Here is a 268,560-nt window from a genome sequence, read left to right as displayed (position 1 = left end):
CAAATTGAAAGCTTTATTAAGACAGTTGGTCTCACCCTTGTCACATTACACTCAAGATAATCAGAACTGACCTGTTTCCAAATATAAATTTCACTCATCAAAGGCAATACAGATCTCATTTAGTATTTATTTTCCTAATATTATCCAGACTTGTCTGAAGAATGTGTCTTAAATATTAATTAATACTATTTTAACTTGAGATGAAGATTAAACTAGAATGACAACCTTCAGATTTTAGGTTTTTTTTTTTCTACAATCAGATTTCTTGTTGATCTTAAGTTAAATGATAACTTATGTAACCTCTAATGATGACAATTATCCTGACCGTGTTACATCAGCATAATCACTACCATTGCATCCCTTAATATCAAACATATCCCTGGAGTTTGTATTGAATGCATAATTTAGTCCACTTTGTCCTGGATTTGAAATCTTTTATGGTCAATTGACAGCTTATTTGTCCCACAGTGGGGAATTTACAGAGTAACAGTAACAAACAAGAAAGTATGAAGTGAAAAACATTACAAAAGGTAAATATTGAAAAAAATAATGTAGTAAAGAAAAAATATGTAAATATCAAGCACAACATAAAACTGGAAAAAAATCTACTGAAAGAGATGATATTTACAGTTACCATACTTTTTGGTACTGTTATTTTAAAGTTAATGTATTTTTATTTGACCCCCTTTCCAGTCAGTTATGTATCCAAAAAAGAGATTTTGTACAATAATGTTTATCACCAACTCAAAAAGTTTGATTTTGAGAAAATTATCCTGTTTCCTGGGCTAGATAAAGTCCTTAAAATCCTAAAAGTCTTATATGTTTATCTCAGATCTCAGAGCAACATTGTTTTTATTTCCCACTTGGTTGAAAATAAGAAAAAGTGTTTTTTATCACCTTCTTCCTGAATCACATTTTCAGATGTGTTGTAACATGGAATAGCCCACTGAATAAGAAGGGAGGGGGAGTACCCAAAACCATAATTAAAGACTAAGCCTTTTGATGTATTTTGAAGCATGTGAAGTAAGATTTAAAAAAAAAAAAGAAATGCTTTCAATTGAAGAGAACTTCATAAATCAGTTTTTAAGAGATGCTTTGGGGGGCCCAGGGAATCTTGGGGCCCCAGGCAACTGCCTGCGTTTGCCTAATTGTAGCTACGCCCCTGTCCAGAACAGGAGTTACACATTGTCTTGAGCACAGTATGATGACAACCTTCAGGTGTGAGAAAAGATAAACTCCTATACTTAGTGAAATGTTCTTCTGGAGGTGAGGATTAATATTTGGGATGTTTCTGGACTTTCAATATGTTATACGGCCAAAAAGTTGCTGTGAGTGTGACACATTTATTTCTTTTCATATTTAAGAACTGCTTATTTACTGCAAAGAGTCTTTCTGTTTTTCTTTTCTTTTCTTCATCAATGTCTCTAATTGCATATTTTTTAATGTGAGAAACCTTGAATTCTTAAAGCTCAAATTCTGGGTGTTCACCTTTTGGGAGTTGACCAATCACAGGCTTAAATGGTCATTAGCGAGGGGGTAATTACTTCCAGCTGCACTCTTCTTGTGATTTGTCTGGTCTGGACTGTGAAGAGAGGATTTACTCTTGTGTTTGAGTTTTTTGCTTCTTACCAAAAACTTTTTTGTGTACTTTTCCTCTTGGGCTGAGTAGAAGTTCTTGCATTATCTTCCTCAACAAATCTCCTATTGATGAGAAAAGAGTAAAATGTGGACTACAGCTGACTTGGCCTCCATTCTGCTGCTGATGATGGTGACACTTTATGCTGCAGAGGCCATTAGACTTCTGAAAGAGGGTCCCATGATCGATGCAGAGGGAAGAGAATACAAAACTTTGAAAATAGATGAAGAACAGTTCAGAGAACCTGAAGAAGAATCCACCGTAAAAGTTGAATGCACAGACTCATCCATGATCATTGTGGTGAAGGCTGATCTGTTTCAAACTGGACACCCGATGTCAGCAGAGGAGCTGTTTTTGGGACAGGTTGATCAGCCACAGGCTTGGTGCAGCCATGCTGCTGCTGCTGGATCAGAGTACGTTATCCAGACTGGACTGCAGGACTGTGGCTCCATCCTTACAGTAAGTTCAGGACAGAAACTTTTCAGTGTGTGTGGGTACTAAGTGAGGGCTGTATCTTGGTGTCTTTTAACTTTGATAGATTTCTGAGGACTCTGTGATTTACTCAAACAACTTGATCGTCATACCAGCTGCCAGGCACTATGGTATCACCAGGACCGCTCCAGCTGTGATTCCTGTTTCCTGTCACTATAAAAGGTAACATTTGATCAGGGTTTCTCAAAGAAAAACCTCTCGGACTGGTTCATGTGAATCTGTTTGCTGACTCTCTGACAGGACTCACTTTGTGAGCAGCACCAGTCAGCTGCCTCCTCAGACCCTCTCCCCTCCAACACAGGACTCTGCTTTCTCCCTCAAACTGATGAACGGTACGTTTGTTTACTTCATCTCTGGTTTCTTTACAGTTCATCTCTGTCAGACAACAGGATTGAGGCCATGTTAAAAAAAGGTAAATTTATGAGAACAAACTCCTCATCGTAGTCTAAAGCTATAGGCTATTGTCTTGGTACGGCACGCATTTTGCTGCGTTTCCACTGACTTATCCCGGGACAGATCCCTAAAAACCGAGATGAGCCGGCCTACATTTTCGGGACCCTTCCGTATGGGTGCCAGACTGAACCGGTCTGCTCTCAAAAGGCGGAGCAACACACTGCAGACAGTTGATTGGTCAGAAGAATCCTTACTTACCCCGACAGCGGCTGTATTTCTCCTGGCAGCACACAGACTTCTCTGAAACAAAGCTTGATTACACTTTGTATCAAAGAGCTGCATGCCAATCACAGAGAGGATGAAATGCTGCATGACTTCCATCTGTGCTCTTTGTTTACTGTGTACCGTTTTTCTTCTTTGTTGGATTTAATAGCGGGGTAAGCTAATAGCGACATCCGGCTTACACGCCGCTCACCACGAGAGGGCACAGTTTGCTGTGGAAACACAAACGGGATCAGGCTTAACTGTACCAAACCGTACTGAACCGACCTGGACTGCTTGGTGGAAACACTATTTAAGAGACAAGGTCTGAAAAATGTGAGATCACATGTATAAACTCTATACATCATCATCATCATCGTCAATCATTTGAAATCAGTCTGATGACCTCTCACCAACCTCTCCTGGGTTGAGTTATTTAATTTTCCTGTTTCATATTTCATTGGTGCTGCAATTTGCAGATGTTTCATTAGAACAAGAGCCGCTTTGCATAGAGGACAACGTCAGCTCCCCAGAGCAGAGGACAGCTTGTTTAGAGGAAAATACATTTGTAGCTCTTTCCTCACTGTGATTGCAGAGAGGTGTCAATTTGTTAAAAAAAATATTGTGAGGAGTTTCTGGGTGATCATGAAAAAGTCTCCCTTCTGGATACATGCCTGATCCTAATCTAAACTTTAAAATGACATTATCAGCACCAGTATCACAGGTTATTCCTGAATGCTACTTCTTAGCTTCCTGATTGGGTCGAGCAGGACCAAATTGATTTACTAAGTCTAAGGGCGTATTCAGACCTGGACTGTTTGGTCCACTTTAAACAGACCAGGGTTCGTTTCCCACGCTGGTGTGGACTTTTCATGCAGGTGTGAATAGACACAAACGAACCCTGGTGCGGACCAAACAACCAGACCGAGACCCACTTTTTGAGGTGGCCTTGGTCCGCCTCCAAACGAACTTTGGTGTGGTTCATGGTTCTCCAGTGCAGGTCAGAATACTACCCAAGGTCAAAAGCCGAACTAACTACAGGATACATGTGCCTTTTGGGCCTCTAAAGCCACCGTAACCTAACCGTCTTTGGTTCATACCTGATCCTCCGTCTTCTGTTTAGCCACGCTGTTGCTAGCATGTTGTGGGTCAGGACACGCAGAGCATAGTGTCTCCTCGCGCATTCGTCTTCGCTGTTCCAAAATTGTAAACGGTGTTGTTAAGCCTTCTTTGAAGGATCTGCTCTTGAAACTGAAAATGATTTTGCAGCTCTAATAAGAGCACAAACACATGTTTACCTCCATTTCCAGGTCTGTATTCTGTGTGCCGCACTTTGTCAGTGCTGTCCAATGAGAGCACTGATCGTCACACACGTGGATGTGTTTACAGAATATAGTCCACTTGCAAAAAGTACAATCTGAATATGAACCACACCAAACGTAAAAAAATAAAGTCCGCTTTTGTTCCGGACCAAACAAGTGGACCAAAGGACTTTTCTGGTCTGAATACAGCCTAATTCTCTACGACAACACCACCCCAGCTGACAAAGTTTAGTAGTGAGAAGAGAGACCAGAGTTTTTCTCTGCTAAAAGCGATTTCTGTGATTAATTTTGTCGAAATGGTGGACACTGGAGCCTAACTGTCAGGCAGAAAAAGTTCAGGAGAGGAGAAGAAGGATAAAGGGAGAGTGATAGAGCCCAAGCTAAAGGCTAAAAGGGCTAAACTGTTTGTGCTAACGTTTATTCCAACCCACATGCAGCAGTTATCCTACAGTGGTCTGTTCAAACTTGAGAGTCTATCAATAAAATGAAGAGTGAGGTTACGTTAGCTCTGCTTGGGAGATGACTAGTAGGACATAACCAGGATTCACTAATGTTACTCATAACAGACATGAAAAGGGACAAAATACAACTTTAGCCCCCTGTACAAGAATGATAATCCTCAAGGGGGTAAAATACTTTTTAAATTTTTTTTTTCATTTTATTTTTTTACATTTTTTACAGATTTTTAAGGAAACTGTCATGTTTATGAAATAGGGAACTTTCAAACTCGTGTATCAAATATGCTACATTAGAAGTTATAGGGCTAAGTCAGAACCACAGCAATTTTATTAAAAAGTTTGAAAAAAAAAAAGCTTTTAATATCTTAATTCATTGTCATGATCTTTATTTCATCATGTTACATTTTACCACAAGTTATTTTACAACTGACCCAGACTGTGGGTCAGTTGTAACATTGCACCCCTTGTTTTTGAGGTAAAGCCATGCATTTCCTGTTTGTGCCTCACAGACAGTTCCTAGTCCATTTATTAGCAGAGACCTAAAGCTAGTTTGTACATCAGTTTAGACACATTGAATTAAAAAGTTTAAAGTTGGAGACAGAAATGTCCAAAATATTACCACTGTCCCCAGTCTCCCCTAAGCAAAGTTTTAACATTAACCATTTTGATACAAGGAGTGGTGTTTGTGTTTGCCTCCAGATGACTGGACACATGAGACACATTCCACATCCTTCTACCTGGGAGACCTTCTACAGCTGCAGGCGTCTTACGCTGGTCCTGATTCAACACACAGACAACTGTTCATTGACAGCTGCGTGGCCACTCTGTCTCCTGACGTCACTTCAGAGCCCAAATACTACTTCATTGAAAACCACGGGTAAGACCTGACGAACGTCAAAACAAGTGTGAATATGCACAGTAAGAGAAACCTGTACCTGAACTGACTCCATCCCTGTTTGGAAACTGGTTTCAGGTGCCTCTCTGAAGCAAAAGACGGGGGAACACGCTCACACTTCAGACCCAGAACGAGAGCTGATCTGGTTCAGCTGCAGATGGATGTTTTCCTGTTTCAGCAGGATTCCAGGAACTTGGTGAGACCTGATTCAGTATAACCAGTCTCATTCAATGAATGGAAATGTTTGTCTGATGGCGTTTGTTTTGTACTGTTTGTTTGCATAGATGTTCCTCACCTGCCAGCTGAGAGCCACCCCTGACATGTGGAGAAGCAGTTCCGTTAACAAGGCCTGCAACTATGTGCACTCAAGGTGATTCCCTTCTGTGATCATAGCTTAGCTTGAAATATAAAACAGCAAGAGAGGCTGTATATTTAAGAATCAAAGTGATCATTTCTGCAGATATTCAAATTGGGAAAATTAAAAATAATTATCAGATTTTAAACATAAACTAGAGTGAAGGAATTCCCAGTTTTACCCAATCTGCTGTTTGACTCCTACAACAGTTTCATTTATTAAAAACTAACTCCTCACTTCTATTGACAGCGATATGCTTGACATGCTTTTCTCTTCAGGTGGGAAAACGTGGATGGAGGTGACCACATGTGCAGATGTTGTGACAGTACCTGTCCTACATCCCCTCCAGGTCGGAGGGACGTCTCAAATCAAAGAACTTCTGTGCCTGAAGGTGAGATGAACCATGTCTTTTTCTTGTTAAAAAACATAATGCATATGAATGTGATTGCTTCATGTTTCAGATTTCACAGCGTGTCTAACTCTTGGACCTTTGAAGATTTACCCCAGAAAGTAAACAAAGAACTTTATTCAGTAAATATCTTAAATGCCATTTTAGTTTTTTGTATTAAGACTAAATAAATTGTACTGAATCAAGAGTGCTTTGATTTCTGACTAAATATGGTCTGTCCTGCTCCCAGCAGGTTTTTAAATTTTGTCTGTATAAAATTCAGTGAGGGAAGGAATCCTTTCTTTTTTTTGGTTCTAACTCACCAGACCGAAAAAGCAGGCGCACCTTAGATAGAAGGGTTTTAATGCTGCGTTCTGTTTGCATCAGAACTGGGAAGTGGGGTATGGAAATGACGTCATCTCTGAGTTCAAAGCGTTCCAGTTACCAAGTTGGAAAAACTTGCAATATTTCCAGCAACCAGCAATATTTCTGTACGTAAACACAGAATAATACTGTGTACACAGCTTATTTATTGCAAACACTGGTCAGACGTGCTAAAATAAAAGGATTATAACAGGAGCTGAATTACTGTTTACTCCCTGGGCAGACATCTTTTATTGCAAACTCAGGGGTGATGTGGTTCCGCTGACTTCCCTGTAGGACATCCCAACCTCACTCACTCAGGGGGCGTTCCAAATGAAATTTCCCTCTCAGAACTTGTAAACTCAGACTTCCAAGTACAAATGGAGCACACTATAAACCAGACCCATTCTCAGTATGGTCTCCTCCAACGATTCGCATCAAAACTCAGAAACAGATGGATGATGTCTCAGAGTCTATGAGAGCATCTCAAAGTGTTAAACTGCAGTCTCCTCTCTCCTCTGTGGCACCGGGAATGCTTTCTGGACCATCATAGTAAAGGACATCTCAAACGTAAATTGTGCTTGGAGAAGAGAGGAGGAAGGAGACTGATCAAAGAAACGATGAGTGAGGACATACAAGAGCAGGCTTTGCAGAAGTCTTTGCTCTCAGACACGCCCCCATATGGGATATCACTCACTGGTTGGACACTGCATTGGCTCTGACTTCTCTGATACTTCACATCACTGGATTTCAAAGAGCAAAAAGACAGAGTTGAAAACTGTCACTGAGGATGGTTCAGAAACAGGTCATAGAGCTGGGATTAAAAAAGGGTTTGATTATCAATGTAATTGAGTACCTTTTTTTTCTTTTTAGATTGTTTAGGTCAAGTTCATCACCACAACCAATCAGCTGCAAGCCTACAATTTGAGCCTACTATTGTATCCTATTCCCAGAATGCATTTCAGCTGTGTAATTTGCTAATTGATTGAAGTTAAAAAAAAATGTTGGTTTTTGTAAATGCTCTGTCTCACAGTTGCTTGTGTGCCAGCAACTCTCTGACTAATGAAGACAACTAAGAATGTGAATTATTTTACAAGGGATTACTGCATCCTGCAAACCAGGAGGATATGCAGTTGCTATGTCAACAGCTACACAATTGTAGGACTCAGAATAATTTTTTTTTAAAAAGAAAACAAAAGAAGAAGTAAAATGACACTGTCATTGACAAAGCGCATGAAAGTCCATCAGCTGCGAGCCTACAGGTCAGTTCTTGATGCAGGTATGATATCAGGCCAGTGCAGACATTGTGGAAACCAATATGGTGGCCCTGAAGATTGGTCGCACAAATATTTCCTGTATTTATTTATTTTATTTTATTTTTCTTCAAGCATTCACTGACACTGTTGAGAAGTCAGTAAAATAAGGCTTATGCAACAGTCATTTGAGAATACAACTGCAGGGGCCAACATGGTCTGTACCTGACCCTGAGACACCTAGGCTGTAGTCAGACCAGAAAAGTCCTTTGGTCCACTTGTTTGGTCCGGACCAAAAGCGGACTTTATTTTTTTCGTTTGGTGCGGTTCATATTCAGATTGTACTTTTTGCAGGTGGACTATATTCTGTAAACACATCCACGTGTGTGACGATCAGTGCTCTCATTGGACAGCACTGACAAAGGCGGCACACAAAATACAGACCAGGAAATGGAGGTAAACATGTGTTTGTGCTCTTATTAGAGCTGCAAAATCATTTTCAGTTTCAAGAGCAGCTCCTTCAAAGAAGGCTTAACAACACCGTTTACAATTTTGGAACAGAGAAGACGAATGCGCGCAGCAAGGAGACACTATGCTCTGGGTGTCCTGACCCACAACATGCTAGCAACAGCGTGGCTAAACAGAAGACGGAGGATCAGGTATGAACCAGAGACGGTTAGGTTACGGTGGCTTTATAGGCCCAAAAGGCGCATGTATCCTGTAGTTAGTTCGGATGGACTTTGGTTTGTATTCAGACCTGCACCGGAGAACCATGAACTGCACCAGAGTTCGTTTGGAAGCGGACTGAGACCACCTCAAAAAGTGGGTCTCAGTCCGGTTCTTTGGTCTGCACCAGGGTTCGTTTGTGTCTATTCACACCTGCATGAAAAGTCCACACCAGCGTGGGAAACGAACCCTGGTCTGCTTAAAGTGGACCAAACAGTCCAGGGGGGTATTCCACGCAGCTGGCTAAAATAGGCTGGGCTATCCCCGGTAAGCGTGGCTTGAATAAGCTGCCACTTCAATCTTAGCTGCAACTTGTTCCACTAACAAGGCTCAGCTGATTTTCAGAGACGCCAGGCTGATCCAAGCTGCAGCTAAGCGCGCCTCTGCAGTAGATAAAAAGCCTCGATGTGTCTCGATTGTCGAAATGACCAAATCATGACAAAACAGAGAGTGGAGACGTTTCCCTCAGTGGACAAAAAACTCCTCATGGAGTTGTAAGATGACTTCAAAGGGAAAATCACATAAAAGGGTAACACGGTGGCAATAATTAAAGCCAGAGACGCTGCTGGTTCAAGAATATTATGCTTATGTGTCAAATCAACACTGACTGTTTCTGCTGAGTTTGATGACCTTTTTTTCTTCTCATTCTGAAGCTCCTCACACTGCTGTGGCCCAGAGGAGATTGATCTTGATTAAATTAAGGCTGTTCATATATATATATATATATATATATATATATATATATATATATATATATATATATATATATATATATATATATATATATATAAATATATATATATATATATATGACACCACAATGGAATTGAAATGAAACAATCAAAATGTGCTTTAAGTGCAGACTTTGAGCTTTAATTTGAGGGTATTTACATCCAAATCAGGTGTACTGTCTAGGAATGACAACACATTTTATATGTGCCCTCCTCCTTTTAAGGGACCAAAACTAATTGGACAATTGGCCTTTCAGCTGTTCCATGTCCAGGTGTGTGTTATCTCCTCGTTATTTCATTACCAAGGGGTAGATAAAAGGCCTAGAGTTCATTTCAAGTGTGTTGTATTCATTTGGAATCTGGTGAGGTCATCTCTCAATATGAAGACCAAAGAATTGTCACTATCAGTGAAGCAAGCCATCATTAGGTTAAAAAGTCAACAAAAATCCATCAGAGAGATCACAAAAACATTAGGTGTGGCCAAATCAACTGTTTTCTACATTCTTAAAAAGAGAGAACACACTAGTGGGCTCAGCAACACCAAAAGACCTGGAAGACCACGGAAAACAAGTGTGGTGGATGACAGACGAATCATCTCCCTCATCAAGAAAAACCCTTTCACAACAGTTGGCCAGATCAAGACAACTCTCCAGGAGGTAGGAGTATCTGTGTTCAAGTCAACAATTAAAAGAAGACTTCACCAGAGGAAATACAGAGGTTTCACCACAAGATGTAAACCATTGGTGAGCCTCAAAAACAGGAAGGCCAGATTAGAGTTTGACAAAAAACATCTAAAAGAGCCTGTTCAGTTCTGGAACAACGTCTTATGGACAGAGGAAACAAAAATCAACGTCTACCAGAATGATGGAAAGAGAAGAGTTTGGAGAAGGGAGGGAACTGCTCAAGATCCAAAGCATACCACCTCATCTGTGAAGCATGGTGCTGGTAGTGTAATGGCGTGGGCGTGTATGGCTGCCAGTGGGACTGGATCTCTTATCTTTATTGATGATGTGACTTCTGATAAGACCAGCAGAATGAATTCTGAAGTGTTTCGGGCAATATTATCTGCTCATATTCAACCAAATGCTTCAAAACTCATTGGACGACGCTTCACAATCCAGATGGACAATGACCCAAAGCATACTGCAAAAGCAACCAAAGAGTTTTTAAAGGCAAAGAAGTGGAATGTTCTGCAGTGGCCAAGTCAATCACCTGACCTGAATCCGATTGAGCATGCATTTCACTTGCTGAAGACAAAACTGAAGGGAAAATGCCCAAAGAACAAGCAGGAGCTGAAGATAGCTGCAGCAGAGGCCGTGCAAAGCATCACCAGGGATGAAACACAGCATTTGGTTATGTCCATGGGTTCAAGACTTGAGGCTGTCATTGACTACAAAGGATTTGCAACAAAGTATTAAAATGTGACAACCTGTTTTATGATTATGTTTGTCTGTCCAATTAGTTTTGGTCCCTTAAAAGGAGGAGGGCACATATAAAATGTGTTGTCATTCCTAGACAGTACACCTGATTTTGATGTAAATACCCTCAAATTAAAGCTCAAAGTCTGCACTTAAAGCACATTTTGATTGTTTCATTTCAATTCCATTGTGTTGTCATAAAAAGCTGTAATGCAGAAAATTGTGTCAGTGTCCAAATATTTATGGACCTGACTGTATACATATATATATATATATATATATATATATATATATATATATATATATATATATATATATATATATATATATATATATATATATATAAACACCTCACGTGGCGAAGTGATACAGCACTCTATATTTAAATAAGGGGAAAGGCACAAAGTTATCTCACCATTTGGAATCACCTTTACATTATCATCATGATCAGAACGGGCTGCTGGTAAAAGGAAGGTATTTATATGGAAAATTGTGGCTGTTATCACCTTTTATATCATAAGACAATTTGTGCCTTTATTCTTTTATATGTTGACTGTACTTTGAGGGTGACAGAAGAAAGAATATCAGCTTTTTTCAAATAGTTACCACTTGTGGGATCGAACCCACACCGAAAGTAAAACACAGTTCACTGAACGTCTGCGTTGTGCGCTCTAACCATTCAGCCACTTACAGCCCTGCACCAAGAATTGAGAGTCTAGTATCTGACATGTCTTGATTCATGGTTATTCCAGTCTAGTAACTGTCAAAGGATCACGCAGGTGTCCTAAAGCGAGCTCAGGGAGGACAGAAACCTCCCGTGGAGCTGAAGGCCAAAAGCTCGCTTGATCTTGATGTCCAGTATGAATACCGACCATGAAAGCGGAGCCTCACGATCCTTCTGACTTTTTGGGTTTTAAGCAGGAGGTGTCAGAAAAGTTACCGAAAGGTCTCAGGTTATGTTTACGAACAAGAACATTATTCATTACAGTTATAGACTGAATTAATGTGACACATGCAGTTCACAAGGCGTCTTTTAGAAGCCGGTCTGACCTTCTCTGAAAAGCAGCTAAGGTAAGCCTGATCTTTAGCCTGACCGGGACCAGGCTTGTAGCGCTGGCTAATTTACCATGGTTACCAAGCCACGCTAGCCCTAAGCCTCGTTTGTGGAACCCAACTCTCGCTAAAATTAGCAAGGCAAACCGAAATAAGCCAGGCTTTGAGCCAAGCCGGCTTCGTGGAATACCCCCCAGGTCTGAGTACGCCCCGAGATGTTGTGGGAAACCACTAAGCTTTGCCCAATATTGCAGCCCCAGTTTCCCTACAGAGACAATAAACTACTGCTACTACTGCTGCTACTGTGTGGTCTATACAACTTGTAAAATTTACTTTTGGTGTGTGTTTTTTGTTTTGTTGTTTTTTTATTTGCCATCAGCCCTTAGGCTCTTCTGTCGTTTTGCTCCTAATGCCATCCCCACTGACTTTGATTCAGAGCAGCCCTCGTCTTTTATTGATTTATGCACACTATTATATACCCTGATAAATCGAAAAAATAAAAAAGCTCCTCTGGTCTTATTTTACAGCAGTTAGGTTTGGAAAATCTTAGCTTGAAGTAAAAACGGGTTATGTGCATGTGCAAGACTAAGGTAAGGTCACCACGTCATCTAATGTCACTCAAGGTCATGTGCTGTAGGAGGTCACTTTGAAATGATGCATCTTAGAAGGTGAAAGTTGCAAGTTAGTAAGATGAAGTTAGAAAGTTGCTTTTATGCTGCAGTGAAAAGAAAAGGATTGTTTTGGAAGTGTGCTTATAGGCTGGCTAATGAAAACTTATTGTTACTCTACCTCTCAAGCACCCTCTGTTCAGGGATAAAATCTGGCTCCTGGAGGGTTTTAATAAACAAACACTTTAGTGCGGTTACAGCTGGTTTTATTCTAACACCAACTATAAAGAAATCATTTTTTACACATCGGTTATTGATCATCTTTCATGTTATACTTATGCTGCTGCTTCAGTGGAGCACAATGATGTCTTGGCAGGCACAACCAAAACATCTGCAATATGAAATCATCATTTACTCCTGAAAAGATATCTTTTTCTACCAAAACTGGATAATCCCATAACAATATGATTCAAATAGAATAGTGGGTGTGATGGCCGGGGCCACACAGGGGTAACTCAGCTCTGCTCTCACTTCATTCCTCAGTTATTTAACAACACTTTTCCTTTTTCTTTGCAATAAACCACTCTGACACATGAGGTTGCTTTAACATTAGTTTTTTCAGTATTTAATCTTACATTGTTTAAATTTAGCGCGCACATTTTCACAATGCAAGATTAGACACCTTTTTGTTGCACTAACCATCAGTTCTTTGTTTTGAGTTACCTGGCTGCTGTGGGTGGGCACTTTCTGGAGTGATTAAAAGGCGGGGCCAAGGGCAGCCAATGTTTTTTTGCTGGAAGAGTCAAACTGTTCTGATGTCACTGAACTTAAGTTCAGTTTGAGTTGAGTTATATCGAGTTGACCTCTTTTATAGGCCAAATTGTTATCAGCATAATTTTTTACAGTTGATTTTTCTTTTTGGGTGAAATAAAGAAGAACCTACTTTTTAAATGAAAAATTCCTTCGTTGTGTCCTTACTGCTTGATCCCTGACATTTGGTGGCAATGTTGGGATCATCCAGTTCAGGACAGAGGAATTTTTTTTTTCTCCCAGTTTTTTTTTCTTCTCTCTGTTTTCATTGGAAAATGCACCGTGGAGGGAAAAGTGGAAAAGGCAGAGGAGGAACTGTAGGCCTGCTAATAACACGTGGTGAAGAAAAGCATGGAGCTGCTGGGGTGGTTGAAAGCACTGAGGATGGAGGCAAGGAGCCAACTCTGTCAACACTATACACTTTATAGTTTTATTGTGAAGATGAAGATGACTCTGTGGCTCTAGAATTTCTTCAGTAATGAGCTGAGGCAAAATGGTTCTTATGAAAGTAAAGGTTGTAGACCTCTGGTTTGGTGGAACCAAGGGGCAACATCTGGTCAGTAAAAATAAAGTCTATGCGGATGTGCTAAATGTTGCTGTTTGTCTTTGAATTTGCTTGAGGCTGGCTGCAGAAAGACCGGAAGTCAAGAACACACCCAGCCATAAAAACAGACTTTTATGGCATTAAAAAAAAAACATATTTACAGCCTGGTTCAAAAAACAGCTTGGGTCTAAAACGCTAATTTCACTATTGGCCCACACTGTACGGTGAGTGATTTTTTTTTCTATCTCTGCCATTTAGAAGTTATTAGGATCACTTGATTTCCAATCAGAGGCACAATACAGGTCACATGACCACCGGGCGCAGCTGCTCGAGAAAAACTCACAGCCTGAGTCAAAGTGAATGTGGCTCCATGGATTGGCTTTATTTCACAGTTTCAGGAACAGACGAGTGACGTCGTGGATGCTGCGTCCATGTTTTATACAGTCTATGGGTGGAACCATAGACTGTATAAAACATGGACGTAGTCTTGCCGACGTCACTCTTCTGTTTCTGAAACCGAAAATGAAGCACATCTGCTATAGCAGCCATATTGGTTGTGGCAAGCCTATGTACAGCCATAGGGCGCCTGTCAGTCACATGACCCTCAGCTGTGCCTCTTATTGGGGGAGCTCGCGATCATAGAAAAAATCCCCCCCCCCTTACAATGTGTGCCGATAGTAAAATTAGCGACTCAGACAGGAGACGTTTTTTGAACCAGGCTGTAAATATTTGCTTTGAAAATGCTTTTGGCTTGGTGTGTTTGTGATTTCTGCTACTTCCTGAGCCATAGCGATATATATATATATATATATATATATATATATATATATATATATATATATATATATAGATATATATATATATAGATAGGTAGATAGATAGATAGATAGATAGATAGATAGATAGATAGATAGATAGATAGATAGATAGACAGATAGATAGATAGAATAGAATAGAATAGAATAGAAAATACTTTATTTATCCCCGAGGGGAAATTCAGGAGTCACCGCAGCATTTAAGAAAACAAAAGTAAGAAAGAGTATAGAAAGTGCAAAAATGTCCATAAGAAATTAGATGACGACATCCCGTCCACCACTCGTCCACCACTCTCCAGCCCAGCCAGTCTCCACCTCCACAGGGTCCAGGACTGAGCCTCCCCAGCAGTCTGTTCAGTCTCTGTCTCCTGGATCCTGTCTGCTCACAGCAGGCGAAGCTCCTCCGATGTGTCGCGGCGTCCGATGTCTGCTCCGTCAGCCACGTCCGTGAACAGCACGATGCCGCTGGATTAGCACAGCTAGCTCATCCATCCCCCGGAGCGAGATCCCACGTTCCCAACAACGATGGATGGAAGGACAGGTCCACGTCGTCACCTCCCAGCTCACATCCGAGAACCAGCACATCGTCCTCACCTCCTCCTCCTTAGCTCGAGGGAAATCATCAAGCCCTACACTAGTTAGCATTGACATGCTACAGGCTGCTAACAGCTAATTTCGCATGTAAACAATGCAGCCATGGTTACATGTAGGATCTCCAGACAAACACAGGAGAAAAGTAGTAAAAATATCACTGAAGCCACAAAAAGTTTGGTGTCCATGACCAACAATGAACCATACAAAGTGATGATTCACTCCAAATACAAAGATTACGAAAAAGAGACGAAAAAAATTACAAGAAACGGACAAAGACGAGAGAGCTGCTGCAACAGGCAGCTACTTGGGTAGCGCCGGTACTATCTAACTGGTATCTGGTACCCGGTAGATAGATAGATAGATAGATAGATAGATAGATAGATAGATAGATAGATAGATAGATAGATAGATAGATAGATAGATAGATAGAGGGAGGGAGAGAGAGAGAGATAGATAAAACATATTAATTTGTTTCTTATTGTATTGTTTTTGCTAAAGTTGAAGCTAATTCAAAGATATTTTGACAAACAGTGTATTCATTCTTTTTTACATTACATACCTGAATCTAAATTAGCAAACATACTTAGCTTTTCTATAAATTCAGTGGACTAAGAGGTATTTTTTTTATGAAGTACAAGAGGCTTTTTTTTAACATCTGGAAGGACTTTGTGCAGAACTGTGTGGTATAACTTTGACCCACTCAGTCATTAAAAGTAAAAAAGTAAACTAAGACTAGCTTGTTAAGCTAATATGCCATGTAAGAATTGTGTTGACAAACGGTCCAGCTTAAAGCTGTTTCATGTCCCGCGGTGCTTTGTGGGTAATATGTTGTATCACCTGTCGCCTTAACAGGTATTCCTAACAGTGCGTCTGACTCAATGACTGCCTGCTGTCTGCGGTATGTTGTTAAGATGGGAAATGAACGGAAATGAAAGGAAAAAAAAAGATGGGAAATGAACGAGAAAGGGTCGCCATTTTAACTTTCCTCCTCAAGGAGCATTTAGTAGAATGAAAAAAAGTGAACAGGTGATTATCGGGCTATTGCAGCAGTGGCCAGATCAATCGATCACGGGTAACAGTTCGCTCAGACCACTCAGCAGATTGCAGATAAACACGTGAAAGTCCTACCTTAGAGAGAAACATGTTTTGAAAACACCTGGCATCTTCACTGTAAATCTCCATCACAGAACAACCTTCAATTCCTCAATTGTGTTTTTTAGCTTGTCACACCTGCACATGATAAAACTTAAACTTTAAACTCTGTCATGTTACGGATTGTTATTCTCTGTCACTTCTGTCTTTTGTTCCCAACACATGGTGGACTTCACATAGCAAATAAAAATTCAGACTGCAGCCGACATAGAAAAAAATATTTGGTCCTAACCCAAAAAATTTAAGACCTCTGCGTTAAGTATTTTAGACCAGCGTATGGCATTTTTAATGAATTTAAGACATTTAAGGCTTTAATTTTAAAGATAAAGATAAAGATTTAAAAAAATACTTTATTAATCCCAGAAGGGAAATTCATTTTATTCAAATTAAAGACTTTTTAAAAATGTTCAAGGATGCACAGACACCCTATGATCAATCAGTCAATCAATCAATTAATCAATCAATTCATCAATAAATCAAACTTTATTTATTCCAAATAAAGATTTATTTCTTGATTTTATTTATTCAGCCCCATTTCGACCCCCATTTTAACAATCATGTGATAAGAACAGAATCCTCAGTTTGAAAAATGCCCTCTGTGATGTCATAGTGCTTCACAGAGTGGCACAAGGTTCTGTTCTCATCTGTTCTAGACCTCAGACTCTGACCCACCAAAATCATTACGTTTGGATCAGTTCATCGAGCCAGGTCACTGTTTTTGCACTGTGTTCAAACGCAACAAAAAACAAAAAATGTCTGAGTTTGCATCAAACAAGAGCCCAACTGTTCGTCCTCCAGCTGCTGAGCGACCAGGTAAGTTATAATTTCTATGAAAAACATGCAAATTCACATTAATTCCATTTTTACTGCAGATTGAAAAAAAAGAGACACTTTACCAAAGTACAAATGTAAACACATCAGTATTAAAACTTGGTTTTAAGTCAAAGTGCATTTAAAACTAAGGTAGTTTGTGGTGCCGTTTTTTGAAAACATTACAAATAACAACATTTCTCTACATTTAGCTTTGAAACATCACTTTTTCTGCAGATTTAGAGAAATATTTGTTAAATATATTTTTCAAATATTAAATATAAATGTTAAATGTTTTATCTAAATGATGAATGTTATTAATGAATGTTATAAATTAATTTCCCTGATTCCAAATATTTAGCTCAGACTAAATATTTATTGGAGAATTATAAATCTTAAGCAAAGGTTTATAAATCTTTATCAAAGTTTCTAAAGATTCAGTCCAGATTTCTAAATTTTAAGCAAATATTTCTAAATCTTGAGCAAACATTTCTTAATAGTTGCAAAGATTTCTGAATATCTAGTCAAGAATTAAAAATCTCCCACCCAGAGGGTCGTACCAAAATAAAAGTTTGAGGAAGCAATTTTGAGAAAGTTAAGCTCTACTTCTTCAATGTCGGCCACAGAGTTTTTAACAGTGCCATCACAGCACTTGGTACATTTATTTTCTAAGAGCTGATTTAGACAACTGTGTTTGCTTTTCTCAAAACCCTGCTTGGCTAGTCGCGTCCTAAAACTTTTATTTTGATACTTCCAGCGGGTGAGACTGTGAATTTGCATAAAAGCTAAAGATTTTAAATCGTACCTCAAGATTAAAAAGTCTTGACTTCATGTTTAGAAATCTTTGCTCAAGATTCAGAAATCTTTGCTTAAGATTCAGAAATCTTAACTAAGTATTAAGAAATATTAGCAAAAGATTTATAAATCTTTGATAAATATTTAGTCTTAGCTAAATATTTAGAACAAAAAGTTAAAGTTTGGAAACGTTGCTAAATATATGGAATCAGGACATTCATTTATATCATTTATAAATATAATTCAAGGTTTAGATAAAATATTAAACATTTAAATAAAATATTTGACAAATATAGTTGACAAATATTTCTTTAAATCTGCAGAAAAAGTGATGTTTCAGAGCTAAATGTGGAGAAATGTTGTCATTTCTTGCAGTGTGTGCAACTTTACAATCGGCGCCCCATAAGTTACAGTGTTTGTGTATTAAAGCATTAACCGAACAGGCATGCAGTAACTTCCCATCAGGAGTAAATCTTTAAATTGATTTAAGTTATCATTGTACCAGATTCTATTTCTGCCTTGTAAATTAATATGGTTTTAATTCCTGATTTGCAGATTGGACTTGGTCATTGAGCAGCAGTGAGACCAGCAATGCCTCCGAGCAGAGCGAGAGGGACTCTGCGTCCAACCATGGACACCAGGGGTCCAAAAAGAGAAAAAGCACCTCTGAAGAACACTTCACCAAGCGGCGGAAGACCTCAGAGCCCTCGGAGGACGGCTCGAGTTACAGCAACTTACTCCGCCGTTACATCAACAGATCAAAAAAAAGATCAAGAGTTGATGATCAGGAGGGGGGATCTGAAGAAACCCTCTGTTCCTCTTTGGAGAGCCCAAATAAGAGGAAGAAGGGCAAGAAAGCCACCTCTGGAGGAAATAGCGAGGAGGATTTTTGGGCCAAATATGAGCAGGTACACCTGCTTGGCAGTGGAGGCTTTGGTGCAGTGTATGCTGGGTACCGAAGAGAAGATGATCTCCCTGTGGCCATTAAACATATTTTCAGGGAAGACGTCATGTTCATGGATGATGAAAGGAATGGCAAGACGCTCCCTCAGGAGGTGGCCATCATGCAGGAGTTGGCCAAAGGGAAAGAGTTTGGAAAGTCATCGGTCATTTCACTGCTAGACTTCTATGATTTGGACGACGAGTTGATCATTGTCATGGAGCGTCCAATTCCAGCAGCTGACCTAGGTGATTACATCAGCAACAAAGGAGAAGCCCTGCAGGAGGAGGAGAGCAGAGTTATTTTAAAGCAGCTTGTTGAGGCAGCCAAGGAGCTTGAAGCCAAGAATGTCTTCCACCGAGACATCAAAGTGGACAATATGCTCATTCACACCAGCACTGATGTCCCAGGTGTGAAGCTGATCGACTTTGGGCTGAGCTGTTTTACTACAAAGTCTGCAGCATACGAGAGATTCCGCGGCACCCGTGCCCACATGCCACCCGAGTGCCACAAAAGGGACCTCCACAGACCTGGACCCACCACCGTGTGGCAGATAGGTGTCGTCCTGTATGAGATGCTACACTCACAAACTTGCTTTGAGACAATAAGTTTCCTTGAAAAAGACATCAGCATCAGCAAGAACTTGTCTCCAGAGTGTAAGGAAATCCTGAATCTCCTTCTGACTGAAGACCCTCTCCAGCGCCCGTCTCTGGATCAACTCAGCCGCCATCCCTGGCTGTGTAAAGACAGCGCTTAAACACCTGAACCTCCTGTACCCACCACCAAAACCTCCTTCACTTCACTTGCCTGTTACCTTGAACTCAATAAAAAAATGTGCAATGTGAAAATTGTACAAAAAAAAAAAAAAAACATGAAGTCTGAAAACACAAAGTTTCTTCATACAACCACTCAAACTTTAATATGTTCAGTTTACAAAAACAAAATTAAGTGTAACTCTGAAGAGCAGCAGAAAGATTTCCAAATGGGATTTCTGTCTGAATCCACTTTAGGGGAAAAAAAATACATGGACAAAAATACAACACAATACATTTAGGTCTTAGTTCAACTGAACCACAAGAGATTATATTTAGAAAGATGTGTGCCAAAAAAAAACTGTTTTAATCTTGTTTTAACCACATCAGCCCCCAGGTCATACTTTAGTTCAGGGGTATTCAATTAAAAGTCACTGAGGTCCAGTTATTCAAATTTCCTCCAAGTCAAAGGTCCGAACCAAAGTCCAGCTTCATTTTCAGAAGCAGAAACCTGACAATGAAATAAATGAATAATAAATGTAAACATGGCTGAATTACCCTTTTTCTCTTGCATTAAAGAGGTCCCAGCCTAAAGAATTGAAGGCCTGCACTTAAAGTAAATAAGTCAACAAAGAATGAATAAAAAGTGGTAATTTTAGGAATAAAATAAGTGCAAAAATAGAATCTACTTGTCATCTTTTTCTTCTGTTTTCTTAAATTTAAGAGAACCCAGCCTAAAAAAAGGCTTACTTTTAAATTTGAAAATTCATTATCTTCAGAAAACAATAAATAAAAGTTGTGAAACAAAAACACAAACAAAACAAAAAGAGCTCTGAAAACCCTGTTTTCTTTTGTTTCCCTTCTCTTTTATTCTTTAGCTTTTCTTTGTGAGAGAAATGGGCATGTGACATGTCCAGTGGATCTTCAGCTCTCAGTTCAATGATTTTGTGTGTCTTCAGCTCAAAAGAGTTGTGTTTGGTTTTGTAGTGGCGCTTCATGTTGCCACTTCTTATTAATGCCATGAACTGGTCACAGGAAGAATGGACATCGACTGCCCAATCCATTCTTTTAACCAATAGGCTGTTTTCCAAACTGCCTACTACACTAGCTGTGCCTACTATTTTGGCTGAAATTCAGTATGTAGTAGTCAGTATGTGAAACTTGCAAAATCTGCAGTAAACTTAAATTCCCCGGATGTCCTCCTGATCCAGGAAAATTTCTCAGTATGCAACGGACCAGTCTACCTGGCATAATGTTTCCCACAATGCACGGCGCTAACGCTGTTTGTCTATGTGGTGGCAGGTTTTGGTGAATTACTGCCATCTACTGGAATTAATCAGCAGTATAATTACAACGCAACACTAACGTCAGACGGTCCATGAGATAGAAGTGAAGTGATGTGAAGAAACACCAGCAAATCTTGTCACTTCTGGTTGTAAAAGAGGCGTTTACTTCCACAAACTCATTAGCCCTTATAAACCACTAATTCACTTTTTAAACCATATTTCACAGTAGGGACGGTGTTCTTTTCTAGACATGCTTCATTTGTCCTTCTCTGAACATAGAGCTGATGTGCCTTGGCAAGAAGTTCCATTTTTGTCTCATCTGTCCACAGGACTTTGTCCCAGAAGCTTTGTGGCTTGTCAACATGTAGTTTGGCAAATTCCAGTCTGGCTTTCTCATGATTTGTTTTTAACAATAGTCGTCTCCCATGAAGTCCACTTAGGTTCAAACAACAACGGTCTGACACTGTTAAGCTTGAAGTTCATCTTTAATCTCTTTAATCTCCGTCTCTTTGATTTGTCATCAATTTTCCTCGTCCAGGAAGGTTGACTACAGTCCCATGAATCTTGAATTTTTGAATAATATGTGCAACTGTAGTCACAGGAACATCACACTGCTTCGAGATGGTCTTATAGTCTTTACCTTTAACGTGCTTGTCTATAATTTTCTTTCCCCGCATAAGAGACATAGTCTGAAAAACATGAGATCACATGTATAAACTCTATACATCATCATCATCATCATCAATCATTTGAAATCAGTCTGATGACCCTACACCTCTCCTGGGTTGAGTTATCTAATTTTTCTGTTTCATATTTCATTGGTGCTGCAATTTGCAGATGTTTCATTAGAACAAGAGCTGCTTTGCTTAGAGGACGTCAGTTCCCCAGAGCAGAGGACAGCTTGTTTAGAGGAAAATACATTTGTAGCTCTCTCCTCACTGTGATTGCAGAGAGGTTTCAATTTGTTAAATAAAAAAAGACTGTGAGGAGTTTCTGGGTGATCTTGAAAAAGTCTCCCTTCTAGAAACATGCCTGATCCTAATCTAAACTTTAAAATGAGATTATCAGCACCAGTATCACAGGTTATTCCTGAATGCTACTTCTTAGCTTCCTGATTGGGTCGAGCAGGACCAAATTGATTTACTAAGGTTGTATTCAGACAAGAAAAGTCCTTTGGTCCACTTGTTTGGTCCGGACCAAAAGCGGACTTTATTTTTTTCGTTTGGTGCGATTTGTATTCAGATTGTACTTTTTGCAAGTGGACTATATTTTGTAAACTCATCCACGTGTGAGACGATCAGTGCTCTCATTGGACAGCACTGACAAAGGCTGCACACAGAATACAGACCCGGAAATGGAGGTAAACGTGTTTGTGCTCTTATTAGAGCTGCAAAATCATTTTCAGTTTCAGAGCAGCTCCTTCAAAGCAGGCTTAACAACACCGTTTACAATTTTGGAACAGTGAAGACGAATGCCCGCAGCAAGGAGACGCTATGCTCTGCGTGTCCTGACCCACAACATGCCAGCAACAGCGTGGCTAAACAGAAGACGGAGGATCAGGTATGAACCAAAGACGGTTAGGTTACGGTGGCTTTATAGGCCCAAAAGGTGCATGTATCCTGTAGTTAGTTCAGATGGACCTTGGTTTGTATTCAGACCTGTACCAGAGAACCACAAACCGCACCAGAGTTCATTTGGAAGCGGACCGAGACCACCTCAAAAAGTGGGTCTCGGTCCGGTTGTTTGGTACGCACCAGGGTTCGTTTGTGTCTATTCACCCCTGCATGAAAAGTCCGCACCAGTGTGAGAAACGAACCCTGGTCCGTTTAAAGTGGATCAAACAGTCCAGGTCTGAATACACCCTTAGTCTAAGGGTGTATTCAGACCTGGACTGTTTGGTCCACTTTAAACTGTCTCTTAATTTTGTACTCCTATTAATGACAAAGGAACAGATTAAATCTGTCCTTGGAGCTGGCCCACACGGTGACGCGCTTCGTGTCCTCTGATGCGCCCCACTGTCCATTCTCCTGCTGCAGGGACAGCGGCTCTGACCGTCTCGGCTACCGAATCTTTCCAGCACACTGTTTCCGCGGTGCTGGGGATCACTCAGACCAATCAGACACTGCGCCTCGGCCGCAGGGCATTTAGAGGCGAGGGGGAGGCGCTCATTTGATTGGTGAAAACAGCGCTCGGCTGAGTTAAACCCACTCACGGCTTTCCTCCTCCTTCTCTGCCATTTGTGCATAGGGAGGCGTGGACGCGCAGCTCTGCGCTCAAATGCGCCTGGACTGCGCCTCTCTTGGCACTGCAGGAAACTTGCAAAGTGCACCGGTCACACCCTGTCCGCGTGGTGAAGGCCGGCGCAGGGCAGGTGCGGTGCGCCTGCGCTTGCGCCTGGTCTACGAAATTAGAGCCCGAATTGTTTAAAAGTTACCGTCGTTATTATTATTGATATTATTCATATATTTTTCCAAAGCCTCAGGCAGCCACTGGAGAGAGGAGAAAAAGCCTGAAGAGGAAGGCCCCTGACCAGCTGTATGCATTGACTTCCTGCCCCAAGGCTATAAAGGCCAAACTCGAGGCAGCCTTAGCAACAGTGCGGAAACTGCAGCGGGAGAAGAGCATTACCTTGGCGAGGGAGAGGAGGGCAAAGAAAAACAGTTGAACTGTTTTGTAATTTCGCGCACCTGTTAATAAAAGAAACCTTGATGTCATGTTACTTAATGTGTTTAATTAAATATGTATAATAAAATATATGTAGGGGAGAACAGGTAAGATGAACAAACCATCCTCTTGATCTTTAAAACTATACACGAGTTGTCACGAGACCCTAAAAAACATCATTTCCAACTCGCTGTGGGATTCTTTGACTTTTGTGGTATAATTATTTTTATGCTAAAGCAGATAGACCCAGGTCTAAACTTATATATTATGCATGTTAATGATTTCAATGTATAGAACTACGTGAATCATTTACCAAAAGAACATCCTGAATAATTAAATTGATTAGGTTTTATCAAAACGATGGTCATGGGGCAAGATGAACCAAAAGTCTTGGGGTAAATTAAACCAATATGAATCACATATAATGTACATACATTATTTGTTCAGTTTAAGTTTAAAATATCATCTGGGTCAACTTACCCCTTTATATTTAATATATGTATCAATTAGAATTAAAGCTGCAAGCAGCGTTAGATGGGTCCTCGGGCTCCGGCTGGTTTTCCCTCCAATGTGTCCAACAAAATGAGACGAACATTTCGGCGTTGGTTTCATCTCTCTACGACATTCCTAGCCCCAGTTAGGGCTGTTTTGGTGTGCATAGGGTGGAAGTGAGCCTAATGGCTCTGAGAGAATATTATGGGATGTCAGGGAGTCAGTTGATACCATGGCAACGTATCCTCTGCTATGCTGAGTGACATGACCAGCTGCATGCGTGGAATTCTAATTAGCGTGACACAGACAGGGGCGGACTGGCCATCTGGACGTTCTGGAGAAGTCCAGAACGGCCGGGGCTGCCGGTCCGCTGACGGCCGGTTCGACCGGTGACAACACCCCCCACAACAGCGGCGGCCGTCGTCGGGCAGAACCGGCCGTTCACACACTATGCTTGTAGTTATCGAGACCGGTCTTGGTCTCGAGACCACTTTTTCGTGGTCTCGGTCTTGTCACGGCCTCCACAGTCTTTGGTCTCTGTCTTGTCTTAGTCTCGGGGTCTCCCGTTCTCGATGGGTCTCGGACTGACATGTCGGTCTCAAAGGGATTAGAAGCGAACGATATGTCCAGGCACACTGCTGGCTTTGTAGAGCACAACTTTCTATAATGGCTTTTATTATTTTTACGCGCCCTTTGAGTATTTTGTGACAAACGTCTGCGCTCATCCTGTTTGTGACTGCGGAGAGGCAGACGGGACGCAGATGGGCGATCCACATCAATTTAACTGGAGAGAGAGAGAGACAGAGACGCGTTGCATGCTTGGGGAGTTGTTTGACTCTTACCTGGGGAAAGTAAAGTCCCATTTGCGTTGTAACTCCCTCTAATCCACGAGTTGAACCCTCTGTTCAACATAAATCTATCTTTTGATGAGCGAAGCAACATAACGTACCTGCAGAGAGTTGCGCTGGAGTGCAGGGGTGTGTCAAGATATTTTAGAATGGGGTGCCCCGACTTGGGCACTCGCTGTTTATGTATTAAAAATACAGGATTGAAAGGATACAGCTTTAACTAATTACATAAATGAATAATTAAATAAATAAATGACAATAATAATAATAATAATATTTAAACAACAATAATAAAAAAAAAATAATAATAATAAACACAACAACAACAACAACAACAACAATAATAATAACTATCATTGAAACAAAAGAAAAAAATTAAAGGGACTGTGAGGAATTTACAAATAACCTTGAAATAGTTTCTGTTCTATGCCTGATTGTAATACACAACTTAAAATGAGACTATCAGCATCAACATAGCTTATTCCCAAATGCTATTTCTCAGCTCCCCCCTTTGGTCGGACAGGACTGGATTGATTTACAGAATGCCGAAGTCTCTATGACAACACCACGCCAGCTGACTGAGTTCAGTAGAGAGAAGAGAGATCTATTTCCTCTGCTGAAAACAATTTCTGTGATTTATTTTGTAGTGATGGTGGACATATTGTATTTGATTGTTGTATTGTTGTTTATCTGTGTGTCTTGTCTGGACTACTGAGTTCCTGCCTGCAAACCAAATTTACTGTAAGGTATAAATAAAGAAACCTTTGACCTTTGACACTGGAACCTAACTATCAGACAGAAAAAGGACAGAAAAGCAGAAGAAAGATAAACAGGAGAGAGAAAGAGTGTCAGCTCAAACACTGGCTAAACTTTGTGCTAATGTTCATTCCAACCTACAGTCAGCAATTATTCTGCAGTGGTCTGTTCAAACTTAAGAGTCTATCAATAAAATGAAGAGCCAGGTTACGTTAGCTCTGCTTGGTGAGGTTGGAGTTGGTAGATGAGTTCTGGTAGGACAGAACCAGGATTCACAAACATTACACGTTACAGACACGTCTCAGAGCACCGGGCTGTGAGGAGAGAGAATATAGCAGCTACTAAACTATGCGACAAACTGACAAAGTTAGCTTCTTGTCACGTTTTAAACAATAAATATCTTTATCTTGTTTAATATGTTGGATATGATTATTTTAAAAAGACACTGGGCATTTTTGGGTGGTGTCAGTGCACAAGTTCCTGTCTCACTCTATCTGCTTTTTGTTAAATTAACACATCACTGCTCCAGCATCTGGCAAATATAGAATTGTTGAGTGTATGCCTCCTGCCTGAACTGGGACGCAGCCATACCACGATAGACACATTAATTCAGTCTTGGCTTGTTCTGTCTGGTCTTAGTCTCGGTCTTAGTCTTGTTACCTTCTGGCCTTGGTAGTGTCTTGGTCTTGGCTGAGGCGGTCTTGACTACAAGTCTATCATACAGCACTACAAGTCTATCATACGGGGGGGGGCCGGTTAGGACGCATTAAAGTCCAGGGCTGTTTTTCAGTCCCAGTCCGCCACTGGACACAGAGGTGATGTAGAGTGGAGAGGGGGGGTTTAAGATAAATTTCTGGTGATGAAACCCTCACAGAGTCCACAATTTTACCCCAATCTGTGTCAAAAAATATCATATTTGTAAGTACATTTTGTCAAGAATCCATTTTTGGCATTTTTAAAGCTGTACGAGTTATACTTTTTTCACTAGAAGCACAAATGCATCACAAAACCTCGCGAAAAGTGTGGGAAATCGATGATTTATTTTAGAGAAATGTCCGAACTACTTGTCCTATAGGCCACAATGTTGGCTTAATCTGTGTAAAAATATCATATGGGTGTAGGAAATTTCGTCAGGAATCCAACCATGTTATTTTTGAAGCTGTATGAGTTTGAGTTTTTTGTCTAGAGGCCCAAATGCGACACTAGGGAGGTGCGTGCTCGGAGATGAAATCTGTTCTCATCTGCTAACATGGAGAAATCCAAAAGCGGTCAAAAGCGGTCGGCGACTTTGAGGGCTCGCCGTTCGAAAACCGGGCCCGAAATAACAACTTCCTGAACAACTTTTGTAGAGCAGGGTCTGGTCTTTCATGTGAGCCAATTTTCAAGTCGGTCACATTTTTTGGTTTCGGAGGAGATAATTTTTGAAGAAAGGGTAAAAAAAAAAAAAAAAGGCTTCTTTTGATAGGGAATTTGCCAGCTTCCTGTTGGAGATGGGTCAGGGATATCAGCATATGATTTTTGTGTCTCAATGAGACGAACGTTTTGGTGTTGGTTTCATCTCTCTACGACATTTTATGGGATGTCGGGGGTCATGTTTGGTATCAAATGTAAATTTTGGCCGCATAGAACGTGTGTGCCAATTTTGGGAGTTTTTGAGCATGTTTAGGGGTTCTAATAAGCGATTTACTGGAGTGCGGAATAATAATAAGAAAGAAACGGACGAAAAACAATAGTGCTCTAATAGAGCTCTTGCTAGAAGGCGCCCTGGCTCAGGCCGAGGACCCTAAATATAAAATATCAAACTATTAAATGTTTAACATAAACACTGATGATTTAATTTCACTGTGTGTAAGCTACAGTGTGCAGGTATGGCAGGTAAAGCTCTACTATTTACTTTTTTAATTTAATATGAAAGTCCATGGTTATAATTATCCGTAAATATGCAATAGCATAACTACATCTCTGGTGTTTATAAAAAATCATAACATTTGCAAATTGGTTGAAAATTGAGCAAGTTATGGTTAATTAAATAGAACATCACAATCGATGAGGCGTATATGTATATAATGTCTATGGTACGTACATAGGCGTAGGCGTGGTTTGTAGGGGGCAGTGTTTGTACTGTGTGCGGCTGCAGTTGGGTATTATTGGTTTCGGAGGCCGCAAAGGACGGATTCAGTGAATCCTTCATAGCCTCACATATCCCAAGATTCATTGAGCATGAGCGCCGAAGAAGATGGACACGGCCAAACTCCAAAAAGAGTCCTGTTTGTTCCAGATGTGAAGGATATCTGGCAACAACTATGTGATTGTGTTTCTAAAACATAAAAGAATATTTTGTTTTACTGTGTGAAAATGTGTTGTTTGGGCTCTTTTCAAGTAATATCCTGATGAAAAACAGTTCTTTATAAATCTTCTCATTATTATATAAAAACATGTTCATAAATGTAAATTCTCTGAGGACAAAAACATACTTGGTGTTTTTTTTTTATATATTTTTTTTTACAGAGAATTCAAAAAAGACATTAAATCATGTTAGCAGCTTGTATTTTATGCTTTTTTTTTTAAATCGATCATCCCCCAGCACTTCAACACTTCAGTGGTCAAAATGTAAGTTGTTGCCTAACTCTCATGTAAATGGTGGTTCTATATTCCATTAATTAAGTCAGGGTGTCCGCGGGGTCTTAAAAAGTATTAAAAGTCTATAAATCAATTTTGGGAAAATTAAGGCCCTTGAAAAGTATTTAAAAGTCTTAATTGTGGTTTTATGAGGTATTAAGTTTCATAGGTATTCAAGCTTTGACTCCAAAAATATCCATAAATATTTACTTTCCTCCTTGCAACTGTTCCCCGATTGGGACGTTAAACGCTCAGCTGATAAAGTTCTAAAATAGAAAAGAATAGAGTTACTTTATTGATCCCAAACTGGAAAATTGTTTATGTTTCCATACATAAAGACTCTAGTTACAATAAAATACAATGATAAGGATTGTGAGAGGTATAAACACCAGCTATAAATTAATGTCACTCCTAGTTTCAAAAAGAGAAGTTAAATACAACATTACAACAAATAACATAATATCAGACACATGTCCTAAATTTTACAAATGGTTAAATAATTTATCATTTTTTTTCAGCAAGTTGGCCTTGAATTACTGCTGTTTCTTGTTGTGGGAGTGTCGATGAACCTTTGGTTTCATTTGTTTTTTCAAGCTTTATTCCTCCTCAGCTTACTTGATGTCTGTAAAAATGTAAACTACGACTGATAAAGAGTGGATGCCAACAACAACTGAAAGTTGCGATAAAGTCGTAAAACTTTTTGAAAGGTTTTTGAAAAAGTCTTGAACAGGTATTGGAATCAACCTCAGGATTTTAGCATATACCCTGTAAGAAATAAAAATAATAATAATAATTCTTATAATAAAGCAAAGTAAGAAAAAATTGTAAAAATCATCCGGTTTTAAATGTGAGGTTTTGGTTACCGCGTGTTTGAAAGTAATATGAGCCTGACAGCTGAGGGCGGCGCTGTGTGACGTTGAGGGTGACAAAGAGGAAATGCTTCATAGACCAGACCATCTCAATTCAGTTTGGCCTTTGCGGTCTACACAGGCTACAAAGGCCGGGTCCTCCCAAGGCTACAGCCTACGGAGACTACAGCACTTGAATTGAGACACTGCCTATGTATATCTATTGAAGCAACGACCCTCCTTTCCTTAACTTTTGGAGAATTCGAACAGCACTTATCATGGCCAACGCTTAAATGCTTTTGGGTCATCTCTTCAGTTAGGTTCTTTATCAAAAAAGGACTATTCGGATGCACCCCAAGTGTTGCTCCGTACATGCTCTCCAATGAACTACAGTGAGTGGCAGTTAGCTTGCGCTAACTTGCCGGAAGTTAGCGCAACTTTTGAGGGGCTCCATGTTCCGCCATTGCAGTGAAAAAACTGAACCATTGTAGTGAACAGAGTTGTCGCCACTCTCTCCCTCTCCAGGCACTCATTAGTCAACCAGAGGAGCGCTGTGCTGAGGAAAGTAAAGATGGCGTGTCGGATTCAGCCGGACGGTGACATCACAGCACCCCCCTAGTCAAGAATTACCACTACCACCACTACTTCAGGAACATTAATTTGTGTCCGCTATTTTCTTGCATTTTATTTCTTTATTGTGTTTCCCCATCTATAATCCAATGATGCCAGATCGACTTTTACTTATTTTTTAAAAGCCATCTGGCAGGCGTGTTTTTGTTTGTTGCACTTAACGTAAATCTACAAAACAAGCCACGGTAAAATTTCAGCTATAGATATGAAAGATGGAGCATTGAATATAAATAAATCAGTGGTGCAAATAAAGAAACAATACAATAAAACAAAGTTCAATGATAGGAAAATAAAATATAAATCAACAGGCAGAGAAAAGTTTTTATATTCCAGTGAGGAATGTAACTATTTTTTTAACTATATATATATATATATATATATGTGTGTGTGTGTGTGTGTGTGTGTGTGTGTGTGTGTGTGTGTGTGTATTATTATTATTATTATTATTATTATTATTATTATTATTGTTGTTGTTGTTGTTTGTTTGTTTGTTTCTTTTTTTTTTTTTTTTTTTTTTTTTTTACTTTTTTAAAATAAATTATCCAAATTTATTTCTAGACTGAATTTTTACTATTGCAACTGCTTGCATTCAGAAACAGGCTCAGACCCGGAACAGACGTGAGATTCAATTCCCCAGTCGGACATTATTGTCATCGGGCTTTGAGCATGCGCACAAGAAAAATACATGCTCGCGGCTATCCCTGCAGCAGAACCTGCATGCACTCTCTTACAATTGACACAGAAGTCACTCATCAAAACGTCTAATTACGTTTCTGTATAGCTGTCTACAAGCACCACTGCGTGGCAGAGAAACGGTATTTTTGTCCGATACGTTAGCCGACTGCTAGCTCGCTCCGTGCAGCGGTGGGATCATGTTTACCTCCCAAACCTCGTCCTTCCAGGATTCAATTGACGTGGAAGAGAGGGATGACTTTGACAGCGAAGACATCGCTGGATACAGCCAGAAAATTCAGCTGAACTGCTACTACACTATCTATCTTTATCAAGGCACAAGGTAATGCGAATATTATCTGCTTGATACAACGCTGCTACCTCTGATGAAAATAATAAAACCTTACAGGAGTGTTAAAATCCATAGTGTTGTAACGTCACGTTTCCTAATGATAGTTATTTTATGCAAGCATCACTGTGAACATAACCTATCCTATACGACAACGCTGAAGTTGGCAGCCTTCGATTAAGCCAGGGGTCTGCAGCCTGCGGCTCTTTGACTCCTTTTGAGTGTCTCCTTGTAGTTTTTTTTTTTTAAATAAATCTGGAATAAAGAGTTTTTGTTTTTCATATAAGGGTTATTGATGATTAACGGCATTGACATTAAATAAAACCACGATTTAACATTTGGTAAAAGTAAATATGATTCGCATCTCTTAATAAAACCTGCCACCACATTACTTAAAGGGGACATATCATGCTGATGCCTGATTTAATATGATATAATAAATTTGAAAACAAGACCTTTCACCCCCTGAATTTTCAAAAAATGAGATATTGTATTTTTTTCTGATATCCTAGAACAAGATTTGATGCCTCTGAAAATAGGTCATTGCCATTTGGCCGTGAGATTTTGAACGACGTGATGACACGAGGAGCCTTTCTTTTTATTGGAGTAATCTGATAAAGCAGCTCCTCCTCTGTGATGTCAGTTAGTCACACAACCGCCACCGAGGGATACACCCACCAAGAGCCGAGTATAAACGTATAAACTGTTACAGTACCGGTTTGACTCACCACACTGAAGCGTCCTGAGATGATCTGTGTCCAGGTGGATTTTCTTCCTCCTGAGCTGCAGAACCGTCCGGGTCTGACTCGGGGTCCAATACAAAAGGACATATCCTACACTCTGCCATTTTATTAGTGTTATCAATGTCTTACAGTGAAGTTTTGGCAAACAGCAAACTCGCTCGGTCTGCCCCATTCAATGTGGCAATTTTGTAAATACTGCCAGACTGTAAAAACCGCCCCCTGACTCTACCCCCTCTGCCCCTCTGATAGAACTGACCAATCAAAGCATAAAGGGCTGTGACGTTGCGAGGTTACTGGAGGTCATTCTCCAAACGGAGCGTTTCAACCAGATCTTCAGAATGGCCTAAAATGGGGATATTGAGAACGCTATTGTGGGGCAATGAAGGAACTAAATGACTTGTACTGAGGGCAGAAATGCTTTACAGGCATCCTAGTCTGGCATAGTGAAAAGGAGAAACAAGCATGATATGTCCACTTTAACAGCCCACAAACTTACCTTGGTACCTGTGGCTAACCACAAGTTTCACAGCCCTGGTAAGATAACGAAATCAACCAAAAGAGAAATCTAAAAAGTATTTTATTGCTGTATGGGTGGGTTCATTTAACTGTAAACATGACGGCTTATACGTGCTTGATATGTTGGAAGATTTGCAAACAACAAAAAAATGATGAGTTGAGCAGAATTATCAATATATGTTATCAAGTTCAAGGTTTTTTTAGTAGTTTTACAATTTAATAAATTCAAAAAACTTCTTGTTTAGATAATTATTCAATATACTTTAAAGATGTATCTATTTTTTTACACAGTAAATTGTGAATGTAAAGTAAATTTTGTGGCTTCAGAATGACTTTAATCCATATGAGATGGCTTCTTTGGTAGTTAAGGTAGCAGACCCCTGATTCAAGCTGTTGCACTGGAAAATTACTTTAACAAGGTCCTGATCTTAACAGATTGTACCTGTGAGATCTGCTCAGGATTATTATAGAGAGACTACAGAGTCTTGAAAAACTGTTTAAATGTATGAAATAGTTTTCATTAGGGCTATGCAACTATGGCAAAAATCAAAATCATGATTCATTGAACATTTCAATTTGGGTTAATTCACAAATTTCCCACAGATGAACAATTGGGGGTTATTTATTGAAGCAGTGGAGTTGAAAACAGATAGCCAGAATGGAAATGCTTTTTGGAAAAAAAAAACAGATTTAGAGAGAGAGAGAATACCAAGGAGGGGAATAATCAAACTAATTAACACGACAGTTTTAGATCAGGAAAATTGCTCTAATTGACGGTTTTGATTCTTTTTCCCATTAATCGCCCAGCCCTAGTTTTTGTTAAAAATAAATGCTATTAAAGAATGTGTTTGTTTTAACTTTCTCTCAAGTTAAACCAGGCCCTGACTCAAGGATGAATTTCCTTTTGTATGAATGTTTGATTTAATGTAGTGCCCATGATTTTCAAAGGACGTTTGAGGTGTTGTTCACCTTGATCCGGAGCCAGCGCTGATACTCCATCAGACAAAGAGATCAAATCATCGCAGACTAACCAGGTGATAAGTGATTTGTCAATTGTCGTAGATCTGAGGCTCCTGGGGAAAATGGCACATGGAGCCAGAGGCGAGCAGACTCCACAACCAGTCAGGATGACTTTAGGTAACCAAAGAGTCATCTGCCTTCCTTCCTCCTGCTTTCAGTCGTCGTTTCTCTTTGGCTTTCACTGTTGTCTGTTGGTGTATCCACATGCTGCTACAGGACATCCAATCCACATGGAATCTGCTGTTCTCATCCCTGATTTTGTTCTGATTGCTCATTGCTGATTGCTGCTGAGTTACATGGGTTGCTTAGTCTCTCCTATCCTGTCCCGCCATGTGTTGAAACATGAATGAGATTCTTGTCTGGGTTAAAATCGAAAGGACAAAAAACATTCAGTGAGTTTGTGTTTTGGCAGCTATGTGACTCAGTGGTGTGTTGTGTTGGTTGTGGCTAATCATCAGCTTTTTCCATCTGTTCTCCATCGACTTCAGTGGCTTCACATGATCATCGCTGCCTTTGAAAGGCTGCTCAAATCCAAACTGTCCTTCTGTCCTGCCCACAGTCTGACACTCGTGGACAGCAGCCTGCCTTCTGAGGCCGAACCTGAGCTGCGGACCTATATTTCAAGGAGGCTGAGCAAAGGGGCGCTGCTGGGAGGCATGGGCAACATCGCCACTGTAGAACTCAGGTATTTATTTACATCCCCCTGAAACTGAAATCACCAAGTGGCTTAATGCTGGAAAACAGGACAAACAACCATAGAAAACATATGAATGAATTGACCTTTGCTTGCTGCAGCCAGCTGGGAGGAACACATAATGCTGTTTATAAAAAGACCTAAAAATAATCAGATGATCCACATAAGTGCTTTGATTTTCACTGTTACCAGTATCCCGGAGCAGGCTGTTGGCTGCTACTGCTGTCTGCTGGAGCAGGAAAGATCTCCTGAGCAGCCCGATGCTGATGGGAATGGATATGTCATCTGCTTTATGGGCGGCTCTGAAAAAGGACTGAACCTATATCCTTTGTGCACAGTCTGTTACTTGGACCTTCAACAATAATAGAATAGAACTTCATTTGTCATTGCAACAAAGTCGACACGACGAAATTGCAAAAATAATTAATAAATACTTTTATTCATGATCTTTGGCATTTGAAAATGTCATTTTTCTCAGTAGATTCAGTGAGACAAGCAATATCTCTGACTCCTTAACCCTGGAAACATTCAGACTCGAGCTTGATAAATACGTTCAAGGCTTACACAGCAGCTTACAAACTCCAGAGGTATGAAAACTTCCAAAACGGTGTCATGAAAGAATGTTTTTGATGCATCATCTTTTTGTAACACATTACTTTGTGTTTGTGAATGCCAGCTGCAAAACCTTGAAACGGAGGTGCGCCCCTATCTGAGCCAGTGGTATGAGGAGTCTGTGATGCACATTTATCGGGTGGTCCAGCTGGTCCAGAGCAACATCAGCTTATTACTTCATGCTGTAAGTCTGTTTTCACTTCTAGCTTCTGTCTGGTTGGAATACCTAGTCAACAAAAATACTTACAGAAAACACTTTGACTAATTTAGCATCCACACACTTTAACCTGCACATTATAATCTCAGTAAATTTAGCAGTTAAACTGAACAGATTTTTTTTACCCTCCCTACAGAAATTAGAGAAAGCCCCAAGTCGTTCACTGATGGCACTCAACGGTACCAATTTGTGGTACTTTCATGTGTGTTTATGTAGTAATAAATATTTTTATAATAATTAACTTTCAAAGTTTTTCAATTTAACATATTTATTTCTCAGTATTATTAACTTGCACTGATGTGTGCAAGTCCAGCATGAAATATTACTTACCCACTCTCTCACAGTCACGATGGTGAGTTCTAGGTACTGAAACATTGGTACCGTTTGATTTTACATGAATCCGTAAGTTGGTACTACAGACGATTCTTGTTCCATCTTTTCTTTATTTATTTTCTTAAATTTTTTGTTGCTCAGAATTTTCTTTTATGGTCTCTTTTTCACAGCCTCTTTTTTTCAGTCTCTTTATTTTCAGCTGAAAAACCTTAAAGACAAACAAACACCATTACCATTTTACAAAACCAGGTACTCAAAGATCATGATTATTAAACTCTAGATAATTAATAAATTGCAATTAAATTTTTCTATCAAACCCCTTACCATTACTAATAAATATAAGTAACATGCCACAATGAATATTTAAAAACCTTCACCATTAAATACATATATGAAAATAAACTCTTTTACCTTTAAGTTAAAGTTAAATAAGTTGAATTGTTCAGTGTAAATGCATCAAATATAAAAATATGTTTTTAACTACAGGAAGCATGATTGATTAAACAGTAACAGTCAGCAGTGAAACACTCAGTTTGATCTCTCAGTATACCTGTGAAAAAATGACCATTTTCTCTTGATTCCTCACTAATGAGTGCAATCTTACCGGCTGTCCGTTCAGCTCTTAGATCTTGGTACACGCACAGCTCACTTGATTGTTACATGAGAAAACCCAAACTGATTTTACCTGCTCACATTTACCGTCTCCCCCTGCTTAATTTGACACAGCTGAGCAATCAATGTGCACACGCACCAGCTGACAGAGAGGGCGCGCCCGGCGCAATGATCACACATAAACACTAAACAATTAACTTTAACTGTAGAAATTACTGATCCCACTGCAGCCGAACCCGTGCCAAAGTACATAAAAACCCACCGGGACCACTCCGGGGTGGACACAGGTACCCACCTGCTCTAGTGAGTTCCTTAAAAACACAGGAATCATAGATAGAGTTTGGCTGTGTCGTGTGCGTCACAGGGGAGCCGAGGCTGCGCCTCGCGTATCAGCAGGCAAACAGCTGTTAGCCGCAACAGTACCTTTAAAAGTACTGAATTCAATACCCATCCCGAAGCATGACTGCATTTTAAACCTGAATAAAAAAATATTTATCCCTGGGTATTAGCTCGTCCCATTAGCTCGTCCTATTAGCTCGTCCCATTAGCTCGTCCCATTAGCTCGTCCTGTTACCTCATCCGTCTTACACCAGCTTTCTTCCCTTGTAGTTTTTTGCCTGCTCTACCTCCTCTTTGCATCTTAAACATCCAGAGTGAAGCAGTTTAAACCTCTCTGTTGTTGTAACAGGTCATGTTTAAGGCTTTTTAATTGAGAATAAAGATGGTAAATAAGTAATGAGTTTGCCAAAAGTAAAATATACCAGATAACAGGAGACCAAAACAGTATCAAGAACAGAATATAACTCAAAAGAAACAATAGTTTTATATTTTTTGTTTTCTTGGTAAGGGTTGTTTTGAATATTTCTTGGATGACCTGTGCTCTGTGTGTGAAATTGTTTTCTTTTTCCCCAGGCTCTGAGTCACACACCTGTGGAGGTCACTAATTCAGATGAGAGGACAAAGGCTGACGTGTCCAGGTGAGATCATCTCTGACAGACAGCTGAGCGAACACCTTTTTAATCCTCAAACTACCTCAAACTCAGTCTGCCTGTTTTTTCTGTAGGTCTTCACTGTGCCGTATGTTTTCACCACGTGCTTGACTCTTCATGTTTTTAATTTAATCCTGTGTTAGGTTCATCAAAGCAGCCAGTCTGCAGGGTCTGTCCCAACAGGACACGGCAGCAGCTTCTCTGTGTAAGGCTCTCTCAGAGGACACACACCCTTACCTCGTCATAGACTGCTCCACCAGCCCACCCACTCTGTCCAACTCTGGTAAGTCCTACTCCATGACACACTCTTCATTTGAAAAGTACAAAGATGTGACCTGAAAGAGGTTTTTCCACCTCCAGTGAGTAATCGTTTCTGCGATGACTGGACTCAGGCTTTTCTAAATGCTGCAGAGCGATGTAATCCTTTCCTGCTTAGACAGATTCTGGAGAACTTCAAACTTAAGGTAAGAATAACAAACGCATGGTGCTGGCTTCAGTTCCTCTTAGCTGGTACACAGTGCAGCTCTGCCTCTCTCATTAGGGTCTCTTCCACTTTTTAAACTCTCTTCCTCTCTTCCCAAAAGGCCATTCAGGACATGAACAGCCTGAAGCGCTACGTGCGGCAAGCAGAGATGAGTCATTATGCCCTGTTCCGCTGCTGCCAGTTCCTGCAGGGCTGTGGAAACGGGGATGTGTTGCTACAGAATGCCAGAGCAGAGCACAGTGACCTGCCTGAAGCCTGCAGCATCATTTCAGTCCTGGAGGAGTTCCTCAGGGAACAATCCCAGGCCCAGGCATGATTACATTAAAAACAGGTAATTCTAAAATTAGAGGTCTGGAAACCTTGTCTAATGACCACACACTAAACATTTGTTGAAAGTTCCAACAGTAGCAATTCTCACAGATACTCACTGATGAACTGTGACTTCAGAAGACTAAAAAAACATGGAGGACTATGACATGGTCTAAATGAAATAAGAATAAAGGGGAAAGCCTTGCTGGTGAGATGGTATAGGTGTGGCTATTTGCTTTTCAGCCTACGCTGTTAACGCTGTTTATGCTGTTTACATTGTTTTGATTTCATCTTTGTTAGCAAAAACATAAACTGTACCCCTGGTAGGTGATGCCCTCTAGTTTGATCTCATGGCGCTCCAACCAGGAATTGTACATATCAGTCATGTGTGATGTTTACATCCTCAGGGCCAGAGAGATTTGGGGGCGAATGATTGGTTTTGACAAGCGTTTAATCAGACTTATCATCTCATTATTGCTGTTAACAAAGAGCGGTTTCTTGTGGTAATGAATAAATTATTACTGTATTCTTCTTGACTTTAACCTACTAGAGCTGCCACCAACGGTTTCCAGCCACTGGCTGTAGCCAGGGAGGGGGGGAATTCCACTGCACATTAGTCAAAGTTCTTGACTGGGCGTTTATATCTGCTTCAGCTAAGCTAAGATAATGTTAAGTCAGGCTAACATTATGTCAAGAAAATGACAAAATTAACTTGTTATCATGAGAAAACAATCTTCGTTATACCAAGATTATGAGATTATAAGTCCTTATCATGAGATATCAGTGCATAAAAAAGAAAACTCCAAATCCTCATCTTCTGAAGCAAAACACTGAAAACATTCTTTCATCATTTTCAACAAACATCTTTTTATGCCTGAAAATAGTTGATTTACTATGAGCATCACTACATCTCAATGAGAAAAGTTTTTAATTTATTCAAACATTGTATAAGAAAGAACAGACTGATCTATGTGAGTTTAACTTGAAATTTCAGTGTAACTGTTGCGTGGCACTTTCCTCTAATCCTCGTGGATTGTAACTTTATTGTTCGTGTTTCATGTAAATAAACCAAATATGACTGTTTGACGTTAACTGACAATGATGAAGACAAAGAACCAATCGAATCTAAAGCTGTTGCTCCTGGAGTGGGTTCATGTTTCTCTTCCTACTGTAAAAATATTCTATGTATAATATTTGATTTTCTGTTAAGAAAGAATATATTGAGAATGCACAGATCACTTTGATGCATGTTATATACCCCTTGATTTTGTTTATATTGCAAACATTAATTTTCTGGCTGATCACCAATCTTTAAAAAGCCTGACCAGATTTTTATGTTTTTATAACTGACACTATATACCTTCAATTTTCCAGTCTTATTTTATTGAAAATCATTTAACAATATCTGTGAAACAATAAAATCTTCATGCTTTAACTTACACAACCAATAAAGTTCCTGAGTTTTAGGTCTCAGAGCAAAAGGTGACAATGGCTGGCTGTCACTCTCCTAGAGGTGTATAGGATCAGTTTCATATGTAAGGATGGGCCGATCACCAATCACTGATCACGATCCCCCAAAATTAAGGAAATCGGCACCAATTGAACGGTGCATGTCTAACAAACACACATCTGCACTACTGTATTATTTTTGTTATTGGATGCTAGTACTGTACATACATCTGTCAAATGATGGAACTATCACAGAAGATGTTAGCATGTCAAGTGTAATTTCTGTCCCACTGTACCTGCAGCTTAAAAAAAGGGTTTAGACCTGATTCAAACCATTCCCACGAACCAGTCCAAAGTTTGTATAGAGCAATATTACAGTGGTTGATGTAAAATTAAAGCAGTGAGGTAATGAAATTTAAAAAGACATTGAACATTGTTTACCACAGCTTTGACCTACCCTTTCAGTAAGTGTAGACATTTCTGTACAGAGCGTTGTCTATACTTATAAATGTCTGTGTGGTTCTGTGTTGTGCAAAGAAGAAGCTGAAATAAATATAATAATCGACTCTCTGTCGTGTTTGTGCATGTTTTGCATGAAGCTTAGCAATAGTAAGAACAGCTCTAACGTGTCTTTGCTGTGTTACCACCTGTTATAGAGTGAACCACAACTCAGATACAGGTATTTGGCAGTGTCTCACAAGAAAGTGACTGGACTCTAAAGGAGTTCATATTCTCCAGCAGACTTCGTCTATCGGCTGCTCCTCGGTATCCTCTGCATCTGGGCTTAATAATGGATCAGAACCTAGATGCAAAGAAACGTCAACAAATAAAAACAATACATATAACAACAGGACAGGAAATATTCAGGCAAGCTGTCATCGTTCAAATTAGATTCTCACTATTTAAAAAGACAACTCTGAAATTCTGGATTTAAATATAACACCTCTAAGCCAAGTTAGGTGAGCAACAAGAGCTGCTTTTATTTCACACTGCGGGGTTCTTACTATCACATGACAACTAATCCCCCTGTGAAAGGTGCAAGATTTCTTGTCCTTGCCTCACATCAGTGCTGCACTCAAACTTTCACCCCCACCTCCTCATCAGGAACCACAGAGGGGAATTAACATACTACCTCTTCAAGCCTCATGTTCTGCATGTTGACCTGAATCTGTGGGGAGGAATGTGGTCTGGGCCAGATTCAACACTGACATTTCAAACCATTTAAGAGGGAGTGGTCTGTAATCATTTCTGTCTTGAGGTTCTGATCACAACTGTCTGAGTTAATTAATTCATTTCAATGTTTTTTTTAAAGTTATTATTACGAGAAAATATCAAAACAATAAAGAAAAAAGGGGAAAAAAAACTATCAGGAAAATGATTGAATTGTTAGGGGAAAAATTTTTTTGCAAATCAATCAAAATTTGTAGGGAAAAATTAAGATTATGGAGGGGAAAAATCAAAATCATGAGGAAAAAGTAAAAAATTTTATTCAAACTATAAAAATAATTGTTAATCTGAATTATAAGAAACGTCAAAATTTTAGGGAAAAAATTAAAAAATCAAGTTCAAAATAAAAAGTATGAGAAAAAAGACAAAACTGTAATGAGAAAGAATCAAAAGTATGGGGTCAAAAGTCAAAAGTATGAAGAAAAATGTCAAGATTTTGACAAAATAGATTTAAAAAATATAAAGTGATTTATTTTTTAAAATATATAAATAAATAAACAAATAAATAATTTGGAAAAAAATCAAGACTGGATTATGAGAAAAGAGTCTTAGTAACGAGAATGATTAAAAGTGTAAAATAAGGCAAGGTCAAAACCATGACGTGCTCATTTCCCCTCAATTTTTATCTATTAGTCCCATAAGTCCCAGTAATTCATTGTTTTTAAGACTCACCTCCCAGACTTTTAGAAAATTAGCATTTGTGTGTAATTTTAAAAGGTAATATATAGATGAATAAATACATAAATAAGTAAATGAATTAAGAAATAAATAGGCCAGAATTTCTTGAATGAGCAAAAGGCTCTTAAATAAGATGTCATATCTAGATTTGTAAGGTAAGTGTTGCTTTTAGGGAGAAAAATCTTTGATCTTGTGAGGTGGTTTAAAGCTTATTGTGGTCCAGTAATTGTGATTACTTCTTATTAATTCTGTGGACCATCCGGCAGCAGCTCAGACTGCTTTTAACACCTGTCATATAATGTAAACTAGAGCCCGACCAATTAATCGGTCGATTAATCGGCCGATTAATCAACTGATTAATCGGGCCGATCATGCCTGTCACAGATTAATCAACATCGGCCAAATTTGTAGCCGATTATACAATTTTTTGCTCCACTGAGATTCTGTCACTCCTGTTCCTGTGTGTCTGTGTGTTGGGCTGCACACTACCTGAGTGCCTGCTCCCTCCGTCCACCATTATCTAATGTAAGACTATAGAATAACGTTTTAACGTTGTGTAAGTTGCTCATTGTGCATTTACAGTTTGATTTTTTTTTCTACTTACTATGTTTAAAGTTTGACTTATTTATTTAAGGTGTTTACAGCTTGTTCTTATTTATCATTGGTTTACACTACAGTTCTTATGTTGACAGTTTAATAATTAAAGTTCCTTGTTTTAATTTAATAGTGTTCTGACAAGACAGAGGTCTTGAATCATATGGGTATTATAAAAGTTTGTGTTCATATACAGTATATATCTTGTGTATGTCAATGAATTTATTGTATAAATCAGCCGATATATTGGCTATTGGCTTTTTTTTGCCTCTGGTATCGGTATTGGCATCGGCCCCAAAAATCCCATATCGGTCGGGCTCTAATGTAAACTGATGTGACTCTACTGGAACAAATGAGAAAGGAAATAGAGGACAGGTCACGTGACAGGGATTTACCTGAGTTGTAAAAAGAAGCCTTCCTCAGAGTGCTTGGAACATCATAGACATTTTCTGGGGTGTCTAAAATCAGAGAATAATATGAAGTGGATGAAGTTAAGGCAATGTTATAATGGGAGCAAAAGTAGCTATTACTTGTACCTGCATGTTCATCAGCTCTCTTATGGCAGACAGGAACATCATACACAACCTCCTCTATCTCTGTTGGATCGTTGATCTCACACAACTCTAAAGAGACGAAACATTTCACACTCCAGAGCCTGATTGGATATTTAACATCATTATACTGCTTTCATCATCACAAGGAACTGAAGGGTGTTTAATTCATACTTGTTCTTCTTGGTAAAACATCATAGTCTCCTTCTGGTCTTCTGTCTGCGCCGTTAAACCCAGTGGACCCCTGATGAGCGTCCAGCCTGTCTCCTGTAAACAGCAGCCAGCTTTAGCTCAAGAAAGGCTCAACTCAGTTAATACAAGCCAGTACAGATGAGTTTCTCTTTACCATCTTGGCTGTGGTCGCTGCAGGGTAGCTGTAGGTTATGGTATGTGGGCTCTTGGTTGTCACGACTCTCTAACAGGCAGAAGGGGGTGGGGGTGATGCTGCTAATGTCATGGTGCATGTGGACTGTGGGGGCAGAGAGAGGCCGGGGGGGCAGAGACTCCATCACACTGTCAGTCTGTGAGCTCGTAGGGACGATGCTGTGTATTCTGTCTCGGTGCTCAAGGCTGCGGAGAAGAGACGGTTGGAGTTTAATGTGAAGAGGAAATAAAACAAGAAAGTCAGTCAGATGAAGAATCCAGGTTCAGATCTGAACGCACGGTCCTCTTTTCCTCTTACTTTGTGTTTCTGGAGTTTAAGAACACCGAGTTTGAGAGATGCATGGCCTGCCACAGGTTGTTCACCCACTCCTGTCTGAGAGCTGCTGTCTCTGCAGCCTGCACATACAGACACAGACACACACACACACACACACGCACACACACGGGTAAAAGAGCACAGTAGCATTCTGAAACCAGACCCTGCAACAATCTGGGCCTGCAAATTGAAACTGGCAAAAACCACGGTGCTGACTCACCAACATTTTTCTCTTTCCGTTTGTCATGATGATCTCAAACATGAAGCGCTTACTGTCCTCCCTCTGGACCTCCCTCACTGACTGCACCTGGTCAACAGGTGTACAGAGAGATCAGTTCACCTTTGTTAATCAGTTAAACCTTCATTTTTATTTCAACAAAGAAACAGAGCAGAAAGAGGAAGTAGTTACATCCTTTGCTTTTATAAATGCAGCAGTGAAACAGTCGGACAGATTGCCAGGACCAGCCCTGGGGATTTTTTTTACCACCTGTTTTTCTGGTTGGTAGGGCAGAGGTTAGCATTGCTGCCTCACAGCTTCCTCCCACACTCCAAAAGAAAAAAAAAAAAAAAAACAGGCTTGTCAGGTCCAAAGATGACTCAAAACTGACAGCTGGGGTAATGGGTGAGAACTAATAGGTAGAGGATTTAAAGGGGACATATCATGCTTGTTTCTCCTTTTCACTATGCCAGACTAGGATGCCTGTAAAGCATTTCTGCCCTCAGTACAAGTCATTTAGTTCCTTCATTGCCCCACAATAGCATTCTCAATATCCTCATTTTAGGCCATTCTGAAGATCTTGTTGAAACGCTCTGTTTGGAGAATGACCTCCAGTAAGCTCGCAACGTCACAGCCCTTTGTGCTCTGATTGGTCAGTTCTATCAGAGGGGCGGAGGGGGTAGAGCCAGGGGGCGGTTTTTGCAGCATGGCAGGATTTACAAAATCGCCATACTGGATGGGGCAGACCGAGCGAGTTTGCTGTTTGCCAAAACTAGGCATTGATAGCATTAATAAAATGGCAGAGTGTAGGATACCTCCTTTTGTATTGGACCCCAGGTCAGACCCAGACGGTTCTGCAGCTCAGGAGGAAGTAAACCACCTCGACACAGATCATCTCAGGACGCCTCAGTGTGGTGAGTCAAACTGGTACTGTAACATGTATAGTTTATACGTTCATACTCTGCTCTTGGTGGGTGTATCCCTCGGTGGCAGATTACTCCAATAAAAAGAAAGGATCCTCGTGTCGTCATGACGTTTGAAATCTCACGGCCAACTGCTAATGACCTATATTCAGAGGCATCAAATCTCGTTCTAGGATATCAGAAAAAATACAACATCTAATTTTTTGAAAAATCAGGGGATGTAAGGTCTTGTTTTCAAATTTATTATATTATATGTAAGTATTAAATCAGGGATCAGCATGATATGTCCTCTTTAACAATAAAGGGTATTAGTGTCAATGGGGTCCAGCAGAAAATCTCACCATATGCTGAGGGCATGTTATTATTGCAGAGCCTACATCATCTGTCCCACAACTTATTGAAATAATCAATCGCTTTGGTGCCTTCTCTGGCTATAAAATCAATTTTTCAAAATCTCTAGCAATGCCATTGAGACCTCTCAAAGACAGGACTACTACTTTGACTTTAGTACCATTCTGATGGCCATTGTCAGGATTTGTATATCTGCGAATTCAGATCACTCCAATGTTTCATCAGATGTCTAAGGCCAATTTTACCCCCCCTCCTAGACAATAAAAAAAGACTTACAAAGATTAACCTTGCTTCTTCTGTCATAGGCAGAATCTCCATCATCGAAATGAGTGTCTTGCCTAGGTTATTGTAACCCCTACAGATGATCCCGTTATTGTTATTGAACAAAGTGCTGAAATTACTTAACGGCTGGTTGAGCGAATTTATTTGGAACAAAAAAAAACCCAGACTTAAGATGTTAAAGTTGCAGCTTCCTAGTTCAAAAGGAGGCTTAGATGTCCCCAACATATCATGGCATCAATTTGCAGCTCAATTGTGATTCATTACAGAATGAAGGAAGATTCTTTTCTGTTTGGTTAAACCTCGAGTCATCACAGTTTTGTTGTTGGTTGTTGTTGGGAAAAAATAAAAGACAGAAAAAATATATCTGTTAAAAAAACAAAACAAAACAAAACAAAACTGGAACACTGAAGCATTATTGCCTGTTTCAGATAAAGGAATTCAGAAAGCTTTTCTAAAACCAAACAAGGAGAGAAGACTTACTGTGTAAATGTAGTAATAGCCTCTCAGGTGTGCCTGTAAAGAGAGAAACATGGACATAATTTAATCTATCATCCTTCAGCTGACTAAAGAGATGGGAAGTAAAGAAAAGGAGGCTCTGTTTCTCTGAGTATGAAAATGTATGAAACAGAGTTTACTCACAGCATTACAGTTCTCCTTTGTGTAAAAGAACAGGGTTGTGTTCTGAAGCCTGAACCAATAAGTTTTCCACCTTATCTTCTATAAAACAGTAAAAAAACAACTTCAAACCATAGATACTCTCTCAACAATCAGGAACTTGATACAAAGAGTTTTTAACTCACCATGGTGTCTTTCCTTTTCTGAAGGAAGCCCTCGAACAATAAATTTGTCTCTTCTTTAGACATGTTAGCCTTCTGTGGTGTCTTTACACTGTGGTTAGAAATTGTTAGAAGCCTGTGTACCTGTGTGTGTGTGTGTGTGTGTGTGTGTGTGTGTGTGTGTGTGTGTGTGTGTGTGTGTGTGTGTGTGTGTGTGTGTGTGTGTGTGTGTGTGTGTGTGTGAGAGTGTGTGTGTGTGTGTGTATGTGTGACTGACTTCCTCCTCACGCAAGCCAGGAGCAGTAACCTTCACTGCTGCATAATTTACTCACTTCTCTTTATAGCTTTACAAAGTCTCTGGTGTTTCAGTTTTTCTCGATGGTTTACACACGTTTTCTGAAAACATGCCTCACACTCAGAACTCAACACACAAATCAAAAAATACACACACACACACACACACATTGGTCAAAACCCTCAATTCTCCTGCAAAATGAAACTTTACATTCAAAACAAAGTTATTTCTGATCAAAATGTTGTTTTGTTTTTAAATGGCACTCACAAACCACCATGTGAAGAGATATTTATAAGAACCAGCTGAACTCTGAAGTGCTCAATGAAAACACTTCTTCTCCATGCACCTTAATGGCTAAGGCCTTTTTTATGTTCAGTGTTACACCGACTACCAACAGTACAGACATCAGTGTTGTAACACATTTTAGAATATTGCTCATATACTTATTTAGAACCCACAAATACACAGAAACGACTATATTTCAATTTTCCCATAAAACAATGTACACACAGAAAATCCCAACCAATGAAAAGCTGCACATACAGAGGTCTACAGACAAAACAACAGAGGAATTGACTAAATACAGGAAGGGAGAAAAAAACACTGCCACCTTGTGTTGGTAATCTTTCAGTTGTGCTACAAATAGTAAATACTGTACATACTGTGTAGGAAAACCAAGTAGGACTACATTTACAAATAAAGAGATTTTATTTTTTCAGTCCTAAAGACCACTCCACAGGTCATACTGTACTACTTTTCTCATTGAGTACCATCTTGAAATGTCATACTGTCAGGACGTATTAGTGGTTTGGGGGCCCAAGGCAAACCCAGTCAATGGGGCCCTCCATGTCCTTGTAACTCATCTTCCTCAGCGCTAGACTGGCCTTCCCTGGGTCCACTGTCTCTTTCCCAGAATCAAGGCATGAGACATGTAAATCTTGTACATGGTAACTTCACGCAACTATATGCATTTCCTCAAGTTCTGTACTTTAGTTTGATTTTGGAAAAAGTGAATACATAATTTAGTCCACTTTGTACTGGATTTGAAATCTTTTATGGTCAATTGACAGCTTATTTGTCCCACAGTGGGGAATTTACAGAGTAACAGTGACAAACAAGAAAGTATGTAGTGAAAAACATTACAATAGGTAAATATTGAAAAAAATAATTTAGTAAAGAAAAAATGTGTAAATATCAAGCACAACATAAAACTGGAAAAAAAAATCTACTGAAAGAGGTGATATTTACAGTTACCATACTTTTTGGTACTATTATTTTAAAGTTAATGTATTTTTATTTGACCACCTGTCCAGTGAGTTATGTATCCAAAAAAGAGATTTTGCACAATAATGTTTATCACCAACTCAAAAAGTTTGATTTTTAGAAAATTATCCTGTTTCCTGGGCTAGATAAAGTCCTTAAAATCCTAAAAGTCTTATATGTTTATCTCAGATCTCAGAGCAACATTGTTTTTATTTCCAACTTGGCTGAAAATAAGAAAAAGAGTTTTTTTTTTTTTTTTTTACCACTTTCTTCTTGAATCAAATTTTCAGATGTGTTGTAACATGGAATAGCCTATTGAATAAGAAGGGAGGGGGAGTACCCAAAACCATCATTTAAGATTTAACCTTTTGATGTATTTTGAAGCATGTGAAGTAAGAATTAGAAAAAAATGCTTTCAAATGAAGAGAACTTCATAAATCAGTTTTTAAGAGATGCTTTGGGGCCCCAGGGAATCTTGGGGCCCCAGGCAACTGCCTGTGTTTGCCGAATTGTAGCTACTTCCCTGAGTACTGTAGTTTCTAGTTAGAGCAGGTTACTGACCTTTGAGTCAAGATCATGAATGCTACAGTCTACCTGCTCAAACTTGGCTGCACCCTTTGCCCAGCTTCCCTCACTGTTAGACCATGGTGGACCACTAGGAGTGAGTATTGGTAAGAGCCTCATGATACGACACGCATCCCAATGTATCCCAATGTATCACAATACTGTGATATATTCCAACATTCTACACAGTTCACTAAGAATAAAAAGAGAGATGTTTATTTAAATCACACCGATGTAAAATAACTTAAAACCATCTGACCCCAAAATAGAGAGAAAACTGATGACTGCAGCATACTGACTTACTCAGCACAACTAAAACCATGTTATCAAATTAAGAAATGAAATATTTTGCAGTCTACGGGCAACATACAGTGGAGTAGCTCTTCGAGGCCTTGGAGGTGCAGAAGTCATATTTCACTCCCAACTCAACTAAAATACTGAATTTTTACAAAAAAAACCCAACGTGACCAGATCTCATCAGAGATTACGATCCTTGGATTTCGTCATCCTCCCCGTCTTCTCCTCTCCTCTGACTCTGCCTGTTTCCAGTTTTGGCATCCATTGCTCCTACACAGAAAAGCTCACCTGATGCCCTTTGACGCCAAAGCTCTGATTGCTAATTGTAAAAATGTGTGACAGGTGTTTGCCCATGTGGATTGTAGGACAGTTAACTTTAGAGTTTTGAATAACAGTGTGTTCCTTGTGGAAAAAAGGGGATTTTCTTTATGAACATTGAGCAAAATGCAGGGAAATTTGTGCAGTGCCGTGTAAAAAGTGTGTTTTTGTTGAGGTCACTGTGTGTCAGGTATCAAGATTTGTGTGAAAACAAACTGTAAAAAAGACAATTCAGTATATTCATTCTTCCTGTTTCATTTTTTTAAGGAGCAATGATACAAACACGATGACTTCAGTGGGTGTGAATTTATTTATTACTGTTTTTGAAACCATTTTATTTTCCTTGCTGTTAAATTGTCATTTCACCCACACAAACTTGGCTGTGCCGAATCGTATGTTTTAATAGTAAATACTGAAAAAAAAAGAGAAAAAATTAGAAAAATGAGAAGAAACACTTTGATAGTTTAAGGTGGGAGAGGTGCGCTGCATGGCTGTTGTTAGTAGCTTTAACTCTTTGTCTATGGTGCCTCTAAGTTAATAAAAATATAATATGAGGGGCCAAGCTCTATATGAAAAGCAGAAAATTAAAAAGAGAAGAAGTTATGATACACCTTGAGGACAAGCTTTCATAATACTAAATACAAAAATACAAGGAAAATGTAAATTCCTCCTGTTTCATGCAGTGCACTCAAAACAGACATGAAAACAAAGAGACAGGTCAATAAATTAACACGCAAAATAAACAAGTGCATGACAGCCATGACTTTCCTAGTGTTAGACGTATAGACCTCATGATGGTTCTGGTTTGTGTTTCTGTCTAAGAGTCCAATCCTACAAGTTCTGAAGAATACATACATACACACATCCATCCATACATACATACATAATATACTGCATATACACATCTATAAACAGAGTCGAGTCCCTTTGTGGTGAGTTGGTGTATGGCTGTTTCTCTCTGGTCTCCAACAGTCTGACTAATAACACTGACCAAAAAATGAAAATGAAAAACAAGACAGGATCAGCTGAGAGGATCCAGAGATGAGTCGTGTCTAAGCTGGACTAGACTAGAGGTGTCAGCTCTTACCACAGAGGGTGCAAAAGATAGATGACATGACTGCTCTTCAAAAGTGAAGCCAAAATATTTGGTGCTCCACTCCTGGCTGGTAGAAACATGGTTTGTATTAATATTTCCTGCTTTTACATGCACAGATGTTTAGTTATTTGATAAGGTTGGCTTCAGCTATTTCTTTGTGTGGTGCCATGATTGACAGCTCTCCTGACCAATGAGGCTCAGTAGATGAGAAAGAACTATAAGAAGATTTAGTATCCGCTTCAGACTGACAAAAGTCTCTCAAATGACATCAACACTGCAGCTCCACTAGCCAGTGTCCATAGTGGGGGATATTTTGGCTTCACTTTGCACAACAGGAGAAGATGGAGACATGCCATCCATCTTTAAGCACAGCCAATGTGTTTGAGCTGGACTACACTAGACTAGACTGACACGTCACAGAATGTCAGCATGAACTAACAAATGAAACAGTGTCTGCCCATTTCCCTGCAACAGAAACAGGGAACTAAATGCATAAAAAATATACCTAGGAATTTGCACATTTGCTTGTAGCCCGTGTTGCATTGTGGGAAGGGAATGAGGTGCAGTGGTGGTTCTAAAGATACCACCCTGGTTGGTAGGCCAGTCTCTGTTTTTTTTTCATACGAGTCTTTCAGGAAGGAGAAAAAGGGGACAGAGTCACCAAGAGAGGGACCGGGGAGGGCGGTGGATGAGCCGTCTCATGCTGTGGGATCACCGCTGTTTGAGAAGCGCTCTGTACATGGCGAAGCCCAGCACGGCACACACTGTGGCACCAACGCTCGCTCTCAGCCAGAAGGTGGAGTTCTTCAGATCCGCCTGAGCCATGTGTCTGAGGGAAGGGCACAAAGACATGAGAGAGCAGTGAGGAGATGAATGACAGACGGTTTTCACTACTGTGAACAATACAGAGGGATTAGTTACCAAATGACAAAATAAAGTCATGTGTTTCTCTCTCTTTGCTGCATACTTCCTGATTTAAGACCATAAATGTCAGTGGTGGCCTATGATCCCAGCTCTAAACAGGAACACATGCTTTCTCTTGACATTTAGTTCAGTTTTGGTTGAGGGAAACAGGAGAAAACACACTGATGAGGGGTAAGAAAAGATTAGCTCATTAGAGATAGCTGCTGTGATTCTCACCTGGAGGCAGAAAACTAAGAAGGAACAGAAATATCACAGTTAACTCCTGCACTACCAGACACACAGCCCTCTGATCTTAGAGAAGCGTAAAAACTGGGGATCTATGCTGACTACAGAAAAAAATAACAGCAAACAGTGATGCCAAAGACAGCAAAGTGCATATGTTTCCATAAAGTAAATCCCTTCAGCCCCAGGTGAAGGCTCTTACACTCAACAATACAAGAAAGTCAAACTGGGACTCTGACTGGATCATTAAGCCAACACCTTTTTCCACACAGGTGACTCATTCTTCCTCTGAATGAGACAAAACAGTGACACAAAGGGAAACGTTTAACACTTCCAAACATCTGCTTTCTGGCAGAGCAGGATGAGAAGACATACCAGTCAAGTATTTTGCAGTTGAATACATTAGGCTACAAAAAGCTATAAGTCAGATTAAAGAGGAAGTACTTTAGTTTAAAAGCTAGGGTCTACAGAATTTTCCTAAAAAAAAAAAAAAATGCCAACTTTTACGGGAATAATCCTGCTCAATCTTTCTCTTTGCCTCCATACATGTGTGTCAGTGGCTACGTTCACACTGCGGTGACCTGAACCTGATTTTTTGGCTAAAATGTGACCTGTATCTGATTTGTTTCTGACAGTGTGAACAGCACAAGTTGCATTGAATCTGACTTTTTCAAATCAGATTCAGGCCACTTTTAAATGTGGTTCTAAATCAGATACATAACCCATTCAGATACATAATCGTCAGTTCAGAGGTCATTACAGCCACACAGTCTGGGGTGACACAGACTGCAGCGGAGGACTAACCCGGAGCGGACCATGATGGCATATTGGTGAAAAACATGAGTTTTAGGACGATTAATGCAGTTTTAGGAGTGGCGCTGTCTATGCCCCGATGGATCCCATTATATGGATGTCCACTACACGATTTTGGATCTAAATATCTCCTGAAGCACTGCTTGGATCAGGAAAGCCTTCTGGGTGAGTATTTTGTTCTACTTCATTCTATAAACAATGTGAAAGCTGCAGGAACCGAACTTTTCCTTTAACCAAGGCCTTAGACAGCTGTACACTGACTAATCTGATCCATCATATTTGCTAGCATAAATAAAAATCCTTGTCGTCACCCCTCACTTACTATACCTGCCTTCTTACTCTACCCTCTCCTTAAAACAAAAACATAAAAAACCTCAAATATTGTTAAAAATAGAAAACAAAAACCTGATTGGGAGCCCTAACAGGTCGACACTGAGAGTTAAAGCATATCTACCCAGGTTGATCCTGTTCCACACCTGCTTGCCTCTCCTTCCACTTAAGTCCTAACACATCATCAATGTAGCTTCTTCCTTTACCTTTCTGAAGAAACTGGCCGTCCGATTGAGGCCTCCATAAAGACGGACCCTCCCAGGTCAAAAACTGCTGAGACCTGCAGTGTCAGGCTGAAACTCTTCTGTGACATCAGGCAGCCCCCCACAGCCTCCACCCAGCCCAAGAGCCTCCCCCAAAGTAAACACACACACACATGAACACAGACACCATAACGCCAGGTCACACGGTTACCCAGGTGTGTGCAAGTTGGCAGAGCTGGGCGACACTTGGAGAATTAAGATTGAAACTAAAACTGATTTGAGTTGAGTTTAAAAAGAGTTTCAGATTTTTAGTTGAAATTAGTAATAAGTAGAAACACTGTCTGAGATCTGAATTTAGAGCTCTGAGACAGTCAATAGTTTTCATTAGATTTTATAGTAATTTTAGAATTAAATTACTATAAAATCAAATTAAAAAGACATACTTTTATCAATCAATATGATTGATATCCTTTTGACTTAGTTGGTATCACCCAGCTCTACCCAGCCCAATAAATACAGAACTTCACTCTCCACCAAAATCCATTAAAGCACAAGCTCAACCATGACTGCACACCTGCTCAGATATCACCACACACTTCAAACAATGCAAAAACAAAACAAAAAACAAGTCATGAATATGAACTTTGCACGCAGCGGGGCACTATGACTGGAAATGTTGAGTCAATTCTTGTCTTCTAAATGTGAAACAGCCCTCATTTATCAATCCTGAGTGAGAACGTTACGTGCATTGTTTATACCTTGATTAATTAATCTGTGATTGGACTTTTAGAAACCACAGTTCTGTAATTTCAGTTCAGGGGCAGAAATGTGGAAAGATCACTACTTAAAATGTTTGTCAGCTCTGAAAGAAGCTGCAGACACCTGCCCGAACCTGAACCTGTCACAGACTGAGGAGGGAGTGGAGCTCTTACAGGGTCTGCTTCAGTTTCCTCGATAAGAGAAAGAGGGACAGACTGACCAACCCCTGTCCTGTGTAGATAATAAAATATTTTTGAGTAGGACCGCAAACTGTTTCAGCTAAAAACTGATTTCATTAACTTTATTTGTGGTCGTTTTGGTGCCTGGCCAAAAAGTGCGTCGCCTGACAATTACACACGGGTAGCCTGGAGTTATATGACTATTTGTACCACAAGACGAGATGATTGGTTGTGATCCCATGTCAATAAACATCTATTGTTATGAAACAGTCCACTTTTTACACACAGTTCAGATTTAAATGATAATATTGTGAGGAGTTCAAAAATCTTCATAGTAACTCCTATAATCAAAACAGCTTATCGAGGTATCAGGATTTTTTGTTTATAAGCCAGGTTGGAAAAAAGTTCAGATGTCAGATCCCCTGAATAAATCCTTAAATCTGACAACCATGATGCTCATTTTGGGGGGGAAATATGGCTTCTGATGTAGTCTGTAGACATCTTCATCGTCACTCATTCAATTTTGTAACATGATCTGGTTTTAAAAAAAAACAAACTAAAAATTGCAAAACTCAGAAATATCGATGAATCACAATTTGGATCAAATTGGCACCCCAAAAATCATAATAGAATCAATCGGGGGGAAAAGCGTATTGTCCCTGCCCTACTAAAAGTTTGATCTAGAGTCCTCTGAGTGTTCTCTTCAGACACTTTATCATGCATATGGGAGTTTATTAACTGATAACAGCCTCTATTTCGTTTTAATGTAAATCTATAAAGGAAGCACACATACGTTATACAGAGAAATCAGCAGACAGCTTGCGCCTTTTCATGAGCGATGTACTTTACAGGTTGGCAGAAGAAGAGAGAAATATTAGATCCATTTTAAGGTGTCATATCTAATTTGACTCCAAGTATGACTCTTAGAACACCTGTTTGTCTGAAAATGCTCTACACTCACACCATCTAATAACTCTCCACCACAGACAGATTTTCCTTGTTGCACCCTGCTGAAAATGAAACCTGCGTACACGAACTCATCTAACACGGGATTAATAAATGCCAACCTATGCGAGGATATGAGCATACATCTGTTTTTCCTTAATAAGCACGTTTGATAAACGAGGGCCAATGCAATGTCCAAAAGCCAATTTTTAGGGCTATGAAGTACAAAGTTAGGCCTGTCACGATAATTAATAAATCAATTAACCGAATGATAAATAAAAACGTCCTCGGTAAGTTTGCCAGCCTCGAAAAACTGACACGTGCATGCATGTTTGTTTTCCTCTTCTCTTTCCACCAAAGAGGCTGAATGAGAAGATGGCTCACTACGTCTATCTTTCCTGACATTGGGGTGCATAGGTTCTATAGCGGATTTAGTGGATTTATAGCAGAATGAGCATCTGTCAAAAATGCAATCTTTGGGGTGAAGACGGGGCTCCTCGCACCTACATAGAGAGAGCTGAAACGAGCGTCCTGAGGGGTAAGGAGGAAACACACGCTAATATGAGTGATGGCACGAAAGATACGGTTCTTAAGCCTCCTGCCACAGTCCCAGTGTGGGAATATTTTGTTTTTTATCAGAATGAACAAAGTGTAAGCTCATGAACACCAACGAGCTGATATGTCGCATTTGTTTGAAAATAGTGGCGACGAAGAAGAAAAACTGTTTGACAGACAGTACGGATTGACTGGGAAAAAGTACATGTTACAAACAATTCAGGAACTGTATAAACTCCCTTTTATTTAGTTTAAAGTTTTTATTGCTGTTGTTTTTTTGGAGTTTCGTTTTTTTCTTTAGAGACAGGGTCTATGTTTTATTGTTTTTGATTAGTATTAATTATTTTCATTGACATGTGTTTTTTTCTAAAAGAGAGTCCATTTCATTTTCATTGTATTTTTTTCTCTTTCTTGTTTGTTAAATTTATTATATTTTTTGTTTAATTTATTTTATTTAAAAGATCCTGACCTTTTAATTACAGTTAAATACTCTTAAGAAATTAAAGTTTCTTGCTTTTGATATGGTGTACTCACTTTATTATCCCATTTATCATAATTACATTAATGAAAAAAGGGGAAAAAAATCAAAATAATATTGACAATAATATTGTTTATCGGCAATAATATTTTGGGAAATTATTTATGGCAAAATTTGTTATCGTGACAGGCCTATCAGTTACAATTCAGAGTAAAATACTAAGCACTACAGATTGTGAGAGCTTAAAGTCAATTCAAAATTTGCTCTTGACGTCGTACTGTAAGCAGCTAGAACAGAATCTGAACCGACCAACCGACCCACTTCTCAGCTGACACAGTGATTCTAAAGTGCTATGTTGGACCCTTCAACTGCCAGGAATGACCTATAAAAGTGTCATGCTATTAATAGCGTCAACAACTCCAAGAGATTTAGAAGCACCAACACAAAGGGGTTAGCTCGAGATGCAACACGACAGCACGTAGCTCTGTCTCAGTCCAAGAAAAGCCCACCAGACCTGTCAGACATTTCTGTGCAACCAAAAAATAATGGATATCCTGCTTTAATTCTTTCACACCTCTCACAGCCATTCAAACCCTGCTTACACTTCATCATCCTCCCATGTCTCGCTGTAAACACCATGCTCCCTACGCTGCAGAAGTGGATAGATGAGAAAGCTATCACCAGCTGCAAACAGACCGCTTGAGGACAGAGACATGCCTTTGGTTAAATAGAGAGGGAGAGACCAGGTGAGACGTGCAACACCACAGCATGCAGATTAGCTGAGGGTGAAAACGTGCAGGAGGAAGAGGAAGAGCGGGAGCCACAAACGTTTGTTTGAACACCTAAAGGGTGGAAAGAAAAACACAAAGACGGGACACAGAAGATAAGGAGAAACAGGATGAAATGACAATCGACAGAATGTTAAATCAATTAAAAAAATCAAAGAACACAGTTTTCAATCTTAGACATCTGGTAGGTGAATTTAAGCAGCCTTAACCTACAGGAGAGCACATGAGCAGACAGGAGAGGTACAGCTACAGTGGTCACAATGCTGATCAGAGTTTCTGAAACTGAGAATCCACAGATGGTGAAATTTGGATACTGATTCCAGTGTCGTCATTTTGAAATGCAGACTATTTTTTAAAATGCTTTCAAAGCCCTGTAAAGACACATTTTTCTTTTGTACACAGCAGAACCAAATCCTGCCTTTCTTTAAACACAGACACTGTTATAATAAAATCAAAGAGAAAACATATCACTCATCAGTCAGATACTGTGAGTTTATCTCACAACATATATTTTTATTCCCCCAAAAAGCTCTCACTGATGGTTTGCTAAGACCTCTGCTCAAAGCTTGACCAAAAAAATCTGTATTTTAACATTGTCTCATCAGACCTTTTTTGGCTGCTTAAATCTCCTGTGCTTTGCAAAATGTAGTACCTCCTGTAGGTTTTGACTCAAAGGTTAAAAAATGGGAATGAGAACAAAGCATGACTGAAAACATCATTTATGGATCAATTGTCAAAGTGATTCCAAACAGAAAATAACTGAAAGGAATTATCAAAGAATTACATGCAGTTCTTCACTAAATCATGCAGACATGCAGATTCCAATGAGGTTTTCAGTTTGAGACAAGAACTAGTCCAAAAGTTTCTGTTCATGCCACACATTTGATAGATAAGATTTACTATTTGCAAATCCACTGCAGGAAAACTAACACTCACTGTCAAAATGTATCATTTAAATCACTTCAACACACAATAAAAAAACTTCCTCTTTATGGACAGTCCCATTAAATGTTGTGTTACACTTAAAACAAATGAAGCTTAGCGAAAGTTCAGTCAGGAAGACTGGGTGCTCACTCTTCTGTTCCTTCATTCACTCTTTCCCGCTTCTCTCTGTCAGCTGACCGGAGGCGTGTCAACTTTTCTCTCTATCCAATCACAGTGACTCTGCTTCAATCATAAGCCAATCATTTCATAGCTGTCAAAATTTAAATGCCGTCTTTTCTGCTGTCAGCTGTCCTTCAGGCTCTCATCACTGGTATTTTACAGTGGTGTTTGTTTTACTTTTTTTGCTCTGATTTAACCTGTTAGCAGCATGTAGCATGATGATGCTAACCAGTGCTGGGGCTGGTGTTCTCTGTGAGCTGAGGAGAGGGAGGCAAGGACGATATGCTGGTGCTGCAGTGTGAGCTAAGAAGTGACAACATCTGCCTGTCCTTTCCATCCATGGTTATTGGGAATTAAGATCTATCTCCAATAAGATGGACGAGCTAGCCGTCCAAGCACCAACCAAGCACCAGAGGGAATATCAGAGGGCATCATGCCATTCAACGACATAGCTAACAGACCTAACACCAGACACCAATGCCACAGTGGAGGGATTTCACCTGCTGTGTTTCGACAGGATACACGAGTCCAGTCGGTCCAGCTCAGCCCTGGACCCTGTGGAGGTGGAGGCTGGCTGGAGAATGACAGACAAGCTGTCGTCTCTGATTGACGTTTTTTTATTGTTGACACATATTATTCTATTTACATATTCTTGAATGTTTTGCACGTTATACTTTGTAGTTTTGCTGCTGTGACTCTGAATTTCTCTTTGGGGATTGATAAAGTACATTCTGCTCTTTTCTAAAACTATAACCATACTCGAAGCAGCATCTTAAGTAGCCTCCTATTGAAAAGCAAAATACTTTGAAAAATTTGATCTAATTTTGCTGGATATTAGTATCATAAATAATAGTTAAAAAAAATAAAAATAAAAACAAACCATGCATTTTTAGCACTTCATGCAGCACACAGTCACCTTCCTGGCTAGCAGCCAAGGTGTTTGCTGGCACAGCAGAGCCACACTGCGCTGTGTCAGAGTGTACAAAGAGCTGGTGGGCCGGGTGGAACTGGAGCAGAGATCAATACAACTGATAAGACTGATGTTTTTAGACTTCTTTTGCACCTTATCGTACGGAAGCGTATTGCATTCACTTGAAAAAAAAAACAACTCAGGTTTTTCAGAGTAATTTATTCTTTGGTTTGTTTTTTGTGGCAATTTATTTATTTATTTATTTTTGGTTTGCTTTTTGTTATAATGATTATATTGATTGTTTTTTTTTGTTATAATTATTTCGGTTTTTATGAGTAATTTTTTGTGGTAATTAATTTTGTTTTTCTGATTATTTTTTTTTATTGTTTTAATTATTATTATTATTATTATTATTATTATTATTATTATTATTAATTATTTCTGTTTTTATGAGTATTTTTTTTTTCTGTTTTCAGATTACTTTTTTCCTGTTTTTCAGAGTAATTTTTTCCTGAAGTATCGAGATTCTTAGAAATCCCACGAGAACCTCAACCTGCTGTTTTTCGATCAATATAATAATCATAACAAAAAACAAACCAATAAAAAAATATTAATCAGAAAAACAGAATGAATTACCACAAAAAACAAACCGAAGAATAAATTACTCTGAAAAACACAAGTTGTTTTTTTTTTTTTCAAATCTTTAACAAAGAGTCCAATATCAGGAGGAGGAATTTCCTCACACTTAGTTTAACACCAAGACATTTTTCTAATTATAGCCCCTAGAGGATAGGACTATTTAAAAAAAAAACAGAGGAAAATTAAGAAAAAATAACTAAAAAAATATCCCAAGAACAGAGGGATGACTGGACATTTAGAAACCTTTGAACTAGGCAGCCCAATACTGCCACTTTCAACAAAGATCCTTCTCCTTTCAATCCAGTGATTAACAGAAGCCGTACAGAGTAGAGTCTCCCTCTGACACCATGATATGACACATTAACCTCGCTTAAAAGCGACTCATGTCCAGTCATGTTTGTTCTCCTGCAGTGAATGTGCTGAATAAATCTGATTGATGGAGCAAATCAAAGAAAAGAAAAGCAGCGGAGCTGTCACCACCACAGAGTTAGAGAGCTGGGTGAGAAAGGAGCCTCCCTGTGCTCCTGGAGATCTAACCCAAGGGAGGGAGACACAGAGAGAGGAGGAAGGATTCTATGTTACCATACAGGACTACTCTTTGTATAAACCTGTTGAAAACGACCCTGCGGAGTTGGGTCTTAATATTCCGCAGCAGCTCCGACTTGAGGAAGTTCTGACACAGGCAATAGGTGCACCTGTTGCAGGTACACATGCAGCGGAGACAGGCGTGGCTGCGGAAAGATACACAGAAATGGGTGTGTTCACCATCGTACAAAAACACTGAGAGGAGGGGAAAATCACACACTGCTGAGGTGAACCTGCACTGTGACCATTCACATCAAACCACTCAAAGGAAACATGAAGAGGACTTTACAGCTAACATTCAAGGAGAGGTAAGGAGAGACAGACTACAAGATAAGAAGGAAACAGTCACAGCAACAACTTAAAGATTCCACTGGAGGGAGGGGACTGATGACAAAACACAGGAGCTCAGAAAACGAGTGTGATGTCTGGCTTCAAGCACTGGAACCTTCCATCATCCGTTATAAAAGTGGATATAAGAAAATAAAAACATAACACGACTGAGAGGAATCAGAGACATCTTTGCCTCTTAAAACAAATATTCTTCACTGTCTCTTTTATACCTGTACTTTTATTTTAAAACTTTTCCCCCCTCTGTTAAGTAAATGTATGATTGACTGTCTCTTTTTATTGTCCCTGGTAACCAACACCTGGACCAGTCTGTCAAATTTAGCTGCTCTTAATCCTCCACTAAACAAATTCAACCTAAGTTCTACAGTGAAAGCCCCGTTAACTGTTCAGGAACTACTCTGAATCCTATAAATGTCCAAACAACACTTCACTTCCTAAGGGGTTTTTCAAGAGCAGAACAAAACTCCTCAAAGAAAATAAATCTCAAGAAAGGCTCAGCCAAGAACTTTATTTCTCAGGACAGCTACCTCCAACTCTTTATCTGCCATAAGGACATTAGTTTAACATTAATTTGGTTGACTTTTGTGAAGTGGCTTCAAATAATATAAATAAGACAAGCCTTATAAAAAAGTTTATCCATCCAGTCATTTCTTCCACATATCTAGCCGGGGTGCAAACTAAAGAAAAATATAAACATATTCATAAATTAATTTTCCCCATTCCCTAGAACAAATTTTTGTCCTTTTATCTTTCTTTTATTCATTTTTTGGCCCTGCTCTGCATCATGTTTTATTCTCACTTTCTCTGTTGAGCACTCTGAATTGTGATTGTGTATGAAATGTGCCATACAGATAAAACTGCCCTGCCTAAGTTAAGAGGTCATTTTCACCAACCTGTTGGGTCAGTTTAGGGCAGGGGTCTGCAACCTTTACTATCAAAAGAGCAATTTTTCCCCCTTTTCCGCTTAAGAAAACTAGTCTGAAGCTGCAAAACATAACATAGCTTGTAAATTTTTCTAAGTTTTATTCTTTGTCTATTTTTTCATATTCTAACAAACAAAAAAAGTGTAGTGTTTAGGCCTACTTTGAAATGACTTCAACAATAAAATATGTAGGCCTACTTGTCCTTTTCATATCTGTGTAAAACTAATAAAATAAAAACAAGCCCACTTTAAGATGTATAAAAAGCCCATATAGCAGCTGCTTGGCAGAGTGATAATATAAATTTATAATTTTTATGACTATGGCTGATAATTATTGGCTGTAGATTTTCTCTTTAATTTGGTGCTTCTCAGAAAATGTGTTGTGCTTGTTCTGAAATATCGTTCAACTGTTAATTTTTTTTTGTTTGCCAATTTCTCGAAACATATATGCATATTTTAGTTGACAAATTATTAAAACTTTAGTTTAATTTAACTTAATTTGATGGCAAATAAATAAATAAATAAATAAAGAATTGGATCATGAAAAACTTTTATCTTCATGATTTTCTTTGTCAAGGTCAGAGGGAGCCACTTCAAGGAGGCTGAAGAGCCACTTGCGGCTCCAGAGCCACAGGTTGCAGACCCCCAGTTTAGGGAGTGACAGGGCAGATGGGTGATTGAGTGTTGCTGACTACTGTTCTTTGTTTGAATAATATCACTTAATCAAGCCTTTTCTAACATGACAGACATACTACAAAATATGTAATAAAAGTATGCATGTTTAATGCTGATATCGTATCGGATTAATATCGGTTTCGGCCATTACTCAATGCTGCAGTATCGGTATAATATCGGAAGTGAAAATGTAATATCGCACCATCCCTAAAACAAATCCCCTGACTATGAATCTACTCTAAAGTCTTTTCTGACCAGAGAAGCCTGAAAAGTTTAAAATCTCTTTACATTTGAAGGATTAACCTTGAAGAATTAAGTTAGACTTCAATAGCTACACACACACACACACATCAACAAAGGCTCATCAATGCTATATAAAAAAAAACCCTTCAATCATCTTGAGAAAAGTCTCAAACTACTCGACATAATAACAAATACAAAGGCTTTCAATTGATCTCTTGTGCAGTTATTTTTTAACTCTGAGTCTAAAAATGTCACTGTGTTGTACATGTATCCGGAGGAGAGGTAAAGGGTGGAAGGCACACAGAGGGAGAGGGTGGACGATGACAGAGAGGGGCAGTACTCACGGATACATGGCCATAGTGGTGAGTCTGGTGTAGATGTCTTTGTTGACGGCGTCGGTCGTGTTGCATGTGAACGGCTGAGGCGGGTGGAGCTTGTGCTTCCGGCAGAAGTCCTGGGGTGAAAGGCTGTAGTGCTGCCGTACTTCATGCAGGTCTGACTTGGCAGCGATCACGACACACGGTGTTTTACTGTCGATGAAGTATTGCTGCAGAACACAAGTGTTCACTGTTATTGTGGAAACTGTTTCAGGGCATCATCATTTTATAACTTCACACAAACATTTGACACGTCTATCCTCAGGGAATCTCAGTGAAACCAACTTTTTCCCTACTTTTACTTTAATTAGTCCCTTTTGTAACTACTGACAAGGGCTGGGAACGAAATTAGTAAGACCAAAAATCAGACTAATGCTTAACACTTAGATATAGGGCTGGACGGTATGGCAAATAAATCATTTAACAGAATTTTTTAAGATTATGACTATCACTTTTTCTTTTTTTATGAGTTTGTTGCCAGCAGTTTTGTAGTTTTATGATACCAAATAATATGTTTAATAATATTCTGGATATCTAGAATAAATTTAAATATTTCAAAACTTAAAAGCTAGCACGCAAAAAAAAACAATTCTTATTGAGACCTACCCCTGAAATTCAACCATCAGAAATGTTGATTTTGAGGTGTCAGTGTGAGTGAGTTTGTGAAGCAACATTAACTAAAGTGCTGCGATCTTACTTTACTTCCAAAGTCTTCAAACAGGAAACGTAGTTTACCTTGTATTTAGCAGGGGACATTACATTAATCTACACTGTCTGTTAGCTCCACAAAGACAATAAACTCGTTCTTCACCGCAGTCTGCAGCAAAGCTTTTCATCTTTTCTCCAAATCTCTGGTTTCTGTCCATACACAACAACTACTGGACAAAGCTCTGACTCGTTATACATGTTATACAATAAAAACAGAGAAACCAACATTGTTAACAACTGTTTTCAACCATTTAATTTAAATCCAATCATTGATATGAATGTGAGCTCTGAAACAGCGCGTCAGATTCAACCTGCTGCACACAGAGAGACTCTGAGAGCAGAATAAATAAAAACGTGTTTACATGTTCACATCTGTGTAGGATCAAAAGTCATATAAATATAGTGTTGGAGTTTGAATCATGGAGATTTATTGCTGTTACTCATGGAAACTACAGGCGCAGTACACATGTCAAACTGTGTCAAAATGTTTGGGATTTTCTGCTGCACTGAGAGGGTCAGAGTGTGCGCAGCGCTGACAAACATACAGAGCACCTACAAGGGACCAAGAGCCAAACACATCAGTGAAGAGGGATGATGGAAGAACATCTAAAACATTCTTAATAGGGCTGGGGGTAAAACGATTTTTAAAACGATTAATCGGGGGATAATTTTATCGATTAGTCGACTAATCTAACGATTAATTGGACAATTAGTCTAACGGTTATTTTTCTATTGTTCAATTATTTCAAAACCATAATGTATCCCAAATGAATGCCAAAAGGATCTCTCTCTTAACAAAGCTAATTAAACAACAGTTTTGCACAGCAAAATGCAAAATATAGAATAAATTATAAAAAATAAAAAGGCCAGTCTGTTTACTCTTACAGTCCAACAGGGCTGCAACTAACAATTATTTTTAAAGTAACTAATCTATCGATTATTTTTTTCAATTAGTTGATTAATCACGGTTATTTTGAGTTTCAACCTTATTTGGCCTTTAAAATGTGCAGACCTTTATAATTCAACCTGTGTGTTGCATTTTCACTGCATTTACCCAGAGTTAGGTTCTCACCTCTGATTGGTCAGCCCTGTGTCATGTTTGTTTGTCTTTATTTCATTCATGATGACATAAAAAAAAATACAAGTACTATACAAAAATAAATCAATAAATCTCAAAATGAATGAAGCAGGTAACAGGGAAATGAAGTTGTTGTTTAGTGTTGGACAGACCGCTTATTAGTGACTTTGGGCTTGTTTTCTAATGTTTATTTGCTTATTGGGGCTTGCTTTGCTCTCTGTATGATCCCACCTGATTCACTCCCAGCTCTCCATGACAACGCGTTAAGTTTTGTTTCTCTACATGCGCTTTTTCGCTCATGCGCACTCCGCCCCTCCTCCTCCCCGCTGAGTGTTACCGGTGCAGTGTGAGCTTGAGAGCGAGAGCTCCATCAGATAAATGTCCTCTCTTTTCAAAAGTTAGGGGAGTTTTGACGCTAGTTTGTGACTCAGATCCTGAAAAACTGTCTGTAACAGAGAGTGAAGGAGACTCTCTAAATCACGTTATCAGACACTAAACTCCAGGAGCTGTCAGGCAGTCCAAGCAGCACCTCCGTCAGCGCACAGCGCTCTCTGTGAGTGGAGATTTTTCCTCATCAATATTTCTCATATATGAACTTAGTGATATTTTCCCATAAAAGTATCCAATAACACAACACCTCATGCTGTGAACTGAAGTTACAAATGAGTATTACCCCCTGGTATTTGATTTCACCATGTGACAACGACAATAAAAACAATAATACGACACATCGACTATTAAATATGCGTCCATGAATTTTTATCGTCGACCAGTTGATTTTGTTGACTAATCGCTGCAGCCCTAATTTTTAAGGACACGCTGAGGGTTAATGAGGGATCACTGTTACATCACAATGTAACTGTGCAACAGGCAGCGTGACCAGAGCGCGCTGTAAAAGGAGAGCTGAACAGCCTTCATGAAGAGCATGTTGAAGGGTAATAAAAGGAGACATGACAGTACATCGCTGCTCTTAAAATCCATACTGTCATGAAGTCAGTTAGATGGTATAACATAGACACCAGTACACCACCCAGAACTACTTAGAAGCTTGAGATCCAGTCTTACTCAGTCAAAAATGACCCGTGTAAGAAAATGTGTGTTTTTATGCCATTTTGGTTTAGAATAATCGTCTGTATTATTGTTTGTTTTTCATTTCAACTTGTTCAAACTTACCTTGTACACTTTGGCGCAGTATTCAAAAGAGCGAGGATTGTTCACGTCATACACCAGGCAAACAACATCACAGGCGAGGTCCGCCTCTGACAGGAAGTCGAAATCTGGCATCACCTCGTGGAGCTTGTAGAAAGAAGGAGAGAGACAGAGCGTGCAGAGTGAGGGATTAAAGTGTTGCTGGGAGCTGATGCTGAAATGCGGTTAAACTAATCACATGCAGGTTAAAAAACAATAATCTAGAAAGCAGATGTTTCTCACCAGCAGGTACTTCTCCTGACCGTAAACGTAGGTCGTGTTGATGGCATAGAAGGACTTGTGGTCTTCTCTGATCCGCCTCTGTCGCTGTGTAGAAAATAAACCTGTTCAGCCTCGAGACTTCACGATATCTCTCACGGTGACTCTATCGTTATACATCTCCATCACAGACATTCTTGAGGACCCTTTGTTCAGTGAAAGCTGCTAATCAAGTCTTATGAGACAATCTTACCAGAAGAAGACTTTAAAAATTGCTACATCTCATGTCTTGCAGAGTAATTCCTTCAAGCTCTCATCTCATCTCTCTGAGCCGTTTCATGGAGACTTATTCTCAGTTTTCAATCATCATTTCCACTGACCTGCAAGTTTTTGCCCAGAAACGCCTGGAGGAAGCCGCTCTTCCCGCTGTCTCTAGCACCTAGGACGTTACAGCGGAAGACGCTGCGTTGTGTCTGTTTCTTCTGAAGATCGATGCGCTTGTTACGAGTCACTGAAAGAAAGAGAAATCAAGAATCAAATCGAGGGTACTATTCTTCAAAGAGGCTGTGAGGAAAATCTGTTTTGATATGATTGCAGCGCCACCTTCTGGCCGGGAATCTCTCACACACTGTGGTGAAGATGTGACTCTTAACGAGGCGTGTGTTTGTTTTGGAAATTAATGGAGATCAGACCTTTTTTTTTAACTCTACTTTTCTTTGTTCAAGACAACTTTTTACCAAATACTACTCCACGAGTTAAGGTATTTATCAAAAGTTATGCAGAGCTACGTTTAGAAATGTGACAACAAGCAAACCTTGTCAGTTTGTACTGTAATTTAGTAGCCAGCTATATTCAGCTCTACTCATAGCCAGGTGCTCTGAGACATGTCTGTAATGTGTAACGTTAGTGAATGCTGGCTATGACCTACCAGTGCTTATCTACCAACTCCAACCTCACCAAGCAGAGCTAACGTAACCTGGCACATTATTTTAATGATAGACTCTCAAGTTTGAATCGACCACTGCAGAATAACTGCTGACTGTGGGTAGGAATCAACACTAGCACAAACAGATTAACCTGTGTTTTAGCCTTTAGCTCGTGTGTTAGTTTTTAGTTCATGCTCTATCTCTCTCCTATTAATCTTTCTCCTACTCTTCTGTCCTTTTTCTGTGTGAACGTTAGGCTCCAGTGTCCACCATCACTACAAAATTAATTACAGAAATCATTTTCAGAAGAGAAAAACACAGATTTCTCTTCTCTCTAATTAACTCATCATCCAGCATGGTGTCATCATGGAGACTTAGATGTGCTATAAATCAATCTGGTCCTGCTCAACCTGATCAAAAAGCTACAAAGTAGCATTAAGGAACAACCTTTATTGGTGCTGATAATCTCATTTTAAAGTGGGGATTATGATCAGGTATATATCAAGAAGTGAGACTTTTTCAAGATCACTTTCAGACTCCTCACAGTCCGTTTAATTTCTGAATAGAAGTCAATAAATCCTGACTTCTTCTGTTTTAACAGTAACTTTTGTAAATTCGGAATGAAATAACAATCTCTTACCTGTAATGGCAGCTGCTTGGGACTCCTGTTCATAGATGATAGAGTAACCCAGGTAACCTAAATACTCCAGACTACGCTGTACATCTAGATATGTTGTTAACCTACAGAAGACAACACAGAAATCAAGAGTCAGACTAAAATGGAAACAACTAAAACTATTTGTGTATTCTGTGTGCTAATAGTGGTTTAAGTGCTACAGTAGTGGGAAGATTAAAAGGAGTGAGTGTGTGCCTGTGTGTGTATTTATAGACATGCTTCCCACTCACGTCCACTGAGAGAGATATCCCTGGTATGTTATCCATCCCTGGTCGTTGGTGCACACTGTGTTGTTGACATCCGGACCCCAAGGCATGTAGGGAAACACTTTGAACAAGTCCTTCACCTCATCTGGTGACAGCGCACAATCTCTGTCCTGGATCGTGTCAAGAGCACAAAAATAGATGCACAAATATGAACAATAAAAAAAGACAGTGAGCAGGTAGTGTGCATGAAAACTGGCACAAGAGTCAGGATTTTTTTAAAGAGAAGGGCAGATGTGTTTGTCAGTTTATCACTCACCTTGTCGTGTTTGTCAAAGACACTCTGGAGGAAGAGGTAAGCGTTGTGGTTCAGCTCTGTGGTGCAGTCTGGAGGAATCTTGATCCTGTAATAAAGGGACAAACAGCGACATAAGCTCTGAAAATTAAAGAGAGAGAAACACTCCTGTTTAATTACTGTCTCTGCAGCTTCTGTGAGGGACTTTGAGTTTGTGTTGATTTTGGCACCCTCTGTGGGCAAAGTGGTCTTTGATGATGTTGATGTGAACGTATGTTATCCACCTTTATTTCCACATTTCTTTTTCCAGGTCTCTTTTAGCAGAACAATGTATTACTCATCCAGAATTGTTGCAACATGTGAAAATTGAATTTTCACCAGTGTGTGTCAGTAGCCACATTTACATGGAGCCAAATATTCCAAATAGAATTGGGTTAGAAGCCCAAACGGGATGAAAATGCTCCATATTAACACCTCATTCGGAATACACAGGCCAAATCCGAATGGAATTTCATTCCGATGCACAGGGGTAGAATTTTCCTTTTCCCATTCTGATTAAAAGCAAAATCCTGTCATGTAAACGGTAAAGTTGTCAGGCTGGGTTCTGTCTGCGCATGCTCTGTCCTGACGTAAACAAACAATGACGTATGACGTTTACTCACATGGAAACATGGTGGCTACCAAACAGAGCACACAGCACTGGTCTACGTCGGAAAGTTTGTTTTTAATACAAACTCTCAAAGAACTAGACATTGTCGCACGCTTAGACGGTAGGAAAACAAGAAATACTGAACTATTTAAAAAAGTCCACGAAAAACTGAGTGAGGCAGGGGTGAACTGTAAAGTCAAACAAATTAGGAACCGCTGGAAAACACTGAAGGCTGGCTACTATAAGGCTAAACAGCACAATAGCAAAAGTGGGTATGACCCCAACAACTTTCCGTTTTTCAAATAAAAATATAAATTAAATAAAATAGCTGTTCTGATTGAGTGCCGTGACACATGTAAACACCAGATCGGAATAGATCGCTTAACATGTAAACAGTTCGCCTGAGAGCTTCAAACTGAATGATTATAACTCGAATGAGAAAAAAGTCTGCATGAAAACGTGGCTAGTGTCAGAATTTTCATCAGTGTGCAGTTCACACTTTTGTCGCACTAACTAGGTTTTTTCTTGTTTTCCTCTGTCTAAATTCTTGCTTGTGTTGTATGTCACTTTGGACAAAAGTGTCTGCTAAAGCAAACTGTAGTACTGTAATGGATTGAAGATTAGAACCAAACTAAAAGAGTTTCTGTACTTTCTTTGGCAGATATCAAGCATTTCATACATCTCACACATCTCAGATGTGTGATTTTGAGGATTTCCAGAAGAGCAGCAAGCTGCTTTTGCTTTTTTCTAGATTTCATTGATGACACACAGTCAAGCAAGATAACCTGCATGCTGTGTTTTTATGACCAAGAGAGTGGACAAACTGACTCAGTTTCTTTGATGCGTTTAAATAAAAAATAAATGCATCAAAGAGAATGAACAACTAATCCAACAAGGTCAAAGCTGTTTTATATTGTTAGCTTTTAGCCTGCCTCTTCTTAATCCTAAAGTTAAATTAATAACCCACTGCAACCTCACTTACATGGGAAACAGGTATTCCTGTGTGAGCTCAAGGTCATCGTCATAACCAAACCGCCTCAGCACGGTCCAGGTGGTCTCATGCCGACCTCGCTGGATAAAGAGGGTGTGCAGGAACAAGAATCCTGTGAAAAGGAACATGGGACTGAGTCATTTCTGTTAACTGGTAGTAAAAAATGAAAAGCAGGACTGTTGAAGGGGGAAACAGGATACATCACAGTGTAAGAGTGTCTGACCTTTGAGTGTGAGTCCGTTGTCCTTGACTCCATCCGTCATGTTCCTCCGGACCACATTTTTTACATCCTCTAAGGCCTGAGGTGCCAGGGGTGTGTTAAAACACGTTCTCTGAAAACATGAAAAACAAGTGATGCATTGTTGAGTGGAACAAGGCATCTGCTGCTCAAGTTCAGACCAGCCCGGACCAGTTAAGCAGTTCAGTGCTTACACACACCAGTAAGGCTTAATTTGGACAAGCAGGGATCCAGTTCTCAAAGATGTTATGGCTTGAAGTGAAAATTATCAAACTGTTACGTAGAAAACATTACCTGGAAGAAGTTAAGCTCGTTGTCATTGAGGATGCCGTCGTTGTCCAGGTCAGACACTTTGAAGATTCTAGTTAAAGACTTGATGCAGGACGGTTTCAACTGGAACGAGAAACAAACAATTATTAAGTTTGTCACCTGGACTTAAACAAAATGGAGCGTTTAAGTTGACAGCAGATGAGTCAGAGGTGTAAAAATACACACTGCAAGACTTGCAAGAATGCATGTGTGTGGGTATAAATATATATGTATAATTTTTGTTTAGTTCTTGCTTCCGTCTTTTCCAGTATGGTATGATATCGTGGAAAAAACAAACTGCTACTTACTCATGATGACCCCTGTCTGTCTTAAGTTTTCTGTGGTATAGTTGTTAAAAAATAATAAAGATTTTTTTTTTTAAAGAAGGGGGATTGTGTTTTTTCTGGTTCTCCCTGTAGTATCTCAACATGATTCACGTCTTTTTGAAAAAAATCCTGTTTTTCCTCACAGTTGTGTTTTTAGAAAACCCTTAATAACCCTTATTTTAGCCTTTTTACTGCTGCATTCCATTTGAACTCAGAACTGGGAAGTCAGGAGTGGGAATGACGTCATCTTCGAGTTTAGCATTCCAGTTGCCAAGTCGGAAAAACTTGCCATAACAGCAGTATTTCTATATAAACATTGAACAATACTATGTATCCAGCTGATTTATTGCAACAAACACTAGTCAGAAAATCTAAAACTCAAAAAACCTGAAGAACATCTAAAACTACTCCGCGGAGTAACACCACTCCGCTGTGCGTCATGGTGTTCCCACTCCACATTGTGCCTTAGAATGGTCTAACGCACGCTTCCGAGTAGTTTAATAGGAGTGATACAATGGTGATTTAACTTGCCGAACTAACTGTCAACTGGCGTGCATTAGACCAATCTAAAGCACGCCAGCACATTGGAATTCTCACTGACCATGGTATAATATTGATTAATCATGGCTACTGTAGTCAGGGGCCATCGCTGAAGTAACAGTGGTAAGAACTGGTAAAAAGGAATTCTGCTAAGTGCTAACGTTAGCTCACAGGCTTCCCAGGCTTCTTCTCTTGTTTATTGTCAGAGCAATACAGCGCCCCCCAAAGCTCTGGCATGTGAACTGATCTCTGGAAACGGCTTTTGTGGACGGCAGAAACTGCTTCGTCTTTACCGCGCACTTTTTTTGAAAATGGCACAGAAAATAGCTGGATAGGAAAATGTGTAGCTCCGTGTGGATGTAGCCTGAGTTTGACTGACTTATTGACTGTTTTGTTGACATTCCCTTTAGTGCAGCTCCATCTAGTGGATGCATAACGCAACCCCAGCCACTACTGTAGCTTCTATTCTATGGGCCTTATAATGCGGTGCGCCCTCTATATGAAAACAGTTTTCAAATAGACCAGTCATTGAAGGTGCGCCTTATACTCTGAAGCGCCTTATAGTGCGGAAAATACGGTAGAAGTCGGAAATTCCGAACTCGGAAGGCGTTCCAGCTGGGTGTTCCCACTCGAAACTCGGAAATTCCGACTTCTGAATACAAATGGAATGCAGCATAGGCACCCACCCTGTAAACATCCTTCCCAGCCCTCTAGAGGCCTGTTGGTGGCAGAGCAATAAGTGGACCCTGGTGTTACTTTTTGCTCGTCATTGCAGGAAGAGCTCAGCTGCTGCCTTTGTAAAGGTTATTATCCCACAATGACAAGTGATCTTTCAATAACAAAATCACCTCCTTCTCCTCTGGGCAGTACAGGGGTCCGGTTGGATGGAGAACAGCTTTCTGGGCGTAGTAAAACAGCTCAGAGATGTTCTTCAGGTTTTTGGCAGAGCACTGAGGAAAAGAAGAAAGGCATGCGTGAGCGTTTCGGTACAAAGCAAGAGCAGTGAAGGTGCAAAACGGTCATCTACAAAAACTCAAATTGCCCACAGGTATTCTTTATAAAAATCTATCAATCCAATTCAACAAATTCCACTTGAGACTTGAAAGTGTTATAGGAAAGATTTCATTTTTGTAATGCCTCTTTCACTGAAGTAAACAAACCCTGTACTCTCTCTACTGATGTTCCTTATATAACAGATATGTTATCAATTTGAAAAAACTAGGACAACCAGCCCAACACTTGGCCAGCAGTTTAACGTTAGCTCATCTTTGATACCAATCTAAGTTCACCAGCTGACTCTGTATGCGCCATCTCTAACGTCCACCTCAGGGTCCTTTTTTAACGATGTAAGTAATCCACCTGAGGATGGCGTGAAGGTGCTTCTCATACTGCACAAGAAAGTTTGAATCAGGCCTCCATGACAGCAAAGCCTCTCACTCATACTCACATAGCCCATCAGTCAGGAGTAGCAAGCCTCAGAGTGAAGAGTTCAGTGATACAAGAGTGAGTGGAGTACAAAGCTGGACCACAGCATGCGGACAGAGCCGCTCCAGTTTTCACTCAGCTTTATTAAATTTCAAAAGGCTTAATTTCAACACACTGTGCAGGGACTCCGCCTTTACAGACCAACGGATTTCAGTGTGAGTGTTTTTCAGCACTAATAACCTACCTCTACACAGGTCTCGATGTCCTGGTATTGATTCATGATTGGCAGGATAGTCTCCATGCTGCTGTGTTCCACCAGGTCAGATTTGTTCCCCACAAGGATCAGTGGTACCCTGTGATAAAGGTAATCGTAAATGTGTTACAGAGCTGCTTTTCATCAGAATAACTCTTCAGTTTGGGACAGAGCCAATGTAACAGAGTTGTTAATGTTGCACTTAAACAATCCCCACCTCCTGAAAGAGTGTATTTGATCTGTGGAAACAAAGCTTACAGTTGCATGCCTTCTAATCTGCTTAAGGGAACTTGCTATTTGGCTTATTTAGTCCCTATGATAAGAGAAGTAAACACTGAGGAGATGGTGACACGACGTGCTCTCTTACAGAAACGCAGGAGAAAGATACAAGTTCCAGGCCATAACCAGTATAATCCTACCATCCTATGGTGTAAATGTTTCACAGCAAGAATTTAAAGGATAAGTTCGGTTTATACAGCTTTTACATTGTTTATAGAATGAAGTAGGACAAAATACTCACCCAGAAGGCTTTCCTGATCCAAGCAGTGCTTCAGGAGATATTAAGATCCAAAATCGTGCAGCGGACGTCCGTATAATGGGATCCATCGGGGCATAGACAGCGCCGCTCCTAAAACTGCATTAATTGTCCAAAAACTCATTAGTTCCACCAATATTCCATCATGGTCCGCTCCGGGTTAGTCCTCTGCTGCAGTCTGTGTCACTCCAGACAGCGCTGTGTGGCTGTAATGACCTCTGAACTGACGAAGACTTTGTTTACGTTTGCCCCTCTGCGCATGCTCAGTACTCTCTGGAGAGCTGACTCCACTTCCTCCTTTCTTTGAGGGGCAAACGTAAATAAAGTCTTCGTCAAATCAGAGGTCATTACAGCCACACAGCGCTGTCTGGAGGGACACAGACTGCAGCAGAGGACAAAGCCGGAGCAGACCATGATGGAATATTGGTGAAACTAATGAGTTTTTGGACGATTAATGCTGTTTTAGGAGCGGCGCTGTCTATGCCCCGATGGATCCCATTATACGGACGTCCACTGCACGATTTTGGATCCTAACATCTCCCGAAGCACTGCTTGGATCAGGAAAGCCTTCTGGGTGAGTATTTTGTTTTACTTCATTCTATAATAGGGTTGTCAAAAGTATCGATACTTAAAAAAGTATCGATACTAAAATGTTGTATCCAGATACAATACTCACTTTCAAAAGTATCGATACTTCCCCCCCGGCATGCCGAGCCACTGACGCTGCGTCCCTCCCTCTCTGTCTCCTCACACACACACACGAGAGCAGGCACCCTCCCCCTCCCTGTTACGCACTCAATAACAAAACAGCATGGCTATAGCTATATAGTGCTATAGTGCTGCTGTAGGCGGGCCAAATCAAGCAGTTTTGGTCGAAAATGAAAAAGGTAAAAGTGTTGTTTGGAGGTATTTTGCCTTCGAGGCTAACGAGCTTGGAAAACCGAAGGACACAAATAAGCCAGTATGCAAACACTGCTACAAGGCGGTGTTGGCCATGTTATTGTTAGCCATTAGCCGCAACGAGCGATTAAAGGATGACGTAACGTTAATGATTATAAACAGGGCTGCCAACTGTCACGCATTCACCGTGAGACTCACACATTTGGATGGTTTCACCCGCACACATGCCACACCTCCGATTTCTCCCGCTCAAGTCAGAGGCACAGGAGCACAGAGGACGCAGAGGTCGTGTTGTGTAATATAGAAGATACGCAGGTATGCACCCTATACCCACTAGAAACCCCCAAGAAATACCACATAACCACTATAAAACATAATAATTATAGGATGGTTGTGTAACTTATACTTTCCGTGTACGCGCGCTCCTCTTTGTGCCGGCGTGCGTAACGGCGCAGATAGACACGCATCCCAGCAGACAGTGAGAGATCGTCAGTCACTTTGTGTGATTTTACATTTAAACTGTCTTGATAGCTCATGAGCACATTTTAAATGAACAGAGACTTAAAAAAGACGAGTCAACCTTTTGATGAATCAAAATGCAGCACTGATCATCAGTCCATCTGAGCTGCTGTTTTCACTCACTCACTGTTTTCTAAATGATAAATTCATCCTGAGGTTCCCTGGGTCACATATTGTTCATGATGTGAGCAATCTTTTAAGGATCAAGCTTCAAATACAATCTACTAGTGCAGTGGTTCTCAACCTGTGGCTGGAGGCCCATAAGTGGGTCTCAGGGCTGTTTTTAGTGGACAGTGCATGAATCAGGCAAAATTTGGTAAAAATGTCTTTATTTTATTTATTTTTTGCACTACCTCAGGCCTGAAACTTTCTTTTTACACAACTGTTTGTTGTGTGTGGTACTGTTAATTGTTACATGTTGCAACAGAGGTTATATTTGCATTTTTTTGTTAATAAAAATGTTTCTTTTAAATATTAGGGCCTTTTTTTATCCTTGTGGTATCGAAAATAGTATCGAGTATCGAATATTTTCCTGAGTATCGGTATTGAGTTGAAAATTTTAGTATCGTGACAACCCTATTCTATAAACAATGTAAAAGCTGTATAAACCGAACTTATCCTTTAAGACCTTATCTTAAGTTCTTGAAAGTCACCTTAATGCCTCCAGCAAAGCTATGCTTGCAGAAAATAAGGCGTTGCAGGAGGTTAAAACAGTAGCACTACAGAATCGCATGGCCCTTCACCTTCTTCTTGCCGCACAAGGATGAACATGTAAAGTCATTGGTGGTGAATGTTGTTCTTATATTTCAGATGCTACTACTGATGTGATGAACATGGTGCATGACACAGCACAAGGTATAAAAGAACTACATGAGAAGCATGGTTTCAAATTTGGGGATTTCTCAGGTTTATTTGGTGCCTGGAATGGTGTGGAAAGGTGTGGCAAAGTTGTTAATTACAATTGGTATTGTTCTAATAATAGTTCTTGTCCTGATAACATGTCTTGTTTCTGGGATTAAAGCGGTACTCTGGGATGGAACAAGTTGGGTCCTATCACAAGGTTTAGGGCAGAAATTACCCCTACAGCAGCGTTTTTGTGCAGCAGAAGCCCAGGGCGCACGCACCAAACACCCCCTCCCTGCTCCTCTGCTGGTTTCCTCTGCGCTCAGACGGGGCCATATTTTACTTGACCAAAAACACAAATAAACGGACTCCCACCGAAAAAAATCTGATATCGGTCTGCATTCACGCTTTATTTAGAGAATTTTCAGCGCGTTACTTTCACACAGAAACACCGCTAAATAAGGCTCTAGTTCTCATCGTGTTGTAAAAAGGCGCTATCTCCACTGCAGAGCCACAGCTGGCTACGAGGCGCTTGCCGCTTAGTGTAACAGTCCGCGGCGTGCCAGATATAAACAAACGCTGGTCTGCCAGGACGAAGAGGACGAATACCTGAAGTCAACACTGAAAAACATCTGCGCTAATCTAAGAAACTGAAGCAGCATTGTAGTCTTTTATTGAGAGCAGAGAAACTGCTGTGCCAGAAAAAAACTTTCAGCTCTGAGTACTGATAAGTCAGCCAAACATTTCAGAGGCTCAGGCCAAACATTAGCCCAGAACAGCAGCTGCACGTTACACCACTCCAGCTGACATGAATCACAGAGAGGACAGACACACAAACACACATCTGTTAAAGTCACCCGAACACACCTGCTGTCTTTGTCCGTCCTGTCATTTATGAGGGGGATCCAGTGGCTTGTCACCTAGCCGAGCAAAGCACAAAATCAAACAGTGGAGCCGTGCAAACACTCATTACAAACAGATTATTATGTTTCACATTTAGTCCATGAACAGTGTCTGCAGTGTCTAACGCTGTTTGAGGTTTATATACCTTCTCGATGGACTTCTTGTTGTTGACTGAATAAACTATGCAGATGACATTAGCCTGTAAGAAAAATGAATCCTTACATGTAGTTTATACAAGACATACAGGGAGCAGGTGAGAACGATAATGAGATCAAACTCACCTTAGATATTTCTTGGAAGAGCTGCTCATCTGATTGTTCAGCTTCTGGAGGAGATAAAAGTCACATATAGTGAGTGTTTTCTCATTCATCAGGTCATAATGGCATAAAACTAGTGTTGTGGTCTAATTCTGACTGAGACAGAAAAGGCTGCCCCACCATTTATGTTGTTTGTAACAAATGATACAGTTCCCTGAGAAAACCTCCTGAGGCTGAGCTTCAGGAAAGATGGGGACATGATGAAACATCATTTACAGTGCACTGAGAAGTCAATCCAACATTTTAGTGCAACAGCTTCATAATATGAAAGGGGTGTGTACCAACTAGGGGCGTAACCAAATAGTCAACTCACATTTCGATACGAAATACTAGGCCTGGTCAATGTATCGATTTTATCGATTAATTCAAAATTTTCCTTGTGAACGATCTGTTAAATGAAAAATTCGAATTTTTTCTCCCCGCTGTTGCGCACCTTTTTTTTTTTACCACAGCAAGCGCCGACTCCGCGTGTGTGTAGTGTGATTTAACAGTTCACTTACAAAACAACAGAAACCTAAATGTCATAAAAATGTTCTTGTGCGTCTTTGACACCCAGCACCTTGACGGACACGTTCCTTATAGTCTGTATCAACAGCCCAAAGAGATTTATATAAACTAGACCTCTCGTCAGTGAACGTTCAAATCCCTTTCCTCCAATACTCTGTTTTCAATCGGTCACTTTTCAGGAGTTTGATTAAGATCTTTGACTCAAACATTTACGGAGCCAGGACCCCTTCAGGTTCACCCGCAGATTATTAATGATGTGATTGACGTGCGTAAAACCTGCTGCTTTTCAGAGTTAATACTCTGATCATTTTGAGATTTAGACTATAAAGAAATATACATTAGTTTTTCTCAGAACATCCTCCCTCTACCGAAGAAAATCCCCTCTAATGGTGATATGGATGGATCATGATTTGTGAGAGTAAACTGCGGGGTGGGAGACAGGACGACGATAGGTGATGTCTGTCCGAACAGAGCGGCGCGCTGCTCGGACAGACATGACTGAGGAGTTGTTAAACTTTTACCTTGGGGGAAGCTGAGTTCTGTCTTTCCCTGCAACTCCCTCTATTCCAACAACTACATCCTCCATTCAGCATAAATCCATCTGTTGATGCGCAGAGTAACATAACGAACCAGCATCGAGATGCGCTCTGTCAAGCAGGGGCGGACCAGACTTTTTAGACTGGGGTGCCCTGACCAGGGCACTGACTTGTGCAGGGAGGCATGAAATTTGTGAGCCCACACTTGAATAAATAGCATTTATTTTTACTCATTTTTTTGTATTGAAATTAAAGGATAAACAGGCTACAGCCTTAAAAAATAAAACTAGACAGAAAAAAAGTGTTTTTTTAATCATTTAAAAGTAGAATATAACTGAACAGTGCTATACTGCACTGAAACAGTACTGTACACACTTTTCCTAGCAGTATTTTTAAATTCAAAATGTACAAAATGGTGCAGCTTTCAATGTGAATGTAAATAAGTCTGCCTCCTTTAAAACTACAAATTGAAGTTACTGAAACAGAAGAAAAGCTGAAAAATCAATTCCAAGAGTCAAACAGAGGTCACTCTTATTAAGTTTTTGACAAAATTAAAACAAAACTGGTTTTGAGTTTTCTGTGTCATTTGAACTTATTTTTTTCTTTAAAAGGAAAAAAAAAGTAAAATAAAAATTGTAAATAATTTTTTTTGTGAAAAAATCTGAGATTTTATTTTTAGGCAATGTCGCCCAGCCCTACGAAATACAATAAAGGGCTAACAATATGAATAGACTATTGTTCATAATATGACAGAAAAGATTCACATAAATAAAAACACATCAGCTTCTTTTCTCTTTGATGCTTGACTTTTCACTGCTTCCTCAAAGAACTGAATCCAATGTCTGACTGACATCACTGGCTTCAATACCTTTAGTATAGGGAGCAATATTAGGATTTACAATATATCTGTAATATCACAGCACAATAAATAGCACGGAGGTTGTCTTTGATTGAACTGAATTAACGTCCTATCCTGATGAAAAATGACACCCATCCAGAATAGCTTATCCACATACAGGGAAGGCTGGGTGAATAAATCAAATGCACCCTTCCCAACACCGTGTTTATAAAACAGCTGACAGCTCTCAGTGGATCAGTCTAAAAACAAACAGTCTCCTGTTCAGACCTCAGAATTAAACTGAACGACTTCAAACTAACAACCACAAATTAAAAACACCAGCACTTAACACAACGGGGCTTAACGCGAGTACTAGGGCTGCAGCTATCGGATATTTTAGTATTCCAGTATTCTACTGAAAATCCCATCAATCAATCAAGTAATAGGATAAAATAGATTTTTGTTTAGTTAAAGAGCATTTTTTTTTCAAATGAAAATTTTTCTCTTTAAGAAATAGAATTTCCTGATACAGCATGTCAATAAGAGCACTTGCTTTGGTAGCTCCAAAATTTATAAACACACTTTGACATATTTTTTGTGCCTTGTACGTCTCATCAAATGCTGCGGACCCAAATGGCACCCGTTTCGTAGAATGACCCATTAGTCTCCAAACTCCAGAAAAGAAGCTAGATTTGTTGCCAGTTGCTATTTTGTATAAGAGGTAGCTTGAGGGGTCTGAAAACTCTCTTAATAAGACCTCAGCTCTATTTGAAATACCACTCTTTGATCTTTTTTAAAATTAAACGATTCCTCAAGGCGGAGAAAATTACTCAAGTATTTTTTGTAATCGAGTACCTCAAATCATTCGAGGAATCGTTTCAGCTCTAAACTCTAAATCACTTCTGCTGTGATCTGGCACTGTATGGGAAATAAAAGTAACTCGACATTCAGGGAGGCGGAAAGTAGGGGAAACACCTGTTAATGTGTTTACAGCTACAAATGAACTTTGTTTGGTTGACTCTTTTTGAGATGTTAAAATATCGATCCTCCTACACTATTCATTTATACACAGTCTCCTGCTCAGTCACACTGGCCATCCAAGCCGTGACATACTCTACCCACCTGCACAATGAGGCGCAGAGAACACTGCTACAACTTCAGTGACTTTTAGGCTCATATCAAGTCGCTTAGGTGCTAAACAGCCCTCTGACACCCCCGCTATTGTTTAAAATGACTGTTGAGAGAAGCGGTCGCAGTGATCGTATGTCATTGATCATATGGAGTATCCGCGTATGTGAGCGTGTATGAAGTGGACCACGCTAGAGCCCATCTCTCCTAAGGTGCCAAAGAGAAGTGAGTCACACTGATCAAATACAATGGACTGTGAAGAGTGTATGAAAACAGTTCAGTTAGCCAGTGTGACTGTGACGAGAAACTGCTGCGAACGAGACATCCGTCTTTGATGAGTGAGTGATTTTGGGTAGGGGAGGGGCTCAGCACGTGCGGCTCGTTGACAAGCAGCTGATGCAGATTAATACATGCTTTCATATCAGTCTCCAAACACCAGAAAAGAAGCTAGATTTTTTGTCAGTCACTATTTTGAAAAAGAGGTAACTTGAGGGGTCTGAAAACTCTCTAAATATAGCATCAGCTTTATTTGAAATACCACTCTTTGATCTTTTTTAAAAATTAACGATTCTTCGAGGCGGCGAAAATCCCTCGAGCATTTTTTGTACTTGAGTACCTTGAGTTCGAGGTATTGTTTCGGCTCTAGTACCGTTAAGTACCAGTACCGATTAATAGGTATCGGGCATCAGTATCGTATCGTTTCACATGTGAAAGGTACCCACCCCTACTATTAACAGATTATTTTCAATCAATGATGTCATGTATATTCAGGAAAAACCTGAAAGAATGAGACTGTTTCTCCTTTAAAATATCATTACAGCTGAGTGAAACATTGCCAGTTTTAACATGCCAACGCTTCAGTACGGAAAGTCACTACTGGCTGTCCCAGAAGTCACTAAATGATGCTGCTGTCTTATTTGTATAATTACCATTTTCGGAGAGAAATAACATGGGACAAACAGAAAGCAGGTAAAACACTGCCTCATAAATATGTTAAAACTACAAATTAACTTTATTCTGTCCATAGTTGTTTTTTTTATGTCAAATATCATCTACCCTTCTCCTTTATCTGGGCTGGAGACCAGCAGAAGTGACCATGATGAGACACGCTTCAACGTCAGACTCCAAACTCAAGAAAAGTCGCAAGAATTGTCGTCTTTAAAAAAACTCACCAGAGGGGTCTAAAATCTAATCTAAAGTGCTCCCAGACAGTAGAACAACACAACACCACAGGTACACCCTCTGACTTTGTCTTCTCCGCTTATCATGTAAACAACACACGCCTCCCCACAACTGTTCTGTCATACCCTTTGCCTCACCTTGCGCATGTGTGTGATCGGAGCTAAACACTCGCTTCAAACTAAGCTGTAAACGAAAAGAAAAGAAAAACACGAACCAAACAGAGCACACGCACCCTGAACTGAGTGAGTGAAACCGAACGGCTCTGTTTTTTTTTCATAAACAGTTCCATCCCTAATACAGAGCTATTGAATTAATATCCCACATTATCAGAGTCAGACTTGCAGAAACTGAAAATTTTGTGTGGAGCAGTCACATACTAAAATCCAGGCCCTTTAATTCTTTTTTACTTGATTTTATTTTGTGCATCTTTGAATTTTATTTTGCGTTCTCTTTTTTATTTCCTTGGTACTTCTTTTTTTTCAGGCTATTACACCCCTAGTTCTAACCCTGTATAGGAATTACATCGAGACTACACTAATATAAATCCTGCATGCTGTGTGTGTGTGTGTGTGTGTGTGTGTGTGTGTGTGTGTAGGAGGTGCAGGGTATACCTGAGTAGTCCACTATGTGTGTAGGCACCCTCTCCGGTGTGACATCAGCTGGGATGGTGATCTCCTCTGCCCTGAGAGGAACCTTAAAGACAAAGAATCACCTCCATGAGCAGCCAGTTAAAATGACAGTACAAAGTATTTCACCTCAACATTAATGATCAGGTTCAAAGGTTCAAACGTATCCATGACACCACACGCACCTCATCGGGGAACTCCTCGCTGACCAGAGACATTATCAACGAGGTTTTCCCAACCTTGGCTGTAAAGAGAAAGAGAATCTGTTTTATTTAGTTGTTTCTTTACTTACAATGGGACATTAGCATACAACCATCCTACAGTGCATTTACTGAAAGGAAGCAAAGTGATTCTCAAAGTGGCTTTCAAACGATTTAGCAGAAAGCTGTACAGCACCAAGTGGAAAACCAGATCGTTAAACAAGAGAGAGACTCCACTGTTTCTTTCAAAAGTGACTGACGTGCAGCTCTGAATTATTCTTCTTGCAATGGGAAATACCAAGTCTAAATATGAACAGTTAAAATAATTATGGTGAGTAGGCCTGTCACGATAATCAATAAATCAATTAAACGAACGATAAATAAAAATGTCCTCGGTAAGTTTGCCAGCCTTGATAAACTGACACATGCATGCATGTTTGTTTTCCTCCTCTCTTTCCACCAAAGAGGCTGAATGAGAAGATGGCTCACTACATCTATCTTTCCTAACATCGGGGTGCATAGGTTCTATAGCAGATTTAGCGGATTTATAGCGGAGTGAGCATCTGTCAAAAATGCGATCTTTGGGGTGAAGATGGGGCTGATCACGCGTACAGACGGAGAGAGCTGAAGAGAGCGTACTGAGGGGTGAGGAGGAAACACACGCTAATATGAGTGATGGCACGAAAGATACGGTTCTTAAGCCGCCTGCCACAGTCCCAGTGTGGGAACATTTTGTTTTTTATCGGAATGAACAAAGTGTGAGCTCATGAACACCAACGAGCTGATATGTCGCATTTGTTTGAAAATAGTGGCGACGAAGAAGAAGAAGGGGAGGTGCAGCGGAGCCTTGTTCTTTGACATTCCGCTCTTACTGAGGCTTTTGGTCTGCAAAGTAAATAGAAATAAAAGCGCCAAATGGTGGGCGCTCAAAGACAGCTACATTGCCAAAGAAATGCAGCCCTTCAATACGGTTGAAAGCCAGAAATGTTAAAAATGTTTGACAGACAGTACGGATTGACTGGGAAAAAGTACATGTTACAAACAATTCAGGAACTGTATAAACTCCCTTTTATTTAGGCTATAGTTTTTATTGTAGGGTTTTTTTTTTTAATTTCTGTTTTTTTCTTTAGAGACAGGGTGTTTTATTGTTTTTGATTAGTATTAATTATTTTCATTGACATGTATTTTTTTCTAAAAGAGAGTTCATTTCATTTTCATTGTATTTTTTTCTCTTTCTTGTTTGTTAAATTTATTTTATTTTTTGTTTAATTTATTTTATTTAAAAGATCCTGACCTTTTAATTACAGTTAAATACTCTTTAAGAAATTAAAGTTTCTTGCTTTTGATATGGTGTACTCACTTTATTATCCCATTTTTCATAATTACATCAATGAAAAAATGAAAAAAAAATCAAAATAATAATGACAATAATATTGTTTATCTGCAATGATATTTTGGAAAATTATCGTCTAGCAAAATTTTAATCGTGACAGGCCTAATGGTGAGCCTTCAAGGTTTGTTCTGACATCTTCTTGAACATAGAGGATTGCAATGTTCTTTATCCTCATCAGAAACTTGAAAAACCACTGTATTGTTCACTAAAAATTGAAAACAAATCATAATCGACCATATCTCTGGTTTTACAGGCCACTGATATAACCCTTCAAAGCTGAACTCTGCTGAAGTTCATATCAATGAAGTTGGCACATAGCATTTTGGCTGCATGTCTCTCTGGAACAGTTGGTACCAACTCGCCTAATGTGGCAATGTAGGCCATCCTGCACAGCCACAACTGAAATATAAATAGTACCAACAACATGGCAGCTTTACTGGGAACAAATACACCAGGTCAAACACAGGACCCTGGAAGGCTAATTTCTGCTCTAAAGGGTCCTGGAAAAGGTCAAGGTTTGGTTACAAACTATCATGATTTTGCTTTATAAGCTTTGCTGCTTTTGTCAGATAAAGCTGAAGTTTTATTTGATCAACCGTGGATGTAACATCATCTCATCTTTTAATGCATTCCAAAACGTTTTTCTTTTCACACTCGCCTCAAGAGTATAAGATATCATCATGTGACAGTGTCTCATACAGAAGAAATCAGATTACTGTGTTGTTTTTGACTGTTTTGACAACAATGGTAATTCCAAAGAGGCATCTTCTAAAAGGTCAACAAAAATCCCCTTTTCATATTAAACTTTGGTATTATTATCTTGCCATTTGCTTTACGGGATTTTGGTGCCTGTTGTGTAAGCATGTTGTGATGTGAAATTTGTTAAGAAAAACTAAAAATAGACTATAACTTACTATGTTTATGATTAATTTATTTTAAAAGTTATAAACATGTCTAAAAATAAACATGAGACAGCTCCGCTTATATTAAAAGGGGTTATTGTTACATTTGCTGCTTCACATTGTAATTCAAGGGTTATCATTAAGGTCAACTTAACCTGTAATATCATGCTGAAAATTGAAAGGTTTGTAGGGTAGAGACTTTACGTCACCCCCTGTCTAAATACGATACTCTCAGACTCTACTGAACATATCCTAGATGATTTTTTTCAGGGCCAAAAATAAATTTGGTGTGTTTTTCCCAGGATGGAGTTGATTTTTCTGAATATTCCAACACCATGTGAATACAAGGTTGACTGACAACAAACGTGAAATGACAAATATAAACCCAGTGATCGAACATTTTGATAACTTCAAGTCACTTTGACTTGTATTTCATAGATTGTGAAATAACCCAGGCTTGCACCTATAGCACACACATTCGTGCTGCTTGACTCACTGGAAGCATTTGCTAACTTAGCTGTAGCCTTTAGCTCCTGTCCTTAGCATTTCAGCCCGCACAGCACTTAATAGATTAGGAAACAATGGCTCTTTTTTACTTACGTTCCCCCACAAGAAGTATCCTTACGTCCTTCCTCATGTTTAAGCTATTTCCCTCCACAAAAAGGACAGTCTTTATTGTTTCATGTAGTCCTCTTGATGCCGTCCCTCTCCGGCAGTTTATCTAACGTCGCGCCTGCGCAGCGAAGTCCTGCCGCTGTCAAACTCTCCGCGCCTTTGTAGGACAAAACGGACGGACAGTTATCGGTGCCCTTTGGGGTTTTCTACGAGTCTCTTCTAAACCTCCGAGTGGGAAGCACAACAGGAATTATATTTAAAAAGAACTTTATGGCACATGTCTATGTTATTTCATATAAACCACAGTCTTTTCGGCGGTTGCATAGCATTTAGTGGCGACTGTTTCGCGAGCATGCCCGACCTCCTCTACCCGGCAACTACAAGACGCCGTAAAGGACAAACTTGATATGGATTTATGAAACGCTTTACTCTGCCCCCTGTCGTTGTAATGGGGAATAACAGCTGTTCAGTCATTCCTTACCTTACCTATTAGTCTATCACCTACAAATTATAAGAATTTCGACAACATACACTTAACTTCTTTTATCCTCGCAAACTTTGAAAATTGGGTAACTCTTACTCTTGACATGAGCACGTTATTTCTTAACCTCAATAAATTGAGGTAATATACATTTGAAATTATTTTAAAAATATACACAGATTATTTATCAAGATTTCTGTCAAATCCTATAGGTTTATACCATAGACCGTATAAATAAGATAGATAGATGTGTGTGTGTGTGTGTGTGTGTGTGTGTGTGTGTGTGTGTGTGTGTGTTGTGTGTGTGTGTGTGTGTGTGTGTGTGTGTGTGTGTGTGTGTGTGTGTGTGTGTGCAAAACGGTTCTTTAAGTTTAGATATACAACTAAGGAGTTTATTTGTTGTAGTTTACCTGCATTCATGCAGTATTACTTTATAAAGATAATAGGTAAAAGTGAATTATATAACAGTTTATTTAATTTTATAGAAAGTGAATGAATCTCTAGAACGAATTTTTAAAGTAAATGACTGTATAATCGATGCTAAAATAATTTCTTAATTGACAGTAGAGAACTGGTGGGAACTAGTGAGAGTTACTTCGTCCCACTCCTTTTTTTTAAATACATAAAATAAGTGAAATTGCTGACTCTCTGTTTGTCTGCAATAAATGAATAATACAATTCAAAGAGGATGAAAAAGGTTGTTTACTATACATCACCTATTTACGACAGCACACAATCATGATATAAACAAAAAAAACATATGTTTCATAGTTGTGCTTAAGGTTGAAACCATAGTACAGTGACGTGAAGTTTGTAATAAGATGTAATGTCCTTCATGCCACTTTTAGTTGCTGGTGGTTATATTTTCATACAACATGTTTACAACAAAACCCAAATTCACAAGGCTGGTAAAAATGTCCAAAACAGAAAAAATACAGCACAATGATCTGCAGCAGTTGTATAAATTACACTCTAACATTTAGGTGTCATTCACATAATGATGCAGTTTGTTTCCAAAGGTCCGAGACATTGGGCCTCATGCAAGAACATTTTCGTATTCTCATCCTTAGTTTTTCTTACCTTTTTTCTGATGTTGAGTTTGTACGAACATGCTCCATCAAATTCAATTCTGCTGGTGCTGGGTCAGGCAGAGGGACGCCTTCCATCATTGCAATATTGCGCAACATACAGCAAGCTAAAATAATCTTGCAACACTTTTCTGGGCTGTAGAGCAGCTTACTACCACCAGCTGTGTCAAGGCACATCCGCCTTGCCTTGAGGACACAAATTGTGCGTTCAACCACGACGCGAATGACGCTCGTTATATGAGCGTTACTGTCTGGTGTGGGGGTTAACTAGTGGCGTCATAAGCCAGGGGGCTAATGCATATCCTCGATCACCTGCAGAAATGAATATGTTTGGAAAATGGTCAGAATAGTTTGCAATGTGACAACAGTTATCAGGTCACTCACCAATTAGCCAGCCATCACCGTGCGCACTTTGCGCAAGACGCGTGCCAACTGCACTGTTTTGTAGCACAAATGAGTCGTGTGCTCCCTCTGGCCATCGAGCAACTGCATTGAGCAGGATGTAATTGGAATCTGATTGGTTTGCATATTGATGGAGTAGTACTGTTTGCGATTGAGGAATGGAAATGCGTCAGGTGAGGGGGCTTTGATGCGTACATGTGTACAGTCCATTGTTCTGATGATGTTAGGCAGTCTGGCAATGGCGTCTGTACTTGTTCATTTGTGGTGTTTGAAAATTTTATGTATCTGGATGTTAACCTGACGAGGCCTGATGAACAATGGCAATCTCCCGCTGAAAGGTTCCTGTGACGAGAAATCCTACTGTCGTAAGGATCTGCAAATGTGGTGGAATGGGGTTGGATTGGCGTGTTTGTCTGATAGATGGCATATATGCAGCACCACAGCCTGTGGCAATCTAAACCGTGACACCAATCATTCATGTTTGTGCAAATAAATCTGCACTCTGACCAAACACACACTCTCTTCCAAGTGCCTGGTGTGCCAGGGCTAGCTCAGCCATGACGCAGCCGGTTACCCTCTCATTTAACGCTCTATAAAGGCCAGTCTAATTAACTTTCAGTTAATAGACTGTAATATTTTCTCTGGTTTGAGATGCTCATCTAAATTGCCTTATGCTATATTTTATTAAAAACACTTGAAATTAGTTAAATGTATAATCACTATGTAAGGAACTTGATTTGAAAAGAGCAGACTAATTTGTCGTGGCTTTTAGGACAAGATTGGACCATTCGTAATTTGTGTTCGTACTTAAAAGATAATTCTGAATACGAAAAAAATTCTGACTGTGACAAATTCTCTTTACTAACGGTTCTTGCATGAGGCCCATTGTCTCTGCATCAGATGGAGTGTCAGCAATTGGTGATGTGATGAAGGTCTGTAACCAGTGGCGGACTGGGACTGAAAAACAGCCCTGGACTTTAATGCGTCCTAACCGGCCCCCCCCCGTATGATAGACTTGTAGTGCTGTATGATAGACTTGTAGTCAAGACCGCCTCAGCCAAGACCAAGACACTACCAAGGCCAGAAGGTAACAAGACTAAGACCGAGACTAAGACCAGACAGAACAAGCCAAGACTGAATTAATGTGTCTATCGTGGTATGGCTGCGTCCCAGTTCAGGCAGGAGGCATACACTCAACAATTCTATATTTGCCAGATGCTGGAGCAGTGATGTGTTAATTTAACAAAAAGCAGATAGAGTGAGACAGGAACTTGTGCACTGACACCACCCAAAAATGCCCAGTGTCTTTTTAAAATAATCATATCCAACATATTAAACAAGATAAAGATATTTATTGTTTAAAACGTGACAAGAAGCTAACTTTGTCAGTTTGTCGCATAGTTTAGTAGCTGCTATATTCTCTCTCCTCACAGCCCGGTGCTCTGAGACGTGTCTGTAACGTGTAATGTTTGTGAATCCTGGTTCTGTCCTACCAGAACTCATCTACCAACTCCAACCTCACCAAGCAGAGCTAACGTAACCTGGCTCTTCATTTTATTGATAGACTCTTAAGTTTGAACAGACCACTGCAGAATAATTGCTGACTGTAGGTTGGAATGAACATTAGCACAAAGTTTAGCCAGTGTTTGAGCTGACACTCTTTCTCTCTCCTGTTTATCTTTCTTCTGCTTTTCTGTCCTTTTTCTGTCTGATAGTTAGGTTCCAGTGTCAAAGGTCAAAGGTTTCTTTATTTATACCTTACAGTAAATTTGGTTTGCAGGCAGGAACTCAGTAGTCCAGACAAGACACACAGATAAACAACAATACAACAATCAAATACAATATGTCCACCATCACTACAAAATAAATCACAGAAATTGTTTTCAGCAGAGGAAATAGATCTCTCTTCTCTCTACTGAACTCAGTCAGCTGGCGTGGTGTTGTCATAGAGACTTCGGCATTCTGTAAATCAATCCAGTCCTGTCCGACCAAAGGGGGGAGCTGAGAAATAGCATTTGGGAATAAGCTATGTTGATGCTGATAGTCTCATTTTAAGTTGTGTATTACAATCAGGCATAGAACAGAAACTATTTCAAGGTTATTTGTAAATTCCTCACAGTCCCTTTAATTTTTTTCTTTTGTTTCAATGATAGTTATTATTATTGTTGTTGTTGTTGTTGTTGTTGTGTTTATTATTATTATTTTTTTTTTATTATTGTTGTTTAAATATTATTATTATTATTATTGTCATTTATTTATTTAATTATTCATTTATGTAATTAGTTAAAGCTGTATCCTTTCAATCCTGTATTTTTAATACATAAACAGCGAGTGCCCAAGTCGGGGCACCCCATTCTAAAATATCTTGACACACCCCTGCACTCCAGCGCAACTCTCTGCAGGTACGTTATGTTGCTTCGCTCATCAAAAGATAGATTTATGTTGAACAGAGGGTTCAACTCGTGGATTAGAGGGAGTTACAACGCAAATGGGACTTTACTTTCCCCAGGTAAGAGTCAAACAACTCCCCAAGCATGCAACGCGTCTCTGTCTCTCTCTCTCTCCAGTTAAATTGATGTGGATCGCCCATCTGCGTCCCGTCTGCCTCTCCGCAGTCACAAACAGGATGAGCGCAGACGTTTGTCACAAAATACTCAAAGGGCGCGTAAAAATAATAAAAGCCATTATAGAAAGTTGTGCTCTACAAAGCCAGCAGTGTGCCTGGACATATCGTTCGCTTCTAATCCCTTTGAGACCGACATGTCAGTCCGAGACCCATCGAGAACGGGAGACCCCGAGACTAAGACAAGACAGAGACCAAAGACTGTGGAGGCCGTGACAAGACCGAGACCACGAAAAAGTGGTCTCGAGACCAAGACCGGTCTCGATAACTACAAGCATAGTGTGTGAACGGCCGGTTCTGCCCGACGACGGCCGCCGCTGTTGTGGGGGGTGTTGTCACCGGTCGAACCGGCCGTCAGCGGACCGGCAGCCCCGGCCGTTCTGGACTTCTCCAGAACGTCCAGATGGCCAGTCCGCCCCTGTCTGTAACCCACGCTGTGACACACATCACAGTCAGTCATTGCTCTGTTTTAGTGGAAAACAAAAATGGGAGTGATGGAAGTTATACAGTGCACAGTCCAGTTCAGTTCTAGTTCTGCAGGAAGTTCTGTCACTTGTGTTTCAAGCTCAGCAGGTTTATCTCCATCATCCTTTTGTTGTACTGCTCTGTAACTTCATCTTTTATGCTTGATGTTGGCTTCAACTGGAAGAAAATAAAGTGCTGGGTCAAATAAAGAGCAGGGCACTTTAATACAGTTATGTATGACAGCTCTCTTTGGTGCTTTGTGCGAGTTTGTGCTGTTAAATAATGAACCAGGCATTTTATTTGTTGCATCTGTCACATAGTTTTTGTTGCCTGCCTGGGTACTATGGATATTTCTGATCAGCATCTTTGCAAGATTAGCTTACTTAACATCTTACCTTGGTTTGACAGGCTTGAGAAGTATAAAAATGTTGCCATATGTAGCTAATCATAAAAATGATTTTAGAGTTGTTTTATGTTTGGAGTTTCTTACTGGGATAATCCTGTGGTGACATGGGTCTAAGCAGGACCTGTCTCAGAGCATCCAGCCACTCTCTCTGCTCTCTCTCCCGCTCACACATGAAGACAAACTGTCGCTCAGGTGTCTCCACCAAAAGTCCGTGATTCCACTTGTTTCCCCGGGTGTTTTTTGGGTTGCACTCCTTCACTGAGTATCCTTTGCTCTCTGTGCCGATGAAAACCACTCCTAACTCCTCTGCATCCTATGTTTAGGATAAGAAAAAGAAGAAAAAACATTTAGTACAAGTTATTTCAGAGGAGTATTAACGTGCTGCATAGAATGGTTTAAATAACAAGATGTGATGTTGTCTCACCAGCTGCCCTTTGAAGTAGAACAGTTTTCTTTTTTGAGAGTCTAAAACGAACCACCTCTTTTTGAACGGCTCCTTTTGCTGTTGAAAGTTAAAAATGATTGAATTCAAACCAGACTTATTCCCTCATACTTCTTCTTTCCAGGTGCCACTCTAATAAAATATTTAGCTTTGGTGTTAATGTACGTAAAAGGAACAAAAAACAACTCTTAAATGAAGCACTCGAGGTTTACTAGTTAAGACTGCCTTTAGAGCTGTCAAAATTACAGTAAAACCTCATCATATCAGAGAAAATAGAACAACAGATGATATTCAGTGGAAGCACAAGATTTGGTCTAAATGTTGTTGATATTTCTTCCTGTATAACATACCAGGGGCCCAGTCTTTTCCATGAATCCTTCCTTGAGGTAATTTCTCGTTATCTTTGGTACTATCTGGAAAAGAAATGTAAAAGCACATGTGTGTGAGCTCTTCAAGTGTGTGACCTAAAAGCGGTAGGTTTTTGCTCTTACATTCGCTGACTCTAATGAAAGTGAAAGCCCATTGCATCAGCTGGTGATAAACTGCTATTTTGAGCATTTTGAATCAGATCCAAGACAGGTTAAGGTCCTGCATTTAAGTCTTCACCTTTGTAAAAGTGGTTCAGTTAAATAAGCTGTTATCTTAAAATTATTATGTGGATTTTTTAAACGGTGATGCAAGAAAGTGAATTCTATCCACGCACCTCTTTATGATCAGATGCTAGATGATACCCTGTTTTTAAACAGCTATTATGAACTGTCACAATAGAATAGAATAGAATACAAAATACTTTATTTATCCCAGAGGGGAAATTCAGGTGCTGTCACCACTTTAAAATAAAAAGCAACTTAAAGTCTACTTGTTGAGACAGGCCTCCCATTGCAAATGCCCTTTGAAGAAAGATGCTGCTCATGTGTTTTTCTCCAACTGTTCATTTGTTGTATGTGCTAATGAGTGCTGTTTTAATTCTTTAAGTCACTTTGTGAGCTTCCTCTGTGAAAGGTGTGATACAAATAAACCTTATTTACTTACCTATATTTCCTTCCAGAGTTGAGATATTTTACTAATTCTGTGAAAGTGAGTGAAGCTCTTTGAGAAACGTTTTGAAGTAAGAATGAAACTGGCACCTCCAAGAAGAAATTAAATGTGTTGTGAGGAGGATCTGTTTTAATCTGACTGCAGTGCCACCTTTTGGCCTGGAGTGTCACACACTGTGGTGAAGACGTGACTCTGAACAAGGCGTGTGTTTGCTTTGGAAAAGAATGGAGATCAGATCTTCATCTTAACTCTACTTTTCTTTGTTCAAGACAACTTTTTACCACACACAACTCCGCGAGGTAAGGTATTTATTAACAGTTAGGTAGAGCCACGCTTTGTGCTCTGAGACATGTCTGTAGCGTGCAACGTAACGTACTCTTAGTAAATCCTAGTTATGCCCTATCAGCGCTCATCTACCAAGCAGAGCTAACGTAACTTCTTACTTCATTTTATTGATAGACTCACAAGTTTGAACAGACCACTGCAGAATAACTGCTGCATGTGAGTAAGGATGAACATTAGCATAAAACAGATTAGCTCCTGTTAAAGCTATGGTCTACGATTTGAAGCTAGGTAATTATTACTAACACCATTTTGAGGCCGTTATGGTCCGATGGTCCGCTCTACACAATATCAAAACCAAAAAGAATGAAAAAATATCCATTCAGTACAGCAGCTGCAAGACGGCTTAATAATTGACCGATCTAAACCGCCGTCCCCCTCATTTCGGATTTGTGCGTTAGTCCATCCAATCTCCTGTCTCCCTCGCTTCGCACCGTCATGCCCATGGTCCCACCTCGTCCTTCCCCACTACCCCTCTCACGTCAGCTAGCTGCTCAGCTACTGAAGCGTCATGGACTGTGACTGTTACCCTCCACAGGGAAGGGAAGAAAACAAAAAAGTTTCATGGAAAAGGCTGAAGCAAGGAAGAAATATGAGCGATACAGGTGCCAACAGAGACTGCATATTGGAGAAATGTACGACCGGTGGAAAAAGCTGCAGAGGGATTTGGGACTGAAGACTGACGCCGAGACAGCTGAGTTTCTGTTGTACAGGTAATGACTTTGTTTACCACAGTGGGAGATGAATAACTCTTGTTAGTCTGTGCCTATACTGGCTAATGACTGAACGCTGCTGGTCGGAACAGGTCAGCTCTGTCAACAGATTTTAGCATAAGTTAGCCACACATCTTTAGCATTGTAAACTGAGCTGGTGAAGACACGCCGAGAAAGGTAAAGCCTCGCCCACAGTCGGCTCTGCTCTGATCAGCTGGCAGTGGCAACGCCAGACCTGCTTCGTCTGCTAATTCATGGTTTTGATCGCGCCGGTCCAATTGAAAAAGCTACAAGGAGGATGACTGCCGTGTTTGTTACATTTTCTGCCGGCCGGCTTCTTGCTCTGTCAGAGGGGGCGTGTTGTTAAGAGGTGAAGAAGGGCAATACGAGCTGGGGGGCTGGATCTTAGAACACAGAGGGGAGGGGTGAGTGAGGCTGGGTTTTTCAAACGTGTCTCATCAGCCAAACTGGGTTTCAGATCATAGACCATAGCTTTAAGCCTTTAGCTAGTGTTTGAACCTTTAGCTTGAACTCTATCTCTCTCCTGTTTAGCTTTTCTCTGCTCTTCTCTTTTTCACAGCCAGTGTGGTGTTGTCATAGAGACTTAGACAATTAGTAAATCAATCTGATCCTGCTTGACCCGATCTGGAAGCTAAGAATTTTTAGGAATCGGCATTTAGGAATCATAAAGAATTGGATTACAATCAGGCATATATCCAGAAAATAGACTTTTTCAAGATCACTTAGAAACTCCTCACAGCCCCATTAAAGTGGATTTGGTTTGGGGTTACTTACTTCCTCATTGCTCCCAGTCGGGTACGCCGTCTTCAGGTAGGCATAGCGGGCAGCACGGATGGCGTTAAACCATGTGACTATTTCCTAGAGCAGAAGAAAAACACTCTGAGATTCTCCAAAGACTCTGTTGTTCACAGTCTGGATGATTATTTGGTCTCACCTCAGGACTCTCATGGTAGACATAGAGGTTCCTAGAATGATTGCTTTCTTGGTAGGTAAGCTGCAGCCCATGAGGATGACCAATCTTATCTGGTTGGAAGTTGGCATTCAGATCCTTGATGGGGATCACAGCTTTAGGGCCTTTGGATTCCTGGATCACAAACATGTACTTCAGATTGAAAGATGCAAAAACTTTTTTGACCATGCTTACAGATGGGTTAGATGGATGGCAGAGTCAGTTTGATGGTTTTTGGTTTAGACCAGAATAAGAAAAATATTTATTAGGTTATGGTGAAATTGAACTTCTTTGAAATTGACAGTGTGAGCTACCCTTTCTGTAATAAAAAGCTATCATACCAGCTGTCAGAGTGAGCTTCTCTATCTGTTAAAATCACCTGCCCATTTTTTATTTGAAGTGTAAAAGCCAGCCTATAAAAATGAACAACCTTGCTGAGCTACTTTCTTGCCAGAATGAGCCCCATACATACATTTTTAAATGAACTAATTATTCAAAAAGCTTGCATTTGGCCTTATGAAAATGTTAATATGAAGTTCAACTCAAACTTGTGTCCTAACAGAGGCGCTAGCATGCCTTAGTCCAGTTTCTCTTGTTTGGTCATTGTTAAGTAGGAAAACAAAAAGAGATTTAGTTAGGTAAAACTAAGCAGTCACATAGAAAAAGATTAGATATACAAGGCAAAAGTGCTAAAAACTGCTTGAAACCAGATGCCAGCCAAACCAAATGAGACGGTTTTTACAACAAAAATACACACATCCACAGTCTGGTTGAAAAACTTCCTCTTGCTTGGATCTGAAAAGCTCATTTCACAATCTGCAAGTGGCGTGCAAGAGGTTGATTGTATATTGTAATTATTGTCTGAGTTTTAAAAATTACAAGGTTTGCCCATTTAAGGGCATGGTTGATCTGATTGACAGGCTGGCAACCTGGAGCTGTCTGTAAAAAGGCTGAACCCGCAAGAAGCTAGGTTGAGTTCAGCCTTACCAATATGGAGTTTACAATTTTGGTTTTAAAAATGTCTGCAGGCTGAGGTTATGGTTTAAGGCCTTGTCTACACTTAGCTGGGTATTTCCAAAAATGACTATCCCCCCTCATTTGTTTTTATAAAAATACTTTCATCCCTATGCAGCGGGCAATTCTGCCGATAAGAGCGGCTCGAGGGATGTCCAACCCATATTTGTCACTGTTTTCCAGACATAAAGCCCATGCCCGCCAATCAGAATGAGCCCCTGTCATTCAGCTGTGACGTTTGAGAACCGAAAACTCTATTTACTGGTGTCCAACAAGAAACCATGAAATCGGAGTTTTCCAAAATCTTCACTTTGGCCAGTGTTTTCAGAAAACATTGTTTTTAGTGACGTAGAACTGCAGTTGGGAATGACAGGTGTAAATGTATAAAAATTAGGGCTGTCATTTTAACGCGTTAATCAGATTTATTAATTACACCGCAAATTAACGTGTTATAAAAATTAACAGGGGGGGGTTTAAAGACGCACTTATTTTCAAATGTCTGGCATTTACAAACGGTTTGTCCTATTGAAAAGCTGAAAAAAAGTGGTGTTCTCCTCAGATTCTCAAATTTTCGACGGTCCCTGAATGTATCACACGTGAGGCCAGCAACATGCTTTAAACCTGGGGGGGCTGCTACAGTGATTTTTGTGAGACTGCCGTCCACATCTCGTTTATTCACACGTCCTTTTTGAAAACCTGCAGAAAATCAACCGTTCAATTCTGTAAAAAACAGGTAATTCTACACTCTTTACTGCATTAAACAAGCACTGAATGATCGATATTTGTCCTGTATTTAAATCTAAAGAATTCTTAGAAATTTTCCTTCCATCTCTCTGGTGTCATGTTTCAGCTTGGGGCTGCTCTGCACCAATGAGCAACAGTTTGTGTGTTCAGAGCATGTAAAACTGAAAATACTTCACTCTTCTTTGATCCAAGACTTGAATAAAGTGTTTTGTACATAGTTTCTCACAGTTTTTAGCCTTTAGCTCTGGTTGTCCTGACCTCACAGAAATGAAGAAGTTCATATTGCAGTGAGAATTGAGTCCACATTGGGTAAAAATATGACAGAAGCAAAAACCATCCTAAAAATCAAATCAGCTTATCTCAGGTGCAGGAATGTGTAGATTTTGTAGAGATAGAACCAAAACACTTTTTCATGTCTTCCTTATGCCTCAGGGTACCTAAAAATGTGTTGTTTATTCCCACCTTATTTTTAAATGTTTTTTTCTTAAATGCCTTTTAATGTAATTCCAATGTCCTGGAATTGAAATTCTTTATTTTGGGGCTTTGAGCAGATATGAGATTAAAATGTGATTAATTAGATTAATTAATTAATTACTAATCCTGTAATTAATTAGATTATTTTTTTTAATCCCCTGACAGCACTAATAAAAAAATATGTGGTTACATGTGGACATGGCCTAAAATGTCCTTGTTCATTCATGTTTTCCCAGTGAACTGTGGCACTGATGCAGAACACTCACATTTTCCTTGTTGTAGTAGGCCAGGGTGAAATCCTTCTCTGACAGTACAAACTTCCTCTTTTGAAACTGTGCGTTGTCTTTTCCTTTTTTCCACAACATGCCTTCATAAAAACCTGTCGTTGATTTAACAAATGGATCAATCAGACATGCTTCAACACATTTGATTCCAAAAAGCTGACCTCTCACGTCTCTCTGTTTGGGCGACACAACACAAATCTTACACTGATTTTATAAATATACATTTTGACACAGTTCTGCATTTGTTTGAGGAACTACTTTGGCTGCATGACATTGAAAACTAAATACACAAAAAACAGACGTATGAAGGAGATGTATGGGAGCAAACAGCAAACCTGTCGTGTATGAGAGGGGTGGATACTTTGTTTCTCCTGTGAACTCCATCCTTTCATATTTGGCTCGTATCCACTGCTCTCTTAATACGCTGAAGATAAATTAAATGTAAAAATATTTTCAAACAGCAACTCTCTGCAGCATCGAGTCATCAAACAGCTGAAAACATGATTGGTAAGTTTTGATCTGGCAGCTGAAGTCCATCCATTTAAAACTTTTACAGTCAATCGTTTCACTTCTCTTTATTTTCTGCACTTTGTCAGCAGTTTTTGGTTGCTCACAGGAAGGCATGAGAGGGACACAGTATAAAATGTTCATTTGTTCACATGCTAAGATTATTTAGATAGAAACTTTAAGAGAGATTAATCACAAAAGGCTTCACTGTCAAATTAAAGGAGGTGTGTAAATGAGAAGAACAGATTTATATGATTGGGAGATTATGATGTACTTACACACAGTCATTTTCTTGGGGCTTGTAGTAGTATGCAGGAACAGCTTTCTCATACTCTGATCGAACACGGTCATTGCCATTGGATTTCATAAACTTTTCATCACCAAAACAGAAATAGTTTAAGATTAAATACAAAAAACATCAGTAGTGAGGAAATGATCAAAGAAATGATGTACCTCCACCAGCTCGTCCTGCCAGAAGTCCAGCTTTATGGATTTGACCCGACTGGACAGGCTGCGATGGATGCCGGAGCAATTCAGACACACAAATATACCCAGCTTGTAGGATGCCCATTGTGGATCTGAAACGTATGGAAGAGAAAGGAAGTCTGATGAAGCAAGATTTACCTGGAATATGCCATCAGAGATTCAAGGTCTCTTAAGAACAGAGGTCTGGCTGAGTTTGCAGCATAAAAACCTACACTGAGAAAAATTATTGTAAATTTAAGAGGAAATTTCAACTGTAAAATCCTGTTATGTTTAGATACAGCACTGTGGAAAATTTCCCTGTAAAATAACAATAAAATACTGGCAACCCTGCTGCCAGTATTCTCATTTTTCTGTTATTTTTGGGGCTTTTATGTCTTTAATCGGACAGGAGAGTACAGTAGATACAGCAGGAAACACGGTGAGAAAGAGTGACAGGCTGGATTCAAACCCCGGCCGCCCACGCGAGGGACTTCATGGAGCACGACCTAGCACTAGGCTCTCTGCTGCCAGCATTTTACGATTAATTTACCGCAAAATAATTTTTGTTGTGATGTTGTTTTGTAACCTTGAGCAAGGAGGGAACACAGTGGATATGAGACCCTGCTGTCCATTGAGATGTTCCACTGCGCAGGGCTAGGGCTGTCTATTTAGGTCGGGAAAAAAAGGTTGAAGCATCGTAGAATCAGGAGTTTTAGTTTAATGTTTTTATATTGTTTTTTGTTGTTGTTGTTCAAAAAAAATTTATTTTTTTTTTTCAAATTGAAGTCCTCTATTTTAGTCTTTGTTTATACGCTGGGCTGAAAAAAGGTTTGGATGCAAGATCCTCTGAATAAATCTTGAAAACTGACAGATATGATGTACATTTTTGGGGAAATTACAGCTCAAGAAATAGTCTGTAGACATTATCATCATTTAACTTTTTCACTTGGTTTGTTTTGGTTTGGTGTTGAAAAAGGCAACTAAAAATTGCAATAATAGTAAATATTGAAGACTTGCAAACTATGCTCTACTGGACGGACCAGCTGTGCTCAATGACACAGACCACATACTACCTGATGATTTTTACGGAGTGTTGACCAATTTTAAAATGGAGAAAAGGATAAACTGGGTTTTGTTTTTTGGGGTTACTTTAAAATATAACTACTGGGGCAGTAAATTAATTGGAGCACAGCCAGTCTGTGGCCTGTTCAACATCCCCATGTGCAGCAGGATCTAATATCCACTGTGTTCCCTCTTCACTCAAGGTTGCAAAACACCATCACAACAAAAACTACTTTGTTGTAAAGTAAAATACTGACAGCAGGGTGGTCGTTATTTCACATTCAGAGACCGTAATCCAATATACAGCAGGCTAATATACTGTAAAAATAAACTACAGCACATGCACTGTGAAATAACTGGAAATTATTGGACATTTCTGCTGCAGCCTATTTGACAATGATATTTTTACAGTATACTAAAGTAACAGAAATTAAACCAAAATACCAAACTAGCAGGATGACGTCACACCAGGTTTGCATGCAATGGTTGAAAAACCTTTCTGATAGTGCTATATTTAAACACTTGAAGGTGGGGCTGACTAACAACATGAAGGAGGAGAATGTGAAAGCCTACTAATAAATGACATAGTGGGTTATTTTGGACATTTCCTTCTGAGACTTAAATGAGGACTAATGATGGACGCCCCTATACTGCAACAGGTCAAGAAAGACACAAGAATGAAGCCTGAATGCAGCAGGATGCCTTTTGATAAATATCCCCCTGTCAAAGGAGCCCTCAGAGTACTCTTCTAAAGGAGGAAACACAATGTTGTTCCTATTTGGTTTCATGCATGCAAAAGTAATCCCTGCTTTGGTACCCTTTCAATGTTCGGCTAATGCAGGAAGTAAAATTCAATCTTTTTACCAGTTTTTAATTATGAATATTATCATTATGTTTAAGCCCACCTTTCAAATGAAGACTGAACACACTGACACTTTTCATACAGTGTTTCTTACCGGGCGCGCCGCAGTCCGCGCACTTGCTGTTGCCCTGCTGCTTCACCAGCTCCAACAGGATCTTCTTGTTGCGTTCACTGTTAGACATCCCGGTAGAAACTCCAGCGTTGCCTTCCCAATAGACGACGAATCCCGCCAGTTTGTGATTCTAAACATTGTGGTCACACTGTTTCACACATGGCGAAATGCAACTGGTCTAAAAACTGTAACTTGTGACAGTTTTGAATGTCACAACTCAGGGGACCTCCCTCTTTGGCGAGCTGCACAGACAAACAATGAACTCTCACTGACCGAGACTGAGTGTTGTTCCTGTTTTACCAATTACTTCTGCACTAGCTCTGACACAGTGTGAGTGCTGAAGAGGAGGCTTACACTCATACCTGAAACCAGTTTACCCGGTGTGGAGGCTATTTTCAACTACAGAGCTAGAGCACACACCGCAGACTAACAACACAGTACACAAACAGCCTGTTTTAGTACTTTCTTGCAAAATATCTTAATTCATGATGGGTTCTACTGATGAAATAAGGGAGAATTAAAATTATGAATTATTTACCCTAGGTCGTAAAACTTGTATCTTGATCAAAATGTGCTGAGCAGCTGTCTCTTCCCCTGCAGAATGTTGGTGTTCCTGTCAGACAGTGAATCGGGTGCTGATGTAGATGTGGCCTCTGATTGGTCAGTTCATACAGAATTGCAGCTTCGGGGTTTAGCGAATATGGACTTCAGTGCTTTATAGTTTTGTTTTGTTTTTTGTTTTTTTTGTTTTTTTGTTACAGACGCTTTAGTACATTTCTCGAATCACCCTCATCATTTGCAAAGCAGTAAGTGCAATTCTCCGAACAGTTGATGAAACTTATAGTAAATTGTAAGTTACAGCTTATAAACTGTAACTTACAATTTACATTATATACTGTATATATTAGTGTATGTGTGAGATTGATAACAAGAGACTGGACAAAATCCACATTTGCTCTTTCACTATTTTGTGCTGTAATTTGTTGACTGACCTCATCAATGATACAGAAAGAAGAAGAAAGCGCTGCATACCAAAAAAAAAAAAAAAAAAAAAAATCAAAAGTATAAATGTGAGCATACAGTCTCTTTAGGAAAAAGTGTCCATGCAGTGCTGTGGGAACTACAGATTACAAGGCAGTGCAGTCTTTTCAGGGGTGGAGCCAGGATTTCATTTTTGGGTGGGCCAAACCAACTTTGGGTGGGCCTTAAATAACAAAATTAAGTAAGTCACTTTATAAATAAAAAATAGAAAGATACTGCTGTTGCTATTTGTGGTTGTTTTTTCTCCTTTATTATTTGATTGCATTTTTTTTACTTTATTTTAGTGCATCAAACAGATCTACCTGGGATGGCCCCCTATGATACTGACTAAAGGGCAGTTGTAATGCACCAGTGGGCTGCACTGTTATCGCTTTCCATTTGTTGCAGGCTGTAAGAGTGGTGACAGTAACCACAGTTAAATAAAAGAAAAAAATCTACAGTTTTCTTAAAATCATACTCTGGTCCTACCCATAAAACATAAGGCTGGACATTTTACCACTCATTTTTTTTTTTTTCCCAAACAAGCTAAAAAGATTGCCAGCTCATTTTATAAAAACAGGGAATCTAACAATGACAAAACAAGTGTAAAGTGACAAAATTAAACAATGTTAGTTTTGAACTGATTTATAAAAAGATAATTTAAAACAAAATTCAAAGTATAGGATGGTCCTGTCGAAAAGTGGGTGGGCCCGGGACCACTGGGCCCACCCATAATGCAGTCCCCGAATCTCCCTACACCTCCTTATGCCCCTGTATACTGGGCCACAAATTCTCATCCGCATCACAACAAAGATCTCCTATGTCCACAAAGAGTCTGACTGACTGAGGACACATTAAGGTCATTGTAAGCCATTGTAAGTGTATGATTAAGAACATGCTCCACAAGTGTGATAGATCTTTATTGTCCTTTTACAGGAAATGTGTTGCCACTGCATCTACAGGGAAAAGTACACATTCATACTTACCAGTTGGCAGTTCATGAGATGCACCTTTGAGCTATTTCAGAAAACTGGTTGATTGTTGGTTGATCTAATTCTTTGCACATTTGTCAGAGAAAGTCAGGATTTTCAAGGGGCACTTAACCAATCCAGACAGATTTAGAGAACAAGTCAGATGGGACTGTGTGGAAAGAGCTTAATATATTATGATAACCCGTTCAACCTTTTTGCATGTAAAGATTTATGTGATGGACTCATAGCTAAATGTTGTGGGAGGTGAGACTATTCAGAGACCCATGATAGTCCATTTCGAACAACGTTACATAAGCAGTTGATGTAGGAAACAGAGAATTGTACATTTTATCATTTGCATGGATGTTCCAAAATATTAGCAACTTGTTCGAAGAAATAAGAAACTGCTTTTTGGATGAGCAGGGTTAGGGTCAGGGTTATTGACACAATGATGTGACACAATTTGATGTGAATTTCAGTTCTGATTTGAGAAATGAACTAAAGCAACTGGGAAAAACTGACGAAGTCCTCACAGCCCCTTTAAGTTGGTTGTCATCCTCCACCAAATCAACAAGACGAAAAATAACTTTAGTTTCCACAAGATGGCAGTAGATAAAACCAGCATTTTCAACGCAGGCGCAAAATTTCAGTGAGGAAGAAACAGCTCTCCCACAATCCCTTGCCTTGTTCCGGTTGGCTCCAATCATTCGAGACCTAAGATGGCGGACCGGCGGCGAAGGAGGAGGCGCGCGTCCCAGGACAGCGAGGACGACGACGAGTCCGGTTCGGGTTCGGACAGCGGGAGGTCCGGGTCCTCAGGTACAAAGAGCCGAGTGAGGGACCCCGACCCGCCAGAGCCGGCAGCAACCCGTGTGGAGAAGAAAAGTGACGTGGAGTCTGAGTGTGTGAGTAGCTAAGTCCGAGGCTCAGCTAGCTCTCCGAGCTGACGGCTGCGTCTCTTGGTGTTCTGTCAAGATTTGTGACATTGTTGTTAAGTGCTACAGACGCGCGAATCCAGAGCAGATGCCCCCAGTTAAATAATGTTCACGGTACAGGATCGATTATCATTACAACCCTTCTCACTCCATTTGTTTTGTAAGAGTATGTGAGGCGTGTTTTGAAACCCCACCACGTTACCTTCAGTTTAATATTAGAGGAGTAACGTACAACATTAGCGAGTGCTAGAAACGCCGAGGATCATAGGTCTGCGCGCGCAGACACGAGAAGAGCCGCCGAGAGCGCATTTCGACAGGTAGCTTTATTCGTCATAACACCTTTTGGGATTGGTGGCAGATTCCGCTTCCTTCAAAACTTTTCCACAATAGCATTTTCGTTGGGCTTTTATGTGGGCGCTTTATTTTGATTCGTAGAAAAAAAACTTTGATTTTCGCCTTTAAGTGACGTTTGCTCAAGGGAACCAAGTTAACAGCCTTAACTATGCGACTGTAAATGCACGGTTAAATCAGTCCTCAGATCGTAGCATGGTTAGGTCAACACACATGGGTAAAAGTTATATTGTGTAGTTCGTGTTTTTCAACGTAGGTACGTTCAAACAGATATTTTGTATGTGACATGCTCCTTAATTTGGAAAATGAAACGTGTGGACACACTAACAGGGTCACACATTTGGCCACAACACCGAAAATGCTGCATCCCCTGGTATTTACATCGCTGGAGTTTTTAGACTGTATGTTGAGTATTTTTCGGCTGCAGTTTGACTAGTTTGGATCAGTTTTTAGATCAATGTATTTCTCTGAGCATGTGCTGTTGTGAAGCTGCTCTATATAGTTTTTGTTTGACTGGCATCCACGAAGGCCCAGCTAACCGCGCTGCTCCGTGGCCTTATCCTGCCACGTCCAACACACGTTATAGCAGCTTAAAATGCCTTAGAGATGTGTTTGGTCTGTTTTTAATATTGACGGATCAAACCAACAGCGACATACACTCATCTGGAGCGAGATCCATTTGGTCAAATGCGGATACAAAGTGTAAACAGAAGCGTTGAGGTTAGCCACTGTTACATACTGCTACCATTCAACGCTAAGAAAAGGTGTCAGAAATCTACCAAGTGTCCCATGAAATCTATACATTTCCCTGTTATGTAATATCAATTGGTGTTTCTCTGCTTCTCTTGTGCAGACGTAGCACTTCAGATGGTGCTACATGCTGAAAGGCTGCTTCTGATGTGCTACTCTAGCTCAGCATGTTTTTGGTTGCTCTGTGATTTTATGCTTTCTGCGGGTATCATCATTCAGGAGGTATATTTCAGAGCTGAACTGTCGTCAAAGAGGAAGACCAAACGATTTGCTACAGCTGGTATGTCTTACTTCAAGAGGCAAATCTATGATTTTCAAAGCTCCTTTACGTGTCCCAAAGATGTGACTTAAAACAGAAATAGCTAATAGCTGGTGTTAAAGGTTTCACGGTTAGTCCTGGCACTTGTGAAGACCAAGGGATGCACAATTTTATTTGCACGTTATCAGCATCAGCCAACACTCCAAATTCGGCCAATTTGATAAAACAATTAAATGATGGGCTGAAGCTGCAGATTTTTTTTGAACTTTTTGTGATTTTGTTTGCACACTTCAGGTTGAGTAGTCCCAGAATTGGCTCTTGTTTTAAGTTAAACTTTTATTTAAGCAGCAGCCTGCTCCGGTGCGCCCGGCTGGATCGACCGCTGTCATGTCAGCAGGTGTTTCTGCTGATGGGAAAGGTACAACAAGCGTTGTGCTGGTTTGCTTTAAGTTTGTTTTCACTTTTTTGTCCAACAAACATGTAGCTACAAAATGCCTTTTATAGACTCTTGTTCTGAGGATGGAGCCTGAGCGCTGTCCAGCACCACATCATGTTGTTCCGCTGGGACAGGTTATTGTTTTTACTCCTTGTGAGTGATGGTGATAATGTATGGTGATAATGATTTGTATCGCTGGCTACCTGATCAGGGCTCTACACTAACTTTTTCACTGGCAGCACTGGTGCAACCAACTTTCTCAGTTTGTTGCACAGGCACATGATTTGGTCGCACCATTTATTTATTTATTTATTTATTTATTTATTTCATTGAAAAAATAAAATAAAAAATAGAAACGAGGCTTTACAAAAAACAATGAATAAAATTCTTTAGTGAATTCACAAAACTTACTAAAATAACCTAAAATGATACAGTAAACGTCTAGTTTTGATCTTTATCAATCTGTGTCATACATAAACTCGTTACTGGCAGGCTGTCAACACTCCTGAATATGGAGGGAGTCTCCCATTTTTTAACCCTTTCTCCTGCTGGTCTCCTGGCTTGTGATTTGTCTTGATTATCCCTCAACTTTAAGTTTGCTCCTGTGAGCTCTAATATTTTTCTGAGTCAAATTAAGTCATGTACTTGGGTGTTGTATAGAAACTCAAAAACCATCCACCCCCTCTCTCTTAGTTGGTTTGATCCAAAGACTCTGCAGGACACCTCTCAAGACAGAGACAGATAACAGTGCAGCACTCGTTGATGAAGAGTTTATCAGAGCCTTCGCTGTTTTCTATCTTTCTTTTTTGGTGTTGACATGATATGTCGTGAGTTAAACTAACATAGCTCTGCTCTAACGTAGCATCCTCTCCAATCAGGAGAGTTTCCAGCAGCGTGAATCTTACAGTGAGAAGGCTGACTCTAAAAAAGGGAAACGCTTGTCGTTGTGAAGATCTGTTGGTGTGTGATGCGCACACGCGCTGCGTGTGTACGCGAGGGCACATTCTCTTCAGAACAGGGGAGAGTTCAGGTGGAGGAGACTGACTGAGCCAGTGAAAGAGAGGGAGAATTCAAACCACAATGTCTTGTACAGTGCCCGTGATAGATGAAGTATTAAAACATATACACTCGCACAAGCGCGACTAGATGATTATTTTACTCGTACTCGCCGAAAAAAAGGTCGCATATGCAACCATCTTGGTCGCAGTCTCGAGCCCTGCTGATGTATGAATAAAATAAGACAATTAAGTCAAATCACAGGATTACCTGTCCAGCAGAAACTCGACAACATTGGCGTCACTCTTGAATCCCTTTAAGTCCCTCAGCTGTTTACACGAGTTTTGCTCTCTTGGCATCCGAACGCCTTTAAGTCGTCCCCTTCTCAACAACCTTCTTCCGCCTCAGAGAAGAAGTGGCTCTGACCTCCATCTGTGCTTTCTCTGCCATTGTTTACCCAATACAGACTGAGTAGCGTCCAGCTGTTGCGTTAAACTCAGAAGACTCACAGTCACGCGCAGAGCGCAGCGTAACACCATTTCCGGATTTTCGTCCAATCATTCATTTTGGAACGAAATGAATGATCGATCTTACTTATCTCTGCCCAGCTGCTGATACAGACCACAGACATTTCTCATCACAGTGTCAGTGCACTATGTGTATGACTTGCTACAAGCGTATAGATGACTTTTCAACAGTTATTAAAAAAAAAAGCTTAAAAAATATGACCTACCCTACCTTTAAGTAGTAGGGGAAATAATAATTACGTTGTTTGGGTGAGTGGGGTTGTGAAAGAGTCTCTTTCGAAATAGGTTGAGGGTTCTCCACAGAGCTGCTGCTCCTCCAACCAAAACATCTGCAGAACTCCCTGGTTCATTGAGAACTGGTGATAATGTTGTAGCAGATATTAGGCCAATGTTTATGAGCTCTTCCCTGGTGTAAGTGACCAGAGAAGGAGAGCAGAGTACACTAAAACACACAAAACTCACAAAATACAAGAGAGTGCAGTACCAAGGGAACCATCCGCTGCAACATCTCGATACTATAGGTAAAAATCGTGATCAGCCCAAATTGGTATGGCTTTTTAAGGACAGTGATCGGCCAGAAAATTGTGATCTGTGCACCCCTAGTTCTCGCTTCTGATCGGTCATTCATGTGTCGTGTGAGCAGGAAACAGGGAAATGAAGTTGTTGTTTGCAGTGTTGGCAAGACTGCCTAGTGACTATAAGCTTGTTTTTTTTGTGTTAATTTGCTTATTAGGACTTGCTAAGCTCTTTGTATGATCCCGCCTAGGCCTGTCACAATAACAAATTTTACTAGACGATAATTTTCCAAAATATTATTGCCGATAAACAATATTATTGTCAATATTATTTTGATTTTTTTTTTTCAATTTTTTCATTGATGTAATTATGATAAATAGGATAATAAAGTGAGTACACCCTATCAAAAGCAAGAAACTTTAATTTCTTCAGAGTATTTAACTGTAATTAAAAATCAGGATCTTTTAAATAAAATAAATTAAACAAAAAATAAAATAAATTTCAAAAACAAGAAAGAGAAAAAAATACAATGAAAATGAAATGGACTCTCTTTTAGGAAAAAATACATGTCAATGAAAATAATTAATACTAATCAAAAACAATAAAACATAGACTCTGTCTCTAAAGAAAAAACAGAACTCCAAAAACAACAACAACAATAAAAACTATAGCTTAAATAAAAGGGAGTTTATACAGTTCCTGAATTGTTTGTAACATGTCCTTTTTCCCAGTCAATCCGTACTGTCTGTCAAACATTTTTAACATTTCTGGCTTTCAACCGTATTGAAGGGCTGCATTTCTTTGGCAATGTAGCTGTCTTTGAGCGCCCACCATTTGGCGCTTTTATTTCTATTTACTTTGCAGACCAAAAGCCTCAGTAAGAGTGGATTGTCAAAGAACAAGGCTCCGCTGCACCTCCCCTTCTTCTTCTTCGTCGCCACTATTTTCAAACAAATGCGACATATCAGCTTGTTGGTGTTTATGAGCTCACACTCTGTTCATTCTGATAAAAAATAAAATATTCCCACACTGGGACTGTGGCAGGCGGCTTAAGAACCGTATCTTTCGTGCCATCACTCATATTAGCGTGTTTCCTCCTTACCCCTCAGGACGCTCGCTTCAGCTCTCTCTGTGTGTATGCGCGAGCAGCCCCGTCTTCACCCCAAAGATCACATTTTTGACAGATGCTCACTCCGCTATAAATCCGCTAAATCCGCTATAGAACCTATGCACCCTGATGTTAGGAAAGATAGACGTAGTGAGCCATCTTCTCATTCAGCCTCTTTGGTGAAAACAAACATGCCTGCACGTGTCAGTTAATCGAGGCTGGCAAACTTACCGAGGACGTTTTTATTTATCGTTCGGTTAATTGATTTATTGATTATCGTGACAGGCCTGGTAACCACATACTCAAATACAAGCCACTCTATTTGTGAAGCTAAGTTTTTTCTGATAAAAGCTTTGCTGAAACAGTAGCAGTGATGCTAATCTGTGTGTTTCTTTGTAGGAGAGTGAAGATGGAGTAGGAGAAGGTGAGTCATCAGTTCAAATTAACATCCAGCCCACAACCTAAAATCTGATAACTGCAACCAGCAGACATATTTAGCCATCTCCTGTTGCCTTTTTCTTCACATGTCTAAGGATTCTTTTCCTGTCTCTGTTTATCTAGCTGTTCTCTCTGACTACGACAGTGCAGACCCAGAGGAAAATGGCTCCCATTCAGAGGTAACACGCTTGCTGCATCACACTCACACATGTTTAACTGTATTCACTGTGAGCAGCGTTGGTGTGGTAAATTCTGTCAAACCTCTGGCAGTGCAGCTCTCACTGGACATGCACTGGGAGATTTGAGTGGTACTGTTATTTTTTGAGCATTAATCATGGTTTCATGATAAATACTACACCATAATACTTAACAGCTGCGGCAATATCTGGGCCTGCAGCATCTCCCATTAAAAACCATGAAACGATGAAACTCAGACAACAAGTTTAGGAGTGATTGTTGAATGGAAAACTGGGGACTTTTTTTCTGAAACATCATCATCCTTTCTACTTAGGGAGTAGAGGAGGAGGAGGAGGAGGCTGAGCATTTCAGTGATGAAGAAGCTCCAGCAGCAGCCATCGAGCCCAAATCCTCTGTTGCTGACATCCCAACACAAAAGGAAGAAGAGGACCATCAAGAAGAGGAGGACAAGGCAGAGGGTGAGAGCGGAGAGCAGAGTAAAGAGGAGAGTAAGGCTGAGGAGAAAGGAAACCTCGCTGGAGAGAGACAGAGCGGAGATGGACAGGTGAGACTCAGAATCCATTTGTTTAATGCATTGTCTGGTGTTTTATTTCTGCTCTTTGTCAGCACCGCTTTCACTGAAGACTAGCCTCAGGAACAAACATTAAGACAGTGCTCTCATTATGTTGTTTTCTATATCACTGCATCAACCCACATTCACACCCAGGAGTCCACAGATGATCCCGAAACAAAGGCAGGGTTGAAGCCAGGTCAGAAGCTGGATGATGACGAAGACCGAAAGAACCCAGCCTACATCCCGAGGAAGGGTCTGTTTTTCGAACACGACGTGAGGGGACACACTCAGGAGGAAGAGAGGTACACATCATCACACATCCTCCCTTGACTTGGTCATTTCCTAAAGAAGTTCAGTTTGACAGAGGTTTTCAGGTGGGAATAAACCTAAAATCATCAAGCCTGTCACTCTTTTTCTTTTCAGACCCAAAGGTAGAAACAGGAAGTTGTGGAAAGACGAGGGTCGCTGGGAGCACGACAGGTTCAGAGAAGAGGAACAGGCGCCAAAGAGCCGTGAGGAGCTCATCGCCATCTACGGTTATGATATCAGAAATGGAGGCGGGCATGGAGACCGAACATACCGACAGCGCAGACCCAGGTGAGCTGCAGGGAACCTGAAGGAAGCAATCAGAAAGAAATGACAGGACGAGTCGAATATGTACGATGGCGTATTAGGGCCACTAAAGAAATAAAAAAATAAATAAATTTTTGCGAAAAAACCTCAAAATTTTTGAGTTTCTAAAGTCGCAAATTTACGACTTTAGAAACTCAAAAATTTGCAAGTTCATTAAGTGGAAAATTTACGACTTGATAAACTAGTCAATTTGCGAGTTAATCAAGTCGCAAATTTGGCCCTAATAAAAGAATGAAATAGCGAGTCGTTGAACTTTCCTCCACAGGAGCATTTTATTAAAGGAATGAAAAAAAGTAAACAGCCAATGTCGCGCTTCTGCAGCAGAGACCAGAGCAATCGATTACAGCTTACAGTCCACTCTGACTTCTCAGTAGATCACAAACTCGGAAATTTTGATTTTTTTTCTCGAAAATGTATTTATTTTATTTCTTTAGTGGCCCCAATACGCCGTCTTAAATATGGTCATCACGTTAGTAACAGTGAAGTTTTTTTCCTGGAAGTTAAAGCTTAATCAGCTCAAAGAAGATTCACAGACATTTTTAAAGTGATCTCAAAATCCCAAGAGACCTGTTTGTGTCAGCCAGAGCTGTGGCTCACCTTTAAACCTGCTGTTCTTCTCTCAGCACAGCTCTGAGGGACTTGATCCCACTCATTAATAAAACGCTGTGTAAATCTAAAACGCTTGTCTTTGTCCACTCACAGACAGAACACGTCTCCAAGCAGAGACAAGCGATGGAGAGATGGAGGAGGAGAGCGGGCGGTGCGATCCTGGCAGAGTAGAGAAGGAGGAAGCGTCAACAGGGGAGTGGCTCCTCCTCCTTCATCCAGCCATCCCTCACCTCCCTCTGTCCCTCTTTCCTCTGCTCAACGTGGCAGCAACTCCTCCAAACCTCCCCCGTCCCGCAGCCGACCTCCTCACCAGGGTCAGATGTATCCTCCACCTCAGTCTCAGTACAGGAACGATGAATCAAACCCACCCCAAACACATCCCAGAGAACGCCAGGGGCCTAAAGCCCCATCAGACCCCACAGGAGAGCGGGTCAGCCGGGGAGGGCGAGCTGCTGGTGGGGGGAGAGGGGGTCCTTCTGTGGTCATTGAGGATGTTAAGGTCAGCCAAGGAGGCGCTAGAGAACAGGACCTCAGTGATGTTACGGCAGCAATGGCAGCCTCTCAGACGGTTGGTTACCAGTCTGCGTCACCTCGGCGACAGCATCAGGAACAAAGAGGAAGCGCGGACAGATCTACATCCGGATTGGCTGCTCCCTCCTCCAACACTGACCCTGCCCTGCAGTCACCAGCAACCACAGCGACCAATCGGGAGGCTTCACCTCCCGTAGAGCGTCCTGTGGAGCGTAAATCTTATGCTCTGGCTCGCAGGACTCGCTCCCGACCTGCAGATCTGGGCAGCAAACAGCCTTCCATGGAGGAGTCTGCAGCAGGAGGGAATGCCTCATCCCCCAGCAGCGTGAGAGGGAAGAGCTGGACAGGGGCAGGAGAAGGCCCAGGTCAGACTGGAGGAGGAGGAGGAGGAGGAGGAGGAGGAGGAGCAGCCATGACGGAGCTGGACCAGGATGTTGCTCGACTCAGCCTGGCAGGACAGAGCTGGAGTCAGAGCCCTACATCCTACATGCGCTCTGAAATGAGAGGTGAGAACACAGGTGTTAACCAGCTGGTCTTAAGCAGACACGTCAGAATCTTATCTTCTGTGTGAAGCCATTCAGGACATTCAGGAGTATCCATTGCTTGTTTTATTGCTCGTTTTATAAAAGTGAAAATACTTAGACATGTTACAGATGTACGGCACAGGTCAGAGGAAAACGCAGGGACCGATCACACGTGTATAAAACAAGCCGGACTTGTGGTTTTTATAACTCCTGTCAAGTTTATATCTTCACACAAATGTCATTACTAAATACCTACACTCCTGATACACGTCAAAGTGGCTACTTTACTTTCAAATACTAAAGTTCTTATCTTTGTTAAAGTGTGAACCATAAATATAACAAAAACACTGACACAGCAACTTCATCCACTAAAAGTGAAGTCAAAGATCGAAGTCATTTTACAACAAAATCTCTGTTTTTGCCTTTTTGTAAATTTTATTTTAGATCTGGTATCACTTCAGAATGCCTCCACGTATATACATGCCCAGTTAACAAGAGCTGTGAGACAGGGGTGCAGTGTTTTGAGGTAGTTCACAAAATTAGTTGCTGTCGTATTTGATTGTTGGCAGTAGAGGCGTGACTCAACAACATGTGACCAGGAAGCCAGAAATGAAACATAGCAACTTGATAGTGGTGGATTTCAGTCCTTCTCCTTAAACTCGTGAAGAGTGTGTTAGAAACAGGCTACAACACGAAACTTCTCATGAAGAAGATTTACATGACGTGTCACCCCAATATCCAAAAACACAGTGAAGAAAAATCTGGGTGTACACTGAAATACTGAGGGATTGAAAACATTGTAGTAACATGCCAGGCCAGTAGTTGGTGCTATAACTGTCTTGTCCAAAAGTATTTTCATTACTGTGCGTTCACACCAAAAGAGGCAAAAGTGGCAAGCACGCCTGAGAAAGCGTACAGCGGCCAAAGCGGCTAAATATTTTAGCCGCTTTGGCCGCTCGTCACGTGACTGACGTCAGAGTAAAACCGTGCTTGTCATTTAAAGGAGCTGCACAGCAGACTTCTTCACAGCAGCAGCTGCTTGCTGTTGTTCAACTTCAGTTTAAAGCATGAACATAATAAAATCAGCATCTAATCAGTGACGAGCGGATTGACAAGCAGGAAGCAATTTACAAAGAAGATAATATTGATTTATCCACCACATCAAACTTTTACAGTTTTGAAATATACAAAAATTCTGTGGTGGTAAGGAGCGCACATTTGCGAATTTGCTGTGTGTGTGTGTGTGTGTGTGTGTGTGTGTGTGTGTGTGTGTGTGTGTGTGTGTGTGTGTGTGTGTGTGTGTGTGTGTGTGTGTGTGTGTGTGTGTGTGTGTGTGTGTGTGTGTGTGTGTGTGTGTGTGTGTGTGTGTGTGTGTGTGTGTGTGTGTGTGTGTGTGTGTGTGTGTGCGCGCGTGTCTTTTATAATCCTAAAGAAAAATACCCAGGAGCCGGACTCAATGTCCATCTTTTATTCAATAAATTAAACACCTGTGCAGCTCGTGCGTATTCCCCGTTCCAAAATAAATCACAACCAAAATAAAACAATAATCTCAATGTTCATAAACCCAAAATCATGAAAAAGTTCCCAATTAATGAAAAAATACAAGCTGTCCTTCACACTATTTTAAACGCTCCTTTAATCCTGTTTTTTCCGGTCCTCTTAAGTCCGTAACACAAAACGACGTTGATCCACAAGAAACAAAAGATAAATCCTCAGGGAAGAAAAAAGGTAGCTCAAAACGGGCAAGTGAAAACCAGGTTACCGGCGTCCATTCAGATCCCAGCGCACAGTCCGGTACCAAGCCATCCATGGACCAATCCAGCGGCAGACTGTTTGGTAATAAAAGTAACCTGGGCCCCGGCATAAACCTCAGATCGTTACTGAAAAATGTTAGTCTGGAGCCCTGGTGTCATCTCATTCAGATGAAGCAAGAAATGCTAGCATGTTAGGCTAGGCTACGTCTTTGCCACAGACTACACTACACTTCGCTGTTTTCTGCTATTTTTTTTAACTCACCAGAGCAATCTACCACCTCCGTGATTTTTTTGTTGTTGGTCGCGGTAGCTGAAAAGGCAGACTTTAAAAGAATATGATGAGCCCGAACACAGTTTATGAGCTTTCCTGTATCCAAGACGGAACTAGGAACCGAAGTAAAGCTGCGTTTCCACCAAGCAGTACGGGTCGGTTCAGTACGGTTTGGGACGGTTTGGGACAGTTAAGTCTGATCCCGTTTGCGTTTCCACAGCAAACTGTACCCTCTCGTGGTGGGCGGCGTGTAAGCCGCATGCCGGAAGCCGCAGCTAGTAAACAATAGCGCGACGCCGTAGCAGCTTACCCCACTATTAAATCCAACAAAGAAGAAAACGCGACACAGTAAACAAAGAGCACGGATGGAAGACATGCAGCATTTCGTCCTCTCTGTGATTGTCATGTAGCTCTTTGTTACAAAGTGCAATCAAGCTTCGTTTCAGAGAAGTCTGTGTGCTGCCAGGAGAAATGCAGCCGCTGTCGGGGTGAGTGACGATTCTTTGACCAATCAACGGTCTGCAGTGTGTTGCTCCACCTCCCGAGAGCGGATCGGTTCAGTCTGGCACCCATACGAAAGGGTCCCAAAAAAGTGGGACGGCTCGTCTCGGTTTTTAGGGATCCGTCCCGGGATGAGTCAGTGGAAACGCCGCTAAAAGCGCACCATACCGAGACGAACCGACCCGGACTGCTTGGTGGAAACGCGGCTTTACATGCGTTGTTCCTTAGGCCCGCTCGGTTGAAGGACATCTCTACTCTGATTGGTTGCCACCGTTTGCCGCTGAACCGCGTCATAGCTAATTACCATAAAGTTGACAGAGGCTCAACTTCTCATCTGGTGCCTCTTTAGGCGCTTTGGCCGCTCAGGACGCTTTGGACGCTGGGCTCTCATTGAAAATGAATGAACTTCTGGCGTGATTGCCTCTTTTGCCTCTTTTGGTGTGAACACACAGTTAGATCTCCACTGAAGTAGAGTTGGGTCGGTCATCTGGTAAATTGGTGAATGCTAAGAGCAGAAGTGGAGCAACAGATGCACATTTTGTTCATAGACAGTTAGCAGCTTCAGCAGACTGAGCAGCACAAGCACAACATGGGAGACCACGACGATCGGAACAACAGTTCGGTTGGACTACTGTATGTACATGCTTGAAGCATGATAAAGGCGTTTTCAATGAAAATGCCAGCAGCAGTGTTTAAAAAAAAAACACTCTGGAGGCAGTTTTCAAAAGTTTGCGTTTAGGTGGGCTAGAACGGGGTTTCTGTGTAAATGAGAGGCCGAAACTCAACAGTACTTCTAGGTTTCTTCCTAAAACCATCATGTTAACGGCCCCTGAAAGAGCTTGGCAAAAGTTTTAAAAGGTAATTTAACCTGACCCACGACTCATGCTGTATTTCTGCTCCACTCACTTCCTTGGATGTTAGTCTGTGGAAAACACTGATGGAGCGTTTTTGGTAACGAGTTAAGTAGAACACAACATGTATTTTAATTTGATGGGTCTGAATCAAGGAGAGTGGACTGACGTGACTTCAACAAGAGTCAAACAGTAGCCACGGTTACATGAGGAGTTTTTCATCTTTCCGAATGGAATCTTTCCAAATTACTTTTCCAAAAACACTAGTATACATGGAAAGGAATATTCCTATCTCTGGTCTACATGCGCCGCTATAATCAAACAGAATAGTCAATGGGGCATGCGCAGAAAAACGTAAACATCACGAGGTTTATCAAAGCTGGAGGACGACAGTTTGTTTATCACGGTGTTGCAATACTCCATATTGTGAGTTTTTCGTCCGTCCAGTCTTGAAATTATGTTCATTTCTTTCGAAGTTTGGATCAAAAACAAACTTTCCAGCAGCAGTCCAGTGCTGACGGCTCGCCGCCATTTTTAAAGTTGAGGAATGTCTCTAGTTGCGTCTTACGTCATATCTGAGCATGCACTAAAAGAACGTACCCTGACAACTTTCCGTCTGAGTGGACACATGATCCCTAAATCGGTTTGGGGAAAGGAATATTCCACCCCTGTGAAACCGATTAAATGTCCATTCAGATTGACACTTTTCTTTGGGAATGAGGTGTTTACAAAGGTTAAATTATTTCCGTTTCAGCAAATAAACCGAATGAAAGCGGAATATTTGGGTCCATGTATACGTGGCTACTGATGTGTCAATGACTGTCAGAGCATTTTTAAATGCTGCTGCTGCTCTTGGTCACAGGGGTCTGTGCCTACCAGGAGGTATGGATGGGAACCGATTTAGGTACTTTTATGGGTACCGAACAAAATCTGTCAAAAATACCTGGTACCGATTCAGGAAAAATCAGAAGGTACCATGTTTAGGTAGCTAAATGCATCCTTGTGACTATCAGTAAGTGGAAGAGAAGCCGATGTCCCATGTTGGACATGAGCACAGCATTACAAGGTTTTATATTTAAGAAAAAATATGTCAAATTGAAAAACAAAAAAAATATTGTTAAACAAATTGATTTTTTTCTTTACCAAATAAGCACAAAAAAGTACCGAAAATTGGTACTGTTGAGTACTGGTACCGATTGCCAGGTACCAGGCATCAGTACCGTATCGTTTCATGTGTGAAAGGTACCCATCCCTCCCAAGAGGACACAGAATCATGAGTAGTTGAGGCTCATTGTGTTTTGACCCAACAGAAGAGCTCCTGGAGCACACATCAATGAAACAGTTCCTTGTGGTTCTGATAGAAAGGTGTCACCACACTTAAACTCCCCTGATCTGTGTCTGAAGAAAACTGTTGGATCCAAACGTTCACTCCAATGAGCTGCATCGAACATTTGACTTGTTTTATCTGTAACAGAGAATTTCCACTTTGTGTTATCACCACATTCACACATTCACACAGGCCTTATTGTTTCATGTACTCTAACAAATGTGTAATTTAACTGTTGATCATGATTCTGACCAGTCTTTCTACCTGTGACTTCGTACATTCAAACCCATGTCTGTCTGTCTGCAGGTCTCCCCAACCCCATTCACCTCCCTGGTGGCCCCCCTCAGTTCTCCAGCATGGAGGAGATGGGTGTTGCCTCCAACCGGGCCAAACGTTACTCCTCCCAACGCCAGAGAGCTGTTCCAGAACAGGCACCTCCCATGCACCTAGGAGTGATGGAGGGACACTACTATGAACCCAGTAAGATCAAAACGAGACATGAGACTCAGAGAGCATGGGGCTGAGCTGCGCTGTGATTCAGCTGCTGCTCTCAGTGAGAACGTTTGTAGGAGCTTTCTGAAATGTTGACACCTAGACTATCAATCTGAGCCTGTCAGGTACTCGCATAAAAACTTTCAGTCCACCGTCCCAAATCAGATGAGAACTAACTAGTGCATCACAGCTTGATCATTGCCACAGTCAAAAAAATCCTCATGGAAAGATAGTGAAATTTTTCACGAAAATCTGTTTAAAACCAGGATCTGAGTTTAAGAATTACCAGAATACCATTTAAACATCAAATCTGCAACAGTCAGCTTTATTCTCTGAATGTTTCTACTTCGGTTCAGTTTCTCATGCTGCATAAAGATTAAATATCTCAGTTCATAAATGCAGGATATTTAAAATGGACGTTGACGTTGTGCTAGACTCCAAAGCCGCGTTTCTACCAAGCATGCCGGTTCGGTTTGTCTCAGTACGGCGAGCATTTTGTGGCGTTTTCACTGACTAAACCCGGGACAGATCCCCAAATAACCGAGACGAGCCGTCCCACTTTTTGAGACCCTTTCGTATGGGTGCCAGACTGAAGCAATCCGCTCTCGGGAGGTGGAGCTGCAATACTGCAGACGGTTGGTTGGTCGAAAAAATCATCACCTGACCGTGTGACAGCGGCTGCACTTCTCCTGGTTGCAAACAGCATCCTCTGAAACAAGGCTTGATTTCACTTTTGTATCAAAGAGCTACATCCCAATCACAGAGAACAAAATGCTGGATGTCTCCCATCGTTGCTCTTTGTTTAGTGTGTCGCGTTTTTCTTCTTTGCTGGATTTATTATTTATTAGTGGGGTATACTGTGTCGCGCTGCACACTGCTGTCAGCATCCAGCTTATACACCGCCTACCACGAGGGGGCACAGTTGGCTGTGGAAACGCGAACAAGGCCAAGCTTAACTGATCCAACCCGATCCAAACCAAACTGATCTAAACTGGACTGCTTGGTGGAAACAGGGTTTAAGTGAGGTCACCATAAAAACTGCTCCCCCTGGTGGTTGGCTGCCTTGTATTCAAGTCTACGTTTTCCTGAAAAGTTTCATTTTCGTTAGTCATAAGAGGGTAAAAACAAGGTTTTACATCACATTTAATGATGATTGCCAGCTGATATACGAGTGTATTTTTTTTCAGGGATTGAAAAATTATGTCAGGAGGGAGAGCCAAGAAGAGATTAGACTCTGACATGAATAAAATAATTATTATTTTTGTCACCTGGCTCCAATCAGATTCTCTCTGAGTCCCTTATAGTCTCTACTGTGCAGACTCTGGCTGCCAATGGCAGCATCTATGATGGGGGTATTTTGGCTTCAAAACTGTCAAGTGGTAAATAGCAGAGCCACACTATCCACTTTATATATAGTCTCTGGTGTGGACCAGGGGCCAACATGTTTCTGTTTGACAGCAGGAAATGAGTCACGGCATCACTCAGGTAAAAGACCTGAGAGGTATGACAGGCCATGAAGGAAAATTCCCATTTTGAGCTGAGTCTGAGGCCAGCAGGTCAGTCAGGTCCTTTAAGACCAGCCATTGTGTGCTCCACTTTCTCCTCTTCTCCAGCAGAGGTCAGTAAAGATTAACCATCATCAGTCTCCTCTGCAGTTTGATGTGTTTGTTTAGGACTCATCTCTGCTCCCACATTTACAAACCAGGCTTTCTCAGAACAGTACTTTTTTTTCATGTCTTATTACAGCCCACACTGTGATTCATCCAAAGATGGTGAAATGGTTGTTGTCAATTCATGATGGAAAACTGTTTCAATAAACTGGAAAAAAAAATCTGTGAGTTCTCTGATTGTTGATTTTGATTTGAAACAGCCTTGTTAAAATCAAGATCAACATTCAGAGGTTTAAATCAACAACACTGTGCTGTGTCTGATCCAGAGAAAACTGCTCTCGGATTGGGTCGATGTCTTTAAAGTGATACTCCAGGATGGAGCAAGTTAGGTCTTACCACAAGGTTTAGGGCAGAAATTACCCCTACAGCAGTGATTTTGTGCAGCAGAAGCCCAGGGCGCTCGCACCAAACACCCCCTCCCTGCTCGTCTGCCGCTTTCCTCTGCACTCAGACGGGGCCATATTTTACTTGACCAAAAACACAAATAAACTGACTCCCACTGAAAAAATCTGATATCGGTCTGCATTCACGCTTTATGTAGAAAACTTTCGGCGCGTTGCTTTCACACAAAAACACCACTAAATGAGGCTCTAGTTCTCATCTTGTCGTAAAACTGTGCTACCTCCACTACAGAGCCACAGCTGGCTAAAAGGTGCCTGCTGCTTAGTGTATCAGTCCGCGCGCAGCTTGCCAGATATAAACAAACACAGGTAGTCTGCTAGGACGAATTATACAATAACAATGTAAAGATGAGTGATTATGAGTGCGAGGACAACCTGCCGTTCACTTTGAATAAAGCGTGAATGCAGACCGATATCAGATTTTTCGGTGGGGGTCCGTTTATTTGTGTTTCTTGGTCAAGTAAAATATGGCCCCGTCTGAGTGCAGAGGAAACCGGCAGACGAGCAGAGAGGGGGTGTTTGGTGTGAGCGCCCTGGGCTTCTGCTGCACAATAACACTGCTGTAGGGGTAATTTCTGCCCTAAACCTTGTGATAGAACCCAACTTGTTCCATCCCAGAGTATCACTTTAAGGTGGTTTTAAATTAGAGCTAAATATTCATCAAATTTAAACCGATATCGCAATGTAATAGAATGCAATTTTCAAATCACAAAGGCTGCAATAAAAAAAATGCAGTTAAAAACTGTAATCTACAGGTTTACATATTTCAGTGGTTGAGCCAAACTCTGTTTTATTTACATTTCTGCACCTTAGTTTGTGTTTTGTTACTGATGAGAGATCGGTGAGAATTTTATACATTTGATGTGTACGTTTACACACTGTTTCTTTTTCATTTTATAAAAGAGCACTTCACATGTTGACATATTTCAGCGGTTGAGCCAGAGATTTGATTTTATTCACATTTCTTCACTTTATTTAGTGGGAGACTCATGGAAGAGAGGGTTCATATTTATTTTTCTGATTATTGGTCATACCAGGCCTGTTGTTCTGTAGTGCTGTGTTCCTTTCTCTGGTGTTGTTCAAGGAAATTGATAATTTTATTACATGTCTACAAGGCTTGAAGTTAAATCAGTCAGTCAATACTCTGCTGTAATTGTAGTAGTTAAATAAAGATACGTTATTCGTATCAATTCATGCACCAATTTATCTCATTTCATCATAACTTGTAGACATGTAGATTATATGTTGACAGTATCCTTTATCATGTTTCTCATACTGTAGAACAGTTTATTGCTTGTGTTGAGTGAATAATGAAAATATAAACATCACCCCCAAAGATCACATGCTAAATCGCCATTACAATATTGGTTAAAAAAAAATCACAATTGGATTATTTTCCAAAATCCTTCAGCCCTATTTTAAATCATTTCCCTCCATCCTGCAGTGTCGTACCAGGGACCAATCTACACCCATGGGGAAGGCCCTGCCCCCATACCACCACAAGGCATGCTGGTCCAGCCAGAGATGCACCTTCCTCACCCAGGTCAGTCCAGCTCTCTTCTTTTAAACAACAACTTTTAGGTTGATCAATGTTTGACATTCACTTCTGGTCCTCAGGTCTCCATCCCCACCAATCAGGAGGCCCGATCCCTAACCCCGCCCTCTACGGAGGCCCCCCTGTTTCCCTTTCACCAGGGCAACCACCACAGCAGCTGCTGCCGCCACCTTTTTACCCTCCACCTGGGGTCATGACCTTCCCTTACCCTGCCATGTACCCGAGCCCACAGGTGAGTTAACGAGTGCTTACTGTTGATCTAATTAACAGGGGGCTGATACGTGTAAAGGCACATTTTGTGATGGGAGCTCAATGCAAAGAAGAAACCAACCCTAATTAAAGCTGCAAGCAGCGTTAGACGGGTCCTCGGGCTCCGGCTGGTTTTCCCTCCAATGTGTCCAACAAAATGAGACGAACATTTTGGCGTTGGTTTCATCTCTCAACGACATTCCTAGCCCCAGTTAGGGCTGTTTTGGTGTGCATAGGTGGAAGTGAGCCTAATGGCTCTGAGAGAATGGGGAGTCAGTTGATACCATGGTAACATATCCTCTGCTATGCTGAGTGACATGAGCTGCATGCATGGAACTCCTAACTAGAGTGTAGTGTGAGAGTTTATCAGCCATCTAATGTAAAGAAGTCCTCACAGAGTCCACAATTTTACCCCAATCTGTGTAAAAAGTATCATATTTTGTAGGAAATTTTGTCAGGAATCATTTTTTGGCATTTTTAAAGCTGTACGAGTTTTACTTTTTTGTCTAGAGGCCCAAATGTGTCACAAAACGAGGCCAAGAGCGCGGAAAATAGAGGATTTATTTTTTTTTAAAAAGTCCAAACTACTTGTCCTATAGGCCAGAATGTTGACTTAATCTGTGTAAAAATATCATATTTTTATAGGAAATTTTGTCAGGAATCCAGCCATGTAATTTTTAAAGCTTAGAGTTTTACTTTTTTCTCTAGAGGCCCAAATGCTGCACTAGGAGGATGTGTGTGTGGAGCTGTAACGTGTTCTCCTCATCTGTTTACATGGAGAAGGCCGAAAGCGGTCGGCGACTTTGAGGGTAGGGTCTGGTCTGTCATGTCAGGCAATTTTCAAGCCAGTACCATTTTTGGTTTTTGACAAGTTAATTTTTGCAGAAAGGGTAAAAAAAAAATAAAAATCTTATTTTGAAAGGTAAATTGCCAGCTTCCTCCTGGAGATAGGTCAGGGGTATCAGCATATGATTTTGTTGCGTCTCGGTGAGCTGAACGTTTTGGTGTTGGTTTCATCTCTCTACGACATTCCTAGCCCGAGCTAGGATCGTTTTTGTGTGCCCCATTTGCTGTACAGGGCTTATAATGGGATGTCGGGGGATAATTTTTTAATTTTATCTAATTTTTGGACCTACATAATGTGTGTGCCAATTTTGGTGAGTTTTTGAGCACATTTAGGGGGTCAAATTTGACGAAACGCAAAGGGCGGAACAATGATAAGAAAGAAACTGACGAAAAACTATAGTGCCCTCCACCTTCTAGCTCTTGCTAGAAGGTGTCCTCTGCTCAGGCCGACCCTAACTAATCCTGTGTGTCTGCGTGTGTGTGTGTGTGTCATTCAGGGTCAGGCCCAGGTGACGTACGGAGGTGTGACGTACTATGACACCATGCAGCAGCAGGCTCAGCCCAAACCTTCACCTCCACGTCGCACGTCTCAGCCCGTAACTGTCAAGCCCCCCCCTCCAGAGGTGCCCTTTGCTTCAGAGTGACCCCGCTCCCACCCCTCTCCGTCTCGCTGTCTCAGCCTCACTCTGAACACAGAAGTATAGGTGAGTGGCTCTGCTCTGCTTTTCATTTGGCCTGTCTCAGTCTTTGGACATGAGCCTCTGGGGCTCCTCTCCTCCTTCTCCTCTGGGTGTTTCTCTGAGGATGTTTTGACTGGAAATGATGTTGACTGTTTTTGCAGGAGCGGGATAAGAGGGTCAGTGAGGAGTACGGTCTCAGAACAGCAGACATCAAACACCCAGGGAGGGATGAGAACACGGACTACAGGTGGAACCAGATTTTTCCCCCTTTTTTTTTTTTCATTTTTTTTTTTCATTTTTTTCAGGCGACTAGTGAGCAGCTCACCCATGCACAGACTGTTCTGCAACTCACAGGTTCAACGCTACCAATGTGTCTTTGAGCCTGAAACCATCTGCCTGATAAGTCTAACCCTTTAGAGCCACTTTGAAGCATTTAATGTCATGGAGACAGATGCAGAAAAACTCTGAGCTGAAGGAAGAGATATTGGGATCGTAGATAGGATTTCTGTTTGTTTATTTTCTGAATCCTAAAAACATCAGCTGTTGATTTTGACCAATAAGGGGCTCATGCTTTTTTTTACCCTTAAAGTTTAGCAAGATAAGAACAAAGCCCAGCAACTTCAGAGTTTATCTTCAGAGTGAGTGGTTTTGGTGGACTCGGTGCTTCCTTGAAAATTCTACGTGTTACCGTCTTGTTTCAGACAATGTTTGATAGTATGGATCTCTTTTCCTTCACACAGACAGTTTTATAGTGAAAGAGCTATAACATATAATAACTGAGTGGATGAAATGTAAGAAAATAGTTTTAAACACGTCTTCAAATGTCCTGTTTTGTCCAGATGTCAGAGATCCAGTATGTCGTTCTATAAAAGAGAGAATTCCTTGAAGAAGCTGCATCCTGGGAGGATCAGATTTACACGAGTCGCTTAAGTATTAAAACAGTTATCAGAATTATCCTCAGTTCATTTTCTCTCTGTAGAAATAGAAGAATTTAATAATGGTTATTATTCTGCTGTCATTTCTCTCCGTTGGTTGTTGTATATAGAGATCTCAATGTGTAAATAGGAGCTTGAAGAGATGGAGTAGAGCAGTAAACAGATTCTAATGATATTAAGAGCTACAGAGCACTCAGCTTCTGATTGAAAACACATCGGCAGGGACCTCGAATGTTAACGGTGGATTTGATTTAGAAAAGAAGGAGCTGTGTGACTAAAGCTTCTTTCTGTTTTCTTTTTTTTTTTTTTTTCAAATGTCACTGTTTAATTTTGATGCTGTTTGGTTTTTTATTTTTATTGTTCTTAGTGAATGCAGGAGAGAATTGATGAGTTATTTGTTTTCATGTGGTAACACCCTCAAAGGCACAGTGAAAAAAACACTTTATAGAATGCATCAACTAACTTCTTTTCTGCAAATAGATTAAAGACGTTTCAGAGTTGAAATTAACCAGAAAAGCTTGTTACAGTGTATTTTTCCATTTTCCCTTTTTTCCAGTTATTCATTTTCTATTCAAGTTAAAGAATGTTCCTGGTTTGTTGTCAAATAAAAAAAGAGAAATCTGACGGCTTGTGTTTTAACCTGCTTTTTATTCTGGCCCACAATGGAATGGATGTCTATGCACATCACAGACTTACACAGACATTTAAATTTAGGCCAGTTGAACAAAATGGGATTTCCAAATCTTTTCTTGTTCTAGAATTTAAATTCTTTATTTGTGGACTTTAAGCACATATGAGATTAAAATGCGATTAATTAGATTAAAAATCCTGTAAATAATTCAATAAGTGGAGCCTAACAGTACTAATTATAATCCATCAACATCATTACCCTGCATACTTGACAATTTCCTTTATTGATTCTTTACATTATGGCTGAACTGCAGGACCTTGTGCCACAGATATCTGAGTTTAGCAGTTAGATTAGATTAGAGTCTTTGGGCTCTAATTTCGTAGACCAAGCACAGGCGCACCTGCCCTGCGCCGGCCTTCGCCGCACGGACAGGGTGTGACCGGCGCACTTGGCAAGTTTCCTGCAGAGCCAAGAGAGGCGCAGTCAAGGTGCAGAGGAGCACAGGGGTGCGCGTCCATGCCTCCCTCCACGCAAATGGCAGAGAGGGAGGAGAAAAGCCGAGGCGCAGCGTCTGATTGGTCTGAATGATCCCCAGCACCGCAGAAACAGTGCTGGTAGCGGAGACGGTCAGAGCCGCTGTCCCTGCAGCTGGAGAATGAACAGCGGGGCGCATCGGAGGACTCGAAGTGCGTCACCGTGTGGGCCAGCTCCCGGGACAGATTTAATCTGTTCCCTTGTCATTAATAGGAGTACAAAATGAAGAGACAGTTACACAGCTGGCTTATCCATTCAGAATACTTTTGATCCACCTGCACTCCTGGTTTGTCATCGCCAAATAGCAAAACCTTTGGTGATATACTGTATACTCTCCTGGTGTCTCCGCCTCATCCTCCTTCCAATAATGTACTCCATCTTTTTAGATCATGTTAAAAATAAAGACTAAAACAGAGAAATATGGAAAATCACGGGTGAATCCTGAGTGACATCTATTATTTTGTCTCTTTTTTCTTCGTCTTTTCTCTCCCTCTTTTCTTTGAATAAAATGAAATGAGAGAAGCCAGATATATACTCAGTATCAGATGTTAAGGCTGTTTATTGTTTAATTGTAAGATGTGCATCAAACTTCCAGCTGCCGTCAGGTTAACTTTCCATTATGAAAAACGGCTTTAATCTGACATCAGATGTGATGGGACAGTTAATATAGATATAAATGTCTATGCTGGTTCAGACGGTTACATTAAATAGTGATTGCTGTGATTGTTTATTGCATCAAAATGTGCCTGACACTCTGGAAACCTGGCTCTGAGGCTTTGTTGACATGTGCGCACATGTGCACCTGTCACCAAATTACAGCTGCTGAGGGTGCGCTCCTCTTTGCATTGAGAATAGACCAGGTTGGAGCTGGCGAGCTTTCAGCGCATTTTCTGTGCACTTTCTGCGCTATTTTTGGCATGAAATTGTCACTGCGCCAACATGAATATGCCGACACCTCCCCCTGGCGCGCAGTCACACCCATCTCTGCGCAGACGGTCTACCAAATTGTCAAATTGGCAGTGCACTGCGGTGCGTCACACAAAATCAGCACTGTGCAGGCCGCACCAGGCTTGCGCCCCCTGCGCTGCGCCACAAAATTAGAACCCTGAGTCGTCATTGAACATTAGTACAGAGTACATAAGCACAACAAAATTAGTGCACAGCTCTCCTCTTCGTGCAGAACATGTAATAAATAATAAAACAGAAATAAGTGACATTAACTAAACAACGCTGTATATAGCAGAGCTATACACAAGTCAAAGGGCTATTTACAGACACTTCGCAAACAAGCAGCACATTCATTTAGGTAACAGATAGATAGATAGGTAGATAGGTAACAGTTTCTCATGAAAACTCTGATTCAGAGATGATGCTGGATGGTTCTCTTGTTTTAATGACACACACATACATATTTTCCCTTTTTTATACACTATCTTTTTTCTTCCTCTCTACTTTAACTCTGTTCTGAAAAAACTCAACCAAGGATATGGTTTATTTTACACACTCACGCACAAACACACACACCTCTGCTGTTCCTTAATATGAATATAGAGAGGCAAAGGAAGGAGGTTCTTGTATTAAAGTGTGATTGACAGGCTCTAACAGCCAATCAGGTTGCAGAAGATGTTCTTTGAATATTCAGCAGCAGCTGCTGCACAAAGAGGGGCTCAGCTGTTAAAGGAATAGACCGCTTAATTTATTTAACCCTCTGACTGACAGACAGTCTCAGTCCAAGACCTGGAGCTGCATCCAAACATGAAACACTCCCCCTGGACCATTGTTCTCCTCCATTCTTTCATCTCTTTTTTAACTCATGTCTGATAAAAGAATGCCAAAAAAGAAGGAAAAGGGAAGGGGAAATGTGAAAATAAGATACCAAAAAGAAAAGGATAGATGAATAAGATCAGAGAACAAAAAAGGAGAAAAGGAAGAAAAGAAAAAGAAAAATGAAAAGGGGTGTAATAATGTTAGAAGACCAAAGAGGACAGGATAAAATGGGAAGTGAGAGTGAAAAGGGGGATGGGTATAAGGGATGGAGGGAAAGGTAAAAACAGAGGCAGAAAGGGTTAGTCTAAGAAGAGAGGGATGAAGAGAAGAGGAATAAATGGGACATGGAGGTCAGAAGTCAGGTTTTTGTTTTCCCTGCTGTATCTGATTGGTCACTTCATGCTGCTCCTTGGCAACGAGCTGTGATTGACAGCTGAGTGTGGCTGATGATGTAAGAGCTCTGCTTTCTGACAATGGGGTGAAGGAAAGCCTTCTGCCCTCTGATTGGCTCATTAGTCATGATGTAACAGCCAACGATTGCTCACATTATTCGCCCTCTCTATCCTCTCTCTGCCTGACCTCTTTTCATTCTGTTACATCTTTCTTTTCCCGGCCTTCCTTCTTCCTGCCCTCCTAAGGCATTCTGTCTGCATTTCGTCCTTTCTTTGATGTGCTGTTTTTATCTTCTCTCCCTTCCTTTCTTTCTCCATTTCATTCATATCTTTATGTTTCCTTACCTTCATGATTCCTTTTCCTCCTGTCCTCTGTGCCCTACTTCTCTTGAATATTTGCTAATGAGTCAGGTGCTGTCATATTTGGACCCAGACTCAGAGTTATCAGACTTATTTTGAATCACAGTTATGTTAGCTTAGCATAAAGACTGGAGACGGTCGAACAATTTTAGCCTGGCTCTGTCAAAAGAAATCATTTAAATTTATTTCATGATACATCCCATTAAAAGTGAAGCTTACCGAGCTTACAACAGTTTCCTGTCAGTCAAACCCGCCACTCTAGTGAATTTACCATAGACTGCATCAAACCAGTAGTAAAATTAGCGACTCAGACAGGAGACGTTTTTTGAACCAGGCTGTAAATAGGTTAATTTCTGCTTTGAAAATGGCTTTTTTTTGGCTTGGTGTGTATGTGACCTCCGGTACTTCCGGAGCCAGCCTCAAGCGAACACTTGGGAAACAGCAGATTTTAGCACTTCCGCTTTGTCTCATATTCCAAGACTGGAGGTTGCTGCTTGGAATTTACTCATGTAGATTGTATCAAACATGGACTTAATCTAAGGGATGTCATCCTCTGAATCCTGCCTACGATGGTTCTACATCAGGAACCATGACTTGATCTCACTTTTAATCAACAAATCAATCAAACAAGAAAGAGTAAGAGTTATCAAACCTTGTGACTTTAAAGTCCCTGTAAGGAGCTTCTCAGTGATCTAGAAAAGTCTCCTTTCAAGAAATATGCCTGGTTGTAATCCACACTTTAAAATGAGGTTATCAGCACCAATAAAAGTTATTCCCAAATGCTACTGCTTAGCCTCCTGGTCAGGTCGAGCAGGACCAGATTGATTTACAGTACATCTAAATCTCTATGACAACACCACGCCAGCTGACAAAGTTTAGTGGAGAGATGAGAGGTCTGTGTTCTTCTCTGCTGAAGACGTTTTCTGTGATTAATTTTGTAGTTTTGATGGTGGACACTGGAGCCCAACTGTCCAACACAGAAAGGATAGAAGAGCAGAAAAAAGATAAAAAAAGGGAGAGATAGAGCACGAGCTTAAGGCTAAAACACAAGCTAAAGGCTAAAATGCGGGCTAAAATGCAGCAGTTATTCTGCAGCGGTCTGTTCAAACTTGAGAGTCTATCAATAAAATGTAGAGTGAGGTTACGTTAGCTCTGCTTGGTGAAGTTGGAGCTGGTAGATGAGCACTGGCAGGACATAACCAGGCTTCACTAAGGTTACACATTACAGACACGTCTCAAAGCACCGGGCTGTGAGTAGAGCTAAATATAGCTGGCAACTAAACTACTGTACAAACTGACAAAGTTTGTTTGTTGTCACGTTTCAAATGGTAGCTCTACCTAACTCTTGATAAATACCTTATCTTATGATGTCGTATCTGGTAAAAAGTTGTCTTAAACAAAGAAAAGTAGAGTCAAAAAGAAGATCTGGGGGGTATTCCACAAAGCTGGCTTAGCTTGAAGCCTGGCTTATTTCAGTCAGCCTCGCTAACTTTAGTGAGAGTTCGGTCCCGCAAGCAAGGCTTAGGGCTAGCGTGGCTTGGTAGCCATGGTAAATTAGCCAGGGCAACAAGCCTGGTCCTGGGCAGGCTTACGGTCAGGCTTACCTGAGCTGCGTCTCAGAGAAGGTCTGACGAGCTTTTGAAAAGACGCCTTGTCAGCTGCATTCTTCACATTAAATTAATCTAGAACTATAATGAATTATGTTCTTGTTCGGAAACATAAATCGAGACTTTTTAGTTACTTTTCTGACACCTCCTGCTTAAAACCCAAGTCAGAAGGCTCGCTTTCACGGACCGTATTCATACTGAAAGTCAAGCGAGCGTTTGGCCTTCAGCTCCACGGGAGGTTTCCATCCTCCCTGAGCTCGCCTTAGGACACCTGCTTTATCCTTTGACAGGTGTAACACCCAAGCCATTCTAGACTGGAGTAACCAGGAATCAAGACATGTCAGATACTCGACTGTCTGTTCCTGATGCAGGAAAGTTAGTGGCTGAGTGATTAGAGTGAAGGACGCAGTAATCTGTGTTTTGCTTTTGCCGTGGGTTCGATCCCATTCGTGGTAACTATTTGAATCTGATTTTATTTCTTCTGTCACCCTCAAAGTACACAAATTGTCTTGTGATATAAAAGGTGACAACAGCCACGATTTTCCATATAAATACCTTCCTTTTACCAGCAGCCCGTTCTCATCATGATGATAATGTAAATGTGATTCCAAATGGTGAGATAACTTTGTGTCTTCCCCCTTATTTAAATATAGAGCGCTGTATCACTATCATCTCTGATAAAAAAAAATGACATCTCATCTATACATGTTTTTTTCTTCTGTTTCAGTCAGTGTTAGATTAAACATCACCACATGAAGTATATATATATATATATATATATTTATATATATATATTTGAACAGCTTTAATTTAATCAAGATCATTCTCCTCCAGGCCACAGCCATGTGAGGAGCTTCAGGGTGAGAAGAAAAGGTCATCAAACTCAGCAGAAACGGTCAGTGTTGACTTGACACATGAGCATGGTATTCTTGAAATTTCCCCTTAAAGTCATCATACAACTCCATGAAAAGTTTTTTTCTCAGCTGAGAGAAACGTCTCCAGTCTTGGTTTTGACATGAAATTCGTGATTTCGACAGTTGGCACGTCAGTGCTTTTTATCTACCCGTACGTGCACTTAGCCGCAGCTTGGATCGGCCTGGCTTGAATCAGCCTGGCTTGAATAAGCGTCTCTAAAAATCAGCTGAGCCTTGTTAGTGGAACGAGTTGCAGCTAAGGTTAAAGTGGCCGCTTATTCAAGCCACGCTTAATGGTGATAGCCCAGCCTTTTATGGCCAGCTGGAATACACCCGGATCTCCATTCATTTCCAAAACAAACACACACCTTGTTAAGAGTCAAGTCTTCACTACGGTGTGTGAGACTTCAGGCCAAAAGGTGGCGCTGCAGTCTGATAAAACAGATCCTCCTCACAGCATCTTCAACCTTTTCATAAACTAACAGAATGGTTCATGAGAGAGAACAAAAACCACAAGCTTAGTTACAGGTAAAGCTAACTGAAAACAACAAACAGTGTCTCTATGAACACACACAATGTTAACGTGTGTGTGTGTATGTGAGAGAGAGAGTGTGCAGAAATGAGCTCCACACCACTGATACAACACACACTCACAGTCACACACATGTTCAGTGATGTGTGAGACATGAGCATACTGTTTGAATCCATGAGCGAGCACACACACACACACTCTAATGTATTATTTAACACTAATACTGGGTCCTGTTGCCTTGTGTTTTTGCTCAGTGACACATTCACACATACCTCTAGTCAGTCTGTTGAAGTAGGAATAAAATACATTGTGTCATGTGACCATTAAAGTCACAAACTAAAGCTGTGTGTTATTGTAAACAGTGGAAAGTAACGGAAACACATCTAAAGATGTCGTCACTGAGGGGTTAGTTACAGAGCATTGTGGGGGAAAGCTCCAGTTAAAAAAAATGAACTTTGCTCAGAAGTTGTAATGTGCATTTTTTCTGCCACTGCTTCGAGAGCTGCAACTAAATTCATCTGAGGTATAACACTTAACCTCTCATCCCCCTTCTCATCTTTCCCATGTCACGAGGAAGAGGAGGGTCTAAAGGGTGTCCAGTTACAGTTAGTGTCCAGCTGGTTGTGCTGATTGTGACCCTGTGGTGAGATCAGGTTACTCCACACACGCACATAATGACTCCATACATACACACAGATCAATGAAGGGTCATGTGACATCACTGAAGATCAATACAGCACATGTTTTATTGATACATTTACAAACAGAGTGATGCTCTTGTTCCCCTGTGAGGCCTGTCACTGTCCTGGATCTGATTCCCAAAGTAAAACTTATCACAGGTCTGTATCTTTTTCACTCATTACATCTGCTACACCTTTGTCAGTTGCCATGCTGTGTGATCATTTCACTCATTTCTCTCTCCTTGAATCTTTAAGTAGTGTGCAACAATCCTGAAACTCTGAAATCCTGGCTTTCAAAATGGACCACAAACACATCAGTCACATTCAGAGTCCTCCTCGTTAAGAGGCCAGCCAGACCTTCAGGCTCAGAAAACACTCCTCCTCAGCTCCACAGGTCGTTCCAAAGAGAAACACACTGACATGGTTTAAACAGACGCCCAACCTGCTGACCTGTCAGTGATGCACAATTATCACAAATATCAAAAATGAGTCAAAGTATTGGTGACCCTAGTATGCTGTCCTCTTGTGGTGTCTCAAAGCAGCTCAAAGTTTACAGAGACCAGAGCCGGTCAGAAATGACTCCAGTGATGCTTGACTTCAGCAGAGTGTGGCCTTTGTGCGAGAGAAGTTTCTAGAAAAAGATTCTAATAGTAGATTTTTGTGCATTTGAACAGGAAGTGATTCTGGTTCCCTTTGTTTTTGGAGCCTGTTATTAATTTTCATGACTCATTTGTTAGATATCGACACCAAACTGGTTGTGTTTGCAGTGTAGTTTTTCTACTTTTTTTTGTTCCTGTGTCTGGAGATCCTACATGTGACCATGGTCGCATTGTTTACACTCAAGATTTCACCTTTTAGCAGCCTGTGGCATGTTGATGCTAACCGGTGCTGGGGCTGGTGTTCTCTGTGAGCTAAGAAGAAGGCGGTGAGGACAACATGCTGGTGCTGTGGTGTGAGATAAGAAGAGACAACATCGACCTGCGCTTCCATCCATCGTTATTGGGAAGGTAAGATCTATCTCCAAGATGGACGACCATACCATGCTAACCCAGCACCAGAGGGAATACCAGAGGGCAGGGTAGCATCGTGTTGTTTATGGACATGGCTAACAGAGCGAACACCGGACACCAACGCCCCATCGAAAGGATTTCACCTGCTGTGGGTGGCCAGGATACAGACTAAACAGCCTGGTGAAGAAGTCCAGCTCAGTCCTGTACCCTGTGGAGGTGGAGGCTGACTGGAAAATGATGGTCAAGCTGTTGTCTCTGATGGACATTTTTGTTCTAGCTCACACTTATAAAGTTATTTTATTTGTATTCCTGAATGTTTTGCGCTGTATACTCGGGGGCGTAGCTACAATTAGGCAAACACAGGCAGTTGCCTGGGGCCCCAAGATTCCCAGGGCCCCCCCAAAGCATCTCTTAAACACTGATTTATGAAGTTCTCTTCAATTGAAAGCATTTCTTTTTTTCTAAATCTTACTTCACATGCTTCAAAATACATCAAAAGACTCAATCTTTAATGATGGTTTGGGGTACTCCCCCTCCCTTCTTATTCAATGGGCTATTCCATGTTACAACACATCTGAAAATTTGATTCAGAAGTCCAAGTCGGAAATAAAAACAATGTTGCTCTGGGATCTGAGAAAAACATATAAGACTTTTAGGATTTTAAGGACTTTATCGAGCCCAGGAAACAGGATAATTTTCTCAAAATCAAACTTTTTGAGTTGGTGATGAACATTATTGCACAAAATCTCTTTTTGGGATACATAACTCACTGGACAGGGGATTAAATAAAAATACATTAACTTTAAAATAATAGTACCAAAACGAATGGTAACTGTAAATATCACCTCTTTCAGTTGATTTTTTTCCAGTTTTATGTTGTGCTTGATATTTACATTTTTTTTCTTTACTACATTATTTTTTTCAATATTTACCTTTTGTAATGTTTTTCATTTTCTTGTTTGTTACTGTTACTCTGTAAATTCCCCACTGTGGGACAAATAAGCTGTCAATTGACCATAAAAGATTTCAAATCCAGGACAAAGTGGACTAAATTATGTATTTACTTTTTTCAAAATCAAACTTAAGTACAGAACTTGAGGAAATTCATTTAGTTGCGTTAAGTTACCATGTACAAGATTAGCACTGTCTCATGCCCTGATTCTCTGAAAGAGACAGTGGACCCAGAGAAGGACAGTCTAGCACTGAGGAAGATGAGTTACAAGGACATGGAGGTCCCCATTGACTGGATTTGCCTTGGGCCCCCAAACGACTAAATACGCCCCTGTATATACTTTCCTGCATTGTTGCTGTGACTCTGACTTTCCCTTCAGGGTTCAGTAAAGTACATTCTATTCTATTCTATTCTATTCTATTCTATTCTATTCTATTCTATTCTATTCTGAACAATTCAAGCCACAGGAGCACAGGGTAAATAAAACATTTACACCATTTTTCCTGTTTGAACCAAACTGATGGAGCATCTGAAGATTGATGTATATTATGAGATTTTTCTATCCCAGTGTGCTGCTGATATTAGAAACATGTTTATAAGACCTGCAAAGACGGATTGAGCACAAAAACGCGAAATTACTGCAGAAGTACAATTTTTCCATAAAGTCTGTTATTATGAGCTTTACATAATCTACCAGTTGGTTCAATCTGCTTTTCTGTTTATGTTGTGAGTATAGAATGAAAACACTGAAAATAAATTTTTGAGTACGTGGATTTCTTTACAGCATATTTAATTATGTGATCTGGTCCACCGTGGCCTACCCCTGATGGCTGCTCAGTTAGGGTTAGGGTTAGGGAGGGAGCTGCTGATTCCTCAGCTCTGTCGATCGGCTAATAGTCCTCATGACAGACCTCTCTGTAATTCCTCTCACTTAATGTCCCGGTGAATATTTCCTCTGATTGTCGTCAGGGATTTTTCCTTTTCCATTAATTTTACAGCACTGGAAGTACATGTGCGCGCGCGCGCTTGTCTCGTACGTGGGATGAGAGCGCGCAACTGCAGCAGATGAGAGCGAGGAAAGAGGGAGGAGGAGTGTGAATGTTACGAGTCACTTCTCATTCCACTAATTTAGCAGAGAGAGAAAGAGAGAGATAGAGTGAGTGTGTGTGTCGGTGGTGGTGTGTGTCGGTGCGGGGGGACCGCGAGGCGCGCGGACTCTGCGGTATCTGACCTGAAAAAAGGGAAAAAACGGCGCGTGCTGCTGCTCAGAAAACCTATAGCACCGAAACGCATCGGACCGGGCGGGTTCTCCTCCTCCAGGTGTGTGTGAAGAGAAGACAATCCGGTAACGTCGATCATTCATCCGGAGATATCACGGAATTATCCGCCGCTACTAACGCGACGCGGACTCCGTGTTCCGGTCTTTCCCACTCTGGAGACACCTGAGATCTGCAGAGGCAGTCGGCTGGCAGCAGGACTACCGTCTGGTGTCCTGTTCGCAGGCTTTTCTCTCACGGACGGAGCGCTCAGTGCCTCAGCCGCCGCTCCGTGTTTACGCGGAGAGCAGGAGGAGGAGGTGGAGCAGTCGGGTGGAGGCCGAGAGCTGCGGGCACACGGAGCCGGATACAGGGAGCATATTTCGGTCCTAAAAGGCTTGGATCTCAGTGCGGAAATCGCGAGAGAGGGAGCAGGGAGACGAAAAGAAAAAATAATAGTACAGAAGGTCTTTCTACCGCCTACCTCCTCCACTCCTCCACCAGCACCTCCCCCTGCAGCCTCACATGGGGTAACGTCGCTCAGGTCTTCGTGCAGCATCTCGGGGGTCTGCTCACACCTGCTACCACTTGCCCGCCCCGACCTGCGAGGGCCATATGATGTAGGAGCCAACCTCCCTCTCTCTCTGCATCACCATCTTTAATTTACTTCCCCTCCCCTACCCCCCACACAGCCACCCGTGCATCTCTGCCCCCTCTTCACCCAGCGTCCCACCATGCCGGCGGGGATGAAACCGCTGGAGAAGTTCCTGAAGAAGCAGACCACGGCTCTGACCCGGGCCGGAGGCTTTGTAGGCGGGATGACGGACAAGGCTAGCGGGGGGACGGGGGCGTCCCGTCGCAGAGCCAGTCTGTCCCGGGTCGTACCGTTCTTCAGAGAAACGTCACCAGAGAGCGGCCAGGCCAGGGAGGTGTTCAGGTGAGACGTGGAAATTCTTCTAAAATAACTTAAAACATGTCAACCACGCAGGGCCTTTTAAGTGGTACAGGTGCAAAAATACCCCCACCCCCCAACCCATTGGCCCCGTGAATATGTTTGATGAAAGTGAAGAATTTGCAAACATTTGACACCAGGACATTATCCCATCAATTGTGACAGAGTCCCATGTTTAGCTAAGAACTGTTTCATGACAGAGAAAGAGTAAGATACCAGATGAGATCAGGGGTTTATGTACTGCTGTTTGAATTTGTCACCTGGTCTGACCTCACGTCACTCAGTGGTGTATTAGTGTATTGTATTTCTGTCTCAATTCATGAGTTAGCTATAACTTATATATGAATGCTTCTGTCTGGTTATAGGGCTGTGTTTGTCTCAGTATGATGGACAGTCCTAATGCAGAAGCAAAAACAAGGATTTCAAATACATTTTCCACTTAAAGGGGCTGTGAGTAGGGATGGGTACCAAATTAGGTACTTTTATAGGTACCAACTGAATTCTGTCAAAAGTACTGGGTACCGATTCACGTAAAATTAAAAGGTACCATGTTAAGGTACCTAAATGCATCCTTGTGACTGTGAGAGAGTGGAAGACTAGGTGATTTTTCCATGCACACAGCATTGCAAGGTTATATATTCAAGAATAAATATGTTAAATTGAAAAGAATTCACATTTAATTATTAAACATATTGATATTATTTACAACATTAACACACAAAAGTACCGAAAATTGGTACCGTTGAGTACCGATACCAATTGCCAAGTACCGGTAATTGGTACCGTATCATTTCAAATGTGAAAGGTACCATCCCTAGCCGTGAGGACTTTCAAAGTGATCTCCCCTCTAGCTAAATGCCTGATTGTAATCCAGACTTTAAAATGGGATTATCAGCGTCAGTTTAGGTTACTTTGAAATGCCACTTTGTAGCTTCATCATAGCTTCTTCATAGTCTTTTCCCTGCTTAAGACATTTTCTGTGATTAATTTTGTAGTGATGGTGGACAGTGGAACCTAACTGTCAGACAGAAAAACGACAGAAGAGCAGAAGAAAGATAAACGGGAGAGAGAGAGAGCGCGAGCTAAAAGCTAGAAGACATTAGCTGAAAGCTATTACATTAGCTAATGGCTAAAATACGGGCTAAGTTGTTTGTGCTAATGTTCATTCCAACCCACAGTCAGCAGTTATTCTGCAGTGATCTGTTCAAACTTGAGAGTCTATCAATAAAATGTGGAGTGAGGGTTCATTAGCTCTTCTTGGTTAAGTTGGAGTTGGTAGATGAGCACTGGCAGGACATAACCAGGCTTCACTAAGGTTACACGTTACAGACACGTCTCAGGGCACCGGGCTGTCAGCACTACATATGGATGGCTTCTAAACTGACAGTTTGCTTGTTGACACTTGAGCCCACGGATATGGCCATTAGCCAGTCACTGACGTACGGTACAAACTTTAAACATTTGCTTGTTGTCACATTTCAAACACTACGCTACGTAACTGTGCTGATAAATACTTTGACTCGTCATGTATTCAGTAAAAAGTTGACTTGAACAGAGAAAATTTGTTCCAAAACAAACACACGCTTGGATTAAAGCTACACCTTTATGACAGTGTATGTGAGACTCTGGGCCAGAAGGTGGTACTGCAGTCCAATGGAAACAGATCCTCCTCACAGCATGTTTAAAAACAGAGGGAGAAATTAGCAGTAAAGGCTTTTTGGCCATTTGGGGGATTTTGTTGCGATCATTAGTCTGTCACTGCTTCAGCACAAAGAAATTTAGACTTTTTGTAAATTAGAAACTAAAACATGTTTAAAATATGTCCTGAGAACAGAGAGAGGAGAACTACCTCGTGAGTCTAAGGGTTTATTGGATTTAATTGTTGTTCTTGTCCGGTGTAAATCATTCTAAAGGAATCTGAGATTACGTAACACCTGCACAGCTCACTGCTGAATAACAAACGGTTGCATGTAACAGGTTTTAGACCCTGGGGCAGTTACTGGCTTTGCTTTGTAGATAATCCACATTTATGGTCCAGATTTACCAGTTTACCTTTATCCCCCAGGTGGGTCCAGCTTCTCCCTGCATCAAAAACACTCCCGTGAATCAGTTTCATGTGTCCTTAAAGTTAAAAGAGTCTTAAGCTTTTAGTGCAGCAGGGTAACATTTGTTCTAAAGTAAAACTGGAAAATATTACATACATAAAGAAGTCGATCGTCAACAAGGAGACGTTTGAACTCAGGCCTACAAACAGAACAGTGCGTTTCTAAAGAAAATCTGTCAGGGTGATTTAAAGATCAGCTGATGATCCTTTGGATAAAACAAAACCAGAAAATACAGCCCTGAAATCTGTTAATGTTCTGAAAGGCATTGTTTGGTATATTAGTCAATGAGACTCCATTTCCCAAACTAAACTCTGAGGATGAAGAGAACTGTGTAAGCCTTTGTCTCTGTTAATGTTGAACAAAATTTCAGAATTAAAAGAAAAAAAAAGGTTAGCAAAACTTTTCTCCACAAAGATGTAATCTAATTTTGACCTTTGACCCCCTGCAGTCCTGACAGTGAAGACCCCCCCTCCTGGCCCTCAGCGACAGGGACCGGCCTGGTTTCTGTGCCAAGCAGCGCAAACGGTTCTTGTTCTGGATCAGGGTCTGGTTCTGGCTCTGGCTCTGGAGGAGGAGACGTGCGCAGTCCATCTCTGTCCAGTGACGAGCAGAGCTCTGAGGCTAGCCTGATCACAGAGAGCAGCAGCAGTGGGGTTGGAGGAGGGACACCGCTTCCTCCTGACACACCTGATAACCTGACGCTGGCCGTGCTGGACAGCATGGTGGGGAAACGACACAGTCACTGCAGAGGTAAGGCAGCAAACAGTCATGTTCAACGTATCCAACCATTTAACAGACACATTATCTTCCTATGTCCAAATTCAAACTAGCTTAAAAAAGTATTCTGCAGCTGTTGGCTAAGCAAGCTACCTTATTGGGCTAAATGTTTTAAAACAGATGGAAAAGACCCTGGACAATAGGAGACATTTGTCTTTGGAACTCCAAGTTTGAAAGTTTCATGCTATCGATGGATTAGCCAAGCTGTAGTCAACACACCCTGTACAGGAGTCTTAGCTTTGTACCCAGTCAGCTCAGTGGTGGGATGTAACCTTCAGAGCTTGATCGATTAATCAGCCTATTATAGCGCATCACCAGTTAATCGATGTGATCAACTGATGTATTAACGTTTTTTGCTGTGCTGAGATTCTCTGGTCGCTCTGGTCCTTTGTGTCTGTGCTGCATTCTTCCCTATGCCTGACCCCTCCCCTTCATACACAAACACACAGGCCAGTGAAGTTCATCACCCCCCCCCCATGTACCCCTTTTCAATGGAGCTGGTGCTGGTTCCAATGCTTGGTGGTAAAAATAGTCATTCTCAAAAAGAAAAGCTGCTGAGCGAGTCATCTGTTGTTGGTTGGAGTTTCTTCATTTGTAACAAGAAATCGAGGTGAAACTGAAGCAGCAGTGCGTTACTTCTCTTATAGGTCCAGTCTATCTTCTTCTTTTACCTGACCAACTAAACAGCCTTATCTTATTTATCTTATTTACATGACAGAATGTCATTTCTTCTTCGTGTTCGCACGTTCACGTCTCCTCTGTTCTCTGTATTGGGCATGCTAGAGTCCAGCCCTGATGTGTTCATGGACACACAAACACATGAGCACACACACACACACACACACACACACACACACACACACACACACACACACACACACACACACACACACACACACACACACACACACACACACACACACAGACAAATACGCCATATGTAGCGGAGAGAGTCAGGAAAAATAATGTCACAACCATCACAAGAAACACAGATAAAAGAATAAAGCCTCTGCCTTCGCCTTGCGCTATCTCTGTGTTCCAAGGACAATAACGTCCTTTTGTAAACATGCTGTTAAGCCTTCCTTCAGGTAAAACACTACTGCTTTTGTCCACAAGCACAGCCAAACTCATAGACAGCACCGCTCCTACAACTGCATTAATCGTCCAAAAACTCATGTTTTTCACCAGTATTCCATCATAGTCCGCTCCGGGTTAGATATCGATGATCTGCTGAAGTCTGTGTCACTCCAGACAGCGCTGTGTGGCTGTAATGACCTCTGAACTGACGAAGACTTTGTTTACGTTTGCCCCTCAAAGAAAAGAATCAGCTCTCTAGAGAGTACTGCGCATGCGCAGTATGCTAACTCTGATGCAGGTCGGACTTTCAGTATCAAATTTAGTGGTGTGTTCACCACCTCCACAACATTGACGTCTTTTTACATTACTTACAGTGGCTGCTGCTGGCCGAAAAAAACGTTTAATATCCCTCCTCTCCGAAGGAGGCAGCATGTTGTCGACATGTATTTCTGTCGGGAATGAGTGAGTGTGCGTGTGCGTGTGTGTGTGTGTGTGTGTGTGTGTGTGTGTGTGTGTGTGTGTGTGTGTGTGTGTGTGTGTGTGTGTGTGTGTGTGTGTGTGTGTGTCGGTGCGGGGGAGTCATTAACCAATCTAACGTGTGTTTGAGGAAAAAAAAATGGACCGGCACATTCAGCGAGTGAAAAGGGGTAAATTTAAGTCTGAACATTATGAAAATAGTTAACTTAATAACGGTAGGGTCAATTCTATCCTTACAACAAATGCAAAAATGCAATGCAAAAAGTTGCTTAAAAGTTGGTGGGGACAATTTGTGCCTCCTGAAAACTTGGTAGTGTTATGTCCCTACCGTCCCTATGCAAACCTACGCCCTTGGATGAAAGTCCTCACTTTTAAAAAGTTACAGGAGTTTTGGGGCTAGTTTGTGACCTAAACCCTGGAATCTGTTTACGATAGAGAGCCAAAAAGACGTGAGTGAAGTTTTAAATCACATTATCAGGAGCTAAACACCTGTCAGGCTGTCCAAAACAGAGGCTCGAGACGAGCGCGTCCAATGAGCAAACACTGTGTGCAGGCAGTGCTCATGGGAGTTGTAGTGCCATAGTCTCATATTGCAATGGGTTTAGTATTTCAGATGTCGTTTCAGAAAACTACAATTAAATAATTCAACCTGCCAAAGTGGCAAGGAGGAGTGATGGTGTCACCCGCCACAGCTGGAATTCACCCGCATTTGGCGGGTTGGCGGGTGTTAATGTCAAGCCCTGGTTGTTTATATCTGGTTGCTCTCCATCACCAAAACTCCGTCCTGGGCCCTGCAACAGGCCTTAAGTATTTTGTTTGTAAAGTCTGAATCTGCAGTGTTTTTATTTTGTAGTTTTTTATTGTTTCTGTTTATAAATGCATTATATCTTTCTTATATCACAATATCTATCCAGCAATAAACCCAATAGTTGGCTGTTGCATAAATATCCCATACTGCGTTGCGCTCCATTGACTGTTATGATCTTTGTAAAGTATAGTATAAGTATAGTATGTCAGTTTTTTATTTGCAGCATGCATTTTTTTCCCATCATGTCTTGCTTTAACACATGTTTATGCCTCTCTGCCCCCGAGACGCATAGTTTTCAGAGGACAGTGTAAAAATCTAATTTCCAGTGTAAGCTAGTTGAATCCTTCAACCTTCCAGTTAAAGAAAAAATGTTGTTCAACTATCTTGGACTTCACTAAAGTTATATATCATAATATTTGCACAGGTATAATTTCTTTTCCACCTAATTTGTATTGTGATCAAGGGTTTCTGTTAATTAAACATAACGTCAAGACTTTAGTTTATGGGACCTGGGGGGGCCCTGTCTCTACAAATTTTTATATCCCCCCAGAGAGGTGTGAAAGTCAGCAGATATTTTGATAAAACAACCCATTTTAAGCAAAAACATCCTTGACATCAGTTTTTTTAGATTTTTTCATTGAAATCACAGAATACCAGAATATTCTGAGTACAAGTCAGAAAATTAGGAATGAGAACATCATCTGCAGATCTGTCGGTGTAATGTCATTGAAATTTGTAGCCCTACTATCTTGTTGAGGGCTGAGCTGTGTTGCATGCAAACCCTCCTTCTCAGCAGCTGCTGCAGAAGTGCTGAGAGGTAATAATTTAATCTGACATTTCAAAATTCATCGTCGACATCTGCTTGAGTTTAAAAACCCTCAACTGTTCCTGTACGTTGGTCTCAGAATCAGAGCAGAAATTATTTCACATCCAGGCTGTTTTTTTTCTCTCTGCAGGATTGTATTCAGTTCATAGTTCACATCATACAGACTGTTTCTGCACTCTGTGTGTGTATGTGTGTGTGTGTGTGTGTGTGTGTGTGTGTGTGTATGTGTGTGTGTGAGTGTAAATGTGTGTGTTCGTGTGTGTGTTTATGGTTACATAATCCCTGCCGTTCCTCTTTCAGAAACACAGCCTGATTATTACAGCTGAAGTGGGTGTGCATGTATGCGTGTACCTTTGTGTTCCTGCAAGAATGTGTGCCTGCATGCCTGAGTATGTGTGTGTGTGTGTGTGTGTGTGTGTGTTTAGCACTGATTGCTGTGCTGCAGGGTGTGTATCTGTTTGTTTTCATTTATCCTCTTAATAGTATTTCTTCCTAAAAGCAAACAGAACAATTACGGATTTTTCAAATAGGTGAAAAGAAAGAAAACAAAGAGGAATTCGGATGAAAACATGTTTTAACGTCATTTTAGGACCTTTTTAAGATAGGTTTCTTCATTTAAAAAGAAAACTTTAAACAAAGTCTTGAATAAGACAGGAAATGTTTAAATTGTACACCCATCCATCCATCCATTGTCTAAACCGCTTATCCTGTTCAGGGTCGCGGGTGGCTGGAGCCTATCCCAGCTGTCATTGGGCGAGGGGTGGGGAACACCCTGTACTGGTTGCTAGCCAATTGCAGGGTTGACACAATGACAGACAACCATTCACGCACAGACTCACACCTAGGGACGATTTAGATTGCCCAATTAATCTGGTGAGCATGTTTTTGGACTGTGGGAGGACGCCGGAGTACCTGGAGAGAACCCACACATGCACAGGGAGAACATGCAAACTCCTAAATTGTACACATAAACATAAAAAGTATTTTGGTTTAAAATGATTTGATCTAAAACTTACTCTCATGTCTCATGTCACTGTGGCTCAGTGGTAGAGTTGATGTCTCTCAATCGGAAGTTCAAGGGTTTAGGTTCAGCCCCTGCAGTCACCTGCCTGAGTGAACCCCAATCTGCAATCACTTGGGAATGGGCATGTATTGATCCAATTCTTTATTGATTCCTTTATCAATTCCTCCTTTGGATGTTCCCTGTACAAAAAGTAGCTATAGAGGTTTTCAACAACATTATATTGGGTTATATAAATTATTATATTGGGTTTATAAATGAATAAATATGTAATTGGTCACTGGATCTGGATATCACTGGGCCTAAATATACAGAGATAAGTAAAAAGTTGCATGTCAGATGATGGACTGTTTTGTAGTATGTTATTGACACTAGTAGGCCATCTAGTGTCTCGGAGTGGTTATAGCATTACTCTAAGTTGTTTGGTCAGTTATTGTGTTAGCAAGCTAGTTTGCTTTGCAGGGGCTTGCAAGTCTACAGCTTGGCATGCTAATGCCTAGGCTTTTACCAGCTGAGCTAATTAGAATTACTTATATCCTGTTAACACAGAGCTTTCGCTAATGATGGTGAGCAGTGTGTCCTAGCCCGTAAGATGATCTTTTACATATGCGTTTTGAGAATTTTCTCCACATAATAAAAATATCAACAGAAGAAAATGTAACGCTCCAGTTTCTCACAAAGATTTCACAGCTAAGCGGCAGCAGCTCGACACATGATGTAGTTTGATCTGAAGGGATCTGATTTATGGAGATACAGTGAAACGTGACTATACCACAGACAGCGAATGTTACTGTGCTATGAAAACTGGAACAGTTCGGATTCATAGTTTAATAAAACTACTAGAGATGTCCCATCAGCATTTTTTGACCCATTTCGATTATTTAGTACTGAGTATCAGCTGAAGCTGAGTCCTGATCTGATGTTTGGGGTTAGGAGATAAACTTTGCTTAAGAAGTAAGAAAGTGAAGCTGCACACTCTTTTGTTTTGTGTTTTTACAATACTGAACCTTAAAAAATAATTCCAAAAAGGAATAAATTCATTTTTTTCCCTCAGCTTTCTACATACAACACCCAGTAAGTAAGTAAGTTTTTTTTTCTGTCTCTGAGGTCTACAGACTGCTCGTTTGACTTCATGCTTGATTTGTGCTCTGACATGCTCTGTCACCTGTGGGACCTTCTAAATCAGGTCCTGGTGGTCTCACATTAGGCTGTGGGAACATCTCACAGTGGATCAGCTGACACAGGGTGAACCTGAGCTCAATTTGAGCTCTGTGGTAAAGGCTGATGTACATATGTTTACTTAGTTTTTGATTTTTAATAAATTTGCATTTTAAAAAAAATCACATTGTCATTATGGGGTGCTGTGAGTATAATTTTGAGGAAAAAATGAATTTATTCCATTTTGAAATGAGGCTGTAGCATAACATAATGTGAAAAAGGGAAGTGCTGTGAGAACTTTCTAGAAGCAGTCGGGTACTGAAAAATTCAAGTCCTTTCATTTCTCTTCATCTCTGTGTCTGTCTCCTCTCTGTCTGTGATATCTCTAAGGTTTTATTCTCTGCTGGTTAAACCTAAGATGGATGGAGGTGTTTGTAGTCTATTTTCAGCTCCTTCATCCTGCAAGAGAACAAACAAGAGAGGGAGAGAAAAAGAAAAACCTGGAGGAGACAAAAACTTGTGATAGAGACGGAGACGTGCAGGCGGATGTGATATTAAAGATTGTCTGGTTCTTCTTCCTCTTTATGACTTTTATTAGCAAAGAACATCAAGGAGCAGCTGCTCATCTCCACAGACAGACAGAAATAAAACACCAGTTTCAGTCAGCTCTCACCGTCAACCCTGACAGAGAATCATCCTAATTACCTACAACTTTATCATCAGTTGATCAATGTTACTTTTACTACGCACAAAGGGTCTAATCTATATTTTAAAATACCAAATCATTTAAAGGGGACATATCATGCTGATGCCTGATTTAATACTTACATATAATATAATAAATTTGAAAACAAGACCTTTCACCCCCTGAATTTTCAAAAAATTAGATATTGTATTTTTTCTGATATCCTAGAACGAGATTTGATGCCTCTGAAAATAGGTCATTGACATTTGGCTGCGAGATTTTGACCTTCGTGACGACACGAGGTACCTTTCTTTTTATTGGTGTAATCTGATAAAGCAGCTCCTCCTCTGTGATGTCAGTTAGTCACACAACAACCACTGAGGGACACACCCACCAAGAGCCGACTGACTGAGTGCTGGATGCAGGGACTCTACTCTGCTGAGCAGCTCGGCTTTACATGGTGAATTAGCAGTTAAAACACTGTAGTTTTAGCAGACGTCGTAATACTTGTGAGACTGTGATATTTGCATGCTTGTTCTGACATGCACTGTGAACCTGGACCACAATAATGCTGTGGTAATAACATAGTGACGAACTGACGGTAGAGGCGATCTTTAGACTCCACTTTCAGCATGATGGATAAAACAGATAGAGAAAAGTGAAGGAGCAGGATGGAGCCCTGTTCTAGAAATAGTTTATTGGTGAAGTCTGCCTATATTTCCACGTATAAACTATACATGTTACAGTACTGGTTTGACTCACCACACTGAAGCGTCCTGAGATGATCTGTGTCCAGGGGGCGCAGTTGGAGAATGCGCTTGGTCGGTTATCGGAAGGTTGCAGGTTCAAGCCCAGCTCTGGGCGACACATGGCGATGTGTCCTTGGGCAAGACACTGAACCCCTAGTTGCTCCCACTGCTGTGTCAGTGGTGTGTGAATGGGTGTGAAAGGGCGTGACTGTATTAGAGATACTGATGGATAGCTATCATAGTAGAGATTGGATCCATCAGTGAGTGAATGTGAGAGGGAATGGGTGTGGATGGGTAAGTGTGACCTGTGGTATAAAGCAGCTTTGAGTGGTCCATGACTAGAAAAGCGCTATATAAGCTCAAGTCCATTTCCCATTTTCTTCCTCCTGAGCTGCAGAACCGTCCGGGTCTGACTCGGGGTCCAATACAAAAGGACGTATCCTACACTCTGCCATTTTATTAGTGATATCAATGCCTTACGGTGAAGTTTTGGCAAACAGCAAACTCGCTCGGTCTGCCCCATTCAATGTGGCGATTTTGTAAATACTGCCATGCTGCAAAAGCCCCCCCCTGGCTCTACTCCCTCCGCCCCTCTGATAGAACGGACTAATCAGAGCACAAAGGGCTGTGACGTTGCGAGGTTACTGGAGGTCATTCTCCAAACGGAGCATTTCATCAAGATCTTCAGAATGGCCTAAAGTGAGGATATTGAGAACGCTATTGTGGGGCAATGAAGGAACTAAATGACTTGTACTGAGGGCAGAAATGCTTTACAGGCATCCTAGTCTGGCATAGTGAAAAGGAGAAACAAGCATGATATGTCCTCTTTAATAAACAAAGAAAGAAAGAAAGATAGAAAGGAAGGAAGAGCAGCATGATTTGGTCTGAGGTCAGAGGGAGGACACACATGTCCTGTTACAGAAAAAGTGGTTGATGTTTGTGTTTCCCTTTAAAGTTTACTTAAAATTTCATATTTCTGGTTGTTGGAGCTAAGGTGAAACTCCAACACGAAAGATCCAGGGGCAAAGAAAAAGGCAGAAAAAAACCTTTCAAAAACATTATCAATACATTTTGTATTTTTATACAGAAATTAGTGTAGTACACACACACGTGTAAATATTAAAACATTTAGGATAAATGTAAAGATTGAAAGCATTAACAATAGAAACCTTTAACAAAAGAGTAAAAACTGCATTGTCTTACTCATGCATACACACACACACACACACACACACACACACACACACACACACACACACACACACACACACACACACACACACACACACACGTGTTATTAAGTAATGAGGACTTTACTTTGTCTGCACTCATCACACTCATGAATAATCCAACAACACATACTTCTTGTTAAACTCTCAAAGGAAGCATTATTACAGCTCAGTGTGTGTGTGTGTGTGTGTGTGTGTGTGTGTGTGTGTGTGTGTGTGTGTGTGTGTGTGTGTGTGTGTGTGTGTGTGTGTGTGTGTGTTTGTGTGCATTGTTTGTCAGCGTGTGGGTGTGTGAAGTGTTGAACGCTGCATATCAATGTTATGCAACTCATCTCTTTTAATTTTCAGTGAAACGTTTGAGGACATGCTGATTTTTCTCTGTTCAGCCTCAAGAGCCACAAACTGAATTTTTGACTGAATGTTTAATCTTGAATAACCACTCATTACTAAAGACGCAAACTGTAAAAAGGAATTTGTTTATTCAACTTAACTCACTCATAGGGCTGGTTTAAAAAATTGATTCTCAAAAAACAATCAATTGTCATTTTCAAAATTTGGTATCAATTCATAAATAGAAATAGAAATAGAAATAGAAATAGAAAATACTTTATTTATCCCCGAGGGGAAATTCAGGAGTCACCATAGCATTTAAGAAAACAAAAGTAAGAAAGAGTATAGAAAGTGTTAAAGGGTCCGCAAGAAAATAGATGACGACATCCCGTCCACCACTTGTCCACCACTCTCCAGCCCAGCCAGTCTCCACCTCCACAGGGTCCAGGACTGAGCCTCCCCAGCAGTCTGTTCAGTCTCTGTCTCCTGGATCCTGTCTGCTCACAGCAGGTGAAGCTCCTCCAATGTGGGGCCGGCGTCCGATGTCAGCTCCGTCAGCCACGTCCGTTAACAGCTCGATGCCGCTGGGTTAGCACAGCTAGCTCGTCCATCCCCCGGGGCTAGATCCCATGTTCCCAACAACGATGGATGGAAGGACAGGTCCACGTCGTCACCTCCCAGCTCACACCCGAGAACCAGCACGTCATCCTCACCTCCTCCTCCTCAGCTCGAGGGAAATCATCAAGCCTTACACTAGTTAGCATTGACATGCTACAGGCTGCTAACTGCTAATTTCACATGTAAACAATGCAGTCATGGATATATGTTGATCTCCAGACAAACGCAGGAGAAAAGTAGTAAAAAATATCACCAAAGCCACAAAAAGTTTGGTGTCCATGACCAACAATAAAACCATACAAAGTGATGATACACTCCAAATACAAAGATTATGAAAAAATTACAAGAAACGGACAAAGAAGAGAGAGCTGCTGCAACAGGCAGCTACTTGGGCAGCGCCGAGCAACAGAAAAAAAAAAAAAGTCCAAGGATTGATCTTTCGATCAAAAAAAAATCCCTTTCTCGGATTTCAGTTCCAGACTGCAGGTACTGCGCGAATATTCCTTTCCTGCATGTCAGTATGGAATATAAAGTCATACATTATATCTGTATATCTTACAGCGAGCTCTTGTAAGGTTATATAAAGCAGAGATCAGCCCAAGATGCATCTAGATCAGCATGTCTCCTCACGCTCTCCCCTGCTAAGTCGGGGCACGGCAGACTTTAGTTTATTAGATCAGTGATGCCCAATCCTGGTCCTGGAGGACCCCTGCCCTGCATGTTTTTTATGTTCCCGACCAGGGCTTGACATTAACCCCGGCCAACCGGCCAAATGCGGGTGGATTTCGGCAGTGGCTGGTAACACCACTGCTCCCACTGGCCACTTTGGCGGGTTGAATTTTATCTCAAACATGGAGCAGAGAGACAAGCAAAAAGATGACTCTGATGATGAAAGCTCTGAGGAAATTTAATTTACCTCTCCTTCATTGTCATTCTCATGAAAAAAGAAATGATTTTCTGATTACAATCGTGAATAAATATTTAAGCAGACAGTGTCTCTTGTTGAGTTTTTTTCAGTTCAATTAATCCCCTTTACCATTTTAATATAAGCAATAACAAACTACTATTTTAATTACTATGTCTTAATAGACTGCATATTTTCATATCAAAGGAGCACAATGTTACACACAACTTTATCAGAGCTGAATACCTGATTAAGGACCTGTGGATTTTAACATTGATGTAGTCTTGTTTTGAGTGTGCATAGGGATCATTTACATTTAAAGAGGTTGTAAATCTTTTTTAAGTAAACTTTAGCATGTCATCATCGGCTTTAATCATATTGAACATAATTATCCAACAACAAATTGTGGCCAGTGAAAATACTAAGTGGCCAGTAACTAAGGAATACCACTAGCCACAGTGGCTGGTAGGGCTGGACAATTAATTGGATTTTAATTGTGATTTCAGTTTTGCCATCTGAAAATCATAAAAACAATATAATCTAAGAAAAACAATTACTATGCCACACAGTGTAGATGTATGCAAGTTCTTGTGCTTCATAGCTCTTCTGTGTTCCATGTGCAGCCACAGCGAGTGTGTGTGACTTATGGTATCAATAATACTGTATGTGCCACTTGCTGGTTCTTTAAAGTTGTGTTTAAATCAGTACAGAAATTTTTGAATAATTGTGTATATTAACTGTGATTTCAATATCACTTAAAATAATCGGGATTCTTATTTTTACCACAATTGCCCAGCCCTAGTGGCTGGTGAGCAAAAAAGTTAATGTCAAGCCCTGTTCCCGACTCAAACACACCTGATTCAAATGATCAGCTCGTCATCAAGCTCTGCTCGAGCCTGATGAGCCATTCATTTGAATCAGGTGTGCTGGAGTCGGGTAACATCTAAAACATGCAGGGCAGGGGTCCTCCAGGACCAGGACTGGGAAACACTGCATTAGATCATAACTCTGGCATACAGCTGTCTTACAAAACAATAGAATAGAATAGAATAGAATAGAACTTTATTTGTCAGTGTTACAAGTACAACGAAATTGCAAAAGCCCTCCAGTCAGTGCAAAACCGTGCAAAGTGCAAAATAGCTGCCATGTTCAGGTGCATTGATAACATAGAGGTCATTGTTATACTGAATTATGTGATGACAATGAGGAAGTAATTTTAGCCTTTGTTCAGGACTCTTACTGCTGTTGGGTAGAAACTGTCTCTGAACCGGTTTGTCCTTGTAGTGATAGACCTGTACCACCTGCCTGACGGTAACAGATCAAACGTGGTGTCCAAGGTGAGGGGGTCCTGGGTTATTTTTCCTGCCTTTGGGAGGCAGTTCTTCCAGAGTGAGGAGAGGGCAGTCGGTGATGTTTTTGGCCGTGTTGATAAACCTTTGTAGTGACGTCCTCTGAGCCACTGTGCAGCTGGTGTACCACACACACAGACAGTACACCAGGATGCTCTCGATGGTGCACCTGTAGAAGACACAAGCAGTCTCTGGGGGATGTTGTTCTTCCTGAGCACCCTCAGGAAGTGCAGTCTCTGCTGGGCCTTCTTCAGTAGCTCAGAGGTGTTCACAGTCCAGGTCAGGTCCTTCTCTGAGTGGACTCCCAGAAAGCAGAAGTCCTCTACCCTCTGCACACATTCCCCGTTGATGTGTAGGGGTGGAATGTCTGTTTTAGTCCTCAGATAGTCGATGATCAGCTCCTTGGTCTTAGTTGTGTTGAGGAGCAGGTTGTTATCACTGCACCACCCAGTCAGCTGCTCCACCTCAGCTCTGTATGCAGACTCATCCCCTCCAGAGATGAGCTCCACTACTGTGGAGTCGTCGGCAAACTGGGGTGTGCAGAGGTACAGTGAGATGTGTAGAGGGTGTAGAGCAGAGGGCTCAGCACGCAGCCCTGGGGGGAGCCGATGCTGAGGCTGACGAACCTGGATGTGTGGTCTCCAACCCTCACCCTCTTCCTGCGGTCAGACAGGAAGCTGTAGATCCACATACAGATAGAGTGTGGAAGTCCAAGGTCTACCAGTTTACCCACCAGTTTGGGAGGAAGGATGGTGTTAAACGCGGAGCTGTAGTCCATTAAGAGCATCTGCATGTAGGCCCCCTGCTCCAGGTGGGACAGTGACAAGTGAAGCGCTGTGGCTACAGCATCCTCTGTTGATCTGTTTGACCTGTAGGCGAACTGGTGGGGGTCGAGACTCTTGGGGAGGAGTGAGGTGATGTGACCCCGTACCACTAAACAAACAATGAAGTGTAAAACAGTTCACTCATCTTGACTTTGGACTGCTGCCCTCAGTTACAGGACCAGAAGGTCTTGAAGTCGATTAAGTCATCTCTAAAATGTTTCTGTTGTTGTGCTTCTGGACTCACATACTGTGGTTACTTCTTGTCCCCTCCTGGCCACTGTACAAAACTTTTCCTTTTGAGGAGTTGTGTCTATATATCCAAATTCTTAAAACTGAGATAATAAACTTCAACTTTGTGTTCTTGTGTTGTTAGATTCCTGTTTTCTTTTGTGAAACGCAGTATTAATCAGATTGAGTGACTGACACCGAAACGTAGCTCAACTGGTTGAACTTTGTATTCTAAGTGAAGAAATATTTGTTTGTTGCCACCATCAGAGAAAATCATACTGTTGGTTACTGTAAAACGGCACCCACCAAAAAATAAACATTTCCAAAGATCACGTTAAGTTTAGGGGTCAAAGTTCCTGGTGTAATGAAGACGACATATTTACTCTATAATGTTGGACCGCACATGCTATCAGCAGCTGTGTGGCAGGTGATCTACCATGATTGCTAAACCATAGTTAACTAAATTATTACATCAGTGACTGTTTGTGCCAGTTGGTTTGTTACTCATGGCAATAAAGGGAGTACAAAATACAAGATAACAATTGTGTGCACAAGTTAAATATTTAGGGCTTCAAAGACTTCGAGGGCCCTTCATCATCCATTCACATGATCACCTTAAAATGTTTTACAATTCACATCGATGAAAGATGTCAAAACTGAATTCTCTTTAATTTTTAATAGCAACTTGTGGTCATTTCAGTCAGAGCAAAATATATGAACACACTGAAACGTCAATCAGCCATTAAATTATTTCAGACCCATCAAGGTAAACATTAACCAGACAGCTCCCTAAAATGAAAGGAAACACTTGATTTTTTTTCTTCGCTCTGTAAAGAGTGATTTTGCACATTTTTTGTTCTAAAATATTGTTTTAAGTCAATATGACAAAAGATTACAAAAGCTGTTGTGATAACACATAGTTTTAAGTTGGCATCCTCTCAACTACAAAATATATTTCAACTTAAAAATCTATGTCCATATAAATCAGAAATGCATGTCAACTTGACAATGAAGGTATGTGAGTGGGAGTGGTAATCATACACGACTACATCATTATATTTCTGTTATTTTTAAAATAGCACTGTAAAAAATTACAGTGTAAAATAACAGTTTTGTAACCATGAGTGAGGAGGAAACAGTGGAAAGAAGACACTGCTATACATTGAGATGTTACACTGTGGGGGGCACAAGCCGTCTGTGCTCCATGGCACAGACAGGCTGTTTGTGCTCCACAGAGCATGGGCCCGTACATCCAATGATTCTTACAGTGAGTTTAGTGCTTATGTTAGAATAGAATAGAATAGAATAGAATAGAATAGAATAGAAAATACTTTATTTATCCCCGAGGGGAAATTCAGGAGTCACAGCAGCATTTAAGAAAACAAAAGTAAGAAAGAGTATAGAAAGTGCAAAAAGGTCCATAAGAAATTAGATGACGACTTCCCGTCCACCACTCGTCCACCACTCTCCAGCCCAGCCAGTCTCCACCTCCACAGGGTCCAGGACTGAGCCTCCCCAGCAGTCTGTTCAGTCTTTGTCTCCTGGATCCTGTCTGCTCACAGCAGGCGAAGCTCCTCCGATGTGTCGCTGGCGTCCGATGTCACAGCACGATGCCGCTGGGTTAGCACGGCTAGCTCGTTCATCCCCCGGAGCGAGATCCCACGTTCCCAACAATGATGGATGGAAGGACAGGTCCACGTCGTCATCTCCCAGCTCACACCCGAGAACCGGCACGTCATCCTCACCTCCTCCTCCTCAGCTCGAGGGAAATCATCAAGCCCTACACTAGTTAGCATTGACATGCTACAGGCTGCTAACAGCTGAGTTCGCATGTAAACAATGCAGCCATGGTTACATGTAGGATCTCCAGACAAACACAGGAGAAAAGTAGTAAAAAATATCACCAAAGCCACAAAAAGTTTGGTGTCTGTGACCGACAATAAACCATACAAAGTGATGATCCACTCCAAATACAAAGATGACGAAAAAGAGACAAAAAAATTACAAGAAACGGAAAAAGACGAGAGAGCTGCTGCAACAGGCAGCTACTTGGGTAGCGCCTAGCAACGGTGAACATGTTAACTAATTTAGCTTAGTCAAAGCAACAAGATGACTTGAGTGAGTAGGGCTGGGTATCGCCACTGATTTTCTGAAACAATCCGATTCCGATCCACAAGGTCCCAATTTGACTCGTGATCTGATTTGATTCGATTCAACATCGATTTATTTAGTGATAATGAAGTGCCAATACTTATTCTACTTTTGCCAGGGCCTAGAAAAGAGATTTTCCCCAAATTTTCCTTGGTCACTTTGGCTTGACACATATCAAGACAATGTAGCATTATTGTGCTTCATTAGCTATGTGGTGCTATTATTCTTCATTGAACAAGCTGTAAGGATGAACTCTCCTGCTGTGTAAGCTGAGACAGTATAAGTCCGAGTTCCTCTTGTAGCTATCAAGCCAGTAGACTAAAGAGCTGTGTGATTTTTGGAGCAGAGTCTCTGAGTCTCCATCAGACAGAAATTAAACTCACAGTCTGAACTGCCGTCATCCTGGTCTGATGTGTTTTTGTCTCCAGTCTGAAATTACTCTGTTTCATATTTAATTACTGCAGCCCAAGCCTGTTGATCCCTTCAGTCAGTGTGACCCACATCCAGCTTTAATTTTAGCTCAGTGTGTCTGTGTCACACCCACAACACACACACACACACACACACACACACACACACACACACACACACACACACACACACACCCAGTGACGCCTCACATCCTCTTTGTTTTATAAGTTTTACGTTTTTCCTCTCTGAGTTTGTTCTGATGTTCTTCATGTTCCACGTCACTTTTGCTCTCCTACAGCTGACTTACCTGGCTGGTTTTACCTGCTACAGCATCACACACACACACACGCTCTACTTTGTGCATATTTTTCTCGAACACCTACAAACATACTCGAACTTTAGCCTTGACCAAAATATTTTTCGATAAATGCAAAAGGGAAGTAGCTGCATAGCTCTGATTTGTGAAGGTGACAGCAGATTGCCAGCACCATCTTTTGTCAGGCAAAACATGTGAATGTAATCGTGGAGTCCCACAAAACCAACAAATTGGCCCAAAAATGGCTTATTTAAGCTTAGGCTGTTGAAAAATGTGAAAGTAAACGTGACTATACAACCTTCTAAATACAACTTATCCATCTTTTGGAGCTAATGATAGAAATAGCTGATTAGTGAGCCATCTTGTCTACTGCACAGACATAAGCAGAGCTAGCACCACCACCCTTTGGTCAACTTTGCAGGTTAATGTCATCATCAACCTTTATTTCAGTTGTTTGGAGAAATCATTGAGGGTGACTCTTATTTACAATGATCCCTAGACAATGAAACAAATTAAAAACATGAAGTTGAATAATTAAAATACCATAATAACTTCCATGGTAGCCAAAAACTAAAATGAAATCAAATAGTTGCACTCCAGTAAAAGGTGGTTTAAAATAATATTTCTGAAATGTCCCTAACAGAAAAAAAAAATGCTTAAATTCAGCTCATTTTTTAGAATGTTCCACAAATTTGCAGCTCTGCAGCTCAAAGCAGTTTTCCCCATGTCTGTCTTGGCATGAGGAACCTGGAGAACAGTCTCACTTGATTGTGTTTAAAAAGAACCAGGTTTCAGATGAAGCAGAGAGGTATTGTATGATGGTAGCTTTCTAGTAAGTGCTTCATGGATGAATAGATACCAGTGGTTATTGCGTCTCTCTGTAAGAGAAGGCTGGCCAACTTTGTCAGCTAAAATGCAATGATGATTCAAATTATCACCTGTAATAAAATGAAGTGCAGAATGATAGACAGCGTCCAAGGGTTCCAGTGTAATGGTTAGGGATGTGTACCTTTTACATTTGAAATGATAAAGTACAGGTACAAATATAGTGTTTATGTGATATTAAATATTAATTTATTAATAAAATCTCAAAGTTTTTCAATTTAACAAATGTATTCCTTGGTAGATACCTGCAATGCTGTGTTTATGTTCAGTAGTATAAAACTGCCTACTCTTCTACTCCCTCACAGTCACAAGGATGCATTTAGGTACCTAAACATGGTACCGTTTGATTTTACATGATTCAGTACTCTGTACTACAGACGTAATTCTGTCAGTACCTATAAAAGTTCCTGATATGGTACCTATACCTACTAGTGGTAGATGCAGGTCTATAAATTGTATCACCATAGTGTTCAGCTTTGATAGCCCTTTTCCATCATGCCTGCGCTTTTTATGCTTTGAGGTGGTGATTACATGCTAGTTTAAACAAAAACCACTTACATTAAATTAAACTCCCTTTGCTAGATATGAATAAAGCTGAGCCATGCTAGGACGCAATCTGTCATTAGTGGAGCGTTATGGCATCGCAGCAGTAGCCCTTAACTGGAGCAAAAGGCCAGCTAAGCTAGTGGCTGCACTTGCTCAGGCACAGGCGTGCTGACTAGCATTTAGACCAACCAAAAGAGTTTTTTTTTTTTAACCATATAGCAATCCTGACCACCAGCTGTGAGAACTTGTAATCATTTAGTGATGCACCGATCCAACAGTTGTGATACTGATACCTGGGCTTTGGTGTCAAACAATACCAATACCAGTGTTGAATAATTACCTTCATGCCCTACTGTGGGATAAGACTGGTAATGTTTGGAGGGGAAAGCAAAAAAATAGTAAATGGGATTACTGAGGTTGATATTTATTTTAACTATAAAATAAATTAGCATGTTTACCATCAAAACAATGCTTCAGAATGCTTTTCAAATGTAAAGTTTTATAACTAGGGTGTCGGCTACCAGCTATTACAGGACTGATATTCCTGCACTAACTGTTCTGACTCGCTTAAGGGAATGTGTATCCCACATGACAGTGTTCTTCTCAAACTCTGTATTTTGCTGCTATTTGTGTTTTATGTTGTTCTGTCTTTTATATGTCAGATGTAGCACTTGCACTTTGCCCAAGACAAATTTCCCAACTGGGACAATAAAGTTTATCTTACCTATCTATCTATCTATCTATCTATCTATCTATCTATCTATCTATCTATCTATCTATCTATCTATCTATCTATCTATCTATCTATCTATCTATTTACCCTGTTGACTGGTAATGCAGCAAAAAACAAAGCAAGTGCATCAGAGGTAACATTTTAAAATCAAGTAGCAAAACGCTGACAAAAAAAGGCAGAGAGCTGTTTGCCCAATACCGATCCAGCTTTGAGGGGCACGGATACATCGTTAACTGATACAACCGATCGGAATCGGTGCATCCCTATCCTTTTGTTTATTTAATAAATGCAGTACACTGAGCATGTGCAGTAGTGTTCCTCCATCTGAATTCTATATTGCAGTATCAGCCATAATTTAAATTTACTTAGTTTTTTCTACAGTTAACTCTCTTATTTTACAGAAAGAGGGATTTTAGTTGATCAGATTTGAAGGTTTATTTAAATACCACGTTAAAGTTGAGGCCTCCACCTGTTTTTGCAATAATTTGAAACATTTTAGAACAATAAATCTCTCCCAGCAAAAACTTTGATTTCCCATGATGCCTTTTATTTTTTTTAAGAAATCCAGACTTTGAGGAAAGATTGTTTGCTTTCATCTGCATGCAGCAACACTAAACCTTAAACCACAGCTAATTTTAACAATGCTACTACCTTAGCATCACAAACACAGAGTTATTGACAGTCCTGTGAGTGTGTGTGAGGGTGTGTCACTTTGGCAAGGAGGGATTATAAAATAATTACCAAGTGTACGTGCAGAGTGTGTTCCCCTTCCTGCTTCTCTCCATTTACATCATGCCACGTCACCTTCTTCAGACTGTACAGACTGTACCAACAAATACTATCCGTGTAGAATTTTTTCTTAACTGCTGTTTTCTTAAATCTCACCAAGTAATGAAGATGAAGTCAAAAGGTGGAATCAGAGATTTTGATCAAAAGATACAAAACAAATGAAACAGTTGACAAACTATATATTCAGAAACAGCTGGTTAACATCTCTGGCTTATACCAGGAATATTAATCCCATTGAATCATACGTTCTTTGTATTCCAAACATTTTGATTGTATTCAAATTCATATTCTGAAATAACCACATCCTAAGTTATTTCAGAATATGAATGATAAATATGTTTCATACTTTACATTTCAATGTTATTCTGCATGATCAAATCTGTGAAGGGAAAATCACACAGACACCAGACTGAGCTGCTGCTGATCAGAGGATTTCACAGGAAGCATAACAACAATCACTCAGTGGTTGCTTTGGGCAACATCCTTCCATGATTATTTCATACTGTATGAGAGTGTAAACAGCTGTCTCACAGGTGAAACAGAGAGATGATATCTTTCCTCACAGATTCATAAGATGGATAAACAAAATAACCAAAGCTTCTTGTATAATACACACACAGGAACATACACACACAGACACCCAGGAACACACAGGTCAGCATGTTGAGGCAGGCAGGTGTTCAGGTGAGCAAGAGGTTCCCGTGAAATACAGAACGTAAATAAAATTTCTCCTGAATGAAGTCTTATGTTAATGACGTGTTCCTGATGAGCTAAACTGTTAACTCATAACACTGAACAGTTAGCATCAGTAGCTGTTCTGTAGTTGTCCTGAGCTACCATGAAAAAACATAAATATAGAAACGGTTAATGCAGATCAGTTCTCCTTGTTTACTCACAGAGGTCAACCATTCATAAACTACAAGCAAGAAAAAACGGTGATGTACCCTGACATCCAAGGCCTACAGCATCATAACAAGAAGCTGGTCAAAGCTAACCAAGCTAAGCTAGAGAGGACAGATTAAAACCTAGGCTGTGTCCGAAATCCCTCCATATTCACTATATAGTGCACTATATAGTGAATACGCCATTTTGTAGTGCTGTCCGAAATTTGAGTGAGCATGGTCATTCACCATTTAGTCCACTCAATGTATCCCACAATGCATTTTGATAAGTAGTGTATTAGCGATGCTCACTATATGAGCAATATATACCATCATGCATTTCAGTTCAAACAGAAGAAATGGCTGATAACATGTTTAATGATTACTAATAGCATGAAACAACATTAAAAACTGTCAGAGAATAACACTGAGCTCCCTGTTTAACTTTCGGACGAGCCCGTCTCACAACTTTGAGCTGAGAAACAAACAACACGGACGTTAGCCGTTAAACCGTTCCACGCGGGTGATGCATTCACTGGACCTTGTAATTCTTAAACACAGCATAAGTTCCGCGCAAATATATGGTTTATTTATTCAAAAATAACGTGTAATAAATGTTTCTATTATATTTGGTTGTTGCAGAAAATAAGCTAATATAATATTAGGTATCACTAAAACAAATACTGTTTTGCAGTTTTTAAGAAAAGATATAACTGTAAATCCCCAGCCATCCGTGAGCAATGCAAGAGTAAATACGTCACTGTCAGCGGCTTGCGAATGAGTAAGTAGTGTCCGAAATGTTGTTTTAATTTAGCTGATTGAGTGGACTATATGGTCAACTACATCTAATTCACTATAAAGTGAGTATTGAATGGGAATGAGTGAGTGATTTCGGACACAACCCTACTCTTAAAAGTAGAGAGAACAGAGAGTTTGCCCCACAGACTATAGACAAGGGGTAACACCCCATTTAGGAAAATGAAGCCTAGGCTGAAGTACTAAAAGTTGCTGTTCATCAAGGATGCGCTTGAGGCTGGCTGCAGAAAGACCGGAAACCAGGTTCACACCAACACTGTAAAAAGTGATTTTGCACATTTGTTATTCTGACATATTATTTGAAGTCAGTATGACAAAAGATTACTGAAGTTGTTGTTAAAACACATAAATGTACGTTGGCATCATCTCAACTACAAAATATGTTTGAACCTAAAAATCTATGTCCACGTGAATCAATTTTTTTCATTGTGATGGAATTTTGTAACCATGTGTGAGGAGGAAACAGAGTGGTTATTAGTTGATTCACACACATCATTACAAATACGTGTGCCACGTGTATCACAGATATAACATATCACAGATGAGGTATGACTGCCTTGTCCAGAAGCAGCTTTCGGGAGATCTCCACTGAAGTACAGTTGGGCCGATTATCTAGTGTATTGGTGAATGCTAAGAGCAGAAGTGGAGCAACAGATGAACATTTTGTTGAAGGACTGTCGGCAGATTGAGCAGATTGAGCAGTACAAGAATAACATGGAGGTCCACAACGATCATAACAACGGTCTATGCTCAAGCTGAGCATGGCGTCAGTGTTCCCACTGAAAACACTGGCTTGCTGTTTACACGGCTATGGTAGCTACAACATTTTCCATTTTCAAAAGTTTATGTTTTAGGTCAACTAAAACGCCATTTTTGGTGTAAACTAGACTGAAATGCAACAATGCTTTTGTGTTTCATCCAAAAATCATATGGGGAATAGAAGTTTTTTAATCAGGCCTGGGTTCTGGTGGTGTCTCTGTGCCTTCACCATCTCTTAAAGGTGTGATTGTGTAGTTTGATTTTATAACTTCATGATCTCCCTGAAAACCTTCTGTGTCCGTGAAATGGCGTGGGTTTGATTCCCGTACCAGTGCAGACGAGTCGACAGCATGACGGAGCCGCCTGGTGTCGAAGGATTTTAACTTTCTGCTCAGATAAAGAAGAAATAAACAAGCCGCCTCCTCATCTGTCCCTCCTCTCCTTCGACTGCCTCAACCTCTCCACCTGCAGCTTCCCTATATTTCCTGTTTGTGGAGCTTTGCAGGAGAGTGTGTGTGTTGTCGTCTGTGTGTGCGTGTGTGTGTGTGTGTGTGTGTGTGTGTGTGTGTGTGTGTGTGTGTGTGTGTGTGTGTGTGCGTGTGTGTGTGCGTGTGTGTGTGCGTGCGTGTGTGTGTGTGTGCAGATACATAAGAGGCACTTTAGCACCTGTTCACATAGCAACCAGCTCTCAACAAGACATTTAGAAAAGTGGAGTGGGAGGAAAGGAGAAAGGGAGCGGGAGAGAGAGCAGAGGAGGTGGGAGGAGAAACATGAAATTAGAGGCTTCAGACTGGAAAAAGAGCAAAAAAAAAATCTCCAACATCTCTCCAGAAAAATGTGAAACCACTTCATTTATCTTCCTCATCGATACTGTGCATTTCTTTTATTCCAGATTTAATCTACCTGCACTTAAACTCGCGGTATGGATCAGCTCTGCTCTTACCTTTGATTTGAAAGGACATTATCATAGTTCAAGTCACCGACTGTAAGAATGCACTGTTTTATATGGGTTGCAAAATTCCCCTTTGTCTTCCTCTACATAACCATTTGACAACATCTTGAATAAGCTGTGAAGCTTTTTCAACTTATTCAACTCAGCCTCAGCATCGGCTGGGTGCTGAGCCCTCTGCCCTTCACCCTCTACATGACCTACGACTCGATTTGAATCGAATCGAATCGAATCTACACATCTGACTGTACCTCTTCACATCCCAGTAACACCGTCATCAAGCTTGACGACGACACCACAGTAGTGGGGCTCATCTCTGGGGGGGTAAGTTTGCATACAGAGCTGAGGTGGAGCAGCTGACTGGGTGGTGTAGAGATAACAACCTGCTCCTCAACACAGCTAAGACCAAGGAGCTGATCATCGACTTTCTGAGGACTAAAACAGACATTCCACCCCTACACATCAACGGGGAATGTGTGAAGAGGGTAGAGGACTTCTGCTTTCTGGGAGTCCACTTAGAGAAGGACCTGACCTGGACTGTGAAAACCTCTGAGCTACTGAAGAAGGCCCAGCAGAGACTGCACTTCCTGAGGGTGCTCAGGAAGAACAACATCCCCCAGAGACTGCTTGTGTCTTTCAACAGGTGCACCATCGAGAGCATCCTGGTTTACTGTCTGTGTGTGTGGTTCACCAGCTGCACAGTGGCTCAGAGGACGTCACTACAAAGGATTATCAACACGGCCAAAAACATCACCGACTGCCCTCTCCTCACACTGGAAGAACTGCCTCCCAAAGGCAGGAAAAATAACCCAGGACCCCCTCACCTTGGACACCAGGTTTGATCTGTTACCGTCAGGCAGGTGGGACAGGTCTATTACTACAAGGACAAACCGGTTCAGAGACAGTTTCTACCCAACAGCAGTAAGAGTCCTGAACAAAGGCTAAAATTACTTCCTCATTGTCATCACATAATTACAATATAACAATTACCTCTATGTCATCAATGCACCTGAACATGGCAGCTATTTTGCACTTTGCACTGTTTTGCACTGACTGAAGGGCTTTTGCAATTTCAGTGCACACTTGTTGCAATGACAAATAAAGTTCTATTCTATTCTATTCTATTCTATTCTATTCTATTCTATTCTATTCTAATAAACATCTCATATGCACACTGCACCCCACTACAGACATCTGCGATCCTCACGCTTACTTCAAAGGCAGGGACTGCAGGATTTTTTTGTGACTTGTTGGTAAACTCAGTATCCAAACTGGGCTCCTCCTCTTTGTAGGGCTGGCCATGCTTGTTCCACAGGTCCGATATTTCAGGGTCATAGCTCAAAGTTGCCCCAGGGGCTGCAGTTTTTAGCCCCTAAGGGGCGCTATGGAGCATTCATTTTTGGGTAAGCAGCAGATTCATGAATTTTCTCAGGTGAATTTGTGAATTGTGAATTTTGGGGCTCGGCGTGTTTGCTTTTTTCCAAACAAAAGGCATGCAATTTGGGGTTGTTTTGGCAGAAACAAATAGTGAAGAAGATGTAAGAAAAAAAACGTAGAAGAATTAAAGCTTCAAGCAACGTTGAACGGGCCCTCGCCCGGTGCTCGCCAATCTGAGCAAGTCCTAGCCGCCGCATGAGCAGCAAAATGTAACTGCCAAAAGCCATAGGTCAAGGCATGAGGGTTAAGCCCAAAACTTTTGATGCCCATAGCTCAAAGTAGCTGGACAGGCTGCAGATTTGAGCCCCGGGGTGGTGCTCTGGAGCGTTAATGTTAGTGCAACCAGTGATAGAAATGCACTGAGGCTGTGACACTGAACCTCTGTGTGCATTTTGGCCTTGATCCAACACTGTACAAGAGAGCTATTAAGATTTTAATGAAGCAGCCAAAAAAGTCAACTTTGACAGTCATTTGTGGCCACGCCCATTGATGCAGCAAAAATCCATTTGGAACTTTTCATTGACAACATGTGTAGTGTACACAAGCCAAGTTTAAAGTTGATCCTCCTCCTTGGATCAGCGCCAGCAGCAGCACACACCCACAGCCTCCAACCATGAACACTCTCGAGCCCAGCAACCACCTGTCGCATCATGTTTCTACGTGGGAGTTACTAGGCATTAGCCATGCACCTGACTAGGCATGAGGCACAGGAGAAAATGAAGCAGGGTACTCCTGGTTAAGTTGACATTTTTTTTATGAAAGTTCTGCAGACCCTACCTTTAATAAGACTGTTTCCTCCTAATCTCTGCCAGAAGTCCGTGTGAAGTTGGTAGGAATGGATATGTAAACCCAGCAAGAAATGTGTTTGAATTTCACCCCAGACGATAGGGCGGAGTGATGGCATTTACACTGACGATAGACTGACTTTCCAAAGATTTTGCAGTTTTTTCAAACACTTTACCAAAATGAGCCAAAACAATCTGGCTTAAATGACAAAGCACACACAAAGGCTTCAATGCTCTGACACTGTTTTAGCTGTTATTTCTGTTAGCTATTAGCTTTTCTGCAATACTCTGGGACAAACTGTTCTCTTATTTGTGTAAATGAGTTTCATTCCAAATAAACTCATTCATTAAACTGGGAACAGCAGCCCCCTGCAGAGTCATTGTTTACCGTCTGCTAAAGACTGCTGGTGTTTGTACTGGAGTATTAATGCACATCATAGTGTTCAAGTTAAACTGAAATTGTTTACTTGAGGTAATCAGTTTTAAATGTCCTCACCACTTCTTTCTGCTTTTTTTTGTCAACTTATCCTCCATTTTGTTGCTTTTGAAGAGCGTCTACTGCATTTCTTTAGTGTCCCATCTGCATTCTTTCCATTTTCACCATTCTTTTCTTACTTCACTGGTCTGATCTGCTTTGTTCCTGCACAACATGGTGTCTATTTACTCCTCTTCTCTGCTGCATTTCTATTTTCCTTTTTTGTTGTGCCTTTTCTCCATTTTCCTTTACCAAACTGCTTTTCCCACTTTAGCATGTAAGTGTACCCCAACACTGCATTTTGTTTGCTGCCGTTAATGGAATTTTTGTTCATAGGGACCTTGACGTGCTCTTAATCAATCCGGTCCTGCTCAATCCAATCAGGAAGCTAAGAAGTAGCAATTTGAAATTAAAGCTGCAAGCAGCGATGAACGGGCCCTTGCCCGGTGCTGCCCAGTCGGAGCATGTCCTAGCCGCAACATGTGCTCGCCCAACGCTTGCCGATGAGAGCATTTCCTAGCCGACACTTGAGCAGCAAAATGTGACTCAGCCAAAAGCCATAGGATGAGGCATGAGGGTTATGGCAAAAACTTTTCATGCCTGGAGCTCATGTAGTTTTGCACCCCCGGTTGGCGCTCTGGAGCATTAATGTTTGTGCAACCAGTGATAGAAATGCACTAAGGCTGTGACACTGAACCGCTGTGTGCTTTTTTTGTGTTGATCCAACAATGTACAAGACTGCAATTAAGTGTTCATGAAGCAGCCAAAATGGTCTACTTTGACAGTCGTTTGTGTCACACCCATTGACGTAGCAAAAATCCATTTGCAACTTGTCATTGTCAGTGTATGTGGTATATACAAGCCAAATTTGGTGTGGATCAGAGGAAAAACCTAAAAGTTGTTGAATGTTATGCATAGGCTACAAATCGTCCAAAACCGATGTTTACGTCCAAATAGCGAACTTCCTGTTCGGCTATGGTCGTAATGGATTTTTTGTTGGTGTAGACATAATTGTAATACCAATAAAATTTCAGGCCTGTAGCTCAAAGTAGCTGAAGGGGTTGAAATCTCGAGCCCCAGGCAGTAACACTGAACCTGTGTGTGCATTTTGGTTCTGATCCAACATTGTACAAGAGAGCTAATGAGATTTTCCTAAAACGGGAAAATGGTCAACTTTGGCGGTCATTTGTGGCCACGTCCTAAAAAATTATAACAATCCTACTATGATTATTAATGTTCAATGTGTGTAGTATACACATGGTGAGTTTGGAGTTGATCTGAGAAAAAACCTAGGACTAGTTTGTTCAAATACGTACCTTATGAACGCAAGTTTTGCCAAATTCAGGCCATTTCCATCAGGGGGCGCTATACTTTCTGGTGAAAATAGTGACATGGCTGTGTCTAGGGTACAATACTGAACATGTGTGCCCGTTTTCGTGCAGATCAGTCAAAGTTTAAAAATGCCAAACTTTGAGCCCATGTCGTTAACCGTGCAGAGCAGATGGACCTGCCTGATTCAGTTTCTGAACTCCTGCAGGTCCATCTTGCCAGACTCCATTGACCAACGAATTCACTCGGCTAAATTCTAACCGGCCCAATCAGGGAAGAGAGGTGGGAGCTGTGGGAGCAGACGTGACGTCGGCAGACTTTCGTACTTGTCAGCGTTCCTTTGGTTCTTAAGTTAAATTTATAAAAACGGAAGCTGTCGTCTAACGCCTTTTTCACAGCTGTTTCTCGTGATTCGGTAGTTGTTCATCTATTGTTTCTTAGAAGCATCGGCTCACATAAGCTACATCATACTGTGGCTGGATGTGGATTGGTCCGTGGTTAGTGTGTTAATCAGAACGGTCGTCCAATCACCAGCTGCGGATTTTTTTTTAAGTCTGAAAACAAATCGGAAGAGCTGCTACCCAGATGGGCTTGTGAAATAATTCCGTGGTGGATATTTGAAACTGTCCGTCTGGCGTGTCAGGTTAAGACTGTACTAGAGAGCTATTAAGATTTTAATAAAGCAGCCAAAAAAGTCAACTTTGACAGTCATCTGAGGCCACACCCATAGACCTAGCAAAAATCCATTTGGAACTTTACATTGACAATACGTGTAGTGTACACAAGCCAAGTTTAAAGTTGATCGGATGAAAAAGCTCGATGAAAGTTCGATGAAAAACAGCGAACTTCCTGTTCGGAATTCACTGTGAATGTTTTTGACTTTTTTGTAGGTTTAGGCATGATTGTTATGCCCACCAAATTTCAGGCCTGTGGCTGAAAGTAGCCAAAGGGGCTGAAATTTTGAGCCCCTTGGTGGCGCTATGGAGCATTGGTGTTTCAGCAAGCAATGGTAGAAATGCAATCAGGCTGTAACACTGAACCTGTGTGTGCATTTTGGTCCTGATCCAACATCGTACAATAGAGCTATTAAGATTTTAATCAAACGGGAAAATGGTCAACTTTGACGGTCATTTGTGGCCACGCCAAATAAAATTATAACACTCCTATAAATATGCACAAATTTTTAAAAAAATCACATGAACTATGGATAAATTTGTGCATCTGAGAAACATGTAGTATAAATAATTTTGAGCCCCATCTCTCCCCGTAGTTCCCCGTTCTGTTTTCACTGTGATTAATGTCCCATGGTGCCCTTCATATTTTGAGGTCTCTCTTGTTTGTTTTTCCCCTTTTTGTTCTGTTTTTTGCCTTTATCCTTCTCTATACAATACTTTCCTCTTAATACAGTTATATGTCATCCTTTTTTTTTTCATCATTCTGCTGGGGTTTTCTTTATGTCAAATCCTCTTTCTCTTCAATGTCCCATACTGCATTTCATACATGTCTTATCCTCTATGTCTGTACCTGTCCACCTGATTTATTAACTGCTTTGGTCTCAGTGTGGGCTCCACTGTGTCCACACAAACTTTAAAACAAAGAGTCTTCACGCTTGATGAAAAATGCAATAAAGGAGATGTAGAAAGTGGCCTGAACCCGATATATGTGAGTGTGTGCAGCGCTCAAACGGCAGGGTATTGTTCCTGTATGTGACTACAGTTCGATCTGTTCTGTAATTCTACCATTTTTCTATTTCTGCTCCAGGTTTCTCTTATTCTCAGAGCTGTCTTTTTCTTCAGTCAGTTTTCTGCTCTCTCTGGCTCTTCCTCTCCTCGTAGGCGTTCTTTACATCCCATTTGAATTCAGCCAGTTTCTCTCCTCTTCCTCCCACGTTCACACTCTTCCTCTCTGTCCTCCCTGCACATTCACACCATCTCTGCTCACATGGCTTCGTCTGCAGTTTCATTTATATGAGCTTTTTTTTTCTGCACACATCCACACTGTGTGTGTGCTTGTGCTTGTGATCATATTTCTGCTCACACACAGGTTTGATCTGTTTAGCCTCGGTTCCACATGTTACAACTCTTCTGTGCGCTTCTTTTTATTTATGCACACTGTTGCTCTGCATTTTCATTTGACTTCTGCTGCTTTTGTGTTTTCTGTCCTTTCACACTTTTAACCCAGAACATCTCTGTTGTTACCCAGGCTCCTGTACTTTTTTCTGTCTCTCCCCTAGGCTGCATTTATGTTGGGTACATGTCCATTGAGTTCACCAAAGAATTGAGCAGTAGCATTGTGGTTCCTGTCAAAGAATAGAAAAGAATACAAAAGAAAATACTTTATTTATCTCTGAGGGGAAATTCAGGAGTCACAGCAGCAATCAAGAAAACAAAAGTAAGAAAGTGTATAGAAAGTGCAAAAAGGTCCACAAGAAAATAGATGACGACAGCCTGTTCACCACTCTCCAGCCCAGCCAGTCTCCACCTCCACAGGGTCCAGGACTGAGCCTCCCCAGCAGTCTGTTCAGTCTCTGTCTCCTGGATCCTGTCTGCCCACAGCAGGTGAAGCTCCTCCAGTGTGATGCCGGCGTCCCCTTGTCAGCCATGTCCGTGAACAGCACGATGCCACTCTGCCCCCCGGCAGCCCCTCTGCCGCTGGGCTAGCACGGCTAGCTCGTCCATCCCACCGGAGATAGATCTCACGTTTCCAACAACGATGGATGGAAGGACAGGTCCACGTCGTCACCTCCCAGCTCACACCCGAGAACCAGCACGTCGTCCTCACCTCCTCCTCCTCACCTTGAGGGAAATCATCAAGCCTTACACTAGTTAGCATTGACATGCTACAGGCTGCTAACAGCTAATTTCACATGTAAACAATGCAGTCATGGATACATGTAGATCTCCAGACAAACGCAGGAGAAAAGTAGTAAAAATATCACTGAAGCCACAAAAAGTTTGGTGTCCATGACCAACAATGAACCATACAAAGTAATGATCCACTTCAAATACAAAGATGATGAAAAAGAGACAAAAAAACTTACAAGAAACGGACAAAGAAGAGATAGCTGCTGCAACAGGCAGCTACTTGGGCTACTAGCAATGAAAAAAAGACATGTCATGACACTAATGCTCTGCTACCAGGATGTAAATGAGCACAGACGACCAAAGGTGAAGCGTAACAAAGTAATCCTCAAATACTGTTTGTTTTTTGAGTATCTTTACTTTAACTGAGTTTTTTTTTTTTTTTTTTTTTTTTTTTTTGAGGAAGGAGAAAAATATACTTTTGGCTCCCTTGCATTTATGTTGATTCTCTGGTTTCTCTCCGCTTTCGACGAGCTGATGAATTTTCTTTTGTGTCCTGAAATCTGATCCCAAACACAGTGTAGACTAAGTAATGTGTGCTATGCTGAATAAGGTGCTTAATTCACATAATTTAAATTTTTACTACTTTTTGCAAAGTCTAAAGGTGATTCAATAAATTGGACTCTCAAGAACCTGTTTTTTTCTCTTCCCCAATGGTTTAAAATACTTTTTTCCTTTACTTTGTTTTGTTACATCTTTTGCTACCTTGCTACACTTACTGTTCCCTTCCTGTCGTACTTCATTTCTGTCTTGTGCTCTACTCTACCTTTCCCTAGTATATTTGGGATACTTTAGTCAACACATGATATTGTTTTTTATCTAATACATTTTTTGTGTGTTTGTTTATTACATCTCTCAGAGTAGAAAACAAACAATGTTCTGCTTAAACGAATACATTTCATTTTTTATAAATCCAGACTTGGACCAGTTGGACCTACCTTTACGTTTCACACCTGCCTCACTCAGTGAAAAGCTCATGAGCTCCTGCTTAATTTATGTTTGCAGGACGTGTGAGTTGAGCTTCCATCAGTCATGTTTCCCTGTAAGTGTCCAGTTTACTTCAGGGGCCCCTGATGTCCAAACATCACAGCCGCCCTCTTCAGCTGAGTCCAGCACCATGGGTTTCATTTCTGTCCAACTTGGGCAAATTGGCAGTAATATGTTTTTCAGGAAGGTGAGGTGTTTTGAAGCTTCAGTGGTTTTGGTGTGGGGATCTCTAGTATTGGGTTCACAGAGCTTGTTAGAGCTTGGCTGATACACATTTAATCACTGTATGGAGGTGTTTTGGGACCTAACAGTTCCAGCTCTTTGAAGAGGAACTGTCTGTTGAGGACGTCCCCGAGTACAACACATCACAGGGACTTTTTATTGTACTGAGGACGACATAAGCTGTCTGACAGTTGCTAGAGCAATGTCACTTCTAGGATATGCTGCTCTGTGGTCAAGCATGTCCAACATAGCGCACTGTGTGCTAGTGTTCCTGTCTGATTCATTTAGCTTGTTGTAATGTTTGGCTTCTTTAAGTTACTCACCGGATTTGTTGTGGGTGGATTGAGTTCTTCTCTTCATGTATCAGCCTTTCTTATAACCAGATGTTTTTCCAAAAAGTCACCCGTTTTTAACAACTTCAGAGTTTTTGCTAACTGTTAGGGGTGTAATGGTACACAAAAATCACAGTTCGGTACGTACCTTGGTTTTAGGGTCACGGTTCGGTACATTTTCGATACAGTATGGAACAACGCAAAACCATTTGCTTGTTTAAATGTTTATTAAACCAAAAACTCGCCATTTTACAGCGAGGGGGGAGGCTCTTCAAGCTCTGGTTGGTCGTTGGCAGCAGCCATGATGCACAATTCAGACACAAGCTCCTGTGGCTACGGTCAAGCTCCTGTGGCTACGGACAAAAGCTCTTTGATATTCATCTTCTGATTGGCTCACCGTGAGACGTCACGTCCACATGATATGCACATGATCGCAAAGCACGAATCACAGACCACTTTCCTCATGAATATTAAAACGCCTTCACTGCTCAGCCAATCATAGACGAGTACTGACATGAATATTAAAGAGCCATGTGCAGCGGCTAACGTAAACTTACTGTACTTGTTCGAATACAGCACTCGGCACGGCTACATGTACCGTTACACCCCTACTACCTGTTATTTCCTGTCATGTTGTTTGGTACTGTTGGTTAGTGGTACTAAATCTGCTTCCATGTTCAACCACCCAACGTCCACTCATTTATGGACTAATCACATTGCAGTTACTTAGGACCTGAACTTTAGCAGTGGCTGAAAGGCTTCTCTAGACACGGCTCAGGAACTTGGTTAGATTATAATTCCTGTGGTATTTTAGAGCTTAAATTTGTTCCCTGCAGTCGGAAAAACAACTTATGTAGCTCCAAGTGTTGGATTTGATGTCAGATCAGGAGCTGATTGATATGAAAAAACTGGTCGATAACTTTTCATCCTGTCTGACAGACTGAGAATCTCTCAGACTCTCCGCTGAACCTCAAACACACCACAGGGACTGAAGGATCGATAGTGGAACAAATCTATGGACTGCCCTGTCTCCATCAGGTCTCTGTTATCACTCAGATGGTGTCAATAGCACACATACCCATTCTATTAAGACACACACACAGACACACACACACACACACACACAGACAAATGCATGCGTGGTGTTCAATGCTCTCAGTTCTTTCCTCACATTTTCCCTCCTCATCCTCTCGCTGTAGGCAACGTGGTGATTTTATGGTAACTGCCTGCAGAGGCGGACTCTAGTAGGACACACCCACTGCAGTATGCTTCACATGCTCACTGTCTCACACACACATACACACAGTGTCTCACACACACACTAAACACAGAGCAGCAGTATATTTCAGAAACTGTTTCTGGTTTTGGTCTTAAATTAGAGCCTTTTCCTGCTGCAGCCGCTCATCAGACTCTCTTTATTACAGCTCAGCTCAGAAAAAGAACAGCTTTTAAAACAAATGAAATGTTCTCCAGGCAGAAAAAGAAACAAACATCAGCTGAGTGTTTCTCTTCGTGTGTCAGCATTTCTTTAAAGCAGGCAGATCTTTGTTTGTTCCAAAAAACCACGGTATTTTTTTCTTCTTTAAAAAAACCTTTCTTCAAACTCAGTGACCACTCTTTAGATGATGTTAATGTTTTAGTGTAAAGGCGGTTATCTTTGTATCTATCTTTGTCCTTTTGCTTTGAGTCATTGTTCTGTTCACTCTGGATGCAGACAAAGAAAGAACATATGAAGTTTCTTTGATGCTTTTATTAAGAGGAACATTTCAGGTAAACAAAAGGGGAAAAAAATCTGTGCTTTTTTGCTTCATATTTTCCTTTAAATGTACTAAATTAATTAGTTGGCAAGCTTAAGCTCTTATGAATTCTCAAACATTTAAGTAATAAAAAAATTGGTGCTTTATTTTGTCAACTGTGTTATGGACAAAAGTTTTGACAATCTTTTCAACATAAATCCACATTATAGTGAATTTATAGTTATTTGACATTCTGACCACGCTCCCTAGAAATGGCCCCCATCATTTATCTCACAGTTTACATCACAATCTCCAAAAAGGATGTGACCTCAGATAATTTAAGTCATGTGACTTTGGAGCAAACCATTGCTGATTTGTAGGTTTTTATTCAATGTCATACACAATTGACACACACAGAGTGAATAATTTTATCGAGAAAAATTATCAAAATAGTTTTTAAAACAGCTTTGTCATGTTTTGATGGTTACTTTGAACAAATAACACTGACAATTTATAAATAAAAATATGTATTCTAGAGTTAATTTTAAAGAGCGAACTTGACATTTGAGAAATCAGACAGCACTAAAACTGCAAATTCCAACACATGTATTGCATCCAAATGACCCACTGTAAAATTGGTCACTGCTTGAAGTCAATGTTAAGTCAAATTGATAAGTATGCCCCATGTACTTGAAATGTACCCATAAGTACAGAATCACTCCTAAGGTAATGCAGACTAGAGCCCGACCGATTAATCGGTAGGGCCGATTAATCGGTAGGGTAGGGCCGATTTTGCCTGTCACCGATTAATCAACATTGGCCATAATGTTGCCGATTATAAAATTTTTTGCTCCACAGAGATTCTGTGGCTCCTGCTCCTGTGTGTCTGTGTGTTGGGCTGAACACTGCCCGAGTGCCCACCCCCTCTGTCCACCATTATCTAATGTAAGACTATAGAATGGCGTTTTAACATTGTGTAAGTTGCTTTTTTGAGAGATAAACAGAGATAAATGCTACTGTTATTTCACACGTCCACCATTATCTAAAACTATAATACAGCGTTTTGAAGTCGTGTAAGTTGCTCATTGTGTGTTTAAAGTTTGACTTCTTTATTTATTATTGTGTTTACAGCTTGTTCTTATTTATTATTGGTTAACACTACATTTCTTATGTTGACAGTTTTTTAAGTTCCTTGTTTGAATTTAATAATATTCTGTCTCTGTCTGGAACCATATGGGTATTATAATAATTTGTGTTCATATACAGTATATATCCTGTGTATATCAATGAATTTATTATATATATCAGCTGATATATCGGATATCGGTCGATACATTGGATATCGGCTTTTTTTTGCCCCCAGTATTGGTATCGGCATCAGCCCCAAGAATCCCATATCAGTCGGGCTCTAATGCAGACAGTCTTAAACACACTAAAAGCTAATTTAGCTGATTTTGGGCTTAATTCCTCCTTTATAGCCAAAATCAGCAAAGCAAGGATGCTGTGATGGTTCCAAGGATCATCACAGCAAATGTTCCTGTGGCATGTCATTTCTTACATATTGAACATGTGTCAGTTCCACAGTCAGAAATCCTGTTGTGCACCCTGTGGATTTCCACGCTGAGCTGAACATTAGGCAATCAGGAAACAAGAAGAAAGCACAACAAACACAGGGCACTGCAACGTATGCACCAGGGAGCTCAGCAGCTGACAACTTTACACTGTTACGGGGCTGGGCACTAATTATGACACTTGTGTGGGTCTTCAAATTATTTGGGTACAAGCCTAATTTTGTTTGACTTTATACGATGCTATATAACTTGGTATAACTTTAAATGACTTTTTGCAGGAGAATTTTCTGTGTGACATAGCCCGAACTGAGCGGTCCACAGTGCACAGATTTGACTCTGATGTTAAATGTGAGTCAGATTGTCTTCCTCAATGACAGGATGAAACCCAACCCCCTCTCTGCAGTTCTTCCTGTAATCTTTTCTGTCAGTTTTATTTGAATATAATGCTGTGTTCAAAGACACCCTGAAATCCTAACCTTTCTGTTTGTTTCTGTCTCTGTCTAGAAACTTTACTGGATGACTTCATGTTGACACATCCCATCTTCCTCACGGCCGACAGGCTCCAGCAAGTCCTGCTGCAGCAGTATCCTTGACACACACAGGCAGACACTCACACATACCGACATGCATAATTACCTGAGCAGAATGTGCTCTCAGTGCTGTGTGTGGGTAACAGAGGTGAGCATGTGTTTGAAAATCTTCAGAATGTTGTAGATGCAGCGATTTGACCTGGTTGTGTTCACTTTGTTTTTTACTGGAGTTCAGTTTGGAAAAACACGGATCCTTCTCTTCTGTGATCAGACTGTTTCAGTCTTTAGCTGCAGGTTTGTGTTTCTATCTGAACTTTCTGTGCAGCTTTAGGTTCATGTGAAGCCCCTCCCATTTCAGTCAGTCAGTGTCTTGAGTAGCGGTGTGAAAAATACTGAACCGGGGATTTATCCCCATACTTTGCGGTGATATATCCCCATACTTTGACTTCTGATAGAGTATCAGTATTTTGATAAATGGATATTTGTGTAAAAATAAAAATTCATGTTTTAGCCGAGTTGGAAGTAAAATATGACTCCTACAGCTCCAGTGCAGTGAATTTAATCTCAAAGAATAATTAAAATATTTTGTTCCTTAACTTGATATTAAGGGTTTCAATGCTATAGACGTTAATGGTTCCTCTCTACTTTTGGCTCATTTGGTTTAAAATCATTTTAAATGTATTTTATACAGCTAGTAGACTAAAGTAATATTAAAAGGAACTGTTTAACGCAATATCAGATTTTTAATTTTAATTCATGCAATCGCAATGCCTTGTGTGCCTACCCTTTTTTTTGCACCAGCGCAGAATTTAGGTGCACCCAAATATAAACAAGAATAAGGTGGAGTGAAATGTTTGTTTAAGCACAATTATAAAGAAAGAGAAAATGCATAAAGTTTTTAAAGTGCTTCACTGAGCTGAAATCGAACATTTTAAAGCCAAACATGAATAATAATAAAACATTTTCAAAGCAAAGCGCCTGTTCCTAAAGTGTTTCACTAAAGTGAACTGATGTTAATCAATTTTTCTTCATGAGAAGAATTTTTGATCTAAATTTGAACGGCAACTCCTCTCTGGCAGTGCATACAACATCAGTGTTTCCCTAAGGCCTCGCATGTTCTTTTGTGTAATTTAAAGGTCCATCTTTTTATCTGGGCTCAAAAACTGCTTTATCTTGGATTAACTGCTTTCAATTTAAATTTATCTGGCTGATGCACATTTATCTATAATCCATTTTTACACTAAAATCAGTGTTAAATATATGATTAATGCAATAACATTTACTTGGGTTGTTAAAGAAGATTGTTAAGTTGAAGAGGAGAAATTATTTTGTGTGTTGTGCACACCCTGGTCACCTCCCTACCACTGCCCCCCACCCCCCAGTCTGAAAGTCTGGACATGCCCCTGCACAGAGGTGCATAGTGACAGTGGTATGAAAGCTCTCAGACAATTTTGATCGGGAATTTCAGCATTAAAGTGATACTCCGGGATGGAACAAGTTGGGTCCTATCACAAGGTTTAGGGCAGAAATTACCCCTACAGCAGTGTTTTTGTGCAGCAGAAGCCCAGAGCGCTCGCACCAAACACCCCCTCCCTGCTCCTCTGCCGGTTTCCTCTGCACTCAGACGGGGCCATATTTTACTTGACCAAAAACACAAATAAACGGACTCTCACCGAAAAAAATCTGATATCGGTCTGCATTCACAAAAATTCAAAAACACCCCTACATAAGGCTCTAGTTCTCACCTTAAATAAATAAGTCAAACTTTAAACACAGTAAGTAGAAAAAAAAGTTTAACTGTAAACACACAATAAGCAACTTACATGACGTTAAAACGCCGTATTATAATCTTACACTAGATAATGGTGGACGTGTGAATTAACAGTAGCATTTATCTCTGTTTATCTCACAAAAAAGCAACTAACACAATGTTAAAATGTCATTCTATAGTCTTACATTAGATAATGGTGGACAAAGAAGGCGGGCACTCGGGCAGTGTGCAGCCCAACACACAGACACACAGGAGCAGGAGTGACGGAATCTCAGTGGAGCAAAAATTTTTATAATCGGCAACATTTTGGCCGATGTTGATTAATCGGTGACAGGCATAATCGGGCCGATTAATCAGTCGGGCTCTAGTTTTAAAGGAGGAGTTTAAAAGTGATCTTGAAAAAGTCTCCCTTCTAGATATATGCTCAGTCCTAATTCACACTTTCAAATGACGGCTAAAATACACCAGAAGTGTCTGCAGTGCGTCTGCGCTCTGTTTCAGCAAACGGATCAAATGGGTTTCATTCAAATCAATCTGTCAACTTAAACTGGATCTGTTCTGTTGCTGTCCGTCTGCGTGGCTAGTCTGTCGAGTTGCAAGTAATTCACAGCCATCCTATTTTTGACGAAAGCAGAGCTGTGAACCATAAATTCAGAGTAGGAAAGATCAAGCGGGACAGGAAGCTGTGACCAGAAACTTCCTAACTGCCTCTTTCAGACGTGAGATTATCAGCACCAATATAGGTTATTTCCAAATGCTACTTCCTAGCTTTTTCTTAGCTTCTGATTGGGTTGGGCAGGACCGGATTGATTTATGGCACATCTAGGTCTCTATGACAACCCATTGCTGGCTGATGAAGTTTAGTAGAGAGAAGAGAGATCTGTGTTTTTCTTCTGCTGAATATGATTTCTGTGATTACATTTGCTGTGATGGTGGACACAGGAGCCTAACTTTCAGATAGAAAAAGGACAGAAGAGCAGAAAAAAGATAAACAGGAGAGAGATAGAGCACGAGCTAAAGGCTAACACAAGGGCTAAACTGTTTGAGATAATGTGCATTCCAACCCACAGTCAGCAGTTATTCTGCAGTGGTCTGTTTAAACTTGAGAGTTGGGCTGCACGATTATCGCAATCGCAATCGCAACCGCAATCGCAATGTCAGCACATGCAATTACGTAATCGCAAAAGAGGTTATGGCAATCGCAATCGCAATGTCAGCACATGCAATTCAGATTTTTCTCCATGATAACCAAGCAAGTCTGTAGACTCATCATGACACAACTTATTTTATTAAATCGCAAGCACAATCGCAATATTGTCCACCTAATCGCAAATTTTCACCTTTTCCCCAAATTGTGCAGCACTACTTGAGAGTCTATCAATAAAATGAAGAGTGAGGTTACATTAGCTCTGCTTGGTAGATGACTGGCAGGACATAACCAGGCTTCACTAACGTTACACGTTGGGGACCTGTCTCACAGCACAGGGCTGCCAGTAGCTCTACATGTGGACGGCTGCTAAACCACTGTATGAACTGACAGCTTGCTTGTTGTCATGCTATGTCATGTTATTATATTGATTCTCATTGCTAATTAATCGGGGTCAGCATTGGGGGCAAAAAAGCAGATCTGGACATCCCTAATTGTATCAATGTATCTTGATGCGTATTGTATCGTGAGGTACTTGTGAATACTGGTCCCTCTCCATTCTGTCCTTGTGTTGTCACAGGCAGGTAGGGCAGGATAAGATGATGCTAACTTACTGCTAGCTTGGATTTTCGTAACTTCTTTCTAATTAGTGAATGCATTAAAGAGAGCTAGGTGAAAAACGTGTCAATGGCTTTTCACATGTTATCGCAACTATTGGTCGTGTGTAAAGTCAAGACATGCAAAATTAAATACATCCACCTAAAGAAGTGTTACAGAAAAACACAAGATAAACATTTGCTAAAACCAACTGCAACAAATATATGATATATATCATATATGATTATGAATATATAATTACTAAGCAAGGTTTTAGTTTTCAGTTGATGGTTAGAAATGCAAATGAAAATCTTACATTTCTCTGAGAGTGATGGTCGTTCACGTGAACACTCACCCACACAGAGACAGATAAAAAGCAGAGCTAGAGGGAGGATGAGGAGCAAGGAGAGGAAGTGGAGCACAGAGGGATGTGGGCGGACGAAGAGTGGGAGGGATGGATGGAGAGAAACACTCAGCTTCATCTTCATCTCTTTCCGACAGAAGCAGAGAAATCTTCTCTTGCCATCTCTGTGTCTGCGTTTCTGTCAGAACATAAATGAATATAACTGTGATATCTTTCTCCGTGCTGTCCTCACTGAGCGTTAAACCACATTAGACCAAGTCATGTCTGAGCACAGAGACGGCAGAATCTGAAAAGGCTCAAGGTTTGGTTTTTTTTCTGCTGTTATATAACAGAAATGAATCAAGAAATGCAGCTGCAGCCCCTCAGCTCTGCACGGACGGAACATGTCAGGACAGATTTTAGGTTTTGAACATTTTTTAGCTAACCGATAAAAAATAAGAAGGACCAAATCTTCATCATCCAGTTTCTGGTATATTCTCTGACAGCTTATCATCAGACTGAAACAAAGCAGAGCTGCAATGAAGATTTTTCATGCTGCACCTGATTTTACAGAAATTACCAACTTGAATAACATCAGTTGTTTCAGCAGTTACAGATTAATAACAACACAAAGTTTACTTCAGAACTCATTTCTATTCATGTTGACCTTTTGTTTGAGATCATTTCACAAACTTCATCATTTTGATGTGGATTTGCAGCAGAATTAATGAGGACAATGATGCAACAGGAAGGTGCAAATTTAGCATTTGAAGTTTTGTGGCAAAATCTTACGGAAGGAAAATATTTAGGACAAGAATTCAAATGAAAATGTAAGAAAGGAAAAATATTTTTATTTTAGAAATACAGGTGCATTATTTGAGCTATAATTGAAATTATATGACAAATATCCGATTACCTTTTTCTTTAAAACTGCACTTGAATGTGACATTATTCAAATAAAAATGAAAAGGGTTTGCACTTTAATTTCATAATTAGATGAAAATCCATGCTTGAAAATAAAATTGCAATGAAGACTTAAATTTTCAATTCAAGAATATAGGTGCAAAATTTAAGTCAAACAGAAAAATAATTGTCAAATATTCAGACATAATTTTAAAGTTTAAAATCTTTGCCTCCCTTTTAATCTGGAATCTTCAAACTCATATTTATTTTGTAGTAATCCTGAACTTTACATAAGGCTCAAGTTATTTCCTGACTACAGTATTAAATCAGTTTATAACTTTGTCTTTAGACAAATCAATCTACCTCCTTGTCTTTCCCAAAGCATTTTGACCCTGTTTTTTAAATTTTCACCACATGCTTGAAAAATTACGTTTCAAACAATGTTTTGTCTTTTAAAACCCACAGATTACCATAAACTGTCCTTTACCTTTAAAAATAATAAATAAGACATTAAAGTATTTCAGCCATAAAAACCTGAAACACTTCAGCAGCATCTGACTAAAAAACAGCTAAATTTTAGCAGTGGCACCCTCCTCAGGCTGCTGTGAGTGTGCGTGTGCGTGTGCGTGTGTGTGCGTGTGCATGTGCGTGTGCGTGTGTGTGAGAGAGAGATAATATGTGGGTCAACATGGTGGCTGTGTCTCTCTGTAGTTACAGTTCCCCCTTGAAGCTGATGCTTCCTCTCCAAGACGTTAAAACAGATCTCATTAAATACCCATGTATAGAGCTGCTCTCACTTGAACATAAATCGAATGTTGTCGTATTTTTGGAGCAGTTATTTCATTTTCAAAGTTATGTTCTTAATTTTACTTTTTCTGTTTGTCTCTTTTTAGTCACAAATATTAGGTCAAACTTTCAACATATTGAAGCTAAAGATTCTTCTCAGGCAGAGGACTTTTTTTGTTTTGTATTTCAGTCATCCATGTTACTGTGAAATCTCTGGCCTCTTTATATTTAGTCTCATGTTGTTTTTACTCATTAGAAATTAATGATGACCTGATTATTTCAACTTTTGATGAAATGAAAATCTACACTATCTGACACCATCTGACGTCTTGTCTCTGATTTTAAGCTCTTTGTAAAATAAAACCCTCTCATCAAATCCAGATTCTTTCTTAACCCAAATTCTCCCAGATTCTCTTTGGAGACAGAGGTGAATGAAGGAGAGAAGGGAGGAAGGGAAGCAGAAGGTGAGAGAAGAGTGAGGGGCAAAGGAGGAGGAGGAGGAGAAGAGAGGGAGAGGGTTGAGGACACAGGGGTGGAGAGTGACGGTGCGATGGACGGGATGGAGAGGAAGCAGGCGGTGCTGACCGTGGCGTTTCGATACCTGGACACTTACAGAGAGCTGCTGCAGGAGGAGGGGGAGCGCAGCATCTGTTTCCCAAAGGTGATACACACAATACTCACACACACCAACAAAACACAACGAAACACACCTTTAGATAGTGGCTGCACGTAGCTTGATAACAGCTCTTAATAGGTAGAGTGACTGGAGAGAGAGAGTGGCGACAACAGCAGTTCAAAACGCTGGCTGATCACGTGGTCCATGTAGCCTCAAAAAGTTCCTGGAAGTTGGTTGGTGGGCAAGACAAAACCATCAGGAAAACAACGATAATCCATGAACAATGTCAAATAAATACTTTGCGTCGTATATTTTCTGTTTATTTTGATTGCCTTGAACTCTGCTAAGTTTACTAAACCTATATCTTCATTAACGGCAATAAAATTGTAATATTTCTGTAGGTTTTTTTAAAGACAAGTTAGTCAGACTGACAAATGAGTGATTTCCCAATTGACTACTACACAATAAATCTGACAACAGCACAATAACTGCTCTAATATATAACTATTTATATAACTATTATCTGTCACTGTTTCTTACCTCTTATTCCTTATTGTATTAATTGCTTTGACTTGTTCTCTCTTTACTAAACCTGTGCATTTGTTGTCTGCAATAAACTGATATTTCCCCTTTTTTCTAAACTTTCAGACTAGAGTGAGGCACACTAACAGGTGACAACCAACTTTTTGTCAGTTAACTTCGCAATACGTCTGGACTTACAACAGAATACTGATAACTGTGTTCCAATATTTTAATTTATTGCAAATAAACTGAGTTATATCATTATCTAACAACTCCTGCTTATCCCAAACTTACTCTGAGGGATGCTGAGAATAGAATAGAATAGAAATAGAAAATACTTTATCTATCCCCGAGAGGAAATTCAAGAGTCACAGCAGAAATCAAGAAAACAAAAGTAAGTGTATAGAAATAGAAAAAGGTCCACAAGAAAATAGATGACGACATCCCCTCCACCACTCTCCAGCCCAGCCAGTCTCCACCTCCACAGGGTCCAGGACTGAGCCTCCCCAGCAGTCTGTTCAGTCTCTGTCTCCTGGATCCTGTCTGCCCACAGCAGGTGAAGCTCCTCCAATGTGGCGCCGGCGTCCGATGTCAGCTCCGTCAGCCACGTCCGTGAACAGCACGATGCCACTCTGCCCTCCGGCAGCCCCTCTGCTGCTGGGCTGGCGCAGCTAGCTTATTCATCCCACCGGAGATAGATCCCACGTTCCCAACAACGATGGATGGAAGGACAGGTCCACGTCGTCACCTCCCAGCTCACACCCGAGAACCAGCACGTCGTCCTCACCTCCTCCTCCTCACCTTGAGGGAAATCATCAAGCCTGACACTAGTTAGCACTGACATGCTACAGGCTGCTAACAGCTAATTTCACATGTAAACAATGCAGCCATGGTTACATGTAGGATCTCCAGACAAACACAGGAGAAAAGTAGTAAAAATATCGCTGAAGCCACAAAAAGTTTGTTGTCCGTGACCAACAATGAACCATACAAAGTAATGATCCACTCCAAATACAAAGATCACGAAAAAGAGACGAAAAAAATTACAAGAAACGGACAAAGAAGAGAGAGCTACTGCAACAGGCAGCTACTTGGGCAGCACCTAGTGACTAAAGTTGGAAGGAGCAATTTAGCTGTGACAGACAAAGATTTTAACAACCCCCCCAAAAAAAAAAAAAAATAAGTTAGGTAATCACATTCAAACAATGCATTTGCACATTGACACATTTTCAAATACCAGACCACAAGGAAATTTGAAATTGAAAGTATATAATGTATCTAAATCCCACTAAGGGAATAATGTCAAGAATAGAACTTGTTACATGACACACGTTACATATGTATGAAAATTACAACTATGCAGATAAATTTGGTTTGTGTTGTGTCAGTTAGGTTCTGCTCTCTGCCAATCCACAAAAACAGCTGTTAACAGCTGCAATCACAAACCCTACACATTAATATTATAAATAGACAGGGCTGGATTAAGTTATAGTAACAGAGCAGAATTTACAGTTATCCGCCCGTTGCACGGGTTGTTATCGTTATCCAGTGTGTTAGCCTAAACTTTTATCTTTTAACATTCTCTAAATCCTATAATCTTGACGGGGAAAATACGCTAACAAAATTAATTATTCGTGTCAATTTAATTCAAATGTCCTTCTGGTATGAAAATGTCATTACTTAAACGTTTTACCTGGAACAAGTGTTGCTCCGTACATGCTCTCCATTGAAATACATTGAGCGGCAGTTAGCTTGCGCTAACTTCAGGGAACTTTTGAGGTGCTCCATGTTCCGCCATTGCAATGAAAAAACTGAACCGTTGCAGTCGACAGAGTTGTCGCCACTCTCTCTCCAGGCACTCTATTAATAGGTAGCACACGCATCGTACACACACCAAATCAAAGCTCCTAACATCACAAGTCAGGGCGCCAACGGAAACGCCGGAGCACCTAAAGAACTGCAGACTGGCCCTGAGGCAGTACAGACTTCAGTAGTTATTCACTCTTACATTCAAACATGTTTCACATTTAATCTTTTTTATCCGTTTTTTAACTTGATTTCATCTCTGAATTTGTGGTTTAATCCTTATTTGAGCCTGAACATGTCTTTTTTGCCTGTATTAGTCAGAGGATTTAAAATTCTGTTAGAAACTGAGCTAAATCGGTTCTCTCACCAAAACTCTAACGTTAAACAAAAATTGTTTCAAGATTCAGTAACACCCTTAGGGCGCCTGATTCAAGACTAACATAACATACACCTCTTGAAAAAAGATTTTAACTGTTGAATGGCACAGATATGGAGGAGAAACAACATAAACCAAACCGTAATGGCTGAAATACACTAGATGTGTCTGCAGTCCGTCTCCCTCAGCAGGGATCAGATAGGTTTTCAGTCACGTCATTAAGACATGTTTCTTCTAACCGAGGTTACTCTGTTGTTGTTTGTTAGTGGTGTTAAATTCATTTTATTCAAACTGACCCACACATTAAAACAGAAATAGACAAATATTTTGCCAAACAAAGAGAAAAAAACACAAGAATTACCCTTTCACCGTCTCCTTGTCTAGCCTCACACACATACATGCACACACACATCTCTCTCAAGATATACACAGATGATAATACCTCTGCAGGGTGGGACCTGTTTTTGGTACCTGGTTGTCAAAGTGACAGGAAAACACCCTGCCACGGCTCAGTACACACCTTTAGAAATTACGAAAAGGAAAAAGCGTACACACACTCAGTGTTTCCGCCTTTTTTTACAATCTGTGTGTGTGTGTGTGTGTGTGTGTGTGTGTGTGTGTGTGTGTGTGTGTGTGTAGGAGCTGTACCTGTGTGCAGTCCAGGAGTTGAATCGGTATCCTGAGCTTGTGGAGGATGTCCTCAAACTGCAGAGATGGACTGAGATCTTACACTGCCCGTGAGAAAGACGGACTGACTTTCATAATGTATAATGTAGGAACACATCACGCTTACTTCATGTTTAAATCTGTTTCTTTGCCTGTGTGTTTGTGATTACGTAGCTCTGACGAGGAAAAGGAGAGCAGAAAGAAGCAGGTCCGTCCTCTGTTCAGACACTTCAGACGGATAGACGCCTGTCTGCAGCCCAGAGAGGCCTTCAGAGGCTCAGACGAGAGTAAGACACACACATACACACACACACACACACACACACACACACACACACACACACACACACACACACACACACACACACACACACACACACACACACACACACACACACACACACACACAAACACAAACACACACACATTACTTCATATCAACACCTGCATATGTGCATGAAGCAAAATGTAAGACTGAACTCTTAAAATGCAAAAACACCTGCAGTCTGTGGTCTGGATACACAAATCACAAACTGACTGACACACCCAGGCCTCACACACACACACACACACACACACACACACACACACACACACACACACACACACACACACACACACACACACACACACACACACAGTTTACCTCTTTTCAAAGAGTATTGTTAATCCAGGACTGTGTTTAACGTAACTTATCACAGAAGCAGGAAGCGGAGCGTAGCTGTCAGCCCTGCACTATCAAAAGAAGAAAAGAGGGTTAGCTTCATTGAGCAGCTTCATGTAGCAGCTTGTTAGCTTGACTTGACTTTGAATCATTTTATCCAGTATATAGCAGGTTTGGTTGAGTAAAGTCAGGTGGAGGAAAACTAAATGAAAGATAAGTTCAGAATCAAAGAGTAAGGAGCTAGCTCTAAGCTGGATAATATGAGCTCTTTTCAAACTCAGCAGCTAACTCTCTGATGGTGCGTTTCATTTATTTTAGAACTGAGAAGTCGGAAGTGGGAATGACGTCATCTCGGAGATAAAAGTGTTCCAGTTGCCAAGTCAGAGAAACTTGCCATAGCAGCAATATTTCTATTAGGCCTGGGCGATATATGAATTATATCGATTAATTCAAATTTTTCTTTGTGGACAATTTAACAAATGAAAAACACCCCCTCCCTGCTCCTCTGCCAGGGCCATATTTTACTTGACCATAAACACAAAATAAACACAAAATAAACACAAAATAAACACAAATAAACGGACTCCCACCAAAAAAATCTGATATCAGTCTGCATTCATGCTTTATTTAGAGAATTTTCAGCGCGTTACTTTCACACAAAAACACTGCTAAATAAGGCTCTAGTTCTCATCGTGTCTCTTCGTCCTGGCAGACTACTTACGTTTGTTTATATCTGGCACACCGCGAGCGGACTGATACACTAAGTGGCGAGCGCCTCGTAGCCAGCTGTGGCTCTGCAGCAGAGGTAGCGCCGTTTTACGATACGATGAGAACCAGAGCCTTATTTAGCGGTGTTTTTGTGTGAAAGTAGTGCGCTGAAAATTCTCTAAATAAAGCGTGAATGCAGACCGGTATCAGATTTTTTCGGTGGGAGTCCGTTTATTTGTGTTTTTGGTCAAGTAAAAAAAGGCCCTGTCTGAGTGCACGCTGGTGCAGACTTTTCATGCAGGTGTGAATAGACATAAACGAACCCTGGTGCGGACCAAACAACCGGACCGAGACCCACTTTTTGAGGTGGTCTCAGTCCGCTTCCAAACGAACTCTGGTGCTGTTCGTGGTTCTCCGATGAAGGTCTGAATTCGAACCAAGGTCCATCCAAACTAACTACAGGATACATGCGCCTTTTGGGCCTATAAAGCCACCGTAACCTAACCGTCTTTGGTTCATACCTGATCCTCCGTCTTCTGTTTAGCCACGCTGTTGCTGGCATGTTGTGGGTCAGGACACGCAGAGCATAGCGTCTCCTTGCTGCGTGCATTCGTCTTTGCTGTTTCAAAACTTGAAACGGTGTTGTTAAGCCTTCTTTGAAGGAGCTGCTCTTGAACTGAAAATTATTTAGCAGCTCTAATAAGAGCACAAACACATGTTTACCTCCATTTCCTGGTCTGTATTCTGTGTGCCACCTTTGTCAGTGCTGTCCAATGAGAGCACTGATCGTCACACACGTGGATGTGTTTACAGAATATAGTCCACTTGCAAAAAGTACAATCTGAATACGAACCGCACCAAACGAAAAAAATCAAGTCGGCTTTTGGTCCGGACCAAACAAGTGGACCAAAGGACTTTTCAGGTCTGAATACAGCCTAAGATCTTTGACTGAAACATTTACGAAGCTGGGTCCTTTTAGGTTCACCTGCAGATTATTATGTGATTGACACGTGCAAAACCTGCTGCTTTTCAAAAAGATGCCCTGATTTTTTACATTTAGATAGTTTAGAAATATACATGGTTTTTTCTCAGAACATCCCATCTCTACAAAAGAAAACCCCCTCTTAATGGCGATATGGATGGATCATGATTTGATAAAATAGACAGCGGGGATGGAGATAGGACAACGATAGGCAATCGACCAGAGCGGCGCGCTGCTTGGACAGACATGACTGAGAAGTTGTTTGACTTTACCTGGGGAAAGCTGAGTCCTGTCTTTCTCTGCAACTCTCTCTATTCCACCAACTGAACCCTCAGTTCAGCATAAATCTATCTGTTGATGAACAGAGTAACATAGCCTAGCTGCAACGAGGTGCGCTTTGACAAGCAGAGGCAGACCAGACTTTTTAGACTGGGGAGCCCCGAGCAGGGCACTGGCTTATGCAGAGAGGCATTAATTTTGTGCAGCCCACAATCGAGTAAATAACATTTATTTTTGCCTATTTGTTGGTATCAAAATTTGTCTACAGCTTTAAAAAAATAAAAGTAGAGTAAAACAAAGCATTTAAAAAAAAAAAATCATTTAAAAGTAGAATATAACTGAACAGTGCTAAAGAGCACTGAAACAGTTGTAAACGCTTTTCCTAGCAGTATTTTTAAATTCAAAATGTATAAAATGGTGCAGCTTTCAATGTGAATGCAAAAAAGTCTGCCTCTTTTAAAATTACAAAGTGAAGTTGTTGAAACTGAAGAAAAGCTGAAACTTCAATTCCAAGAGTCAAATAGAGGTTTTATTGAGTTTTTAATACAATTAAAACAAACTGGTTTTGGGCTATCTCTGTCATTTTAACTTATTGTTTTCTTTGAAATGTTGGGGAAATAATTGTTAAAAAATCGTAAGTTTAATTTTTTGTGAAAAAATCTGGGATTTTATTTGTAGGCCATATCGCCCAGCCCTAATTTCTCTATATAAACATTAAATTATACTATGTATACAGCTGATTTATTGTGATAAACACAAGCAAGAAATTCTAAAATAAACTGAATAAAACAGGAGCTTAAATACTGTTTACACCCGCGGCAACCATCTTTGATTGGAAACTCAAGTGTGATGTGGATCCCCCAACTTCCCACGAGGAGATTCCCACTCTGGGGGGCGTTCCAGTTGAAATTTCCTTCTCAGAACTCATAAATTCCAACTTTAGCACAAATGGAACACAACATAAGTCTTATGATCCAAATTAGGTGGTCGCTGCCAGAGCTTCTTCTTATTTTTTTAAGGTTTTTTTGGACTTTTATGCTTTTAATCAGAGAGGAAAGAACAGTGGATAGGGCAGGAAACAAGGCAACCCTCACGGAGTGCTCTCCAAGCTGCCAGAACTTCTTAATCCAGAGGAGAATTACATTAAATCTCAGCCTCTTCATTGAAGTAAAGACATGCCACTCTTCTCCCACAGACATGTATATCTAATCTATAAGAGTGTGTGTGTCCAGTCTTCTGCAGGGTCTATACTCCAGATCATTCGTATGTGACCATCCGGAGCCGTCTGTCCTGTCGTGTTGGAGAGATTCTGGCTCTAGTCCGAGAAAAACTCCAGTACAGTGAGGACCAACCAGTCCTGCCTGGACACCTCATCCTGGTGGCTGTCACATCTGCAGGAGGTTCAGACACATACAGATACATTATTCTTCATTCATTATGTTCATGATGACTTCACAACTTTGTACAAACATGCAGATGAACTTTGTTTTATTGCTGGATGTGTTTTCAGAGAAGGCAGTGTTTCGTCCTAGTGATGAGGCCGTGTTCACAACACTGGGAGTCAACACACACCTGTTTGCATGTGAACCATCTGAGCTGGAATCACTGGTGAGCAACTGATGGATCAGTTCATTAAGTTGTTGTTTAAAGAGAAAATGCAGCAGACGAGCAAACAGACGATAAAAGACTTTATTGATTATGGTTCATCCACCACAATCAAAGAAACCTAGAGGGTTTGTGGCTGTTTGGGTGATTGATTGGTGAGGAGTTGTCCTGCATTGCCCCCTTGTGGCCTCCAGAAAACCTCATGAAGATTTTTTAACAGGGTTGCTCTAATCAAGTTAAGATGCCACTCACCCTGCTTAAATCAGAATGTGTTTTGTAAATATATGATGTGACTTCCTGTGCACCCAGCTCCCTCTACCTGAGGAGATCCACTGGACACCAGGTGACAGCAAACTCCATGACATGTCAGCAGAGGAGGTGGCCAACCAGCTGGTCGTTTTCGACTGGGAGCTGTTCAGCTGTGTGCACGAGGTGACTTCCAGTTGTAGCTTGTTTACATCTAAAATATGGAGAATGCATAAAAACAGTTTCAAACCCAGCAAACTCCTCTCACAGCGCTGTCTGTCTTTTTTGTTACTCTCCCCTGCAGGTTGAGTTTGTGTGCTATGTGTTTCACGGAGAGCAGTCCCGCTGGCGCCCCTTAAACCTGGAGCTGGTTCTGCAGCGCTGTAGCGAGGTGCAGCACTGGGTTGCCACTGAGATCCTGCAGTGTCAGTCTCTGCCGAAGAGGGTCCAGCTGCTCCGCAAGTTCATCAAGATCGCAGCTCTGTGAGTTTCCCGCCAGAGAATGTGTTTGAAAGAGATTTTGAACTAATCAGTGTCAACAATGAAAAGTTGATTGAAATGAATTCTGTTATTTTACCTGGTAAATATCCACATCCCTAACTATGACTGAGTGTGTCTGGGTTTTGGGATGCTTGTACGAAATATACACGACATTTGAAGACAAAATCTTAGAGGCTTTCATATAAGCCTTCTCAGGACCTCTTGAAAGGACATTTTTTTAAAACCTGAGCTGTACAACCAAAGACAAGTCACTGAGAGAAGAAAAATAATGTTTCCAAAACATTTTAATGATCAGTGTGTTATAGGGATAGACCCATTACACTGGGGAACACCAGACTTGACGTGCTAGAAAAAACAGATTGTAAATTTGGAATCAGCATGCCAATTTTAGTTTTGATCAGCATACAAATCTGACTCAGCTGAATTTTTTTTCAAATTCTTCCTCGGTGTGGGCCAATGCATAGAAATAAGTGAAAGATAAGATTACACTTCAGTTATATTGAAATTTTGGAAAACTTGACATTATGTTGAAAACTAGGGGGAGCTCTTTACTTTTTTTCAATGAACTTAAGAAAAAATGCTGCTGAGCCTGGGCGCTTGTGTAATTAACATATACTTAAAGGAACTTAAAGTGAAGTGTTGGAGTTTGTATTTTTCAAAATTGTGACACCAATATTTTTACTTCTACTGTAAATGAACATTGGCTCCAAATTTGGTTATTAGTCTCCTTGACTACTAATAATTGGTATGGGTATCAGCCCGGATCATAACACATTGGTTTATCTCTGGTATTATAGTTTTAAGTGTTAAAAAGTCTTGCCACTGTTTCAGATGTAAGCAGCAGCAGGATCTGCTGTCCTTCCTTGCTGTGGTTCTGGGTTTAGACAACCCAGCTGTGAGCCGACTCAGACTGACCTGGGAGGTAAAAATGCACCTGTTGGTTTAATTCACAAAAATAAAAACATCAACACAGTGCAGTGTGTGTCATTACAGTGATGTGTTTGTATGTTTAGGGTCTGCCTGGGAAGTTTAGGAAGCAGTTTCAGCAGTTTGAGAGCATTGCGGTGAGTGAAACATGTTTTTCAAGTTTTAAACTGAAACCGTCAGATGTGAGGATGTGAAGTGGATTCAGTAAAAAAGCAATTATAGGTATATTATATCACTTCACATTATGTGTGTGCTGCTTTGATTTTTTATTTTTTATTTATTTATACTGTTATTTTACTTTTTGTCGTCTGATCTACATTCTCGATGTCAGCTGTTGCAAACAAAAGATTTAAAAAAAGATCAAAGTGCTCTCACGTTAGTTTGTCATGTATAGTAATGGATATGACAATAGCTCTTGAGACAGTTGTAGAGGTTCACTGTGGAATCTACAATTCAGAATTCTAAAATTTCATTTCATTTCATTAGACAGAAGGAACCCTCAGTTGGTACGACAAAGCGCTTCAAGTTATTTCGATGCAGGTGCTGCCATTGAGTGCAAGAAAAATTATTATTATCTTATAATTTTTTTTTTTTTATGTAGAATAATGTGTCCATAACTGACCACAGTTAATCACTGCATCAAAATACTTAATCTTTCAATAACATTCAGTGATCAATGCTAAATATTCACTGAGCTGGGTCTGAGACCTTCTGACTCATTCTACCTCCAAAGAGGAAAAGGCTCAGATTTATTGCCTAAGTGTTCCCTGAACAGATGAGTCTTCAGACATCTCTTAAAGTAGAAAGGGACTCTGTGGATCATGTAGAATTAAGGGGTGAAATGAAAAATAAAGCATAATACCCTTTTCAGGCAGCAGAGGACACTGACTGTCTCTCACATCTCATCTCACCTCTTATGACCATTAATCAACAGATCTGAGCAGACACAATGTCTTCAGCAGCCATCGTCACAGTGTCAGGGCTGTGTTTCTGCAGGACCATTCCTTGTTTTCATTCACTCCTGTAACTTTCAGATCATCCAAGGGGAGTACCCTTACATCTTAAAGAACAGAAGCATTTTTTGAAAGACATAGAAGCATATGTCCACCAGGGATGGGTACTGAATAATGTTCTTTTATGGGTACTGAACGAATTATGTCCATACTACAGAGTATGGATTCACATAAAATTAAACAGTACCATAGAGGGATGTCCCGAGCTGATCATGTGATCGGAATCGGGGCTGATTGAGTCATTTTTTAACGATCGAAGATCTGGGGAGACAGAATTGGAAAAAGCCTGGGGCCTTAGTTCTTGTTTTCAATTAAAATGTGTATAATAGCACATCATCATTCATTTTAGAATAGAACTTTATTTGCCATTATAACAAGTACAACAAAATTACAAACAAGAAATTGCAACCTTATTGTCACCCACATACAAGGTAATCTTGTGGTGCACCACTGAGTGGAGAAAAAAGCTTTATCCATGTTGGATAGAATGATACCTTCATTTAAATGAAATAAAAAAAACTCAAAGGACAACTTGCAGGAGTGTTTTTTCTTTTCTTTTTTCTTAATGCATTGCTGAAAGATTGGATTGGGAAATATCAGGATCGGTAGATACTCAAAAATAAAAAAATTAGAATCGGATCGGGAGCAAAAGAACATGATCAGGACATCTCTAGTACCATGTTTAGGCACTTACACGCATCATTGTGACTGTGAGGGAGTGGGAGAGTTGGCAGTTTTCCGTGCTGGACATGGACACAGCATTTTAAGGTTCTGTATTACAAAAAAATAAGTTAAATTCAAAAACTTTGATATTTTATTATTAAACTAATTTATATTAATTACCACATAAACACACACATAAGTACAGAAAATTGGTATCGTTGGATACTGATACCGATTGCCAGGTTCTGAGCATCAGTACTGTATTGTTTGAAATGTGAAAGGTACTCATCTCTGATGTCCACTGATCTGATCTTCACTACAGGACCCTTCCAGAAACCACAAGTCCTACAGAGACCTGATCATGAGCCTGAGACCCCCGCTGATTCCTTTTACTCCTCTGCTGCTAAAAGGTGAGAACAAACCCTCCCGTCCATTGGGTTGAATGATGTGTTGAAAGAATCAGCTCAGACTGCTGGGCCGAAAGATGAACCTGTGATTTTGTTTTTGTTCTAATTATCAAAAACTTAAAAGTCCTTCACTTTCTCCTCCCCAGGACACTTTATGTTCCTCTGAGTCTAAAAACATATTTGTGTGATGAAGAACCTTTAAAACAGCTGATCAGATGATCACTGATCATCAGATCATCTGTGGATCGTTTGATGATCCTTAGCCTGTCCTCCTCTGGGACTCTTTCCTTCAGCTCCACCAGCTGCTGCTGGGGCAGCAGGTTAGCGAGTTGGCTCACCCTCACTAATTAGAACTTTTGGCTAATCAGCTCCATGTTAACCTGAGTGAAGCACACACACACACACACACACACACACACACACACACACACACACACACACACACACACACACACACACACACACACACACACACACACACACACACACACACACACACACATACGCTTCCTCTCTATCCCTCTATCTGTCCTGTACTCTCTGCCCTGCTGTACACTGTATGGCTCCATACTGTATGTTTGTGTGTGTGTGTGTGTGTGTGTGTGTGTGTGTGCGCGCGCATGTGAATGCACAGCCTTACAGCCTTTAGCTCTGTCTCCATGGTAACACATCCAAAGAGACTGGATGGAAGTGAAAAAAAGAGGTTAAAAGAAAAAAAGGAATAATAAATGAATTGGAGAAATGGAGGCGATGAAGGTGAAACTGCTAAAAACTGCAGTTCCCTGAGTGTCCACTTGAAGCAATATACAAAAACTTGTTCATTCATGTTCAACCACTCAAACTGTTCAGAGTCGTGGGTGGCTGGATTTTCCCAGCTGTCTCGGGGTGAGAGGCAGGGTGCACCCTTGACTAGAAACAGGCCAATTGCTGGTAGTCAAGGAGGCCGAAGAAAAAGGATAAGCGATATTTGAAGCCGGTATTCATTTGCAGTAAAAAAATAAAATAATATCTGAAAATATCTGCATCAAAAATTTGAATAATACAAACTCCAACACTTGAAGTCCTTGTGAGGAGTTTCTAAATGATCTTAAAAAAGTTCTCCTTCTAGATATATGCCTGATTCTAATCCACACTATAAATGAGATTATCAGCACCAATATTACTGGTTACAGTTAAATAACCTCTACATGCTACCTATAGCTTCCCAATCAGGTTGAGCAGGACCAGATTGATTTACAGCATGTCTAAGTCTCTATGACAAACCACGATTTCTATTATTAATTTTGTAGTGATGGTGGACACAGGAGCCAAACTGTCAGACACAAAAAAGACAGAGGAGCAGACTCTGTGTGGGTTAAAATTACTTAAACCTTCATCTTAATCAGTTTCTGGATACTGTAATGATGAGTGCTGCGCTCCGGCACATGTGTGTATTTCGAATCAGCTGATCGTTAATCCTTTTTGTGCTCATACAAGAGTCACCTTTTTGCTCTCTCTGGGAAAGAAGTTTTAGTTTGTCTACCTTTCCTCTCATTCTTTAAAAACCAGCAGAGGACTTTTTGTCCAGCTTTTGGTGATCAAACCTGAAAGCCTGTCAGCTTTCACACCGTTGCTGTGTTTCTGTTCAGGGTCCGTGTCCAGACTTTCAGACTGGGGTGTCTCAATGGGGGCACACTTACAAATTGTCACCATTTATCTTATATAACTTCACTCTCTACTGTAAGAACCATGAATAACTATAATTGTGTGGATATTAAATGCCAGTTTGTGAGTTTAGTATGAAAACTGTATTATACATAATATGCAGCAACCAGTCTGTTATTTTAAAGAAGTACTTTTAAAACAAAATTGTTAAGATAAACCTTTGAATTACCACTAAAGGGACACTTCAAGCAGAACATATGGCAAGAACATATGTAATGAAAATACTGTGTACACATCATTCCTTATTACTCAATTAATCGCCATATTAATTTGATAGACACAGAGTCACGTGCAGACAAATCTAAAAACAAGAGTCATCTTGTTGTCAGCCACCCTACCTACTGTCTCAGCCTGGCTGGTTGTAGCTATGAGCCAGACTACAAGGCCCTCACAGACAGTATTCAGTCACAGCTACCTCACTAACTTGTGTGTCTTTTATATGAGGTTTTGAAGTGATGCTGCTTTAACATGATGTTAAACTGCAGGTAACTGAATGGCACTGATTGAGAAGTTATTAAACACAAATTAAAGTTCCATCTTTTGAATAATGTAAAAGGACAAAGTTATAACATTCAAAGAGTTTCAGCAGGTAGGCAAAACAGCTTATAACACTTAAATACGAGAGACTTGAGTATAATTCATACATCTAGGCTCATTAAAACTGGAAATACATAATGTGTTTTCACTCTTCCACAAGCCTTGATAGGTAGATCTTGCATTTCACTGGTTGGGTTTAGAGATTTTGGGCTCAAAAAGATTGGTGACCACTGGTCTAGAACAAAAAAAAAATGTTTCGATCTGTTCTCCATTTAACTCAAAATAAACACACACCTCACTCAAAGTCATTTACAACAGTGTGTGTGTGTGTGTGTGTGTGTGTGTGTGTGTGTGTGTGTGTGTGTGTGTGTGTGTGTGTGTGTGTGTGTGTGTGTGTGTGTGTGTGTGTGTGAAACTCCAGGCCAGAGGGTGGCAGGGCAGTCCATTTTAAACAGATCCTCTTCATAGCGTTTTTAACTGGGTTTAAATGCCTACAAGCAGATGTTTAGTAAACAGCTCCAGGCTTAGCAGCATTTCATTGAAGGTTCAGTGAAAACCTTCATTGACATAAAGGTTGTAATGTTTATTACAATTTCAGAGAGTCTGCTGCCTAAACTTGCCTTTGAAAGATATTTGTGCTCACCGGGGCTTCTCCAATCCACAAAACCTTTTCTCCTCTCTGCTGTGTGTGAGAGCTGCGCATGCACAGCTTTGACTGCTGATTGGCTGTTACCAGGCTATTCCAAAACAATGACAACTTTGAGTTTTGCTGATTGATCACTTAATGAAGCATCACTATTGAAAAAAGAAAGAGAGATCTCAGAGTCTTTGATGCCTTGGTACTTTTGACGTCTGGATTGTGTTTGTGAATCTGATGGATTAACGGTCTGTGTATTCACCCTCAGATCTGACATTCCTCCATGAGAGCTGCAAGACGTTTCACGGTGAACTCGTCAACTTTGAGAAGATGGTGAGTCCTATAGCAGTCACTTTCAGCAGACCCTTATTATGTTTTTTTAGCATTTTTTTTTTTTTTGATAAAAGTCTTTTTAATTCTTTTTTTTGTGTAGAGAGAACAACACAAACAACAACAAACAAACAGTAGGGGACTAAAAAAAAGACATGCCCCTGTCCCAAAACCCCCTCCCCAAATATAGGCTCATCAATATTCAGTCATACATTAAAGAGGAAAGAAAAGAAAATACTAATGATTGATATATATATATATATATATATATATATATATATATATATATATATATATATATATATATTGTAAGTATGTATTTATGCACATATGTTGATGTGTGTTTAAGGGGTGTTAGGTATATTTTGGTGTGTACATATATATATATATATATATATATATATATATATATATATATATATATATATATATATATATATATATATATATATATATATATATATATATATGATATGTACACACCAAAATATACCTAACACCACTTTAACACACATCAACACATGTGCATAAATACATACTTACAAAATAATATATATATATATATTTTTTTTAAAAAGGTAAGTCTTTGACAAACGTTTTTAGATCTGTGATCAGGTGAAATAATAGTAGGACACCAGCACTTTGGTGAACTTAAATGTTTTTAAAAATGTGCTATATAAATAAAGTGGATTGGATTGGATTGGAGTGACATGCTCTAGCTGGAGAGCCAAAATTTGGGCAAGAATCTTCATATCTGTATTTAATAGAGAAACAGGGCGGTATGAACTACAACTAAGGGTTTTTTTGTCTTTCTTAAAAAGAAGAGAGATGATAGCTTGTCACATAGTCGGGGGAAATGACTTTTAGGAGAAAGATTCTTTAAACACTGACCACAACAAAGGTGCGAGCTCAAGTGAAAACTTCTTTAAAAAATCAGTGGAAAAGCCATGTGGCCCTGGAGATTTTCCACCTTGCATAGCCTTAATTTCAGAGACTATCTCAATAGTCGAGAGATCTTTCTCTAATTCAGCAACCAATCCTGCATCTACAGTTGGAATATCCAAAGAAGAAAAGAAGTCATTTATAGCAGAAGGACTACTGGGGGAATCTGAAGTATACAGTAATTCACAGATTTTTTTAAAACAGTCATTAATTTTCTCATTGTCAGTACATTTTTCACTGTTGTCATTGTTAATAGCAGCAATACTTTGATCAGCAGTTTTTAGGCGCAGCTGATGGGCAAGCAGTCGACCAGCCTTCTCTCCATGCTCATAGTGATTTTGTCTCGATTTGGAAATAAGATATTCTGCCTGGCGGGTAGATAAAAAATCAAACTCTTCTCTCTCCTGCAGCATAAAGTGGCAGAGATGGTGAGGAGCATCAGACGATACAGGAGTAGCCAGCTTGGTATGTAACACCCACATACACACACACATACCTACAAACACATGATTTCCCCTGTCCACGTGTTGACACCCTGCTGCACATTTGCCTTCTACATGTTTTCTCTCGTCAGGCTTGTTCAGCGGAAACTTGCCAGGTTGAGTTTTTAAAAAATATCAAACCAAATTAGGAAAACATACATTTGACTTTTAAGCCCAGTTTCCACCAATTTGGTACATCTTGGTACGGCACGCATTTTGTGCTGTTTCCACTGACTAATCCCAGGACTGATCCCGAAATAACCAAGATGAGCCTTCTCACTTTTTGGTACCCTTCTATTTGGGTGTCAGACTAAACCAATCCGATCCCTGAGGGTGAAGCTACAACACCCCAGTTCCTTGATTGGTGGAATCAATCGCCACTTACTGTGCAACAGTGGCTGCTGGATTTCTCCTGGCGGCAGACAGCCTTTTCTGAAACATAACGTGATTGTTCTTTGTAACAAAGAGCCACATGCTAATCATAGAGAAGACGGATTGCTGCATGTCTTCCATCGTAGCTCTTTGTTTATTGTGCCACGTTTTCTACTTCGCTGGATTTATTAGGGGGTACACTGTGTCGCGCTGCTATGGCATCACACTATTATGTAACTGTCGCAGCTATCGGCATCTAGCTTACATGCCGCCTACCAAGACGGCATGTAAGGCACGGTTGGCTGTGGAAATGCAAACAGGCTCAGGTTTAACCGATCCAACCTGTACCAAACTGTACTGCTTGGTGGAACAGAGGCTTTAGTCCGGCACCCTAACACCCCTAAAAGTGGGATGGTACAGGTTGGTAATTTGGGGGTCTGGCATTTGAAAGCCAGTGGAAACGCACTACTAAGACAAACCAAACTGAACCGCTTGGTAGAAAAGGGGCTTTAGCTCAAACATCAATATTTTTCACGTTGTAACTCACAGGAAAACGTCCGTTAATACAGGTCAATACAGCTTTTACATTGTTTATAGAATGAAGTAGAACAAAATACTCACCCAGAAGGCTTTCCTGATCCAAGCAGTGCTTCAGGAGATATTTAGATCCAAAATCGTGCAGCGGATCCATTGGGGCATAGACAGCACCAATCCTAAAACGGCATTAATCGTCTAAAAACTTGTGTTTTTTACCAATATTCCATCATGGCCCGCTCCAGGTTAGTCCTCTGCTGCAGTTCGTGTCACTCCAGACAGCGCTGTGTGGCTGTAATGACCTCTGAACTGACAAAGACTTTGTTTACGTTTGCCCTTCTGCTCTCTGGAGAGCTGACTCCACTTCCTCCTTTCTTTGAGCTCGTCATCTGTTAACTCTGGCTCAAAACTGTAATGACACCCATCATATTCAAAGTTATCCTCCACAACATCTTCATGAGAAAGATATTCGTCCATTTTTCCTGTCCGACACCAGGTGCTACGGCTTTGGATTGTTGCCGGGAATGGCCTGCTGGTTTCACCTTAACTGTCGCCACAGCGCCAAACTTCAGACTGCGTCTGTTTCTCTCACTCTCCCTTTCTGTGTGTGTGTGTGTGTGTGTGTGTGTGTGTGTGTGTGTGTGTGTGTGTGTGTGTGTGTGTGTGTGTGTGTGTGTGTGTCTGTGTGTCTGTGTGCGTGTGTGTGCATCCCTATCCCCCCCCCCCCCCCCCCCCCCCCCCTCTCCCACTCTCTCTCCTCTATCTGTCTCTCTCTAACCCCAACACAGTCGAGACAGATGTCTGTCTAACATGAGTCTGGTTCTGTCCGAGGTTTCTGCCCGTTAAAGGGAAGTTTTTCCTTGCCATTGTAACTTGCTAAATGCTGCAAAGTCCTGTACTCATGGTGGATTAAGATAAGATAAGACTCCTTATCTTGTCTTGATGTTGGGTTTCTGCTAATAAAATTTTATTAACATTTACGGGTTTAGACCTGTAAATGTTTTTGTAAAGTGTCTTGAAATAACATTTGTTATGATTTGGCGCTATATAAATAAAGATTGATTGATTGATTTTACACAAAATTGGAAGAAGAAAGTCGTCATGTAGCCTGCCGTCTTCCCCTGAAACAATGAGCCGCACTGTGCATGCGAGGAGGGACAAACGTTAACAAAGTCTTCGTCAGTTCAGAGGTCAGTACAGACACACAGCGCTGTCTGGAGTGACACAGACTGCAGCAGAGGACTGACCCGGAGCGGACCATGATGGAATATTGGTGAAAAACATGAGTTTTTGGACGATTAATGCAGTTCTAGGAGTGGCGCTGTCTCTGCCCGGATGGATCCCATTATACGGACGTCCGCTGCACGATTTTGGATCTAAATATCTCCTGAAGCACTGCTTGGATCAGGAAAGCCTTCTGGGTGAGTATTTTGTTCTACTTCATTCTATAAACAATGTAAAAGCTGTATTAACCGAACTTATCCTTTAATGACAAGGCAACTTTCAGATTGACAATGAAATGATGGAAATGCATCAGTTTTCTCTGAAAGGTTTGATGTGCAAGACATAGGATTAAAAATATTAACACCTTTGACTACAACCATTTTGCTGTCACTGTCTGTTAATCAGTAAAAACATGTTTATCCTACAGGTTGTAAAATGTTTAAGAAGTTTAATCCTGTGCTGTAAAAAAAACAGAAAACATTTGATTGCTGCATTATGAATATGATAATGCATATGAAACATGAGGTGGAAATCTGTCCCCTCCTAGTGGTTTAATGTGTAACTGCACCTGAGCATTCACTCAACCAATGACTGCAGAAAAGCTGAGTATCTCTGACCTCACTGTTTGTCTGTCACCCTGTAGCCATAGATACAGAGACGTCTCCCTCCCACCTGCAGACCAAGGCTTACGTCCGACAGCTGCAGGTGATTGACAACCAGAACCTGCTGTTTGACATGTCCTGCAAGCTGGAGCCCAAAGACACTTAAAGAGGGAGACAGGGAGAGAGTTGGGGGAGACTGAGGGGGAGAGGTGGGGGAGACTGAGGGGAAGGAGGAAGAAGAAGAGGAGGAGGATCCAAACCAATCACATTCACACAACTTGTGTGAAAAACAAGAAGGAAAGACAGTTGAGGATGGAGAAGCTTTGGGAAGGATTCTGCTGCTGAAGAGGAAGGAAAGTCTTCTCTTATTCATCTGATCAAACACACAGCTTCTCCTCCTCGTCCCTGGCTTTTCTCACCCCCTTCATCAGCAGCTTCAGACACACAGGGGGACCTGACCTCAGCAGTCATTTGGCTTAAAACTCAGTCGAGATGTTTTAAAAGTCAAGTGAACGTTGGAAGACTTAGAGAGATAGACAATGAAGAAGTTTGACTCCTCAGCTGACAGAGCATGGCCTTTGAGAACCTCTCTTCTGTGAGGACTGTTGATGGAGGATGATTCAGACCAAACCAAGAGATGCTCTGGAGTCACATGATGAGTGGATCTGAATCTTCCCTGAGGTTGATTCTGATGGAGTGACAAAAGCTGAAAGGACGGGAACACAACCAAACCAAACGCTGAAAAACCTCCTAACATGCAGATATGTGAGAAAACAGATCACTGAGACAGAGTCACATGACCATTCAGCATTTTTAGTTTTTTTGTTTGTATTTTAATACATTTCTGTTCATTAAATAATATTAATTACAATTTAATTTGATTCCCAAACCTTTCACTATTTGTATTTGATCAGAAAAAACCCTCCTAATACAAAACCTCAGCACCAAAAACAAACAGGAAGCAGAGTCAAAGACTGCAAAGTCTAATAATAATAATAATAATAATAATAATAATAATAATAATAATAAATTTTATTTGTATTGCCCTTTACATCAGAAGATCTCAAAGGGCTACAAGTTAAAAAAGGGGAAAAAACAACAACGAAAAAACAAAAAACTAAGCAGAAAAGGGCAGTTAAAAAGATCTAAAACAGCGACAAGTAAGAAGAGGAACCAAAAGTCTTGTTAAAAAGAAAGGTCTTAAGGTTCCTTTTAAAACTGTCTGCGGACTGTGGAGCCCTCAGGGTTTCTTAAAAGTTTTGTTTTCACTAGTTATTAGAGGTTAAAACAAGACTTTACATCACATTTAATGATGATTGACAGCTGCTGCTCTTGCGTATTTTTTTAGGGGGATTGTAAATTGTGTTGAGAGGTAGGAGCCAAGAAGAGATTAGACTACAAAGAAAAAAGTAGTTATTATTTTTTTACCCGGCTCTACTGCGCAGACTCTGGTTGCACAACAAATGTGAATGGCGGCGCCTATGATGGAGGTATTTTGGCTTCAGAACCATACAGTGGTGAATGGCGGTGCCACGGTGTCCACTCAATATGCAGTCGATGGTCCACACCAGACAACAGAAATAGAAAGTTCCTCACAAGAGCTTCAAAAATATTTTGAACCAAAAGCTAGAAAACACAGCTGGGTCTGAAGTTAACTTAAAAAAATAAATAAATAAAATGAGGTAACACCAGGTGGTCAGTCAGCTTCACCTTACATTCACAACGTTACCCACCTTGTTGTTGTTAAAGCCTTTTAAACTGGTTAGCCATTTAGCCATCAACTGAGAAACAGACCGTACTAATCAAGCGCCGATGTGCTCCTCTGTTTCTGTTTCCTCAAAGGTTTGATCTGTACTTTTCCAAAGGATACGCCCAAATATGAACCAAACAAACACAGAACAGGCAGAGGAACTGTCTGTATCAGACACAGCGCCTCAGTCAGGACAGCATGTTCTGTGTTCACTTACTCACTGCATGTTAGGGGGTGATAAAGAAACTGTCCTCAGAGACAGACGACAAAATCACATCTGATTCTGAGAACTCTATGTGTTCTGAACATTTCAGCATCCAGATCGAACAAAAGCTTAAAGTGAAGTCCCATCAGAAATGGAAACCAATCAGACTCAAAAAGCAGGGATAGAAGAAGAGGAGGAGGAGGAGATGAATTCTCAGCTCTGCCTTCACTGTACGGTTACGTCATGTTTCCTCACTTCAGCACTTTCCCTCCTCTTATGGTGGCAGACAATCTGACCCCCGTCTGTATGATTCATAACTGCATGTCTTCGTTGCTGCAGATGAAAGTTTTTCAGAGAGTTTCTGAAACATCAAACAGTTGACTGCTCCATTCACCTCTGATCTGGGATGAAAAACTTTGGGAGAACAGCACACTAAGTCTTTAGAGGAGAGATTCGAAGCCACTATGTTTACGTCTGAACAGAATCCTGCAGGCAGAGAAAATACTCTGACAGACACCAACACAGTCCTCTGTATTTAGAGACAAGAACGTGTGTCTTTTTCCTAAGGATTGTTGTCCAGGAGCCTGAACAGGAACCAGTGAGATGCAGGGTCATGTTCACAGATCCACTGTCTGTGTCTAAGAACAGGATGTATTTTCCATCAGAGCTCTTTTACATCAAACAGAGGACCCTTTACCTGATTCTGCACTAACACCTGAGTTTGGCTGTGTGTCTGTGGTTTACTTTGGAGTTTTAAGCTCTCAGGTTAACCTTCGACCTTTGATACACAAGACCTCACAAAGACCTGATTTAACTTTACGATGACAACGTCTTTGCTGACGTCTTTGCTGACCACGTCTGTGGGAGACTGCGTGACACTTTGAGGCACGGTCACGGTGCATTCAAGGACTCAAACCACATGACTGGACATGTTAAAGGAGGATGTTTCCTAGCTGGATCAGAGTGCGTAGATGCTGGTTTTCTACCAAATGTGATCTCAAGTTTCAGGTTGAAGACCTTTTCTGATTTTTTTTCCAGGATTTATCAACTACCGTTGTCTTTAGACAAGGTCATCTGAAGGACCAATCGTCTGGTTTTGTATGTTTGAATTCACCTAATGGTCACGCTGCTTTCAGATCACAAAATAGTCGTTTATATTTTCTTGTTTCTAGTGATTTCCAGAAAGCCACAGGTGCGCGACCCTGAACAGGATAAGCAGTTTGGAAAATGAATAAATAAATATCGGTGTAAAGAAAGTTAAGACAGTTACTCTGATGGACTCAGTTTGCCAAACACTTTTTTGTCATTTGGTCTTTGGAACCTTTATATGGTTGATAGAGTGGAACCAGAGAGAGTGAGGGACTGATGAACCCCTGATATCAGCTGTTTCTGATGCTAGTTTGGTTAGCAATCAGGAAGTCATGAGCCGTGTGAAATACAAAGGAACTCTTGGTGGTATGGCCCATTGGTTTCTGAAGAAGTGACAAAAAAGATTAGGATGATGGTTCCATTATGAGAAATGCTGAATCTGAATTATCTAAAAGTGGGCTTAGAGGTGGAGTGAAGCATTAGCTTAGCCCTCTTGCTAGGAATGGGTACGGAATTAGGTACTTTTATAGGTACCAACTAAATTCCATCTGTAGTACCAAGTACAGATTCATGCAAAACCAAAAGGTATAATGTTTCAGTACCTTAACGCAGTGTTTCCCAATCCTGGTCCTGGGGACCCCCTGCCCTGCATGTTTTTTATGTTCCCGACTCCAACACACCTGATTCAAATGATCAGCTCGTCACCAAGCTCTGCTCGAGCCTGAAAACGAGCCATTCATTTGAATCAGGTGTACTGGAGTGGGGTAACATCTAAAACATGCAGGGCAGGGTTGGGAAACACTGCCTTAACGCATCCTGTGGCTGTGAGGGAGTGAAAGAATAGGTGATTTTTCATGCTGGACATGAACTCAGCATTGCAGGTTTATTTATTGAGAAATAAAAGTGTTAAATTGAAAAACTTTAAGATTTCATCATTAAACAAATGAATATTTATTACCACATAAACACAAACAAAAGTACCAAGGCACGGAGGAACCCATCCCTTCTTCTTGCTTAGGGCTACAACCCACCCACATTATCATACCGCTGTAGTAAAAGAGCTTAATTGAGTGAGTCAAAACTTATTCAGCATTTAGCACCAAAAAGGTTTGTGTTCTCTGCTGAAGGTGTTCAACATGGAACTCTATAGGGATCAAGCTATTTTTTAAGACAGCCTCAAGTGGTCTCTGAAAGAACTGCTATTTAAGGCTTGTTTTTTCCCATTGTCATAGTTTAACAGAATGCATTAAAGTTCATTTTGATTCTAATTTTAGTTCACAAAAAAACAGGCTTTGAATAAAAATTACACACAGAAAAAATGCAACAGAGTCCTCAGAGTGTCTGTCAGAGGACATGAACTTTCAAAGACAATTTTTCCGCCTAGATTCTTCTTGCTTCTGCTCAGTTTGAATCTAAGGGGGTCAAAAGTTCACAAATAAACGTTATGATCAGTTGAATGTAGAGGCCAACCTGTCAGGAACATGCACATCTCTTTAAACACCGAGGCGTTGGGGTTCGTAACAGACCACTCTGCAGAAAATCAAAGCAGAAAACCTGAGTCTGAGAATGTCAGCGCTCCTTTAAAGTTTATTTTATCACGACTATTATTGGAGGCTATAAAGTATGATACCTGTGGCTTCTTTGGTACCAGTGTTTTTTTTCCAAAGCAGTGAATGGTTGAAATATTTAACAATTTATCATTTGAATCCCTTAAAAATTTGTGTCCTCTTGTAAATGGTTTCAAACATGCAAAAACAGGAAGTTTGTCCTTTATGATAGAGCTCACAAGCTGATCGGACTGATACCCTGGCAGCAGCCAATCGGCTGTGTTTACAGACGGGTGTCACACCAGAGAGATGCGATTAAAGTGGAACCTTCTCAGCATTTGTATCTACCTGCTGTCACATCTGAACGACCAATCAGCTTTGAGGAGGGACTGGATCCTGCCCCAACAGACAGACGGGCGGGTTTGAAGGTCCGGGGCAATAACGGAGGAAAAGGAAGTGAAGCTGATTGGTCAATTTATCACCGCAACAAAGCACTTTTGCCAAACCTCAGGGCTCAGAGACACAGAGAGGTTTTGTTTACTCTTTCTTCTTTCAGTCACGTATGGTTCAGTTTGAGTCCGGTTGTGTTGAGATCGATTGATTGGTTCTGTGTTTTGTACAGCTGATCACAGTCATATTTACTGAAATAATAATAGAAATTTACTGACGTGTTGTTTTTTTCTTTTGCTGTGATCACCACCAGGTCTGAGCCCAGCCTGCTCACAGTGAAACCGAGACTTTCTGTTGTTTTTGATTTGGAGCTGTCTGCACTGTAAAAACAGTCAATCTGAAGTGGATCGTCTGAAGTTAAATCACAGCAGCAGTTTTTACCTTTCGATCAAACACAGTGGTACTTTATGAACACCTGAGAGACCTTATGAGAAGGTTTTACAAACCAGATGGAAAAGCTACTGTATCACTTCTAAAATTATTTAAAACTCTAATCAGTGTGAAAGAAGGATTTTTATTGTTTCTAAATCTGCCGAAACTCTCTCAAAAACTACTGCTGTTATGATCTGACCAGAGACGAAATGACGTTGACTAAAACATTTTTGCAGTTCGCTGAAGAGTTCCATTGAAACACTTTGATTATTAGCAAAATTTCATTGTTCTGATTTAAATCTACTTCCTGCCTGGCTGCTAACAAAGCCCTCCGGTATTGGGAATCATGGCATTAAAACTAACGGCGTTACTTTTTCCAGTAACAGGTAATCTATTTATAATTAACATTTCAAACGTTTTAATGCTGTTACTGTCTCGACGGTGAAATGAGGCGCGTTACTCCATCTCTGACCTGGCTCATTCAGCCAGGCACCAGAGAACAGCTGTAAATGAAATGTGGGGAAAAGCGTCAGACACACAAGTCTGAGAACAATCATGTTGACACAAAGAGCTGATCAGTAAACTTTTCAGCTACAAAAATCACACAGCTACCTGTGTGTGTCTGTGTAACCTGCAGTCAGAGAGGATCTCCTGCAGCGTCTTTGGACCAAACCAACTCCAGGGAGAGGAGTGGATGCTTTTTGAGGTTTGAATGGAAGGCACAAGTAGTTTTGACGTGAAAAAATATTAGAGATGACAGGACCAGACTTCAAAATAAGGGGGTTAATCAGGAAAAATTACAAGTTGGAAGTGGAGCGAGGGACAGGGTTAAAAAGTGGAAGAGTCCTTCCTAAATCAGGAGTGTTGGCAGGTCTATCCGACCTGGATCACTCAGCCAGACACAGGACAGGAGCTGCAGCTTTAATATGAGCGAGTGCTAAGCGGTGGTGTTAAAACTGCCATTTTCAGGATGGGAGTAGGCCCAAGGCTCTACATTAACGTTATTTTCAGGATGGAAGTAAACAGACACCACTTCAACGTCATAGATGCAAAAGGCAAGAACATATAAGTGAACATCATGTCCCAGAGCAAAACCTGCTCAAGAACTAAAGGTTTCTTTTAGTAACTAAAACTAATTACTCTTTTGGAGTAATTTGCCCAACACTGGTCCACACTGAGAGGTTTTTCCATGAGATGTGAAGTCAAAGCTAACACGCAAGAAAGATAAAGGAAAGCAGAGTTTGAAAATGCAGGAACACAATGCTGAATTTATGAGTTAAACTCTGTCATACATTAGTTTTTATGAAAACCCGAGACAAATAATGAAACGTTAACTTCTCCTGGATGTGAATTTTATCTTTACTGGAGCTTATTGAGCTTTTTGAGTTTAAGTTACCAGTCAATTTATTATTTTAATATTCAATCATGGTTTGAGTGAAACTCTTCAGCACATCAGGGCAGCTTACATCTTTGTAAAAAAATAAACTCAAATGTGTAAATGGTTCAAAAACGTTCCTCTGTGCTCAGTTCTGGTGGCCGGTGAGATTTTTATAGTTCTCCAATTGTACCATAACATCCTGTTCATAAAGCTCAGAGAGGAAGATCCCGTTCAGAAAAAAAGTCGACAAGTCCAAGTTTTGTCCAAGTCTCATCAAGACCAGGTCACATCAGACTCAAAAAAACCATCGAAATGACGTTTATAAATTGATATATCTGTTTATTTATTGGTACAAAGGTTTTTAAGAATTTTAAAGACACAGTGGACTGACCTCTCCCACAGTACATTTCTATCAGTTAAAAAAGAACATGGACAGGTTTCCAGCTGCTTATTCAACAGTAACCAGTTACACATGTTCAGGAAGCTCTTCATGGTACAGTGTTCCTCTAAGATCTCTGATTTGTGCAGAAAATCAACAGGACTGTGATCGACTTGTTTCTGGATGGGATACGACCTGCAAAGCTCCTCTATTTCAACAAGACCTAAGACCTGATGAAAGTCTTTGAATCCTTCTCTGGTGAAAAATCTCAAGAATGTCCCAAAAGCTTAAAGACTTGTCCACACAGTGACAAGATCACAGTCTTTTCTGAACCCCAAACTAAAAATCCTATGCCCAGCAATTGTAACAAGTAAAACCTCTGAGATCTGGAGTCCAAATGAGTTTCTTTTTCCAGAACAGTTTAAATTCAAACCTAAACCTGAACCTGAAAGTCTGGTAGCAAAAACAAGTTAATCATCCAAAAGATTTGAGACACATTTTAAGAAAACAGTCTCAGAGTAGCTGCTGTCAGGACTGTTGGCTCCACAGGTCTTGCTGAATCAGGGAGGTTTTGCTGTGGTCTGGTCAGGAGGATGACCTCATTGCTTGTCTGCCAGTGGCTCTCTCAGGACTACTTCCTGAGCATTGGGTGCTTTATTATGGATCCCACAGCAGTTCTAGGCAGAGACTGGAGTCCTGAATCCAGACTGGCTCTAAACTCGGCATTTTAACCTAAAACTAAACCGACCAAACTTTTGGACCAATCACAGCTCTGCCTGTAGTTCTGCTGGGATTCATAATGTCTGTGGGTGCCAGTCTCATGGGTCGAGGCTGATAGCCGTGTCGCCTGAATGAAAATACTGAAAGATAAAAATGTGTACATAATGCAAACCATGTAAATAAGCAAATACTAATGGAGACTCTATTTTATGTATGAGCTGAGAAGCTAGTGAGGCTAACTTGAGGAGAAGTGTTTGATTTTTTTTCTTATTTTATTTGTAAGTGTGAGAAAGTGTACAGTGATGACAGGAAGTAAGCAAAATTATAAAATTATGGATTTATGAATTGTACAGTTGAATCTCTTCTGTTTGACCGTTCTGTTTGTTTTTTACCTAAAAACTGGGGATGTTTCTGTTTTACATTTTCTTCTTTTTTATTTTATTTGTACAGAAGTGGTTGTTTACATGATACAAGTCCTTATTTTTGTGAACGTCAGACAGATATAAGTGGAGCAGAGGAGGAGGAGGCGGGGCCTGAAGGGTGAAGTCACAGAGCCAAAAAATATCAAACTGAACAAAGAGAAAAGGTGTTGGTGTGAACTGGTTCTGCCTCTTTAAATTCATAACCGAAGTCCTTAACAGGTGGCAAAGATAAATGAAATAAATACATTTTGAAGGACCAATAAGAAACACTTCCGAAAGCCGTTATGTACAAGACTTAGAAGGAGACCCAGGGAAGAAAGAATTAACGAGAGGAAGTAGAATTCTATTTAGCAATTTGTGAATTAAATGAAAATATCAAGACAAAGTTGAAATTCAATTTCTGAACTGAGTCGCCAAGCAATTGATGTCACACTTTAACATGAAAATGTTTCTGGCTCTGCAATCACATACTGTACATTCAGACTGCTGTGGTGCAGTGTGCATTGCTTTTAAAAGAAATTAGACAGACCTGCATCAGTGTTGTGGTGACCAGTGAAAGACAAAACCTCTATAAGGTTCCCTGAAGTTAGCATGAAGCTCATGGCTAATATCGAATGGTAATCCCGGATGTATCATACCCTGATCTGGGTAACAGGATGGGTAAAAAATGAGGTACTTTAATAGGAACCGGCCAAATTCTGTCTGTAGTACCAAGTACCAATTCATGTAAAATCAAAAGGTTCCATGTTTAGGTATCTAAACATATCCTTGTGACTGTTTGGGGGTGGAAGAGTTGGTGATTTTCCATGGTGGACATGAACACAGCATTGTAAGGTTATGTTAAAAAAAAAAAAAAAAAACGATATTTCATTATTGAATAAATTAATATTTATTACCTCATAAACAAACACAAAAGTACCAACAATTGGTACTGTCGAGTATCAACACTGATTGCCAGGTACCGGGCATCACATGTGAAAGGTACTGATCCCTATTGGCTACACAATGATACAGAGCTGGTGTGTAAGTTATCACTGATCACTCAGTCAGCATCTGTCTTAACTCCTTCTACTGATGTAAGTGTCCACACGCAGGTATCTAAAGCGAACACTGTGAGACGCTGAAGCTTCTCAGTTCACTTTCATGCTTCAGTTTTCAAATGGATAGAAAACAAAGCCATAATCAAAACAACTCTTGTGTAACGTGTTTGTGAAGATTTAGTGTTAGCCCTTTGAAAGCTAGCCAAGCAAGAGTCTTGTGTTCGAAATTGGATGAGAAAGTGCAGAGATTAGCTGATGAAATTTTAAACATGTTCACTGTGTGTTTTGATCAAATTTAGTCTTTTGATTCTGATTAAACTGATGGAGCAGGTGAGAAAATGTGACATAGCTCATGGGCCTGTGACATCACTTTGCCTCTTCTGACTTAATACATGTAGATGTATGCTAACACTTTAACTGAACTCTACTTTTCAAAAATAAAAATAAATCCCCATTTTCACTTCAACTCTAATCATTACAAAGTTTTATTTCAACTTAATGTATTTGTTCTTTTCATAATTTAACAGTATTTCAGGTTAGGGAAAAAAAGGGAAGGACTTCGGTGAGATTGGGAGAAAGGGATCAAAACAGTTGGCTCCAAAATCTTTCAAAGGTAGGCACACAAAAAGCTGTTAAAGAGTCTTCAGATGATCAGATTAGTCCGTTGGTTCAGACTCTGCTGAAGAGCTCACACATGGCTGGGTTTATCTGGTTTACAGTCAGGCCACGTCTCCTCCTCTGGACTTATTGCTTCCTCTGCTGTTACACTACAGACACTGAAATAAAACCTCTAACCAACAGCTCTGACTCCCACTCACTTCATATGTCTCTGCTTCACTTTTAGCCACAACAGAAACCCTCCAACACCCAGCACAGCAGCACTTCAAGTAAAAGCCCTTCTGAAGCAGCATTCATCCTTGTATGAAAACTCACTTAACACGACCATGAACGAAGGAAAATACTTTGCAAGTCTCTTTCATTCTGTGTATAGAATGAGTCAATACAAATGTGAGAGTTCACTCCTACACACTTCCTGAGTTGCAGAAAATAAAAACTGGCATTGGTTCAGGACTTCACTGTCATCATACCAAACACAGCTGATGAAGATCTGGAGCTGAAAGGCTACAAATGAGTTTAGACAGTGTGGGAGTTTGATTGCACTGTTACTGTCAATCTTAAGTCCTTGGTGTTAAAGACTGAGTCAAGTCCAAAAGAAAAGTCTGAGTTGGCTCTGTTATGTGAGTCTGGCTCAAATCCTTGTTGAAATCATTGTAAATTATAAGAACTAACACTGTTCTCCTCTGAACTACTTCCTGTATGAACAATGTGGCACCTTTGGATTATGAAAAAGAAAAAGGTTTGAGTTTTTTCAGCTTCTGTCTGGCCTACCCACGCGCCAAAGCTGCTTTCATGCTTTATATCTCTTGTATGGTTCATTTTAAATAGTAACGTGAATATGACGCCATCTTTGAGCCACCGGGGGCCCCATGTACAAAGACTTTGAGGGATTTCCCACTGAAACTTGATGTACGCTCAAATCCAGAAAATGTTGTACGCACAAAAATACTAAGTTGTATTAAACCGTGCACAAGCATGAATCCAAACCCATTTTTTGTTCATCCCAATCAGCATGGAATTAGAATAGAGCATAGAATAGAAAATACTTTATTTATCCCAGAGGGGAAATTCAGCAGTCGCAGCAGCATTTAAGAAAACAAAAGAAAGGAAGTGCATAGAAAGTGCAAAAAGGTCCACAAGAAAATAGATGACGCCATCCCGTCCACCACTCTCCAGTCCAGCAAGTCTCCACCTCCACAGGGTCCAGGACTGAGCTTCTTCAGCAGTCAGTTCAGTCTTTGTGTCCTGGATCCTGTCTGCCCACAGCAGGTGAAGCTTCTACATGTGGCGCCGGCGTCCGATGTCAGCCCTGTCAGCCAGGTCTGTGAACAGCCCCTCTGCCGCTGGGCTAGCACGGCTTGCTCGTCCATCCCACCAGAGATAGATAGATTCCACGTTCCCAACAATGATGGATGGAAGGACAGGTCCACGTCGTCACCTCCCAGCTCACACCCGAGAACCAGCACGTTGTCCACACCTCCTCCTCCTCACCTTGAGGGAAATCATCAAGCCTTACACTAAGTTAGCAAGTAATGATCCACTCCAAATACAAAGATGACGAAAAAGAGACGAAAAAAAATACAAGAAACAGACAAAGAAGAGAGAGCTACTGCGACAGGCAGCTACTTGGGCAGTGCCTAGCAATGAAAGAGGAATTAAGCGCACATTGGAGTCCCGACCCCTCCCTTTACACGCCCTCTTTAAATACGTAAATCACATGTAAATGAACCATGCATCTGAGATTTTCCTCTGCAGAAAACTGAAAAAAGAATGGGTGAGGTGTAAAAAAAAAGAATTTCATGGAGAGTGAATTGGGGGTGCTACCTCCTGAAGATGAAGCACCAAAAAAATGTGAGGAGTGAGTGGGAGAGTGTGTGAGTGTGGATGTGTGCCATGGAAAAGGTGAGGCTGCTGAAAACGTTTAACACGTTACACACGGGGTTATTAACATGAATACTTTGCACACAGAGACAATCAGGGGCTCGTTGGGAAGCTATGAAGCTCTAGTGCAGATGGCCTAACAGACCAGGTTGTGCTCCATGAGATTTGACCTGAAGCGGTGTGCCCAGGGTCAAATCCAGCCTGTGGCTTCGCTCCTGTATCTCACTTCCTGCTCTTTCCCTGTTTCCTGCTCTATCCACTATCCTCTTTAAGGCATAAAAGCCCCCTAAAAATTTAAAGAAGAAAAATAAATTTCCGTTGCTAGGCGCTGCCCAAGTAGCTGCTTGTTGCAGTAGCTCTCTAGTTTTTGTCCATTACTTAAAATTTTTTTCATGTCTTTTCGTCATCTTTGTATTTGGAGTGGATCATCACTTTGTATGGTTCATTGTTGGTCACGGACACCAAACTTTTTATGGCTTCAGTGATATTTTTACTACTATTCTCCTGTGCTTGTCTGGAGATCCTACATGTAACCATGGCTGCATTGTTTACATGTGAATTTAGCTGTTAGCAGCCTGTAGCATGTCAATGCTAACTTGTGTGAGGCTTGATGATTTCCCTTGAGGTGAGGAGGAGGAGGTGAGGAGGAGGAGGTGAGGAGGAGGAGGTGAGGACAATGTGCTGGTTCTCGGGTGTGAGCTGGGAGGTGACGACGTGGACCTGTCCTTCCATCCATTGTTGTTGGGAACGTGGGATCTAGCTCCCGTGGGATGGACGAGCTAGCCGTGCTAGCCCAGTGGCATCTTGCTGTTCACGGACGTGGCTGACGGAGCTGACATCAGGTGCCGGGGCCACATTGGAGGAGCTTCGCCTGCTGTGGGCAGACAGGATCCAGGAGACAGAGACTGAACAGACTGCTGGGGAGGCTCAGTCCTGGACCCTGTGGAGGTGGAGACTGGCTGGGCTGGAGAGTGGTGGACGAGTGGTGGACGGGATGTCGTTGTTCACTACTGACTGAACTTAAATTTACTAACATTCCACCAGTGTTGGGGAAGTTGCTTTTAAGAAGTAGTATTGGCTTGTGAGACGTTACTTCTGGGAAAAGTAGTCCCTTACTTTACTTAGTTACCCTCAATGGAAAGAAACTTTTTATGTTACTCTTTACTTTCATGTTACTTCTGTGGTGCCCAACTTTGGGCTGAACCCCATCTCATTTCCTAAATGTTTATAGGCCTACATAAAGTTCTACTATGGAGCACATAGCAGGTTATTTTTTTGTGCTCTTTATTTTGAAAAATGCCACAGAGCACTTGACAAGAAAAACTATAACTCCTCTCTTCTTGCTTTCGGGAGTACCAGCCTCAGTGTGGAATAAGAGCCCGCGACTATGGCGCATGCGTGCAGCTGAGGCTGTCAAATCAGTCCCTGGGAAAAGTAATGTTGCACTCAACTGAAAAAGGAATTACATTTCGTTACCATGGTTTTTCAGTTGTAACATGTTACACTACTTTTTACCCCAAAAAGTAGTTACATTACTGTAACCCGTTGCTTTGTAACTTGTTACACCCAACACTGCATCCTGCCCACTGTCAATCAGAAGATTCTCTGATTAAACGATCTCTGGCCGGGTGGTTGAGCCACTTTAGGGACCTTAGCATGCAAAAATAATCAACAGAGGCCTGGTAAAGTTAAAGTCTGTCAAAATCTTCAATCAATCAATCAATCAATCTTTATTTATATAGCGCCAAATCATAACAAATGTTATTTCAAGACACTTTACAAAAACATTTACAGGTCTAGACCCGTAAATGTTAATAAAATTTTATTAGCAGAAACCCAACATCAAGACAAGATAAGGAGTCTTATCTTATCTTAATCCACCATGAGTACAGGACTTTGCAGCATTTAGCAAGTTACAATGGCAAGGAAAAACTTCCCTTTAATGGGCAGAAACCTCGGACAGAACCAGACTCATGTTAGACAGACATCTGTCTCGACTGTGTTGGGGTTAGAGAGACAGATAGAGGAGAGAGAGTGGGAGAGAGAATGGGGGGCAAGAGAAGGGGGGGGGATAGGGATACACACACACGCACACAGACACACACACACACACACACACACACACACACACACACACACACACAGAAAGGGAGAGAGAGAGAGAAACAGACGCAGTCTGAAGTTTGGTGCTGTGGCGACAGTTAAAGTGAAACCAGCAGGCCATTCCCGGCAACAATCCAAAGCCGTAGCAGCTGGTGTTGGACAGGAGCACAGCAGCAGGCCGTCTCCTTCACCGATCCCCAGGAACCTACAAGACAAACTAAAATCCTCCCAGAGAGGTGTATGGTCAGTAACTATAACAGAACAGTAAGACTAGAAGTTAGACTGACAGAAAAAGAGGGAAACAGTAGCCCTGTGTGTCAGTTCCCCCCAGCAGTCTAAACCTATAGCAGCATGACTAAGAGCTGGTTCAGAAAATCTTCTCCACAGTGGTATGTTTGCATCTCAAAGAAGCTCTCGCCTGTTGTGACGTCTCTGACAGAAAAAAACGTCAAATTGTTGCATTTTTTAAGACCCTGGCAAGAAGTACTGCTGAACAGGATGTCGCGTGAAAAACACGTCAAGTTCTTCGTCTGAACTGAATCCATTTTTGGCACCTAACACTAAAAGAAAACATAAAATAATCTATACTAAAAATTAAGTCTGTGTATCTTCTCCACCTTCTGAATCCCACTGCAGTCAGAAGGAGCCAAAGTCTAGGCCAGCAGCACTTGAATACTGGTCAAGTCATGAATTCTGAAAACCAAGCCAGTCAGACTGTAGTTGGAATGCACACAGCAAGCACCACACTGCTGGCTATACACAAAAATACAGCTGATACAGCTGACATTGATGGAGGTGTATTTTTTTTTCTGCCGGTCATTCAAAAAACAAACGTTTTACACACTTATATGTTCCTTTGATGATCATACTGCAGGTATAAATACTAAAAACCTTCCATTTAAACAGAGTTAATACCTTTAAAAACTCAATAAGGAACTTACCCAAAGCTCATAAAATGTTTCTCTGATTTAATCCAGCCGTGCTGCAAGGACAGATACACTTTTTAATGCCTGGAGTAAAAATTCTTATAGATATTCACAGTGAACTCACCTCCCATCACATTCACATGATCTGTGGTTCTCATCATGTCGTAAAATGGCACTACCTCCGCTGCAGAGCCACAGCTGGCTACGAGGCGCTCACTGCTTAGTGTATCAGTCCGCGCGCGGCGTGCCAGATATAAACAAACGCAGGTAGTCTGCCAGGACGAAGAGACACGATGAGAACTAGAGCCTTATTTAGCGGTGTTTTTGTGTGGAAGTAACGCGCTAAAAATTCTCTAAATAAAGCGTGAATGCAGACGGATATCAGGTTTTTTCGGTGGGAGTCTGTTTATTTGTGTTTTTGGTCAAGTAAAATATGGCCCCATCTGAGTGCAGAGGAAACCGGCTGACGAGCAGGGAGGGGGTGTTTGGTGCGAGCGCCCTGGGCTTCTGCTGCACAAAAACACTGCTTTAGGGGTAATTTCTGCCCTAAACCTTGTGATAGGACCCAACTTGTTCCATCCCAGAGTATCACTTTAAGGTACAGAAGCTATATTATGTAGCTTCTGAATAATAGTAACGTTAACTTATCATAACTTATATAGCTATAAAGCTAACGCAGCTCCTGAATGCAGCTTCTCTGTGTAATCATTCATGAAATGCAGTTCATTGTAGTGAAGTCTGTTTGCTGTGAATCTGTCACCCTGGTGTGACATCAGCGTCGCTAATATTAGCTGTAGCTGTTGCTAAAGCAGCATTAGCTAGTAGCTAGAGTGTTATAATGGGTGATTTTGAGATAAAACCAACAACTCAAAATATGGCTAATATTAACATGAAGTAGTAAAGGTTAGGACAGCTGTTAAAAAATATCAAGTTCATGAGAAATGTCTTAAACCCCTTGATTTCAATGATGTCTCAGTTTGTCTTCAAGGGCTGTATAGCTCTTCCTCTTGATCTTACGGAGAACTGGGACACCACTTCACTACACCTGCATGCGCAAAACCAAGAGCTAAGGGGTAGAATTTGGGGTTGTCCCTATGACTCAAACTGCACAATGACTACTTTCATTCACACATCTGTCTTAAAGTAAAAGCAGATGTGGAACATAAATTTTTACTTTTCGTTGCTAGGCGCTGCCCAAGTAGCTGCCTGTTGCAGCAGCTCTCTCTTCTTTGTCTGTTTCTTGTCACTTTTTTGTTTCTTTTTCGTCATCTTTGTATTTGGAGTGGATCATTACTTTGTATGGTTCGTTATTGGTCATGGACACCAGACTTTTTGTGGCTTCAGCGATATTTTTACTACTTTGCTCCTGTGTTTGTCTGGAGATCCTACATATAACCATGGCTGCATTGTTTACATGTGAATTTAGCTGTTAGCAGCCTGTAGCATGTCAATGCTAACTAGTAGAGGAGGTGAAGACGACGTGCTGGTTCTCTGGTGTGAGCTGGGAGGTGACGACGTGGACCTGTCCTTCCATCCATCGTTGTTGGGAACGTGGGATCTATCTCCGGTGGGATGGACGAGCTAGCCGTGCTAGCCCAGCGGCAGAGGGGCTGCCGGAGGGCAGAGTGGCATCGTGCTGTTCACTGACATGGCTGACGGAGCTGACATCAGACTCCGGCGCCACATTGGAGGAGCTTCACCTGCTGTGAGCAGACAGGATCCAGGAGACAGAGACTGAACAGACTGCTGGGGAGGCACAGTCCTGGACCCTGTGGAGGTGGAGACTGGCTGGGCTGGAGAGTGGTGGATGGGATGTCATCATCTATTTTCTTGTGGACCTTTTTGCACTTTCTATTCTCTTTCTTACTTTTGTTTTCTTAAATGCTGCTGTGACTCCTGAATTTCTCCTCGGGGATAAATAAAGTATTTTCTATTCTATTCTATTCTATTCTATTCTATTCTATTCTATTCTATTCTATTCTATTCTAAATAAACTGTAGTAAGTTTTTGGGTGCAGGACTTAGTAGGGAAGTCTTATCAACCACCAGTATCAGTACTTTTACTGTAACTCAGTGCTTTTTCTAAACATTACTCCTGTGTGTATTAAGCTGTAGATCATATTAGTAACATTAGAAGCTCTCATCTGTGTTGGCACAGTTTCTTTGATCCAAATTCTCTGCAATGTAAGATAGTTGAAATATGGTGTGAGTGCATGCGAGGGGAGGTGTGTTTTAATGCCAGCTGATAGGGTCCCAGTGGCCACCCCTCCTCTCAGGACTGTACATTGGTTACCAGTACCCTCCAGGGAAGACAGCTTTCCATCCCTGATTAGGAGAAGGGTTTATATTTAGGGTCAAATTTGGGGGAAGGGTGAAGGTAGGCGCTTCAGATTAAAGACATGTAAAGTGGAGACTGTTAGAGTGTGTTTGCATGGCAACAGCTGAGTGTGTGTTTAAGTTTCAGTCTAATTTCAGTTGTTCTTATATAAGAGGTGCAAATGAGCCCTCTCTTTATATAATACATTACAGCTGTTTACTTGACAGCAGGAGGAAACTGTGATGGAAGAAATGATCAAACAAAGAAACACTCGATCACACAGCAGAGCCAATCACTCAACTCTGTCTCCATAGAAGGACTAACAGCAGAATAAGCCATGGATAATTAAACTTTTGGGTTAAATTGGTTTTTGGGTTCGCATTAAAAATGTCCAGGGTAAAATCTCTCCTGCCAGGATTTTGTACTTTTTACTTCAATGTAAATGTGGTGTAAAGCAGAATAACTTCAGAGGATGGACTATGGGTTGGATGAATTGACAGCTCTGTTGGTTTCTGCTGCGTCCTTTACCAGATAAGCAGTGTGGATGAGGAATGGTGGCAGAAAACTCCTACCAAAGAGACATGAAGCTTCCTGTAGCTGTAAGCGTCCACTCTAAATGAACACAGAAGTCTGTTCTGCTGTGAACCACACCACCCAGAGGGATCTCCACCATTTCACTGATAAGAAGAGGAAAGGTTTAGTTAGCAGAGGGAGTGGGATGTCAGTGGTGTGGCTTCATCAGCCTGATGCCTCTGTGCATGTCTTGAATGAACAAGTGCCAAGTGACTGATACTGATTAAATTGCACTCTGCTCATTGAGGCGGCTCTTGGCTTCACACCTCACACTGCTGGAAAACAGTTTGTGTTGATATAAAGACAAAGAGTTAAATCAAATCTTTTACTGATACCTCCAACCACAGCTTCCTCTGATTGGATCTTATGTTGCGCTCAGGTTTTTTAGACATGAATCATGCACTGTCTGGATGAAATGATGGCAAATCAAAAGTGAAGCTAGAACTTTTATAGAGCTGCCCTGTTTGTCACAAAGCCCACCTCTAGATTAGTGGGTGGAATCTTTGGTACTTTCACGACTCTAAGGTCATGACTGCCATGACTACAAAGTCTTTTTATTGTTATTTTTTAATCATTATTATTTTCGAGGTATATATTTTTTTAAACAGATCATTTGTAGAAAGCTAAGTCACAGTTTTACACTTCTTCTGCTAAAACACCTTTGGACCTTGTCACCTTGTGTTGTGCTCTAACATACAGATGGAGTTTTGGACTCACAGACTGATGCAGCAGGTAATCTGAACACTGATATCTGAGTGAAGAAGCAGGTCACCGAGTTCAGACTAAGGAACAAAAACAGTTGTGCTGACAGGACTAAGCGCTAGCCGAGACAGACTGTATGTGGGACGTACAGCGCAGGCATGCTCTAATACTTCCTCATGTGAGTTCTTCATATGCTTGTGCTATTAATATATGTATGCACTCAAAGTAACAGAGTAAGTGGAGGCTGTAAATCATTACTTTCTTCAGTTCAAGAACTACAGCATCAGGTCCATATCATTACTTTGTGAAGTGGGCCTGATCTAGAGTCACCTGTTGATTGACTTCACAGGTGTTGGTGAAGTTCAACTATGAGCTGTGACTTTCAGAGGCTTAAAAGCTCAGTTTTCAATCAAATATTTCCTAGATGGTTGCATGCTCGACAGGCCAAAATATACCCAAATTATAGTGACAGCTTGTACTCACTGTAAACAATCTCCAGCTTGACCATTTACATAGGTTCTGGAAGTGCCCGAGACTCACAAACTTCTGGTCCAATATGTTCAATACTCTCAGACAGCTCTTAATATGGCTATAAAACCGAACCTTCTGACTGCTTTTTTTAGACTCCCGCGGACAAAAACTATGACTATGACTGCTCATCACCTCATTGCCTTCACCACCTTACCGGCCAGGTGCACAATCCTGTTTAAATGGAAACTTTAGCCTCGTTTCCACCAAGCAGACTGGTACGGCGCGCATTTTGCGGCGTTTCCACCGACTTATCCCAGGACAGATCCCTAAAAACCGAGACGAGGCGGCCTACTTTTTTGGATGCCAGATTGAACCGATCCACTCTTGGAAGATGGAGCTACAACACTGCAGACCGTTGATTGGTCAAAAGATCTGTCACTTACCCCGACAGCAGCTGCATTTCTCCTGGCGGCACACAGTATTCTCTAAACAAAGCTTGATTGCACTTTGTAACAAAGAGCTACATGACAATCACAGAGAGGACAAAATGCTGCATGTCTTCCATCTGTGCTCTTTGTTTACTGTGTCGCGTTTTTCTTCTTTGTTGGATTTAATAGCGGGGTAAGCTGCTACAGCGTCACGCTATTGTTAAGCAGATGCGGCTTCTGGCATCCAGATTACACGAGAGGGCACAGTTTGCCGTGGAAACACAAACGGGATCAGGCTTAACTGTAGCAAACCGTCCCAAACCATACTGAAACGACCCAGACTGCTTGGTGGAAACGCAGCTTTTGTCCCCCAACTTACAATAAACGAGTACAGGATGTTTTACAATGTTTACAACTGGAGAAGCCGAGGTTCTCGTCAAAGGGATCTCTTGTATCCTTCAATAGGACCTGGGACCCCTTATAAGCCTTATTGGATACAAACTTTCGATCACTCCCAATGATGCTGGGGATATAACTTGAATAGAGCTTAACACCAAAGAGAGACCCCTTTGCCCCATTTTAGCTTCTTTCTTTCTTTCTTCCTTTCTTTTTAGAGGTTATTTTATTTTACTTTATATTACCTACTTTATTTACCCGTGTATATATTATATTGTTTGTTGAACTGAATGTACTTGTGTGTGTTCTGTGTCTACTTGTATTGTCACTGTAACAGCCCTGTGATGGTCACAAAAAGACAACTACCTTGGTGAGTGGCTGAGGGTGGGAAAACGGGTGTCAATCATATGACTTTTTTTCTGTTTGATTTTGGGTCCCAAAATTTGAGTTCCCACAACGTTAATCACACAGATACACTCTGAGCCTGTGGATCTGTCAACCACTAGCACAGTTCCAGCCACTCATACTGTACACACCTTTCAGCTGCCAAAACACACACACACACACACACACACACACACACACACACACACACACACACACATACACACACACACACACACACACACACACACACACACACACACACACACACACACACACACACACACACACACACACACACACACACTAAATTTAGGCTGCCTTCTCACACCCACCCCCTGTCAGCGCAGCCTTTAAATAGAGCCTGTCTTGGGTCTTTGGCTTTGGTGATCGCATCCCCGCTGCTCGTCTTCCAAAGTTCTCCTGAACCCAGAACCAAGGTAGATATCACACACATTAAGACACTTCATGTTATTGTTCTCTATCATTTGCTCACAGTGAGTTCAAGACAAGCCTTAACCCAAACTCCAAAGAGTAAAAATAATGATAATAACAGTATCTTTCAGTTGATCGTCTGCTCCATGGCACTCACTAGTGTGTGCATGCTGCACTTGTCCATTTACCAAAGTTACAGGCTGTGATTACATAAACTATCATAGTTCTGCCTGTATCTCTTCATAATACAGCACCACATACCTTTTTCTCCTGCCTTAGCTGCACAAACATGCAGTTTTTGTCATTGTGGGTAGTTTTTCTGAACTTAATTCTTGTGCTACTTGTATATACTTGCTGACCTCCAAACCTGCAGATAGATTCCTGACTTCATTATTATTTTCTCAGACAAATAAGTGTCAAGTGTATTTGTATTGTAAAGTCTCATGCAAAACAAGATAAATTAATATTTGTTGATATTTTGTCTTGGGACAGTTGTGTGCATTTGTCGTCCAGCAGCAACATGTGCTCGTGCTGCTGTGTCACGCTGAACAGCTGCTGTCTGAGGATGCATTCAGTCACCTAATTACAAGTTCACATGTCACACAGACGGAGGAAATTCTAAAAGAAAAAGTAGCTTTTCAAAAAAAAAGATTATGTTAACAAAAGACAGTTTGAGCGGAGGCTTTGCCAATTTACAAAGCATTAACTTTTAGGAACGCTGCAATCCTGCACAGCATAAGGACGAAACAAAAAGAAATATATTCATGAACGTGTGTGGTTTGAAAAAAAAAGTCATCCCATGATCAGTAAAGTCAAATCTTTTTCATACACAAAGGGAATAAGTATATCGCAGGCGATGGAGTGATGGAATTTGGTTTAATCTGAGGTCATAATCCAGCAGAAAGACACGAAACGTCTTTTTTAACAGCTGTAAGTCTCTAATCAAGGAATTACAAAAACTCTAACATTGGTTATGATCATGTTTCTGGGGTCAACGCTGAGGAAACAGATTTAGAAACACTGGTCTCACATGTGCCAGAGCACCATGTGCTCCTAACAGTTGTTATCCTCAGGCCCAGGCACAAACCACCCCACAGTGAGTCCAGTCCTGATTGGTTTACTGAAGAATGATCTTGTACAGTACTGTTTCTACTGAAGTGAGCCAGCTAATGGTCTAATTATTATTCTTTTGATTGTTATGTATCGTGTTTAACAATGGCTAAAGAAATAGACCATCTTATGATACTTTCAAAGAACATTACATAAAGGATTTTTTTATTCATATCAATATTCAAACATAAAAACCTTGAGTGTACAGCACTCCAACAATTGGTTTAATACACAAGTAAAAAAGGCCACAATTGAAACTTTTCCACATATTGTATGCAGCAAATAACCGAACCCAAAGCAATATTCTTTCAAAGTTTCAAAATTTAAAATTGAAAACTAAAATATTGTTCAACAAATGTTTTAGAATTAAATCATGAAAGCCTGGCTTTTGATCAATAACAGAAAATGTAAAATGGTATTGCAACAGAGAAATCAAATATGTTATATTAAATTCCATCTATTTCCTTTTTATTTAAAAAAAAAAAAAAAAGAAAAGAAAAAAACAAAACAAAACAAAAAAACTTACAGTCATACATATGTGTCTATATGAAAAAAAAAGTAAACTAGACTGTGAGAATGAAAAAGTAATGCAATTATTTATTTTGGTTTGAAAAATCAACTCAAAGTCAAAGTTCTTCCATGAGCTTTAACTGGGGTAATACACAGGGCTTTAAATGGATTCAGTGCAGGTCAGTTGGGTTACACCCATGTTCATGATATATATATGTATACTATGGACATGGGTGTAATCAGAAATTATAGGTGCTTATCCTTTTGGAGACAATGAATACTTATGAAAAATATCAGGGCAATTGCTGGAAAGTGTCGTCCAACTCCAGCTGTCTGACCTAACTGGTGAAGATGCCAAATTGCTCGCCTATAAATTGCCAAGAGGCCCACATGACAAAAAAAGAGTCTGAATTTTTTTTTCCTGATAAATCAGCAGAATATGACTTTGCCATGTGAACCTGAACCCTAAATTAGACCCTCAGAAACATGCCCCAGAAGCTGTGGGGGTTTTTCCGCTCTCTCAGCCTAAATTCCTGCTGAAGCCACTTACCCTTGGCGCATATCGGCTTTACGTGAACAGATTCCAACAGGCAGTATAATTAGAAAGCTGGGCAGTTGGAGCTTTGTCTAAGCGGGTGTCCACTTTCACTTAATGGTGTCTCTGTGCTGAGAGAGAGGAAAATGCTGCCAGAGCATTCAGGCCAGGTTTGATGCACATTCTGCAGTGAAGTGCTTCTAATGAGGAGTAATGGAGCTCACACATGAAACACATGATCTGAGGCTAATACTGACCTGCTGTCAAACACGACTAGTCAGTTACACAGATGGGACACAACCAAGAAAGTGAACAGCTGATTTCTCAAAGTGCTTAATGCTACATGTAACACTGAGAAATACATTAGTGCAGCCATCACGCCAGAGTTAAATGTAGGGAGAAATATTCTATTATGATACGGTGGTTAAATTAGAAGTTGGCACATCAAGAAGCAAGCAACCGGGCCTAAGTCTAGAATCTAGTTTTTTTTTAATTTCATGATTGTTTAAAGAAAACAGTTGCCCCCCCCCAGAATAAATAAATAAATAAATAAATAAAAATAAAAATAAAATAAAAAAATAAAACAACAACAACAACAACAACAACAACAAAAAAACAGACTGTGTACTTACACACACATACACATACACATTGGACAGTTTAACATGTCAGTGACGTCAGTAGTTAACTGTACAACTGTACCCATCTTTTCTGTGCTTTTTTGTGTACGCAGCCTTCTCTCAGCCGAAATGGAGCGTACCTTCATTGCTGTGAAGCCCGATGGTGTCCAAAGAGGACTGTGTGGTGAGATCATCAAGCGTTTTGAGACCAGAGGCTTCAGGCTGATTGCTGCCAAATTCATGCAGGTAACCTTGGCGAAGGGTGGATGATGGATTTATAAGTTAAGTTACAGAAAAACAGTCAGAAATAAAACCTGGTTAACAGTTACAACCAAAGAATGCGCTGGGTTATTCAGGTAACATGGTTAAGATTTATAATGTAGTAATTTATTCATTAAAATATAGATAAATACATTTTTCTTGACAGTCACTTCCTATGAAGTGTTAATCTTCTGACAATGTTAGAACCATAGACTGTGTATAGAGTGGACAGCGTGACTCCACCATGTACGGTTTTGAAGCCAGTTTTTTCCTTACAGGGCCTAATCCCTTCTTGGCTCTCCCTCCTGACATATTTTACAATCCCTGAAAAAAAGTGCACAATACAGCTATCAATCATAGTTAAACGTGACGTAAACCCTGTTTTTAACTTCCCATTACTAATGAAAAAGAAGCTTTTGAGAAAAAAAAGAGGATTTGAATGCAAGGCAGCCAAATGATAACTTCAAATCACCACAACAATAAGGTGTGAGAAACATACGAGGTGTATTTATGTTTTAAAGTTTGACCACATCCCATCTTTAATGACTTGAGAGACATTTTTTTTTTACCTATACTTTAGCCAGCCACCAGTGGGAGCAGTTTTTGTGGTAACCTCACTTTGACCTGAGCAAGATGACAACCATTTTTTCACAGTCTGTGGGTTTGAACCTCCTGAGTCTCCTGCCTGCCCTTCCAGAAATATGACAAAATGATCAGAGGTCTTTTGGTTTGCAGATTCTCTTTTTCTTACCTTTTTTAAAATTGTCTCACAAATTCTTTTTAAAAGTTAAGTTAAAAATTAATTTTTACACGCTGATAATTTTTCTTTTAAGTTATTTTCAAGAGCAGCTGCCTCTCTAAAGAGGCAGCTGGTTTGGTGAATGTCATAGTTGGTCTGAAGGGCTTACGCTGGTATCACCATCACACTCTCATCTAAGTTATTCCCAGCTGTTGTGTTTGTCAGTGTTAATCCCTGCACTGTCTGTGCATTTAAATAATCCATGTTCTCCAGTTTAACCGCTCAAAGGGGGAATGAGAAATTAACTTTGTATTAGATTGAGACATAAAGCAGTGTCAGCAGTATGATTAGTATGATTCTATGACTGCATATTCTCCTACTCTTAGGATTTCATTTTGAATGTATTCCAATAGAAAACACAGGGTTATCACAAAGCGACTCTGACTTGAGTGTTTGTGGTGTTAAGTAGCCCTGTGTTTTTATTCATGTTATTTTGTATTTGTCTTAAGGCCTCCGAAGACCACATGAAGAAGCACTACCAGGACCTGAAGGACATGCCTTTCTACGCTGGTCTCTGCAAATACATGTCCTCTGGACCTGTCCTTGCCATGGTAAAGACAACAACAACAACAACATACTGCACTAACACATAGCCATCCTGTGCATCTCTGGCACTTTGTCTGATATCTTACTCTTTATATCTCTTTCCATTTAATAAACACCCTCTGTGTGTGTGTGTGTGTGTGTGTGTGTGTGTGTGTGTGTGTGTGTGTGTGTGTGTGTGTGTGTGTGTGTGTGTGTGTCTCTTTTTTGTCACTCTGCTTGCCTGACCAGCTGACCTCGTTCTCTCTTCACACCCTTTTGTTTTCAAGGTCTCTCTCTCCTCTCCCTTTGTGGAGTCAATCACTGTCAGATTCACACTCAGAAGTCATAACCTCTTAAAGGACACTCACAAGGCCGATCATCTCTGGCACGTGGCAGATTCCTTTAAACTTACAGTGCCACACTTCATGTTCAGCAGTGTTTCATTACAGAGAGGACGTGTCCAACAAAAGAAAGATTTACTTCAATCAAGCAGGAAAGAAAACAAGGGTTAAAAAGGTTTTCTCTTAAGATCAACTCCTTGATCACAAAGCCCAGTTTAGTTTATCAAGTTTAGATCATCATCGCAAGAGGAGACAAAGACTGGAACCAAGCTAACAGGCTAGTGTCTACAGACTACTTTTTGACCAAGACACTGTTAGCAGTTAGCAGTTAGCAGATGAAACCCTATTGTTACGACTTCAGATACAGAACTCTGACATCGGCTATGATGGTTTGCTTACAGGTTGAACAACTGTTGTATGATGGAGCACTGGAATACTCTTCGACCCCTGTGTTTAAAACAGCAGCTGAAGCTCCATCGTGGTTGGAGTTGTGTAATCTTACATCATCAGTGTAACTGTTGACGCCATGTTTTTTGATAAAAGAACCTTGTGGTAAAAACCACAGACAGGAAATCGTGATCATTTTTGCAAAGGCAGCCTAACCTGATGTATGAATGTGTCCACAGGTGTGGGAGGGTCAGAACATTGTGAAGCTGGTCAGGATGATGCTGGGTGAGACAAACCCAGCTGACTCCAAGCCTGGCAGCATCCGTGGAGACCTGTGCATCAACATTGGCAGGTGAGGACAGACTTTCACACTCTAATCTATTCAGTTCATGTTTCCTGACTGTTGTCTCATAGAGTTGTGTAGAAATATTTTAAGTAGAAACAGTGGCTAAGTTTACATGCAGTCAATGTTCGCGTTCAGGTCAGTACTCTGGTTTCTGAAACATTCAGAATAACCCGTTGCACATGCGTGAGCGAACATGGTTATTCCTGTTTACATGGTATCCTGATCAAGACAGCGGCGCACAGATGACCAATGCGGCAACCTCCGGCCTGAGAATATGAGACAATGCGGAAGTGCTAAAATCTGCTGTTTCTGGAGTGTTCGCTTGAGGCTTGCTCCGGAAGTAGTGGAAGTCACAAACACACCAAGCCAAAAAAAGCCATTTTCGAAGCAGTAATTAACCTATTTACAGCCTGGTTCAAAAAACGTCTCCTATCTGAGTCGCTAATTTTACTACCAGCTCCCACTGTACGGGGGGTGAATTTTTTTCTAACGCGGCCGTTCAGAGAATATTAAGATCGCAAGCTCCCCCAATAAGAGGCACAGCTGAGGGTCACGTGACGGCCGGTGCCCTATGGCTGTAGGCAGAGCCCTTGCCACTACCAATATGGCCACTATAGCCACTTTCAGAAACAGACGGGTGATGTCAGCGAGACTACGTCCATGTTTTATGCAGTCTATGGTCATGACGCAATGCGTCAATTGTTTCCGGTTCTTCTTTGTGTATACATAACAACAACAACAGCAGCAGCAGCAGAAGCACAGTGGACTTCCTGCACTCAAAAGACCAACATGGAAAAAAAAAAATTGCAGAACACAAATGAATGTTCCTTTGGATGGGGATATCCTAATGGGCGAATACATTACCAGATATTCAGGTTAGAAAAGGAGGAATCCAGGGGGGATTTTCAGGATTTTAAAAACCAGAATATGAGCATATTTTGGTTTTTCAAAGGGGTTATTGGTGTTGGCCATGCCCAACCAGATTATTGCAAATATTCAAAATATGAAAGGGTTAATGGCTGCATGTTAACATGACCAGGGTTTCATATAATGTATATCAAATGAACATTTTGATTCCACCATGTTGAACACAAACTTGTCTAATTCATGCATCCCTCCATCCATTCACTCCTCTTCTAAACTCTGTGTTTTCTCAGGAACATCATCCACGGCAGCGACACCCTGGAGAATGCCAAGACTGAGGTCGCCCTGTGGTTCAAGGAGGAGGAGTTTGTCAACTACACCCCCTGTGCCCAGCCCTGGCTGTACGAGTAAACCTACTGCTCAACAACCAGTAAACTATCCCAAACTGGACTCCACCCACCCTGTTGATCCGCCCTCATCACGCCTCTTCTCTCTGCAGTCGACACTCTGACTTATTCTCCATTCAACAAAGCATGTAGTACTTTTCAATAAAGTCCCATGTTAACAACAACAGTTTGTGTTTGTGTGTTTTGTTTCTCTGTCACCATCTGAGGTCTGCAGCTATGCCTTACAGGTTTTTGACAAAACAATGACAATGGCTGGAGGTACCCTCTGGTCTCAGACCCAATTTCAAACCTGCACTCTTCTCATGTCCAGCAGGAGATAACTGCAGTGGTTGTTCTCTATATTTTTGGACAGAAGACTTTGAAAAAGAGGTTGGAGGTTGTACACGTAGTGTACAAAGTGAACAAGTGAGTCTTTAGAAGAGTTTAAAAGTGGAGAGGCTATTCAAAAGCCCTACAGCTAAAGGTAAAGCATTCCACAGAGTAGAAACCACAACTGCAAATGCCTGATCTGCTCTAGATTTTTTGTTTTTTTGAATGCAGAAAACCTAAAAACCACCTGATTTGCTGACATGAGGACTCTGGAAGGCTATTGCAGCTTAGCAGGACTAAGGTGTTCCACTATTTCAGTGAGTTCCAAGACCAAGACCAGGCTCCAACCACTGGAAAACAGCTGAGCTTGCTGTAGGAACTTAAGGATAACGACAAAATTGTTGCTAGTGAAGAAGCTGAGTAGCTAGTAACTCTGGGAAACCACTGGCCACAGAGGATGGTGAGCAAAAAAGTTGATTTTAAGCCCTGCTGATGACAGCCACATTTACCCCTGTTGCCGAGAAAAGGCTTTGTGGTACAGCAGGGACAGAAGCACTTGAAATGAAGCTGATGTTAAAGTGCAACAAACTGCAGTTCCAAGTGTTTCCACTAGAGGCAGGCTCTGAAAGTACCAGAAACATTAAAAATACCCATTAGAATTTTACAGTAAAAAATCAACAGATTTACAGCCCAATAGACGTTTAGTCTTAGCAGCTTATCAGGGTTGTCAACTGTCAGGCTTGTCTCCAAACTGCTTCCCTGCTTCCTGCTAGTTCAACACAAGTTTAATCAGCATTTCCAGTATGACAAATGCAGATGATGGGCTTCACAATTTAGATTCAGAAATAAGTGGGTGACTTCACCAGGACTATTTACAACAGTCTATAGCATATGTATCTAACTCAAGGCCTGCAGGCCAAATGTGGCCCGCCACGCCATTCTATGTGGCCTACAAGAACTTAAAAGGTCTGATTGTCAAAAGAGTGCATTGACCATAAACTATGTTTCCCATAATACACACTGATTATGTTACCTGCAAAGTGATGGCATCCCGCCACTAGACTGCAGTGTTTTCAAATCAGTGCCATTTTCCCCCCCAAAAATAATGATCCCAAAATGTCCAGGAAGAGAAAATTTCATGCAGATAAAAGGCTGTTACAGCAAAGACGGGAATGCCAACATATGTTTGTGCTCGTAGGAGAAAAAACAGTAGGTCTTTGTGTTATGAGGCCGTGGCAGTTGTCAAAGAGTACAATTTACGTCTGCATTTTGACACCAAGCAAGGAGCTAAGTATGCCAAAAGCCCAGTTTCCATCAAGAAGCCTGGTTTAGATCAGGACGGTTCTCAACGGGTTGGATCAGTTAAGCCTGATCATTTTGCATTTCCACAGCCAACCGTGCCCCCTCGTAAGGGCAGCGTGTAAGCCAGATGCTGATAGCCACATCAGTTACACGATGGCATGACACCATAGCAGCGCGACACAGTGTACCCCACGAATAAATCCAATGAAGAAAATGCGACAAGGTAAACAAAGCGCAACGATGGAAGACATCCAAGAAGCCACTGTCGCGCAGGAAGTGACAATTCTTTCCACCAATCAACAGACTGCAGTGTTGTAGCTCCACTTTCTGGGGTCAGATTGGTTTAGTCTGGCACCCCAACAGAAAGGTGCCAAAAAGTGGGACGGCTCGTTTCAGTCATTCAGGGATCTGTTCTGGGATTAGTCGGTGGATACACCATAAAATGTGCTGTGCCAAGACGAACCAAGCCGAACAGCTAGGTGGAAACAGGGCTAAAGCAAGCCTTTAAGAAAAACAACAAATAGAGCAAAATTTAAAATGCAAACTGCAATAGCAGCAGGATGTGTTCAAGGAAGCCACAACCAAAAATAACCTGGCAGTGAAAGCTAGCTTTATTGCTGCTGAAGTAAGTAAAAGTCTTTTTCAGAGGGTGCATTTTTGAAGCAGTAGTTGCTATTGCATGGAATGTTTCAGCTTAGAGTGGGAGATTCCAACAACAGAGCGGGGAGAGGGGGAAATCTTCTAGACAAACTGCTCTCTTGGTCACAGTTTTTGCCCCACATAGGCATATTATATGTCAAAATGTAGGTAATCTTGTCCTGCTTCTGACAAAGTGTTTTTTTAAAGCAAAAGGATGGAGAAAGTTTTCACAAAATGGCCAACTGTCAGGCAAAGTCAGCTCCAGCACCCATGCACTCCAATGTTAATTCTTGAGGGGTTTTCTGAGAGATCTGTCAAATTTAACTCATTTGTCTTTCACCATCAAGGCCTCATTTCTAGGTCTTCAGCCATGAAACTAGCACCAGCAGCTTCCTCGGGGTCTTGGGATTCTTATGGTGTTTTTATTTTCCTCCTAGCCCTCACAGTTTTGGCAAGGTGACAGGAGATTCTGGCTCTTGCTTTGCAACAAATGTCTTAAAGACTTAAAGACTTAAAGAAGTTTGGCATTTGCAGCCTAATGGTACGGCCACACTAAACGCGAATTTGCGGCGCGATTACATACAAAGTCAATGCAAAGACGTGTTTAGACGCCAATTCGCCTCGGGCGGCGCGTTTGGCGCATTTGGGGCATTTGGCGTGGCGTGTTTGTGTGTTTGGAGCGTTCGCACGTTTGGAGCGTTCATGTGTTTGGGCGGTAGACGCAAATTCGCTCGAGTTCAAAATATTGAACTTTTGACGCAAATTCTCGTGAAGGCTTGCCGTGGCCGGCAATCAGCGATAACATTCCCCCTCGTTGACGTTGGGAGGGAACCGCCGCCTGCTCCGGCTCCAACTCCGCTGGAGGATGGAGGGGAAAACAATCTGCGTGGTGTGTCATCATGCAGAGTTATACGATACGACGTGTGTAGTCAACAGAGAGCAGAAAAAAAGGAGCAGGCTTGGGTGAAAGTCTGAGAATGTAAAAAGAATGTAAGTTCTGTAAAACATTAGTTCCCAGCTGGATTTGCCTGCACGGGTCATCACTGAGTCCGACTGTGTTTTCCTCAGTGGGGTTTTGAGCCTAATAGAGAGAAGGGAGGAGCAGGGCAGGGGCAGAGCCAGGGAAAAGATGGAAGTTCTCTGTGCTCCTCTCTTTCCTCCACCCCTTCATTATCCCCAGGGAGACCTCCGGGAACATGGGTCGGGGGTTCAGGTGGTCGGGGGTTCGGGGGGTCGGAGGTTCAGGGGATCGAGGATGAGATCCCAGGGAACAGCCAGGCAGGGCCGGTGGATTACCAGGGAGAGGCAGCAGGCGTTGATTGTGATCTCCAAAGCTTTAACACACTCTCCTGTCGTGCTTTTGAAACCACAGCTCATTGTTTTCAGATACTCTTTTGGGATTTCGGTCTTTAAATGAACGGGCTCCGTACTCCGCATGCGCAGGAACGCGCTAACGCGTGCTCGCCCCTCAGCTTGTCAAAATAGTCCAGACTGGGGCGTTCACACGGCATTTTAGGCCATTCGCGCGAATAAATTCACGAGTTCCTGTTTGGTGTGGCTGTGACATAACAAGCACGCCACCGTGACAACCTTCTATCTCATGCAGCTGTTTATACTAACTCATCAAAACATTCAGGACCAGTGACGTACGTGTGTTTGTTAATCTATCAGTAATCACCAAGGCAAAATCTGGCTTCAGATAAGCCTTAGCAGACAGATTTTCATGATTGAATACACACAAAGGGCACAAAGTATCACATTTAAACAGCATTTGATTTCCATTTCCCTGAGTCAGCTCCTTATTTGCCTTGATTTTTTTTCTTTAATTTTGAATTCCTTTCTTTAGATATTTACAAATCTGTAGTTTTGTCAAAAACAGATTCCCTTGATTTCCCGAATAACCTACTGATTCAGATTTGGACTCATTTCTTGAACCTTTTCTTGTTTTAAAAGGATTAATCTCACATATCTACAATTACATACATTCTCTTCATTTGATCTCCTTAAACCCCATTTATTTTCAGTCCAACATAGTGCTCACTGCTCAGTCAATGCTACTGTTGGCTGCTGCCTTAAACACAAGAAAAGAATATAAACATAATATAACAAATATAAACATAAATAATATAAAAATAATGTTTACATAAATTAAATAAAAATAATATAAACATAAGTTATATAAAACAAAGTAATATGAGCTTAAATAATAAGAAACTTGGACTCTGTAACAATAAAGGTAGACTCAAATACAGTTAAAGTCAGAATCATATTAAATCAAACTATTACAGATGCTCTAATTCATTGCTCCACTACGTTTCATTGCAGCACAGTGCACAGCCAGTCAGTGCAGTAAACAAGCACGTTTCAGTACGTTGCTTTGATGGTGCCGTACGGCGCTGACAACTGCCTAAAACTCGTAAAATTGGTTGGGAAAATGTGTCGGATTAATTTAAATCCTAAAGGCTATTAATGTTGTCAAAAACGATAACTTAGGACATTTTGTCTATAATTTTGGTAAGTTTCAGTTAGTTTTGTAAACACAAGATACAGTTTTAGTTTACTTATCGTTTTTGTTTTCTTATCTAGTTTTTATTAGTTTGGGTTAACTGCAATGTGTTTTAAATAGTTTAGTTTTCGTTTTTAGTTTCATTTTAGTTAGGGGTCATTCAGTGCACAATTATACAACGCTCCCACTTCACAAAGGTTAAACTATCGCAAATTTATAAAGATATCAATCCAATTTGAGACAGATGTTGTGAAGCACTAGCCACCCATGGTCATATGTTCTGGTCTTGCTCAGCTCTACAATTAGAGAATATTTTCAGTGTACTGTCAAAAGTAACTGGGAAATCAGTTAAACTAAATGCTATGACGGCACTATTTGGTGTAACTCCACAAACAATCTACATCTTTCTTCCGGAGAAAATACTTTTGTAGCCTTTACTATTCTTCTAGCCACACGCCCAATATTGCATAGGAGGAAATCCTCCACAGCTCCTTCCAATAAGTTGTGGGTAAAGGATGTTTTTCACTTTGTGAAGCTGGAGAGGGTTAGACAGTTGAGAAGAGGCTCCCTGAAGGGATTCCATAGGATGTGGGACCCTTTCTCTGAGCATCTAAAAAAGCTGGACTTTTCTGAGATCATTGATTAAGTGGTTACCTATTATCATTAATTTGAAAATTTTATCTTGATTACCATTTCAACCGCTTTTTTTGTTTGTCTGTTTTTTAGTTTTTCTTTATTATCATCACTATTATTTATTTATTTTCTCATATTTACTTCTTATTGAATTCAATTTATCATCAATTCAATTATATGTTTACTTGTACAATTTCTATTATATTCTGATATTATTTGCAATTTGCACTGCTTCTATTCTTATTATTACTGTGATTACTTTCTTATTACCATAATTATTTTGTATTGTACTGTCTTGTTTGTGTCTGGGCGTTTTCTTGCTTCCATGTGACAAAAACTAATAAACAGTTTTGGAAAAAAAAAGAACAGATTCAGTTTTTTTGTTCATTTTCCAAGTTTTTATTGCATAAAAATGTAAAGTGAGTTATCTAAATGTATTCAGATTAATTTCATTTTTTCACAATCATGCTGCCAAAAATTGCACAATGTTTTTTTTTTTTTTAAATCTTAATGAAGTTTAACATCAGTACATAACAACTTTCCTTTGTCATACATTTACAGTATAGATTTGTATCTATGTAGAGATTTAGTAGAAGTATCTGTATGCTTAAGAGCTTAGTAAACATCATGTTCACAGCGCCGGCATGTGGACCAAAAGGACATTAACAGACACAGAGTGAGTTGAATTTCATCTTTTTTTCAGCCAAAAGAACACACACAAAAAAAAAAAAAAAATTCTCAGCTCAGTGAATTTTTTCTTTCATAGGCTCTAAATGCAGGCTCTGAAGGCTACATGTGAACTACCGCAGTGTCTACATTCACAGACTTAACAGCAAGATAGCACAAGACAAGTTTCATTATTTACCTGCTTTAAAATGAAGGTTAGAAGAAGACCCAAACAAGTGTTACATTAAGATAACAGCTGTGGTTCGCTGATGACCTTTTCTGACCCACATGTTGGAATAATGTGTGACCAGGACTTTAGCACTTGTTTTTCAGAAACAACATCATTTCATGATGGTGATTGGTTGTTTCTTTGTGCGACCACAGCTGGGGCCTGTACTACAAAGTTTTAAGTTTTGGGTATTCCGCACTACGAATGTGGATCTCTTTTTATCCAGACATGTTGCCCCGGTAACTGATGCTGAACGCCAAACCTGGTCTGGAGCAGGTTAAGTTCCAGGATAAGAGCTCACGGGGTGTGACAGACCGCTCAATGACCAATCGGTTCTCTCGGGTGGGCATAAAAGACCACAGTCACCAATTTGCACAGCCGGAGTGAAGTCCTCCGGCACGGGACCGCCCCCTGTCTTTTTGGCCCAACATTTTTTCTTATGGGCTGTGGACAAACAATGTCTTACTGATCATCATAACTGAGACATTGTCAGGGAAAAGTAGAAATGTGTACAAATGGAATCTTTCATACTGACCACTTTGAAGGATGTTTTTATATTTATTTTTTATTTGCTCCTACGTCCTTTTTTCCCCACTGCTATTGCATCTACAATACAAATTGCCTGTAATCAGCGTTTTCCTTGGTATTGTAGGAAAGTGGACTCTTTTTAATTATGAAGTCTGATATGATGCTGATCTCACACACACTGACTTACAACATGAGTGAATAAGGACCTAACTGCCCGTGTCGTCACATGATGAGATAGGTCTATTAATATCAGCATTTTGGAAATTTACGCATTCACAGTGTCGGCAATTTTTTGCCAGCAATCCCCCCGGCCTGAAGACTTCACTCCAGCTGAGCAAATTGGTGACTGGGCAGTCTTTTATGCCCGCCCGAGAGAACCGATTGGTCAGCGGGCGGTCTGTCACACCCCGTGAGCTCTTATCCTGGAACTTAACCTGCTTCGGACCAGGTTTGGCGTTCAGCATCAGTTACCGGGGCAACGAGTCTGGATAAAAAGAGATCCACATTTGTAATGCGGAATACCCAAAACTTATCCAGAAAGTTATCTCTCTAAGAACTAAACCAGCTTCGTAGTACAGGCTCCTGGACTCAGTCTGCAGGATCACTGAAGCATTATTTTGTTGTTGTTTTTGTCCCTGGAACATGGTGTATGAGAATACTGACACTGATATGACTCATGTTAAACCAACAGAATATTTATAGAACCATGAAGCCCTCTTACCTGTGCCTAACAAATAAATATAACATCATAACCAGACAAACATCACAGAATTTTAGAGAGATATAAATCATCAGCTCCAGTCACAGCACATCTTGTTCCTTCAGCTCCTTTCTTCCAGATGCAAAAAAAGCTGAGTTCAGAGACAACGTCTTGAATAGGGTCTCAGACAAAGTGTCACAATCATCCAATATAAACTTTATCAAATGTGAGTCATCTATAAATAGCACCAGAATACAAAAAAGACAGTTCTACGTTATCCCAGATTTACAAAGAAAAGACAGACAACAGACAGATCCATATTAGTGACGGTAACACCAGAAATATAAAAAACAGCCACGAGATTAGTGTGCAAACTGCTTTGATTGATGCATGCACACAGTTTTAAACACACACATACACACACACGCACACACACACACACGCACACACACACACACGCTCATGTTCTTGTTATTAAACTCTTTTGTGAGCCCTATGACACTTACTTGTGCACCACATATATTTCTAGACCACCAAAGCTTTAAACCTCTGTTTTAATTCATGAAACTCTGGGTCTGATTGAACTGACCTGGTATCTGAACTATTATTCTGGTTTTGTGTTTTCTGTTCTTGCAGTTGTTGGGAGTGAATAAAACCAAATTACGAGATGAACAATAGCGCAGGGCTGCATTCCTGATATGCTTAATGTTAGCATGTTAAATTTTACATTCAACTTTAAAGTTACCATAAGGGGTATCCTTTTTAATTGGACTGCAATGCCACCTTCTGGCCTGGAGCCTAACACACACGGTCATAAAGATGTGACTTTTGACCAAGCGTCTGTTTGTTTTGGAACAATTTTTTTTTTGTTCAAGTTAACTTTACCGAATACAACACAACAAGGTAAGGTTTTTATCAGTACAGTTACGCAGTCTTGTTGTTTGAAACTTGACAACAAGCTAACTTTGTCAGTTTGTACTGCAGTTTAGTAGCCCGCTACATTTAGCTTTACTCACAGCCCGGTGATCTGAGACATGTCTGTAATGTGTCACGTTAATGAATCCTAGTTATGTCCTATTAGAGCTCATCTACAAACTCCAACTTTACCAAGCAGAGCTAACGTAACCTGGCTCTTCATTTTATTGATAGACTTTCAAGTTTGAACAGAGCACTGCAGAATAACTGCTGACTGTGGGTTGGACTAGACATTATCACAAACAGATTTACCTGTGTTTTAGCCTTTAGCTTGTGCTCTATCACTTTCCTGTTTTTCTTTCTTCTCTTCTTCTGTCCTTTTTCTGTCTGACAGTTAGGCTCCAGTTTCCACCAACACTACAAAATTAATCACAACAATCGTTTTCAGCAGAGACAAACACAGATTCCCCCTTTGCAAACTTTGTCAGCTGGCATGGTGTTGTCATAGAGACTTATGTCGTCAACCAATCCAGTCCTGCTCGGCCCAATCAGGAAGCTACTTAGTAACATTTCCAAAGAACCCATATTGGTGCTGATTAGCTCATTTTAAAGTGTGGATTATGATCGGGCATAAATCTAGAAGAGAGACTTTTTCAAGATCACTTAAAAACTCCATACAGGGACTTTAGTCTTTTACATATTTTTTAGTCTTTTATATATTTTAATATTTTTCCTCACATCTCTTTTACCTTTCACTTCTTCTCTTCTATTTCTTTTAACTGGTTGCTTTTATGATGTAAAGCACTTTGTAACTTTGTTTTGAAAAGTGCTATATAAATAAAGTTTATTATTATTATTATTATTATTAAAATGCTCCTTTAGATGTATCCCAGCTTTAAGTGTGGGCTGAATGGATGAGTGCAAACAGTTGAAAATTTTTCACTGATTTGCTTTTCCAATTTAAAAAGTCAGAGTGGGCACATGTGATGACCTGGTTCAATAATCTTTCAGCTCCCAGCATGCTCTTTGATGATGTTAATACATCTGATTACAAACACTACATGTTAGAATAAAGATAGAAACAGATATGGTGTCCTTCACAATGTGAACGTGAATACCAGCTCTGGAAGATTTACTGACTGTCTTAAAGATTTAAAAAAAAATGATTAGTTTGTGTGTGACGAGGGGCTTTATTCTTCTGCTCTGTGAAAGTGTGCCAGACTGAGCCATTCTAAAAGTAAGTTTGTTGTTAAATAAGTGATGGAAAATTTTATCTCTGGCCTAGTATTGTAGCAGAAATCTTTTCCAGGTTTTTCTTTAGTTATTGGTAGCACTTTGAGCTGAGGAGGAAATGTAACAACACTGGTATGTCTGAAATTAAAGCCGCTGCGAGTAGAGGTTAGACAAACAGTAAACTTTTCCCTTTGGTGAGTGGGTTGAGTTGTTTAAATTATTTTAAATTACTTTTTTATTTCTTTTGTTCCCCCTGTAACTACACTCTTTAAGTATTACATTTAAAACACATATTTCTGATAGTTTCTGTAAGAATCTGTGGCTTATTACTTTTTTTTCATATCTTTTATATATGCTCTATTTATCTGCTTTTCAAGACACAGCTTTTTAATAGCATACACGTTTTGTGTTTAAAAATAATTCTGTTTCCAATTTTTAAAAATACATAATACTTCAGAGTAAAACTTAAAACTTGAGCATAAATATATGCACAAATCTGTCAGACCTGTTCAGTCTTCTAGCTCCTCATTCTGGATATTCTACAATCTCTTGTCAGGCAAATTGGACAGTTTGAGAGCTGAGGTTAAATCTCCTGGTTCAGATAACATTATAACCATAAATTGTTTTTAAACACATTGTAAATGTATTATAATAGTTTTATATTTATTTCAAATGAAAAAAATGGTTTGAAATAACAAGATGCTGAACTTTTTTTGTAATGGAGAAATCAACAATTAATTTTGCATCACTTTTATAACTTAGGCTCTTTGAAACCAGATGTTTAGAACATTAATCTCTAATGCAACATTCGGACATTTAATTATTGCAGTTCCACAACAGTTAGATTTAGTTTTGTTTTCTCCAACAAACATTTCTTCTTATGTTGATGTTTTTTAAAATAAAACTCTTATTTTTGCAACTTCAAGACTCTTCCACAAAGTCACAATGAAACCAAAGGAATTCTTTTATGTTGCTTCTTAATTACTTTGCCACTGTAGATGTTAAGACATGTGTGACATGGTTGTTACTTTTTGTGCACATCACAAAAGCCAGTTAAAGCGCCGCTACTCCTGCACACTGGTTTCTTGTTTCATCCCTAGCACTCTTCAGGATCCACACACTCTCACACCCACATCATGCATCTTTTTAAATGACTGCTAATCTCAACATGACATTACACAGCATCCAGTATTAATAATATTACCTCAAGAGTTTGACTCTTGAGCACGACACATCAACACACATTGACAAAAACCTTGGTTTTGTAAAACATACAAAAGTTTCCTTATTTTGTTTTTTGTTTGTTTCCTTTTATATTGCATGAACTGAAGATGGGTAACACACAAATGTTCCCTATGTACCCGTCATCTCTTTATCCCTTTGGTGGTTTTCTTCATTAAATGTTTTTGTTTTTTTTTGTTTTGTTTTTTTTCTGACCCACTGTCTTTACTTCTGTGCCTCAGTCAGAAAAGTTCAAGGATTATTTTTGTGATACCTTCAACAGTATTTTGACCTTTTTCAGGTTCATGTTCATAAAGTGTATGAAATGAATCCTTTCTCAGGGAAATAAGAAGGTCAAATTTGTAAAATTTAGAATAAAACCCTGTCAGACCATGGCAAATTTTTTATCTGAATACGAATCCACATAAGCACAGTGATTCCCACATGAATAACTTTTATAAAACATCAAATTATCAATTAACTAATTTTTACTGGTAACTTATCTGCCAAAGACAAAATATGTCTTCATTATTGTGGGTTGACAAGCTGATGTGTAGAGAATAGCTAGTGCTAGCGTGTTTCTGGAAAAGAATAGTCTTGAAAAATGAGATGAAAAAGTCTGCTGGAGAAGAAAAAAAACTCAGCTATGTTCTGTTCTGGATAAAAGTGGGTTTGAATGTTTGTAATTTTTGGTGCTGCTTTAACACTTGCCCCCTTAGTAGCAGAGCAACCTAAGTAGCTTCTGAACCGTAGCAAACAGCATTCCGACATGATTTACCATCACAGTTAACTTTTGGAATAAAAACGTGAGAAAATCATCAATTATCAGGAAACTTAATTACTGTCATCAAACATAGACAGCAGAAATATCTGGTTTCTAACTGACAGTAAGTAGCCTGCTAACTTGATGTGCTACTTTGGCTAGTTTTTGAATAAAGTTAAGGAATAACTTACTCTTTTGTGGTGGATTTACGAGTTAAACAAAAAAGTCTTCAACAGTTTACTAAGCATGGTTTCATATAAACAGCAGAGTTAATTTGGTCCCCAAATGACATCAGCAAACTAACTTTGTAAGCTTTAATAATGGCTGACTTGCTCTATTGCAGCTTGTTTTGTTAATTTGTTAATCAGTTAAAGGTCTGCAATGCTGATGTGGTAAAGAAACCCCTATAACATGTAGATCTGATTGTCTTGAAGATTTAAGTCCAGAATTTTTTTTTTTTGGATAACTCCCATTATCATGAATCTCTGAAACCAGTTAGCTAGCCTCTACATTCTAACGCTTTAAACACCGCCTGAACATTGTCGATTACATGTAAAGGGGTTATTCTATCTAAAGTGCCTGGTCTGACCAAGGAGGAGAAAAACTTTCAACACTGAAATAAAAACAGTTTGTTTAAACGATGCACCTTTCATCTTCTGCAAAATAGAAGTGTGTCAAGACATAAATCTGTTTTAACTGCATGAAATTATCGTGAGGTCTGACAGCAGGAACAAAAGGAACGGATGGAGTGGGTAACAAAGAGAGGGATGGATGGCCTACTGGTCCTGGCTGTTGAATATCTGTCCAGGTGATCTGTTGGTTTCTGTTTCAGTCCCCTCTGAAGAAAACTCTACTCCCTCCACGTTCTTCTCTTTAACCAGCAAACCTGCAGAAAACACAACAACATGAAGTTTGGGAGAATGATCTGGAGGAGGACGAAACATCTAAAGACTGAACGGCTTTACATGTAATGAGCAATGTGAGTATTATTACTCAAACCTACACTGAAGCTCTCAGAGAATGTGGGGCTGTGAAAGAGTTCAGTATGTTCCTCGTAACTAGTAGATCTTAATACTGAATAAACAGATGTATTCTCGTTAACTACATTTACAGTTATACTTTATAACAGCAGGACCCTGAAAGTTATCCTCTCTGTTCGACTAACAAAAAGCTGGCAGGAGGAGTTGATCAGAGCTGTTCATCAGTTTTGAGTTGTGGGTTACCTGACGCCCCCTCAGCGTTGGGGCTGCTCTCGGGGTCCACAGAAATGGGCTGGACTGCTAAGGCAGAAGTTGGTGGTGATGGGTAATCAGACGAAGCTTCATTCTCATCCCCTGATAGGCTCCTAGGGACGCCAGTTACCACTGCACCAGAGAGGCTGACAGGTCGCTTAGTGATCGGCAACTTCCTCTCTGAGAGGAACAGAAAATCCACTGTTTAAAATGTGTCCACCATGTTTTCTGTGCTCTCTTAAAAAGATCTTTCCTTAACCTGCCAGAAATGTATTTTATATATTCCTGTGTGAGAGACGTACTTTTCTTCTGTCCTTTGTACTGCTGGGATTTTTTCCTTTTGGAAGCTGCTGACTGAAAATCTCTGGAACCTGAAACACAAACAATGTGTGGGAGTGGCATCATCTCCAAGTTCAGTGTCCCAGTTGCCAGGTGGAAAAACTTGCCATAACAGCAGCATTTCTGTATATAAACATTGAATTATACAATATATATATATACAGCAGATTTATTGCAACAAACACTCGTCAGAAATTCTAAAATAAAACAAAGATAAGAGAAACTAGGGCTGGGCGATTATGGTAAAAATAAGAATCCCGATTGTTTTAAGTGATATTGAAATCACAATTAATATACACAATTATTCAAAAACTTCAGTCCTGATTTAAACACAACTTTAAAGAACCAGCAAGTGGCACATACAGTATTATTGATCCACATTAGTCACACACACTCGCTGTGGCTGCACATGGAACACAGAAGAGCTATGAAGCACAGGAACTTGCATATATCTACACTGAGTGGCATATTAATTGTTTTTCTTCTATTATATTGTTTTTATGATTGTCAGATGGCAAAATTGAAATCACGATTAAAATCTGATTAATTGTCCAGCCCTAAGAGAAACATAATAACTGTTTCTCCCTGAACTCCAAATTTCCTACTGGGAACTCAGGGGTGGTGTGGGTGCTCCAACTTACAAGTCGGAAATCACGACCTCAGGGGGTGCTCCCACTCGGAACATAGAAATTCCGACTTCCGAGTACAAATAGAACACAGCATAAGGGTGTATTCACACCTGGATCGTTTGGGACAGTTGTTCCGAAACAGTGGGCAGCCCCCCCGAAAGTCTGGTTCGTTTGGACATGTGTGAACACAGCAATCACGCTCGGATGTGGGACAAAACAAGCGGGTCGAGATCGCCAAAAATAGGTGGTCTCGGCTCGCTTCCATACGTGCCCTGTAGCAGTTCCTGTGCAGTGAGAACACAAGCGGCCCAGTAACATAAACATAATATAATGGCGCTTATCTGAGGCGCTGTCTGTATAGTTGTGAGAGTAGAATGTGTTGTTGTGCACCCATCAGAGCCCGTTTTGTCTGCGGTGACGTGAGCCCGCACGTTTTCGTCTCGAGACATGCAACAAGATATTATTTTCCAGACGCAGTCGGGACTCCAGGAAAAACTGCACACGATGTTCATAAAGCACACACTGGGACATTAGCCAGATAAACGCTGTAATGCAAACTAGCCACACACGTTGTTGATGCTCCATGGCTGGTGAAAACATGAATGAATGAACAAATAAACGAAGATAGGGAAACTCATCGTCTTCCGGGTATGATTTCTGACCAACGAGAGAAAAAATCGATCGCACGTGACATTTGTTTACAACTTTGGACCGCAAGAGACTTTTGCCTTGTGAACACAAACTAACCAAGTGACGGCCGCTACAATTGTATCGGTTTTGCCCCTGAATCGGAATACACCCTTAGTCTACCATTCACCACACCTCAGGGGTGGGCTACTGGACTAAGATCTAGTGACAGAGGAGGCCACTGGAGTTCGAAGTCACTTAAGCCCCGTATCCACCAAGCGATTCAGTTCAGTTCAGTCCGTCTTGGGACAGATCCCCAAGTAACAGAAACGGGCCATCCCACTTTTTGGGACCCTTTTTGGGCCCATAGGGTACCAGACTAAACTGATCTGATCCCAGAAGGTGGAGCTAGAAACACTGCAGTCTGTTGATTGGTTAAAGAAATGGTCACTTCCTGTGTGACAGCGGCTGCTGTATTTCTCCTGGTGGCACACAGCTGTCTCTGGAACAAAGCTTGATTGTTCTTTGTAACAAAGAGCCCCATGCCCCATGGATTTATTAGCAGGGGATGCTGTGTTGCACTGCTAAGGCGTCACGCTATTATGTAATTGATGCAACTATCAGCATCCAGCTGACACACTGCCTACCATGAGGGGGCACAGTTGGCTGTAGAAACACAAACAGGACCAGGCTGAACCATCAAACCTGTACCAAACCTGACTGAATACCAGACCGCTTGGTGGAAACGAAGCTTGAAATCACCTTTCGTAACTGCTCTGATGCATGGTTTGAACTTCCTCAGGTTGTCTTGGCCATTCTCCATGCCCGAATACAATAAGATGCTTCCATGCGATTGGCTGATTAGACATTTGTGTTAACAAGCAGTTGTACCTGATCAAGTGGCCAATTAGAGTATGATAGCACTTTCTTTCTTTTTTGTCTTTTAATTGCACAAACAGTTGCAATTCTTGAATTTGTGGCCCTGAAACTCATTTTTGGATTAGACTTTAAAATGATTTTGTTGTTCTTGATTTTTTTTCTTGTTAAGTTTGCAAAATACCCCCTGGAAGGTATAAATCTACAAACAGGATCATCAGTAAAACAGGACAGCCTGACAGGCATAAACTGACCTGCATTGACTGCAGGCGGCTGCAGCTGGTATCCAGTCAGTTGACACCAGCCCACTGGGTACAGGTCAGGTGACTCACAGTCCACCCATTGATCATACTCGTCCTCCCAGCCGTCAAAGTGTATTCGTAACAGTCGGTGGACAATGCGGGTCACAGTGGCCACACAGACCAGCCTCGGCTCCATGAGGTCGACGGCCTCCAGCTTCATCCCAGGACGAAAACCGTGGTTGGGAACTTCCTAGTGGAGAAAGACTATTCAAGTCATGTCTTCAAACGTCTTTCATTACTTCTTTCATCTTAACTGCTCATTTCTGCTGTATTGATACATACAATTGAATAATTAATCTACAAGAATTCAGATGAGCTTTTCTGGGATTTTGTTCTCTGACCTTGTTGAAGAGGGAGACAGGAGCTGCCACAGACTGAGTCTCATTTAGATACTCGAACCATCTGAAAGGAAGAGTGCTGTATCCTGACAGACACAAAAACAGGAGAATAAGGGCCTTACTGAGACTCCACGTGAGATGAGTATCACTGGGGGGTAAGAAATAACACCTTCAGCAGCTGTGAATGTTAAGTTTAAAACAAACTGTTTAACACATTGTCCTTTGTGTGTTATTTAGTTAAAAATGTCACCAGAGGGAGCAGCTGCTGTTCCCATAAAACCTGGGCAAAACCAAAAGTATTCAGCAGGAAAAACATGGGTAACACTTGACTTACAGGTCTGCAATTTTCACCCTAACTAGGTACTAATGACCAAAAAAAATGAAAAATTTCTTTGAAATAACCCTCAAATTTTGTGTGAACTGGGTGAAAATGCGCTGCAGGACTGTTCTGAATGCACTGACTGGGACATGTTCAGATAGGCTGCAACAGACAATCATCATACCAATATAGAGGGCATGAAGCATCTGTGTCAGCCTACATACAGTGGTGCGTGGAAGAGGTCACTACCACCAAGACAATCATCACAAGGGCCAATCAGAAATCTTGGATGACCATAGAGGTGCGTGCAAGGCAAAGGGAGCGTAATGCTGCATATAAATCTGGAGACACGGTGGCACTCAGATCTGCAGAAGAAGATCCAAGGCTTCTTCCATGACCCCAGTAACACCAGACAGCTGTGGCAGGGCATACAGACTGTCATAGACTACAAAGCCCCCCCCCGATCCTCCCTGGTGGTTTGCTGCTGGGGCTGGATCCTCCCTGGTGGTTTGCTGCTGGGGCTGGTTTCTGCCAGGAGGTTTGCTGCTGGGGCTTGGGCCTGGCCTGTCAGTGGCTAGCTGTTTGCTGGGACTAAAGCCCAGGCTGGTGGTGGCTAGCTACCATCAAGACTGGTTTTGTCTGACAAGACAAGATTTTCTGTTTCTGTCACAAAAAATTCTGCTCTTTAAACTGTGAAAGTAATTCGGAGAGATTATTTAGGATTACAGGGATATCTTAAGGGCACTGATGCTCTGGTGCTGCTCTGCAATAATAATAATTCTGAATTAGGTTTGCTTTGCTTTAGCTGAAGGAATAATTTCAAATTGAATAAATATTGATTAATTTATGATTCCTTTACACGCTTTTAACATTTTACCACTTTTCTTTATTGCGTTAAGTAGACAAACAAAGAGAACAAAGGGAAGCAGGAGCCCATGCAGAGTGCAAGCCTTGTGTGCACCCGCACCGGCATTGTTGCGTCATCTGTCAACTACTACGTTTGTTAAAAGCTAAAGATTCTTACTGGCTGCCTCTTTGGTTTCTGCAGTTTTATAGCATCTACGCAGCTCCACTTTTTAAGTTTTGAACCTTTTGGGAAGCATGCTATGTGCCTACTGGCAGAGTGTATTCCTCACCTGCTTCAGGTGCACAATGCGAATGTAGGTCAAACCCCGCAGGAGGGAAATCTGCGTTTTTAGGTGATGGAAAGATGCTGACGATTTATCTGTTTATTTTTCAAATATCTGCTTTCTCCCTAAATCAATAACATCATGTGATCATTGATATTTACAGTCCTCATTTATTTGTTTATTTATATACTTAATGGTACGCAATTATTTTTATTTGGCCGAAACTTTAAGAATAAAAAAAGCGTGTTAACACGCTACCCCCCACACAGACTCTCATTTATTTCTACTTTGTTTTAGCTGTGTTTAAAGGTTATTTTTTAATAAGTCATTTAAACCTCATTGAACTGTAGGTTGACTTGACAAAGACAAACAGCTAATCATTAACCTAACTTTATATAACTTCTGGGAGTGAAGGCTGCCGCAAAAGGCTGCCTCAACCAGCTGTTGCAACCTGCTTCTACAACCGTTGCCGCTGAGTCCTGTGTTATACTTAAGCTGTGTAGGGTAGGAATGGGTACCTTTCACATTCACATGATATGGTACCAATGCCCAGTACCTGGCAATTGGCAACCGGGACTCACCAATTTTCCGGGACTCACCAATTTTCTGTGCTTTTTTTGGTGTTTATGTGGTAAAAAATATCAAGTTTTTTAATAATAAAATCAGTGGTGGGACTTGATTAAAAAAATAATCGAATTAATTATGCCATTTGTAATTAATTAATCTTAATGAATCGCATTTTAATCACATCAATATTCAACATCAGAAGCAACACTTTACAATTCAAACTGATTTTGGTAGAAGACTAAATCATTGAATATTATCATACACAAGTTTAAACAACAAAATCCTGTTTATTTTGTTCAGAAGATGTTTTTTTGAGGACACTACTTTCAAGTACATTCATCAGCCATAATGTGGTAAATAGTGCTGTCAGGAGATTAAAAAATAATCTTATTAATTACAGGATTTGTAATTAATTGATCTAATTAATCACATTTTAATCTTATATCTGCTTAAGGTCCCCACATAAAGAATTTGAGTTCTCAGGCATTACAAAATCAAAGTGCATGACTAATGAGTGAATGAATGTATTCAAATGAATACACGAAAAAGAGAAGATTTGTAAATCCTTTTTTTTTTTCAACTGGACAATATTAATTAAAATGTCTGTGTTCCCCGCCATTGACATTTGATTACTGTTTACTGCGTCTATAGAAGTAAATTATATTTTTCAGTGGAGGGAGGCGGGGTCTGGTGGAGCTTGTCAATCAAAATCCTGCTCGTAAACTACTGTAGGTGACAGCGGTGCGCTCTTTAGACGAGAGCTCAGCATGGATATGAGGAGAAATGTGAGATGACAGGGACACAGAGAGACGCTGCAAGTCAGAAAAGTTCAGGCAGCTCACGCTCCGACTGAGGATGTGTTGCTGTAGCTCAGAAAGAAAGAGCGGCGCCATCGTGAGAAAAGACGACAGAGATCATGGAGAGGATCAAAGGATGGAGCGCCCGAGACGAATGTGATCAGAAAAGTATGTTTTGTCTTTTTTTGGGACCAAAAACAGGAAGAGAGACATAAAAGAAGAGAGTCCACTCTTCTTAAGTAACTTTTGTGTTTACATAGTCATAGAAAACAAGATTATTTGGGACTAAATGATCATTCAAGATGCTCTGAAAATGGCCGGTAGCTAATGAGTTCATCTTGCGTTGATTTTTATAACGCGTTAATGTGCGGTGAAATTTATTAATCTAATTAACGCATTAAAGTCACAGCCCTAAATAAAATATAAAAGTATTCAACTTAACATATTTAGTTTTGAATATGTCACCTTGCAATGCTGTGTTCATGTCCACCACAGAAAATCACCTACTCTCCCACTCCCTCACAGTCACAAGGATGCATTCAGGTACCTAAACATGGTACCTTTTGGTTCTAGTGAATCGGTACCTGGTACTTTTGACAGAATTTGGTCGGTACCTATAAAAGTACCTAATTCAGTACCCATCCCTAATGTAAGGTGACCTCAAGTAACATGAAAGGTGCCAATAAATAAAATGTTTCATTATCATTTATTATTATGTTGCTCAAAATAAGTTTTAGCAGCTCTTTATCACCTGCTTCTCTGAATATAGCAGAACATAATTACTCAGTGATGGTGGGATAGTTCCCCATATATTTTGTGGTAAGTTGTGATTTATTTTGAAATAAATTATTCCCTTATTGTCTCTTACTTTCTTTGAAATTTGGAAGAAATGTAACCAAAAAGTTACTTGTCAATTGTGACCTGCTTTTGATAAAATTTGCACATTATCTTAAAAAAGTTCCTTGCAAATTTTCACCCATCTTTTATGAAATTTGGGGTATTTTCAAAGACATTAATAAAAGTTAGTCTAATGATTTCCTATTTATGAGGATGTCTGCAGGCCTATAAAGTTTAGTGTTACAAAAACATGGTGTGATCTGAGAGGTACACAAAGATGACATGGACTCTTTTTTTGTACCTCTGGGTGGTGTCAGCTCGATGTTGTTGATCTCACAGAAACCAGCGGGGAATATGGAGGGGGAGGTGGAGTGATAACAGAACCAGTCTGAGCCATCAGCTGCTTCCGAACCGTCGATCCCGATCATCAGATACCCGTCTGCCAGGACCTGATGCAAAAAAGGAGCTGGGTTTGAACAAAATCTGGGGCTGGTTAATGAACCTGAAGTGGATTTGGTTCCAACAAAGGAAAATGTACGGGTGACTTTTCTGAATCTGCAGTAGAATAACTACAGATTCAGAAATCCAGTGACTTCAAAAACACAAACAAGATTTCAAAACAAGCAGAGAACACAAACACACAGAAGAAAAGTCGCAAACAGAAAACTTCCCACAACAAAATCCCTGCAGGACTGCAGTGGAGAGCATCATCTTTCTGTTTTAGTAGCTGGAGAGTCTGTCTGTTGGATGTATTTTCTGTGTAGTAGCACGTTTCTATATGTTCTACTGAGGAGTTGTTTTGGGCTCTTTTGTCTTTTCAGTTTTGCAGCCTGTTTGTCCAAAAAGAAATCCTTTGGGTCGTTGCAGCATTTTGCCCCACTTGCTTGCCATAGCTCCATATGCCTCACTGGTTCTCACCTTCCTCACTGTGGCTACACAGATAGCAGACAGGTTCAGAGGGTCAATGGCCTCCAGCTTCATCCCGTCTTCAAACCAGGAGCCAGTCTGATCCACCTCTTTCACCTGCACAAGTACACACAGGAGTCTTAAAAACCTGACCTCCAGCAGGAAGGGATGGAGCTGTTATTAAACCTGGATAAGTTAAAGGTCAGAAACACTTTTAGTTGTTTTTTTTGTTTTTTTTTAAATAATAAAAAGGTCAGGTGTTCTTACCTTTGCAAACAGCTGTTCAGGGGCGTCAGTCTGAACACTCAGCTTTTTAGAAACATCTAGAAACACACATTTAAAGTTTTAGTGTCAAACTCACATTATTAACACACTGATAGCACAGCACGCAAGTGTTGAGTGGATGGTGAGACTGAGCACTGAGCCACAGCTGCCCCACAAAACAAATCTTAAGATTTTCTTAATGCAGTCTGGTGTGTGTGAAACTTTCTCTTTCCACTGATCGCAGGAAAAAGTGCTAAAGATGCCCAGCTAACCATACATTTCTGTCCCAAATTCTTGAAGTGACCATGGTAAGCTGATAAACTTGATAAACTTTGTGGAGGACTTGGGGAAATTAGTGAAAATACAGCATGAACAACACAGGCACCACATTTGATCATATGCCCTGTTCACCTAAAAATGGAATTTATTTAGGTGTGACTATTTTTGGACATATCCCTGCTGCACCTAACAATGCATGCTTATAGAATTTTCTTGATAAAAAAAGCAATACAACTGAGGACATTGTGTTTTAATGTTTCCAAATGTCTTTATAATACTATACAGTGACTCGGGGATCATTTTAATTGATTTATAGATATACCAAAGCTATAAATAGTGAAATTTTTTTTTTTTTTTTTGTCAGTTCGTAAACTTTAAACGACTGTTATATTGTGTGACTTTTTTTGGCAGTATCTGCCCTGATGTTTTTTCCCAAAAGGAGGGAGTGTTGTTGTGCCCACCCACCCTGCCATCAGTGATGATGATGAGGAGGATGATGATGATGTGACAGACCCTGATTTTGTCCCACCCACCCACAACCAGGACATTCCATGTCCAAGTGACACTGACCCCTCCCCTTTTATACTGTATGATGTACAGTATATGAAGTTGTACAGTGTGTTATACTGTTACACAGTACACAAAGATGTACTGTGTACTGTATGTTATACTGTATATAAATTTGTACAGTGTGTTATACTCTTATGCAGTACATAAAGTTGTATATCGTATGTTATATGAGTATATTATGATGTTACATATTTTATTTAGAAAGGAGTCTGTATCAGCACTTATGTTCTAAAAGTGATGTTCGAATGTTAAACATACACGTTCCTTTCACATTTACAGGTGTTTTTGTTGTATATTTTACTTATGCACTTTATGGATTTTTTTTTTACCACTGAAGGGCAGGGAATCAAATATGGTAACTTCGTTTACGTTATTTTTCTGCAAGACAATGGTTTTTTTTTTAAATGTTGAAAACAGAAATAAACTGTAGTTATGACTAGGGATGGGTACCAAATTAGGTACTTTTACAGGTACTGACCAAATTCTGTAAAAGTACCGGTATCGATTCATGTAAAATCAAAAGGTACCATGTTTAGGTACCTAAACGCATCCTTGTGACTGTGAGGGAGTGGAAGAGTAGGTGATTTTCCAAGCTGGACATGAACACAGCGTTGCAAGGTTATATATTGAAGAATAAATATGTTAAATTGAAAAAAAATCTATACTTTATTATTGAACAAAGTGATATTTTTTAACCATATAAACACAAAAAAGTACCGAAAATTGGTACTGCTGTGTACCCATACTGATTGCCAGGTACCAGGCATCAGTACCGTATCGTTTCAAATGTGAAAGGTACCCATCCCTAGTTATGACCCCCAATAACACTCTAAAGTTGATTTTTTGAATTTCATAGTATTTCAATAAGTGCCCTATAAAGAGTTAGAAAAAAATTCACCCCCTATACAGGGGGTGTGGGTAGTAAAATTAGCAACTCAGACAGGAGACGTTTTTTGAACCAGGCTGTAAATGGGTTAATTGCTCCTTAGAAAACGGCTTTTTTGGCTTGGTGTGTATGTGACTTCCGCTACTTCTGGAGCCAGCCTCAAGCGAACACTCCAGAAACAGCAGATTTTAGCACTTCCCCATTGTCTCATATTCCCAGACCGGAGGTGGCCGCTTGGTGTTTTCTCAGCCTTGGAAGCTGATGCTCAGTCTTAAAAAATATGCTGTGCATTTTTGAAATGGTAGATTGTTGAAACAGTTGTAATTGTCAACAGAAACACTTGGCTGACTTTTAGAATAGATTCAGAAAAAGTTTCAAAATATTTTAACCAGGTTTAAAAATAGAGCTAGCACATTACACTAAACTGGAGAAACTCACCAGATCGTTTGAAGCGATGTCCAATGGAGCGCGACCAGCCAATACTGTGAATCAGAGGACTGTACATGTGACACCAGAAGTCATCCGTCCCGTCGTCACACTCTTCGTACACCAGCCGGAGACGACCGCCGATCACCTGCAACAGCACACACATATCTGTTCATATCCCGAAATAACAAAACGTGTTATGTCTTTAGAATGTAAGTCTCACCTGTTCCACCAGTGCAACCCGCGTCCGACACAGATGAGTTTTATCAACAACCTCCACCCTCATCTGCCTCTTAAAGGGGACATGCATGCTGTCCTGCACCTGTGGGGGGGAGGTGATAAGGTGATGCCAAAGATATACTTGAAGCAGGGATCTCAAACTCGTGCCTTGGAGGGCCAAGAGGCTGCAGGTTTTCTTTCCAACCAAAAATCCACCAGCTGATTTCACTGATTACCTCATCTTCAATCAGAGAGCAGGGACTAATCGGTGAAATCAGCTGAGTTTTTGGTTGGAAAGAAAACCTGCAGCCTCTTGGCGCTCCATGGCACGAGTTTGAGATCCCTGGCTTGAAGACTTCAGAGAATAAACTAGTCTGGATTAAGATGCAGTTTGAATAATCTCATTAAGGCTCATAAGGAGTTCAGAGATAGAACTGTGTTTGTCTGACCTTGGAGGAGAAGTCTGGAGGCAGCGTTTTTGATCCTGTCAGTCTTTTGATTAGAAAAGTTTTCCAGTTTGTGAACCTGTGAAGAATGCCTGAGGGCACACACACCAAAAAAGACACACATGCACACAGTTGAGGTCAAAATCATTAGCCTATGAAATTTTAAGATCAATGATTTTTAATTCAGCTTTTTCAAACATCCTAGTTTTATTCTGGATAATTACATTATTTTATTTTTTTAACAAAACCAAAAACTATCAGGGTCAAAATCATTACCCCCGATGCTAAAAGTGTGTATCTTTTCTGCTGATAACAGCACACGGTTGTTTGTTGTAGTTTATTACAAAACTCATAGTCATGTGAAAAAATTAGGACACCCCTTAATATATAGTCATATAATGTTCACATATGGATGTCAAATCTTTTTTTTTTTTCTCAGGAAGAGAAAATGATGTGACTGCAGATGAACAAATATAAACCTTGTTTTACACATGAAACAAAAGATATCAACAAAAATGCATATTCTAACTGAGGAAACAGGACACCCTACCCCCTAATAGCTGGTGTTACCCCCTTTAGCTGAAATAACTTCAGTGAGACACTTCTTATAGCCATCCACCAGTCTCTGACATCGATCTGGGTAAAGTTTGCCCCATTCCTCAATGCAGAATTCTTTCAGTTGTGAGATTTTTGAGGGCTTTCTTGCATGTTCTGCTTGTTTCAAGTCACTCCACAGCATTTTAATGGGGTTAAAATCTGGGTTTTGACTCGGCCATTCCAGGACTCTCCATTTCTTAGTTTTAAGTCAGTTATTGGTGGATTTACTGCTATGTTTTGGGTCATTGTCGTGTTGCAGGGTCCACTTCAGTTTAAATTTTTTGACAGATGGTCTCACATGTTCCTCCAGCACCCCCTGGTACACAACAGAATTCATGGTGGATTCAATGATGGTGAGCTGGCCAGGTCCTGTTGCAGCAAACGATGACACTCCCACCTCCATGCTTCAAAGTTGGCATGAGGTTCTTTTCCTGGAATGCTGTGTAGCGTAACTTGGTGTCAAATAATGACTAATTAATTATTAACAGCAGAATGCCAGCATTCCACTGGAGCAAAAGTATAACTTTCAAAAAGACATTTAAACTTACAAACTGTGAGTTTAAATTTAAGTTGGGGCATCACCCAATTTTGGAGAAAACATGGAAACTTTAGAAAGGTTTACTGTAAGAATTCTGTGATTTAATAATTCACAGAATTATCTTAATTATCAAGTCTCGATACCAAAAGGCCGCTACATCAATTGTGAGTTCTTTTGAACGGTGTACAGAGGCCGTCAATTTCAACCACACAAAAACAGGAAGCAATTTCTTTATATATGAAAAGTTTATTTACTAACTAAAAGAGGAAATATGTGCATGAATAAATGAACAGGTGAAAGATATGAAAGGATAAATGCACAGATGAATGGAAAGTGATACTGATTGTAATAAACCAGAAAAAAGGACATAAGTCAACCCACCTAACCTAATCTAACCCACCTAAGTCTCTAGGGCATTGACCATAATGTACCAATAAATGTAAGATTAAATCTTACTCAAGTCCAAAGGGTCGTCAGCAGCAACGAGGTGGCAGAGTCCCGCTGCAGATGTCCGTTGAGGGGTAAGGATGATGGAAAGGCTGGCTGCGGTCACAGACAGGCGGCCCACTGCAGTTCAGTGCAGTGTCATGAAGGTGATGTTCAATGAGTGGAGTCCGTAGTGTAGATTCTAACAGCAGCAGTGGCGGCTGGAACAGCGGCGATGATGCCAGGTGTCGGGTCGAAACTTTGGCAGAGTTCCAAAGATGAATCACGCCAGGGGAAGCCGTGATTAGCGCTTGTCTCCTGACGTCAGAGCGCGAAGGAATCCCGCAGATCAGCTGTTTGCCTTAGGCAGAGACGTAGGCACCGATGGATGGCTGGATGCATCTCGGCCTGCAGAGTTTGGAGACTGCGAGGAGTCCAGCGCTGAAAGGTGCGAAGCAGGTTGCGAAGACGTGCTGAGAGGCCACAGGTAGATGTGCATGAGGAGCACAGAGCGGATAGCGTCCAAGAAGAGAAGAGCCGTCGAAGAGAAGAAAGAAGAAGAGCCAAGAGCAGAGAAAAGAGCAGTCGTCCACACCTTAGTGTTGAGTTTTATTCATCTTTTCCCGCCAAGTCAGTGAGGTCACTTTAGGCTGACGCCCCCTCACATCTCTCTTTCCCAGAGACCACTAACTAGAACTTTGTACGGACAAGAGATTCCTTAATGTAAGAGTCAAAATCACATTTCTTTGGATTTAAGCTTCGCATCAAGACTAAACATGACAGGTTTTTCACTTTAGGAACCCAGTTAAATAAAAATCCCAATATTGCAATGGGATAGGTTTCCAAAAGAGCAGTGTTCATACACACATTATCAATGATTTTTATTACACAGTACATTTTTACACAGGTGAAGATGTACACGTATGTTTCAGTGTAAAGACATCAATTCTTAAAAGTCTTCCAATTTATAGTGATGTCTCAGTGTTTATGGTTTCATGAACATCAGAGGAAGTGATGTGGCAAACTTCGGGAGGAAACCACTTTAGCAGAGACATGATGTTTGGGAAACTTGCTCTTAATCACCTCTCCTTCCTTATGGGTTGGTTAAAGCTGCAAGACCAGGCCTAAGCCTGACCTTTGTTACAGCTGTGTTTGGTTCCCGCCAGATAGTGTTCTCTGCTCTGGTGTCCAAATAATTCAGTCTTAGACTCATCTGTCCAAAGAACATTATCCAGAAGTCCTGGTCCTTGTCGGTGTTCTCTATGGCAAACTTCAGTCTGGCTTTAATGTTTCTTTCAGAGAGCAAAGGTTTCCTCCTTGCACACCTCCCATGAAAGTCAAACTTGTGCAGTCTCTGTCTGATTGTAGAAGCATGCACTTTCACATCAACAGTAGCAAGAGCCTGCTGTAGGTCCTGTGATAATATTCTAGGGTTTTTGCAGACTTCCTGTAGCATTTTGCAGTCTGCTCTTGGTGTGAACTTGCTTGGACGGCCAGACCTTGGCATGTTTACAGTTGTTTTGAATGTCCTCCACTTGTACACAATTTTTCAGACTGTGGAATGGCTGATTTTAAACTTGTTTAAAGAACTTTTTGAATCCCTTACCAGACTCATAGGCTGCAACAATCCTCTTTCTTATGTCCTCAGGGAGTTCTTTAGCTCTCATCATGATGCTCACTCTCATTTCGGCAATCAGGAGCATGCCAAACTAAATGTCTGAGGTTTAAATAGGCAAGCCACCTACATTGCTGAGTAACGATATTCTAATCATGTGCACCTGATGTGACACACCTGTGTCTGATTTTAGCCATTTTAAATGGGAATCAGTGTGGGGGTGTCCTAATTTATTCCTCACCAGACTGTGGTGATCCTGGCTGCAGTGAGGCTGCCCTCTCTTCTTCACCCTCCCCTCTCTGAGCAGTTCTGGTTTTCCTGCGGCTGCACCTCACACACCTGCATCAAGTTTGGTGATTAGGAGCGCTGGCTCTTAAGCTCTGCTGGAGGGACGGGCCAGAGCCAGTTGATTCCTGCTCTCACTGTGGTAATCAGGCCGTACCAGTGTATCTCACTAGCCACGTTTATATGGACCCAAATATTTTGCTTGCATTCGGTTTATTTGCTCAAACGGAAAGAATTGAACCTTTGTATACACCTCATTCTGAAAGAAAAGTGCCAATCCAAATGGACATTTAATCGGTTTCACAGGGGTGGAATATTCCTTTCCCCAAACCGATTGCGGTATCATGTATCCACTCAAACAGAAAGTTGTCAGGGTACGTTCTTTCAGCACATGCTCAGATATGACATAAGACGCAAAGAGACGTTCCTCAATTTTAAAAATGGCGGCAAGCCGTCAGCACTGGACTGCTGCGGAAAGTTTGCTTTTGATCCAAACTTTGAAAGAAATGAATAGTCCTTTCCATGTATACTATTGTTTTTGGAAAAGTCATTCAGAAAGATTCCTTTCGGAAAGACGAAAAACTCCTCATGTAACCGTGGCTAGTGACTTGTGCTCATGTGTTTTTTGTGAGTCTTTTTGAGACTAACATTTGTGTATGTCTCTCTGTTTTTCTTGTGCCCCCTGGATCGCTCCTGCAGCCGCTCACAAACAGCCACACTCTCTCTCATCCATATCCAACCTTCTACAATTAAAAACCCTCAAACCTGTTTTGCCTCCGCCTCCTCTTGGGTCCCTTAAACCTGCTGGTTAACCAAACCGTCACACAGATATTGCATCTAATTCAAATTAAATCTTACAGAAAGTTTTAAAAAGGATTTTCTTCTGTTTTGTTTAGTTATGTTACTTATATCTCTCAGTATTGTTAAAATTGATATCAAATATACCAATGCCTAAATATCTTAAAAACAACACAGACTTAAAAAGGATGTCCTAATTTTTTCCTCATGTCTGGATGATGGTCCTCTGGCATGGACCCTGGTCTTCAGTTCACCTTTCAGATTTTCAATGGGATTAGGGTCAGGGCCTCGTGCAGGCCAGTTAGTTGGTTGATGTCCACCATCACCACAAAATTAATCACAGAGATTGTTCTCAGCAGAGAAAAACACAACTCTCTTTTCGCTACTAAACTTCATCGGCTGGTGTGGTGTTGTCATAGAGACTTACATGTGCTGTAAATCAATCCCATTCCTGCTTGACTCAATGCGGAAGCTAAGGAGTAACATTTCAAAATAACCCATATTGGTGCTGATAATCTTGTTTTGGCTACATTCAGACAAGAAAAGTCCTTTGGTCCACTTGTTTGGTCGGGACCAAAAGCAGATTCAGATTGTACTTTTTGCAAGTGAACTATATTCTGTAAACACATCCACCATCAGTGCTCTCATTGGACAGCACTGACAAAGGGCGGCACACAGAATACAGACCCGGAAATGGAGGTAAACGTGTATTTGTGCTCTTATTAGAGCTGCAAAATCATTTTCAGTTTCAAGAGCAGCTCCTTCAAAGTTGGCTTAGCAACACCGTTTCAAGTTTTGGAACAGCGAAGACGAATGCGCGCAGCGAGGAGACGCTATGCTCTGTATGTCCTGACCAAGGTCGAATGGACCTTGGTTTGTATTCAGACCTGCACCGGAGAACCACGAACCGCACCAGACTTGTTTGGAAGCGGACCAAGACCACCTCAAAAAGTGGGTCTCGGTCCGGTTGTTTGGTCCGCATTTTTCACCTGCATGAAAAGTCTGTACCAGCGTGGGAAACGAACCCTGGTCCGTTTACAATGGACCAAACAGTCCAGGTCTGAATACGCCCTTAAAGTGTGGATTACGTTTAGGCGTATATCTAGAAGGGAAACTTTTTCGAGATCTCTTAGAAACTCCTCACAGGGACTTTAAATACTCCTTAAGATTTATCCCAGCTTTTAGTGGGGGCTAATTGTGTGACTGCAAACAGTTAAACACTTTTCACTGATTTTCTTTTCCAATCAAAAAAGTCAGAGTGAGCACATGTGATGACCTGGTTCAATAGTCTTTTCAGCTCCCAGCATGCTCTTTGATGATGTTAATACGTTTGATTACAAACAGTACATGGAATAAAGACGGAAATAAATATGGTATCCCTCACAATGTCAACATGAATACCAGCTCTGGAGGATTTACTGACTGTTAAAGATTTAAACAAATTGATTAGTGTGTGTGTGACGAGGGGCTTTAATCTTCTATGTTGTGAAAGGTTTAGGAAATGTAATAACACTGGTATGTCTGAGATTTAAGTTGTTAAGAGTACAGAGGTTATACAAAGAATGAACTTGTCCCTTTGGTGAGCGGATTGATTTTTTAAATCATTTTTACTTACACGCCCCCATAATTACACTTTAACCGTAAAATATGAAATGCATATCACTGATAATTTCTCTTCTTGAGATTCACCAACATAGGCACAGTCGTCTGAAGAAAATTGGCTGGTGCGCACGTGTCATGAATCAAACGCTGATTTTGCGCAGAGTAACAACATTTCTACGCATTTATTAGTGAATGAGGTCCAATGTCTATGGCCAAAGAGCTCTAGTTTGGTCCAGTATGCATCACCTTTCTCCAGATCGTCCTTAGCGTACTTCACTCTGGCCTGAAGGTCTTTCTGTAGAAGTGGAGTTTGTCTTGGCCTGCATCCTAACAGCCTGTTTCTGTGCTTGGCTCTTGTGACTGTCTTCTTTGACACTAGAATTCCTGACATGGCTAAGTCATTAATTGATGCTTATGTAATACAGTGGTTAAGGGGTAACGGCCAGTTTAAGTATATTAAATCATCTGTTCTGTTTTTTCATATTCTATAGCTATTTTTGACTGATAAAAGGTACTTCATATTGTGAGACTGTCTGGTGTTTGCAGAGAAATGATGTAAAGAAAGATGTAAACAGACATCTTAATGTCTCAGCTGACTCTGGACAGCCAACAACCTGCTGTTGATAGACACTGCAGCTAAACAGAATCTGCATGAACAGATCTGAAACCCCGTGCACTGCTCCTCATGTTTTCTGTGTTGTGTGTCTTACTCTGAGGGGGGACCAGAGGTTTCCCTCCTGCTGCACACCAGCCCACCGGGTGGATGTCAGGCACACACAGGTTCAACCAGAAGTCTTGGGTGGAGTCACAGTCGAAACCTTCGTACCTCAGCAGGGCCTTAAAACCTGCAAACACACACACACACCATCATCATGACTATCATCAGCAAGAGTTCACCTGTGTGTGTGTGTGTGTGTGTGTGTGTGTGTGTATGTGTGTGTGTGTGTGTGTGTGTGTGTGTGTGTGTGTGTGTGTGTGTGTGTGTGTGTGTGTGTGTGTGTGTGTGTGTGTGTGTGTGTGTGTGTGTGTGTGTGTGTGTGTTTGGGTATACCAGCCAGTTTGATGATCCCAGCAATCCAGTAAACTTTCATAGGCAGACCAGTGTCAGTGTTTGGGACTTCAACCCGCACACCTTCCCTGATGTCACTCCACGATAACCCCAGAGGGACCTGACCACAGAAAGTGAAAGCAACAATCACAGTTTGTGGTGAATTTCTTTGCCAGTCCACAGTGTGTTTCTGTGTTTTTGTGTCTGTGTGTTTGTGTGTCTGTGATGCACCCACGTGTTTGAAGCAGCTGACTGGTGCGCCTGCTACATCTCCGTCTCCAAGGTACTGACCCCAGTCAAACCTGTCCAAGGCGACTGCAGGGAACAGGCCACAGGTTAAGTGACTGGCAGAAACTTTGCTGTTCATGGCAGAAACTTTTCTGTCCATGACAGAAACTGAAGCGGTAACAATGGACTCGTTAGTGGATCTTAACTGGGTGAATAAACTTTAAACATCTCTGCCTCTTGGTCCATTCACAGCTTTACATGCTAGCCCATGGGAGTCCCCGTGATTGTGTTTCACTCCTTGAACTGGCATTACAAACACAGCTACTGATTGAAATAATGATGCTCTTTCCTGTTAACAGTAAATATATCCAACTCACGGCTCTTCTTGACTCCACACTGCTGGTTGGCCTGGTTTTGAGCATACACAGCCAGCTTACTCATCAGAGGCTGCTTCTGCAGGACCTTGGCCTTCTTTGTGGGAGGCTTTCCCTTTAGGCACAGACATGAAGGTGAATTAGACTTTCCTCTGAAGGCATCAAAAACTATCTGCACTATTTCCCTGGTCACCATCAGCAGTATATTTAAACCTTATTGATTGATCTCAGATAGTGTTAGCCAAGAATGATGAATAGTGGTATGTTAAGGTTCTAAAGAAGGACGGAGGGAAGAGCTTTCAGGCTCCTCTCCTGGGGAATCACATATTGGTTGTGGTTTAGGGGGTGACCCCCTCTCTTCTGTTAACGAGGCTTAAACTTTCTGTTTTAAATCCCTTGTAGTTCCACCGGCTCAAGTTTAGACCCAGTTCGGCTGCTACAGGCTCAGGCTGCTTGTCATTCCCTCACTCTGTTTGTCCCTGTCACTTTGTGACATAAGGGCACATGTGACTAACTTTTAATTTTGTGTGTTTTTGTGTGAAAGTAACGTGCTGAAAATTCTCTGAATAAAACGTGAATGCAGACCTATATCAGACTTTTTCGGTGAGAGTAAAAATTGGCCCCATCTGAGTGCAGAGGAAACCGGCAGAGGAGCAGGGAGGGGGTGTTTGGTGCAAGCGCTCTGGGCTTCCGCTGCACAAAAACACTGCTGTAGGGGTAATTTCTGCCCCACACCTTGTGATAGGACCCAACTTGTTCCATCCTTAAGTTATTAACCATATCTCCAAGGAATTAAAGGATAAGTTCGGTTTATACAGCTTTTACATTGTTTATAGAATGAAGTAGAACAAAATACTCACCCAGAAGGTTTTCCTGATCCAAGCAGTGCTTCAGGAGATATTTAGATCCAAAATCGTGCAGCAGACATCCGTATAATGGGATCCATCGGGGCATGGACAGCGCTACTCCTAAAACTGCATTAATCGTCCAAAAACTTGTGTTTTTCACCAATATTCCATCATGGTCCTCTCCGAGTTAGTGCGTGTCAGACAGCGCTGTGCGGCTGCACTGACCTCTGAACTGACGAAGACTTTGTTTACGTTTGTCCCTCAAAGAAAGGAGTCAGCTCTCCAGAAAGTACTGCACATGCGCAGTACTCTCTTGAGAGAGAGCCGACTGCGCATGTGCAGTACTTTCTGACTGACTCCTTTCTTTGAGGGACAAACGTAAACATTAGCTGTGTCTCAATTCAGGGGCTGCAGCCTCCGTAGGATGTAGCCTTTGTAGCCTGTGTAGACCAAAAGGCCGAACTGAATTGAGACGGTCTAGTCTATGAAGCATTTCCTGTTTGTCTCCCTTGACGTCTCACAGAGCCGCCCTCACCTGTCAGGCTTACATTACTTTTAAACACACGTAAACCAAAACTTCACATTTAATGAAATGATTTAACATCTTTTTTTGAATTCCCTGTAAAAAATAATAATAACAAAAAAAAAAACAGCAAGTAAGTTTTTTTTCCCAAGAGAATTTACATTTATGAACATATTTTGATATAATAATGAGAAGATTTATAAAGAACTCTTTTTCCACAGTATATTACTTGAAAAGAGCCCAAACAGCACATTTTCACACAGAAAAACAAATTATTCTTAGATGTTTTAGAAACACTTCACATAGTTGTTGCCAGGTATCCTTCATATCTGGATAAAACAGGACTCCTTTTGGAGTTCGGCCATGTCCATCATGTTCGGCGTTCATGCGCAATGAATCTTGGGATATGTGAGGCTATGAAGGACTCACCAAACCTGTCCTTCGCAGCCCCCGAAACGGAGGATGGATTCGTCGGCTGCATTTGGAGGAGCCTCCGTGTTGGGACAGCCTTTGACTCACCGCTGTGACATAATTGGTCTTCAAATCTAGCCTCCGTAGGCTGCATCCCTGAATTGGGACACAGCTAAAGTCTTCGTCAGTTCAGAGGTCAGTGCAGCCACACAGCGCTGTCTGGAGTGACACAGACTGCAACAGAGCACTAACACGGAGCGGACCATGATGGAATATTGGTGAAAAACACGAGTTTTTGGACGATTAATGCAGTTTTAGGAGCGGCGCTGTCTCTGCCCCGATGGATCCCATTATACGGACGTCCGCTGCATGATTTTGGATCTAAATATCTCCCGAAGCACTGCTTGGATCAGGAAAACCTTCTGGGTGAGTATTTTGTTCTACTTCAGTCTAAAAACAATGTAAGAGCTGTATTAACCGAACTTATCCTTTAATGATTTAGTGCCATTAAAATAGAAACTAATCAAACAGACCAATTTACTGTTTGTAAACAGCTACAGCTGCACATGCATTTTGGCAACAGAAGCGCTGCAGAGTACAACTGTTTGTCAAGCAACGTGAGGGTGTTAACCATCAAAGAACACATTTTTACCCAAATAGCAACAATGTGACGGATAGTAAAAGAATCATAAACACTTTTTTAACATAAAATCTATTTCTGTTAATATATAGATTCACTTACATTTACCCTCAATAGTGAGCCCATGTTTGGTCATAATCTCAGCCCAAAACCAACTTTTTCATTTAATACATAAAGTAAAAACCTGATTGAGAATATCAGCAGTTAATATCAATTTATTTGTGGTTAAACCTGGTTACCTGAGGTTACACAGCTACAGCTACTGAAGTCCCTGGTGTTTTGGTGTAAAGTGTGACCCTGTTAATTGGTGACTTATCAGCCAACAACCACTGACATGTTGAGTTGGGAGTCACCAGTTAGCAAGGTCAGTCCTTGCCCAAAACACTGGTAGCTCTGTAAGGGTCAGAACTTGATAGACTTAAGCCCCGTTTCAACCAAGCAGTCCGGTTTAGATCAGTATGGTTTGATACAGGTTGGCTCAGTTAAGCCTGGTCCTGTTTGCATTTCCACAGCAAACTGTCCCCCCCCCCCCCCCCGGTACGCAGTGTGTAAGCTGGATGTCGACAGCCGCATCAGTAACATAATAGTGTACTGGCATAGTGGTGCGACACAGTGTGCCCCATTAATAAATCCAATGAAGAAAAAAAACACGACACAGTAGACAAAAAGCAACGATGGAAGACATCCAGCAATTCTTCTTCTTTGTGATTGGAATGTAGCTCTTTGTTACAAAGAACAATCAAGCTTTGTTTCAGAAAAGACTGTGTGCTACCAGGAGAAATACAGCAGCAGCTGACGCACGGGAAGTGAGTGACGATTCTTTCAACCAATCAACAGACTGCCGTGTTGTAGCTCCACCTTCTGGAGTCACAACGGTTTAGTCTGGAACCCCTATAGGAGGTTCCCAAAAAGTGGAATGGTGCCTTTCGGTCATTAGGGGATCTGTCCCAGTATTAGTCAGTGGAAACGCCACAAAATGTGTGCTGTGCTGAGACGAACCAAACTGAACCGTTTGGTGGAAACAGGGCTGTTGACTCCATGGTAAAGTATCGTTTCTAACAACTGACCATAGAACAATCAGCCATTTTTATGCTGTCTACAGCTTCAATTTAGAGTTTAAAGTATGATAACTGGTCTGAAAGAAGGCATTGCCAAAATGCATGTGAATATTTTTGATGAGGTCAACTGTAAATTGGTCTATAGCAGCAACAGATGTTTAGTTCTGGGCATATAACGATTAGTAATTATGTTTGAACCCTCAGCAAAAAATACCCCAAAAATCCAAAACCAAGATCTGTGCACATAAAATTCAAACTGTACATCAATGATGTCTATCTCTATGCAGATGACTCAGATGTATCCTTTCTTAACTGGGTCAAAAAACTGCACATGGTCCAAACACCTGTGATTATAAGAAATTTATTTGGAGAAATTAATCTGTTAAATAGGCAGACCAAAGAAAAATTCCCCCTAATGTCTGAAGGTAGCAAACCAAGCCCAACAATCACTTAAAGCTTGTTTTTTTCAATCTGCTCACATTTATGATGTTGCTGTTGGGAGCCTTAATGCAGCATTTTGAGTAATGAAAAAAAAAAGCTTTATAACTTGAGAGACAGTTAGCTCCGAATTTTTTTTTTCAGTTTCAGGTTTATGTGCGTAAATATGTACCTGCAGTCTGGCGAGGATACTGGCCTTCTTTGAGTTGGAGGAGAAACTTCTGGAACAGGAGACACTGCAAAAGCGTTTGGTTTTACTGTAGAATGCATCCCTGACTCCGACCATCCCACACATCTCGCAGGTTGCTGAAAAAGAAAAATTAAAACAGAAAGACCAATGAATTTTCTTTCATAGTTATCAGTCCTTACATGGCCTGGTGCTTCCTTTTGGAGAAAATCTGTTGTATTCACAATTGTTGAAGGTTACACACAGATATGAATGTCTATCTCTGTGAGGAATGTTTCTCTTTCAAAAGCTTTGATTCACTTGTTGGTATGATTTCCTAAAATGTGTTATCATTTTTTCTTTTCTTTGTTCAAGACAACTTTTTACCAGATCCAACACCATAAAGTAAGGTATTCATCAACAGTTAGAGCTACACTTGAAAAAGTGACAACAAGCAAACTTTGTCAGTTTGTACCGTAGTATAGTATCTGGCTACATTTAGCTCTATTCATAACCTGGTGATCTGAGACGTGTCTGTAACATGTAATGCTAGTGAATCCTGGTTATGTCCTACCACTGCTCATCTACCAACTTCAAACTCACCAAGCAGAGCTCACATAACCTGGTCATTCATTTTATTGATGGACTCTCAAGTTTAAACAGACCACTGCAGAATAACTGCTGCATGTGGGTTGGAATGAACATTAGCACAAACAGATTAACCTGTGTTAGCCTTTAGCTTGTGCTCTATCTCTCTCCTGTTCAGCTTACGTCTGCTGTTCTGTCTTTTTTCCGTCTGACGGTTAGGCTCCAGTGTCCACCATCACTACAAACTTAATCACAGAAATCATTTTCAGCAGAGAAAAACACTTATCTCCCTTCTCACTACTGAACTTTGTCAGCCGGCATGGTGTTGTCGTAGAGACTTCAATGTGCTGAAAATCAGTCTGGTCCTGCTCAACCTGATTGGGAAGCCAAGAAATAGCATTCAGGAATAAACTATATTGGCGATGATAATCTCATTTTAAACTGTGGGTTAGGATCAGGCATATATCTAGAAGGGAGACTCTTTCAAGATCACTTAGAAACTCCTCACAGGGACTTTTAAGACACCACAAAATAAAACCAGCGCACAGAAACTTGTGATAACTGCTTTCTAAAACAAACTACTGCAAAGGTATAAAGTGGTGAAAGAGCCTTACCTTATTGTTTCTGCTTAATTTATTTACTCTTATGCAACTCTAGGTAATCTTTACTTTCTCTGACTCAAACAGAATCACATCATGCAATGCGCGTGTGTGTGTGTGTGTGTGTGTGTGTGTGTGTGTGTGTGTGTGTGTGTGTGTGTGTGTGTGTGTGTGTAACTGATGAAAAACCATACTGTGGCTCTTTGACATGTTTCAAAGATGAAGCAGAATCATCAGGCTGAAACTGACCCATGCCAGCCTTCCCGTCTGGGTATGTGTACACCTGTCCATTGGTTTTAATGAGCGTCAGAGAGGAGGAGGAGAAGGAGGAGGAGGGTGTGAGGTGAGTCACTTCTCCTACTCCTCCTCCTCCTCCATAGTCTTCATCCTCACTGTCTTCTGGACTGGAAGCTCCACTCCCTTCGCTGGACTCGGAGCTGCAGCTACTTCGGTCCTCCTCAAGACTGTCCAGCATCCCAAAGGAGTCACTCCGCTTCCTGGATGGACGCTCTACCTGCAGGGTTAGATTTTTTTAAAGATGCATGTTAATAACGGAGATAACAACAAACTGAGACAGAGAAAAATACTGAAATACATTTATCTGAGTTACTTCAGAATTATATAAATTGTCCATCCCAGTCCTACCAACTCCCAGCACAGTTCTCCTTCCCATCCAGTCATGAAAAAGAACTAAGCACCATATACTAAGGCACTTTACTTCAGTCACGTTTTTTCCTGTACTCTAGCTTTGCTAATTCAGTAAGGTATATGTTTGTTAAATAAAAACAGTACTATTATGGAGTCAGAGCACTGACAGTAAGATTTGGTATTAAAAAAGAAAATTGGCATTGGCATTGTAAAATGTTGAGTTGAAAAATAAAATACAGACAATCAAAAAAGACACTATTTTTTGAGGATTTTTTCATGTTATAATGTGTTTTTCAAAGACAATATTCAGATAGTTTTTTGCACTCTTTTTATTCTTTTTAGCGTCACTGGTTTTCAGTTTCAATTCTCTTTTTTCAGTTTCAACTTACTGGCAGTGTTTGGACATGGAAGGGAGGGGTGGGGATGGGGGTTGGGGGTTGGGGGTTGGGGGTTGGGGGCTTGGAGCGCGAGAACGTGCTTTCAGAGCGGCCTCTGTCGGCTACCAGCAACTTGTTGCCCCTGCGGCTGTGATTGTACACTGGACAGTAATGTGTGCAACTTCACCTTAAACTCCCAAACTGCCAGTAAGTCTGTTTCTCTCGGCCGGTATTTTTAGGATCATGCAAGGACACTATTTTCTATGCTGTCGTCCCGCAGTCGTCCCTCTCTGCTATCTGCTGCCTGATGTCTGTCCTGTTGTCGTGCACACCGGTCTCCATTGAGCTGATAAAGGGGGATACTTCAGGGCCAGTTGGAAAAGTTATTACTTACACACACTTTATAAAACACTGCATGCAGTCAAAAGCGTTCCACCCTGTCACACACACACATGGATCCTGTAGACTGTGGTTTAGGCTCCTGTATGGCAACTCCTACTGCTGTCAATTGCACCGGTGGCTGTTGAGGAGCCGACTGTATCCGGTGTTCCACCCATAAACATCAGGGCAGGTTGTTTTGACTTTTTCTCATCAGTTCAACTTTAATCTCATATTTTTTCAACTTTAATCTAGACATTTCAATTTTATTCTGGTCATTTCAACTTTAATCTCGACGTTACGCAATCAAAAATGGCCCTAATTTGCTTCCGTAGAAAATAGTGTCCTCACCTGACCCCAAAAATACTGACTGAGAGAAGCAGACTTACTAGCTGTTTGGGAGTTTGAGGTGAACTTGTATACCTTAATGTTAAGTGTATAATCACAGCTGCAGGAGCAACAAGTTGCTGGTAGCTGACAGAGGCCGATCTCCTCTCCTGAAAACCTGGAAGCGCGTTCTCGCGCTCCAAGCCCCCAAACCCCACGACCACCCCTCCCCTACATGTCAAAACACTACCAGTAAGTTGAAACTGAAAATAAGAGAATTGTAAATGAAAACCAGTGACACTCACAAATAAATAATAGAGAGCGTGAAAACATTTCTGAATGTTGGCATTGAAAAACACAACACAACATAAAAAAATCCTCAAAAAATTGTGTCTTTAAATGTCTGTGTTTTGTTTTTCAATTCAACATTTTACAATGACAATGCTTGTTTAAGATTCCATTTAACTTTTATATCATGGCAAGTTTTTTTTTCAATACCAAATCTTACTGTCAGTGTCCTACTTCATATATTATCATCTAAGAAGTAAAAGGAGAAAGGCTGTCGATTCACGTAATGGACAAAATCAACAAATAGCCAAGCTCCACCTACAACTCCCTCCACATCACGTTATAAAAAGCTGTTTTTGCATACCAGAAACAAACACATTCACAGCCTGATATTAAAAATGTCTCTTGTCTGAATGGACACACTTTTAGGGGGTGATTTTTTTTCTAAACCAACAGTGTGGAGATACTGAGAACTCGAGTTCACACATTCAGAGGCCCAGCTCAGCTGATTGACAGGCAGGTGACCTATGGCTGACAGTTTGGGGATCAAAAGCCCGCCCATTGCCCAAAATGGCCTCTGCCAATGATTTAAAATGACTTAAAACCCCTTTTCAGAAACAGATGGGTGATGTCACAGAGAGACTATGCCCATTTATTTTACTGTCAATGCTGAAAGCCAAGGCATACCATTTTGTTAAAAGGACGCAGTAACATCAACACAAGGTTGCCTGCTGTTACTGATGTGATGCCACTTAGTAGTAGGGCTGAACAATATTGACAAGATTTCATATCTTGATACCAATGCCAGATAGCTTGATATTTAAACGAAACAATATGACTACTATTCAGTTAATTTCACTGCTTGTTTTTTAAATTTCATTCAGTCTTTTTTTATCAAAACAAAAATTTCATTCAAATTTAGAAATTTAACCCTTAAAAACCCTGTTAGATCACACTAAGCTGTTTGTATATAAGAGAAAAGCATAAAATTGCAAGGGTTAGGGTTAGGGTTAGGGTAGGTGGGTAGACAGGATCCAGGAGACAGAGACTAAACAGACTGCTGGGGAGGCTCAGTCCTGGACCCTGTGGAGGTGGAGACTGGCTGGGCTGGAGAGTGGTGGACGGGCTGTCGTCATCTATTTTCTTATGGACCTTTTTGCACTTTCTATACACTTTCTTACTTTTGTTTTCTTGATTGCTGCTGTGATTCCTGAGTTTCCCCTCGGGGATAAATAATATCTTCTATTCTATTCTATTCTATTCTATTCTATTCTATTCTATTCTAGACAGTAAGATAGTTACAATGCTAATTGCTTTAGCACGTCAGTGGGATTTTCCATGGCTCTGCTTGTGACCAACCAGATGGTACTGTGGGTGGGACAGTGCTGGGGACTAAGTAGCGAGTACAGACAGTGGCACAGCTGCATCAGAGCCAAAATAATACAGTTTCAAATTGGTTTCTTATCGGCCATCAGATTAGAAAAAGGCAGATGCTGATATGCCTTAAAAGCCAAATATCTGCGTCTGTCTATCCCCACATTGTAAGCAAGAATGTACTGTGTACCTTTTACCTTAAATGAGCAGTAAGAAAACACATGCGCGCGCACACACACACACACACACACACACACACACACACACACACACACACACACACACGCCTATCCTTTTTAATCTTACAATTATTTACTAGGTCACATCAGAAATTGGATCAACTAACCAGTTCACCATCATAGTTTTTCCCTCTTGTCTCCACTTTTCTCCTATCCCTCCTTTGCTAACACTGTATTGATTTTTTTTTTATCTGTATTTTGTTTGTTTGAACTGCTGAAATATATTTGGGAGTATGTAAATATGTATGTATGTGCGTTTGCTCTTGTCTTTTAGAGGGCCACTCAACAAGCCCCTACGGGTTTTGTTTTGTTTTTTTCTCCTGCACATTTCCTGACTTAAGTGTCTGTTGCTTTGTTCATTTTTTACCCAATCATTATGTATGGTTCATTCTGTGTTTTATTCCCTATATGTGAAATATTAAAATAAAACAAAATGAAATAAAATAAAATTAAATAAATAATAACGGGCGCCTTTTCGTCAATAAGGGATAAATAATATTTAAAGTTAATTCTATATTTCTGTTTGACAGTGCTTCTTAAAGACATTTATTATTGTCATCACACGCGCAGCTGTTGCATCCACAGGTTTCCATTTGTGCGTTGGCAGCTGTGACCTGATACACACCACTGCAGTGCAGAGGGAGACACACAGAGACAGAGAGAAGAAGAGGGCGACTGTGTCAGCGCTGGATTACTTGACTGGATGAGATACCAGAGGACCTCCAAAATTCTGTCAGTTTGTAGTCTCTCAGATCAAACACACTGTGGCGGTTTTCTTCACATATGATCTACGACTGGGTTAAACTTGGCTACAGCCACCATGACAATCGGCCTGCATTTAGTGCACCTGCCTCAAAGTCAAAGAGGGTTTTCTTGTTTGATTCACCGTAACAGCCTGCGCTTTACATTGTTCTGTCATGCAGCGGGTTAACATTACTGCAATATCTAAAAGGAAATATACACTAAATATTACCAAACTAACTAAGAACACACATGCCAAATAAAAGACCGCCTCGTCCTGTATTAAGAGTAATGTCTGTTGGTATTGAAAAATTGAGCCTTTATTTACATTAAAAGTAATTTCAAAGCACTGGGTTTCAATGAGCGTTTGGTAAGGGAATAACATGCGAGGCAATTCTAAGCTGCGATTTTACAATATTAGACATGCTTTTATGTAGTTTATTAAAGCCGAATGGAAGTCTGGCTGAAGTGCTTGGGCAAATGTAGAATGTTATCACAATAAGTCTTTTATTTCAATTGTATAGTAAGGAAACTCTAATGGCCATGATTTTTTGAAGGGATTCCGTCAGGAAACCTCTGCCAGCAGTCGCCTTGAAGCAGCCTTTAAGACCGTTAACTATCAACACAAAGGACAAAACCGCGGGTTCCTGCCGAAGAGACAAACCTAATGACTCACCAGGTCTCTCGGGTTCTCCATGAAGCCTGGTCACGGAGGGGGGGCACGCTCACTGAAACACAAAGACCCGCAGAAATAACCATTAAAACCCTGCAGATATATCAACAAAAATATTCTTCTTCGATTGCGCATGCGCACAGACTCTGGCTGCTGCTCTCTGATTCGTTGACGTCTCTGCTTCGTGTGCGGAGTACACGTTGGAGGGTTTGTCGCCAGCGACCTCTGCTGGATCGAGCCTGAAAACCCTATGGGAAAAACTTGGTGAGTAAAACCTGAACCTGTTCTGCACAAATTCTACCTGCAAAGACTTTCAAAAACTTGAATTTTCGAGTTATTTCATTCAAGGTACATTTTATGATGATCAGCACAGTAGGGTGGCCTTGAAGGGCAATGGAAATAACTATTTCAAAGGCGCAAAAGAGAATTTCAGAAGCTCTAATACATTTTACAAACCACAAATTTAGTTCAAAAATCACAAATACATTTCACAGAATGCAAATAGAAAATCACAGATCACAAATTAAAAGTGACCAATCACAAAACAAATATCACCCATCCCAAATTAAATTTCACTGATCGCAACATGTCTCATCAATCACAAAAAAATTCACCTTTCAAAAATTAAATTTAACTGATCCCAAAATAAATTTCACAAAACCGGAAAGGGTAGGACCAGCGCCGTTGAGTGAGACCATGATATTTGTCTCTGATTGGACAAACTTGTGCAATTCTCATAAGTCATTTCTGGTGTTGCACCGTAATCTGTGACCATCGGAATATGTGACCGCAGGGGGCGATGACGGGCATCGACTATGTGTGCGTTGTCCAAAGAAAGGAGAAGAAGTTGAGTTACGTAGACGGCGTACTCAAAGGCAGAGAGGGACCCTCTGGGCCTTTAAGGTATTCAGTGAAGGCCTAATAAAAAATATTGAAAGAATTTTTGTACTCCTAAATAATTATTTTATTTCTTTATTTTGTTTTTATTTATTTATTTGACTCAATGGAATCATAGCAATGAGTTTTATATTAATTTTATAAACTTGTCCTGGCAAACAATGAGTTAATATAACTAAATGGAAAATGGACCAACCACAATTTTCCTTTTGATGGTATCCAGGTTAAATCAGCAACACATTCTGGCAGGCAGGGCCTTCAGTAACTGCAACAAATGCCTGTGTAACTCAAGCGAATGTGCCGCGCCCGTGGCGTGCCAGATATAAACAAACGCAGGTAGTCTGCCAGGACGAAGAGACACGATGAGACCTAGAACCTTATTTAGTGGTCCCTTACAAAAAGAAGCATACTTTAAGTTGATTTTATTAAGTATACTGAAGTAAAGGTAAAGAGTATTTTTCAAGTACACTTTTTACAGCAAGTGTACTAATATTAATACACTAGTAGTTTACTTACCAGTGTACTTTTTCAATACTAATTGGGACTAAATTGGCCCATTATAGTTTTAAAAAAGTATCCTATACGTATTTTTTTAGGTTAAAAGAAGTAAACTTTGAGTATACTACTAGTTTGTTTCCAAGTTTTATTTTGCACTGCAAGTAGCCTATACTGCAACGAAATTTACGCGTATGGCCCCCGATTGTGGAACAGCCTGCCAGAGAATCTCAGGGCTGCAGAGTCTGTTGATACTTTTAAAAAGTGGCTTAAAACTCACCTTTTTAATCAAGCTTTTACTTGATTTCACCAAGTTAATTTATTCTTTTATTATTTATTGTTTTATTGTATTACTGTATATCTTCTTCATTCTTTTAGTCAAACTCTTATCATTTTATTCTTAATTCTCTATGTCATTTCACTTATCCATTTTATGTTATTTTATCTTTCTTCTTACTTTTTTTTTTTTTATTATTGTTTTAGTATGATGGTTTTTAGCTCCAGTGTTTCCTTGTGGGGGCTTTCCGCACTGGGGGCTGCTCCTGGTCCACTTCTGGGGCTGCCTCCAGGGGAAGGCTTCGCATGCATGGCTATAGGCCACTGCACTGTGTTGTGGGGCCTCGTGTCTGTGCGGGGCGGGGAAGTCTCCGGCTGCGATCCTTGTGGGCCGGGGGCCCTCCTCAGTGTTGATAGCCCCCAAAGGTAGCTTATTCCTCACCGCAGTCCTCGGTGCTCAGCCATGTCTCTCTCTCCCCTCTCTTTACAATTAGTATGAATGTGTATGGGAGTAGGTGTGTATGTGTGTTTGTCTGCGAATGTGTGTATGGATTTGTCCTTTTCTTATGTTGTTTTTAGCCCCTGTGAGGCACTTTGTGTTGCTTTTAAAGTATGAAAAGTGCCCTATAAATAAATAAAGTTTAAAGTTTGAAGTTTGTATACTTTAAATTTACTAGTTACTTCTAGCACACTTTTCAGTTTATGAAAGTATACTGTGAAGTGTACTGCTGGTACACTTAAAGTCCACTAATTATATGATAGTAGTCAACTTTTAGTTCATAAAAGTATACTAAGAGAATACTAAAAGTATGTTGTCAAGTTAAGAGTAGTAAACTTTGAGTACACAGCTAGGTCATATTAAAGTTTTATTTGGTACTGCAACAATACTACAAGTATTCTGCAAGTATACAACTTATAAACTTCCAAACCACTTTGTAGTCTACGAAAGTGCACTCTTAAGTATACTTCAAGTCTCAATATAGTAAAAAAAAAAAAAAATTCAAAACGCTGCTAGTTTAATAGTTTTTAAAATGTAAGTATTGTGACGGTTTGTAACCAGCAGGGTTTTCTAGGACCAAAGAGAAGTCAGAGGCAAAAGCAGGTTTGAGGGATTTTATTGTTTAGTTGAGTTTTGGTTGGTGAGAGACAGAGAGAGTGTGGCTGTCGGTAGGCTGCAGCAGGAGTAATCTTCTGAGGCACACTGAGAGAGCAGGAATCTACTGGCGCTGGCCCATCCTTCCAGCAGAGTTTAAGTGCCGGCGCTCCTAATCATCAAACTCGCTGCAGGTGCGTAAGGTGCTGCCACCGGGGAATCAGCGCAGCTGCTCAGGAAGGGGAGGGGGAGGGGAGAGAGCAGCCACACTGCAGCCAGGATCACCACAAGTATACGCTGAAGTTCTTAAGTGAACTTAACATCATACTTACATTTGAGTTTTTATTTATTGTTTTTGAACCTAAAAATAAAAGAATAGAATAAGCACAGAATAGAATAGGCACAGCTACAACCCAAATTCACTTGAACGTTATGTAAGTTTGACTACTTACTATACTTTTCCTTTGTATGTCTTGATCAAAAGGTTAAGTATATGCCAAATACACAGACTTTTCTTTATACTTCTCAGTTAAAGCCAAGTATACTTAGACTTTCTTTATACTTTTAACTATAGGCTAAGTATAGTTAGACTTTTAAATATACTTTTAAGTATAATCTAAGTATGCTTATGCATTACTTTGTTAAGTATACCTGGGATAAGTACACCGAAAGTAAACTGAAAGTGTACTGTCTTGAAAATAAGTATACTAATAGCATTCTTTAATAAACTTCTTTTTTGTAAGGGGATGCAAGTTTGAAATGAACAGACGTAAAAGCTGTCGGGCGCTTGCTGCAACTGTACATATGTATGATGCAGAAGTGAATAAGGAGCAATGAATGAATGAACTGGATCAGACACGTGTTGTGTGAGAAATAAGGCGTCTGATAAAGTCAGTTAGTTGTGGGTTGATTGTTTAAACCCACTCAAACAGCCCCACTTTTTTGGGCCACTTATTAATTCATTTGCAACATGGGAACAATACAAATATTACAATGATAGACAGACACTGATCAACTCCTCTCGTGGCGATAATTGTTTTACTGTAAAGGGAAGGGTTTTTGTTGTGCAGAACATTTTGTCACATTCTGGAACTGTTAAAGTCCTGTGTAATTTCTTTGAAACTACCAAATCTTTTTTCACCTATCCAATGGACTCACCACACCTTGGTATTCTTTTTGTTTTCAATTTATCTGAGCACTTTCAGCTGTTACCTGTAAAAGTTAAAAAGTTAAGATTAAAAACAAAAATGGTTTTGCTGCCATTCAAGACTGGATACGTGGCATTGCTGCTCCTGCACTAGAACAGCGGGCTATTTATTTGTTTTTGTTTTGTCCCATATTGTTTGTTTTTGAACATGAATGATAAAAATTGTATATATTTTATTATAAATTTAAATATTTTATGTATTTGTTTTTCTTTAAGCATATTGCCATTCGCAATTGTTGAGTTTAAAAATCATGGATTGGCAGTGATAGCAACCAAATGGTTTACTGGCCCTGAGGAGGATGAATGCTACTGGCCACCATCCGGGATTAACTTGACAAAGGCAACCGTAAAGCAAAAGGACCCTCAAACTGACTGAGAGATAGGGACTGTGAAGAGAAAAGCTGGTAAGATTTAAGATAGTATTTGACATTATTGTTAACCAATTTTAATTTTCTCCCAATTAAACTAATAGCCACTCATTTGCCTGTTTCTTACAGCGACTTATGAAGTTGCCCGCACAAAATTAGTCCAGTATGAAGAACACAGTGATGTACCAACTGAGTCTGAAGAAAACATGGGAAGAGGAAAGCGCAGAAGGAGGTGAGGTTGTTGAAAATATTATAAAATAAAATGAAAGAATGGATGTCTGAGGCAAAACTTTTAGTGATCTCATCTGTACTCTTAAAGTGAAGGTCTCAGACATTTCACTCCTTATCTGAAGAGCTTTCATGTCGGATGAGGAGCGAAACATCATTCGAAACCAAAATGTGTGTGTATTTTTTTTTTGTTAACTCGCTGTTTTTAAGATGCTTTAATTGATTTTATCGTGTTCATTAAGGCTATAGTTTTGTCCAGTGAGGATGAAGATGAGGATGACGACGACCAATCCAGCTTCCCAATCAGACCTACATCTCAGTCCACCCTCAGATCATCCCTTCCACCCATCTGCAGACCTGTGCTGACACCGCCACCGCCTCCATCCACCCTCAGATCTGTTCATACACCTCCATCAGCTTCAGCCGTCCTGAGCTCATCATCTAAACTGCCTCCACCAGCCATTCGGGTCTTCAGCTCCACCGCCTCATTGTTATCGTAGAGGTCCCAGTGCCAGTCACCATGCCACCATGTCACCAGAAAGCCCACGAACACAAATTAGAGACAACATGTTTATTCACATCTTAAAGGGACAGTTCAGTTTTTTTGAAGTGGGGTTGTATGAGCTCTATGTGACCACTAAGGACATTAGATACAGTAGAAAGGTGTCTCCTCTCCCTCAGTAAGACACAGACTGTAATCGATGGTGACAAAGAAATAGGCGCTAACAGGGAAAGACCGTACCAGATTCAAAGGCTATTTTTTCTGCCTACAAGAACTAAAATCAAAAAGTAATACCACAGTTTAAGAGTACGATCCATAAAATAATTTTTAAGTGCAGTAAGTCTTTGGAAATATTAACATTTATCCGGACCTAACTAACTGGTCATGTATCCTGCAGCGCTAGTGCCCTCCGTCCCCCCTCCTCCTTTCAGCTGTAGGGAATGTAAACAAGCTGTGCTTCGGGCGCCGGTTGTAGCCTTGTGTAAGTTTGATCGAGTATCGTAATTCTTTTGTTTGTACTCTAAGGATTGTGAGGCAGCGTAGGAAATTCAAAATGAGTGACTATGACAGCGACGATGAAGTTTCATTCACTTTGGAACCAAAAGGATACCTGTATGAACCGGAGTACACAGAAGAGGAGATGCTACAGATGGCGACTGAAAGGAATACAGAGGCACAGACACTGGACATCAAGATAGAGTCGGAAATACTCAGTGGTGTAAATGTCTGAGCTGTGACTCAATGCCCACGGATGCTGAGTGTAACTGCTGCCATGAGTGGAACTTGGTTACAGACACTTCAGGATTTGTCTGAGTTAGAGGACACTGCTGCCTCACAATCCTTAGAGTACAAAAAAAAAGAATTACGATACTTGATCAAACTTACATGAGGCTACAACCAGCGCCAGCATAGTTTGTTTACATTCCCTACAGCTGAAAGGAGGAGGGAAGAAAAATTGGGAAACGCTGACTTCATGTCTAAACTGGTACTGAATTTTATCTAAAACTTCCCAGTATTCTTGAGTGGTTTACTCCAGCATGATAGATACATTTGCTTTGTATTGCATTTGTTTTATCTCAGGTGGCAGCTGTTATATCGGGGGAGCAACTGTAGACGAGGCCACGAGAAGGATGATGAGCTTCTTCCTAGGCCATGGCTTTTCCAGGCAGTACAACTTTGTGGGCCGAAACGGGAAGAGAGAGTTCAAGGTCTTAAAGCTGTTTGAAGTCATATATGGTAAGTGCATGTTAATAAAGATGTCACAATATCCTAATGTTATAAATGTGTTGATTGGACTGTAAAGGCACCCACAGGTTTTTCAAAAAAAAAAAAATTGAATATTGTGGAAATGTTAGTTGATTAAGTAATTCAATTCAAAAAATTAAAGTCATACAGTGTGTGTGTGTGTGTGTG

The 268,560-nt window shown here is 40.7% G+C and overlaps 9 protein-coding genes and 1 long non-coding RNA gene across 16 annotated transcripts; 5 read left to right on the top strand and 5 right to left on the bottom strand.

The window, feature by feature from the left end:
• Nucleotides 1–1,536: 1,536 nt before the first annotated feature.
• LOC141810005 (zona pellucida sperm-binding protein 3-like) lies at nucleotides 1,537–6,378 on the top strand. Of its 2 annotated transcripts, none has more exons than XM_074697299.1 (8): nucleotides 1,537–2,095; nucleotides 2,175–2,290; nucleotides 2,369–2,460; nucleotides 5,262–5,439; nucleotides 5,536–5,653; nucleotides 5,742–5,827; nucleotides 6,091–6,203; nucleotides 6,283–6,378. In XM_074697299.1, the coding sequence occupies exons 1-8, from the start codon at nucleotides 1,724–1,726 to the stop codon at nucleotides 6,324–6,326; spliced, it is 1,119 nt and encodes a 372-aa protein (XP_074553400.1). In that variant the 5' UTR covers nucleotides 1,537–1,723; the 3' UTR covers nucleotides 6,327–6,378. The 2 variants fall into 2 exon arrangements, with proteins under 2 accessions (XP_074553400.1, XP_074553399.1); XM_074697298.1 differs by having other exon boundaries at nucleotides 6,274–6,378.
• A 23,989-nt stretch (nucleotides 6,379–30,367) lies between these two features.
• cunh17orf75 (chromosome unknown C17orf75 homolog) lies at nucleotides 30,368–39,265 on the top strand. 2 transcript variants are annotated; one of them, XM_074697322.1, is made up of 10 exons: nucleotides 30,368–30,722; nucleotides 33,050–33,124; nucleotides 33,567–33,692; nucleotides 33,894–34,024; nucleotides 34,230–34,288; nucleotides 34,378–34,497; nucleotides 36,388–36,452; nucleotides 36,608–36,747; nucleotides 36,825–36,928; nucleotides 37,049–39,264. In XM_074697322.1, the coding sequence occupies exons 1-10, from the start codon at nucleotides 30,580–30,582 to the stop codon at nucleotides 37,262–37,264; spliced, it is 1,179 nt and encodes a 392-aa protein (XP_074553423.1). In that variant the 5' UTR covers nucleotides 30,368–30,579; the 3' UTR covers nucleotides 37,265–39,264. The 2 variants fall into 2 exon arrangements, with proteins under 2 accessions (XP_074553423.1, XP_074553424.1); XM_074697323.1 differs by lacking the exon at nucleotides 33,050–33,124 and having other exon boundaries at nucleotides 37,049–39,265.
• Nucleotides 39,266–42,021, bottom strand: LOC141810029 (uncharacterized). Its single transcript, XR_012600038.1, has 4 exons — nucleotides 41,931–42,021; nucleotides 41,742–41,828; nucleotides 41,601–41,663; nucleotides 39,266–39,508 (listed from the first exon to the last, which is right to left on the bottom strand). It is a non-coding gene; the product is annotated as an uncharacterized LOC141810029 (long non-coding RNA).
• Nucleotides 42,022–42,067: 46 nt separating this feature from the next.
• LOC141809334 (uncharacterized) lies at nucleotides 42,068–45,150 on the bottom strand. The gene is made up of 6 exons (XM_074696318.1): nucleotides 45,030–45,150; nucleotides 44,869–44,946; nucleotides 44,710–44,742; nucleotides 42,677–42,763; nucleotides 42,439–42,536; nucleotides 42,068–42,326 (listed from the first exon to the last, which is right to left on the bottom strand). The coding sequence occupies exons 1-6, from the start codon at nucleotides 45,090–45,092 to the stop codon at nucleotides 42,068–42,070; spliced, it is 618 nt and encodes a 205-aa protein (XP_074552419.1). The 5' UTR covers nucleotides 45,093–45,150.
• A 2,887-nt stretch (nucleotides 45,151–48,037) lies between these two features.
• Nucleotides 48,038–83,195, bottom strand: rhot1a (ras homolog family member T1a). Of its 2 annotated transcripts, XM_074696301.1 has the most exons (20): nucleotides 82,791–83,195; nucleotides 79,881–79,939; nucleotides 79,681–79,762; nucleotides 74,843–74,886; nucleotides 74,707–74,760; nucleotides 74,526–74,578; nucleotides 70,853–70,961; nucleotides 70,032–70,133; nucleotides 68,303–68,401; nucleotides 67,994–68,102; nucleotides 67,762–67,882; nucleotides 66,155–66,239; nucleotides 65,863–66,008; nucleotides 65,597–65,697; nucleotides 64,411–64,541; nucleotides 64,055–64,138; nucleotides 63,797–63,919; nucleotides 60,805–61,007; nucleotides 58,296–58,418; nucleotides 48,038–49,667 (listed from the first exon to the last, which is right to left on the bottom strand). In XM_074696301.1, the coding sequence occupies exons 1-20, from the start codon at nucleotides 82,825–82,827 to the stop codon at nucleotides 49,550–49,552; spliced, it is 1,983 nt and encodes a 660-aa protein (XP_074552402.1). In that variant the 5' UTR covers nucleotides 82,828–83,195; the 3' UTR covers nucleotides 48,038–49,549. The 2 variants fall into 2 exon arrangements, with proteins under 2 accessions (XP_074552402.1, XP_074552403.1); XM_074696302.1 differs by lacking the exon at nucleotides 58,296–58,418.
• A 4,630-nt stretch (nucleotides 83,196–87,825) lies between these two features.
• Nucleotides 87,826–97,951, bottom strand: adap2 (ArfGAP with dual PH domains 2). 2 transcript variants are annotated; one of them, XM_074697294.1, is made up of 12 exons: nucleotides 97,838–97,951; nucleotides 97,282–97,541; nucleotides 95,252–95,376; nucleotides 95,077–95,168; nucleotides 94,627–94,715; nucleotides 94,274–94,386; nucleotides 91,761–91,910; nucleotides 91,601–91,684; nucleotides 89,063–89,125; nucleotides 88,695–88,772; nucleotides 88,355–88,583; nucleotides 87,826–88,041 (listed from the first exon to the last, which is right to left on the bottom strand). In XM_074697294.1, the coding sequence occupies exons 2-12, from the start codon at nucleotides 97,367–97,369 to the stop codon at nucleotides 88,013–88,015; spliced, it is 1,140 nt and encodes a 379-aa protein (XP_074553395.1). In that variant the 5' UTR covers nucleotides 97,370–97,541; nucleotides 97,838–97,951; the 3' UTR covers nucleotides 87,826–88,012. The 2 variants fall into 2 exon arrangements, with proteins under 2 accessions (XP_074553395.1, XP_074553394.1); XM_074697293.1 differs by having other exon boundaries at nucleotides 97,282–97,429.
• Nucleotides 97,952–99,962: 2,011 nt separating this feature from the next.
• Nucleotides 99,963–120,807, top strand: casc3 (casc3 exon junction complex subunit). The gene is made up of 12 exons (XM_074697309.1): nucleotides 99,963–100,195; nucleotides 105,568–105,592; nucleotides 105,730–105,785; nucleotides 106,118–106,348; nucleotides 106,511–106,659; nucleotides 106,781–106,954; nucleotides 107,693–108,636; nucleotides 113,665–113,838; nucleotides 117,366–117,464; nucleotides 117,539–117,708; nucleotides 119,069–119,275; nucleotides 119,413–120,807. Exons 1-11 carry the CDS (start codon nucleotides 100,010–100,012, stop codon nucleotides 119,213–119,215), a joined length of 2,355 nt encoding a protein of 784 aa, XP_074553410.1. The 5' UTR covers nucleotides 99,963–100,009; the 3' UTR covers nucleotides 119,216–119,275; nucleotides 119,413–120,807.
• A 9,829-nt stretch (nucleotides 120,808–130,636) lies between these two features.
• rapgefl1 (Rap guanine nucleotide exchange factor (GEF)-like 1) lies at nucleotides 130,637–204,242 on the top strand. Its single transcript, XM_074696160.1, has 16 exons — nucleotides 130,637–131,758; nucleotides 134,327–134,628; nucleotides 168,414–168,492; nucleotides 174,395–174,647; nucleotides 177,946–178,043; nucleotides 178,147–178,259; nucleotides 181,838–182,005; nucleotides 182,116–182,213; nucleotides 182,520–182,642; nucleotides 182,761–182,939; nucleotides 183,789–183,879; nucleotides 183,971–184,021; nucleotides 185,883–185,970; nucleotides 189,114–189,178; nucleotides 190,528–190,582; nucleotides 193,373–204,242. Exons 1-16 carry the CDS (start codon nucleotides 131,556–131,558, stop codon nucleotides 193,495–193,497), a joined length of 2,091 nt encoding a protein of 696 aa, XP_074552261.1. The 5' UTR covers nucleotides 130,637–131,555; the 3' UTR covers nucleotides 193,498–204,242.
• Nucleotides 204,243–213,879: 9,637 nt separating this feature from the next.
• Nucleotides 213,880–220,747, top strand: LOC141809679 (nucleoside diphosphate kinase B-like). Its single transcript, XM_074696828.1, has 5 exons — nucleotides 213,880–213,921; nucleotides 216,805–216,937; nucleotides 218,201–218,302; nucleotides 219,244–219,356; nucleotides 220,508–220,747. The coding sequence occupies exons 2-5, from the start codon at nucleotides 216,821–216,823 to the stop codon at nucleotides 220,623–220,625; spliced, it is 450 nt and encodes a 149-aa protein (XP_074552929.1). The 5' UTR covers nucleotides 213,880–213,921; nucleotides 216,805–216,820; the 3' UTR covers nucleotides 220,626–220,747.
• A 9,458-nt stretch (nucleotides 220,748–230,205) lies between these two features.
• On the bottom strand, nucleotides 230,206–262,220 carry LOC141809284 (MBT domain-containing protein 1-like). 3 transcript variants are annotated; one of them, XM_074696249.1, is made up of 18 exons: nucleotides 262,085–262,220; nucleotides 257,286–257,550; nucleotides 255,856–255,989; nucleotides 251,769–251,880; nucleotides 251,399–251,478; nucleotides 251,167–251,284; nucleotides 250,826–250,960; nucleotides 244,258–244,346; nucleotides 243,813–243,911; nucleotides 243,602–243,737; nucleotides 241,432–241,487; nucleotides 241,177–241,281; nucleotides 240,560–240,707; nucleotides 236,612–236,694; nucleotides 236,223–236,460; nucleotides 233,800–233,868; nucleotides 233,489–233,677; nucleotides 230,206–233,151 (listed from the first exon to the last, which is right to left on the bottom strand). In XM_074696249.1, the coding sequence occupies exons 1-18, from the start codon at nucleotides 262,103–262,105 to the stop codon at nucleotides 233,042–233,044; spliced, it is 2,187 nt and encodes a 728-aa protein (XP_074552350.1). In that variant the 5' UTR covers nucleotides 262,106–262,220; the 3' UTR covers nucleotides 230,206–233,041. The 3 variants fall into 3 exon arrangements, with proteins under 3 accessions (XP_074552350.1, XP_074552351.1, XP_074552352.1); XM_074696250.1 differs by having other exon boundaries at nucleotides 257,430–257,550; XM_074696251.1 differs by lacking the exon at nucleotides 262,085–262,220 and having other exon boundaries at nucleotides 257,231–257,411.
• Nucleotides 262,221–268,560: the final 6,340 nt, after the last annotated feature.

This window comes from Halichoeres trimaculatus, unplaced genomic scaffold (assembly GCF_033239565.1).
Source record: "Halichoeres trimaculatus isolate MK-OKI-2021-1 unplaced genomic scaffold, fHalTri1.1 fHalTri1_scaffold_20, whole genome shotgun sequence".
Classification (NCBI taxonomy): Eukaryota; Metazoa; Chordata; class Actinopteri; order Labriformes; family Labridae; genus Halichoeres; species Halichoeres trimaculatus.
This window is presented reverse-complemented; position numbering and strand designations above follow the sequence as displayed.

Coding starts and splice junctions, on each gene's coding strand:
- adap2 (XM_074697294.1), bottom strand. CDS start 97,369: ATGTCTAACAGTGAACGCAACAAGAAGATCCTGTTGGAGCTGGTGAAG. Junction 89,126..91,600: donor CGACTGGGAGCAATGAGGAA/GTAAGTAACCCC, acceptor TTTCTTTTCCAG/ATAGTACCAAAGATAACGAG. Junction 88,042..88,354: donor GTCACCACAGGATTATCCCA/GTAAGAAACTCC, acceptor ATTTTCTTCCAG/TTGAAGCCAACATCAAGCAT.
- LOC141809679 (XM_074696828.1), top strand. CDS start 216,821: ATGGAGCGTACCTTCATTGCTGTGAAGCCCGATGGTGTCCAAAGAGGA. Junction 216,938..218,200: donor TTGCTGCCAAATTCATGCAG/GTAACCTTGGCG, acceptor ATTTGTCTTAAG/GCCTCCGAAGACCACATGAA. Junction 218,303..219,243: donor CTGGACCTGTCCTTGCCATG/GTAAAGACAACA, acceptor ATGTGTCCACAG/GTGTGGGAGGGTCAGAACAT.
- LOC141810005 (XM_074697298.1), top strand. CDS start 1,724: ATGTGGACTACAGCTGACTTGGCCTCCATTCTGCTGCTGATGATGGTG. Junction 2,291..2,368: donor GTTTCCTGTCACTATAAAAG/GTAACATTTGAT, acceptor ACTCTCTGACAG/GACTCACTTTGTGAGCAGCA. Junction 6,204..6,273: donor AAGAACTTCTGTGCCTGAAG/GTGAGATGAACC, acceptor TTCATGTTTCAG/ATTTCACAGCGTGTCTAACT.
- casc3 (XM_074697309.1), top strand. CDS start 100,010: ATGGCGGACCGGCGGCGAAGGAGGAGGCGCGCGTCCCAGGACAGCGAG. Junction 106,955..107,692: donor TACCGACAGCGCAGACCCAG/GTGAGCTGCAGG, acceptor GTCCACTCACAG/ACAGAACACGTCTCCAAGCA. Junction 108,637..113,664: donor CATGCGCTCTGAAATGAGAG/GTGAGAACACAG, acceptor GTCTGTCTGCAG/GTCTCCCCAACCCCATTCAC.
- rapgefl1 (XM_074696160.1), top strand. CDS start 131,556: ATGCCGGCGGGGATGAAACCGCTGGAGAAGTTCCTGAAGAAGCAGACC. Junction 168,493..174,394: donor CAGCAAGTCCTGCTGCAGCA/GTATCCTTGACA, acceptor AAATTCTCCCAG/ATTCTCTTTGGAGACAGAGG. Junction 182,214..182,519: donor CATCTGAGCTGGAATCACTG/GTGAGCAACTGA, acceptor CTGTGCACCCAG/CTCCCTCTACCTGAGGAGAT.
- LOC141809284 (XM_074696249.1), bottom strand. CDS start 262,105: ATGGAGAACCCGAGAGACCTG. Junction 244,347..250,825: donor ACCTCTGGTCCCCCCTCAGA/GTAAGACACACA, acceptor GTGTGCCCTCAG/GCATTCTTCACAGGTTCACA. Junction 236,695..240,559: donor CGAGCTGACACCACCCAGAG/GTACAAAAAAAG, acceptor TGTGTCTGTCAG/GATACAGCACTCTTCCTTTC.
- cunh17orf75 (XM_074697322.1), top strand. CDS start 30,580: ATGTTTACCTCCCAAACCTCGTCCTTCCAGGATTCAATTGACGTGGAA. Junction 34,025..34,229: donor TGAAAAAGGACTGAACCTAT/ATCCTTTGTGCA, acceptor CCCTGGAAACAT/TCAGACTCGAGCTTGATAAA. Junction 36,929..37,048: donor TGGAGAACTTCAAACTTAAG/GTAAGAATAACA, acceptor TCTTCCCAAAAG/GCCATTCAGGACATGAACAG.
- LOC141809334 (XM_074696318.1), bottom strand. CDS start 45,092: ATGTCTAAAGAAGAGACAAATTTATTGTTCGAGGGCTTCCTTCAGAAA. Junction 44,743..44,868: donor CAAAGGAGAACTGTAATGCT/GTGAGTAAACTC, acceptor CTCTCTTTACAG/GCACACCTGAGAGGCTATTA. Junction 42,327..42,438: donor TTAAACTCCAGAAACACAAA/GTAAGAGGAAAA, acceptor TCTTCTCCGCAG/CCTTGAGCACCGAGACAGAA.
- rhot1a (XM_074696301.1), bottom strand. CDS start 82,827: ATGAGGAAGGACGTAAGGATACTTCTTGTGGGGGAAC. Junction 70,134..70,852: donor ACATCGAGACCTGTGTAGAG/GTAGGTTATTAG, acceptor TCTTTTCCTCAG/TGCTCTGCCAAAAACCTGAA. Junction 68,402..70,031: donor ACTGCCCAGAGGAGAAGGAG/GTGATTTTGTTA, acceptor TTCTCGTTCCAG/TTGAAACCGTCCTGCATCAA.